The 280655-nt window shown below is 30.9% G+C and overlaps 5 protein-coding genes across 5 annotated transcripts; all 5 read right to left on the bottom strand.

The window, feature by feature from the left end:
• Positions 1-47827: 47827 nt before the first annotated feature.
• On the bottom strand, positions 47828-56435 carry LOC142317437 (uncharacterized). Its single transcript, XM_075354003.1, has 4 exons — positions 56349-56435; positions 49206-49355; positions 48973-49107; positions 47828-47964 (listed from the first exon to the last, which is right to left on the bottom strand). Exons 1-4 carry the CDS (start codon positions 56433-56435, stop codon positions 47947-47949), a joined length of 390 nt encoding a protein of 129 aa, XP_075210118.1. The 3' UTR covers positions 47828-47946.
• An 8436-nt stretch (positions 56436-64871) lies between these two features.
• On the bottom strand, positions 64872-215300 carry LOC142317436 (protein argonaute-2-like). Its single transcript, XM_075354002.1, has 13 exons — positions 215218-215300; positions 210785-210793; positions 202341-202477; positions 200078-200303; positions 198441-198585; positions 192135-192254; positions 190066-190185; positions 181737-181852; positions 176170-176360; positions 166110-166269; positions 164588-164678; positions 156476-156670; positions 64872-65066 (listed from the first exon to the last, which is right to left on the bottom strand). Exons 1-13 carry the CDS (start codon positions 215298-215300, stop codon positions 64872-64874), a joined length of 1788 nt encoding a protein of 595 aa, XP_075210117.1.
• Positions 81562-106378, bottom strand: LOC142318496 (uncharacterized). Its single transcript, XM_075355072.1, has 7 exons — positions 106367-106378; positions 99517-99642; positions 97786-97893; positions 88479-88592; positions 86893-87018; positions 84433-84558; positions 81562-81714 (listed from the first exon to the last, which is right to left on the bottom strand). Exons 1-7 carry the CDS (start codon positions 106376-106378, stop codon positions 81562-81564), a joined length of 765 nt encoding a protein of 254 aa, XP_075211187.1.
• On the bottom strand, positions 109419-132301 carry LOC142318050 (uncharacterized). Its single transcript, XM_075354577.1, has 8 exons — positions 132182-132301; positions 130488-130595; positions 127840-127953; positions 123507-123632; positions 115966-116115; positions 115733-115867; positions 114624-114748; positions 109419-109531 (listed from the first exon to the last, which is right to left on the bottom strand). The coding sequence occupies exons 4-7, from the start codon at positions 123591-123593 to the stop codon at positions 114731-114733; spliced, it is 390 nt and encodes a 129-aa protein (XP_075210692.1). The 5' UTR covers positions 123594-123632; positions 127840-127953; positions 130488-130595; positions 132182-132301; the 3' UTR covers positions 109419-109531; positions 114624-114730.
• LOC142317435 (uncharacterized) lies at positions 215269-272275 on the bottom strand. Its single transcript, XM_075354001.1, has 13 exons — positions 272152-272275; positions 270515-270789; positions 268039-268152; positions 262780-262964; positions 258630-258633; positions 236377-236496; positions 235384-235483; positions 234847-234934; positions 234046-234252; positions 232908-233002; positions 226016-226152; positions 223246-223634; positions 215269-215503 (listed from the first exon to the last, which is right to left on the bottom strand). The coding sequence occupies exons 1-13, from the start codon at positions 272273-272275 to the stop codon at positions 215398-215400; spliced, it is 1944 nt and encodes a 647-aa protein (XP_075210116.1). The 3' UTR covers positions 215269-215397.
• Between the last annotated feature and the right edge of the window lie 8380 nt (positions 272276-280655).

Raw genomic sequence — 280655 nt, 5'->3', positions numbered from 1 at the left:
ATTCATACATATATGTGTACACATGTAAATATATATATCTATATAAAATCTTGGGTGCAATCTATTAATTTTAATATTTTTTTTATAATCATAAACTAATTATTAAAACAATAAATTAATATTTATTACAATTTTTGACATGAACACTTAAATACTATCTCAGTGTTATCTATAATAATAAGATAACCTGCAGTATACATTATGTGTGTATGCTAAAAACAAATAACCAGTAAAACCTTTGTATAATATGTTTGGTGCATGCATACAGAGATTTATGATAATTCATTTAAATAATTATTTTTTCACACCTTAATGAATCTGTACTGTTTACATGATAATTTAGAAATTATCTTTTCATATGTACAAGATGAACAAAAATCTCTTTGTATACAATGATATGATTTCGGACTGGAATATTAAATAATCAAACTAATTCTTATTTTATAAATATGAAAAACTACCACATATTATAGTATACATAAATCACTTAAAATTTTTCATAAAAACATCAATACGGTATAACAAAAATACAATCACATAACAGCAAAATTTACATGTTTACACACATAAAAATTATCTATCGTGCTCAATTAAAAATGAATGGTTAACATAAAATAAATACAGCAACATGGGATTAAAAAAAGTTAAAATTTGATAAAATTAACTACATAACTAACTACAATAATTATTGTAGTGGTAGGGTAGTAGTACAGTTTGAATTATTTTTTTACATGTAGGTATTGTTAGTAGTTTTACCACAAATAATATCAATAGTGATATAATACTTAACCCTACATTTTTGAAAACTAATCTTTTTACATGATTTAAGTTTTGGCTTCAAATAATTTTGACGGGCTGGTAATAAAAATTTCAAATTTGCACCGCTTGCAGTGTTTTTGTAGATGTTTATGGAAAATAAAATAGTTTCTTGTGTACTGTGCCAATAAAAAAATTATAACTTCTCAAAAATCATGAAAAACTTGCTACAAGCAATACAATTTTGACTTAATAAAAGGGATTTATTGTCTTCTTGGCGATTTAATATTTTTATACTTAATACTACAGTTGAAATAGACTTGTTTGAACCATTCAATTGCAGTGCTCATCTTATAACAGGCGCTTGAATTCATTTCGTCATCAGGAAAATTCATGCTGCAACATGCTCATTTATGCTTGTTGCATCATTTAGCTTTGCAGTTACAGACTGGTGTGTCTGACATTAGTCAGTGACCTGTTCACATCTTTACCAAGTGTCACAAATTTTATCCTGTTTTTGAAAGTGTTTATTAAATAAATAAGTTTTCATTATTATATTAGCAATTTTTTTAATTATTTAAACTTTTACATTATTTTTCAAGTATAACAATGGAAGAACAATGTCCCATAGGAATTTATGTAAATGAAGAGTGTCAAAACATAGTACTGGTACAGTGCCAAAAGAACTCATTAAAATTTGTGAATTTACTGATGAAAACAAATCACCTTATTTTTTTACAAGTTAATTCAGATGTCACTAGTGTTTGTAAATATCATGAAAATGTTTTTGTCAACATTCAGTCACCTGCATTGACAGTTCTGTTGCAACCCTTTGAGAACTCATAAAAAAAACCAGATAAGAAAACCTTGACAAATAACATTAGAGCAAGCTCTAAAAGAACACATTTTTCCAAATTTAAATTTAGTACCTGGAAAGTCTTTTTCTGTTAACTGTTTCAAAAGTATTTTTTCTCAGCAGAACAAAGATCTACACGAATGTAAAAACCAAGAGCAATATATTGCCCCACATCACAAAATTGAACAATTGGATGCTGGTTGTAGCATTTTGGGTGTATCACTTCCATAAAAATTATGGTATTAGAAACTACCATAAATATGTTGTTGTGTCAGAAGGCATTGTAAGATGTTACTTTAACTTTACTTCAGACTCCAAGGACTAAGAATATCATCTGGTGTCAAGTATTCCACCAATTTCACTTAGGGAAAAAGAGGGTAATTCTAAAATACTTATAAATTACTTATTTAATAAATATGTTTAATTACAGTTTACTACAAAACATCACGAGTTGGAAGCTGCCATTTTGGATTTAATGGAGGAACCCCCCACTAAAAAGATATTAATAAATCCCATTATAAGCTGAACCACCAGCCCACACTCTTGTTATCTAAAAACTTTTTCTAATTTGTACGCCCCATTTTAGAATACTTATTTTTTTCAACATGCCCACAATAATAAAGGTTACCAAAAAAAGGGAAAAATACTAACTTAGCATTAATGATAAAGCAGAATTCAAAAAACAATGCAAGCTGGTTTAAATATATAAATGTCAATAAGCACAGGTTCACTGAAGTTCTTTTTATTATATGTCCGTAAAATAGGTTCATAATATTGGTTTGTAAATCTTTGTTTACACACATCTTTGTTCTACATCATGCCATACATTTCAAATTATATGTGTGTGTGTGTATATATATATATATATTTTATAGTAAATTTTAAATTTAATAATACATTATAATTACTTTAATTAAAGTGAGGTGACCAACCCCTCAAGTCTCCTAGCATCAATAAGGATATGATAGCACTCACATTTAGTGATCATGGATTTATTCAATTAATGTATAATCACTTCTAACTACATGTTACCTAATAAAAATTAAAAGTTAATAAACAATAGGAAGAATTAATGTTCAAGTACTATTAATAATTATGTACTAAAAATCTATTCTTTCTTTAGACAGAAATTTCTTAACGGTAGCTAGTTGCATCATTGCCTTAGAAGTAAGGTTGGGAGTAAAACAAATCTGGCAACTCATCCTGCCAAGTTCGAGGAAGTTGGCACAATAGATAAACTTAACTGTAATGGTTATTTCCCTATTCTACTGAGAAGGCTAGTGGCGTCTCGGATAAAACTGGTTTGTAACAAGAACAGCATGAAAGATTGGGACATCAAAATATGATATATGTGTAATTATTTCTGAAGGACTGTGAAATTGAAGTTCAGTTTGTGTTTTCATGGGGTAAATGAAATTTACAGTCTCACACTTTAAATGTGATTATACAAGTTGCTGAACTTTCCTTTTGAGGAAAACGATTTTACAACGAACTAAAATGAATTTACATGACTGGTTAAAGCTCACGCTACCAATTATCAATATAAAAAAACTCAAACTTAAATTCTATTGATTTATATTAGAATAGCATAACATTACTTACTCAGTCAGATAAACAAAGTAAACTCCAACAAGTACACAATAATAAAATTAGAACATCTACAACATATCTTCCTAACAAAGCTTTCCCACAATTTTATCAGTGATGCCAACACATGCAAATGTATATTTTAATACCTACGATATCTCGATATAATCTTGTTAAAAATATATATATACATACGTATAATATTGCACATTATACTTATTAAATAATTTCTCATTCACGGAAAAGCTAAGTGGTTTAATGTAAAAATAAAAAATGTAAAGTAATTTTCAGAAAATTCTTAGAAACGATTGTAATTTATTGAAAAAAAAATATTAAGCCGGCATTTAATAATAATAATAAAGTTTTCATATACTTGTTTGGAGTTGTTTATTGATCCCAGACATCTTGAAAACCTAAACATATTTGTACGCACAACGATGACAAAATACAGAATGCATCACCCAAAATCCGAAGTGAAATGTCTGTATATCTCTTAAAGAAGATGATAGAGGTCTCGACCTGAAATCACTTTGTAACAGACACATTGCTTCAATGAAGTGATATTTTCTCTCCAGATCTGAAACATCATCATAACACAAAGCAGTAGTTTCATCGGACAAGGGTTACTCCCCTCTAAATCTGAATGGTGACAATTTGTACTCCTGTATCATTACAACTAGGGATAGGATCCAAGCATGGAAATCTAAGGCGCTCCACGGTAGATTTCTCCATTCCCACGAAAATGCTGATAACGACGCATTTACGCGTTAGCTGAGGGAAGAATTTCTATTTAGAGAAACTGAAGGTTTTGTACGTGCCATCCAGGATCAGGTCGTTGCGATGAACAATTACAAGAAGTTCATAGAAAATCAGGACATCAGTGATGAGTGCCGGATGTGTCACCAATTATCGGAGACAATTGATCATTTGTTAACTGAGTGCGCCAGTCTGGCTGACAAGGAAATCTGCATTACCACGATCTTACATTAAACACTGTTCATTAGGCGTTGGCGTTGAAATTAGACTCGTAGATGACAGGGAGCAGTGTCCTTTTTATGAATATAAGGCCTTTGCTGGAAAATGAGCACTATAGACTGTGTTAGATCTCTCGGTAAATACTGATAAAATTATTGCTTCGAAGAGGCCAGACATGGATCTCAACAACATTAAAGAAAAGACTGCTCTTCTCATTGATGTCACTCATTTATCTGATCACAATATTAATAAGGCTGAGCAGATAAAATAACCAAGTACAACCCTCTGGCAATAGAGTATAAGGAAATTTACAGACTGAACTCAGTAAAGTCATTCCCGTTGTGATAACAGCAACTTGATTGATTAATAAAAATTCGAAGAAGCTGATAGAAAAGGTTGCCCTGGATCCTAAACTCAAAATTTCAAAAGATCGGTAATTCTGGAGAAGTGTAGGATTGTACAGACTGTGTTAAATGTACCACATCACTAAATGAGGCCTCAATGGCCTCTCGTACTGGAGTTCCGGATGTGAATTATCTCTGAGATGAAAAGATAATAATAATGTTTTCGTTATATATAAAAGTAATACGAAAATGTAGTAGTTGAACATAAAAGTTCAAATAACATTGTCCTTAATAACTTAAACAACAAGTAATCATTTTTAATTACTTCATAGCTTTTTGTCGATGACGGTCAGAGATTATATTAATTTAAAAACACATACTTCCGTAACAACAAACCGAAACAAATTTATTATCTTTTTTTTTAAATACGTACTCCAGATATATTATAAGAATTTAGTAGTCGTTTTTTATGGTGTAGGCTCCTATCATCTAAACTCCCTCCCCCACAAATAACTCTTGAAGACCGGACCATCATTCTGTACCTTTATCTTTGAATCTGTCTTCTCCAAGGTATTTCATGGGTTTTAACTTGATGCCCGCTGTGCATGTAGTAATTGTAATTACAAGGTCATCCAGAAAGAAACCAACATTTGATATTCCATATCATCATATTTGCCTATTCATTATTTCACTAGTGGTGGTGTATCATTACAAACAAATTAAATATTATTTTTAAAGAATCCTACTTTGTTTTTAGAAATAAAACTTTGTTTGTCATGTCACTGTGTTTTGTTTCAGTCTGCAAACATGTCTATAATGAGATTGTACATTTTTCTTGTATAAAAAAAAAGATTAAAAGTTAGGAAGAGCAACTTGTTAGTGTAATTTTACTTTAAATTTGGAAGATACTTATAGAACCTGATGAATTTAGATGTAAATTTACAAATTTCTTTATAAATTATGCTTGGTTTTAAAATCCAGCTTTCATGAATTCTTCCAGACCATACTGCTTCAGTGCTGGTTATTTTGTTGTCCACATTACAATGTTGTCTGGCAAATCCTTTTAGTTAATATAATGAAATATAATTATTTTTTTCTACAAACAATTACATATGGAATTTTGAATCTAATCCTCCATTTTCCTATGGCTTTAGCAATTTCAGTTGCATTTCATAAAAAAATTATCCATCAATTTTCCTGAAAAACTGCTTTTTTGAGAACATAATTGAATGCTTTTGTAACAGTTCTTCTGTATGAAATGCTTGCTAACACCATTCTGAAATCCTGGATATGATTAATGTCTGAGAAAAATTTCAGTTTTTTTTTGCATGCTTAAACCAACTCCTCTAGTTTCAATTGTTTCAGGTAAAAACAAATTTGTCAAAAAATCAACCGATTCTTTCACAAACACAAATCTTCTTGTACTGATCACCAGTGATTGTTCTTACACCACTTACTACTGTTTTTACATTACAAATGCTTATAAATGCGGCCATTTTAGTAAACTGTAAATGTTTTTGCTATGGTTACTACTATCAGTCAACGAGCTAGTAATTACTGATAAATTTAAGTAAATGAAACGTTTTATTCCCCCAAATTTCAGTATTTACTTAGTAGTATTTGTTTACGCCATTCTGGCATAAAGTTTTTCCGTTATTTCTACGAATTCCCAGCTAGGGTAGGTCCCGTTGTTTTGTTACAAGGAATGTTTGAATTCCACTTGGTTTCGTATTGCTGGGTCTGTAAAGTCCACCTGTCTCTATTATTGTTATTGTATTCGAACCTCCCACCGTCATCCTTAGCGACCGCGCCTATTATTCTATCGAGTTATTTCTGACTACCCTTTTCAAACACCCGTTATTTTTTCGTCCCCTTACTAATACAAACACACACTAACCTGTCCACTACCTGGATCTGGTTACCCCCGCCTTTTTTCGCCATCTTTTCGGCAGAGTACCTCCAACATCTCACGAGTGCAGTCGCCTATGGCAATACTCTCCTGCAAACTATGTGGTAACATTCCTCACTCAAGCAGAATTTCAAACTCATCACAACACATTTGAGATTCCGCGCCTCACTCTACCACTAAACCACATCACGCCGCTGTATTCCTGATTCACCGTGCGGACTACGCCCAGGACTACATAGGTATTCTTCTGTACTTGCTGTTACGAGGTCATCTCTGGCAAATATTTGTGTGCTACAGGCAAGTTCAGTTTTTCATTACTCATTACGTTAAACCTTTATGTTATCATTCAAATTTGTGGAACATTCAGTTCATCCTACCTATGCCGTTCAAGTTTCAATTTCACTTTAGTACAGTCACGACAGGTCACTGTCGATATGACAGAAGGCTGTCATTTCAGCTGCAACTCATTTCTTGTGCTCAATTAAGTTCAGTGTGATTATATTGTAATTAACTCTTTTGTACTGTAATATTATTGTGTATTTTTCTATGTCAAACTAGAATTACATTTTTACATTATTTAACGTTAAGTTTGTGGTTCATAAATCAGGAAAGGCCAATGCCAATCAAGATTTACTTTAATTTAGTTTTCTAAGTTTATGACATTTGTTCATTGCTAATTTTTCAATATTACAGCATTTGTCAGTAATGCAATAGTTTTCAGACATACTATGTTTATTGATGTCATATTTTTCTAAAGTTATAATTAAAACTAAGGTGTTTCATGTTGTCCTTCAGGCTTTGTCAAAAACGTATATTGTAAAAATCTGTATTTAGAAGCGTGTACTCATGTATTTTTTCAGTTAACTATCATTGTTCAGACGCTGATTTCAGCTGATGTATTAAGTAGTTTTTAAGGTTATAATAATTAACTTATATCAAGTTGTTCTCATTAAAGTCCAATATCTTTTGGCAAATACTAGCTGTGTTTTTTTATTTTTTAACTTTACCCAACAGTATTGGTAAATAGTATTTCAATAAATACTGATAATATTAACTGAAGTAGTAATTGCTTTTTTATTCACAAATACTAAATAATTTACTAAACATACAGCTAGTAATTACTGGTTTTTATTCCCCTTCCTTAGTGTGACAATTAAAATTTTCTGCTATTATTTTTATCTTCCGTGAAAAGAATGACTGTTCTAGGATAACCTCAGTCCAACTACTTCCACTACTCGCTCACCTTGTATTCATCCTCTTAATAAAAATTTGTTTTACAAAATTATTAAAAAATTAGAACGTAAAAAAATTATATATATTGGTACCTTTTTTTTATTGCAGGCCATATTGTCTCAGAGGTGGCTGTAACCCAAATCACAGTTAAAAAGTTAATCTTGTCCTATCTTGACCTAATCAACCCTAAAATTAATGTGGAAACGTTAGCAGTTTACTTTGTAGCAACACAAATTTTCATCCATCCTTTCATGGATTACCATCCCCATATCCTTGAGGAACATGGATTAATTTTTAAGTTGTCTTTTACATACACATCTATATGATTTCATATCTTTATTTACCCTTAGCTGAATTGTAAATAATCGTTTTTATGTTTATATCAATAATTTTATTTTTACATTTCTTTATATTAATTATTTCACGGTCAGATATAACACAAACTTTTATTTTCACAATACTTTAGATTTCTTGTTTCATTTAATATTTTAATAAACAAATATCCTGTCAACCCTTTATATACATTAAATTTAAAAAGAAATTTTCTAAATAATTAATATTTTTATTGTCTTCATATCAATTCTTTCAATATTTATGATTATATCAACCCATTCTTGGTTTGCTATAATTAATTGATAGGCACATATGTAATAATAATTATTATGTCAACCTTCTGAGCAGATTAAATTTATAATGTCTTAAAAGAATAACATATATTATCATTATGTTAACGCTTGCTGAAATATAGCAACATTAATATGTACGTAAAAAATAAATGTTACTAACAATTAATATACTAATTGCTAACTACTAACATTTACATGCTAGCTACACTAATATTTATAAAAATTAACACTAACTATAACAATATATTATGTGTTTACTTAAAATAATAGGTAACGGGTTTTTTTTGTACATTATTCATGTTGTTAATAAATATTTAAGCGTAAATTAAGTTTTAGCGTAACCGCTGATGAGTTTATTTGATAAAAACAAAGTATTCCAAGAGTTAATTAATGTCTGACTGTTTGAGGTTACAATAATATAATTATTAAATATACTAAAAAAAATTCTTGAGAAGTTTAATGTTTTTATTTTTTCATCTTTGGTTTAATTTTTAATAAAATATTTATAATAGAATCCTTTAATAAAGTCATTGTTTTAAAATTAAGAAAAATAATATTCTCTGTTTCATGTGTTCACTGAACGTTTTTTCTCTTACTCTGATTCTTTTCTTTTAGTTATCAATTTGAGAAAGAACAGTAAGAAAAAATCTCTCCTATTCATATGGAAGGTTCTGAATTCAAGTCCCAGTTATTTTTCATATGACGGGCTAAGAAATGCTACTATGCCGGAAGAGGTAACTTCAATAATGCAGGAGGTGCTTGATGAGCATCAGACAGAAAGCACTGCCAGAAGCAAGGGAGTCTACTGATAGTGCGAGGAGGTGGAGAAGCTACATAGTGGGTGCCTCAGAGCAAGAAGGCGAGTGCAGAGGTTGTTAAGACGTGGTGACCACTCAGGCATCTTTCATGCTAGAGGGATACTTAATGAAGTCAGCCGTCTGTGTAGGACAGATATTAATCGGGCTGAGAGATAAGTGGGCTGACCAGCTCAGTGAGGTTGATGGTGACATGTGGGGCAGCAGCTACAAGATAGTAATGAAGAAGTTTGGTTGTTCCCTCCCCGTTCTGGCATGAGAGTACCTGGTGGATTGTTTGGAAAAACTATTCCCAAAGGCTATCAAGTGCCTTGGCGGGAAATCGCTCTGGAAGTTTCACTGCCTGTCTTTAACCGGGATGAAGTAACAGCTGCCGCCATGCGCGTTAGGCAGAGGAAGGACCCTGGACTAGATGGCATCACTATCTAGTCCATCTATTGATGCAGTCCAGGTCCTGGTCAATGTGGTCCCGCAAAAGCTACAAGATGCTGCCAACTACTGCTTAACACATGACTTTGTGCCAGATGCTTGGAAGGTTGCTCGGTTGGTGCTATTGGAAAAGGGTAGGGATAAGGATGTTAATGTCACTGGCTACCGAGTACACTTGGTAAGCTATTCGAGCGGCTTCTTGTGGGTAGATTGACGACCGAGTTGCATGTTAGGGTAGGTAGTATGGTTTTCACAAAGGTAGGTTCACAGTGCATTCTCTCAACCGAGTAATGAAGCTGGTCGATGAGGCTGCTGCTGGATCCTGGCGTATCAGGATTATTCCGGTTGTTGAAAACACTTGCTATAGGCTGCCCTGGCGAGTGACTCATGATGAAATGTAGAGACATGGTGCAAGTGCGTACTCCGGCGGATCGTAAATTTGTACCTGTTCCGTAGGTACGTAGTCGCCAACTCTGAAGTAATGCAAATTACCCATGAGTTGGAGGGTGATGTGTCGCAGGGCTCGGTTCTCGGTCTTCTGCTATGGAACGTCGCATATGATGTTGTGTTGAGAATCGGGTATCCGGAAGGGGTCACAGCTGTAGGTTTTGCAGATGACCTGGCCCTGGTAGTACAACAAGAAGTGTGGCAATGTAGAAATTCGCATGGCAAAGAAGTGGCTCGACTCAAATGGCCTTAAATTAGCAGAACGGAAGACGGTAGCAGTGGTATTGGCTGGCAGAAGGCTTGACCCCATCGTTTTCTGAGTCGGTGAAACTGATGTTGCGACGTCCACCAAGGCTAAGTACCTTGGTGTTTGGTTGGACAGGCGGAGGACTTTTCTTGACCACACTCGGGAGGTGGTTAGCAAGGAAGACGAATTAGTGCCCTAGCGAAGCTAATGAGAATTCTTGGCGGCCCATCTACCAGCAAAAGGAGACTCCTCGCCTCTGTGGCGTAGTCAGTGTGTTTGTATAGGGCTCCGTATGGATTACAGCCCTTAGCACCAGGCGGGCCAGGGAGCACCTGGATGGGCTGCAGAGAATGCTTGCCTTGCAGATTGCTTGTGCGTCAGGACTGTATCCAATGAGGCGGTGTTTTTCATTATCGAAGTTCCACTCTTGAGTCTCGTAGCAGATGAGCGGGGTACGGCGGCCGGTGACGCGTGTACATGGCTTATCAACCAGTGGCAGGAGAGATGGAGAGAGTCGAGAACGGGTGAATGACCATACCCCTCATCGCAGAAATAATTGTCTGGGTGAGGAGGACGTTCTTATGAGCTGACACAGTTTTTGAGTAACCACGGGTGCTTTGGGGCATATCTTCATAGGATTGGGAATTGGGCTTCTGCTCTATGTCAGTATTGTAGGGTCGTTGACTCCCCATAACATGTGCTATGGTGTGGGCGGTGGCATGATGTAAGGCGCCCAGTAGTGGATGAGTTTGGGGAGTTAAGGGTCGGGAATGTAGTCCCTAAGATGCTTGCCTCGGAAGCAGTGTAGCGGAGTAAAACTGCCATGGTTGAAGCTTTGTGCGTGGAAGAAAGGCAAAAAATGGCGAGTAGGAGTACCTCGCATGGGTTGTGTTGATGTGTTTTCATTCAATCAAATGAATTATTAATGTTATTGTTATTATGTAGCCAATCTACTTTATTTAAAAATAGATTTCGTCTGCTTTATTCCTTTCTCCATATATTCAGTTGTATTTTAATTTTTATCTGTTTTCTTTTAAAATATTGAGCTTTGTCATTCTGAGAGTAGAATTCATATGTTTTGTAATTTATTTATTTTTAAATTTAATGGGATCATTTTATTACTTCAAATGCAAATAAAAGTTCATTATTCTCTATTTATTCATATTAAATCATCATTCGAGTACTAGATTACGAAAGAGGGTTTGAGTGGCAATGCATGAAGCATTATGTAGAAACTTCTGGAATGACTGAGATGATTAAACGTGAAAACAATATAAATTTTTGATTAAGAGCTCACCAAGTAGGTATTGGATTCTTATTTGTACCATATTTCTCTATCCTTTAAAACTCAGTTTCATAAAATTAAAATTATCAGGAAGTTCAAAAATTAAATCCATTTTTACATTTAAAATAATGCCAAAGATTCATCTTCTTGTTTTGGGATTGCTAAGCTCAAAAAAGGAATACCATCAATATGCATATTTTATATATTTAATTCAACAGAATTATTAATTTGTAATATATTAATTTTACATTCAGGGATGTAAACTTCTGATTCTACAAAGAACACAACTTACAAAAAACAAGTTTCTTTAAAGTAACTAAAAAACATAAAATAAAATGTTAAATGTAATTTGTATGAGTTTGTTTTATCCCTTAATAAATTACAAGCTCAGTTACAGTTTTGATAATTGTTCAGTCTAGTGTTCACCTATACAAAGACAGTTCAATTAATTTATGTCAATAAAACAATATAGAAGTAAATAAATTATATTTGTACAAGGATTTCAAACAGATCTACTCTCTTCCCTATCTTCTTGTTCAATACGAAACCTACTCCTTGCCTGCCCTTTATTTGAAGCTGTGTTAATTATTCTAAAATCACCTGACCAAAAGTCGTTTTCCTCTTCTTACCAAACCTTGCTAATTCCTGCTACATCTACTTTAAATCTATTCATTTACCTCTTTAAATTTTCTAACCTACCAACCTTTTTTAGACTTCTAACATTCCACGCTCCGACTCATAAAATGTTCTTTTTTAATATTTTATTAAGGTAGGCGCCTCCATCATTACTATATATGAATATGCAGAGAGTTACATTTTCTTGCAAAAAAAGCAGCTGTGGTTTTCCATTGCTTTCAGCTGCGCAGTATTGAAGATTAACTGTTGTTGCTATGGCCGTAAGTCCTCCCGACCTATGCCGTTAACAACTACTGAAAGAGCTGCTGCCTTCTTTCATTAATCATTCTTTAATCTGGCTCTCAACAGATACCTCTCCGATACAGCTGCACCTTCAGTCCAGCTACTCTGAATCACTGAGCACTCAAGCCCCCTCACCAACGGCTAGGTCTCATGTTCCATAGAGGGTAATTTTAAAATGTATGTATGTTAAAAATCTATGTTATGTTTATATGTGTACGGGTGCATTGCAGCAACATTTATTTATTTTGTTACATGTTTTTTAACAGCTATTACAAAAATCAGAATATTATTTATATTTATAGAAATGTACAGCATAGTACTGTATTTCCACAAAAAATGTGTTTCTATTATTCATACACCACAGTTATTTTACCAGTTTTTTTTTTACATATGAAAAATGTAAAAATTTGAAATGAAATAAAATTAATTTTTAAACCAAATTAAATGTACGTGATTCATTTTATTTTAAGATCTGTAACCGATTATATTGATTTTTCCTTGTGACTTAATGGCTAACAGAAGTGTTAGTTCTCTGTTTGCCATTCTGTTTACTATATATTTCAATGTTGTGTTTCATTTGTCAGTCATTTATTTATTTTTTAAGCAGTTTGCAGTAGAGCTCAAGCTCTTTACCACATCCTGACCCCCATAGGGGAAGACCCCCTCCGCCTTGTGATAATCCCAGTCCCTCTCCACATATCCCCCTCCGTTCCTAGTTCTGATGGGTTTTGCCATAGGTCATCTTTTAGACCCTCTAAACCTGGTAACACTTCACAGTCATCAGTCTGGCCTCTGTCAGGAAGCCAACAATGCAAATGCATCTGCAGACACTTCCATCATTGTATTTACACAACTAACCATTGCCTTCTTCCAACCATGATACACCTAACATAATTTAAACTCTAAATCAAATAAACCGATTTGCAGAAGTGTGATCCCCATGCCTTCCTCTAACACTGAAAGTTTCACACAAAAATTCTTCCCTTACCTAACTTCAATTAGAATGTGCACTCAGATCATTACTTGGTTGAGTCTTTAGAAACCAAAAGTACTACTCTCACACCAATTACGTTTTGTTATAAAACAAAATGTTGATTGCAACAATAATTCTGTCTTGTAATTCAATTTACTCAAAGTCCTCTTGTTTATTCAATAATCAAGAAACAGATTCACAAATTTTAATAAGCTTCTAATGAAAACTTACCCTATTTTTCTCTGCTCTGGTCTGCTTTCAGAAGCAGGGTAAATGCCTACACCCTCCCATATTGCAGCTTCATCACACATTTAATCAAAGATCCATTCTCATCCTAACAGCAAATATCTAAGCTTACTGGGACGTCATGCCAAAACACCTACCTTGGTAGGTAGTAAGCACCCAGGCAGGCCCCTAGCTACACAGGTTGCTATTCTATAATAGCATCAGACACCCTCAGCCATCCTCCGCAGGGCTAAGAATCTAAGGAAGCCAGCAACTATGTTCCACTACCTTTTGGTCTTCCAATTTAGTTGCAGATCAAAAACAAAATTTATTCTCGCAAGCTTTCTAACCGCTTTAGTATGTTCATATTTGTACCTGGATCAAACTATAAAACACGATGCACATCATCAATGGCCCTACACATGGTGAAGCACCATGTCCAGAAAGAGATTGTGTAGTATGCTGATTGGGGGAAATCCACCTAACAACCTGAATACATTTAAAAAAATCCTAAGCCATCTGAAAAAAAAATGTTTTCAAAAAACCTTACATCTGGGTTGAATGAATACTGCACATGTAAACACCTCGCATGTTTCACATGCATGAATAATGTAAAATATCAGACCATTTATAATGTTTAAATAAATATTTGAATAAAAAAAAATTCCGCACGCTGGAAGGCAGTGGTAGATTTCATCAGTGTTAAAAAAAGATTTCCACCTTAAAGTTAAAAAATACTTCAAATTTACTCAATATGACAATAGTTGCACATGTTTAGCATATAACATGCCCCATCTTTTTACAACTTCAGGAGCATTTTGGTCATCCCTTGTCGTAAGGGTAGGTCATATCAAAAATTCTTAAAGAACAGAAGTTTTAGGTGATGTTTAGAGCACTAACAACTAATTTAAACCCATTGCCTACTGTGCCTAGGGACAGTCGATTGCCGACTGTGCCTAGGGAGGGTATAACTTTTTATCTTCAAAACTACATTTTTACACACCCTGGGCCAATGGTTGGCGATATCAAAAAACTTTACTTATATAAGTTTTAGGCCCTTATCCATAGAGTAGTAACAACTATAAATGAATTCTATATTTATCTTAATAATTAAGTTATAGTGATATTTTGTTATTTCGAAAATGCACCCCCCTTTTCTGATTTTGAACATTAATGAACTTAACTGAGATTTTGTGTCAAGTTATTTTTAAGGAACAATTTGAAAGTGATATATATATATATAAACTTTAGAGCTGATGGTGGTTTTGGGGTCTGGGGGGACGTGAAACGCGAAGAGTGTAGAAATTTTCCAGAAATTGAATCATTGTACCCTTTAGAATCACTAACTTTATTATGAAATCTACCTAAATCATGTAAAAAAATTAAGAAGTCAGGTATGAAATTTTTTATATGCTATATTTTCCATTGGGCTAATGACCTTAGCAGTTACTGCCAGTAAAACTAAAAAAAAGTCAGTTATATTTTACAATGATTAATTAATAACTGAACAACGATCAATTTATTTCAAATTTAATTTTATTAGCATTTCATGTAGAAGCATATTACTTTAAGTTTTGCTACATCATAACGCTTACATAAAAAGATTTAAGCTAATCAATTTTTTAATATAAAATAAACAACAACAGTTCAACTTATCAATAGAGATTAGATTGAAGAAAAATACTTTATTGACTATATTAAGAAAAGTAAGAGATTAAATAGGGTAAACAGAGAAGGAAAAAGGTTCACATCTAAGTGTATTTAGTGAGCTTCACTAAATCACTAGTACAAGAGAAAAAATAACTATATAATAAAACCGTTAAACACAAGGAGAAAAAATTTTACAGTAAAAAACAAAAACAATCCATTAAGTTTTAAAAAACAAAAAAGGCAACACCGAAGACTTCTATTATATAGAATCTAATACGACTTAAACAAGCACCTAAAACGATATACAAAAGGAGAGATTTTATTTTAGCGTAAAAAAAATAAAAACTACAAGGTAAAGAAAACTCGTTAAGTGTAAAAAACAAAGAGGTTGAAGAAAGTAAAAACAACTTAAACCGAAGAGGAACTTTCAACAAGTAAAGTTGTACGAAAATCTAACAGAGTAAAATTTAATTAAAAAGGGTACACAAAAGCACCAAAGAGAAAACACTGAAGAGTTCTGTTATAAAAACTGTAGTAGGATTTAAACAATAACCTAGGAGGAACTAAACTAGGAGAGGCTGTAATTTAGAGTAAAAAACAAAGAGGTTCAAGAAAGTCGAAACAACTTAACCCGAATAGGAACAAGTAAAGTTATAAAAAAACCAAAGCAGAGTAAAATTTAATTAAAAAGGGTATACAACTGTTTCTTTTGTCTCATCCATTTAAAAAGTAATAATAAAATACTGTAAAAAATTAATAGATTTCTGCAGAAAGAAAAACAAAATAAATTAGACTGAAGCGATTAAAAAGGTTCTCTAAGACGTAGGAATTGTTGAAACATTTTTAAAACAAGATCTGTTTAGAAAGTTAATTTTCAATCACGAGTTGGAAAACAGAAAAAGAAGATAGTCTGGAAAGAAATAGACTGGAGAAGAGAGAGAGAAAATCAGTTAAAACAAAAAAAAAAATGCTGCAAAAAATTATGATTAACATTGTCCATATTGCCTAACATTATAACAATGACATACCATTAAATGTAGAAAAATGAGATTTTTATAAATGAAACAACCTCAAAATAATCTACTTTTTGATGTGAGGCCACCGCATTTAAACCCCCATTTAAAATTTAGTTTTAATTATCTAACTGGTACAGGATAAATGCATCTGGTCATAATATAATACAACCAACTGTTCTTACGAAAAGGAATCATGTACATTTTAAATAAAAAAGCAATCTGTTTTTTGTAGAACTTTATTTGATTAAAAAAATAAATAACTTTGAATGTACATATGAAAATTAATCAAAAACATAATTTTTAAATAATAAGAGTATATATATATATATAGTTTAATCCACTTAAATATTTAAGTGGAAGATTAAGTTTTCATTTCACATACATATTGTAAAATCAGACTATATAATTCTGAAATCTTTTAATTTATGAACAAAATATTATTTCTTAACATCACATAATAATCGCAATTTATATATTATAAACATTTCTAAAACTGAAATATAATAAACTAATTTTTTTATTACTATAAAATACTCTATTACATAAACAAATTTATTTTATAAAAAATTGAATACATATAAAATTTAATAAAAAATATTATTTTGCGATAGTAAAATTTTAGTCAATAATTTTGAAAAACTGTTGAATCTGCTAAAAAATCCAGAAAAAAGCTCAACTATTTGTAACCAGTAACTAAACTAGAAAACTCAAGTCCACTGAATAAACAAGAAATAAAGAATAATCTGATCTCAAAAAAATAATAAAGCATCGGGGTGAGGATCCAATAACTTTGTAATTTTTAAAATTATGATTATTAGCTAATAATTCAATGATCTATTACAGAAAATAGTTGGAAGACAAAAAAAATCCTGCCAGAATGGCCACTCTGCCCCAATTCATCCTTGACACAAAAGAGGAGACAAAATTTACAGTGGAGTCAATAATTACAGAGGAATGTTTCTATTTTCAGTAACCTTTAAAATGTTATAAAACTTGTAGAGAATACAAAGAAGAGAAGAGCACATCAATAAACAAATTGGGAAATATATCAGGGTGGGTTAGAAAGGGAAGATTCTGTGTGGAAAAAATAAATACTAAAGAGGAGATTTTTTTGCCTTTACAAAAGATCGGGCAAGATTCAAATAGAAATGGTAAATGTAATTGCTGAAATATATTTCTTAAAAATTATATAACAAAATATTTCTTAAATAGATGTATCGGAATATACCAGTAGCAACAAAGTATGATCTAATCTTAAAGATTCTTAATTTTTTTAGGTGTTAAAAAAAAATGTAATTTTTTTTATATTTTCTGATATTATATATTTTGAAAAATATTTTGGTAAATTTACAAGCATAAATTCAAAATAATTGCAAATTTATACACATTTAACTCATTGCTGTCATCTGGTCATTTTTAACCCGAGAGGTATATTTTTGTTGGCTATGTTGCAATGACAGTTGCTACTTCCCCGATTTCATTGTCCACTCTATTCAAGGGTGTTTCAAGGCCAGCTATAGTGCCATGTACAATGCAACTTATTGGTTTACCTTTTACGAGTGTTCACAATCAATCCGATGATAGTAGCAATGTTACTTTTTTTTGGTAATAAAATCGTCATTGTATTTTTTACATTTTTATCAAATTATGAGTTTACTGAGTAAAAGTACCTCTTGTGAATGTAGTAAAAGCTTGAATGAAAATGAAATTGAAGATATCTTAATGAACTGATGATCTGTAGGACCGTGAATCTATATTTAGTGAATATGATAGCGATAGTGAATGTGACATAGAAAGTCCTGACAATGTATGTGAAATTAAAAACAAAAACGCGATAAGTGTATCAGATGAATTGATGAAGAGGAAATTAGACAAAAGTCTGTCTATGAAAAAAATTGTTATAAATGGAGTACTGAACTAATGTTATTAGGACTCATCTTTCTCAAATAAAAGAAACTGCTAAAAACTTGAATCTCTATTAATTCAATTTATTATTGGGAATTACTGTTTTAATTAGAACATAAAATTACTAAATTATCACTAAAACTACTCCTCCGCAACTTCCTTTGTTAATCACACTGATAATATTGAATTAAAAGCTTTAATGGACTACTGTATTTATTTGGTATATTTAATTCTAGTAAAGAAGATGTGAGGAATCTACAGAAAGTGATGGAACTGAAGTGTTATATTCAGGGAAACCATGTCCCTTCAGCGGTTTTTATTTCTGTTAGTTTTAACGGCACTAAAGTAAACTCCAGTACACGAGATGGTGACAAAACTGCTCATATTTTCAAATTATTTAAAATGTTCCTCTCAATTGCCAGTTCAATTATTCTCCCTCCAAGTATCTAATTGCAGACAAGATGCTTATCAGTTTTCAGGATCTATGCACCTTTTAAATGTTCATGAAAAATAAGCCCTGAAAATATGGACACATATTTAAGGAAATCATTTGCCTTAACTCATATGAGATGACGACTTGAAGAATCCAGACTTCCAACATCGCTGACTTTAATATTAGAAATGTATTAAAAATTAAAAAAGGAAAAATCAAACCTGAATTGCTACAGAAAAAACACAGGCGATATCATATGTGCCCATCAATCAATGACAACAAACATCTCAACGTCTGTAGTGAGTCTGAGACCATGTATCCAAGTAAAATAACTTCATAAGAAATGGTTGAAATTAGTTATGAATATTAAGATGTCGCTTTAAATTAGAAAGGCAATAAAAATCCTTTTTGCAGAATTTACAAAACTAATTTTTCTCTTTTGTATGAATATTAAGATGCATTCTTAAACTGCTTTTGCGATTAAATGACTTTTGACAAAAGTTACAAATATAATTCTTCTCTTTTGTATGAATATTAAGATGCATTTTTAAACTGCTTTTGCAATTAAATGACTTTTGACAAAAGTTACAAATATAATTCTTCTCTTTTGTATGAATATTAAGATGTTTTTTTAAATTGCTTTTGGAATAAAATGACTTTTGACAAAAGTTACAAATATAATTCTTCTCTTTTGTATGAATATTAAGATGTATTTTTAAACTGGTTTTGTGAATAAATGACTTTTGACATAAGTTACAAATATAATTATTCTCTTTTGTATGAATATTAAGATGTAATTTAAAACTGTCTTTGCGATTAAATGACTTTTGACAAAAGTTACAAATATAATTCTTCTCTTTTGTATGAATATTAAGATGTATTTTTAAAGTGTCTTTGTGATTAAATGACTTTTGACATAAGTTACAAGTATAATTCTTCTCTTTTGTATGAATATTAAGATGTAATTTTAAACTGCCTTTCTGATTAAATGACTTTTGACAAAAGTTACAAATATAATTTTTCTCTTTTGTATGAATATTAAGATGTAATTTTAAACTGCCTTTCTGATTAAATGACTTTTGACAAAAGTTACAAATATAATTCTTCTCTTTTGTATGAATATTAAGATGTAATTTTAAACTGCCTTTCTGATTAAATGACTTTTGACAAAAGTTACAAATATAATTTTTCTCTTTTGTATGAATATTAAGATGTATTTTTAAACTGGTTTTGTGATTAAATGACTTTTGACAAAAGTTACAAATATAATTTTTCTCTTTTGTATGAATATTAAGATGTAATTTTAAACTGTCTTTGCGATTAAATGACTTTTGACAAAAGTTACAAATATAATTCTTCTCTTTAGTATGAATATTAAGATGCGTTTTTAAACTAGTTTTGTGATTAAATGACTTTTGACAAAAGTTACAAATATAATTCTTCTCTTTTGTATGAATGTTAAGATGTTGCTTTAAATTAAAATTACAGTTAAAAACCTTATGGCAGATTTTGCAAACATAATAAATTTTCTCTTTCGTATGAACGTTTAAATGTGATTTTAATTCAGAACTTTGATTAAAAGTTTTCTGACAAATGGTACAAACATAATTCTTCTCTTCGTTATGCTTAAGAAGTTGTGTTTTTAAATTATTTTCTGGAATAACAGACTTTTGACAAAAGTTAGAATTATTAACACTACTCTTACAAGTAAGACAATTCTTGGTACTTCCTTTGATGGTTAATTTATCAATAATAACCTGTAAAATTAAACCAACAATTAAACAATAATTATGAATTAATATAAAATTATTTCTATTACAATAACATTATTCTATTTTGTAAAAAGTCGTAAAATATCGATAAAAAACTGAGTATTTTAAACATATATTCAAAATAAACATCGTTTGGAATATTATTTAATGATTCACAAGTAAAGTTTAATGTAATAACAAACTTTACTTATCCTATTGCATATCTATACACATAGCTGAAACTTTACAGATTGTCTGGGCTAAAGGTATCCAAAACAAATGGCCTATATTTAGGAAATCAGTCCTAACTTCTTAGTAGACTCAAATGATAGCATAAATCTCCAAGAATTGTTCAGGGTACTTTCAATAGTCAGTAGAATATGCGTATGATGTGCAGACAAGCTGACTCCAATGCGATTGTAGTCCATCAAGATGTGGATCCCACAAAAACCATTCAGTGCATGCTTTAGTTAATGGAGTTTCAATCATGTACATATGTTTAACAGCTTGTACAAACTGAATGGAATATCAATTCTTTTACGTCAAAGTTTAACGTCCTCAAAGGTATGACTTTAAGAGACAGAAATCATCAAAGGTTACAGTTGTGATGAGGCTATGGATCAAGTAAGCGACGCATTCACTGCCCGTCCCATTAACTTTATTAGGCGACCTAGTTATGGACTGCAAATATCTCTTTCTACTGTTCACAACATTACCATAAGCACTCAGTTTGCAAGAATACAAGTTACAACTCTTATTTATAGTTATATATCTTATTTAGTGGTGAGACAACTTTTCATATGTGCAGGATAGTTAAAGACACTCTGTCAAATTTAATGTACTTAAAACTCCATGCAGTAATCAAAAATGAAAGGGACACACCCATAGTCAATGTCTAGTTATGATGAAACAAAAATGGTATAATCAGACTGATTATTTTCATGGAGCCCACTGTGACAGGGCAGATTTACGTCTACCTGTTTCAGAATTTTCCGGTTCCTCAGATCCTGCCGGATTCATTTCCAACAAAATGGTGCTACACCACAATTATATTGAGATGTTACCAGTTTCCTGAACAACACTTCCCCAGATGTAAGATCTGATGAAGAACGGACTGCATGGCCAGCTAGATCTCTCAGATATCACTTCTCTAACTTTTTTTCTTGAAATTTCATTAAAAGTTGTAACAAAAGAAAGTTTGAGATTTGGACGATTTAAAATAAAAAAACTGAAGGTGTAGGTCTAATAATGAAGCTGATGCTCTTAAACACCTGGCAGGAGTTAGATTATTTTCCAGGCATCTGAAGAGCAACAAAAGGTGCATACACTGAAATAGACAAATTTACATTAAAACATTGCGGAGTTGATGTTTATTTTTAAAAAAGTTGCCAAGTTATGTTAACTGGTTCTCTTAATTTTAAGCTGTACTTTTAGACTGGACACTCTGTAGATTATAGTAAAAAGTCATATTCTGCCGTACCAATATATTGTATTTTTATAATAAAAAACCAACTTCAACAACCCAAGTAAAGAATTACAAAGTAAATGAAATAACATTTTATTTTTTATTCCAAAAGCCTTTTTAAGGGATCCTGCATATCAGTTTTATATAATACAATTAAATAAAATTACATATCAAACATAATAAAAAATTAAAACTACAATCATATATAAAAAACATATGAAGTCAGTTAAATAAAATAACTACTTCTACAATAAATAACAACTTAAGTTTAAAAAAAATAATAAATAGAATAAATTTATGCTATGTAACCTGGAAAGTCAATTTACATTACTGAGTGGATTTAAATCACGCTATTTATAAAAATTATGATTATTTCTTTTTTTTATATAAAAATGTGCTGCCATCTGTTGCTGCCTTTATAATTGTCATCTTCATATTCTGTCTGAACGTTGATCAAGTTGGAATCTTTTGTATTTATATGTTTAAAATCTCTGAAAAATGTCCAAACTTTACCTAGTATTATTTAAATACAAATTATTTAAATAATTTGTATTTAAATTAAATTTCTTGATATTTTCACTATATTGAAATTTTAATATTAAAATTAACTATTTACAATATTTTAATTTTTTATTATGTTTGATATGTAATTTTATATAAATATATTATATACAGCTGATGATGCAGTTTCCTGCAAAGGTGCTTTTGGAATAAAAAATAAGGTAAGTGTCATTTCATTTACTTTATAATTCTGTACTTGGGTTGTTCAAGTTGAATTTTTATTAAAAAAATACAACATATATATATATATATATATATATATATATATGATCAAACTGGAAAACATGATTTATAATGTATAATTTTATAATAAATAAAATAAAAATATATAATTTTTTTAATTCTTCTAAATTCGCGTCCTCTTATAACAATATATTAAATACATTTTAAAAAAACTTGTAAATAAATCTGAGGAAGTGGTGCGCATGCAAGAAACACTTATATATATATATATATATATATATATTTCCACACAGGGCAAGACACTTAAAAACCAAACTGAGAGAGCTTAACTACAAGTATTTGAGTGTTACCTTTTACACTGCTCCTATTAGCACTATTATTGGAGGTGTATATTACTGCTCTAATCTATTATTGTCTGTTGTAAACTATTCATGCTTCAGTGCAATAATTTTCGAGAACAGTGGTATTCCTTGTCAACACGATTTGTCTAGTGCAATTCTGACTAGACGAATTGTCTTGTTGCAAGTCCTACACTATCAATAACTGAAGGCAAATGTTCACAATAAATAACTGAAGTCATTGACAACAGTTTGCATCAGGTGACTCTCAATATGATTACTTTAGCATTGATGCATCAGCTGTGCAGGGTGATCACTTCGGATATCTTTTGTCAAAATATGGTAGATATGTTAAGTCTTCCTACTGTAATCACAAAACTAGATTTTATATTATTTTCTTTTCATTCAGATTTTATGTCACAACCATGTTTAGTCTGTACTAGGTCCACTTTAAACTGCCTACCTGATAAATATTGAAACATGAACACTGAATACAATTAACAACAAATCACCCAAAGCTTACTAAAATGTAAACTCCATCAACAGGTTAAAATTCACATATTTCAGTCATCAATGAATTTCAAAAACACACTTTGCTCTCACACATTGACCATTTATCATTCACAAACATCTCAATAAATCGATATTAATTAAACAGAACTAAATACAGTTACAAACATTTTTTTTAAAACTAACACATTGAAATATATACACAGTAATGAAATTAACAAGAGACAAATCATGTATGTTACAATAGCCAATAGCTAATACTTACACGACATGGATAAAATACCATCCCATCTTTTGTCTTCACTGTGTGAAAATCTTTAATTCGAAGTTCATTGCTTTTCATATTAAGATTAACCAGTGGTGAAACATTATTCAATAAGATCTCAGATTCCTTTAAAAAAAGATAAAGAAATCATATTACAAACTAATTAATTTCCAATAAATGTTTTTTTTAATTTTATTCTGACTGGAACTTAGTAATAATACCACTTATATACAAATCACATATCCTAAAAATAAATATTTTTGGTAGTAAATACCATTAAAATCTATCTTGCTAAAAATTTTAGAAAAATCCAAATATTATGACAAAATTAGGCCAAAAAAGAACAAAACTGATTTAATTTTATTTTTATATGAATTTACTATTAATAGAATATTACAATTGTTATTTATATATATATATATATATATATATATATATATATATATATATATATATATATTATACACTTTATTTTCTCAAAGTGTATGTTGCAAAAAGTAACAAAATAGCAAACACATTAATCACAAATTTAATTCGGAGAAAACTGATTTTATAAGTCAATTTAAAACAAATATGGCGGTTGTTCAGGAAGGTTTTGAAGAATTTTTTTTAACTTTCAACTTAATTCTCTTGCAATTTGATTCATTTACCCAGATTTTCAAACTCTTCTTATATAATCAGTATGATGTGATTTGTCCAACTCTGCGAAATAAGCATTCTCTCACCTTTGCATAATTAGAAATGAATCTTTGTCCAATGAGCCATTTCTTAAGATTTGGGAGGAGGAAGTAATAGAAAAAAGAGGAAGTAAAAGAAAAGATATATAAAACAAATAGATCATTTAAAGATAGATTTAATGAAGATTTTAAATCATTTAAAAATAGAATACTAGGTTTCTCGAATGTTGCTGACAATTTTATAATAATTTTGTAGATTATTTAGTTTTAAACTATTATTTAGTTTAGAAGATAATTTGGAAATAGTTGAAAAAATTAATACTGAAGATGAATATATATATATATATATATAATATATTATATGTTAAATATATATATATATATATATATATATATATATATAAACATGAATTCAGCCAGCTTTTAAATCTGCAAACAGAATTTGATTGAGACACTTCTATTAAAATTAAGTTTGTATCCAAAGATAAGATATGATAAATTAATAATTATTGTAATACTTTTTCATTATTGACTGAACAAATATTTGTTAAAAATAAAAAATCCATAAAAACATTTCGAATATTTTTAGAAGTTTAAAATTTGTTTTATTAATTTTTATTTTAAACAAACAATTTTTACACAATGTAAAGAGCTAATAGTTATTATACAAATTGTGAATAGTTAAAGAATTTATAAAAGTTATCACTGAGAATGAGCTTAGGCCTGAAAGCATATTGAAGTAAGAAATTAGAGGCAAGAGTGTTTCTCTAATCCCGTGCTTTGCAGAGGCTGAAAGAATATTATATCGTACATATAGACATTTATGTACAGAGAGAAAAAAATGGACTATAAAAAGTTTAACCTGCTAAATAATTAATATATACGAGTTCACAAATGAACTGCATAGAATCCAAAATTTACATGCAAGGACATAACAAAAAACAATACAGTAAGATGCCGATTTTCAAGATATCTGACAAACTACACTGCTTAAATCCTAATTAAGAAATTAAAAAAAAAACACAGTATTTGGAAAAAAAATCTTCACTTCAACCGGAAATTTTTTATTTATGTTTATTTTACTGGGTTTTTCTATCGACCTTTTTGCAATTCATTTAGCAAAAATATATATGATACTTATACAGGATGAGTGAAGATAGACTTGCTAAGAAAATTTCCAACATCGTCAACGTAATTAAATTGAAGTCGATTTGAATGAAAGAAACACAAGATGACCTGCAACGACTCAACATAATACAGCGGGACACCATTTTTCTAAATGTCTAACAAGCTGGACGGCTTAAATCAGACAATGAAACTAAAAAAAAAACTAGTATATTATTTGAAAAATTTGAACCATTCAAACGAATCTCTGCTTAAATAGGTATTTTTCTTATCAATCTTTATTATACTGGGTTTTTAAACTACAGTTTTGGAATTCATTTAACAAAACCATATATATATATATATATACTGGCCTTTGTAAAAGTAATTTTCTACATTCTACACACTGTATTTGTTGTACCATATTACTAAATCTTTCTTTCCTTACATTGTACATATGCTCTAAATTTCTTCTTAATTTTACTGAAATATATGTTTACTTTTATTTTAAAATTTTATTTACTTAGTATGTTACTCATTAAATACAGAATGATATGTGCACTGTATACCACAAATCTTTTTTAAATTACACTTTTCAATTATCCAGATTTGGCCTTGCAAGGTCCATCTGGATAATTGGTGTGCCATTATATACAAAATCTTACACTTACCATTTCATTTTCAACTTTTAAATTTTCTGATTGAACTAGGTTGGTGTCTTCAATTGATAGGGATTGTTTTACATTATCACTACTCATAATGTCAAGCTCCTCTTTCAGTTCTACTAAGTTTATTTGCTGTAATAAAAAAACAATAAATTAATGCTAAAAGTAATTATGTTCATGATTTATTGTAAAATTTATAAAATAAAAAAAAATTATTTATATAATTCGCTTACCACACACATAAATAGTGCAGCCACAATTTATTATAGCCACATAATAATAATAACTAATAATAATTATTATTATTAGTTCCCTTTAATGTGCCAAGTTTTATTCCAGAAAACCCAGAAAATGTTTCTTTTGCTAAATTTTATAAAAAATGCTGCTATTCACAAATTGTAAGGTGGTATTGTTTTTTACAAATTGTAATCTTTACAATCAATTTGTTAATCTGTTGCTGTAATTCTTATGATTTAGTTTTTTCTAACCTTACTGACGGTATCAATATTGCTTTTGTTAAAATTTTTTATCATGAACATGAGAGAAAACATTAAATAAAATTTTGAAATTCTAATCTTATTTTTCATAAATACTTACCAGATAATAAAAATATTAATTCTGTAATATTCAGCATTTATCATACGAGTCTGATTGCAAATAATATTTATTTTTTATATCATCACATAAGCATGAAGCTTGTGTGGAGCATGGAAATGGAATTTTATAACATATGAAAAATGTCATGCCTGACCAGGATTTGATATGGATCATGATATAGGAATTTTTGCTGATGAATCGCAACTATGTATTAATAATATTGTTGACTAAAAAATACCAAAAATACTTATGCAAAAATGTAATTATCAAAGCAGTCCTCTAGTGAACTTATTATCGCAATTATTAATAAGAAAACACCATACGCTTCAAACACAATATAAATCTATTTTAAAATTAAATAAAAATGAAATTCATTCAATGTGTGATAAGGAGGGTAAAATGATGTTGAAGTGGGAAGATAAATGAGATGTCTTGGGTTTGACGAATAAACATATAGAGCGTAGAAGTAGTTGGGAAAGGAAAGAAGACAATAGCTCCAAATGTTGTCAACGATTATATTTTTATAGACTGAGTTGATAAGGTGGATCAAATGCTCAGAGCATATCTATTCAAAAGAAAAAGACAAAACGGGCGATATAAAAGCAGTTCTGCCAACTTTTCAATATCACTGTATTCAATGCTCATAGTTTACATAAGAAAAGTGGTGAGACATACAATCCTCTTCAATTCAGACAGAAAATTGTTGAAATTCATCATAGTCATTTCCAAAAAAGGTAGGCCCGCTGAGAAGATCCTCTAATTCTCTCTCTGTGTTTAAATTATAATTTCAATTTTTTCAAATAAATCTTCACTTCAATAGGGATTTTTTTTTTATCGAACTTAATTTTACTGGTTTTTTTAATTTAACTTTTTTCAATTCATTTAGCAAAAACATATATGTATTTAAACTTATTAAAGTAAATTTTTACCCAATTATCCAGATCTGGCCTTGCAAAGGTTCATCTGGACAATTGGTGTTTTCACTGTATGCAGAATCTAATATCCTTACTTACCACTTCATTTTTAACTTCTAAATTTTCTGTCTTATTCAAGTTGGTGTCTTCAATTGCTAAATGATCTTTTTCGATATCAAGTAGTTCCTCTTTCAGCTGTAGTAAATCTACTTGCTGTAATAAAAAACAAAAAAATGAAACATATTAACAATATTGATGATACTCATGTACCAAAAAAATTTATAAAAAATGTAATTTTTGAAGCAGTTCTCTACTGAGAACTAACACATTGGAGCACATCTTTTTCATGTGTCCCAGGTGGAAGGAAGAATTGCCATGTGATGGTTTGGACTCGCTTGGGGGTCATGCAGTTGATGCTCTTGTTCGGTGAGAGTTGGACCATGTGTGCACAGTGGTTTCTGGTGAAGCGCTCCACCAGAAACTACTAAAGGAAGAACATGAGGTGAGCAGCAAAGATGTCAGTTGAGGGTAGTGCTGGGCACCAGTCTTTGGGGGCAGGTGACAGGTGTGCCTCGACACTGCCATCAGCAATGGCTCCCATGAAATGCATTCCTGCCATCTAAGGCTAGCATAGCTGTGTGGAGTTAAGAATCTACTTGTATAGTAAATATTGAGTTGTAAATATCATGTGAATGTGGTGTGTAAATATTTTCATGAATGTGAGGTGTACCTGTGATGCACGTAGTGCTGTAAAATTGAGCCTTTACAGCAGTTCCAGTACCACATTGCCTGAGGGAATGGGCTTTTAGCGAGTCCACTGCAGTAGGCGGTGAACCTCACACCCAGTATGTACAGGCTACTGAGCGTTTGGTTTAGGCATGTTTTCCCACTTCCGAAAAAAAAACACTATTTATATTTTATTATGTACTTATGATTTTGCATTCATGGGTCTCATGCCTGTCTATTAAATTAAATATAAGAAAATAAATTAAAAAATTTACCTCTTGCAAAAATTTAAAAACTTACCAAATACAATTACCCAGCCTTTGCTTGAGAATAAAAATGGAAAATTAGGCCTTAACAACAAAGACAATTGCAAAAATATACCAAGTACATCAAAAAATTATTAAACTGCCATGAACCAGCAGTAAGATTTCATTTCCAAAATCCAACATGAACTAATTATGCAGACACCACCCATCTGCACAGATTACAGTGACAGGCCTTAACTGTCCATTTCACGACTCTATTAACATGACATATATTACATTGATTGTGTCTAGCGGGTCAGTTACTGCTGCACACTTCTCATACTAAGCGGCCGATATGATGTTATACCATCAGGTAGTTTACCTAGTTTGATTGGTTTCAGCTGTTTTCCATACATCGAGAATATATTCAATGTTGAGAATGGATGTACAGTAATAATAATTATAATAGCTGAACAAGAACTTTACGATGAGTGAAGTTAGCATTGTAGATAATTTATGAATTAGATAGTATGCAAACAATGAAGATATTGGATTTTAAAGTTTAATGATAAGAAAATTAGAATTTATTTTGCAAAAGCAGCAAAATTTATTTGTTCTGAATGAATACATAAAAATGTTAAAAACATCTATTCATATGTTAAAAACAGCTGCTGGGTTGTGTATGAGTTTTTTCACTCATTTTCTTATTTCTGCATGCCAGCAATCTGTTAATTTTTTTCAAATTAAAAATCTTTTTGGGTGAAATTAAAATTAATTTAATATATAATCTTAGAATTAAGCTTCACTTTAACAAAGCAGTACTTGCTGATAATACTTCCTATCTCTATCTATACTATTATATAAAGAGGCAGAGGGTTTTCGTTTGTTTGGGATAAACAAAAAAACTCCTTAATCACTTTCAACCAAATTTTTACCCACATTTCTCAGCATAACTGAGAAGGTTTTTAGATATGTTTCCAATCTCTCAAAAAAAAATGAGTATATATCTGTAGTAGTGGAGATTTTCCGGTTGAAGCACAATCTTTAATGAACTGTGAGTCATCACTGTGTGAGGTGAGGTTGAACTGAATGCATCATATCAGTCGACTGAAAATATTACAAAAATAATGAGTAATATTAAATTTTGAACAATTTCTTTCTGTTTAACAATAATGACCTTCCCTTGGGGTATGCATGTGAGGCTAGAGTGGTGAGGTATACGAACACCTCATGGGAGGCTAGCCCAATCATTACTATGAACTATTAACAAACGGGGTGCCCCTGGACCACTTTTTTGGAGGTGCTCTTATATCAGAAAACAATCATCCGATTTTGAAAATTCAAACTGGGAATATATATATAGTTTGTCTGTTTGATCATGCATCATGTGAGAGGAAGCTGACTGATTACTTTCAAATTTCAGAATACATATGTGTTACCCCAGAGAAGGTTTTAAGCCATTAACCGAGGCCCTAGCTCCCTTGAACATTGAGATATTAAAAATATTCATTATTTCTTCACTCCCAAGATGGGTGAAGTTGTGAATTAAAGAAATTCATTAAGGAAAAGATAGATTTATTCTTCTACTTCATTACTGAATATTTCTGCCGCCATTGCAAAGAAATAAGTTATGAATTTTTCATTGTCAAAGGCGTGTGTACTTTAGTTACTATAGTTCCTATTACCTATATTTCATAATTTAGTTTCTTTTTCAGGGTTCTGTCCAACCTCATCATGTATGTTACAATATCAAATAATTATAAATACTTACATGACCTGGATAAAATTCCTCCTCTTCTTCTGCCTTTATAGTGTGTACATCATTGATTTTAAGATTAATCCGAGGTGGAATGTCATCATTTAATGAGATCTCAGATTTCTATAAAAATAAGATGAAAAAAACCTTACAAAAATGTTGAAATTACTTAATATTCAATAAAATATCTTTTTTTATTCTGACAAACTTAAATATACCATTGTAAATTAAAAAAATATTCAAAAAAAGGTCTTTCAACCCATCAAAGACAGAAAAGAAGACACAAATTATTTAACCCCTTTATAGTTTTTGATGAAATAACTCATCAAATAACTACCCTGATAAAAATTTCCTTGACAAAATAATTCATCATCCACTTTTTTGCTGAAAAGTGCTACTGATGAATTATGAATTGACCCATTTAATTGTGTTGATGGCTTACTGTAACATATGCGAGTCTAGTTCCATTTTTACTCTAATTTATTGTTGAAGCGGTAGTATCATATTGTTTCTCTATTCTATATGTCCTAACAATGTATATTCATTATTCGGGTTATTTTTTACAAATAAATTTGTAGACATTCATTATGTCAAGCAGACTAATCTTTATGTCAAAGATTTCATTAAAATAAAAAATAACTACCAAACCAGTTTTTGAGGTTTCACCTGTGGAAACAGACTGATAATTACGAGATGCTTTTGTTTGTAGCTGTATATATGCTATCAGGAATTACCTGAAAGCCAGACTGAAAGTTATTACACAAACAATCTCCTTTTTACAACTCTTGGATTTGGAAAAGTGTTAGCCCAAAGAATCAAACTTTTATTGTATTCCCTCAATTTTACTCATGATGATAATACTAATAAATCTCCAAAAAATAAAATCGATTATTGACTATCTTGTTAAAAAATTCAGAGATGTATATACACCAGAAAAAATTTAGTAGATGATGAAAGTTTACTGGAAAGGTAGGCTAAATTTCATTCACTTTATTAGAATAAAATGAGCACACTTTGATATTAAGACATTTCAGAGCCAGAAACTGGATATATGAAAATAAATTTTGATAGCATGTGTAGATGCAGGCACACAAATTTTAAAAACTCCTAATCATGGCTACACCACTAATATTGTCATTACTCTTTTTGAAACTAGTAACCAACTAGTAAACAATAAAGCTACCCCACGAATATCCACTTAAATGAGGATGATAAGCATGACATGTAAACAATGTGTAGTCTTGTACACTCAGGCGTAACATTCCTGTGACATATGGTTTATTGAACCCCAACAATCAAAGTCTATAGGTATCCATGGTTTAGATTTTAATTGTCTATAAAAGCAACTAAATTTTACTAGGATTTGAACTTTACAACCTTTTGACTTCAAAAATCAGCTGTTACAGCAGTGTTACTTAACTGCCTATTTGCAACTCAACAAATATTAGTAACAAAATATACATATATATCAACCTTTGTAAAACTGATTATAAAAGCAAATGTATATGTAGTGTATCTTTTGTACCATATTACTATCTCTTTTTTCTTACACTGTACATTGTATTTTCATTTTTCAAATTTCTTCTTAATTTAACTGAAACACATTTACTTTTTATTTTTTTTACTTATTGTATTACCCATTAAATATAGAATCACACAACGTTTTTTAAATTACCCTTTTCAATTATCCAGATTTGGCCTTGAAATGTCCATCTGGATAATTGGTGTGCCACTGTATATAAAATCTAACACTTACCACTTCATTTTCAACTTTTAAATTTTCTGGTTTAACTAAGTTAAACTCCTCAATTGTTAGAGATGTGTTTTGATTATTCATAATTTCAAGCAGTTCCTCCTCATTCAGTTGTACTGAATCTATTTTCTGTAATAAAAAACAATAAATAAATGCTACAAAGTAAATATGTTTATGATTTATTGTACAATTTATAAAAGTAAAATAAATTGTATATGTAATTGGCTTATCATACACAAACAGCGCAGCAACAGTTAAATTATTATTAGTATTAGGTGACTTTACTGTGCCAGGTTTTGTATGGAAAACCTAAGAAATGTTTCTTTTGCTAAATGTTGCCATACAAATCTAAATATTAAAAATGCTGTTACTCACCATATAAATGGGTGTTGAAAACAACACTACTTTACAAGATCATGTTGTTTTTTACAAATTGTAAGCTTCTGCAATCAAATAATTTGTTAAACTGTTCGAGTAATTCTAATGATTTTGTTTTTCTAATCTTACTGACAGTAGTGTTAATATTGCTTACGGTGAAATTTTTTATCATGATAAATATAATTTATCACGATCATCAGAGATAATGTTACCTAAGATTTTGAAATCTAATTTTATTTCTCATAAATACTTAACAGATTATAAAAATATTCATCTTATAATAGTCAGAATTTACTAAATAGGAATATATGATTACATTTTCTCATAAAAATTGATTTGATTATGAACATAAATTTATTAATAAGAAGAGAGTTCCATAAGCTACAAAAACAATATAAATCTACTTTAATTAAAAATGAAATTCATACAGTGTTTGATAAGGAGGGAAAAATAATGTTGACAACTAAATTCATATTAGACTGTGTAGAATTAATATGGAAAGGAAAGAAAGCAATGGTTCTAAATGTTGTCAAAGGGTTATTAAATATATATATATAAATGCTGTAATTGTATATGTTGAAGCCAAAATGAGAAGTTAATAATTCGCACTGTACTAAAATAACAACTGATTTACCTTCTAAATCTGTAATAAATTTTTGAACTTCAAAATTGTTTAAATTTGTTGTATTAAATAATTTAGAACTGAAAATATAAAAGTAAATTTTTAAATTAAATATGATAATTAAAGTAAACAATACCTCAGTTGACCAGGCCGTTTAATTTCTAGTAGTATTGCAAATTATTTTTTATTATAATTATCGGAAGGCTGTTATTATTAGGGTTTGGGCCATAATTCCAACATTAACTGTTTAAAGTTCGTTATCGAATGTAATTCTGAAGGGTATACGAAACAAAAAAGTTACTACAGGGGTTTTAACTCGTTTTATTTCTATCGCGATTTTTCCGTCCTTCCAACTTTCATTGCTCATAAATAAAAAAAAAAGCGTTGATGATAACTGATTTTCGCCATTATTTCCGGAAAACATTACATTAAAATCACGTATCGTTTCCTATTTAAAAAAAGAAATTGATTGAATATGACGGATCCAAGACAGCTGACAAAATATTTCAAACTCATCATAACTACGCCATCTTTATTTCTACCTTCTAACATTCCACCGCGGTTTCAAAATAAAAACTAGTTTCCAAACTTTAATTTTACTCCGTATGTAAATGTCATCAGGCTAAGGAAAATAAAAACCGTTGAAGATAGAAAAGGAACGTAAACTAAACACTATATATGCTTGCAAAACTTATGTTACAAACTTCTTTCATTATGTCTGTTGCAAATAACATTTTTCTACGCTTCACTTTGTGTAATACTGAACGTATTTTAATGTATTAACCTAATTCTCTCGTAGATCTGTATTCCCGTTTGACAGAACGACCTTTAAATAACGGGATTATTTTCATACCGGATTTAGAATTGCACGAAAAAAGTAACCGTAGTTAAATTGTCTGTATGGAATGGCCTCTGATTTTCATTAAATCTGATACATAATCTTGCTTTGTTTAAGACGTAAGTTACGAGTTATAAAACAAATCTGTCGTCAGAAACCCCTTTCACCCTAATTAAATCCCTCATAATTCACATAGTACCCGCACACAATATTTCGTTATTTCGCACTACACGCGTGTAATATACAAGTAAACGTGAAACATCGAAATTTAAGAATGTCGACCGATATTTCTCTGGTGAATGTAGACACATACCAAATACCTCGGGTTAAACATTTAAATATTTACTAACATTATGATACATTCGGAATTTCACCGGTATATGTCGACAAACACAAATAAGCTGTGGCGGGGATCGAAACGATAACTAAAAATTAAAATAGTAAATTACCCGATAGCGATCTCTAAGGTTAACAGATTTCGAAATATCCTGGTAAAAAAAAAAAGGGTGTACTAAAAAAAGTAATAACCTACACTCGCTTAGCTCGCTAACCTGGTTTAATTAACGTAAATATAATTGTTGCAATTAAAAACGGTTGGTTTGTATGTAGTTGGGGAGACCCAACTCGGTGTGGAACTACCGCAAAATAGAATTAGATTTAAGGGACAAAATTATTGAATTGTTTTGTTTTTCGCCTGAAAAAAGCAATAAAATAGTTCCGAGAATCGTATCTGCAGTATTTATTCGGAAATCTGGTATGAAATTCAATAAATTGGGGTAAAACCCTGTATTTTTGGTAAGACCTCCGATAACTTTGATAAATGAATAATAAACCGGTAAAACTTTTAAAGCATTGTATTCTGAAGAAGAAAAGAAACATTGTCGTTAGTTGAATCGAACAAAGAAAAACCTTTTCACTTCTCTTTCACCAGTCGTAATTCGGAAACAAAGAATTTCAGGCATATTTTTATATTACATTTCTCCGTTATTTGCACGTGTAGAAAAGTTTATAATAGATCCGGCAGAACAATATGTACACTCTTTGAAAATAACAAGCGATTTTTACGGGGCTATTATCCTTTATATAACGGTACGGAATTTAATATCAGTATAACTAAAAATTAAAGCAGGTATACAAAATTAAAATATATTTTACAAACACAAATTCCACCGCCTACGTGAAAGATTTCGTCTACGCTAATTGAACATATTAGAATCATTAATAACAGACAAGAAGTTAAAATCTAAAGTATTAAAATAAAATATACAGTTATTGCTTAGCATTTATTCTGTTACAAATTAACACAGTTTAAAATATTTTACGGTCATAACAATATAAAGGCTGTCCAAAATCGAAGTAAAAAATAAATACGATAAAGGAAAAGTTAATTCACTGAAAAACAGCAGAAATAGAAGCACGACAACAAGTAAAATACATTTAACGACCCCGAAAGGTTAAACCAAATACAACAGAAAAATCCTCCAATACAGAAAATAATCTGCATTTAAATTCTCTTGCAGAACCTTCGTATTCCTAAAAGGAATCCATTTCGAGCAGCTGAAATAAGAGATATAACTATTAATTCGGAAACGTCTGGACAGAATTAGATTTAACCAAATTAGAGGCCTCTTACCGTACATTTATTCATTATAACAGATTTGGTATTAAATCGTTTTCGTTATATCCGATTGTATACTGTAAGTGAAAATTGTCGTAAGTATAGACGGAAGTAATCGTTTTAAAATTATTAATCGTATGAAAACGTTAAGTACGAGATAAAAGAGGTATTGTTAACGATCTCGGTTCGACTGTTGAATTCTTTACTAGCCATTTAGATGCATACGGTTGAGAAAAATATGAAAAATTGTTATAACATTTTATCGAGAATTCTGAAGTGCCTGACCGCAATCGAACCCGGGACCTTCGGATAAAAGGGCGAGATGCTACCGCTCAAGCCACGGAGGCCGGTAACCGTCGCTTAATATTCACGCATTTTTTTTTACTAGAGGGTTTTTTATTTACGAATTTTGATAATAATATAACATAATTCCAAGTCTAACCTGAAATCGAACCCAGAATTATTTACCGTACAAAAAGAACGGAATTCTGACGATCTTCAGACGCAACGTCACCCTCACTGTTTTAAAAATATGTACGAGTAAGAGATTCCTCCATTTTTTAATTACGCAACAAACTTCGAAACTTAACAAAATAATTTTTCATCGCGGATTCATTATTTTGATTTCATCGACCGATAAAATGTACGGGATGAGTATTTTTTCACAGAAAATTTACTCCATTGGAAATTGTTAGGTCAATTGACACCCTTAACTAACAGCCGACACATATAATACGTATTACAATTGAAAGAGGACATAATTTTTTACTACTAACGTTCTGGTTGACAAAAAAGATGTACATTTCATTTTACATTCTCAGATTAAATGTATCGCGTAACCGACTTATATCCGAAACGTTTTGGTTCCAAATGCCGTTAATTTTTTTCGTACCAAAATATTTATCTACTTAACCGTCATATGATTAAAAAAAAAATTAAGTTTGGGCATGAGCCTTTAGGCGTTAAACGAAAAAATAAATATCGAACTTGGATATTGTAAAATAAGAAAAGCGTTAAACAGGGTAACCAAATCGGTTTTCCGTTTCTTATATATTCACATAAGAAATTTTATTATGTTGCATTCTTTTACAGATTTAATATTTTTCAAAAATGTTACCTTGCAGCTTACGTAAACGGATCGATTAAAAAAAGTAATCAAACCGTTACATACAGGTAAAATAAAATAGAAATACTAAACGACAATCGAAGTCGCCTGAATTTCCATCCGGATGGCTCCATGCACAAATAAAAAAGGAAACGTTAAATATTTTAACTATTTATATTTAACAAGACCTCCTTGCAACAGATCGAGTAAGAAGACGCCAAAAAAAAGTTATATGCACGGGCCCCGTAAAAAAAATTACTATCGATGGAGACAGATCATAATTTTGACAGTTTGATTCGCTTTTTGTAAAACGGCTAAAAAAAATTTAGACTTTCAAATTACTTTCCTATAATCTTCAATTTTATGATGGAACAGCCTGAGGGTGTAAATGCAGGAAAACGCTTTTGTGAGAACTAATTGAACGGCAGTCGATTAACCGGTTGTTCTAATAATCATTTATCCACATTGTATGTCGTTTTCAATTTTTCTAACATCTAAGAATTTTATTACGACCAAAATCATTTTATAAAAAAAAAAATCATTATCATGGTCAATTATCCGGTGCTAAGCTGTATATTAAAGAATTAATGTTTCATTACTTTACTTGTTGAAAAGATATTTAATTCGCAATAATTAAAATAGCGATTAAAAATTTATAACGTTCAAATTTATATTTACGTTACAGTCGATTACCCGGTTCTTAATAGTAATTTATTCTAAGGGAATTATTTATATATAGAAATATTTTTATTTTAATGTTTTAAGAAATCGTTCGTTTTTAGCACGCGACAGAATCGAGGCGCATTTTAATTACGTAGTTCTAAGCTTTCTATTAAACAAAAAAAAATTATTACGTTTATTTTAACGATAAATTTGAAGTAACTTTCAGTTATAATAACTTCTATTCCCTTCCACAACATCACCCACTCAATCACTCTCATTCTCTCTCTGCGTGTGTGCGTGTGAGTGCGCGCGCGAGCGTACGGGGGGGATATTTATATGTTTGTATTTTTTGTTTTAATTTTCTAACTCAAAATGCATTTTAACAAAACCTTTGTTAAATTTACCGTTAAAATTTTCGACGCTTTTTTAAATCTTTTAACGACTTTATTTCTTTTTATTTAATACGATAGTGTGATAAATAGCTAAAAAACAAAAAAACGAACACAAGCTGAGAATCGAACCGAAATCCCGGTATCTAACCCTCTGATGAAATTACTTATTTTTAATTTATAACTCCTGCACGATTGTTTAATTACGCGTTATTGTTTAGATACGGGCTATGTATATCGGGTTATGTTTAGACTTATCAGATGTTGAGGAAGACAAACTTATGCCCGAAATTGAACTGAGGACCTTCAATATATTAGTCGGTTGTTCCACCGAATGAAATAATACCGCTGTATCCTTTTCGTTTAGAATTCATTTAATGGGAAAAAATCGTTTTTATTTTTATAAACAATTAAGAATATAAAATTTTATCTTGAAAAAACGAGTACGTAGTTGAATTATATTACTTAATTTTTTAAAAAATTTCGAAGATCCGTTGATCACAAGAAAGTTTTTTTGGAATTTCTTTATTTCGCGCCGTTAGAGTTGCACGTAATGAACGAAATGAAATCATAATCATTTAAACATGCCGAACCCGATTTCTGAATCGAACACAGGACCTTCAGTACAACATTCGATCGTTACGGAACCGACTACCAATGTGATTTTTTCTCTTAGATTATTTAAAAATCATAAGAAAAATTTATAATAAAAAAAGATTTCAGTCTACATATTAATTGTCGATCTATATTTCATTTACACTATATGTAAGTTATATGAAGACACAGCTAGTTTATCATGGATAATCTCAGGATCTCAAATAACCCTTCATTGTTTAAAAATGTCTTCCTGAGTGAAAGACCGATGAGAATTTCGTTACGTTCTATTCTATTTAAAATACTACTCTTCTGCCAGTTTTTCTACAAAATCAATGCGCTTCGAATGTCTAAAAATGAAAAAAAATTTTCGTGTATATTTGTGATGCATCATTCCTTCTTAAAAGCATAAATAATCAGATAAATCACGGTCGGTAAGAATTGCTTTCACGCGTAGAGTCAAACCAGAACCGTCATGTTAGTTGGTTGTTTGATACAGTCAACGTGATTTTTTGTGCCTCATAATAAATTTTAAAACAGAAAAATTAAATTAAAAAAATTAACGGTAAATATTTTTTTTAATGTTACAAGAAAATTTAAACAATAAATAATTATTTATTTATTTTTTTTAAATTAATGAGTGTAAACTGGGTTGTAACATTTTTAAATTAATACATTATTTGAATACATACATAAAAAGAAAAAAACATCTGCAAATTATCGTTTCAAAAATTGTAATAAAATTAAAAAAATTAATTAAAACTCACCTTAATCAGTAATATCTCGACAAAAAGAAGTAAACTGGCTGACGTTCCCTCGAGTCAGAACGGTCTTACAAATTGAGTCTACGAACACACGTACTACACTTTCCCGTACACTTATACAGCACAACTGCGGGACACATATTGCTCTGTCATCCCCCACTATGGCAACGAATGTCACGACATCTTTACCGTTACTTTTAAACAACAATATTATTCCATTAAAATTTTTTTCGCTTTATACGTTGTCCATTTATCAAACGTTGTCTAATATCAAATAAGTTATTATCGATCTTGCGGAACTTATAATTACATTAAATATGAACGAGAATAAATTTCCATTTAACCTATACAAGAAAGAGTTATAACAAAATTTACGGTTATTTAATTCACCTAATAATCAACTTATTACGTAATCAAGCTCAACATACAATACATGTAAATGCACACCCGGACACGCACGCACATATAATCTTGTTACTAAGTATTATTATATTAGTTTAAATATTAAATCAGGGATTAAAAAGAAATAAAATAATTTTTTTTTTAGATGCAGTATGCAGCTGCTTACCTGCTACAATAAAAGTTCCGGATTCGATACCCGGTTAGGATCTGGAAAATTTATAATAGCGCAGTCTCTGATGGCTTCAATAGTCATCAGTTCTAAAGAAAATAACAGAGCCGCATATTTTATGATGCAAATTATAGAAACCACGAATGGTACGTAAGGAGGTAATGATTAGTGTTATTTCTAAATTTCATATCTACCCGACCACCGTATTTCACGGTTAAGCCAGTCCGCAATATACAGTGTCCCGTATAAAACGGAACCCAACCTTATTTGGTAGGTATTGAAATAATAAAAAGGCATCTGTAAATGTAAAAGTAATTTTTATTATTACCTTACATTTAGAGTAAATGTTGAAAGTGGCCGCCATCTTCTTGAATACAAGCTTCAATTCTTTTTACAACATTTCTTGCAACTTTTTTCAAAGTTTGTGGCTGGATATTTAATACGGCTTGTTCGATATTGACTTTCAATCGTTCAAGTGTTCGTGGTTTGTTGCTGTAGGCTTTTTCTTTGAGGTAACCCCGTAGAAAAAAATCCGCCGCAGTCAAATCTGGAAATCATGGTGGCCAGAAGCCTCGACCGATAACACGATTACCAAAGAATTCCTCGACGAAATCAGAAGTTGAACCTGCGTAGTGCGATGTCGCACCGTCATGTTGTAGCCGGCAGTGTCTGAGTTCCTCTTCCAAGAGTGCGATGAACCGAAATAAAATATACTGATATCGTTCTGTATTAATGGTGTACTCGACAAAAATAAGACCGATTATTTTCATCCGCGATATCGGGCACCACACGCCCGACTTCTGCGGGTGTAATTGTTTTTTCGTGATAAAAGTGGGGATTTTCAGCACACCAAATTCTACTGTTTTGGCTGTTTACGTAGCCGTCCAAATGAAACCGCGCTTCATCTGTTAAAAATAACAAATCCATAACATTAATTCCCTCACGCAGAAATCGACGGAACCGTTGACAATATCGTAGCTGTTTTTCTTTGTCGGGATCATGAAGTCGATGAACCGTTTGAATGCGATAAGGTCGTAATTGTAATCGTTTGGTCGCCCGATGAACAGTCGATTTAGACAAATTAATTTCAGCAGACAAACGTCTGATCGATTTATTTGGCGAGGCGAGTAATCGGTCTTTGATTTCAGCGAACGTATTTGTATTCAACACCGACCCAGATCTTTTGTGTTCCTTGTTATTAACAGAACCGGTCTCTCTACATTTTGCGACTAACCTTAATACTGATGTTTTGTTAGGAGCCGGTTTATCTGGGTACTTATGGCGAAAGAAATCTTGCACTGCAACCGCTGATTTCGTACTGAAGTACGACCCAACAGTGAAAACACGTTCATGTAGCGAAAACACCATCTTGTCTCTAGCAATACACTGAACGTTATGATTGCATTGTTGTTACTATCGGTAGTGTTCTACTGCATCGCCGCGATGTTCATAGGTTGGACGAGTCCATTTCAGTAACGAGTAAGGGAGTAAGCTTGACTTTTGAAATTTCATTGATGAGTGATTGATGGGTTGCGTTTTATATGGGACATCCTGTATTTTATGAATCAATTTGAAAGTGACTGGCACAAAATTCCGGTAGTTAATGTGTCCACAAGGAAGTGAAATATATATATAAAGTTTTGAACTGATGATGGTTTTGGGAAGTGACGGATGTGTCGAAATTTTCCGAAAGAAAAATCATGGTACCCAATACAATGGGTAGCTTTGTTATTAAATCTCTCTAAAACTTACCTTGAAATTTACGGATTTCTTTCAAAAAATGCTTAGAAATAGACTACAAAAATTTTTCGGGGAAATATGTTAATTTTCTTAATATCTAATTGGGAGTTTAACTATGATTTCTTTATAAAACACATTTGTTTTGGATTTCTTACATATATTTGGTGGTGAAGTGTGTTTATATATATATGTAGGAAAAAAATAAAAACTACATGGTAAAGAAAACTCGTTAAGTGTAAAAAACAAAGAGGTTGAAGAAAGTAAAATCAATTTTAACCGAAGAGGAACTTTTAACAAGTAAAGTTGTACGAAAATCTAACAGAGTAAAATTTAATTAAAAAGGGTACACAAAAGCACCATAAAAAATACATCATAAAGAGTTCTTTTATAAAAACCCTAGTAGGATTTAAACAAGAACCTAGAAGGATCTAAACTAGGAGAGGCTGTAATTTAGAGTAAAAAACAAAGAGGTTCAAGAAATTCAAAACAACTTAAACCAAATAGGAACAAGTAAAGTTATAAAAAAACCCAACCAGAGTAAAATTTAATTAAAAAGGGTACACAACTGTTTCTTTTGTCTCATCTTTTTAAAAAGTAATAATAGATTTCTGCAGAAAGAAAAACAAAAAAATTAATTAGACTGAAGCGATTAAAAAGGTTCTCCAAGACGTAGGCATTGTTGAAACTTTTTTAAAACAAGATCTGTTTTGAAAGTTAATTTTCAATCACAAGTTGGAAAAAAGAAAAACGAGATGATCTGGAAAGAAATAGACTGGAGAAGAGAGAGAAAATGAGTTAAAAAAAAACAAAAAAAATTATCATTAACATTGTCCATATATGCCTAAGATTATAACAATGACATACCATTACATGTACAAAAATGAGATTTTTATAAATGAAACAACCTCAAAATAATCTACTTTTTGATGTGAGGCCACCGCATTTAAACCCCCATGGCTGGGACACTAAAAAATTTAAACGGAAAAGTTAAGACTATGCAGATTCACAATGTAGATCAGACAAAGAGGGTAGCTTTAATTTAGTTTTAATTATCTAACTGGTACAGGATAAATGCATCTGGTCATAATATAATACAACAAACTGTTCTTACGAAAAGGAATCATGTACATTTTAAATAAAAAAGCAATCTGTTTTTTGTAGAACTTTATTTGATTAAAAAAATAAATAACTTCGAATGTACATATGAAAATTAATCAAAAACATAATTTTTAAATAATAAGAGTTTATAAATATAGTTTAATCCACTTAAATATTTAAGTGGAAGATTAAGTTTTCATTTCACATACATATTGTAAAATCAGACTATATAATTCTGAAATCTTTTAATTTATGAACAAAATATTATTTCTTAACATCACATAATAATCGCAATTTATATATTATAAACATTTCTAAAACTGAAATATAATAAACTAATTTTTTTATTACAATAAAATACTCTATTTCATAAAGATATTTATTTTATAAAAAATTGAATACATATAAAATTTAATAAAGAATATTATTTTGCGATAGTAAAATTTTAGCCAATAATTTTGAAAAACTGTTGAATCCGCAAAAAAATCCAGAAAAAAGCTCAACTGTTTGTAACCAGTAACTAAAGTACAAAACTCAAGTCCCCTGAATAAACAAGAAATAAAGAATAAACAGATCTCTAAAAATTAATAAAGCATCCGGGTGAGGACCCAATAACTGTGTAATTTTTAAAATTATGATTATTAGCTAATTAATCAATGATCTATTACAGAAAATATTTGGAAGACAAAAAAAATCCTGCCAGAATGGCCACTCTGCCCCAATTCATCCTTGACACAAAAGAGGAGTTAATAATTACAGAGGAATGTTTCTCCTTTCAGTAACCTTTAAAATGTTATAAAACTTGTAGAGAATACAAAGAAGAGAAGAGCACATCAATAAACAAATTGGGAAATATATCAGGGTGGGTTAGAAAGGGAAGATGCTGTGTGGAAAAAATAAATAGTAAAGAAGAGATTTTTTTGTCTTTACAAAAGATCGGGCAAGATTCAAATAGAAATGCTAAATGTAGTGGCTGAAATATATTTCCTAAATAGATGTATCGGGATATACCAGTAGCAACAAAGTACGGTCTAATCTTAAAGATTCTTATTTTTCTTAGGTGTTAAAAGTATTTTAGTATTTTACATTTACTGATAGTATATATTTTGAAAAATAATTTGGTAAATTTACAAGCATAAATTCAAAATAATTGCAAATTTATACACATTTAACTCATTGCTGTCATCTAGTCATTTTTAACCCGAGAGGTATATTTTTGTTGGCTATGTTGCAATGACAGTTGCTACTTCCCGGATAAAATCCGACTAAAATCGTCATTGTATTTTTTACATTTTTAACAAATTATGAGTTTACTGAGTATAAGTACCTCTTGTGAATGTAGTAAAAGCTTGAATGAAAATGAAATTGAAGATATCTTAATGAACTGATGATCTGTAGGACCGTGAATCTATATTTAGTGAATATGATAGCGATAGTGAATGTGACATAGAAAGTCCTGACAATGTATGTGAAATTAAAAACAAAAACGCGATAAGTGTATCAGATGAATTGATGAAGAGGAAATTAGACAAAAGTCTGTTTATGAAAAAAATTGTTATAAATAGAGAACTGAACTAATGTTATAAGGACTCATCTTTCTCAAATAAAAGAAACTGCTAAAAACTTGCATCTCTATTAATTCAATTTATTATTGGGAATTACTGTTTCTGATGAAATGTTATACATTATATAAGACATTAAATTATTAAATTATCACTAAAACTACTGCTCCGCAACTTCCTTTGTTAATCGCACTGATAATATTGAATTAAAAGCTTTAATGGACTACTGTATTTATTTGGTATATTTAATTCTAGTAAAGAAGATGTGAGGAATCTACAGAAAGTAATGGAACTGGAAGTGTTATAATCAGGGAAACCGTGTCCCTTCAGCGGTTTTTATTTCTGTTAGTTTTAACGGCACTAAAATACACTCCAGTACACGAGATGGTGACAAAGCCGCTCATATTTTCAAATTATTTAAAATGTTCCTCTCAATTGCCAGTTCAATTATTCTCCCTCCAAGTATCTGATTGTAGACAAGATGCTTATCAGTTTTCAGGATCTATGCACCTTTTAAATGTTCATGAAAAATAAGCCCTGAAAATATGGACACATATTTAAGGAAATCATTTGCCTTAACTCATATAAGACGACGACTTGAAGAATCCAGACTTCCAACATCGCTGACTTTAATATTAGAAATGTATTAAAAATTAAAAAAGGAAAAATCGAACCTGAATTGCTACAGAAAAAACACAGGCGATGTCATATGTGCCCATCAATCAATGACAACAAACATCTCAACGTCTGTAGTGAGTGTGAGACCATGTATGCAAGTACAAATAACATCATAAGAAATAGTTGAAATTAGTTATGAATATTCAGATGTCGCTTTAAACTAGAAAGGCAATAAAAATCCTTTTCGCAGAAGTTACAAAACTAATTTTTCTCTTTTGTATGAATATTAAGATGTAATTTTAAACTGCCTTTCTGATTAAATGACTTTTGACAAAAGTTACAAATATAATTCTTCTCTTTTGTATGAATATTAAGATGTAATTTTAAACTGCTTTTCTGATTAAATGACTTTTGACAAAAGTTACAAATATAATTCTTCTCTTTTGTATGAATATTAAGATGTAATTTTAAACTGCTTTTCTGATTAAATGACTTTTGACAAAAGTTACAAATATAATTATTCTCTTTTGAATGAATATTAAGATGAATTTTTAAACTGTCTGCGATTAAATGACTTTTGACAAAAGTTACAAATATAATTCTTCTCTTTTGTATGAATATTAAGATGTAATTTTAAACTGCCTTTCTGATTAAATGACTTTTGACAAAAGTTACAAATATAATTCTTCTCTTTTGTATGAATATTAAGATGTAATTTTAAACTGCTTTTCTGATTAAATGACTTTTGACAAAAGTTACAAATATAATTCTTCTCTTTTGTATGAATGTTAAGATGTTGCTTTAAATTAAAATTACAGTTAAAAACCTTATGGCAGATTTTGCAAACATAATAAGTTTTCTCTTTCGTATGAACGTTTAAATGTGATTTTAATTCAGAACTTTGATTAAAAGTCTTCTGACAAATGGTACAAACATAATTCTTCTCTTCGTTATGCTTAATATGTTGTGTTTTTAAATTATTTTCTGGAATAACAGACTTTTGAAAAAAGACTTTTGACCTCTAACTTTTTTGCTTGAAATTTCATTAAAAGTTGTAACAAAAGAAAGTTTGAGATTTGGACGATTTAAAATAAAAAAATTGAAGGTGTAGGTCTAATAATGAAGCTGATGCTCTTAAACACCTGGCAGGAGTTAGATTATTTTTCAGGCATCTGAAGAGCAACAAAAGGTGCATACACTGAAGTAGACAAATTTACATTAAAACATTGCGAGAGTAGATGTTTATTTAAAAAAAAGTTGCCAAGTTATGTTAACTGGTTCTCTTAATTTTAAGCTGTACTTTTAGACTGGACACTCTGTAGATTATAGTAAAACGTCATATTCTTCTGTACCAATATATGGTATTTTTATAATAAAAAACCAACATCAACAACCCAAGTAAAGAATTACAAAGTAAATGAAATAACATTTTATTTTTTTATTCCAAAAGCCTTTTTGCGGGATCCTGCGTATCAGTTTTATATAATACAATTAAATAAAATTACATATCAAACATAATAAAAAATTAAAACTACAATCATATATAAAAAACATATGAAGTCAGTTAAATAAAATAACTACTTCTACAATAAATAACAACTTAAGTTTAAAAAAAATAGTAAATAGAATAAATTTATGCTATGTAACCTGGAAAGCCAATTTACATTACTGAGTGGATTTAAATCACGCTATTTATAAAAATTATGATTATTTCTTTTTTTTATATAAAAATGTGCTGCCATCTGTTGCTGCCTTTATAATTGTCATCTTCATATTCTGTCTGAAAGTTGATCAAGTCGGAATCTTTTGTATTTATATGTTTAAAATTTCTGAAAAATGTCCAAACTTTTCCTAGTATTATTTAAATTAAATTTCTTGATATTTTCACTACATTGAAATTTTAATATTACAATATTTTAATTTTTTATTATGTTTGATATGTAATTTTATTTAATTATATTATATACAACTGATGATGCAGGTTCCTGTAAAGGTGCTTTTGGAATAAAAAACAAGGTAAGTGTCATTTCATTTACTTTATAATTCTGTACTTGGGTTGTTCAAGTTGAATTATATATTAAAAAAATACAACATATATATATATATATATATATATATATATATGATCAAACTGGAAAACATGATTTATAATGTATAATTTTATAATAAACAAAATAAAAATATATAATTTTTTTAATTCTTCTAAATTCGTGTCCTCTTATAACAATATATTAAAAACATTTAAAAAACTTGTAAATAAATCTGATGAAGTGGTGCGCCTGCAAGAAACACTTATATATATATATATCTTTCCACACAGGGCAAGAAACTTAAAAACCAAACTGAGAGAGCTTAACTACAGGTATTTGAGTGTTACCTTTTACACTGCTCCTATTAGCACTATTATTGGAGGTGTATATTACTGCTCTAATCTATTATTCTCTGTTGTAAACTATTCATGCTTCAGTGCATTAATTTTCGAGAACAGTGGTTTTCCTTGTCAACACGATTTGTCTAGTGCAATTCTGACTAGACGATTTGTCTAGTTGCAAGTCCTACACTATCATTAACTGAAGACAAATGTTCATAATAAAAAACTGAAGTCATTGACAACAGTTTGCATCAGGTGACTCTCAATATGATTACTTTAGCATTGATGCATCAGCTGTGCAGGGGATCGCTTCGGATATCTTTTGTCAAAATATGGTAGATATGTTAAGTCTTCCTTATGTAATCACAAAATTAGATTTTATATTATTTTCTTTTCATTTACAGATTTTATGTCACAACCATGTTTAGTCTTACCAGGTCCACTTTAAACTGCCTACCTGATAAATATTGAAACATGAACACTGAATACAATTAACAACAAATTACCCAAAGCTTACTAAAATGTCAACTCCATCAACAGGTTAAAATTCACATTTTTCAGTCATCAATGAATTTCAAAAACACACTTTGCTCTCACACATTGACCATTTATCATTCACAAACATCTCAATAAATCGATATTAATTAAAATGAACTAAATACAATTACAAACATTTTGTTAAAAACGAACACATTGAAATATATACATAGTAATGAAATTAAGAAGAGACAAATCATGTATGATACAATAGCCAAAAGCTATTACTTACACGACATGGATAAAATACCATCCCATCTTTTGTCTTCACTGTGTGAAAATCTTTTATTCGAAGTTCATTGCTTTTCATATTAAGATTAACCAGTGGTGAAACATCATTCAATAAGATCTCAGTTCCTTTAAAAAAAAGATAAAGAAATCATATTACAAACTAATTAATTTCCAATAAATGTTTTTTTTAATTTTATTCTGACTGGAACTTAGTAATAATACCACTTATATACAAATCAGATATCCTAAAAATAAATATTTTTGGTAGTAAATACCATTAAAATCTATCTTGCTAAAAATTTTAGAAAAATCCAATTATGACAAAATTAGGCCAAAAAAGAACAAAACTGATTTAATTTTATTTTTATATGAATTTACTATTAATACAATATTACAATTGTTATATATATATATATATATATATATATATATATATATATTATACACTTTATTTTCTCAAAGTGTATGTTGCAAAAAATAACAAAATAGCAAACACATTAATCACAAATTTAAATCTGAGAAAATTAATTTTATAAGTCAATTTAAAACAAATATGGCGGTTGTTCAGGAAGGTTTTGAAGAATTTTTTTTTAACTTTCAACTTAATTCTCTTGCAATTTGTTTCATTTACCCAGATTTTCCAACTTTTTTTATATTATCAGTATGATGTGATTTGTCCAGCTCTGCGAAATAAGCAGTTCTCTCACCTTTGCATCATTAGAAATAAATCTTTGTCCAATGAGCCATTATTTCAGATTTGGGAGAAGGTAATAATTAATTGAAACCAAGTCAGGTGAATACAGCACATGCTTCCAGATGACTTTGTCAAAGTGTGGATTATCATTGAGTTTTGCAACTACTATCAGAGATATGTGTACCCGCACATTATTGTGGTAAAAGAACAGTATCTTTTTGGCCAATGTGGCAGTACATATCAATCAGTCTAGTAAAACATCAGAACTGTAATGATCCTCGTACTTGAAAGTTCATGTAATACTAAAGAATAAACCAAAACATGGTAAAAAAATGCAATGAAGTCAAATTAAAACATCAACATTAAGTGCTTACATAAAGTTTCACTCACATAACTACTCTACAAAATTCACTTTGAAAGGGCGAGTAAAACTAACTTACTGCTTCATTTTTGATTTTATGATCTTCTAATTTAATTAGGTTGGTCCCTTCACTCACAAGAGGATCTGTCACTTCATCAATATTATCACACCCATTATTGATCGGCTCCTCTTTCACTTGCAAAGATTCACTTTCCTGAAACACAAAATCAATAATTTAATGTTATAGTTCAATGGCTGATGATCTTTCCATATGACACAAAAAAAGCAAAAAATAAATCAATTTATACTTACACAAACAGGTGTAATATCATCTTCAATAGGGTGATGTGGTAAAATCAACAATAAAGTTTCCTTTGTGGTATCATCTTCAGTTTCTAGTTTGATACTGTTAGAGGGGAATGCTTCATACACGTAGATATTCTTTACAGGTACATCCATTGTCTTCAAAAATAAAAACAATCTAAGTTAAAATTGAAGTATTTATAATAAAAACAACAAAGTCGCTGAAAACTGTAAAACATTTCATATATTGAAATTTTTATTTATATTTATTTGTGTGTAACTTTTTGTTTACCTGAATATTTAAGAACTGAATTATAGTGTATATATATATATAAAATATTGTCAAGTGAATGATTAATGTGAGACCTGACATTAGACACATCACTAATAAAAACGGCACTAGTCATTCTCAAGAATGAAAGAGAAGAAGAGGTTTTGCAATATTTCACACAACAAATATACACCAGTGTTACATAAACATGATATTACCACTGAAATAAAGGTGATAATCAGCCACACACAAGCAGCTCAATTATTTATACCACAGAAATTTATGTACAATGGACATCAAAACTATCAGAGAACATTACCATGACTGTGCCCAGACGTACTTTAGTTGCTTCACATGAAACAAAATCAAACCTAGGGCAGACAGTTTAAAGCAACCAACTAATGGTCTTGTAAACAGAAAATTATAAATTATATATGACTCCATTCACTAAAAACATTAAAACGCTGGAGCTACAATTTTAATAATTTTTTTTTAAACTTTACAGTCCAGTACACTCTTCTTCAATTCAGAGAAGCCCCTTATTGAACAAAATGTTGAAATTCATCAAAGTCACTCCCAAAAATTGTAGGCTCTCTGTAGGAGATGATCCTCTCATACTCTGAGAATGACATTCCCCTGTCGTATATTCCCGATACAGAATAAAAATTGCACCTACAAGATGTGTTGTTATTATGGAAACCATATAAGAAAGGAATCACGATATTATTGTTGTGAATGTGATGTTAGTATTTGTCCTGCCCCTTGTTTTAGAAATTTCCACACTAAGAAGGAAAACATTTTCATATTTCAAAACATTAAAATTCATTTTAAAAAAAAATTTATAACTAGTATTAAACTGAAATATAGTAATAACTCTGTGAACAGGCAAACATGAATCTAAGTTATTATTCTGTGATCTTGAACTCTGAATGCATAAATTTATAAATATGTATGAACTATTTCTATAATTTAATAGTTTTCACAGTTAGATGAGAAAAGTATACATAGAAGATTCACAACATGTAAACAAATTTCACCATGCCTCAATGAGATAATGTTACGTATCAGACTACACTTTGTTTAGTTTGGTAGAGACTCAGATCATCCATTCCTGAGACATATGGTTAATTAAACCCCAACCACCAGAGTACACAGGAATTCACTGTTAAATTAATAAATCTTATAAAAGCAACTGACTTTTACTAGGATTTGAACCTGAGAACTTTCGACTTTGAAAATCAGCTGTTAAAACAACTTTTTTGTGATGAGTTAAACACTAGATCAGCCTGGTGGGCTAAATATATATATTATTATTATCTTTTATGACCGCATAGGATCATTTTAGTCAGTCTGTTATGCATGTCTCTTTGATGGGACTGTTTGGGCCTTGTGGTCCTCCCATTACTTTTTCATACATTTCAATCTTTGTGCCCTTTCTAGTGTTGAAAATGTTTGTGTTGTGAGGTTTTATCTTATAAGAGTTTTTGTTCATGAGTTTCTCATTTAATTTTATCGTACCTGTGGCGTCTACTGATGTAATGCCAATTTCCTTTAGATCCTATCTTATTTCTCCGAATCATCTGCATCCTGCCTTTGTATTTTCCGAGTCGAGATTGTACTGCATTAGCAGTTTCCGAAGTCTTGAATACTGCATCCTCATGATTATGTCGAAAGAATCCTAATCTCTTATGCATATCAGTAATGGGTTCTAACTCTTTGTACATGATTCTGTTTGGCACACTCCCACCACTGCCCATCTTTATGATACATTTTGTCCATGCAAGTTCTTCCAATTTTTTCTTTCCATCTTCTGGAATCTGTCTGTCTTTGATTGTTCGTTCAGGTGGAAGAGTGTTTGCTGAATAAGTGGTTTATGGTTTTATAACTGTGTTTTAGTGTCTTATTTTTGTATTTTTTGATAGGCATTTTTATTTTAAGTGTACCAGGTTCATTTTTGTGCTTCAGCTAGTTTTTTCTTCTTATTCAGATAAAGGATTTTTCATTTAGATTGTTTGTTACTATTTCTCCAAGGTATTTAAATTGGGTTACTAAATTTTGGGTCCAATTTTATTTGTAATTTTTTGAAGTACTAATATCCATGATTTAGTTTCATCAATGGCATTTGCTACAAGTGCCAACTCGTCAGCAAAACTAGGACAGTTTGTTTCAATTTTTCCACCCATTTTAACTCTTGGGAGACACCTTTTTGAGAGCTTGAGCCATTCCCTAATTACAATTTCTAAAATACAGTTGAACAGTAGTCGTAAGAACTCATTCCCTTGGCGCAATCCTGTTTTGATCTCAAAAAGTTATGAGAGCTCATCTCTGAATTTTACCTTTGACACTGTTTGTAAGGGTCAGTTTTATCATGTTTATAATTTGATAAGTAGTTCAAGGTGTCTTAGAATTTTTAGTAGGGATGCAGTCATAAGCTTTCTTGAAATAGCCAGTTCCTTCTATTGACTTCAGTGTTTCTTAATGATGTAGTCTCTTTATTCTCCTTAGGGGTCAGGTGGTTTCTTTTCTTTGTTTTACTAGATTTGGGAAGGATATTTCTAATTTTTGGGATAATAGCAATAACAGATATTTTTTCCACTATTTTGACACATTTGCCGTTCCAACATTGATGTTTTTGTACGGGATTTTATTGGGGCTAATTCTTCTCCGATTTGTTTAATGTTGTTGACTGGATATTTGAGTTTATCTGTGATTGTTATTTTTTGGTCATTTTCATTCTTGACCAGTCGGGCAGCATCCTCTTTTCTTCTAGTTTTAGGACTTGATTTTGTTGTTTTCTTTCTGAAGCAAATTTAATTTTGACTACATAGTCATTGGATCCAGTGTCTACGCCTCGGATGACTTTTACACTGTAGATCTCAATGTGGTGCTGTTTATCCATAAAGACGGTCTAGTTACCATTCTCCTATAATGTAATCAAGGTGTTTTATGATTTTGATTTTTTAAGGTTTCCTCTTGAAATATGTGGATTTCAAGATCAGATTGTCATTTCTGCAGAGATCGATGAATCTCTGTCCATTTTTGTTTGTTTTCTTTTGGGCGGGCCATTTTCCGATGATGTTGTGGTCTTCTTTCTCTGTCTAGTTGGGCATTGAGTTTCCAATTAATTGTTTAACATGGATTTCAGTTATGTTATTTATAGTTAGGTCGAGTAGATTCCAGAACCATACTGTTTCTTTATGGTCTTTTGGAGAATTATTTTTATTATTAGTGGATGCATGGCTGTTTATTATAGTGTAGATTTTATTAGATGCATTTGGTGTGAGTGTTGCGATTCTTGGAGATTGTGACTTGAATTCTTGTATGGAGTTTATTATTTTGAGTCTGACTAAAAAGCCAGTTCAAAACTGTGGGACTTTTTATCACTCTCTTTCCAGGTATACCTCTGCAGAGTCTATATCCGTGAGATTCCATGGCATCCTGGTCAGTGTTTCTTATTTCCTGCAGACCCATAATGAAAATTTTGTATTGGTCCATTCGGCCAGTTATTATTTTTAGTTTACCAGTCTGCTGCAGCAAGTTTACTTTGTCTGTGGAAATGTAGATGGTTTGATTTTGGACTTTGTATTTTTCTTATTTGTGTGTGTAGTGTTAGGGCATTCCAATGCTTCCAGTTGCATGTTATCTTCTAAGTGGAAGCCCACCATATCCAAATGCTGCCTTTTCTTAACTCTGGTGTTGCTTGGTTCAGCAGGTGGACTATTCCTTAAAAAAGACCTTTTTGTGATGCCTCTCAAGGGGTCACCTGTAAAACTAGGTTCCGAGTTATAACTCTAAATGCGATCTAGTGAGTTGTGATTAGATGATAAATGAAGCTATGAAGTTTTTTTAGATTCAGTTCACCAGACAAATTTCTCCTATTTGTTCGGGATACCTCCAAGCATAACCCATGAAGGCTCAATCTGACTTTTGTTAAAAGATGTTATTTTGGATAAAGGTTACAAAGTCTGATCCTAAATGTTACACCCGTATATATATATATACAATAGCCTTCGCAATTCACAGAATTAGAGAAACACTCACGTTTAATCTTTTACTTCATCAAAACGCTATTGGGCCTAAGCCCATCCTCAGTGATATCTTTTATAAATTCTTAAACTGCTTACAATTACACAATAACTATTAGCTTTTTACATTTTGTAATCTTTTTGCAATAGTTGGATTTAATTTTATAAATACCAGAAGAATACGATAAAACAAAAATTCCTGTTATTTCAATTGAGAAATAAAATGAATATATAAATGAAATTGTTTTAAAAAAAATTAATGACCCAACAATAAAGTTTTAAAAATTAAAAAAAGATTCCATAGTTAAATACAAGGAAATATTTAATAATAATAATAAATTAAAATATCATATCAGATTATCCACATATACCTTATACCCCAAAACTTACAGGTTTCCCAAAATTACACAAAGAAGGTATAACAACAAGACCATTAATTAATTTCAAAACAGCCCCAAGTTATATTATTACTAAAATTATTGATATAGCAATTAGATCAAAGATAAATTTAGAATACAAATAAAATATAAAAAATAGGTATGAATTAATAAATTAAATAAGTTAAAAATTATTAAAACTATAATTACTAGCTTAGATATAACCAATATGTACCCAGATTAACCCATTGATCACACAATCTCAATAGAAAATAAATTAATAAAAGCAGGTGAAGACAAAAAATTTATAAATATTTAACAATTAGAAACATGTGTAAGCAGAATTATTTTGAATTTATTGGAACCTGTTACATATGAGAAAATATTTTACGCATGGGATTTCCCTTATCTGCTTTAATGTCAAAAATATATTGCAGGAATTTGATAATATAACAGTATATGGTATAAATCACGTATATTAAATTTTATTGTGGGTCAGATTCGTGGATGATAATTTAGTTTTATATGAACCAGTTATAGATAATGATGAAGTAATTTTAAATAAATTCAGTTCCAGATCATAAAACTTTATATTTTACATATGAAATGGAACATAACAGAAAAATAAATTATTTATATAATGAATTATATTAAAAACCTACCTGAAATGAAATTTTTATAAATAGGAATTCTAATCATATTCGGTCCCAGAAGGTTAATATTTTTAAGTACATGATAAACAGAGCAATAAAATACATAAACGACAAATGGGAATTTTGTAATTTTAGTATAAAGAATATAGCTATAAAAAAATGGATATCATACGTCATTGATTTATATTAAATATATAATCCAGAAATTTTTAGTAATATAAATATTACTAAATTATTACCCATAAAAATAGTGAAATGTTTATCTAAAATACTCTTATACAAATAAAATTATAGAAAACTAAATTGATGCGTATACAAATAAAAAATACAAACCTGATAATCATATAATAAAACAATAAAAAGTAAAAAATAAATGTGGGTCTTCTGGTATTTATAAAATTAAATGGAACAATTATGAAAAGATATATAAAAACAAATAGATCATCTAAAGATAGATTTAATGAACATTTTAAATCATTTAAAAATAGAATAATAGGTTTCTCAAATGTTGCTGACAATTTTATAATAATTTTGATTATTATTTAGTTTAAAACTGATATATAGTTTAGAAGGTAATTTGGAAATAGTTGAAAAAATTAATACTGAAGATGTGTATATATATATATATATAAACGTGAATTCAGCTAATAGTTATTATATAAATTGTGAACAGTTAAAGAATTTATAAAAGTTATCACTGAGAATGAGCTTAGGCCTGAAAGCATATTGAAGTAAGAAATTAGAGGCAAGAGTGTTTCTCTAATTCCGTGCTTTGCAGAGGCTGAAAGAATATTATATCGTACATATAGACATTTATGTACAGAGAGAAAAAAATGGAATTAAAAAGTTTAACCTGCTAAATAATTAATATATACGAGTTCACAAATGAACTGCATGAAATCCAAAATTTACATGCATGGCCATAATAATGAAAAACAATACAGTAGGATGCCGATTTTCAAGATATCTGACAAACTACACTGCTTAAATCCAAATTAAGAAATTTAAAAAAAAATGAATTTTTTGGAAAAAAATCTTCACTTCAACCGGAAATTATTTATTTATGTTTATTTTACTGGGTTTTTCAATCGACCTTTTTGCAATTCATTTAGCAAAAATATATATATATGATACTTATACAGGATGAGTGAAGATAGACTTGCTAAGAAAATTTCCAACATCGTCAACGTAAGTAAATTAAAGTCGATTTGAATGAAAGAAACACAAGATGATCTGCAACGACTCAACATAATACAGGGGGGCACCATTTTTCTAAATGTCTAACAAGCTGGACGGCTTAAATCAAGACAAAGAAACTAAAAAAAAGTATATTATTTGAAAAATTTGAACCATAACTAGTATAACCATTTGGTTTATAACCATAACTAGTATATTATTTGAAAAATTTGAACCATTCAAACGAATCTCTGCTTAAATAGGTATTTTTCTTATCAATCTTTATTATACTGGGTTTTTAAACTACAGTTTTGGAATTCATTTAACAAAACCATGTGTATATATATATACTGGCCTTTGTAAAAGTAATTTTCTACATTCTACACACTGTATTTGTTGTACCATATTACTAAATCTATCTTTTCTTACATTGTACATATGCTCTAAATTTCTTCTTAATTTTAGTGAAATATGTTTACTTTTATTTTTAAATTTTATTTACTTAGTATGTTACTCATTAAATACAGAATGATATGTGCACTGTATACCACAAATCTTTTTTAAATTACCCATTTCAATTATCCAGATTTGGCCTTGCAAGGTCCGTCTGGATAATTGGTGTGGCACTGTATACAAAATCGACCACTTACCACTTCATTTTCAACTTTTAAATTTTCTGATGTAACTAGGTTGGTGTCTTCAATTGATAGGGATCGTTTTTCATTATCACTACTCATAATGTCAAGCTCCTCTTTCAGTTCTACTAAATTTATTTGCTGTAATAAAAAAAACAATAAATTAATGCTAAAAGTAATTATGTTCATGATTTATTGTAAAATTTATAAAATAAAAAAAAATTATTTATATAATTCGCTTACCACACACATAAATAGTGCAGCCACAATTTATTATAGCCACGTAATAATAATTATTATTATTATTAGTTGCCTTTAATGTGCCAAGTTTTATTCCAGAAAATGTTTCTTTTGCTAAATTTTATCAAAAATGCTGCTATTCACAAATTGTAAAGTGGTATTGTTTTTTACAAATTGTAATCTTTTACAATCAATTTGTTAATCTGTTGCTGTAATTCTTATGATTTAGTTTTTTCTAACCTTACTGACGGTATCAATATTGCTTTTGTTGAAATTTTTTATCATGAACATGAGAGAAAACATTAAATAAAATTTTGAAATTCTAATCTTATTTTTCATAAATACTTACCAGATAATAAAAATATTAATTCTGTAATATTCAGCATTTATCATACGAGTCTGATTGCAAATAATATTTATTTTTTATATCATCACATAAGCATGAAGCTTGTGTGGAGCATGGAAATGGAATTTTATAACATATGAAAAATGTCATGCCTGACCAGGATTTGATATGGATCATGATATAAAAATTTTTTCTGATGAATCGCAACTATGTATTAATAATATTGTTGACTAAAAAATACCAAAAATACTTACGCAAAAATGTAATTATCAAAGCAGAAATTTTTAAAGATTTACAACGAATAAATGATGAGGCTCCAGACACAGTTGACCAAAGTACGCAAACCGAAAATCATGGCAGGAACGAGATGTCAGATATTCTAGATGTAGAGATGACAGATGAACAACTGATAGACAGATTACCCACACGATGATCAACCTGGGTAATGAACAGGCTGACCCAGGAGAAAGATCTAAAACCAGGAGATGACAGCTGTTTTTTCATCGATTTGAATGGATTAAAGCCATCCAGCCGGTACGCTGGGACGGCACCTGGGGCAATGATCTTACAAGACTCCACCATCCTCGAAGATGAAAAGATCACAAATACCGGAATTAGGTACACGGTAATCTATGACTCTAGAGAAGGAGATAAGATAATGGCCTCTCATATTATAAAGGCCTTACCAAGAGCTGTAGGTAAGCTGGAGTCAGGTGTCTTTGTGGTTTCCAGTGGTCCAGCGGGCATCATAGTGAGAAAAATAGTAATATACATGATGAGGAAGGGTAAGACCTTGCTGAGGATGTTACTCTCCAGCCTGAGCGAACAAGGGAGGGCAAGGTCGAGGTCGGTATCAACAAGAAGGGGAACCCCCCCGGTCATTGAAAGTAAAACAGTCGTAGTAAGGGCCCCCGGTAAATCTTATGCCGATCTGTTGAAAACCATGAAGTGGTGGAGGTTAAGGTTGAGGAGGCCGGCGAAATACTGTCAATTAAACAGGGAAGGGATCAACAACTAGAGGTCTGAATTAGTGAATAATAACAGGAGCCTACTCTCTAGTGATTTGAGCATAGAAATAGCAGCTACACAAAAAGAGGTCATGGAAGCTATAAATAAATTAAAAAATAAGAAAAGCCCCGGCCCAGATGGCATCCCAGCGGCCATCATTAAGATAATAGCTAGAATCGTACCTTGGGAAATAGTCGATGTAGCCAGCTACGGCCTACAAAATAGAAGCTTCCCTGAATGCTGGAAGGAAGCAAGAATAGCCTTCCTCCCAAAGGCAGGACAAATTCAAGAGAACACAGCATATAGACCGATTACGCTCATAAATAATATGGGAAAGGTAGTTGAAAGGTTGTTAGAAAATAGACTTAGAGAGGAAATAGAGGAAAAACAATGTCTACATCCGGAACAATACGGATTTAGAAAGGGACGGTCCACGGTGACCGCAGTCGAGAAGGTAAAAAACTGGGCATTAAATTGCAGAAGCGGTACATGGAGGACTAGAAAAATCCCCATGATCATAATGCTTGATGTTAGAAACGCATTTGGTACGGCCCTCTGGACAGTCATCAGTGAGATCCCAGAAGTAGCTGCTGTATTGGTCAATAGACCAAGGGTCATTTGGGGTCTACGTCTGCAGGATTGGAAGGAGGTGTACAGATCAATGTCAGTATTGTGAAGAAACTAACACATTGGAGCACATCTTTGTGCTCCAATGTGTGCAGAATCTCACTGTATGCAGAATCTAATATCGTTACTTACCACTTCATTTTTAACTTCTAAATTTTCTGTCTTATTCAAGTTGGTGTCTTCAATTGCTAAATGATCTTTTTCGATATCAAGTAGTTCCTCTTTCAGCTGTAGTAAATCTACTTGCTGTAATAAAAAACAAAAAAATGAAACATATTAACAATATTGATGATACTCATGTACCAAAAAAATTTATAAAAAATGTAATTTTTGAAGCAGTTCTCTACTGAGAACTAACACATTGGAGCACATCTTTTTCATGTGTCCCAGGTGGAAGGAAGAATTGCCATGTGATGGTTTGGACTCGCTTGGGGGTCATGCAGTTGATGCTCTTGTTCGGTGAGAGTTGGACCATGTGTGCACAGTGGTTTCTGGTGAAGCGCTCCACCAGAAACTACTAAAGGAAGAACATGAGGTGAGCAGCAAAGATGTCAGTTGAGGGTAGTGCTGGGCACCAGTCTTTGGGGGCAGGTGACATGTGTGCCTCGACACTGCCATCAGCAATGGCTCCCATGAAATGCATTCCTGCCATCTAAGGCTAGCATAGCTGTGTGGAGTTAAGAATCTACTTGTATAGTAAATATTGAGTTGTAAATATCATGTGAATGTGGTGTGTAAATATTTTCATGAATGTGAGGTGTACCTGTGATGCACGTAGTGCTGTAAAATTGAGCCTTTACAGCAGTTCCAGTACCACATTGCCTGAGGGAATGGGCTTTTAGCGAGTCCACTGCAGTAGGCGGTGAACCTCACACCCAGTATGTACAGGCTACTGAGCGTTTGGTTTAGGCATGTTTTCCCACTTCCGAAAAAAAAAAACACTATTTATATTTTATTATGTACTTATGATTTTGCATTCATGGGTCTCATGCCTGTCTATTAAATTAAATATAAGAAAATAAATTAAAAAATTTACCTCTTGCAAAAATTTAAAAACTTACCAAATACAATTACCCAGCCTTTGCTTGAGAATAAAAATGGAAAATTAGGCCTTAACAACAAAGACAATTGCAAAAATATACCAAGTACTTCAAAAAATTATTAAACTGCCATGAACCAGCAGTAAGATTTCATTTCCAAAATCCAACATGAACTAATTATGCAGACACCACCCATCTGCACAGATTACAGTGACAGGCCTTAACTGTCCATTTTACGACTCTATTAACATGACATATATTACATTGATTGTGTCTAGCGGGACAGTTACTGCTGCACACTTCTCATACTAAGCGGCCGATATGATGTTATACCATCAGGTAGTTTACCTAGTTTGATTGGTTTCAGCTATTTTCCATACATCGTGAAAATATTCAATGTTGAGAATGGATGTAAAGTAATAATAATTATAATAGCTGAACAAGAACTTTACGATGAGTGAAGTTAGCATTGTAGATAATTTATGAATTAGATAGTATGCAAACAATGAAGATATTGGATTTTAAAGTTTAATGATAAGAAAATTAGAATTTATTTTGCAAAAGCAGCAAAATTTATTTGTTCTGAATGAATACATAAAAATGTTAAAAACATCTATTCATATGTTAAAAACAGCTGCTGGGTTGTGTATGAGATTTTTCACTCATTTTCTTATTTCTGCATGCCAGCAATCTGTTAATTTTTTTCAAATTAAAAATCTTTTTCGGTGAAATTAAAATTAATTTAATATATAATCTTAGAATTAAGCTTCACTTTAACAAAGCAGTACTTGCTGATAATATTTCCTATCTCTATCTATACTATTATATAAAGAGGCAGAGGGTTTTCGTTTGTTTGGGATAAACAAAAAAACTCCTTAATCACTTTCAACCAAATTTTTACCCATATTTCTCAGCATAACTCAGAAGGTTTTTAGATATGTTTCCAATCTCAAAAAAAAATGATATACTCATTTTTTTGAACTGAATGCATCATATCAGTCGACTGAAAATATTACAAAAATAATGAGTAATATTAAATTTTGAACAATTTCTTTCTGTTTAACAATAATGACCTTCCCTTGGGGTATGCATGTGAGGCTAGAGTGGTGAGGTATACGAACACCTCATGGGAGGCTAGCCCAATCATTACTATGAACTATTAACAAACGGGATGCCCCTGGACCACTTTTTTGGAGGTGCTCTTATATCAGAAAACAATCATCCGATTTTGAAAATTCAAACTGGGAATATATATATAGTTTGTCTGTTTGATCATGCATCATGTGAGAGGAAGCTGACTGATTACTTTCAAATTTCAGAATACATATGTGTTACCCCAGAGAAGGTTTTAAGCCATTAACCGAGGCCCTAGCTCCCTTGAACATTGAGATATTAAAAATATTCATTATTTCTTCACTCCCAAGATGGGTGAAGTTGTGAATTAAAGAAATTCATTAAGGAAAAGATAGATTTATTCTTCTACTTCATTACTGAATATTTCTGCCGCCATTGCAAAGAAATATGTTATGAATTTTTCATTGTCAAAGGCGTGTGTACTTTAGTTACTATAGTTCCTATTACCTATATTTCATAATTTAGTTTCTTTTTCAGGGTTCTGTCCAACCTCATCATGTATGTTACAATATCAAATAATTATAAATACTTACATGACCTGGATAAAATTCCTCCTCTTCTTCTGCCTTTATAGTGTGTACATCATTAATTTTAAGATTAATCCGAGGTGGAATGTCATCATTTAATGAGATCTCAGATTTCTATAAAAATAAGATGAAAAAAACCTTACAAAAATGTTGAAATTAATTAATATTCAATAAAATATCTTTTTTTATTCTGACAAATTTAAATATACCATTGTAAATTAAAAAAATAGGTCTTTCAACCCATCAAAGACAGAAAAGAAGACACAAATTATTTAACCCCTTCATAGTTTTTGATGAAATAACTCATCAAATAACTTCCCTGATAAAAATTTCCTTGACAAAATAATTCGTTATCCACTTTTTTGCTGATAAGTGCCACTGATGAATTATAAATTGACCCATTTAATTGTGTTTGTTGATGGGTTACTGTAACATATGCGAGTCTAGTTCCATTTTTACTTTAATTTATTGCTGAAGCGGTAGTATCATATTGTTTCTCTATTCCATATGTCCTAACAATGTATATTCATTATTCGGGTTATTTTTTACAAATAAATTAGTTGACATTCATTATGTCAAGCAGACTAATCTTTATGTCAAAGGTTTCATTAAAAAAAAAAATAACTACCAAACCAGTTTTTGAGGTTTCACCTGTGGAAATAGACTGATAATTATGAGATGCTTTTGTTTGTAGCTGTATATATGCTATCAGGAATTACCTGAAAGCCACAGACTGAAAGTTATTTCACAAACAATCTCCTTTTTACAACTCTTGGATTTGGAAAAGTGTTAGCCCAAAGAATCAAACTTTTATTGTATTCCCTCAATTTTACTCATGATGATAATACTAATAAATCTCCAAAAAATAAAATCGATTATTGACTATCTTGTTAAAAAATTCAGAGATGTATATACACCAGAAAAAATTTAGCAGATGATGAAAGTTTACTGGAAAGGTAGGCTAAATTTCATTCACTTTATTAGAATAAAAAGAGCACACTTTGATATTAAGACATTTCAGAGCCAGAAACTGGATATATATAAATAAAATTTGATAGCATATGTAGGTGCAGGCACACAAATTGTAAAAACTCCTAATCATGAGTACACCACTAATATTGTCATTACTCTTTTTGAAACTAGTAACCAACTAGTGAACAATAAAGCTACCCCACCATCGTCCATTTAAATGAGGATGGTATTTATGACATATAAACTATGTGTAGTCTTGTACACTCAGGCGTACCATTCCTGTGACATATGGTTTAAATAGGAATTTTTACAATTCCTATAATCAATCTTTATTATACTGGGTTATTTAACTGCCTATTTGCAATTCATTTAGTAAAAACATAATAATTACATATATATATATATATGTATATATATATTTTTACAGACATTTGTAAAACTGATTATAAAAGCAAATGTCTATATACTGTATTTTTTGCAACATTTTACTATCTCTTTTTTCTTACACCGTACATTTTATTTTCATTTTCCAAATTTCTTCTTAATTTAACTGAAACACATTTACTTTTTATTTTTTTTACTTATTGTATTACCCATTAAATATAGAATTATATGTGCAATATATACCACAACCTTTTTTAAATTACCATTTTCAATTATCCAGATTTGGCCTTGCAATGTCCATCTGGATAATTGGTGTACCTCTGTATACAAAATCGACCACTTACCACTTCATTTTCAACTTTTAATGAAAAATTAAATTTTCAGATTTAACTGAGATGGTCTCTTCAACCATAACAAATCTTTTCTGACTGTCACTATTCATAATCTCAAGCCTTCTCTTCCAGGTGTACGAAATTTATTTTCTGTAATAAATAAATGCTACAGAGTAAATATGTTTATGATTTATTGTACAATTTATAAAAGTAAAATAAATTGTATATGTAATTCACTTACCATAAACAAACAGCACAGCCACAGTTAAATTATTATAATTATAATACAGTAATATTGTTGAAAGTCATCTACCAAAACTACAAGCAGTTCTCTAGTGAAATTATTATCGCAATTATTAATAACAAAAAATTCCATAAGCTTCAAAAACGTAATCTATTTATTATTAAGAATTATTTAGAAAGAAATTGTATGCAATACTGTTAGTCAAAGATTTTTTTTAAATTTGCTAATAAAAATGACAACAGCAGATCTTATCCATCTTGTACGCTTTTTGAAGTGAGTATGCTAATAAGGGCGCCAATATTATATAACCTTTTCGCTTAAAAATGTGAAAGTGTCTATATTAACGATTTTTCCTTAACTAAAATTACATTTAACTGTAACGATTCCTGCATTGTTTTAACTGAGAATGATACTGAAAAGGCCATTTGAGTTAATGATAACTCTTTTGTAGGCCCAGAATATAATCATCCTCTTTTAGTGAAGAAACGCTCTGTCTTTTTGTATAGTTTTTAACTTAGCTCTTCAATCGTTCTTTCATATCTTCAATCATTTTGTACTGATTTTTGTTGTGCCATTGGTGTAGTTAATATCAAATTACTTATTAAAAAACCTGCTGCGTGTGAATTTTATAATAAACTGTTGTCTTGGATCCATCCATTTCGTACAAACAGAATTCCTTATGTTAAAATTGATAATTTTATCTCTAAGCCTATGTATGTTAGATATGGATTAAGACAAGGCATGCATTTGGGTTCCCAAATTTTCATTGTATTTATAAATTACTGTTTATTCATAGGCTATTGTCATTTTTTTAATTTTTTGCAGATGATATATGAAATTGTTTAAGCCGATTACAAATCTACTTGATATTCAATTACTTACAATCAACTTGAATTGTGAGCAAAAATAGTATTTCTGCTAACTTTAAAAAAATTAATTTCATATTCAATTTGGAAGGTTTGAAAATGTTGATATAATTGTGCAGCTGAATAATATAAAATAATACTGCAATACAAAAGGTATCTTCTATTAAAGACTTAGCTGTATGTTTTGGTAGCAAGTTATCCTTCAATGAATAAACTGGTAATACTGTAAGTCACTAAAAATGATAAATTTTATTAAGAGATTCTCTACAAATTTTAATTAAAATTTTAGGTCATGCATTTATGAAGTACTAAATTAAAATTAATAAACTCTGTTGTATGGTGACCTTTTGCTGACTTGCAATTAAAATTACCTGAAATACCACATAGAATTTTTTTTACATGTGCTGCATATAAAATCAGTGATTCTATGCACATTACCAATCATAATTTTATTCATATTTTTAATTTGTTAAAAATACCAAGAATTAAGTAATTTCTGATCAGGACAGATTAAATATTTGCTACTAAAATTTTTAGTAATTATTTTGACTAACCTAATTTATTGGTTTTTTAACTTTCATATTAACTACATTGATTGGTATAATTTTCAAAATGTTCATTGTTCAATCAACTCACATAGATTATCTATTACTATGCCATCTATAGTATGTAAAGTACACTTAATACCTTAACCTTATCAAGAGCTATTCTAACTTATGAATTATAATTTTTTTATGAAATTAGGTTGGTTTTTTTAATATTATTTTGTATTCACGGGTTTCCTGCCTGTCTATATCAATTAAATAAATAAATACAATTTAAAATTTAACATATTTACCAAAATTTAACGTACTTACCAAATAGCAATTGTACAGTCTTTGATTTAGGGTAAAAAAAGAAAAATAGGCCACAACAGCAAAGGCAATTGCAAAATTCCAGCAAGTACTTTGAAAGATTATTAAACTACAACGAAGCCAAGGTAACAATTCAATTCCAAAATCTAGCAACTTGAACTGAAAATTCCAAACAAAATAATTAAATCAAAACACACAAAATCAGCTAGAAATTAAATAACAAAGTAGCAAGGAATAATTTTACTGCAGCAAATTACAGAAACAATCATGAAAACAAGCAAGAAAAATCTGAGAACTTGCTAGAAGAGATATGGAAATCTGAAAAAACCCTCAAGATTGAAAAAATGCATTAATACATCGACTATACAAATAAGCAGATGAAACACAACTAAATAAAGACAAAAGTATTTCCTTCTTACCTCTGACAAACAAAAATATTTACCTTTCAAAATATTGCTGAATTAATCAAATACTAACAACTAGGAGAATACAGAGAAGGATTCAGAAAAGTAAGATCATGTACAGAACAAATCTCAAACCTTAAAACAATAATAAGGAGAAAAATGACAAGGCATAAAAACTAAGCAAATGTCTTCGTAGATTTCAAAAAGGCATACAACTCAATCAATAGCACTTCCTTATTTAATATGCTAGAAGAATTTGGTATGGATCCCAACACAATTAACATTACTAAATAGATTCCTCCAAACACCTCTCATAAACAGCTTTCTTATAATTACCTAACGATAGTTCTTTATATTTTATAGTAGCTTGAATGAGGTTATATTTGATATTGATGCATTTATGTTGGCAATAATAAATAATTACTCTGAAGATAAATTTTTAAATAAATTAAATTAAAACAAAAATTATTTATCTGCATCCTGTTCAGAGATCACCTTGCTATTTCTTATTTAAGAACTAGAAATAAAGATCTCCCAGTTATAAGATTTGAACACTCACTATAACACTTGGCTGCTGTGACTAAAAATATACAAATAAGTTACTTATTTAATAAATATGTTTAATTACAGTTTACTACAAAACATCACGAGTTGGAAGCTGCCATTTTGGATTTAATGGAGGAACCCCCCACTAAAAAGATATTAATAAATCCCATTATAAGCTGAACCACCAGCCCACACTCTTGTTATCTAAAAACTTTTTCTAATTTGTACGCCCCATTTTAGAATACTTATTTTTTTCAACATGCCCACAATAATAAAGGTTACCAAAAAAAGGGAAAAATACTAACTTAGCATTAATGATAAGGCAGAATTCAAAAAACAATGCAAGCTGGTTTAAATATATAAACGTCAATAAGCACAGGTTCACTGAAGTTCTTTTTATTATATGTCCGTAAAATAGGTTCATAATATTGGTTTGTAAATCTTTGTTTACACACATCTTTGTTCTACATCATGCCATACATTTCAAATTATATGTGTGTGTGTGTATATATATATATATTTTATAGTAAATTTTAAATTTAATAATACATTATAATTACTTTAATTAAAGTGAGGTGACCAACCCCTCAAGTCTCCTAGCATCAATAAGGATATGATAGCACTCACATTTAGTGATCATGGATTTATTCAATCAATGTATAATCACTTCTAACTACAAGTTACCTAATAAAAATTAAAAGTTAATAAACAATAGGAAGAATTAATGTTCAAGTACTATTAATAATTATGTACTAAAAATCTATTCTTTCTTTAGACAGAAATTTCTTAACGGTAGCTAGTTGCATCATTGCCTTAGAAGTAAGGTTGGGAGTAAAACAAATCTGGCAACTCATCCTGCCAAGTTCGAGGAAGTTGGCACAATAGATAAACTTAACTGTAATGGTTACTTCCCTATTCTACTGAGAAGGCTAGTGGCGTCTCGGATAAAACTGGTTTGTAACAAGAACAGCATTAAAGATTGGGGCATTAAAATATGATATATGTGTAATCATTTCTGAAGGACTGTGAAATTGAAGTTCAGTTTGTGTTTTCATGGGGTAAATGAAATTTACAGTCTCACACTTTAAATGTGATTATACAAGTTGCTGAACTTTCCTTTTGAGGAAAACGATTTTACAACGAACTAAATTGAATTTACATGACTGGTTAAAGCTCACGCTACCAATTATCAATATAAAAAACTCAAACTTAAATTCTATTCATTTATATTAGAATAGCATAACATTACTTACTCAGTCAGATAAACAAAGTAAACACCAACAAGTACACAATAATAAAATTAGAGCATCTACAACATATCTTCCTAACAAAGCTTTCCCACAATTTTATCAGTGATGCCAACACATGCAAATGTATATTTTAATACCTACGATATCTCGATATAATCTTGGAAAAAAAAATATATATACATACGTATAATATTGCACATTATACTTATTAAATAATTTCTCATTCACGGAAAAGTTAAGTGGTTTAATGTAAAAATAAAAAATGTAAAGAAATTTTCATAAAATTCTTAGAACCGATTGTAATTTATTTAAAAAAAATATATATTAAGCCGACATTTAATAATAATAATAAAGTTTTCATATACTTGTTTGGAGTTGTTTATTGATCCCAGACATCTTGAAAACCTAAACATATTTGTACGCACAACGATGACAAAATACAGAATGCATCACCCAAAATCCGAAGTGAAATCTCTGTATATCTCTTAAAGAAGATGATAGAGGCCGCCTCGACCTAAAATCACTTTGTAACAGACACATTGCTTCAATGAAGTGACATTTTCTCTCCAGATCTGAAACATCATCATTGTACAAAGCTGTAGTTGCATCTGACAAGGGTTACTCCCCTCTAAATCTGAATGGTGACAATTTCTACTCCAGTATCATTACAACTAGGGATAGGATCCACGCATGGAAATCTAAAGCACTCCACGGTAGATTTGTCCTTTCCCTCGAAAATGCTGATAAGGACGCATTTACGCGTTGTCTGAGGGACGGATTTCTATTTAGAGAAACTGAAGGTTTTGTACATTCAATCCAGGATAAAGTCGTTGCGACGAACAATTACAAGAAGTTCATAGAAAATCAGGACATCAGTGATGAGTGCCGGATGTGTCACCAATTATCGGAGACAATTGATCATTTGATAACTGAGTGCGCCAGTCTGGCTGACAAGGAAATCTGCATCACCACGATCTTACATTAAACACTGTTCATCAGGCGTTGGCGTTGAAATTAGACTCGTAGATGACAGGGAGCAGTGTCCTTTTTATGAATATAAGGCCTTTGCTGGAAAATGAGCACTATAGACTGTGTTAAATCTCTCGGTAAATACTGCTAAAATTATTGCTGTGAATAGGCCAGACATGGTTCTCCCCAACATTAAAGAAAAGACTGCTCTTCTCATTGATGTCACTCATTTATCTGATCACAATATTAATAAGGCTGAGCAGATAAAATAACGAAGTACAACCCTCTGGCAATAGGGTATAAGGAAATTTACAGACTGAACTCAGTAAAGTCATTCCCTGGATCCTAAACTTAAAATTTCAAAAGATCGGTAATTCTGGAGAAGTGTAGGATTGTACAGACTGTGTTAAATGTACCACATCACTAAATGAGGTATGCCTCAATGGCCTCTCGTACTGGAGTTACGGATGTGAAATATCTCTCAGATGAAAAGATAATAATAATGTTTTCGTTATATATAAAAGTAATCCAAAAATGTAGTAGTTGAACATGTTATTAATTGTTTGTATTATAGCTTTTTTCCATGACTGTCGAAGATGATATTAATTTAAAAACTCATAGTTTCGTAACAAAACCGAACCAAACATATTATCTTTTTTTCTATAAAAAAACGTACTTCAGACATATTATAAGAATTTAGTTGTCGTTTTTTTTTTGTGTAGGCTCTTATCATCTAAACTCCCTCCCCCACAAATAACTCTTGAAGACCGGACCTGTCAGAAAGTGGTCGGCAAGGAACACAGTGGAACCCACGGGTACCGGTAGAACTCATACATCCCCGTCAGGCCTCTCCTTACTCTTTTTCATTTTATCCTCCGGAACCATCGTAAGGTATTACTTCAGAGTATATATATGAATGCAAATGAAATGTAGTCTTGAACAGTCTCAGGTAGACCGTTTCTGAAATGTGTGCTCACATGCTCAACATCATCAAGGGTGTCACAATAGAAACACAAATCTTACTTGCTGCCCTTGTGAGCAGATACAACCTGAAGCAAAGATGACCAAACAGGAACTGAGTAAGGAAATAGTTTACCTTGCAGCTGTTTCACACTGGTGTCAGATGACATTATTAAGCGGTTTATTTTTTAAATCGGTATAAACATATTTTAGAATATGTTCAAAATAAATATCAACTGATATACACTTTTTTAATGCAAGTAGATATCTATAATTTGTTTGTTCATGATAATGTATAAATGAGGTGGATGAATGTTTGTAAATGTCTTGAAGGAGAGAAGCTCAACAGCAAATGTTAACAAATATTTATTTCATTCTTCTCTTACAAGGATTTATTCTTAAAAATCTTGAATTTTGAAAAAGGTCGGTAGAATGTAAGTGGCAAAAATGGTTTAAAAGGTTAATTGTCGGAACATTTGGATGATTGTTGGGTTTTGATTAAAAAATCTAAGTATGAGGAGAGTTACCTACATTGTTATTTGTAATGGACCAAGCTAAATCTCTGAGCTGGGAAAATTTAAAATGTAAATAATTACATTGGATTTTATTAATATTCCCAGTAATCGGCTGCCATTTAAGTCCTGATTGGATTAGGGATGGATTTGTAAATAATAATCTTTGAACTAGGGACTTTGAAGAACCCTTTTACATAGATTTTGTTTATCTTTTCTGGTTTCTTTTAGTCATTCATTACACCATCATTCTGTACCTTTATCTTTGAATCTGTCTTCTCCAAGGTATTTCATGGGTTTTAACTTGATGCCCGCTGAGCATGTAGTTATTACAATTACAAGGTCATCCAGAAAGAAACCAAACATTTGATATTCCATATCATCATATTTGCCTATTCATTATTTAACCAGTGGTGGTGTGTCATTACAAACAAATAAAATATTATTTTTAAAGAATCCTACTTGGTTTTTTAGAAATAAAACTTTGTTTGTCATGTCACTCTGTTTTGATTACGTCAGCAAATATGTCTATAATGAAATTGTACATTTTTTCTTGTATAAAAAAAAACTACTAACATTTACATGTCAGCTACACTAATATTTATAAAAATTAACACTAACTACAACAATATATATATGTGTTTACTTTAAATAATGGGCAACGGGTTTTTTTATGTACATTATTCATGTTGTTAATAAATATTTAACCGTAAATTAAGTTTTACCGTAACCGCTGATGAGTTTATTTGATAAAAACAAAGTATTCCAAGAGTTAATTAATGTCCGACTGTTTGAGGTTACAATAATATAATTATAAAATATAAAAAAAAATTCTTGGGAAGTTTAATGATTTCATTTTTTCATCTTTGGATTAATTTTTAATAAAATATTTAAAATAGAATCCTTTAATAAAGTCATTGTTTTAAAATTAAGAAAAATAATATTCTCTGTTTCATGTGTTCACTGAACGTTTTTTCTCTTACTCTGATTCTTTTCTTTTAGTTATCAATTTGAGAAAGAACAGTAAGAAAAATCTCTTCTTTTCATATGGAAGATTCTGAATTCAAATCCCAGTTATTTTTCATATGACGGGCTAAGGAATGCTACTATGCCAGAGGAGGTAACTTAAATAGTGCAGTAGGTGCGAAGCTACATAGTGAGTGCCTCAGAGCACAAGGCGACTGCAGAGGTTGTTAAGACGTGGTGTCCACCCAGGCATCTTTCATGCTAGAGGGATACGTAATGAAGCCAGGCGTCTGTGTAGGGCAGATATTAATCGGGCTAAGAGAGCTATGTGGGCTGACCAGCACTGTGAGGTTGATGTTGACATGTGGGGGAGCAGCTACAAAATAGTAATGAAGAAGTTTGGTCGTTCCCTCCTCGTTCTGCCATGAGTCTGGTGGATTGTTTGGAAAAACTATTCCCAAAGGCTGTTGAGTGCCTTGGCAGGAAATCGCTCTGGAAGGTTCAGTGCCTCTCTTTAACCGGGATGAAGTAACAGCTGCCGCCATGCGGGTTAGGCACAGGAAGAGTCCTGGACTAGAAGGCATCACCATTTAGTCCATCTAGAAGTACCGAGTGATGCAGTGCAGGACCTGGTCAATGTAGTCCCGCAAAAGCTACAAGATGCTGCTAACTACTGCTTACACATGACTTTGTGCCAGATGCTTGGAAAGTTGCTTGGTTGGTGCTATTGGAAAAGGGTAGGAATCAGGAAGTTAATGTCACTGGCTACCGTCCTTTGTGCCTACCGAGTATACTTGATAAGCTATTCGAGCGCCTTCTTGTGGGTAGATTGACGACCGAGTTGCATGCTAGGGTAGGTAGTATGGTTTTCGCAAAGGTATGTTCACAGTGCATTCTCTCAACCGAGTAACGAAGCTGGTCGATGAGGCTGCTGCTGGATCCTGGCGTATCAGGATGATTCCGGTTGTTGAAAACGCTTGCCTGCCCTGGCGAGTGACTCATGATGAAGTGGGGAGACGTGGTTAAAGTGCGTACTCCAGCGGATCATAAATCTGTACCTGTCCTGTAGGTATGCAGCCGCCAACTCTGAAGTAATGCAAATTACCCATGAGTTGGAGGGTGATGTGTCGCACAGGGCTCGGTTCTCGGTCTTCTGCTACGGAACGTCGCATATGATGTTGTGTTGAGAATCGGGTATCCGGAAGGGGTCACGGCTGTAGGTTTTGCAGATGACCTGGCCGTGGCAGAATATTATTTACATTTATAGAAATGTACAGCATAGTACTGTATTTCCAAAAAAAGTGTTTCTATTATTTTTACACCAAAGTTATTTTACTAGTTTTTTTTTTTTTTACATATGAAAAATGTAAAAATTAGAAATGAAATAAAATTAATTATTAAACCAAATTAATTGTACTTGATTAATTTTATTTTAACTTAATGGCTAACAGAAGTGTTAGTTCTCTGTTTACTATATTTATTTCAATGTTGTGCAGTGTAATTTGTCAGTCATTTGTGACATTTATTTATTTTTTAAGCGGTTTGCAGTACAGCTCAAGCTCTTTACCACATCCTGACCCCCATAGGGGAAGACCCCCTCCGCCTTGTGATAATCCCAGTCCCTCCCCACATATCCCCCTCCGTTCCTAGTCCTTATGGGTTTTACCATTTCACCAGAGGTCATCTTTTAGACCCTCTTAAACAGCTAACACTTCACAGTCATCAGTCTGGCCTCTGTCAGGAAGCCAACAACGCAAATGCCTCTGCAGACACTTCCATCATTGTATTTACACAACTTACCATTGCTTTCTTCAAACCATGATCCACCTACCATAACTTAGAACTCTCAAACAAATAAATCGATTTGCAGAAGTGTGATCCCCATGCCTTCCTCTAACACTGAAGGTTTCACACAAAAATTCTTCCCTTATCTAACTTCAATTAGAATGTGCACTCAGATCATTACTTGGTTGAGTCTTTAGACACCATAAATACTACTCTCACACCAATTACGTTTTGTGTTATAAAACAAAATGTTGATCGCAAAAATAATTCTGTCTTGCAATTCAATTTACTCAAAGTCTTCTTGTTTACTCAAAAAACAAGAAACAGATTCACAAATTTAATAAGCTTCTAATGAAAACTTACCCTATTTTTCTCTGCTCTGGTCTGCTTTCAGAAGCAGGGTAATGCCTACACCCTCCCATATTGCAGCTTCATCACACATTTATCCAAAGATCCATTCTCATCCTAACAGCAAATATCTAAGCTTACTGGGACGTCATGCCAAAACACCTACCTTGGTAGGTAGTAAGCACCCAGGCAGGCCCCTAGCTACACAGGTTGCTATTCTATAATAGCATCAGACACCCTCAGCCATCCTCCGCAGGGCTAAGAATCTAAGGAAGCCAGCAACTATGTTCCACTACCTTTTGGTCTTCCAATTTAGTTGCAGATCAAAAACAAAATTGATTCTCGCAAGCTTTTTACTGCTTTAGTATGTTCAGCTTTGTACCTGGAGCAAACTATAAAACACATCATCAATGGCCCTACACTCCAGAAACAAGTTGAAGTAATAACAAAATCTGTTAACCAATTTTGTGAAGCACCATGTCCAGTAGGAGATTGTGTAATATGCTGATTGGGGGAAATCCACCTAACAACCTGAATACTTTTAAAAAAATCCTAAGCCATCTGAAAAAAAAAATGTTTTCAAAAAACCTTACATCTGGGTTGAATGAATACTGCACATGTAAACACCTCACATGTTTAACATATACAGTGGTGTTTCACATGCATGAATAATGTAAAATATTAGACAATTTATAATGTTTAAATAAACATCTGAACCAGGGATTAAATAAACATTTGGATAAAATAAAATCCCTTCCGCATGCTGTAAGGCAGAGGTAGATTTCATCAGTGTTAAAAAAAGATTTCCACCTTAAAGTTAAGAAAAACTTCAAATTTACTCAATATGACGATAGTTGCATGTGAAAAGAGTTTCACATGTTTAGCATATACCATGCCCCATCTTTTTACAACTTCAGGAGCATTTTGGTCATCCCTTGTCGTAAGGGTAGGTCATATCAAAAATTCTTAAAGAACAGAAGTTTTAGGTAATGTTTAGAGCACTAATTTAAACAGATTGCCTACTGTGCCTAGGGACAGTCGATTGCCGACTGTGCCTAGGAAGGGTATAAATTTTTATCTTCAAAACTACATTTTTACACACCCTGGGCCAATGGTTGGCGAAATCAAAAAACTTTACTTATATAAGTTTTAGGCCCTTATCCATAGAGTAGTAACAACTATAAATGAATTCTATATTTTTCTTAATAATTAAGTTATAGTGATATTTTGTTATTTCGAAAATGAACCCCCTTTTCTGATTTTGAACATTAATGAACTTAACTGAGATTTTGTGTCAAGTTATTTTTAAGGAACAATTTGAAAGTGATATATATATATAAACTTTAGAGCTGATGGTGGTTTTGGGGTCTGGGGGGACGTGAAACGCGAAGACGTGTAGAAATTTTCCAGAAATTGAATCATTGTACCCTTTAGAATCACTAACTTTATTATGAAATCTACCTAAATCATGTAAAAAAATTAAGAAGTCAGGTATGAAATTTTTTATATGCTATATTTTCCATTGGGCTAATGACCTTAGCAGTTACTGCCAGTAAAACTAAAAAAAAGTCAGTTATATTTAACAATGATTAATTAATAACTGAACAACGATCAATTTATTTCAAATTTAATTTTATTAGCATTTCATGTAGAAGTATATTACTTTAAGTTTTGCTACATCATAACGCTTACATAAAAAGATTTAAGTTAATATTTATTTTATTTAGCTAATATTTTATTTTTTAATATAAAATAAACAACAACAGCTCAACTTATCAAGAGAGATTAGATAGAAGAAAAATAATTTATTGACTATATTAAGAAAAGTAAGAGATTAAATAAGGTAAACAGGGAAGGAAAAAGGTTCACATCTAAATGTATATAGTGAGCTTCACTATATCACTAGTACAAGAGAAAAAATAACTATATAATAAAACCGTTAAACACAAGGAGAAAAAATTTTACAGTAAAAAACAAAAACAATCCATTAAGTTTTAAAAAACAATAAAGACAACACCGAAGAGCTCTATTATATACAATCTAATACGACTTAAACGATATACACTATTAAACCGAAGAGGAACTTTTAACTAGTAAAGTTGTACGAAAATCTAACAGAGTAAAATTTAATTAAAAAGGGTACACAAAAGAACAAAAAAGAAGACAACACCAAAGAGTTCTTTTATAAAAATCCTAGTAGGATTTAAACAAGAACCTAGGAGGTTCTACACAAGGAGGGACTTTTAAGTAAAAAACTCTTTGGGAAAAACCACAAGCTAAAGAAAGCTCGTTAAGTGTAAAAAAAAAGAAGAGGAAAAAATTACTACAAATTAAAAAAAGTTTAAGGTAATTTAAGTAAAAGAAAACAGACAGGAATAGTAGGACCATAATAATTATGGTGGGGTGGGGGGTTGGATATCACCCTGATTATATTCTTTGGAAATTTGTAAAACTGAACTTTTATGTAAAATATAATTTAAGACAATATAACTGATATATATTTTTTAATTACCATGTATAAAATTTTTTTTATAACTGTAAATAAATACACTTTTTGGATAAATTTACAAAATTGATGTATTTTTTTATTTTTAATATTACATTAAGTAAAATTATATATTTTGGCAGTAAAAGTGTAGTTTGTAATAACCTAGTATTAAAAGTGTTTTTATAAATCGATTAATGTTGTTTTATGAAAATGGGGAAAATGACAAAATTACATAAGTTAAATTAAAAATGATTTGAGTTATTTAGAAATAACGAAAATATATCTAAGTTTTTATTAGGTTTCAGTTAGAAATCATGGTATTACACAAGTCTGTCTTTCATCCAGAAGGTTTTGAGTTCAAATCAAGGTTAGGTTAGCATTTTTCATATGCTATAACATCCATATCTGACTAAAACTAAGTAGTTAGTTGCTAAAATAAATAATTTATACTATTTAAATTAAATTATTTACAAATAAACGTGTAACATTTTAATTGGGCTGTTTTTTTTGTATTTAATTATACTTCATTATTAATTTTAACTTTTTATTACAACAAAACAGAAGAGTAATAAAAATCCTAATAAAATTAAATGGAAAGTTAAAATACTTGACTCTTATCTTTACACAGCTTTTGGCATGTTGTACCTAACTTAAATACAATTCATATGTTGGTCTTCTAAAGAGTTCCATAGCAATTTTTGAGGTACATTGACAAAAGCTTTCTTCAAGTCAGTAAATTATATCGATACATTAAAAGTATGAATAAAAATAGAACAATGAACAAATTTGCGGACTATTTTGAAAAACAGAAAATGAAAACAAAGTTAAGAGAGAGACATGAAAGAGAAAAATATCAAAATTGAAGATGTAGAAAATAAATGATTGTAGACAGATATGGTGCAAGCACTTTGAAAGAATAAATGTATTATTTAATTAATATTTCAATTATTGGACACTGATAGTTTTCAAGAAAACTGTTAATATCTCATTATTCTACTGTAAAATGAACCGATTAGCAACTGAGTGTATTTCTGTGTATTACTCACGTGTACAGATTTGGAATCATAATATGGGAAAGATCTATAACAGCAGCCACTTTTGCTGAAAAAAAATGTAATTAACAAATCAACAGTTTTGTAAAAAAAACCACAAAACTCTAACTCTCATATTTTATGTTGATGTATTAAATTGTACAGATTTTAAAATCCAAATACTTTATTGGTATTTTATTACAATATAAGAGCTGAAAGTTTTCTCCTTGCCAACTGCTGGGTCAAGTATATTAGTCATTGTATTGTACTAGTTCGTTGTGTTTGTATTTTATATTCAAATACGTCATTTTATTAATAATTTGATGATATCATCTGTTAGATGGTACAACAAACAAGGCTCACCTGTCCCACCTCAGGCAGGTAACAATTCAGTTGACAACATTAATTACTTTCTAGTAAACTGTTAATCCAAATATATTTCAATGTACCACTAAATTCTATCTGTCCATATATATAATACGAGAGAGATGTACAACAACTTTGGCTGAAAAAAGGTATGTAACATCCATTTTTGAAAAAAGTCTATTCTCACTTTTTTTGATATCTTTGATTGTACATTATATTAACTGCTAATATTTTACTATTTTATGAATTTGTTTCATTACTGAACATTAATAATTTCCCAGCAATTGTAATTTCATTATTATTCTATTAAAATACAAAACGTTTTATTAGGCACTGAAAAAAGAAAGATGTGTTTCTCTTGTCTCATCTTTTTAAAAAGTAATAATAGAATACTGAAAAAAGAATAGATTTCTGCAGAAAAGAAAACAAAATAAATTAGACTAAAGCGATTAAAACGGTTCTCCAAGACGTAGGTATTGTTGAAACTTTTTTGAAACAAGATCTGTTTAGAAAGTTAATTTTCAATCACGAGATGGAAAATAGAAAAAGAAGATGGTCTGGAAAGAAATAGACTGGAGAAAATGAATTTAAACAAAAAAAAAATGCTGCAAAAAATTATCTTTAACATTGTCCATATATGACTAAGATTATAACAATGACATACCATTACATGTACAAAAATGAGATTTTTATAAATGAAACAACCTCAAAATAATCTACTTTTTGATGTGAGGCCACCGCATTTAAACCCCCATGGCTGGGACACTAAAAAATTTAAACGGAAAAGTTAAGACTATGCAGATTCACAATGTAGATCAGACAAAGAGGGTAGCTTTAATTTAGTTTTAATTATCTAACTGGTACAGGATAAATGCATCTGGTCATAATATAATACAACAAACTGTTCTTACGAAAAGGAATCATGTACATTTTAAATAAAAAAGCAATCTGTTTTTTGTAGAACTTTATTTGATTAAAAAAATAAATAACTTCGAATGTACATATGAAAATTAATCAAAAACATAATTTTTAAATAATAAGAGTTTATAAATATAGTTTAATCCACTTAAATATTTAAGTGGAAGATTAAGTTTTCATTTCACATACATATTGTAAAATCAGACTATATAATTCTGAAATCTTTTAATTTATGAACAAAATATTATTTCTTAACATCACATAATAATCGCAATTTATATATTATAAACATTTCTAAAACTGAAATATAATAAACTAATTTTTTTATTACAATAAAATACTCTATTTCATAAAGAAATTTATTTTATAAAAAATTGAATACATATAAAATTAAATAAAAAATATTATTTTGCGATAGTAAAATTTTAGTCAATAATTTTGAAAAACTGTTGAATTGCTAAAAAATCCAGAAAAAAGCTCAACTGTTTGTAACCAGTAACTAAACTAGAAAACTCAAGTCCCCTGAATAAACAAGAAATAAAGAATAATCTGATCTCTAAAAAATAATAAAGCATCGGGGTGAGGACCCAATAACTTTGTAATTTTTAAAATTATGATTATTAGCTAATTAATCATTGATCTATTACAGAAAATATTTGGAAGACAAAAAAAATCCTGCCAGAATGGCCACTCTGCCCCAATTCATCCTTGACACAAAAGGGGAGACAAAATTTACAGTGGAATGTCTCTCCTTTCAGTAACATTTAAAATCTTATAAAACTTGTAGAGAATACAAAGAAGAGAAGAGCACATCAATAAACAAATTGGGAAATATATCAGGGTGGGTTAGAAAGGGAAGATGCTGTGTGGAAAAAATAAATAGTAAAGAAGAGATTTTTTTGTCTTTACAAAAGATCGGGCAAGATTCAAATAGAAATGCTAAATGTAGTGGCTGAAATATATTTCCTAAATAGATGTATCGGGATATACCAGTAGCAACAAAGTACGGTCTAATCTTAAAGATTCTTATTTTTTTAGGTGTTAAAAAAATGTAATTTTTTTTACATTTACTGATAGTATATGTTTTGAAAAATAATTTGGTAAATTTACAAGCATAAATTCAAAATAATTGCAAATTTATACACATTTAACTCATTGCTGTCATCTAGTCATTTTTAACCCGAGAGGTATATTTTTGTTGGCTATGTTGCAATGACAGTTGCTACTTCCCTGATTTCATTGTCCACTCTATTCAAGGGTGTTTCAAGGCCAGCTATAGTGCCATGTACAATGAAAACTTATTAGTTTATTTTTTACGAGAGTTGACAAACAAACCGATGATAGTAGCAATGTTACTTTTTTTTTGGTAATAAAATCGTCATTGTATTTTTTACATTTTTAACAAATTATGAGTTTACTGAGTATAAGTACCTCTTGTGAATGTAGTAAAAGCTTGAATGAAAATGAAATTGAAGATATCTTAATGAACTGATGATCTGTAGGACCGTGAATCTATATTTAGTGAATATGATAGCGATAGTGAATGTGACATAGAAAGTCCTGACAATGTATGTGAAATTAAAAACAAAAACGCGATGAGTGTATCCGATGAATTGATGAAGAGGAAATTAGACGAAAATCTGTCTATGAAAAAAATTGTTATAAATGGAGTACTGAACTAATGTTATTAGGACTCATCTTTCTCAAATAAAAGAAACTGCTAAAAACTTGAATCACTATTAATTCAATTTATTATTGGGAATTACCGTTTTAATTAGAACATAAAATTACTAAATTATCACTAAAACTACTGCTCCGCAACTTCCTTTGTTAATCACACTGATAATATTGAATTAAAAGCTTTAATGGACTACTGTATTTATTTGGTATATTTAATTCTAGTAAAGAAGATGTGAGGAATCTGCCGAAAGTGATGGAACTGGAAGTGTTATAATCAGGGAAACCATGTCCCTTCAGCGGTTTGTATTTCTGTTAGTTTTAACGGCACTAAAGTACACTCCAGTACACGAGATGATGACAAAACTGCTCATATTTTCAAATTATTTAAAATGTTCCTCTCAACTGCCAGTTCAATTATTCTCCCTCCAAGTATCTAATTGTAGACAAGATGCTTATCAGTTTTCAGGATCTATGCACCTTTTAAATGTTCATGAAAAAAAAGCCCTGAAAATATGGACACATATTTAAGGAAATCATTTGCCTTAACTCAGATGAGACGACGACTTGAAGAATCCAGACTTCCAACATCGCTGACTTTAATATTAGAAATGTATTAAAAATTAAAAAAGGAAAAATCGAACCTGAATTGCTACAGAAAAAACACAGGCGATGTCATATGTGCCCATCAATCAATGACAACAAACATCTCAACGTCTGTAGTGAGTCTGAGACCATGTATGTAAGTACAAATAACATCATAAGAAATAGTTGAAATTAGTTATGAATATTAAGATGTCGCTTTAAACTAGAAAGGCAATAAAAATCCTTTTCGCAGAAGTTACAAAACTAATTTTTCTCTTTTGTATGAATATTAAGATGTATTTTTAAAGTGTCTTTGTGATTAAATGACTTTTGACAAAAGTTACAAATATAATTCTTCTCTTTTGTATGAATATTAAGATGTTTTTTTAAATTGCTTTTGGAATAAAATGACTTTTGACAAAAGTTACAAATATAATTCTTCTCTTTTGTATGAATATTAAGATGTATTTTTAAACTGGTTTTGTGATTAAATGACTTTTGACATAAGTTACAAATATAATTATTCTCTTTTGTATGAATATTAAGATGTAATTTTAAACTGCTTTTATGATTAAATGACTTTTGACATAAGTTACAAGTATAATTCTTCTCTTTTGTATGAATATTAAGATGTTTTTTTAAATTGCTTTTGGAATTAAATGACTTTTGACAAAAGTTACAAATATAATTCTTCTCTTTTGTATGAATATTAAGATGTATTTTTAAAGTGTCTTTGTGATTAAATGACTTTTGACAAAAGTTACAAATATAATTCTTCTCTTTTGTATGAATATTAAGATGTTTTTTTAAATTGCTTTTGGAATAAAATGACTTTTGACAAAAGTTACAAATATAATTCTTCTCTTTTGTATGAATATTAAGATGTATTTTTAAACTGGTTTTGTGATTAAATGACTTTTGACATAAGTTACAAATATAATTATTCTCTTTTGTATGAATATTAAGATGTAATTTTAAACTGGTTTTGTGATTAAATGACTTTTGACATAAGTTACAAATATAATTATTCTCTTTTGTATGAATATTAAGATGTAATTTTAAACTGCTTTTATGATTAAATGACTTTTGACATAAGTTACAAGTATAATTCTTCTCTTTTGAATGAATATTAAGATGAATTTTTAAACTGTCTTTGCGATTAAATGACTTTTGACAAAAGTTACAAATATAATTCTTCTCTTTTGTATGAATATTAAGATGTATTTCTAAATTGCTTTTGTGATTAAATGACTTTTGACAAAAGTTACAAATATAATTCTTCTCTTTCGTATGAACGTTTAAATGTGATTTTAATTCAGAACTTTGATTAAAAGTCTTCTGACAAATGGTACAAACATAATTCTTCTCTTCGTTATGCTTAATAAGTTGTGTTTTTAAATTATTTTCTGGAATAACAGACTTTTGACAAAAGTTAGAATTATTTACACTACTCTTACAATTATTCTTGGTACTTCCTTTGATGGTTAATTTATCAATAATAACCTGTAAAATTAAACCAACAATTAAAAAATAATTATGAATTAATATAAAATTATTTCCATTACAATAACATTATTCTATTTTGTAAAAAGTCGCAAAATATGGATAAAAAACTGAGTATTTTAAACATATATTCAAATTAAACATCGTTTGGAATATTATTTAATGATTCACAAGTAAAGTTTAATGTAATAACAAACTTTACTTATCCTATACACATAGCTGAAACTTTAGAGATTGTCTGGGCTAAAGGTATCCAAAACAAATGGCCTATATTTAGGAAATAAGTCCTAACTTCTTAGTAGACTCAAATGATAGCATAAATCTCCAAGAATTTTTCAGGGTAATTTTAATAGTCAGTAGAATATGCGTATGATGTGCAGACAAGCTGACTCCAACGCGATTGTAGTCCATCAATAAGTGGATCCCACAAAAACCATTCAGTGCATGCTTTAGTTAATGGAGTTTCAATCATGTACATATGTTTAACAGCTTGTACAAACTGAATGGAATATTAATTCTTATACGTCAAAGTTTAACGTCCTCAAAGGTATGAATTTAAGAGACAGAAATCATCAAAGGTTACAGTTGTGATGAGGCTATGGATCAAGTAAGCTACGCATTCACTGCCCGTCCCATTAACTTTATTAGGCGACCTAGTTATGGACTGCAAATATCTCTTTCTACTGTTCACAACATTACCATAAGCACTCAGTTTGCAAGAATACAAGTTACAACTCTTATTTATAGTTAGATATCTTATTTAGTGGTGAGACAACTTTTCATATGTGCAGGATAGTTAAAGACACTCAAATTTAATGTACTTAAAACTCCATGCAGTAATCAAAACTGAAAGGGACACACCCATAGTCAATGTCTAGTTATGATGAAACAAAAATGGTGTAATCAGAGTGATCATTTTCATAGAGCCCACTGTGACAGGGCAGATTTACATCGACCTGTTTCAGAATTTTCCGGTTCCTCAGATCCTGTCGGATTCATTTCCAACAAAATGGGGCTCCACCACAATTATATTGAGATGTTACCATGTTCCTGAACAACACTTCCCCAGATGTAAGATCTGATGAAGTACGGACTGCATGGCCAGCTAGATCTCTCAGATATCACTCCTCTAAATTTTTTGCTTGAAATTTCATTAAAAGTTGTAACAAAAGAAAGTTTGAGATTTGGACGATTTAAAATAAAAGAATTGAAGGTGTAGGTCTAATAATGAAGCTGATGCTCTTAAACACCTGGCAGGAGTTAGATTATTGCATACACTGAAGTAGACAAATTTACATTAAAACATTGCGAGAGTAGATGTTTATTTAAAAAAAAGTTGCCAAGTTATGTTAACTGGTTCTCTTAATTTTAAGCTGTACTTTTAGACTGGACACTCTGTAGATTATAGTAAAACGTCATATTCTTCTGTACCAATATATGGTATTTTTATAATAAAAAACCAACATCAACAACCCAAGTAAAGAATTACAAAGTAAATGAAATAAATTTTTTTTTTTATTCCAAAAGCCTTTTTGCGGGATCCTGCGTATACGTTTTATATAATACAATTAAATAAAATTACATATCAAACATAATAAAAAATTAAAACTACAATCATATATAAAAAACATATGAAGTCAGTTAAATAAAATAACTACTTCTACAATAAATAACAACTTAAGTTTAAAAAAAATAATAAATAGAATAAATTTATGATATGTAACCTGGGAAGCCAATTTACATTACTGAGTGGATTTAAATCACGCTATTTATAAAAATTATGATTATTTCTTTTTTTTATATAAAAATGTGCTGCCATCTGTTGCTGCCTTTATAATTGTCATCTTCATATTCTGTCTGAAAGTTGATCAAGTTGGAATCTTTTGTATTTATATGTTTAAAATTTCTGAAAAATGTCCAAACTTTACGTAGTATTATTTAAATTAAATTTCTTGATATTTTCACTACATTGAAATTTTAATATTACATTATTTTAATTTTTTATTATGTTTGATATGTAATTTTATTTATTATATTATATACAACTGATGATGCAGGATCCTGTAAAGATGCTTTTGGAATAAAAAATAAGGTAAGTGTCATTTCATTTACTTTATAATTCTGTACTTGGGTTGTTCAAGTTGAATTTTTTATTAAAAAAATACAACATATATATATATATATATATATATATATATATATATATATATATATATATGTGATCAAACTGGAAAACATGATTTATAATGTATAATTTTATAATAAATAAAATAAAAATATATAATTTTTTGACTTCTTCTAAATTCACGTCGTCTTATAACAATATTTTAAAGAAACTTGTAAATAAATCTGAGGAAGTGGTGCGCATGCAAGAAACACTTATATATATATATATATATATATATATATATATTTCCACACAGGGCAAGAAACTTAAAAACCAAACTGAGAGAGCTTGAACTACAGGTATTTGAGTGTTATCTTTTACACTGCTCCCATTAGCACTATTATTGGAGGTGTATATTACTGTTCTAATCTATTATTGTCTGTTGTAAACTATTCATGCTTCAGTGCAATAATTTTCGAGAACAGTGGTTTTCCTTGTCACCACGATTTGTCTAGTTGCAAGTCCTACACTATCAATAACTGAAGGCAAATTTTCACAATAAATAACTGAAGTCATTGACAACAGTTTGCATCAGGTGACTCTCAATATGATTACTTTAGCATTGATGCATCAGCTGTGCAGGGTGATCACTTCGGATATCTTTTGTCAAAATATGGTAGATATGTTAAGTCTTCCTAATGTAATCACAAAATTAGATTTTATATTATTTTCTTTTCATTTACAGATTTTATGTCACAACCATGTTTAGTCTGTACCAGGTCCACTTTAAACTGCCTACCTGATAAATATTGAAACATGAACACTGAATACAATTAACAACAAATCACCCAAAGCTTACAAAATGTCAACTCCATCAACAGGTTAAAATGCACATCTTTCAGTCATCAATGAATTTCAAAAACACACTTTGCTCTCACACATTGACCATTTATCATTCACAAACATCTCAATAAATCGATATTAATTAAACAGAACTAAATACAGTTACAAACATTTTTTTTAAAACTAACACATTGAAATATATACACAGTAATGAAATTAACAAGAGACAAATCATGTATGATACAATAGCCAATAGCTAATACTTACACGACATGGATAAAATACCATCCCATCTTTTGTCTTCACTGTGTGAAAATCTTTTATTCGAAGTTCATTGCTTTTCATATTAGGATTAACCAGTGGTGAAACATCATTCAATAAGATCTCAGATTCCTTTTAAAAAAAAAGATAAAGAACACAAATTACAAACTAATTAATTTCCAATAAATGTTTTTTTTTATTTTATTCTGACTGGAACTTAGTAATAATATCACTTATATACAAATCACATATCCTAAAAATAAATATTTTTGGTAGTAAATACCATTAAAATCTATCTTGCTAAAATTTTTAGAAAAATCTAAATATTATGAAAAAATTAGGCCAAAAAAGAACAAAACTGATTTAATTTTATTTTTATATGAATTTACTATTAATAGAATATTACAATTGTTATTTATATATATATATATATATATATATATATATATATATATATTATATATTATACACTTTATTTTCTCAAAGAGTATGTTGCAAAAAATAACAAAATAGCAAACACATTAATCACAAATTTAATTCTGAGAAAACTGATTTTATAAGTCAATTTAAAACAAATATGGCGGTTGTTCAGGAAGGTTTTGAAGAATTTTTTTTTAACTTTCAACTTAATTCTCTTGCAATTTGATTCATTTACCCAGATTTTCAAACTCTTTTTATATTATCAGTATGATGTGATTTGTCCAACACTGCGAAATAAGCAGTTCTCTCACCTTTGCATAATTAGAAATGAATCTTTGTCCAATGAGCCATTTCTTAAGATTTGGGAGGAGGAAGTAATAGAAAAAAGAGGAAGTAAAAGAAAAGATATATAAAACAAATAGATCATTTAAAGATAGATTTAATGAAGATTTTAAATCATTTAAAAATAAAATACTAGGTTTCTCGAATGTTGCTGACAATTTTATAATAATTTTGTAGATTATTTAGTTTTAAACTATTATTTAGTTTAGAAGATAATTTGGAAATAGTTGAAAAAATTAATACTGAAGATATATATATATATATATATATATATATATATATATATATATATAAATAAACGTGAATTCAGCCAGCCTTTAAATCTGCAAACAGAATTTGATTGAGACACTTCTATTAAAATTAAGTTTGTATCCAAAGATAAGATATGATAAATTAATAATTATTGTAATACTTTTTCATTATTGACTGAACAAATATTTGTTAAAAATAAAAAATCCATAAAAACATTTCGAATATTTTTAGAAGTTTAAAATTTGTTTTATTAATTTTTATTTTAAACAAACAATTTTTACACAATGTAAAGAGCTAATAGTTATTATACAAATTGTGAATAGTTAAAGAATTTATAAAAGTTATCACTGAGAATGAGCTTAGGCCTGAAAGCATATTGAAGTAAGAAATTAGAGGCAAGAGTGTTTCTCTAATCCCGTGCTTTGCAGAGGCTGAAAGAATATTATATCGTACATATAGACATTTATGTACAGAGAGAAAAAAATGGACTATAAAAAGTTTAACCTGCTAAATAATTAATATATACGAGTTCACAAATGAACTGCATAGAATCCAAAATTTACATGCAAGGACATAACAAAAAACAATACAGTAAGATGCCGATTTTCAAGATATCTGACAAACTACACTGCTTAAATCCTAATTAAGAAATTTAAAAAAATACACTATTTGGAAAAAAATCTTCACTTCAACCGGAAACTTTTTATTTATGTTTATTTTACTGGGTTTTTCTATCGACCTTTTTGCAATTCATTTAGCAAAAATATATATGATACTTATACAGGATGAGTGAAGATAGACTTGCTAAGAAAATTTCCAACATCGTCAACGTAAGTAAATTAAAGTCGATTTGAATGAAATAAACACAAGATGACCTGCAACGACTCAGCATAATACACCGGGACACCATTTTTCTAAATGTCCAACAAGCTGGACTGAAAAGGTCCAACTTGGACTGGTCCAACAAGCTTAAATCCAGACAAGGAAACTAAAAAAAAAAACTAGTATATTATTTGAAAACTTTGAACCATTCATACCAATCTGTGCTTAAATAGGTATTTTTCTTATCAATCTTTATTATACTGGGTTTTTAAACTACAGTTTTGGAATTCATTTAACAAAACCATATATATATATATATATATATATATACTGGCATTTGTAAAAGTAATTTTCTACATTCTACACACTGTATTTGTTGCACCATATTACTAAATCTTTCTTTCCTTACATTGTACATATGCTCTAAATTTCTTCTTAATTTTACTGAAATGTTTACTTTTATTTTTTGTTTTTTTTTTTACTTGGTGTGTTACTCATTAAATATAGAATGATATGTGCACTGTATACCACAAATCCTTTTTAAATTACCCTTTTCAATTATCCAGATTTGGCCTTGCAAGGTCCATCTGGATAATTGGTGTGCCATTATATACAAAATCGAACACTTACCATTTCATTTTCAACTTTTAAATTTTCTGATTTAACTAGGTTGGTGTCTTCAATTGATAGGGATTGTTTTACATTATCACTACTCATAATGTCAAGCTCCTCTTTCAGTTCTACTAAATTTATTTGCTGTAATAAAAAAAACAATAAATTAATGCTAAAAGTAATTATGTTCATGATTTATTGTAAAATTTATAAAATAAAAAAAAATTATTTATATAATTCGCTTACCACACACATAAATAGTGCAGCCACAATTTATTATAGCCACGTAATAATAATTATTATTATTATTAGTTGCCTTTAATGTGCCAAGTTTTATTCCAGAAAATGTTTCTTTTGCTAAATTTGATCAAAAATGCTGCTATTCACAAATTGTAAGGTGGTATTGTTTTTTACAAATTGTAATCTTTTATAATGAATTTGTTAATCTGTTGCTGTAATTCTTATGATTTAGTTTTTTCTAACCTTACTGACGGTATCAATATTGCTTTTGTTGAAATTTTTTATCATGAACATGAGAGAAAACATTAAATAAAATTTTGAAATTCTAATCTTATTTTTCATAAATACTTACCAGATAATAAAAATATTAATTCTGTAATATTCAGCATTTATCATACGAGTCTGATTGCAAATAATATTTATTTTTTATATCATCACATAAGCATGAAGCTTGTGTGGAGCATGGAAATGGAATTTTATAACATATGAAAAATGTCATGCCTGACCAGGATTTGATATGGATCATGATATAGGAATTTTTGCTGATGAATCGCAACTATGTATTAATAATATTGTTGACTAAAAAATACCAAAAATACTTATGCAAAAATGTAATTATCAAAGCAGTCCTCTAGTGAACTTATTATCGCAATTATTAATAAGAAAACACCATACGCTTCAAACACAATATAAATCTATTTTAAAATTAAATAAAAATGAAATTCATTCAATGTGTGATAAGGAGGGTAAAATGATGTTGAAGTGGGAAGATAAATGAGATGTCTTGGGTTTGACGAATAAACATATAGAGCGTAGAAGTAGTTGGGAAAGGAAAGAAGACAATAGCTCCAAATGTTGTCAACGATTATATTTTTATAGACTGAGTTGATAAGGTGGATCAAATGCTGAGAGCATATCTATTCAAAAGAAAAAGACAAAACGGGCGATATAAAAGCAGTTCTGCCAACTTTTCAATATCACTGTATTCAATGCTCATAGTTTACATAAGAAAAGTGGTGAGACGTACAATCCTCTTCAATTCAGACAGAAAATTGTTGAAATTCATCATAGTCATTTCCGAAAAAGGTAGGCCCTCTGAGAAGATCCTCTAATTCTCTCTCTGTGTTTAACTTAAAATTTCAATTTTTTAAAATAAATCTTCACTTCAATAGGGATTTTTTTTTATCGAACTTAATTTTACTGGTTTTTTTAATTTAACTTTTTTCAATTCATTTAGCAAAAACATATATATATTAAAACTTATTAAAGTAAATTTTTACCCAATTATCCTGATCTGGCCTTGCAAAGGTTCATCTGGACAATTGGTGTTTTCACTGTATGCAGAATCTAATATCCTTACTTACCACTTCATTTTTAATTTCTAAATTTTCTGTCTTATTCAAGTTGGTGTCTTCAATTGCTAAATGATCTTTTTCGATATCAAGTAGTTCCTCTTTCAGCTGTAGTAAATCTACTTGCTGTAATAAAAAACAAAAAAATGAAACATATTAACAATATTGTTGATACTCATGTACCAAAAATATTTATAAAAAATGTAATTTTTGAAGCAGTTCCTTACTGAGAATTTACACAATTATTAATGAGAAAAACTTCCATAAGCTTCAAAAACAACATAGATCTACCTTATTATTAAGATATATTTAAGAACAAAATATTTGTAATACTCTTAGTCAAAATTTATTTTTTAATTATACTGTTAAAGTTGACGAATCTTTATCTAATCATTCCAAAGTTGTTTTAAAATAAGCTAACAAAAACAATGATAAATCTATTTTAGATGGCCACGAAGGCGGAGCGAATGTTCTCAACACTGATGAGGCTATTGGCCAATGTTGCAGGTCCCAGGGCATCTAAACGCAGGATATTAGCGTCTACGGTGGTGTTGGATATATAGCCGATACTACTGCTATCACATAGAATATTGTATGTGATGGCGGTAAGATGGGAGGCCTTCAGACTGAACAGCAAGTATAGGAAGTTGGCAATCAGGGTAGCCCAATTATATAGGACAGTTTCCTTGGATGCTTCACTAGTGGTGGTGTGAATGCCACCATGGACCTCATAGCCAAGGAAAAAAGAGGTAGGATCACAGAAGGCAAGGACCCGTATGTTTATTGAATAGCAGGAGGTGGAAGAAGTCGAGTTGGAGGTGGAAGAAGTCGAGTCGAGTTGTGGACGGCACCGAGTGCAGACGAGTTTCCTAGCTCCGCGATATTGCCTTTTTGATTGGATTTTTTAAATTTTTTACTGGATACGGACGTCGGAAATTATAGTGGTATGGTTAATGGACACAAGTGCAAAGTTTTTTGAGTTTCGGTTTTTTTTTTTTTGAAAATACAAATTTTTGAGAAAAGTGTAGAGAACGTTTAGTGCTACAGCCCCTTTGGACAACGGTTAAGAACCGATGGGGTGTGGGATTGTAGGTAAATACACCTACACGGACAGAGTGAGTTAAAAAGTACTTTGAATAGGTTTTTTTTTTAAGTGTTTAAGTATATACATTTAACTTATATAGAGACAAATTTTGCAAATCAAGCGACAAGCTCTGGCTTGTTCGTGACGTCATTGAAATACAAGTATACAAGGACTTGTAAAATTTTCAGAAGTTTTACTGTGTACTAGTAGAAATTTTTCTAAGTGTATGCGATACTTTACACGGGCAAACTCCTATCCGCCATATTTCCTATAGTTTTTACCATAGAACAAAAATTCCCAAATATCTATCCGAAACCAAAGATTTCTGACCTTCTGACCGCTCCTCATATTTTGTCCCCGGATTTGGACACATACATTTTACTTCCCCCCCCAAATTTTTTTGGGGGCACCCGCCCGTGTGGGGTATCATAGGACTCGGAATCAACCCCTGATTTCGAATCCGAAGCTCGCTTCCAATAGAAGATAAGGCCTCTCCAGAGGCTGGGCCCTCGAGGGGAACTGCCGGAAGGAGGGATAGTGTTTCTGAAGTCTCAGAAGACATGAACATTACAGGATTAAATCAAAGAAAAGCAAAGTGGAAGACAGTAGAGGGAGAACCGCCAAGCGGCCGAGAGCAGGCTCATCAGAAGAAGAGGAGGCCCCCCTTAATTTTAAGGAGGTTACATACAGGCTGGGTAATGCACTATTACAGCTTAGGCAACTAACTGGCAAGGCCAGTGTAACGGCAATCAAGGCTCATGAGAGGGAGCTGACAGAAATTTATAAAGATTTACAACGAATAAATGATGAGACTCCAGACACAGTTAACCAAAGTACGCAAACCGAAAGTCATGGCAGGAACGAGATGTCAGATATTCTAGATGTAGAGATGACAGATGAACAACTGATAGACAGATTACCCACACGATGGTCAACCTGGGTAATGAACAGGCTGACCCAGGAGAAAGATCTAAGATCAGGAGATGACAGCTGTTTTTTCATCGATTTGAATGGATTAAAGCCATCCAGCCGGTATGCTGGGACGGCACCTGGGGCAATGATCTTACAAGACTCCACCATCCTCGAAGATGGAAAGATCACAAATACCGGAATTAGGTACACGGTAATCTATTACTCTAGAGAAGGAGATAAGATAATGGCCTCTCATATTATAAAGGCCTTACGAAGAGCTGTAGGTAAGCTGGAGTCAGCTGTCTTTGTGGTTCCCAGTGGTCCAGCGGGCATCATAGTGAGAAAAATAGTAATATACATGATGAGGAAGGGTAAGACCTTGCCGAGGATGTTACTCCCCAGCCTGAGCGAACAAGGGAGGGGAAGGTCGAGGACGGTATCAACAAGAAGGGGAACCCCCCCGGTCGTTGAAAGTAAAACGGTCGTAGTAAGGGCCCCCGGTAAATCTTATGCCGATCTGTTGAAAACCATGAAAGAAAAGGTTAAGGTTGAGGAGGCCGGCGAAATACTGTCAATTAAACAGGGAAGGGATCAACAACTAGAGGTCTGAATTAGTGTGGCGCAGAAGGCGGGGGAGTTTTCCTCCCTGCTGAAGAACAGAGCAGAGGATCTCCAGGTGGATATAAGAACAAGAGGAGACAGCAGAACAGTCGTTCATGTAAAAGACATGCTAGGCGACACTACTGAGCGAGGGGTCAGGGAAGCGGTAGAAAAGGTACTAGGAGAAGGAGAAAACTTTCAGGTCACATCACTAAGGGAGGCATTTGGAAACACAAAAAATGCCACGGTGGTCACAAGTCAAAGGAATGCAACGAAATTATTTGCAGCAAGGCTGAGAGTAGGGTGGGTGAGTTGCAGGGCATACATCCGGACGGATATAGAGAAATGTTATCGATGTTGGGATGTCGGTCACAGCAGAAGAGTGCAGAGGCCAGAACCGTTCAAACCTCTGCTTCGACTGTGGTAAACCCAGCCATGTAATTAAAGATTGCAAGGAGGCGACCATATGCCTGGACTGTGGAGCCACTTCCCATAGGACCGGGAACCCGTGCTGTAACAAAGGTCATGACTAAAGTAATACTAGTTAATAATAACAGGAGCCTACTCTCTAGTGATTTGAGCATAGAAATAGCAGCTAGATACGAAGCGGACTTCCTGGTGGCCACCGAACCTAATGTGTATTCGGCGGCCAGAGAACAGTGGCTGACCGATGGGAATGGTGATGTGGCAATTAGAAAGATCGTTGGAAATGTGGATTATGATCTGTATGGTAGAGGTGACGGACTCATTGCTGTTGAAGTAGGCGATAAGATTATAATAGGTGTATATATCAGCCCTAACTGCAGCAGGGAATCTCTTAAGAACAGACTCCTTGACCTCCAACAAGTCATTATACGAGCTCAGAAGAGAATTGTAGTCCTTGGAGACTTTAACTGCAGGACTGTTCTAGCTGGAGCGGTCTCCTCGAACGCTAGAGGAAAACTCCTGGAGGAATTGCTGGCAGCGACAGGAATGACATGTATTAATGACGGAACAGCCACCTACCAAGCAAGAGGGCATCAATCGGTCCTGGATTTAGTTATAATTGATGGAAGGATGCACACTGATGCAGCTGATTTCATGGTTCTTAATGACGAAACAGCCAGCGATCACAGAGCCATCTTTGTTAACTTGAGAGAGCAACGGCCAGAAATAAGACAGATAAATAACAATATCAGACTGTCTGATCAACAGATATATAGAGTGGCTAATAATGCGGCAAATACAATTAGAAATAGTACTCAGATAACACCTGAAATATTCCAAAATATAGTTAAAGAAGAGATGGCGAACATACCGAGGAGAGATAATATTAAACATAATATGGTCTACTGGTGGTCCAGGGAGATAGAGGAACAGCGTAGAATTATGCAAAGACACAAGAGGATGGCCCAGAGGTTGCGAGCTAGAGTTGGTTTGGAAATAGGATGTAACATTGCGACAGAGCAATATAGGCAAGCGAGAAAGACGCTTAACTTCCTCATAAAGCAGGTCAAAAGAAGGAAATGGTTAGAACTATGCGAGGAGTTGAATGCTGATCCGTGGGGAAAGGCTTTCAAAATAGTAACCAGGCGGCTTGGGAGACAAGCTCCGACACTGAATGAAGAAACGGCTGCGTTGCAGATCAGAAAGTTATTCCCCAGAACGGAGGAGCAATATAATAGAGAGGTGATAGAATGCCAGTGAGGAAGCTTTACACAAAAAGAGGTCATGGAAGCTATAAATAAATTAAAAAATAAGAAAAGCCCCGGCCCAGATGGCATCCTAGCGGCCATCATTAAGATAATAGCTAGAATCGTACCTTGGGAAATAGTCGATGTAGCCAGCTACGGCCTACAAAATAGAAGCTTCCCTGAATGCTGGAAGGAAGCAAGAACAGTCTTCCTCCCAAAGGCAGGACAAATTCAAGAGAACACAGCATATTACACAGCGATTACGCTCATAAATAATATGGGAAAAGTAGTTGAAAATAGACTTAGAGAGGAAATAGAGGAAAAACAATGTCTACATCCGGAAGAATACGGATTTAGAAAGGGACGGTCCACGGTGACCGCAGTCGAGAAGGTAAAAAACTGGGCATTAAATTGCAGAAGCGGTACATGGAGGACTAGAAAAATTCCCATGATCATAATGCTTGATGTTAGAAACGCATTTGGTACGGTCCTCTGGTCAGTCATCATTGAGGCGCTTCAAGCCATGCAAATAAGTAAATACTTAGTAAATCAGATAGATCAATATCTGCAAAATAGGTTCATAGAGGTCAAAACCCGAGAACGGAAAGCCATATTTCAGGTATTCGGAGGGGTGCTGCAGGGATCTGTCCTTGGCCCAACCTTATGGAATGTTTTCTATGATAAAATCTTCAGGCTGAACTACCCCGAAGGGGTATCGATAGTAGGATACGCAGATGATATCGCAATATTAGTAGAAGACAGAGATATTAATGAACTGGAGAACAAGGCAAACCAAGCACTTAGAACAATAGATGAATGGATGGAGGATAACAAATTAGAAATAGCTCCTAATAAATCCTGTTGCCTGGTCCTCTCGGGTAGAAGACCATTAAGAAGTGTGAATCTAAATATCAGAGGACAGAGAATCGATGAAGTAAAAGAAACAAAATACTTGGGGGTACTTATGGACAAAAGTTTAAGGTTCAGCAAGCATATTGATATGATTTGTGGGAGAGTTACTCCTGCTGTAAAGGGATTAAGAGGATTATTTCAAAACCACGGCACACCTAAAATGGTTATTCGAAGATTGATAACCGCGGCTATCACTTCGGCGGTACTGTATGCGGCTCCCATATGGGGGGGGGGCGGCAATGAACATACAGCGAAATAAAAAGAAGTTTAGAAGTGTCCATAGACTGGCATTGCTGCGTGTAGCTGCTAGTTACTGTACGGTATCGTATTACGCGCTGTGCGTACTGACCGGGGTCCTACCCGTAGACCTTCAGATAAAAGCCAGAACCCTCAGACACAGCGGTATGTCGAAAGAAGAGATGGAAGGGATTATAGAACAAGAATGGCAAGAAGAGCGGACAGGGTCCAGAGTGGGAGAATGGATCAGACGCCTAATCCCTAATATTAAAACCTGGAATAACAATAGACTCGGAGATGTCAATTTTTACATTACACAATTACTGTCGGGGCACGGCTCTTTCGGTCAGTATCTGTATAGGATGGGAAAAGAGCCACCCAGCAGTGCATCTATTGTCCAGAGAACAACGATGCCGAATATACGTTGTTCATATGTACAAGATGGGCCGTTAACAGAGGTCAAATTGTAATTAATGGTCTTACACCAGAAAATTTCATAAACCGGTCGGGGTACAACAATGAGAACCGGGAATGGTTCCGCAGGTTCGCCGGGGAGGTCCTGCGGGCCAAAGAGGATGAAGACAGAAGAATGGGGGTATAAACAGTAGGGTAGGGCGGACAGTCACTCCATGGAGGGCCTGTACGCCTTGGTGTGCGGGTACCTGAGAAGGGGGTGAACTCCAGGGGAGTTTGAGTTTGGGTTAAAATAAAAGACCAAGTCCCGGTCGGCGGGGTCGTCCCTGCGGGAGCCTAGGCTCTTTGTGGGGTCAGCGCTGCCGATTAGATGCCAAAGGCGTAAAGACCGAGTCCCGGTTCCCTGCTGAGGCGCTGGGGGACGGCATAGCCGGACCTTGGCTCTAAAGCGGGGGATTAGAGGCAGGCAATGTAAAACAAAAGATCAGAGACCGGGGAGGCCAACCTGCCGTGCCGGACGTATAGCCGGCGGGTGGGGGACGCCTCCTTTGAGAGTAAAAGGACACTCTCCCCGACTGAGTATACTTAATTGGATATCCGATCGGGGAGAGTAGGAAAAAAAAAAGGAGGTGGAAGAATCCAAAAGGACATTAGAGCTATATTTTGATCCCAGAAGTAGCTGCTGTATTGGTCAATAGACCAAGGGTCATTTGGGGTCTACGTCTGCAGGATTGGAAGGAGGTGTACAGATCAATGTCAGTATTGTGAAGAAACTAACACATTGGAGCACATCTTTGTGCTCCAATGTGTGCAGAATCTCACTGTATGCAGAATCTAATATCGTTACTTACCACTTCATTTTTAACTTCTAAATTTTCTGTCTTATTCAAGTTGGTGTCTTCAATTGCTAAATGATCTTTTTCGATATCAAGTAGTTCCTCTTTCAGCTGTAGTAAATCTACTTGCTGTAATAAAAAAAAAAAAAATTAAACATATTAACAATATTGATGATACTCATGTACCAAAAAAATTTATAAAAAATGTAATTTTTGAAGCAGTTCTCTACTGAGAACTAACACATTGGAGCACATCTTTTTCATGTGTCCCAGGTGGAAGGAAGAATTGCCATGTGATGGTTTGGACTCGCTTGGGGGTCATGCAGTTGATGCTCTTGTTCGGTGAGAGTTGGACCATGTGTGCACAGTGGTTTCTGGTGAAGCGCTCCACCAGAAACTACTAAAGGAAGAACATGAGGTGAGCAGCAAAGGTGTCAGTTGAGGGTAGTGCTGGGCACCAGTCTTTGGGGGCAGGTGACAGGTGTGCCTCGACACTGCCATCAGCAATGGCTCCCATGAAATGCATTCCTGCCATCTAAGGCTAGCATAGCTGTGTGGAGTTAAGAATCTACTTGTATAGTAAATATTGAGTTGTAAATATCATGTGAATGTGGTGTGTAAATATTTTCATGAATGTGAGGTGTACCTGTGATGCACGTAGTGCTGTAAAATTGAGCCTTTACAGCAGTTCCAGTACCACATTGCCTGAGGGAATGGGCTTTTAGCGAGTCCACTGCAGTAGGCGGTGAACCTCACACCCAGTATGTACAGGCTACTGAGCGTTTGGTTTAGGCATGTTTTCCCACTTCCGAAAAAAAAAACACTATTTATATTTTATTATGTACTTATGATTTTGCATTCATGGGTCTCATGCCTGTCTATTAAATTAAATATAAGAAAATAAATTAAAAAATTTACCTCTTGCAAAAATTTAAAAACTTACCAAATACAATTACCCAGCCTTTGCTTGAGAATAAAAATGGAAAATTAGGCCTTAACAACAAAGACAATTGCAAAACTATACCAAGTACTTCAAAAAATTATTAAACTGCCATGAACCAGCAGTAAGATTTCATTGCCAAAATCCAACATGAACTAATTATGCAGACACCACCCATCTGCACAGATTACAGTGACAGGCCTTAACTGTCCATTTGACGACTCTATTAACATGACATATATTACATTGATTGTGTCTAGCGGGTCAGTTACTGCTGCACACTTCTCATACTAAGCGGCCGATATGATGTTATACCATCAGGTAGTTTACCTAGTTTGATTGGTTTCAGCTATTTTCCATACATCGAGAAAATATTCAATGTTGAGAATGGATGTAAAGTAATAATAATTATAATAGCTGAACAAGAACTTTACGATGAGTGAAGTTAGCATTGTAGATAATTTATGAATTAGATAGTATGCAAACAATGAAGATATTGGATTTTAAAGTTTAATGATAAGAAAATTAGAATTTATTTTGCAAAAGCAGCAAAATTTATTTGTTCTGAATGAATACATAAAAATGTTAAAAACATCTATTCATATGTTAAAAACAGCTGCTGGGTTGTGTATGAGATTTTTCACTCATTTTCTTATTTCTGCATGCCAGCAATCTGTTAATTTTTTTCAAATTAAAAATCTTTTTGGGTGAAATTAAAATTAATTTAATATATAATCTTAGAATTAAGCTTCACTTTAACAAAGCAGTACTTGCTGATAATACTTCCTATCTCTATCTATACTATTATATAAAGAGGCAGAGGGTTTTCGTTTGTTTGGGATAAACAAAAAAACTCCTTAATCACTTTCAACCAAATTTTTACCCACATTTCTCAGCATAACTGACAAGGTTTTCAGATATGTTTCCAATCAAAAAAAAAAAAGAGTATATATCTGTAGTAGTGGAGATTTCCCGGTTGAAGCACAATCTTTAATGAACTGTGAGTCATCACTGTGTGAGGTGAGGTTGAACTGAATGCATCATATCAGTCGACTGAAAATATTACAAAAATAATGAGTAATATTAAATTTTGAACAATTTCTTTCTGTTTAACAATAATGACCTTCCCTTGGGGTATGCATGTGAGGCTAGAGTGGTGAGGTATACGAACACCTCATGGGAGGCAAGCCCAATCATTACTATGAACTATTAACAAATGGGGTGCCCCTGGACCACTTTTTTGGAGGTGCTCTTATATCAGAAAACAATCATCCGATTTTGAAAATTCAAACTGGGAATATATATATAGTTTGTCTGTTTGATCATGCATCATGTGAGAGGAAGCTGACTGATTACTTTCAAATTTCAGAATACATATGTGTTACCCCAGAGAAGGTTTTAAGCCATTAACCGAGGCTCCCTTGAACATTGAGATATTAAAAATATTCATTATTTCTTCACTCCCAAGACGGGTGAAGTTGTGAATTAAAGAAATTCATTAAGGAAAAGATAGATTTATTCTTCTACTTCATTACTGAATATTTCTGCCGCCATTGCAAAGAAATATGTTATGAATTTTTCATTGTCAAAGGCGTGTGTACTTTAGTTACTATAGTTCCTATTACCTATATTTCATAATTTAGTTTCTTTTTCAGGGTTCTGTCCAACCTCATCATGTATGTTACAATATCCAATAATTATAAATACTTACATGACCTGGATAAAATTCCTCCTCTTCTTCTGCCTTTATAGTGTGTACATCATTAATTTTAAGATTAATCCGAGGTGGAATGTCATCATTTAATGAGATCTCAGATTTCTATAAAAATAAGATGAAAAAAACCTTACAAAAATGTTGAAATTACTTAATATTCAATAAAATATCTTTTTTTATTCTGACAAACTTAAATATACCATTGTAAATTAAAAAAATATTAAAAAAAAGGTCTTTCAACCCATCAAAGACAGAAAAGAAGACACAAATTATTTAACCCCTTTATAGTTTTTGATGAAATAACTCATCAAATAACTACCCTGATAAAAATTTCCTTTACAAAATAATTCATCATCCACTTTTTTGCTGAAAAGTGCTACTGATGAATTATGAATTGACCCATTTAATTGTGTTTGTTGATGGCTTACTGTAACATATGCGAGTCTAGTTCCATTTTTACTCTAATTTATTGCTGAAGCGGTAGTATCATATTGTTTCTCTATTCTATATGTCCTAACAATGTATATTCATTATTCGGGTTATTTTTTACAAATAAATTAGTTGACATTCATTATGTCAAGCAGACTAATCTTTATGTCAAAGATTTCATTAAAAAAAATAATAACTACCAAACCAGTTTTTGAGGTTTCACCTGTGGAAACAGACTGATAATTACGAGATGCTTTTGTTTGTAGCTGTATATATGCTATCAGGAATTACCTGAAAGCTATTACACAAACAATCTCCTTTTTACAACTCTTGGATTTGGAAAAGTGTTAGCCCAAAGAATCAAACTTTTACTGTATTCCCTCAATTTTACTCATGATGATAATACTAATAAATCTCCAAAAAATAAAATCGATTATTGACTATCTTGTTAAAAAATTCAGAGATGTATATACACCAGAAAAAATTTTAGCAGATGATGAAAGTTTACTGGAAAGGTAGGCTAAATTTCATTCACTTTATTAGAATAAAATGAGCACACTTTGATATTAAGACATTTTAGAGCCAGAAACTGGAATAATGAAAATAAATTTTGATAGCATGTGTAGATGCAGGCACACAAATTGTAAAAACTCCTAATCATGGCTACACCACTAATATTGTCATTACCCTTTTTGAAACTAGTAACCAACTAGTAAACAATAAAGCTACCCCACGCATATCCACTTAAATGAGGATGATAAGCATGACATGTAAACAATGTGTAGTCTTGTACACTCAGGCGTAACATTCCTTTGACATATGGTTTATTGAACCCCAACAATCAAAGTCTATAGGTATCCATGGTTTAGATTTTAATTGTCTATAAAAGCAACTAAATTTTACTAGGATTTGAACTTTACAACCTTTTGACTTCAAAAATCAGCTGTTACAGCAGTGTTACTTAACTGCCTATTTGCAACTCAACAAATATTAGTAACAAAATATACATATATATCAACCTTTGTAAAACTGATTATAAAAGCAAATGTATATGTAGTGTATCTTTTGTACCATATTACTATCTCTTTTTTCTTACACTGTACATTGTATTTTCATTTTTCAAATTTCTTCTTAATTTAACTGAAACACATTTACTTTTTTTTTTTACTTATTGTATTACCCATTAAATATAGAATCACACAACGTTTTTTAAATTACCCTTTTCAATTATCCAGATTTGGCCTTGAAATGTCCATCTGGATAATTGGTGTGCCACTGTATATAAAATCTAACACTTACCACTTCATTTTCAACTTTTAAATTTTCTGGTTTAACTAAGTTAAACTCCTCAATTGTTAGAGATGTGTTTTGATTATTCATAATTTCAAGCAGTTCCTCCTCATTCAGTTGTACTGAATCTATTTTCTGTAATAAAAAACAATAAATAAATGCTACAAAGTAAATATGTTTATGATTTATTGTACAATTTATAAAAGTAAAATAAATTGTATATGTAATTGGCTTATCATACACAAACAGCGCAGCAACAGTTAAATTATTATTAGTATTAGGTGACTTTACTGTGCCAGGTTTTGTATGGAAAACCTAAGAAATGTTTCTTTTGCTAAATGTTGCCATACAAATCTAAATATTAAAAATGCTGTTACTCACCATATAAATGGGTGTTGAAAACAACACTACTTTACAAGATCATGTTGTTTTTTACAAATTGTAAGCTTCTGCAATCAAATAATTTGTTAAACTGTTCGAGTAATTCTAATGATTTTGTTTTTCTAATGTTACTGACATTGTGTTAATATTGCTTACGGTGAAATTTTTTATCATGATAAATATAATTTATCACGATCATCAGAGATAATGTTACCTAAGATTTTGAAATCTAATTTTATTTCTCATAATTACTTAACAGATTATAAAAATATTCATCTTATAATAGTCAGAATTTACTAAATAGGAATATATGATTACATTTTCTCATAAAAATTGATTTGATCATGAATATAAATTTATTAATAAGAAGAGAGTTCCATAAGCTACAAAAACAATATAAATCTACTTTAATTAAAAATGAAATTCATACAGTGTTTGATAAGGAGGGAAAAATAATGTTGACAACTAAATTCATATTAGACTGTGTAGAATTAATATGGAAAGGAAAGAAAGCAATGGTTCTAAATGTTGTCAAAGGGTTATTAAATATATATATATAAATGCTGTAATTGTATATGTTGAAGCCAAAATGAGAAGTTAATAATTCGCACTGTACTAAAATAACAACTGATTTACCTTCTAAATCTGTAATAAATTTTTGAACTTCAAAATTGTTTAAATTTGTTGTATTAAATAATTTAGAACTGAAAATATAAAAGTAAACTTTAAATTAAATATGATAATTAAAGTAAACAATACCTCAGTTGACCAGGCCGTTTAATTTCCAGTAGTATTGCAAATTATTTTTTATTATAATTATCGGAAGGCTGTTATTATTAGGGTTTGGGCCATAATTCCAACATTAACTGTTTAAAGTTCGTTATCGAATGTAATTCTGAAGGGTATACGAAACAAAAAAGTTACTACAGGGGTTTTAACTCGTTTTATTTCTATCGCGATTTTTCCGTCCTTCCAACTTTCATTGCTCATAAATAAAAAAAAAAGCGTTGATGATAACTGATTTTCGCCATTATTTCCGGAAAACATTACATTAAAATCACGTATCGTTTCCTATTTAAAAAAAGAAATTGATTGAATATGACGGATCCAAGACAGCTGACAAAATATTTCAAACTCATCATAACTACGCCATCTTTATTTCTACCTTCTAACATTCCACCGCGGTTTCAAAATAAAAACTAGTTTCCAAACTTTAATTTTACTCCGTATGGAAATGTCATCAGGCTAAGGAAAATAAAAACCGTTGAAGATAGAAAAGGAACGTAAACTAAACACTATATATGCTTGCAAAACTTATGTTACAAACTTCTTTCATTATGTCTGTTGCAAATAACATTTTTCTACGCTTCACTTTGTGTAATACTGAACGTATTTTAATGTATTAACCTAATTCTCTCGTAGATCTGTATTCCCGTTTGACAGAACGACCTTTAAATAACGGGATTATTTTCATACCGGATTTAGAATTGCACGAAAAAAGTAACCGTAGTTAAATTGTCTGTATGGAATGGCCTCTGATTTTCATTAAATCTGATACATAATCTTGCTTTGTTTAAGACGTAAGTTACGAGTTATAAAACAAATCTGTCGTCAAAAACCCCTTTCACCCTAATTAAATCCCTCATAATTCACATAGTACCCGCACACAATATTTCGTTATTTCGCACTACACGCGTGTAATATACAAGTAAACGTGAAACATCGAAATTTAAGAATGTCGACCGATATTTCTCTGGTGAATGTAGACACATACCAAATACCTCGGGTTAAACATTTAAATATTTACTAACATTATGATACATTCGGAATTTCACCGGTATATGTCGACAAACACAAATAAGCTGTGGCGGGGATCGAAACGATAACTAAAAATTAAAATAGTAAATTACCCGATAGCGATCTTTAAGGTTAACAGATTTCGAAATATCCTGGTAAAAAAAAAAGGCTGTACTAAAAAAAGTAATAACCTACACTCGCTTAGCTCGCTAACCTGGTTTAATTAACGTAAATATAATTGTTGCAATTAAAAACGGTTGGTTTGTATGTAGTTGGGGAGACCCAACTCGGTGTGGAACTACCGCAAAATAGAATTAGATTTAAGGGACAAAATTATTGAATTGTTTTGTTTTTCCCCTGAAAAAAGCAATAAAATAGTTCCGAGAATCGTATCTGCAGTATTTATTCGGAAATCTGGTATGAAATTCAATAAATTGGGGTAAAACACAGTATTTTTGGTAAGACCTCCGATAACTTTGATAAATGAATAATAAACCGGTAAAACTTTTAAAGCATTGTATTCTGAAGAAGAAAAGAAACATTGTCGTTAGTTGAATCGAACAAAGAAAAACCTTTTCACTTCTCTTTCACCAGTCGTAATTCGGAAACAAAGAATTTCAGGCATATTTTTATATCACATTTCTCCGTTATTTGCACGTGTAGAAAAGTTTATAATAGATCCGGCAGAACAATATGTACACTCTTTGAAAATAACAAGCGATTTTTACGTGGCTATTATCCTTTATATAACGGTACGGAATTTAATAGCAGTATAACTAAAAATTAAAGCAGGTATACAAAATTAAAATATATTTTACAAACGCAAATTCCACCGCCTACGTGAAAGATTTCGTCTACGCTAATTGAACATATTAGAATCATTAATAACAGACAAGAAGTTAAAAACTAAAGTATTAAAATAAAATATACAGTTATTGCTTAGCATTTATTCTGTTACAAATTAACACAGTTTAAAATATTTTACGGTCATAACCCAAATCCATCATTAGAAGCAGATATACAGCTTGTACGAAAGTGTAAAGGAAACTAATGAAAAAAAAACGAAATTTAAAATTCAACTAAAAACTAAATATAAATAAAGATTTACTGGATGTCCCACCTGACGTTTATATAATATAAAGACTGTCCAAAAACGAAGTAAAGCAAAAAATAAATACGATAAAGGAAAAGTTAATTCACTGAAAAACAGCAGAAATAGAACGACAACAAGTAAAATACATTTAACGACCCCGAAAGGTTAAACCAAATACAACAGAAAAATCCTCCAATACAGAAAATAATCTGCATTTAAATTCTCTTGCAGAACCTTCGTATTCCTAAAAGGAATCCATTTCGAGCAGCTGAAATAAGAGATATAACTATTAATTCGGAAACGTCTCGACAGAATTAGATTTAACCAAATTAGAGGCCTCTTACCGTACATTTATTCATTATAACAGATTTGGTATTAAATCGTTTATAAAATCTGAATAATATTTACGAATACGTATTAAATTGTTTTCGTTATATCCGATTGTATACTGTAAGTGAAAATTGTCGTAAGTATAGACGGAAGTAATCGTTTTAAAATTATTAATCGTATGAAAACGTTAAGTACGAGATAAAAGAGGTATTGTTAACGATCTCGGTTCGACTGTTGAATTCTTTACTAGCCATTTAGATGCATACGGTTGAGAAAAATATGAAAAATTGTTATAACATTTTATCGAGAATTCTGAAGTGCCTGACCGCAATCGAACCCGGGACCTTCGGATAAAAGGGCGAGATGCTACCGCTCAAGCCACGGAGGCCGGTAACCGTCGCTTAATATTCACGCATTTTTTTTTACTAGAGGGTTTTTTATTTACGAATTTTGATAATAATATAACATAATTCCAAGTCTAACCTGAAATCGAACCCAGAATTATTTACCGTACAAAAAGAACGGAATTCTGACGATCTTCAGACGCAACGTCACCCTCACTGTTTTAAAAATATGTACGAGTAAGAGATTCCTCCATTTTTTAATTACGCAACAAACTTCGAAACTTAACAAAATAATTTTTCATCGCGGATTCATTATTTTGATTTCATCGACCGATAAAATGTACGGGATGAGTATTTTTTCACAGAAAATTTACTCCATTGGAAATTGTTAGGTCAATTGACACCCTTAACTAACAGCCGACACATATAATACGTATTACAATTGAAAGAGGACATAATTTTTTACTACTAACGTTCTGGTTGACAAAAAAGATGTACATTTCATTTTACATTCTCAGATTAAATGTATCGCGTAACCGACTTATATCCGAAACGTTTTGGTTCCAAATGCCGTTAATTTTTTTCGTACCAAAATATTTATCTACTTAACCGTCATATGATTAAAAAAAAAATTAAGTTTGGGCATGAGCCTTTAGGCGTTAAACGAAAAAATAAATATCGAACTTGGATATTGTAAAATAAGAAAAGCGTTAAACAGGGTAACCAAATCGGTTTTCCGTTTCTTATATATTCACATAAGAAATTTTATTATGTTGCATTCTTTTACAGATTTAATATTTTTCAAAAATGTTACCTTGCAGCTTACGTAAACGGATCGATTAAAAAAAGTAATCAAACCGTTACATACAGGTAAAATAAAATAGAAATACTAAACGACAATCGAAGTCGCCTGAATTTCCATCCGGATGGCTCCATGCACAAATAAAAAAGGAAACGTTAAATATTTTAACTATTTATATTTAACAAGACCTCCTTGCAACAGATCGAGTAAGAAGACGCCAAAAAAAAGTTATATGCACGGGCCCCGTAAAAAAAATTACTATCGATGGAGACAGATCATAATTTTGACAGTTTGATTCGCTTTTTGTAAAACGGCTAAAAAAAATTTAGACTTTCAAATTACTTTCCTATAATCTTCAATTTTATGATGGAACAGCCTGAGGGTGTAAATGCAGGAAAACGCTTTTGTGAGAACTAATTGAACGGCAGTCGATTAACCGGTTGTTCTAATAATCATTTATCCAACATTGTATGTCGTTTTCAATTTTTCTAACATCTAAGAATTTTATTACGACCAAAATCATTTTATAAAAAAAAAAATCATTATCATGGTCAATTATCCGGTGCTAAGCTGTATATTAAAGAATTAATGTTTCATTACTTTACTTGTTGAAAAGATATTTAATTCGCAATAATTAAAATAGCGATTAAAATTTTATAACGTTCAAATTTATATTTACGTTACAGTCGATTACCCGGTTCTTAATAGTAATTTATTCTAAGGGAATTATTTATATATAGAAATATTTTTATTTTAATGTTTTAAGAAATCGTTCGTTTTTAGCACGCGACAGAATCGAGGCGCATTTTAATTACGTAGTTCTAAGCTTTCTATTAAACAAAAAAAAATTATTACGTTTATTTTAACAATAAATTTGAAGTAACTTTCAGTTATAATAACTTCTATTCCCTTCCACAACATCACCCACTCAATCACTCTCATTCTCTCTCTGCGTGTGTGCGTGTGAGTGCGCGCGCGAGCGTGCGGGGGGGATATTTATATGTTTGTATTTTTTGTTTTAATTTTCTAACTCAAAATGCATTTTAACAAAACCTTTGTTAAATTTACCGTTAAAATTTTCGACGCTTTTTTAAATCTTTTAACGACTTTATTTCTTTTTATTTAATACGATAGTGTGATAAATAGCTAAAAAACAAAAAAACGAACACAAGCTGAGAATCGAACCGAAATCCCGGTATCTAACCCTCTGATGAAATTACTTATTTTTAATTTATAACTCCTGCACGATTGTTTAATTACGCGTTATTGTTTAGATACGGGCTATGTATATCGGGTTATGTTTAGACTTATCAGATGTTGAGGAAGACAAACTTATGCCCGAAATTGAACCGAGGACCTTCAATATATTAGTCGGTTGTTCCACCGAATGAAATAATACCGCTGTATCCTTTTCGTTTAGAATTCATTTAATGGGAAAAAATCGTTTTTATTTTTATAAACAATTAAGAATATAAAATTTTATCTTGAAAAAACGAGTACGTAGTTGAATTATATTACTTAATTTTTTAAAAAATTTCGAAGATCCGTTGATCACAAGAAAGTTTTTTTGGAATTTCTTTATTTCGCGCCGTTAGAGTTGCACGTAATGAACGAAATGAAATCATAATCATTTAAACATGCCGAACCCGATTTCTGAATCGAACACAGGACCTTCAGTACAACATTCGATCGTTACGGAACCGACTACCAATGTGATTTTTTCTCTTAGATTATTTAAAAATCATAAGAAAAATTTATAATAAAAAAAGATTTCAGTCTACATATTAATTGTCGATCTATATTTCATTTACACTATATGTAAGTTATATGAAGACACAGCTAGTTTATCATGGATAATCTCAGGATCTCAAATAACCCTTCATTGTTTAAAAATGTCTTCCTGAGTGAAAGACCGATGAGAATTTCGTTACGTTCTATTCTATTTAAAATACTACTCTTCTGCCAGTTTTTCTACAAAATCAATGCGCTTCGAATGTCTAAAAATGAAAAAAAATTTTCGTGTATATTTGTGATGCATCATTCCTTCTTAAAAGCATAAATAATCAGATAAATCACGGTCGGTAAGAATTGCTTTCACGCGTAGAGTCAAACCAGAACCGCCATGTTAGTTGGTTGTTTGATACAGTCAACGTGATTTTTTGTGCCTCATAATAATTCAGTGCCTCATAATTTTAAAACAAAAAAATTAAATTAAAAAAATTAACGGTAAATATTTTTTTTTAATGTTACAAGAAAATTTAAACAATAAATAATTATTTATTTATTTTTTTAAAATTAATGAGTGTAAACTGGGTTGTAACATTTTTAAATTAATACATTATTTGAATACATACATAAAAAGAAAAAAAACATCTGCAAATTATCGTTTCAAAAATTGTAATAACATAAAAAAAATTAATTAAAACTCACCTTAATCAGTAATATCTCGACAAAAAGAAGTAAACTGGATGACGTTCCCTCGAGTCAGAAACGGTCTTACAAATTGAGTCTACGAACACACGTACTACACTTTCCCGTACACTTATACAGCACAACTGCGGGACACATATTGCTCTGTCATCCCCCACTATGGCAACGAATGTCACGACATCTTTACCGTTACTTTTAAACAACAATATTATTCCATTTAAATTTTTTTCGCTTTATACGTTGTCCATTTATCAAACGTTGTCTAATATCAAATAAGTTATTATCGATCTTGCGGAACTTATAATTACATTAAATATGAACGAGAATAAATTTCCATTTAACCTATACAAGAAAGAGTTATAACAAAATTTACGGTTATTTAATTCACCTAATAATCAACTTATTACGTAATCAAGCTCAACATACAGTACATGTAAATGCACACCCGGACACGCACGCACATATAATCTTGTTACTAAGTATTATTATATTAGTTTAAATATTAAATCAGGGATTAAAAAGAAATAAAATAATTTTTTTTTAGATGCAGCCTGCAGCTGCTTACCTGCTACAATAAAAGTTCCGGATTCGATACCCGGTTAGGATCTGGAAAATTTATAATAGCGCAGTCTCTGATGGCTTCAATAGTCATCAGTTCTAAAGAAAATAACAGAGCCGCATATTTTATGATGCAAATTATAGAAACCACGAATGGTACGTAAGGAGGTAATGATTAGTGTTATTTCTAAATTTCATATCTACCCGACCACCGTATTTCACGGTTAAGCCAGTCCGCAATACACAATGTCCCGTATAAAACGGAACCCAACCTTATTTGGTAGGTATTGAAATAATAAAAAGGCATCTGTAAATGTAAAAGTAATTTTTATTATTACCTTACATTTAGAGTAAATGTTGAGAGTGGCCGCCATCTTCTTGAATACAAGCTTCAATTCTTTTTACAACATTTCTTGCAACTTTTTTCAAAGTTTGTGGCTGGATATTTAATACGGCTTGTTCGATATTGACTTTCAATCGTTCAAGTGTTCGTGGTTTGTTGCTGTAGGCTTTTTCTTTGAGGTAACCCCGTAGAAAAAAATCCGCCGCAGTCAAATCTGGAAATCATGGTGGCCAGAAGCCTCGACCGATAACACGATTACCAAAGAATTCCACGACGAAATCAGAAGTTGAACCTGCGTAGTGCGATGTCGCACCGTCATGTTGTAGCCGGCAGTGTCTGAGTTCCTCTTCCAAGAGTGCGATGAACCGAAATAAAATATCCTGATATCGTTCTGTATTAATGGTGTACTCGACAAAAATAAGACCGATTATTTTCATCCGCGATATCGGGCACCACACGCCCGACTTCTGCGGGTGTAATTGTTTTTTCGTGATAAAAGTGGGGATTTTCAGCACACCAAATTCTACTGTTTTGGCTGTTTACGTAGCCGTCCAAATGAAACCGCGCTTCATCTGTTAAAAATAACAAATCCATAACATTAATTCCCTCACGCAGAAATCGACGGAACCGTTGACAATATCGTAGCCGTTTTTCTTTGTCGGGATCATGAAGTCGATGAACCGTTTGAATGCGATAAGGTCGTAATTGTAATCGTTTGGTCGCCCGATGAACAGTCGATTTAGACAAATTAATTTCAGCAGACAAACGTCTGATCGACTTATTTGGCGAGGCGAGTAATCGGTCTTTGATTTCAGCGAACGTATTTGTATTCAACACCGACCCAGATCTTTTGTGTTCCTTGTTATTAACAGAACCGGTCTCTCTACATTTTGCGACTAACCTTAATACTGATGTTTTGTTAGGAGCCGGTTTATCTGGGTACTTATGGCGAAAGAAATCTTGCACTGCAACCGCTGATTTCGTACTGAAGTACGACCCAACAGTGAAAACACGTTCATGTAGCGAAAACACCATCTTGTCTCTAGCAATACACTGAACGTTATGATTGCATTGTTGTTACTATCGGTAGTGTTCTACTGCATCGCCGCGAGTTAAAAAAAAACAAAAAAAATTATCATTAACATTGTCCATATATGCCTAAGATTATAACAATGACATACCATTAAATGTAGAAAAATGAGATTTTTATAAATGAAACAACCTCATAACAATCTATTTTTGGATATGAGGCCACCACATTTAAACCCCCATGGCTGGGACACTAAAAAATTTAAGACTATGCAGATTCACAATGTAGATCAGGCAAAGAGGGTAGCTTTAATTTAGTTTTAATTATCTAACTGGTACAGGATAAATGCATCTGGTCATAATATAATACATCAAACTGTTCTTACGAAAAGGAATCATCTACATTTTAAATAAAAAAAGCAATCTGTTTTTTGTAGAACTTTATTTGATTAAAAAAATAAATAACTTTGAATGTACATATGAAAATTAATCAAAAACATAATTTTTAAATAATAAGAGTATATAAATATAGTTTAATCCACTTAAATATTTAAGTGGAAGATTAAGTTTTCATTTCACATACATATTGTAAAATCAGACTATATAATTCTGAAATCTTTTAATTTATGAACAAAATATTATTTCTTAACATCACATAATAATCGCAATTTATATATTATAAACATTTCTAAAACTGAAATATAATAAACTAATTTTTTTATTACAATAAAATACTCTATTTCATATAGATATTTATTTTATAAAAAATTGAATACATATAAAATTTAATAAAAAATATTATTTTGCGATAGTAAAATTTTAGCCAATAATTTTGAAAAACTGTTGAATCTGCTAAAAAATCCAGAAAAAAGCTCAACTGTTTGTAACCAGTAACTAAAGTAGAAAACTCAAGTCCCCTGAATAAACAAGAAATAAAGAATAAACAGATCTCTAAAAATTAATAAAGCATCCGGGTGAGGACCCAATAACTGTGTAATTTTTAAAATTATGATTATTAGCTAATTAATCAATGATCTATTACAGAAAATATTGAAGACAAAAAAAATCCTGCCAGAATGGCCACTCTGCCCCAATTCATCCTTGACACAAAAGAGGAGTTAATAATTACAGAGGAATGTTTCTCCTTTCAGTAACCTTTAAAATGTTATAAAACTTGTAGAGAATACAAAGAAGAGAAGAGCACATCAATAAACAAATTGGGAAATATATCAGGGTGGGTTAGAAAGGGAAGATTCTGTGTAGAAAAAATAAATACTAAAGAGGAGATTTTTTTGCCTTTACAAAAGATTCAAATAGAAATGGTAAATGTAATTGCTAAATATATTTCTTAAAATATATATCAAAAAATTTCTTAAATAGATGTATCGGAATATACCAGTAGCAACAAAATATGATCTAATCTTAAAGATTCTTAATTTTTTTAGGTGTTAAAAAAAAATGTAATTTTTTTTATATTTTCTGATATTATATATTTTGAAAAATATTTTGGTAAATTTACAAGCATAAATTCAAAATAATTGCAAAGTTATACAAATTTAACTCTTAATTGCTGTCATCTGGTCATTTTTAACCCGAGAGGTATATTTTTGTTGGCTATGTTGCAATGACAGTTGCTACTTCCCTGATTTCATTGTCCACTCTATTCAAGGGTGTTTCAAGGCCAGCTATAGTGCCATGTACAATGAAACTTATTGGTTTACCTTTTACGAGTGTTCACAATCAATCCGATGATAGTAGCAATGTTACTTTTTTTTTGTATAAAATCGTCATTGTATTTTTTACATTTTTAACAAATTATGAGTTTACTGAGTATAAGTACTCTTGTGAATGTAGTAAAAGCTTGAATGAAAATGAAATTGAAGATATCTTAATGAACTGATGATCTGTAGGACCGTGAATCTATATTTAGTGAATATGATAGCGATAGTGAATGTGACATAGAAAGTCCTGACAATGTATGTGAAATTAAAAACAAAAACGCGATAAGTGTATCAGATGAATTGATGAAGAGGAAATTAGACGAAAGTCTGTTTATGAAAAAAATTGTTATAAATAGAGTACTGAACTAATGTTATAAGGACTCATCTTTCTCAAATAAAAGAAACTGCTAAAAACTTGCATCTCTATTAATTCAATTTATTATTGGGAATTACTGTTTACTAATGAAATGTTATACATTATATAAGACATTAAATTATTAAATTATCACTAAAACTACTGCTCCGCAACTTCCTTTGTTAATCGCACTGATAATATTGAATTAAAAGCTTTAATGGACTACTGTATTTATTTGGTATATTTAATTCTAGTAAAGAAGATGTGAGGAATCTACAGAAAGTAATGGAACTGGAAGTGTTATAATCAGGGAAACCGTGTCCCTTCAGCGGTTTTTATTTCTGTTAGTTTTAACGGCACTAAAGTACACTCCAGTACACGAGATGGTGACAAAACCGCTCATATTTTCAAATTATTTAAAATGTTCCTCTCAATTGCCAGTTCAATTATTCTCCCTCCAAGTATCTGATTGTAGACAAGATGCTTATCAGTTTTCAGGATCTATGCACCTTTTAAATGTTCATGAAAAATAAGCCCTGAAAATATGGACACATATTTAAGGAAATCATTTGCCTTAACTCATATAAGACGACGACTTGAAGAATCCAGACTTCCAACATCGCTGACTTTAATATTAGAAATGTATTAAAAATTAAAAAAGGAAAAATCGAACCTGAATTGCTACAGAAAAAACACAGGCGATGTCATATGTGCCCATCAATCAATGACAACAAACATCTCAACGTCTGTAGTGAGTGTGAGACCATGTATGCAAGTACAAATAACATCATAAGAAATAGTTGAAATTAGTTATGAATATTCAGATGTCGCTTTAAACTAGAAAGGCAATAAAAATCCTTTTCGCAGAAGTTACAAAACTAATTTTTCTCTTTTGTATGAATATTAAGATGTAATTTTAAACTGCCTTTCTGATTAAATGACTTTTGACAAAAGTTACAAATATAATTCTTCTCTTTTGTATGAATATTAAGATGTAATTTTAAACTGCTTTTCTGATTAAATGACTTTTGACAAAAGTTACAAATATAATTATTCTCTTTTGAATGAATATTAAGATGAATTTTTAAACTGTCTTTGCGATTAAATGACTTTTGACAAAAGTTACAAATATAATTCTTCTCTTTTGTATGAATATTAAGATGTTTTTTTAAATTGCTTTTGGAATTAAATGACTTTTGACAAAAGTTACAAATATAATTCTTCTCTTTTGTATGAATATTAAGATGTAATTTTAAACTGCTTTTCTGATTAAATGACTTTTGACAAAAGTTACAAATATAATTATTCTCTTTTGAATGAATATTAAGATGAATTTTTAAACTGTCTTTGCGATTAAATGACTTTTGACAAAAGTTACAAATATAATTCTTCTCTTTTGTATGAATATTAAGATGTAATTTTAAACTGCCTTTCTGATTAAATGACTTTTGACAAAAGTTACAAATATAATTCTTCTCTTTTGTATGAATATTAAGATGTAATTTTAAACTGCCTTTCTGATTAAATGACTTTTGACAAAAGTTACAAATATAATTCTTCTCTTTTGTATGAATGTTAAGATGTTGCTTTAAATTAAAATTACAGTTAAAAACCTTATGGCAGATTTTGCAAACATAATAAGTTTTCTCTTTCGTATGAACGTTTAAATGTGATTTTAATTCAGAACTTTGATTAAAAGTCTTCTGACAAATGGTACAAACATAATTCTTCTCTTCGTTATGCTTAATATGTTGTGTTTTTAAATTATTTTCTGGAATAACAGACTTTTGACAAAAAGACTTTTGACCTCTAACTTTTTTGCTTGAAATTTCATTAAAAGTTGTAACAAAAGAAAGTTTGAGATTTGGACGATTTAAAATAAAAAAATTGAAGCTGTAGGTCTATTAATGAAGCTGATGCTCTTAAACACCTGGCAGGAGTTAGATTATTTTTCAGGCATCTGAAGAGCAACAAAAGGTGCATAACTGAAGTAGACAAATTTACATTAAAACATTGCGAGAGTAGATGTTTATTTAAAAAAAAGTTGCCAAGTTATGTTAACTGGTTCTCTTAATTTTAAGCTGTACTTTTAGACTGGACACTCTGTAGATTATAGTAAAACGTCATATTCTTCTGTACCAATATATGGTATTTTTATAATAGAAAACCAACATCAACAACCCAAGTAAAGAATTACAAAGTAAATGAAATAACATTTTATTTTTTATGCCAAAAGCCTTTTTGCGGGATCCTGCGTATCAGTTTTATATAATACAATTAAATAAAATTACATATCAAACATAATAAAAAATTAAAACTACAATCATATATAAAAAACATATGAAGTCAGTTAAATAAAATAACTACTTCTACAATAAATAACAACTTAAGTTTAAAAAAATAATAAATAGAATAAATTTATGATATGTAACCTGGGAAGCCAATTTACATTACTGAGTGGATTTAAATCACGCTATTTATAAAAATTATGATTATTTCTTTTTTTTATATAAAAATGTGCTGCCATCTGTTGCTGCCTTTATAATTGTCATCTTCATATTCAGTCTGAAAGTTGATCAAGTTGGAATCTTTTGTATTTATATGTTTAAAATTTCTGAAAAATGTCCAAACTTTACGTAGTATTATTTAAATTAAATTTCTTGATATTTTCACTACATTGAAATTTTAATATTACATTATTTTAATTTTTTATTATGTTTGATATGTAATTTTATTTATTATATTATATACAACTGATGATGCAGGATCCTGTAAAGATGCTTTTGGAATAAAAAATAAGGTAAGTGTCATTTCATTTACTTTATAATTCTGTACTTGGGTTGTTCAAGTTGAATTTTTTATTAAAAAAATACAACATATATATATATATATATATATATATATATATATATATGTGATCAAACTGGAAAACATGATTTATAATGTATAATTTTATAATAAACAAAATAAAAATATATTATTTTTTTAATTCTTCTAAATTCGTGTCCTCTTATAACAATATATTAAAAACATTTAAAAAACTTGTAAATAAATCTGATGAAGTGGTGCGCCTGCAAGAAACACTTATATATATATATATCTTTCCACACAGGGCAAGAAACTTAAAAACCAAACTGAGAGAGCTTAACTACAGGTATTTGAGTGTTACCTTTTACACTGCTCCTATTAGCACTATTATTTGAGGTGTATATTACTGCTCTAATCTATTATTGTCTGTTGTAAACTATTCATGCTTCAGTGCATTAATTTTCGAGAACAGTGGTTTTCCTTGTCAACACAATTTGTCTAGTGCAATTCTGACTAGACGATTTGTCTAGCTGCAAGTCCTACACTATCATTAACTGAAGACAAATGCTCATAATAAAAAACTGAAGTCATTGACAACAGTTTGCATCAGGTGACTCTCAATATGATTACTTTAGCATTGATGCATCAGCTGTGCAGGGTGATCGCTTCGGATATCTTTTGTCAAAATATGGTAGATATGTTAAGTCTTCCTAATGTAATCACAAAATTAGATTTTATATTATTTTCTTTTCATTTACAGATTTTATGTCACAACCATGTTTAGTCTTACCAGGTCCACTTTAAACTGCCTACCTGGTAAATATTGAAACATGAACACTGAATACAATTAACAACAAATCACCCAAAGCTTACTAAAATGTCAACTCCATCAACAGGTTAAAATTCACATATTTCAGTCATCAATGAATTTCAAAAACACACTTTGCTCTCACACATTGATCATTTATCATTCACAAACATTTCAATAAATCGATATTAATTAAAATGAACTAAATACAATTACAAACATTTTGTTAAAAACGAACACATTGAAATATATACATAGTAATGAAATTAAGAAGAGACAAATCATGTTTGTTACAATAGCCAAAAGCTAATACTTACACGACATGGATAAAATACCATCCCATCTTTTGTCTTCACTGTGTGAAAATCTTTTATTCGAAGTTCATTGCTTTTCATATTAAGATTAACCAGTGGTGAAACATCATTCAATAAGATCTCAGTTCCTTTAAAAAAAAGATAAAGAAATCATATTACAAACTAATTAATTTCCAATAAATGTTTTTTTTTATTTTATTCTGACTGGAACTTAGTAATAATACCACTTATATACAAATCACATATCCTAAAAATAAATATTTTTGGTAGTAAATACCATTAAAATCTATCTTGCTAAAAATTTTAGAAAAATCCAATTATGACAAAATTAGGCCAAAAAAGAACAAAACTGATTTAATTTTATTTTTATATGAATTTACTATTAATACAATATTACAATTGTTATATATATATATATTATACACTTTATTTTCTCAAAGTGTATGTTGCAAAAAATAACAAAATAGCAAACACATTAATCACAAATTTAAATCTGAGAAAATTAATTTTATAAGTCAATTTAAAACAAATATGGCGGTTGTTCAGGAAGGTTTTGAAGAATTTTTTTTTAACTTTCAACTTAATTCTCTTGCAATTTGTTTCATTTACCCAGATTTTCCAACTTTTTTTATATTATCAGTATGATGTGATTTGTCCAGCTCTGCGAAATAAGCAGTTCTCTCACCTTTGCATCATTAGAAATAAATCTTTGTCCAATGAGCCATTATTTCAGATTTGGGAGAAGGTAATAATTAATTGAAACCAAGTCAGGTGAATACAGCACATGCTTCCAGATGACTTTGTCAAAGTGTGGATTATCATTGAGTTTTGCAACTACTATCAGAGATATGTGTACCCGCACATTATTGTGGTAAAAGAACAGTATCTTTTTGGCCAATGTGGCAGTACATATCAATCAGTCTAGTAAAACATCAGAACTGTAATGATCCTCGTACTTGAAAGTTCATGTAATACTAAAGAATAAACCAAAACATGGTAAAAAAATGCAATGAAGTCAAATTAAAACATCAACATTAAGTGCTTACATAAAGTTTCACTCACATAACTACTCTACAAAATTCACTTTGAAAGGGCGAGTAAAACTAACTTACTGCTTCATTTTTCATTTTATGATCTTCTAATTTAATTAGGTTGGTCCCTTCACTCACAAGAGGATCTGTCACTTCATCAATATTATCACACCCATTATTGATCGGCTCCTCTTTCACTTGCAAAGATTCACTTTCCTGAAACACAAAATCAATAATTTAATGTTATAGTTCAATGGCTGATGATCTTTCCATATGACACAAAAAAAGCAAAAAATAAATCAATTTATACTTACACAAACAGGTGTAATATCATCTTCAATAGGGTGATGTGGTAAAATCAACAATAAAGTTTCCTTTGTGGTATCATCTTCAGTTTCTAGTTTGATACTGTTAGAGGGGAATGCTTCATACACGTAGATATTCTTTACAGGTACATCCATTATCTTCAAAAATAAAAACAATCTAAGTTAAAATTGAAGTATTTATAATAAAAACAACAAAGTCGCTGAAAACTGTAAAACATTTCATATATTGAAATTTTTATTTATATTTATTTGTGTGTAACTTTTTTTTTACCTGAATATTTAAGAACTGAATTATAGTGTATATATATATAAAATATTGTCAAGTGAATGATTAATGTGAGACCTGACATTAGACACATCACTAATAAAAACGGCACTAGTCATTCTCAAGAATGAAAGAGAAGAAGAGGTTTTACAATATTTCACACAACAAATATACACCAGTGTTACATAAACATGATATTACCACTGAAATAAAGGTGATAATCAGCCACACACAAGCAGCTCAATTATTTATACCACAGAAATTTATGTACAATGGACATCAAAACTATCAGAGAACATTACCATGACTGTGCCCAGACGTACTTTAGTTGATATTACACGTAGATATTCTTTACAGGTACATCCATTATCTTCAAAAATAAAAACAATCTAAGTTAAAATTGAAGTATTTATAATAAAAACAACAAAGTCGCTGAAAACTGTAAAACATTTCATATATTGAAATTTTTATTTATATTTATTTGTGTGTAACTTTTTGTTTACCTGAATATTTAAGAACTGAATTATAGTGTATATATATATATAAAATATTGTCAAGTGAATGATTAATGTGAGACCTGACATTAGACACATCACTAATAAAAACGGCACTAGTCATTCTCAAGAATGAAAGAGAAGAAGAGGTTTTACAATATTTCACACAACAAATATACACCAGTGTTACATAAACATGATATTACCACTGAAATAAAGGTGATAATCAGCCACACACAAGCAGCTCAATTATTTATACCACAGAAATTTATGTACAATGGACATCAAAACTATCAGAGAACATTACCATGACTGTGCCCAGACGTACTTTAGTTGCTTCACATGAAACAAAATCAAACCTAGGGCAGACAGTTTAAAGCAACCAACTAATGGTCTTGTAAACAGAAAATTATAAATTATATATGACTCCATTCACTAAAAACATTAAAACGCTGGAGCTACAATTTTAATAATTTTTTTTTAAACTTTACAGTCCAGTACACTCTTCTTCAATTCAGAGAAGCCCCTTATTGAACAAAATGTTGAAATTCATCAAAGTCACTCCCAAAAATTGTAGGCTCTCTGTAGGAGATGATCCTCTCATACTCTGAGAATGACATTCCCCTGTCGTATATTCCCGATACAGAATAAAAATTGCACCTACAAGATGTGTTGTTATTATGGAAACCATATAAGAAAGGAATCACGATATTATTGTTGTGAATGTGATGTTAGTATTTGTCCTGCCCCTTGTTTTAGAAATTTCCACACTAAGAAGGAAAACATTTTCATATTTCAAAACATTAAAATTCATTTAAAAAAAAAAATTTATAACTAGTATTAAACTGAAATATAGTAATAACTCTGTGAACAGGCAAACATGAATCTAAGTTATTATTCTGTGATCTTGAACTCTGAATGCATAAATTTATAAATATGTATGAACTATTTCTATAATTTAATAGTTTTCACAGTTAGATGAGAAAAGTATACATAGAAGATTCACAACATGTAAACAAATTTCACCATGCCTCAATGAGATAATGTTACGTATCATACTACACTTTGTTTAGTTTGGTAGAGACTCAGATCATCCATTCCTGAGACATATGGTTAATTAAACCCCAACCACCAGGGTACACAGGTATTCACTGTTAAATTAATAAATCTTATAAAAGCAACTGACTTTTACTAGGATTTGAACCTGAGAACTTTCGACTTTGAAAATCAGCTGTTAAAACAACTTTTTTGTGATGAGTTATGCATGTCTCTTTGATGGGACTGTTTGGGCCTTGTGGTCCTCCCATTACTTTTTCATACATTTCAATCTTTGTGCCCTTTCTAGTGTTGAAAATGTTTGTGTTGTGAGGTTTTATCTTATAAGAGTTTTTGTTCATGAGTTTCTCATTTAATTTTATCGTACCTGTGGCGTCTACTGATGTAATGCCAATTTCCTTCAGATCCTATCTTATTTCTCCGAATCATCTGCATCCTGCCTTTGTATTTTCCGAGTCGAGATTGTACTGCATTAGCAGTTTCCGAAGTCTTGAATACTGCATCCTCATGATTATGTCGAAAGAATCCTAATCTCTTATGCATATCAGTAATGGGTTCTAACTCTTTGTACATGATTCTGTTTGGCACACTCCCACCACTGCCCATCTTTATGATACATTTTGTCCATGCAAGTTCTTCCAATTTTTTCTTTCCATCTTCTGGAATCTGTCTGTCTTTGATTGTTCGTTCAGGTGGAAGAGTGTTTGCTGAATAAGTGGTTTATGGTTTTATAACTGTGTTTTAGTGTCTTATTTTTGTATTTTTTGATAGGCATTTTTATTTTAAGTGTACCAGGTTCATTTTTGTGCTTCAGCTAGTTTTTTCTTCTTATTCAGATAAAGGATTTTTCATTTAGATTGTTTGTTACTATTTCTCCAAGGTATTTAAATTGGGTTACTAAATTTTGGGTCCAATTTTATTTGTAATTTTTTGAAGTACTAATATCCATGATTTAGTTTCATCAATGGCATTTGCTACAAGTGCCAACTCGTCAGCAAAACTAGGACAGTTTGTTTCAATTTTTCCACCCATTTTAACTCTTGGGAGACACCTTTTTGAGAGCTTGAGCCATTCCCTAATTACAATTTCTAAAATACAGTTGAACAGTAGTCGTAAGAACTCATTCCCTTGGCGCAATCCTGTTTTGATCTCAAAAAGTTGAGAGCTCATCTCTGAATTTTACCTTTGACACTGTTTGTAAGGGTCAGTTTTATCATGTTTATAATTTGATAAGTAGTTCAAGGTGTCTTAGAATTTTTAATAGGGATGCAGTCATAAGCTTTCTTGAAATAGCCAGTTCCTTCTATTGACTTCAGTGTTTCTTAATGATGTAGTCTCTTTATTCTCCTTAGGGGTCAGGTGGTTTCTTTTCTTTGTTTTACTAGATTTGAGAAGGATATTTCTAATTTTTGGGATAATAGCAATAACAGATATTTTTTCCACTATTTTGACACATTTGCCGTTCCAACATTGATGTTTTTGTACGGGATTTTATTGGGGCTAATTCTTCTCCGATTTGTTTAATGTTGTTGACTGGATATTTGAGTTTATCTGTGATTGTTATTTTTTGGTCATTTTCATTCTTGACCAGTCGGGCAGCATCCTCTTTTCTTCTAGTTTTAGGACTTGATTTTGTTGTTTTCTTTCTGAAGCAAATTTAATTTTGACTACATAGTCATTGGATCCAGTGTCTACGCCTCGGATGACTTTTACACTGTAGATCTCAATGTGGTGCTGTTTATCCATAAAGACGGTCTAGTTACCATTCTCCTATAATGTAATCAAGGTGTTTTATGATTTTGATTTTTTAAGGTTTCCTCTTGAAATATGTGGATTTCAAGATTAGATTGTCATTTCTGCAGAGATCGATGAATCTCTGTCCATTTTTGTTTGTTTTCTTTTGGGCGGGCCATTTTCCGATGATGTTGTGGTCTTCTTTCTCTGTCTAGTTGGGCATTGAGTTTCCAATTAATTGTTTAACATGGATTTCAGTTATGTTATTTATAGTTAGGTCGAGTAGATTCCAGAACCATACTGTTTCTTTATGGTCTTTTGGAGAATTATTTTTATTATTAGTGGATGCATGGCTGTTTATTATAGTGTAGATTTTATTAGATGCATTTGGTGTGAGTGTTGCGATTCTTGGAGATTGTGACTTGAATTCTTGTATGGAGTTTATTATTTTGAGTCTGACTAAAAAGCCAGTTCAAAACTGTGGGACTTTTTATCACTCTCTTTCCAGGTATACCTCTGCAGAGTCTATATCCGTGAGATTCCATGGCATCCTGGTCAGTGTTTCTTATTTCCTGCAGACCCATAATGAAAATTTTGTATTGGTCCATTCGGCCAGTTATTATTTTTAGTTTACCAGTCTGCTGCAGCAAGTTTACTTTGTGTGTGGAAATGTAGATGGTTTGATTTTGGACTTTGTATTTTTCTTATTTGTGTGTGTAGTGTTAGGGCATTCCAATGCTTCCAGTTGCATGTTATCTTCTAAGTGGAAGCCCACCATATCCAAATGCTGCCTTTTCTTAACTCTGGTGTTGCTTGGTTCAGCAGGTGGACTATTCCTTAAAAAAGACCTTTTTGTGATGCCTCTCAAGGGGTCACCTGTAAAATTAGGTTCCGAGTTATAACTCTAAATGCGATCTAGTGAGTTGTGATTAGATGATAAATGAAGCTATGAAGTTTTTTTAGATTCAGTTCACCAGACAAATTTCTCCTATTTGTTCGGGATACCTCCAAGCATAACCCATGAAGGCTCAATCTGACTTTTGTTAAAAGATGTTATTTTGGATAAAGGTTACAAAGTCTGATCCTAAATGTTACACCCGTATATATATATATACAATAGCCTTCGCAATTCACAGAATTAGAGAAACACTCACGTTTAATCTTTTACTTCATCAAAACGCTATTGGGCCTAAGCCCATCCTCAGTGATATCTTTTATAAATTCTTAAACTGCTTACAATTACACAATAACTATTAGCTTTTTACATTTTGTAATCTTTTTGCAATAGTTGGATTTAATTTTATAAATACCAGAAGAATACGATAAAACAAAAATTCCTGTTATTTCAATTGAGAAATAAATTGAATATATAAATGAAATTGTTTTAAAAAAAATTAATGACCCAACAATAAAGTTTTAAAAATTAAAAAAAGATTCCATAGTTAAATACAAGGAAATATTTAATAATAATAATAAATTAAAATATCATATCAGATTATCCACATATACCTTATACCCCAAAACTTACAGGTTTCCCAAAATTACACAAAGAAGGTATAACAACAAGACCATTAATTAATTTCAAAACAGCCCCAAGTTATATTATTACTAAAATTATTGATATATCAATTAGATCAAAGATAAATTTAGAATACAAATAAAATATAAAAAATAGGTATGAATTAATAAATTAAATAAGTTAAAAATTATTAAAACTATAATTACTAGCTTAGATATAACCAATATGTACCCAGATTAACCCATTGATCACACAATCTCAATAGAAAATAAATTAATAAAAGCAGGTGAAGACAAAAAATTTATAAATATTTAACAATTAGAAACATGTGTAAGCAGAATTATTTTGAATTTATTGGAACCTGTTACATATGAGAAAATATTTTACCCATGGGATTTCCCTTATCTGCTTTAATGTCAAAAATATATTGCAGGAATTTGATAATAGAACAGTATATTGTATAAATCACGTATATTAAATTTTATTGTGGGTCAGATTCGTGGATGATAATTTAGTTATATATGAACCAATTATAGATAATGATGAAGTAATTTTAAATAAATTCAGTTCCAGATCATAAAACTTTATATTTTACATATGAAATGGAACATAACAGAAAAATAAATTATTTATATAATGAATTATATTAAAAACCTACCTGAAATGAAATTTTTATAAATAGGAATTCTAATCATATTCGGTCCCATAAGGTTAATATTTTTAAGTACATGATAAACAGAGCAATAAAATACATAAACGACAAATGGGAATTTTGTAATTTTAGTATAAAGAATATAGCTATAAAAAAATGGATATCAGACGTCATTGATTTATATTAAATATATAATCCAGAAATTTTTAGTAATATAAATATTACTAAATTATTACCCATAAAAATAGTGAAATGTTTATCTAAAATACTCTTATACAAATAAAATTATAGAAAACTAAATTGATGCGTATACAAATAAAAAATACAAACCTGATAATCATATAATAAAACAATAAAAAGTAAAAAATAAATGTGGGTCTTCTGGTATTTATAAAATTAAATGGAACAATTATAAAAAGATATATAAAACAAATAGATCATCTAAAGATAGATTTAATGAACATTTTAAATCATTTAAAAATAGAATAATAGGTTTCTCAAATGTTGCTGACAATTTTATAATAATTTTGATTATTATTTAGTTTAAAACTGATATATAGTTTAGAAGGTAATTTGGAAATAGTTGAAAAAATTAATACTGAAGATGTGTATATATATATATAAACGTGAATTCAGCTAATAGTTATTATATAAATTGTGAACAGTTAAAGAATTTATAAAAGTTATCACTGAGAATGAGCTTAGGCCTGAAAGCATATTAAAGAAGAAATTAGAGGCAAGAGTGTTTCTCTAATTCCGTGCTTTGCAGAGGCTGAAAGAATATTATATCGTACATATAGACATTTATGTACAGAGAGAAAAAAATGGAATTAAAATTTTAACCTGCTAAATAATTAATATATACGAGTTCACAAATGAACTGCATGAAATCCAAAATTTACATGCATGGCCATAATAATGAAAAACAATACAGTAGGATGCCGATTTTCAAGATATCTGACAAACTACACTGCTTAAATCCAAATTAAGAAATTGAAAAAAAAATGAATTTTTTGGAAAAAAATCTTCACTTCAACCGGAAATTATTTATTTATGTTTATTTTACTGGGTTTTTCAATCGACCTTTTTGCAATTCATTTAGCAAAAATATATATATATGATACTTATACAGGATGAGTGAAGATAGACTTGCTAAGAAAATTTCCAACATCGTCAACGTAAGTAAATTAAAGTCGATTTGAATGAAAGAAACACAAGATGATCTGCAACGACTCAACATAATACAGCGGGACACCATTTTTCTAAATGTCTAACAAGCTGGACGGCTTAAATCAAGACAAAGAAACTAAAAAAAAAGTATATTATTTGAAAAATTTGAACCATAACTAGTATAACCATTTGGTTTATAACCATAACTAGTATATTATTTGAAAAATTTGAACCATTCAAACGAATCTCTGCTTAAATAGGTATTTTTCTTATCAATCTTTATTATACTGGGTTTTTAAACTACAGTTTTGGAATTCATTTAACAAAACCATATATATACTGGCCTTTGTAAAAGTAATTTTCTACATTCTATACACTGTATTTGTTGTACCATATTACTAAATCTATCTTTTCTTACATTGTACATATGCTCTAAATTTCTTCTTAATTTTAGTGAAATATGTTTAGTTTTATTTTTAAATTTTATTTACTTAGTATGTTACTCATTAAATACAGAATGATATGTGCACTGTATACCACAAATCTTTTTTAAATTACCCATTTCAATTATCCAGATTTGGCCTTGCAAGGTCCGTCTGGATAATTGGTGTGGCACTGTATACAAAATCGACCACTTACCACTTCATTTTCAACTTTTAAATTTTCTGATGTAACTAGGTTGGTGTCTTCAATTGATAGGGATCGTTTTTCATTATCACTACTCATAATGTCAAGCTCCACTTTCAGTTGTTCTAAATTAATTTTCTGTAATAAAAAAACAATAAATTAATGCTGTAAGTAATTATGTTCATGATTTATTGTAAAATTTATAAAATAAAAAAAAAATTATTTATCTAATTAGCTTACCACACACATAAATAGTGCAGCCACAATCTATTATAGCCACATAATAATAATAATTATTATTATTAGTTGCCTTTAATGTGCCAAGTTTTATTCCAGAAAATGTTTCTTTTGCTAAATTTTATCAAAAATGCTGCTATTCACAAATTGTAAAGTGGTATTGTTTTTTACAAATTGTAATCTTTTACAATCAATTTGTTAATCTGTTGCTGTAATTCTTATGATTTAGTTTTTTCTAACCTTACTGACGGTATCAATATTGCTTTTGTTGAAATTATTTTATCATGAACATGAGAGAAAACATTAAATAAAATTTTGAAATTCTAATCTTATTTTTCATAAATACTTACCAGATAATAAAAATATTAATTCTGTAATATTCAGCATTTATCATACGAGTCTGATTGCAAATAATATTTATTTTTTATATCATCACATACGCATGAAGCTTGTGTGGAGCATGGAAATGGAATTTTATAACATATGAAAAATGTCATGCCTGACCAGAATTTGATATGGATCATGATATAAGAATTTTTGCTGATGAATCGCAACTATGTATTAATAATATTGTTGACTAAAAAATACCAAAAATACTTATGCAAAAATGTAATTATCAAAGCAGAAATTTTTAAAGATTTACAACGAATAAATGATGAGGCTCCAGACACAGTTGACCAAAGTACGCAAACCGAAAATCATGGCAGGAACGAGATGTCAGATATTCTAGATGAAGAGATGACAGATGAACAACTGATAGACAGATTACCCACACGATGGTCAACCTGGGTAATGAACAGGCTGACCCAGGAGAAAGATCTAAAACCAGGAGATGACAGCTGTTTTTTCATCGATTTGAATGGATTAAAGCCATCCAGCCGGTACGCTGGGACGGCACCTGGGGCAATGATCTTACAAGACTCCACCATCCTCGAAGATGGAAAGATCACAAATACCGGATTAGGTACACGGTAATCTATGACTCTAGAGAAGGAGATAAGATAATGGCCTCTCATATTATAAAGGCCTTACGAAGAGCTGTAGGTAAGCTGGAGTCAGGTGTCTTTGTGGTTCCCAGTGGTCCAGCGGGCATCATAGTGAGAAAAATAGTAATATACATGATGAGGAAGGGTAAGACCTTGCTGAGGATGTTACTCTCCAGCCTGAGCGAACAAGGGAGGGCAAGGTCGAGGTCGGTATCAACAAGAAGGGGAACCCCCTCGGTCGTTGAAAGTAAAACAGTCGTAGTAAGGGCCCCCGGTAAATCTTATGCCGATCTGTTGAAAACCATGAAGTGGTGGAGGTTAAGGTTGAGGAGGCCGGTGAAATACTGTCAATTAAACAGGGAAGGGATCAACAACTAGAGGTCTGAATTAGTGGGGCGCAGAAGGCGGGGGAGTTTTCCTCCCTGCTGAAGAACAGAGCAGAGGATCTCCAGGTGGATATAAGAACAAGAGGAGACTGCAGAACAGTCGTTCATGTAAAAGACATGCTAGGCGACACTGCTGAGCGAGAGGTCAGGGAAGCGGTAGAAAAGGTACTAGGACAAGGAGAAAACTTTCAGGTCAAATCACTAAGGGAGGCATTTGGAAACACAAAAAATGCCACGGTGGTCACAAGTCAAAGGAATGCAACGAAATTAATTGCAGCAAGGCTGAGACTAGGGTGGGTGAGTTGCAGGGCATACATCCGGACGGATATAGAGAAATGTTATCGATGTTGGGATGTCGGTCACAGCAGAAGAGTGCAGAGGCCAGGACCGTTCAAACCTCTGCTTCAACTGTGGTAAACACGGCCATGTAATTAAAGATTACAAGGAGGCAACCATATGCCTGGACTGTGGATCCACTTCACATAGGACCGGGAACCCGTGCTGTAACAAAGGTCATGAATAAAGTAATACTAGTTAATAATAACAGGAGCCTACTCTCTAGTGATTTGAGCATAGAAATAGCAGCTACACAAAAAGAGGTCATGGAAGCTATAAATAAATTAAAAAATAAGAAAAGCCCCGGCCCAGATGGCATCCCAGCGGCCATCATTAAGATAATAGCTAGAATCGTACCTTGGGAAATAGTCGATGTAGCCAGCTATGGCCTACAAAATAGAAGCTTCCCTGAATGCTGGAAGGAAGCAAGAATAGTCTTCCTCCCAAAGGCAGGACAAATTCAAGAGAACACAGCATATAGACCGATTACGCTCATAAATAATATGGGAAAAGTAGTTGAAAGGTTGTTAGAAAATAGACTTAGAGAGGAAATAGAGGAAAAACAATGTCTACATCCGGAACAATACGGATTTAGAAAGGGACGGTCCACGGTGACCGCAGTCGAGAAGGTAAAAAACTGGGCATTAAATTGCAGAAGCGGTACATGGAGGACTAGAAAAATCCCCATGATCATAATGCTTGATGTTAGAAACGCATTTGGTACGGCCCTCTGGTCAGTCATCATTGAGGCGCTTCAAGCCATGCAAATAAGTAAATACTTAGTAAATCAGATAGATCAATATCTGCAAAATAGGTTCACAGAGGTCAAAACCCTAGAAAGGAAAGCCATATTTCAGGTATTCGGAGGGATCTGTACTTGGCCCAACCTTATGGAATGTTTTCTATGATAAAATCTTCAGGCTGAACTACCCCGAAGGGGTATCGATAGTAGGATACGCAGATGATATTGCAATATTAGTGGAAGACAAGAGATATTAATGAACTGAAGAACAAGGCAAACCAAGCACTTAGAACAATAGATGAATGGATGGAGGATAACAAATTAGAAATAGCTCCTAATAAATCCTGTTGCCTGGTCCTCTCGGGTAGAAGACCATTAAGAAGTGTGAATCTAAATATCAGAGGAAAGAGAATCGATGAAGTAAAAGAAACAAAATACTTGGGGGTACTTCTGGACAAAAGTTTAAGGTTCAGCAAGCATATCGATATGATTTGTGGGAGAGTTACTCCTGCTGTAAAGGGATTAAGAGGATTATTTCCAAACCACGGCACACCTAAAATGGTTATTCGAAGATTGATAACCGCAGCTATCAATGGCTAATGGAAAGAAGAGTTGGCAGGGTCCAGAGTGGGAGAATGGACCAGACGCCTAATCCCTAATATTAAAACCTGGAATAACAATAGACTCGGAGATGTCAATTTTTACATTACACAATTACTGTCGGGGCACGGCTCTTTCGGTCAGTATCTGTATAGGATCGGGAAGAGAGCCACCCCGCTGTGCATCTATTGTCCAGAGAACAACGATGCCGAATATACGTTGTTCATATGTCCAAGATGGGCCGTTAACAGAGGTCAAATTGTAATTAATGGTCTTACACCAGAAAATCTCATAAACCGGTTGGGGTACAACAATGAAAACCGGGAATGGTTCCGCAGGTTTGCCGGGGAGGTCCTGCGGGCCAAAGAGGATGAAGACAGAAGAATGGGACTATAAACAGTAGGGTAGGGCGGACAGTCACTCCATGGAGGGCCTGTAGGCCTTGGTGTGCGGGTACCTGAGAAGGGGGTGAACTCCAGGGGAGTTTGAGTTTGGGTTAAAATAAAAGACCAAGTCCCGGTCGGCGGGGTCGTCCCTGCGGGAGCCTAGGCTCTTTGTGGGATCAGCGCTGTCGATTAGAGGCCAAAGGCGTAAAGATCGAGTCCCGGTTCCCTGCTGAGGCGCTGGGGGACGGCATTGCCGGACCTTGGCTCTAAAGCGGGGGATTAGAGGCAGGCAATGTAAAACAAAAGATCAGAGACCGGGGAGGCCAACCTGCCGTGCCGTACGTATAGCCGGCGGGTGGGGGACGCCTCCTTGGAGAGTAAAAGGACACTCTCCCCGACTGAGTATACTTAATTGGATATCCGATCGGGGAGTAGGAAAAAAAAAAGGAGGTGGAAGAATCCAAAAGAACATTAGAGCTATATTTTGATCCCAGAAGTAGCTGCTGTATTGGTCAATAGACCAAGGGTCATGTGGGGTCTACGTCTCCGGGATTGGAAGCAGGTGTACAGATCAATGTCAGTATTGTGAAGAAACTAACACATTGGAGCACATCTTTGTGCTCCAATGTGTGCAGAATCTCACTGTATGCAGAATCTAATATCGTTACTTACCACTTCATTTTTAACTTCTAAATTTTCTGTCTTATTCAAGTTGGTGTCTTCAATTGCTAAATGATCTTTTTCGATATCAAGTAGTTCCTCTTTCAGCTGTAGTAAATCTACTTGCTGTAATAAAAAACAAAAAAATGAAACATATTAACAATATTGATGATACTCATGTACCAAAAATATTTATAAAAAAATGTAATTTTTGAAGCAGTTCTCTACTGAGAACTAACACAATGGAGCACATCTTTTTCATGTGTCCCAGGTGGAAGGAAGAATTGCCATGTGATGGTTTGGACTCGCTTGGGGGTCATGCAGTTGATGCTCTTGTTCGGTGAGAGTTGGACCATGTGTGCACTGTGGTTTCTGGTGGAGCGCTCCACCAGAAACTACTAAAGGAAGAACATGAGGTGAGCAGCAAAGATGTCAGTTGAGGGTAGTGCTGGGCACCAGTCTTTGGGGGCAGGTGACAGGTGTGCCTCGACACTGCCATCAGCAATGGCTCCCATGAAATGCATTCCAGCCATCTAAGGCTAGCATAGCTGTGTGGAGTTAAGAATCTACTTGTATAGTAAATATTGAGTTGTAAATATCATGTGAATGTGGTGTGTAAATATTTTCATGAATGTGAGGTGTACCTGTGATGCACGTAGTGCTGAAGTAGAGCCTTTACAGCAGTTCCAGCACCACATTGCCTGAGGGAATGGGCTTTTAGCGAGTCCACTGCAGTAGGCGGTGAACCTCACACCCAGTATGTACAGGCTACTGAGCGTTTGGTTTAAGCATGTTTTCCCACTTCCGATGTAAAACAAAAAAAAAACACTATTTTCTTTTTTATTATGTACTTATGATTTTGCATTCATGGGTCTCATGCCTGTCTATTAAATTAAATATAAATAAATAAATTAAAAAATTTACCTCTTGCAAAAATTTAAAAACTTACCAAATACAATTACCCAGCCTTTGCTTGAGAATAAAAATGGAAAATTAGGCCTTAACAACAAAGACAATTGCAAAAATATACGAAGTACTTCAAAAAATTATTAAACTGCCATGAAACAGCAGTAAGATTTCATTTCCAAAATCCAACATGAACTAATTATGCAGACACCACCCATCTGCACAGATTACAGTGACAGGCCTTAACTGTCCATTTCACGACTCTAACAACATGACATCTATTACATTGATTGTGTCTAGCGGGTCAGTTACTGCTGCACACTTCTCATACTAAGCGGCCGATATGATACCATCAGGTAGTTTACCTAGTTTGATTGGTTTCAGCTATTTTCCATACATCGAGAAAATATTCAATGTTGAGAATGGATGTACAGTAATAATAATTATAATAGCTGAACAAGAACTTTACGATGAGTGAAGTTAGCATTGTAGATAATTTATGAATTAGATAGTATGCAAACAATGAAGATATTGGATTTTAAAGTTTAATGATAAGAAAATTAGAATTTATTTTGCAAAAGCAGCAAAATTTATTTGTTCTGAATGAATACATAAAAATGTTAAAAACATCTATTCATATGTTAAAAACAGCTGCTGGGTTGTGTATGAGATTTTTCACTCATTTTCTTATTTCTGCATGCCAGCAATCTGTTAATTTTTTTCAAATTAAAAGTCTATTTGGGTGAAATTAAAATTAATTTAATATATAATCTTAGAATTAAGCTTCACTTTAACAAAGCAGTACTCGCTGATAATACTTCCTATCTCTATCTATACTATTATATAAAGAGGCAGAGGGTTTTCGTTTGTTTGGGATAAACAAAAAAACTCCTTAATCACTTTCAACCAAATTTTTACCCACATTTCTCAGCATAACTGAGAAGGTTTTTAGATATGTTTCCAATCTCAAAAAAAAAAATGAGTATATATCTGTAGTAGTGGAGATTTTCCGGTTGAAGCACAATCTTTAATGAACTGGGAGTCATCACTGTGTGAGGTGAGGTTGAACTGAATGCATCATATCAGTCGACTGAAAATATTACAAAAATAATGAGTAATATTAAATTTTGAACAATTTCTTTCTGTTTAACAATAATGACCTTCCCTTGGGGTATGCATGTGAGGCTAGAGTGGTGAGGTATACGAACACCTCATGGGAGGCTAGCCCAATCATTACTATGAACTATTAACAAACGGGATGCCCCTGGACCACTTTTTTGGAGGTGCTCTTATATCAGAAAACAATCATCCGATTTTGAAAATTCAAACTGGGAATATATATATAGTTTGTCTGTTTGATCATGCATCATGTGAGAGGAAGCTGACTGATTACTTTCAAATTTCAGAATACATATGTGTTACCCCAGAGAAGGTTTTAAGCCATTAACCGAGGCCCTAGCTCCCTTGAACATTGAGATATTAAAAATATTCATTATTTCTTCACTCCCAAGATGGGTGAAGTTGTGAATTAAAGAAATTCATTAAGGAAAAGATAGATTTATTCTTCTACTTCATTACTGAATATTTCTGCCGCCATTGCAAAGAAATAAGTTATGAATTTTTCATTGTCAAAGGCGTGTGTACTTTAGTTACTATAGTTCCTATTACCTATATTTCATAATTTAGTTTCTTTTTCAGGGTTCTGTCCAACCTCATCATGTATGTTACAATATCCAATAATTATAAATACTTACATGACCTGGATAAAATTCCTCCTCTTCTTCTGCCTTTATAGTGTGTACATCATTAATTTTAAGATTAATCCGAGGTGGAATGTCATCATTTAATGAGATCTCAGATTTCTATAAAAATAAGATGAAAAAAACCTTACAAAAATGTTGAAATTAATTAATATTCAATAAAATATCTTTTTTTATTCTGACAAATTTAAATATACCATTGTAAATTAAAAAAATAGGTCTTTCAACCCATTAAAGACAGAAAAGAAGACACAAATTATTTAACCCCTTCATAGTTTTTGATGAAATAACTCATCAAATAACTTCCCTGATAAAAATTTCCTTGACAAAATAATTCGTTATCCACTTTTTTGCTGATAAGTGCCACTGATGAATTATAAATTGACCCATTTAATTGTGTTTGTTGATGGGTTACTGTAACATATGCGAGTCTAGTTCCATTTTTACTTTAATTTATTGCTGAAGCGGTAGTATCATATTGTTTCTCTATTCCATATGTCCTAACAATGTATATTCATTATTCGGGTTATTTTTTACAAATAAATTAGTTGACATTCATTATGTCAAGCAGACTAATCTTTATGTCAAAGATTTCATTAAAAAAAAAAATAACTACCAAACCAGTTTTTGAGGTTTCACCTGTGGAAACAGACTGATAATTATGAGATGCTTTTGTTTGTAGCTGTATATATGCTATCAGGAATTACCTGAAAGCCACAGACTGAAAGTTATTTCACAAACAATCTCCTTTTTACAACTCTTGGATTTGGAAAAGTGTTAGCCCAAAGAATCAAACTTTTATTGTATTTACTCAATTTTACTCATGATGATAATACTAATAAATCTCCAAAAAATAAAATCGATTATTGACTATCTTGTTAAAAAATTCAGAGATGTATATACACCAGAAAAAATTTAGTAGATGATGAAAGTTTACTGGAAAGGTAGGCTAAATTTCATTCACTTTATTAGAATAAAAAGAGCACACTTTGATATTAAGACATTTCAGAGCCAGAAACTGGATATATATAAATAAAATTTGATAGCATATGTAGGTGCAGGCACACAAATTGTAAAAACTCCTAATCATGAGTACACCACTAATATTGTCATTACTCTTTTTGAAACTAGTAACCAACTAGTGAACAATAAAGCTACCCCACCATCGTCCATTTAAATGAGGATGGTATTTATGACATATAAACTATGTGTAGTCTTGTACACTCAGGCGTACCATTCCTGTGACATATGGTTTAAATAGGAATTTTTACAATTCCTATAATCAATCTTTATTATACTGGGTTATTTAACTGCCTATTTGCAATTCATTTAGTAAAAACATAATAATTACATATATATATATATATGTATATATATATTTTTACAGACATTTGTAAAACTGATTATAAAAGCAAATGTCTATATACTGTATTTTTTGCAACATTTTACTATCTCTTTTTTCTTACACCGTACATTTTATTTTCATTTTCCAAATTTCTTCTTAATTTAACTGAAACACATTTACTTTTTATTTTTTTTACTTATTGTATTACCCATTAAATATAGAATTATATGTGCAATATATACCACAACCTTTTTTAAATTACCATTTTCAATTATCCAGATTTGGCCTTGCAATGTCCATCTGGATAATTGGTGTACCTCTGTATACAAAATCGACCACTTACCACTTCATTTTCAACTTTTAATGAAAAATTAAATTTTCAGATTTAACTGAGATGGTCTCTTCAACCATAACAAATCTTTTCTGACTGTCACTATTCATAATCTCAAGCCTTCTCTTCCAGGTGTACGAAATTTATTTTCTGTAATAAATAAATGCTACAGAGTAAATATGTTTATGATTTATTGTACAATTTATAAAAGTAAAATAAATTGTATATGTAATTCACTTACCATAAACAAACAGCACAGCCACAGTTAAATTATTATAATTATAATACAGTAATATTGTTGAAAGTCATCTACCAAAACTACAAGCAGTTCTCTAGTGAAATTATTATCGCAATTATTAATAACAAAAAATTCCATAAGCTTCAAAAACGTAATCTATTTATTATTAAGAATTATTTAGAAAGAAATTGTATGCAATACTGTTAGTCAAAGATTTTTTTTAAATTTGCTAATAAAAATGACAACAGCAGATCTTATCCATCTTGTACGCTTTTTGAAGTGAGTATGCTAATAAGGGCGCCAATATTATATAACCTTTTCGCTTAAAAATGTGAAAGTGTCTATATTAACGATTTTTCCTTAACTAAAATTACATTTAACTGTAACGATTCCTGCATTGTTTTAACTGAGAATGATACTGAAAAGGCCATTTGAGTTAATGATAACTCTTTTGTAGGCCCAGAATATAATCATCCTCTTTTAGTGAAGAAACGCTCTGTCTTTTTGTATAGTTTTTAACTTAGCTCTTCAATCGTTCTTTCATATCTTGAATCATTTTGTACTGATTTTTGTTGTGCCATTGGTGTAGTTAATATCAAATTACTTATTAAAAAACCTGCTGCGTGTGAATTTTATAATAAATTGTTGTCTTGGATCCATCCATTTCGTACAAACAGAATTCCTTATGTTAAAATTGATAATTTTATCTCTAAGCCTATGTATGTTAGATATGGATTAAGACAAGGCATGCATTTGGGTTCCCAAATTTTCATTGTATTTATAAATTACTGTTTATTCATAGGCTATTCTCATTTTTTTAATTTTTTGCAGATGATATATGAAATTGTTTAAGCCGATTACAAATCTACTTGATATTCAATTACTTACAATCAACTTGAATTGTGAGCAAAAATAGTATTTCTGCTAACTTTAAAAAAATTAATTTCATATTCAATTTGGAAGGTTTGAAAATGTTGATATAATTGTGCAGCTGAATAATATAAAATAATACTGCAATACAAAAGGTATCTTCTATTAAAGACTTAGCTGTATGTTTTGGTAGCAAGTTATCCTTCAATGAATAAACTGGTAATACTGTAAGTCACTAAAAATGATAAATTTTATTAAGAGATTCTCTACAAATTTTAATTAAAATTTTAGGTCATGCATTTATGAAGTACTAAATTAAAATTAATAAACTCTGTTGTATGGTGACCTTTTGCTGACTTGCAATTAAAATTACCTGAAATACCACATAGAATTTTTTTTACATGTGCTGCATATAAAATCAGTGATTCTATGCACATTACCAATCATAATTTTATTCATATTTTTAATTTGTTAAAAATACCAAGAATTAAGTAATTTCTGATCAGGACAGATTAAATATTTGCTACTAAAATTTTTAGTAATTATTTTGACTAACCTAATTTATTGGTTTTTTAACTTTCATATTAACTACATTGATTGGTATAATTTTCAAAATGTTCATTGTTCAATCAACTCACATAGATTATCTATTACTATGCCACCTATAGTATGTAAAGTACACTTAATACCTTAACCTTATCAAGAGCTATTCTAACTTATGAATTATAATTTTTTTATGAAATTAGGTTGGTTTTTTTAATATTATTTTGTATTCACGGGTTTCATGCCTGTCTATATCAATTAAATAAATAAATACAATTTAAAATTTAACATATTTACCAAAATTTAACGTACTTACCAAATAGCAATTGTACAGTCTTTGATTTAGGGTAAAAATAGAAAAGTAGGCCACAACAGCAAAGACAATTCCAAAATTCCAGCAAGTACTTTAAAAGATCATTAAACTACCAAGAAGCCAAGGTAACAATTCAATTCAAAATCTAGCAACTTGAACTGAAAATTCCAAACAAAATAATTAAATCAAAACACACAAAATCAGCTAGAAATTAAATAACAAAGTAGCAAGGAATAATTTTACTGCAGCAAATTACAGAAACAATCATGAAAACAAGCAAGAAAAATCTGAGAACTTGCTAGAAGAGATATGGAAATCTGAAAAAACCCTCAAGATCGAAAAAATGCATTAATACATCGACTATACAAATAAGCAGATGAAACACAACTAAATAAAGACAAAATTATTTCCTTCTTACCTCTGACAAACAAAAATATTTACCTTTCAAAATATTGCTGAATTAATCAAATACTAACAACTAGGAGAATACAGAGAAGGATTCAGAAAAGTAAGATCATGTACAGAACAAATCTCAAACCTTAAAACAATAATAAGGAGAAAAATGACAAGGCATAAAAACTAAGCAAATGACTTCGTAGATTTCAAAAAGGCATACAACTCAATCAATAGCACTTCCTTATTTAATATGCTAGAAGAATTTGGTATGGATCCCAACACAATTAACATTACTAAATAGATTCCTCCAAACACCTCTCATAAACAGCTTTCTTATAATTACCTAAAGATAGTTCTTTATATTTTATAGTAGCTTGAATGAGGTTATATTTGATATTGATGCATTTATGTTGGCAATAATAAATAATTACTCTGAAGATAAATTTTTAAATAAATTAAATTAAAACAAAAATTATTTATCTGCATCCTGTTCAGAGATCACCTTGCTATTTCTTATTTAAGAACTAGAAATAAAGATCTCCCAATTATAAGATTTGAACACTCACTATAACACTTGGCTGCTGTGACTAAAAATATACAAATAAGTTACTTATTTAATAAATATGTTTAATTACAGTTTACTACAAAACATCACGAGTTGGAAGCTGCCATTTTGGATTTAATGGAGGAACCCCCCACTAAAAAGATATTAATAAATCCCATTATAAGCTGAACCACCAGCCCACACTCTTGTTATCTAAAAACTTTTTCTAATTTGTACGCCCCATTTTAGAATACTTATTTTTTTCAACATGCCCACAATAATAAAGGTTACCAAAAAAAGGGAAAAATACTAACTTAGCATTAATGATAAGGCAGAATTCAAAAAACAATGCAAGCTGGTTTAAATATATAAACGTCAATAAGCACAGGTTCACTGAAGTTCTTTTTATTATATGTCCGTAAAATAGGTTCATAATATTGGTTTGTAAATCTTTGTTTACACACATCTTTGTTCTACATCATGCCATACATTTCAAATTATATGTGTGTGTGTGTATATATATATATATTTTATAGTAAATTTTAAATTTAATAATACATTATAATTACTTTAATTAAAGTGAGGTGACCAACCCCTCAAGTCTCCTAGCATCAATAAGGATATGATAGCACTCACATTTAGTGATCATGGATTTATTCAATCAATGTATAATCACTTCTAACTACAAGTTACCTAATAAAAATTAAAAGTTAATAAACAATAGGAAGAATTAATGTTCAAGTACTATTAATAATTATGTACTAAAAATCTATTCTTTCTTTAGACAGAAATTTCTTAACGGTAGCTAGTTGCATCATTGCCTTAGAAGTAAGGTTGGGAGTAAAACAAATCTGGCAACTCATCCTGCCAAGTTCGAGGAAGTTGGCACAATAGATAAACTTAACTGTAATGGTTATTTCCCTATTCTACTGAGAAGGCTAGTGGCGTCTCGGATAAAACTGGTTTGTAACAAGAACAGCATTAAAGATTGGGGCATTAAAATATGATATATGTGTAATCATTTCTGAAGGACTGTGAAATTGAAGTTCAGTTTGTGTTTTCATGGGGTAAATGAAATTTACAGTCTCACACTTTAAATGTGATTATACAAGTTGCTGAACTTTCCTTTTGAGGAAAACGATTTTACAACGAACTAAATTGAATTTACATGACTGGTTAAAGCTCACGCTACCAATTATCAATATAAAAAAACTCAAACTTAAATTCTATTGATTTATATTAGAATAGCATAACATTACTTACTCAGTCAGATAAACAAAGTAAACACCAACAAGTACACAATAATAAAATTAGAGCATCTACAACATATCTTCCTAACAAAGCTTTCCCACAATTTTATCAGTGATGCCAACACATGCAAATGTATATTTTAATACCTACGATATCTCGATATAATCTTGGAAAAAAAAAAATATATACATACGTATAATATTGCACATTATACTTATTAAATAATTTCTCATTCACGGAAAAGTTAAGTGGTTTAATGTAAAAATAAAAAATGTAAAGAAATTTTCATAAAATTCTTAGAACCGATTGTAATTTATTTAAAAAAAATATATATTAAGCCGACATTTAATAATAATAATAAAGTTTTCATATACTTGTTTGGAGTTGTTTATTGATCCCAGACATCTTGAAAACCTAAACATATTTGTACGCACAACGATGACAAAATACAGAATGCATCACCCAAAATCCGAAGTGAAATCTCTGTATATCTCTTAAAGAAGATGATAGAGGCCGCCTCGACCTAAAATCACTTTGTAACAGACACATTGCTTCAATGAAGTGACATTTTCTCTCCAGATCTGAAACATCATCATTGTACAAAGCTGTAGTTGCATCTGACAAGGGTTACTCCCCTCTAAATCTGAATGGTGACAATTTCTACTCCAGTATCATTACAACTAGGGATAGGATCCACGCATGGAAATCTAAAGCACTCCACGGTAGATTTGTCCTTTCCCTCGAAAATGCTGATAAGGACGCATTTACGCGTTGTCTGAGGGACGGATTTCTATTTAGAGAAACTGAAGGTTTTGTACATTCAATCCAGGATAAAGTCGTTGCGACGAACAATTACAAGAAGTTCATAGAAAATCAGGACATCAGTGATGAGTGCCGGATGTGTCACCAATTATCGGAGACAATTGATCATTTGATAACTGAGTGCGCCAGTCTGGCTGACAAGGAAATCTGCATCACCACGATCTTACATTAAACACTGTTCATCAGGCGTTGGCGTTGAAATTAGACTCGTAGATGACAGGGAGCAGTGTCCTTTTTATGAATATAAGGCCTTTGCTGGAAAATGAGCACTATAGACTGTGTTAGATCTCTCGGTAAATACTGATAAAATTATTGCTTCGAAGAGGCCAGACATGGATCTCAACAACATTAAAGAAAAGACTGCTCTTCTCATTGATGTCACTCATTTATCTGATCACAATATTAATAAGGCTGAGCAGATAAAATAACCAAGTACAACCCTCTGGCAATAGAGTATAAGGAAATTTACAGACTGAACTCAGTAAAGTCATTCCCTGGATCCTAAACTTAAAATTTCAAAAGATCGGTAATTCTGGAGAAGTGTAGGATTGTACAGACTGTGTTAAATGTACCACATCACTAAATGAGGTATGCCTCAATGGCCTCTCGTACTGGAGTTACGGATGTGAAATATCTCTCAGATGAAAAGATAATAATAATGTTTTCGTTATATATAAAAGTAATCCAAAAATGTAGTAGTTGAACATGTTATTAATTGTTTGTATTATAGCTTTTTTCCATGACTGTCGAAGATGATATTAATTTAAAAACTCATAGTTTCGTAACAAAACCGAACCAAACATATTATCTTTTTTTCTATAAAAAAACGTACTTCAGACATATTATAAGAATTTAGTTGTCGTTTTTTTTTTGTGTAGGCTCTTATCATCTAAACTCCCTCCCCCACAAATAACTCTTGAAGACCGGACCTGTCAGAAAGTGGTCGGCAAGGAACACAGTGGAACCCACGGGTACCGGTAGAACTCATACATCCCCGTCAGGCCTCTCCTTACTCTTTTTCATTTTATCCTCCGGAACCATCGTAAGGTATTACTTCAGAGTATATATATGAATGCAAATGAAATGTAGTCTTGAACAGTCTCAGGTAGACCGTTTCTGAAATGTGTGCTCACATGCTCAACATCATCAAGGGTGTCACAATAGAAACACAAATCTTACTTGCTGCCCTTGTGAGCAGATACAACCTGAAGCAGAGATGACCAAACAGGAACTGAGTAAGGAAATAGTTTACCTTGCAGCTGTTTCACACTGGTGTCAGATGACATTATTAAGCGGTTTATTTTTTAAATCGGTATAAACATATTTTAGAATATGTTCAAAATAAATATCAACTGATATAAACTTTTTTAATGCAAGTAGATATCTATAATTTGTTTGTTCATTATAATGTATAAATGAGGTGGATGAATGTTTGTAAATGTCTTGAAGGAGAGAAGCTCAACAGCAAATGTTAACAAATATTTATTTCATTCTTCTCTTACAAGGATTAATTCTTAAAAATCTTGAATTTTGAAAAAGGTCGGTAGAATGTAAGTGGCAAAAATGGTTTAAAAGGTTAATTGTCGGAACATTTGGATGATTGTTGGGTTTTGATTAAAAAATTGAGATTTCTTCTGTTACTCTAAGTATGAGGAGAGTTACGTACATTGTTATTTGTAATGGACCAAGCTAAATCTCTGAGCTGGGAAAATTTAAAACGTAAATAATTACATTGGATTTTATTAATATTCCCAGTAATCGGCTGCCATTTAAGTCCTGATTGGATTAGGGATGGATTTGTAAATAATAATCTTTGTATTAGGGACTTTGAAGAACCCTTTTACATAGATTTTGTTTATCTTTTCTGGTTTCTTTTAGTCATTCATTACACCATCATTCTGTACCTTTATCTTTGAATCTGTCTTCTCCAAGGTATTTCATGGGTTTTAACTTGATGCCCGCTGTGCATGTAGTTATTACAATTACAAGGTCATCCAGAAAGAAACCAAACATTTGATATTCCATATCATCATATTTGCCTATTCATTATTTAACCAGTGGTGGTGTGTCATTACAAACAAATAAAATATTATTTTTAAAGAATCCTACTTGGTTTTTTAGAAATAAAACTTTGTTTGTCATGTCACTCTGTTTTGATTCCGTCAGCAAATATGTCTATAATGAAATTGTACATTTTTTCTTGTATAAAAAAAAACTACTAACATTTACATATCAGCTACACTAATATTTATAAAAATTAACACTAACTATAACAATATATATATGTGTTTACTTTAAATAATGGGTAACGGGTTTTTTATTTACATTGTTCATGTTGTTAATAAATATTTAACCGTAAATTAAGTTTTACCGTAACCGCTGATGAGTTTATTTGATAAAAACAAAGTATTCCAAGAGTTAATTAATGTCCGACTGTTTGAGGTTACAATAATATAATTATTAAATATAAAAAAAATTTCTTGGGAAGTTTAATGATTTCATTTTTTCATCTTTGGATTAATTTTTAATAAAATATTTATAACAGAATCCTTTAATAAAGTCAGTTTTAAAATTAAGAAAAATAATATTCTCTGTTTCATGTGTTCACTGAACGTTTTTTCTCTTACTCTGATTCTTTTCTTTTAGTTATCAATTTGAGAAAGAACAGTAAGAAAAAATCTCTCCTATTCATATGTAAGATTCTGCATTCAAATCCCAGTTATTTTTCATATGACGGGCTAAGAAATGCTACTATGCCAGAGGAGGTAACTTAATAGTGCAGGAGGTGCGAAGCTACATAGTGAGTGCCTCAGAGCAAGAAGGCGAGTGCAGAGGTTGTTAAGACGTGGTGTCCACCCAGGCATCTTTCATGCTAGAGGGATACGTAATGAAGCCAGGCGCCTGTGTAGGGCAGATATTAATCGGGCTAAGAGAGCTATGTGGGCTGACCAGCTCTGTGAGGTTGATGTTGACATGTGGGGGAGCAGCTACAAGATAGTAATGAAGAGGTTTGGTCGTTCCCTCCTCGTTCTGCCAAGAGTCTGGTGGATTGTTTGGAAAAACTATTCCCAAAGGCTATTGAGTGCCTTGGCAGGAAATCGCTCTGGAAGGTTCAGTGCCTCTCTTTAACCGGGATGAAGTAACAGCTGCCGCCATGCGGGTTAGGCACAGGAAGAGTCCTGGACTAGAAGGCATCACCATTTAGTCCATCTAGAAGCACCGAGTGATGCAGTGCAGGACCTGGTCAATGTAGTCCTGCAAAAGCTACAAGATGCTGCTAACTACTGCTTACACATGACTTTGTGCCAGATGCTTGGAAAGTTGCTTGGTTGGTGCTATTGGAAAAGGGTAGGAATCCGGAAGTTAATGTCACTGGCTACCGTCCTTTGTGCCTACCGAGTATACTTGATAAGCTATTCGAGCGCCTTCTTGTGGGTAGATTGACGACCGAGTTGCATGCTAGGGTAGGAAGTATGGTTTTCGCAAAGGTATGTTCACAGTGCATTCTCTCAACCGAGTAATGAAGCTGGTCGATGAGGCTGCTGCTGGATCCTAGCGTATCAGCATGATTCCGGTTGTTGAAAACGCTTGCTATAGCCTGCCCTGGCGAGTGACTCATGATGAAGTGGGGAGACGTGGTCCAAGTGTGTACTCCAGCGGATCATAAATCTGTACCTGTCCCGTAGGTATGTAGCCGCCAACTCTGAAGTAATGCAAATTACCCATGAGTTGGAGGGTGATGTGTCGCACAGGGCTCGGTTCTCGGTCTTCTGCTATGGAATGTCGCATATGATGTTGTGTTGAGAATCGGGTATCCGGAAGGGGTCACGGCTGTAGGTTTTGCAGATGACCTGGCCCTGGTAGAATATTATTTACATTTATAGAAATGTACAGCATAGTACTGTATTTCCAAAAAAATTGTTTCTATTATTTATACACCAAAGTCATTTTACTAGTTTTTTTTTTTTTACATATGAAAAATGTAAAAATTAGAAATGAAATAAAATTAATTATTAAACCAAATTAAATGTACTTGATTAATTTTATTTAAACTTAATGGCTAACAGAAGTGTTAGTTCTTTGTTTACTATATTTATTTCAATGTTGTGCAGTGTACTTTGTCAGTCATTTGTGATGTTTATTTATTTTTTTAAGCGGTTTGCAGTACAGCTCAAGCTCTTTACCACATCCTGCCCCCCATAGGGGAAGACCCCCTCCACCTTGTGATAATCCCAGTCCCTCCCCACATATCCACCTCCGTTCCCCCCTCCATATCCCCCTCCGGTAAATGGGTTTTACCATTTCACCAGAGGTCATCTTTTAGACCCTCTTAAACAGCTAACACTTCACAGTCATCAGTCTGGCCTCTGTCAGGAAGCCAACAATGCAAATGCCTCTGCAGACACTTCCATCATTGTATTTACACAACTTATCATTGCTTTCTTCCAACCATGATCCACCTACCATAACTTAGAACTCTCAAACAAATAAATCGATTTGCAGAAGTGTGATCCCCATGCCTTCCTCTAACACTGAAGGTTTTACACAAAAATTCTTTCCTTATCTAACTTCAATTAGAATGTGCACTCAGATCATTACTTGGTTGAGTCTTTAGACACCAAAAGTACTAGTCTCACACCAATTACGTTTTGTGTTATAAAACAAAATGTTGATCGCAAAAATAATTCTGTCTTGCAATTCAATTTACTCAAAGTCTTCTTGTTTACTCAAAAATCAAGAAACAGATTCACAAATTTAATAAGCTTCTAATGAAATCTTACCCTATTTTTCTCTGCTCTGGTCTGCTTTCAGAAGTTGGGTAATGCCTACACCCTCCCATATTGCAGCTTCATCACACATTTATCCAAAGATCCATTCTCATCCTAACAGCAAATATCTAAGCTTACTGGGACGTCATGTCAAAACACCTACCTTGGTAGGTAGTAAGCACCCAGGCAGGCCCCTAGCTACAGACGTTGCTATTCTATAATAGCATCAGACACCCTCAGCCATCCTCCGCAGAGCTAAGAATCTAAGGAAGCCAGCAACTATGTTCCACTACCTTTTGGTCTTCCAATTTAGTTGCAGATCAAAAACAAAATTGATTCTCGCAAGCTTTTTACTGCTTTAGTATGTTCAGCTTTGTACCTGGAGCAAACTATAAAACACATCATCAATGGCCCTACACTCCAGAAACAAGTTGAAGTAATAACAAAATCTGTTAACCAATTTTGTGAAGCACCATGTCCAGAAGGAGATTGTGTAATATGCTGATTGGGGGAAATCCACCTAACAACTTGAATACTTTTAAAAAAATCCTAAGCCATCTGAAAAAAAAAATGTTTTCAAAAAACCTTACATCTGGGTTCAATGAATACTGCACATGTAAACACCTCACATGTATGAATAATGTAAAATATTAGACAATTTATAATGTTTAAATAAACATCTGAACCAGGGATTAAATAAATATTTGAATAAAAAAAAAATCCCTTCTGCACGCTGGAAGGCAGAGGTAGATTTCATCAGTGTTAAAAAAAGATTTCCACCTTAAAGTTAAGAAATACTTCAAATTTACTCAATATGACGATAGGTGCATGTGAAAAAAGTTTCACATGTTTAGCATATAACATGCCCCATCTTTTTACAACTTCAGGAGCATTTTGGTCATCCCTTGTCGTAAGGGTAGGTCATATCAAAAATTGTTAAAGAACAGAAGTTTTAGGTGATGTTTAAAGCATTAACAACTAATTTAAACCGATTGCCTACTGTGCCTAGGGAGGGTATAACTTTTTATCTTCAAAACTACATTTTTACACACCCTGGGCCAATGGTTGGCGATATCAAAAAACTTTACTTATATAAGTTTTAGGCCCTTATCGATAGAGTAGTAACAACTTTAAATTAATTCTATATTTTTCTTAATAATTAAGTTACAGTGATATTTTGAAAATGCACCACCCTTTTCTGATTTTGTACGTTAATGAACTTAACTGAGATTTTGTGACAAGTTATTTTTAAGTAACAATTTGAAAGTGAAATATATATATATATATATATATATATAAATTTTTGAGCTGATGGTGGTTTTGGTGTCTGGGGGGATGTGAAACGCAAAAATATGTAGAAATTTTCCAGAAATCGAATCATTGTACCCTTTACAATCGCTAACTTTATTATGAAATCTAACCCAATCTATCTTTCCCCGCTAACAATTTGTTTTAAATATTCTAAAAAATGCTTGGTGGAATTATATGTTTTCAGTCATTTGACTGGTTTGATGCAGCTCTACATGATTCTCCTTCTTGTGCCAATTGTTTCATTTTATTATCTCTCTTATATCTTAACCCCCTAAGAATTTATTACAAATATTCTAAAAGTTGCCTACGTGAATAATATGTTTTCAGTCATTTGTCTGTTTGATGCAGCTCTACAAGAATTTCCTTCTAGTGCCAATTGTTTCATTTTATTATCTCCCTTATATCTTAACCCCCTAAGAATTTATTTTAAATATTCTAAAAGTTGCCTAACTTGAATTATATGTTTTCAGTCATTTGACTGGTTTCATGCAGTTCTACAAGATTCTCCTTCTAGTGCCAACTGTTTCATTTTATTATGCGCCATATGAAGTCCGTCAACAAACTTAAATTTTTACATCATTTTTATCAATGACATGATATTGGAAATTTTAAGAATGCTCTCGTTGCTGATATTTTCTGTCAGCCGAGTTTCTCATGCAACTGGCCTCCGTAGCGAGTGGTAGCATCTCGGCCTTTCATTTTTAAGTCCCGGGTTCGAATCCCAGTCAGGCATGGCATTTTCACAAGCTACAAATATCGTCATTCATCTCATCCTCTGAAGCAATACCTAATGGTGGTTAAAAAAACAGGTTCTCACGCAATTTTTTGTGATTTTAACAGCAAGCATTAGCCTTTGCAGGAGTAAATCCTGTTCATTTTTACTTTGAAATGCACGAATGCATGGTAACATGATACAAAAGAAATACGATGCCTGGAGATTAACAGTTATTTTTGTCAATAACCTTATTAAAAATTTTACAGAAAAGTATTGCAACAAATAAAATGGTAAAATCAATTGTTACCATTTACCATATTTGTAGTAAAATTTGGAAACTGGCTTTGATTTAGTTTTAGTAATTTTAGAAACCAGTATGCACTATCACATGCATAAAAGTGCTTCACATTAATAGCTATATTATTAACAAATAAAATTCTTACCTGCAGCTGGGCCCTAATTTTCCTTAAAAATTAACATAATCATCACCAATTAACCGAGCTTTTTTAATTTTATTAACTTTGTGTGGGCCTGGATTGTGAACACCTTTCTGTTTTATTTTTCCACTGTCATCATTAACATATTGAGATAAATTAAGAATATTACCTTTGCAATCACTTTCAATATTACTCATTTTATAATTTACTAATAACAGATTTAATTTGTATTTATTAATAATACAATTTATATGCAAAATACTGAATAACTATTTTGTTTATAAATTATTTTCCATTTTCTTTTCAACCGACAAGAAAATGTAAGCCACAACAACATAAAGGAATAAAAGGTTAGACACAGATGATTACAGTTCTGCATTCTAGTGTTTCTTTCTGAAACCACATAAGTCAGTGACATGTTGATTTATTAATAAACAAAATGCATCATCATCTGTAACTGAGGTATTAGGCAATGGATTTGAGTTGTTTCATAACTAAGCGGAGTATATTCATTCATATTTTGATACTATGGTAAACTCAGTTTACAAAAAGTGACTTATGGTGTTGCATAAGAGATTTATATATATTGTAATATAATAATAAACACTTAAAAATGGTTTTCATAAAAAAAAATGCTTAATTTCCTATGAATGAAACTCACAGAATAGTCTGTAATTACATTACTTTGCAAAAAAGGAAGAAATCCAAATATAAGCTTAAAAGTTATTGTCAGTAATTAAAAGCAAACATTCAATTGCTGTATTTTCAAATGTTTTTTATTAAGTGATGCTATCTCAGCTCTAAGTTTTTTCCCTTTAAGGTATCTATCTATTCCATTAATGTTAAGAGTAAATATTTGGTTGGGATTTTAATTTTTTTATACCATATTTATGTTTGCAATCTTTATCGCATATATAAAAAGATGTATGAAATTAATGTATACTCTTGCATCAATTTGTATGCTTTTACTTTCTATCATATATACAGCTTTTTATTATGCATGTCATCGTCACTGTAATTCATTTTGTATATTTTTTATGAAATACTAGTTGTAACGTATAATTTTTCACTGGTAAATTTAAGTAATGAATAAATAAATAAATAATAGATGAACAATAAAGGAATAACAAACAGTAGTTTGCAATTTCCATAAATGACAGGTGCTCTGACATTTGTTACAAATCTTGTGAAAATAAATACATAAAATTAATACATTAAAAAAATTGCCTTTAATTTAACTGTTAATATACAAAATGAACCGTTCTTTAAAGTTAAGCCATTATTTTTGTTTAAAAAAAATTTTTATTAAAGTTACTACGGCATTAATTAAACAAGTGTCTTCAGTCGCTTTTGTTGTTTCATGTAATATAATTGTAATAAATTATTTTGCCTTTTTAACTGCCTTGAATAACAACCATTATTTTCATTTTAATAATGCCTCTAATTTTTATTATTTACTACCACTTATTAACCAAATTAAGCTTTTTAATAAATGTTAACTCTATAAATGAAATTATTTTAATTTGCAATAGTACTAGTAGTTCATTATATCATTACAATAGTTCATTGTAATGGCAGTTTATTAACAGTCTATAAATTTATTTAAGGTACAACATAAAAGATACACAATAATGCTTGTTGGATTGCACACACAGGCGGTTTGGACCATACTTGCATTATTTTTGCCTGCATCATCTCTTGGCTATTACTTGTGGCTATGAATGACAACAGAAATGCTTAACTACATCTTCCCTCACAAGACAGTGTTGTAACTTGTCTATGAAAAGCAAGTCTGGGAACAGATGTTGCTCCTGAGCATACAGTTGAGTGATCCTAATACCATAATGCAAAATATGAGAGTATAAGAATTGATTCAGAAGATGATATTGATTACGAGCCTCGATTAAGAATGTAGGTTGATGATCAACCCAGTGATTCTGATCAATCAATTGCAGAAGATGCTGCAATGAGAAAAGATGGAAGATGATGGAGAAGGGATGGATGAAGATAATTTTAGTTTTATGTAATTGTAGGCTAGATAAAAAAAATTTTAAAACACTTCCAGGAACCAAGGGGCCAGCATGACATCCCTAAACCTATCTGTGCATTCCTAAAAATTATAACTAGACATAATTCACAATATCATTAACATACACAAATATATACATCACAACTGTGAAGGAAAAAGCTCAAAGTAAACCAGGAAAATTCAAGAAACTTCTCAATCTGAAATTATGACCTTTTATGGGAGCATTATTTTTTATATTAATAAAAAAAAAGGAAACCACTCTAATGTTTTGGAACTGTGAGAAAGTGATGGTATTGGAATGATGATCCTGCAGGATAATTTTAGCAGCTCCTTGGTTTTGATAATGTCAGAACCAGAAAGTATTGAAAAACAGACAATTGGCAGCAATTAGGGATATCATTCTAATTTTGTTAGTAAATGCCAAGGTAGCTACAGTGTGGATATGTACAACAGACAAAATGCATTACTCTGGAGTAGAACAATACATGCTACCAAAACCAGCCAAGAATGGCATAACATCTTATGCATTATGCGATTGTAAAACATTTTACTTTAAACTTGAAAATATACGGTGGTAAGGAAAAAAACATTCCACACAAAGTTTCAAACAAAACTGTTGTAAAAAATTTGATTACTCCCAAAGAAAAATCAAACCGAAATATTATACCACAACAATAATATTGAGTTGGCTGTTTGACATGAGGTCGCTAGATCGAAGTTCTGATCGTGCTTGCGAACGTAGTCAGCCGTTGAACGTGAAGCAGTAAATTGATGCAATTTACTGTATACATTTACAACATACATGTTACAGTAAGTACTATCGTAAATTTTATAATTCGGTGCTTTAAACAATTGCTTGGATCTAATTATCCTCAGATAAGGATAATATAGTAGTAGATTTTAAGAGAAATCTAATTATTTATTTTTTATTTGTCCGAGCATTGGAAAACTGTCAAGCGTCATGAATGTGAAGGTCCAGCTTTACTGGTTACATCGCGCTCGCTGTTTTCAAACCGTCACTTTGGTGATGGTTAGGCTTTACATTAAATGGATATTGAAGTTTTATAATTTTTTTGTAGTAAATGTGAGAATTTTTTCTAATCGATAAAGCTAATTTTAAAAGCGTTTAAAAAAATTTTACACAGTAGTATTCCGATTATACACAATATGATTATAATAATTTTTGCAATGATTTCAAAAAAATCCTGAAATTAAAGTTATTTATTTCTATCTTTGTACCTTTTAGTATTATACCCGGTTCACTGTTTTCTTTTTAATTTAAAAAAAAATACAATCATTAGTAAACATTTACAATAATTTGTAATTTGTTTTTTTCAGATGTCTAAAAAATACAGACTGCAGTTGGCCCATGACCATCAAATTTTAGATATGCTAACAAAAAGACTCATCAAATCAGAGTGACCTTCCAGACGATGACGGTATTGGTTTGGCTGACGTTGATGGAAGTGCAGATTTTATTAACAGAGAATTTTTTGTACAGCCTGTCAATTCAGAGGAAAATGAAGATGTTTCAGTTGAACCTCACAGCGACTATAATTTGGTAGATATATCTTCTTCCAATGTCAGTTTTGAGAAAAGTCAAGATGAAGTCACTACTGACACAAATGGGCCTTACATTGATATACCGTCAAATTTTTATCAAAAAGTTGATGATAGCATCAATAATTCTGATTTAGTATTTGAAAATAATATACCTTCAACATCGGGCCATGACCGGGCCACACAAATGGGCCTTACATTGATATACCGTCCAATTTTTATCAAAAAGTTGATGATAGCATCAATAATTCTGATTTAGTATTTGAAAATAATATACCTTCAACATCGGGCCATGACCGGGCCACACAAATGGGCCTTACATTGATATACCGTCAAATTTTTATCAAAAAGTTGATGATAGCATCAATAATTCTGATTTAGTATTTGAAAATAATATACCTTCAACATCGGGCCATGACCGGGCTAGTCCCACCACAGATGACCTCCAGAAAGTCAATCATGAAAGGTCTTTTTTAAGGAATATTTCACTGGTTGAACAAAGTAACACCAGAGTTCATAGCTGGCAGCTCTCTGATACAGTGGGCTGCCATTTAGAAGATAACATGCAATTGGAAGCATAGGAATAAGCTGTAACATCGCACACATGAACAAGAATACGAAATTCAAAATCAAACCAAAGCAAATCACCTACATTTCTGCACACAATGTAAACTCACTCATGCAGACTGGTAAACTAAAAGTAACTGATGTAACGGACCAACACAAAATTTCCATCATGGGATTGCAAGAAATAAGAAATACCACCCAGGACACGATGGAATCTTGAAGATATAGGCTGTTTAAAGGTAAACCTGGAAAGGGAGTGATGAAAAGAATCCACAGTTTGGAACAGGCTTTTTGGTCACCACAAAATAATAAATTTCGTAACAAGTCACAATCCCAAAGCAATCCCTGCATTATTATTTAATGCAGGGGTGTCAAACTCAAACGGTCCTAACCGCCCACCAGCTGCATGTCTAGCAAGACAGGTTGGGCCGCCAGTTGGATCTTTTCTTTCTTTTACTTGCCCACTCTAATGGGGTACACCACTTCTGGTTTCCCCACCAGTTTCAGTATTTTCTTACTCTTTACTTGCCCACTCTAGTGAAAGGCAGCCATTTCTGACTCCCCCACTGGTTCAGGTCTTTTCATTGCTTCCCAACTCTCTGCAGTGATCCCTGGATCCTGGGAAACCCGGTTATTGAGTCCCCCCACTTCCTCACCATCACCCACCTGGGCAAGCCTGGATGGACAGCGACTCCTTGAGGGGCAGTCACTCACCCTCATGCCTCCATCTCAATCTCCTCCCTGCTATATAATGTCAGAGATAAACCCTGCTATCGTCATACACACATGCTGACCGGATTAACATTTTTTGGATTATGTTGTTTCCTGTAAGCTGGCCAACACTTCTCTGGACTCCTTGTCTCTGTTTCCTATCTATGGCATCTAAATTCTACGTGTTCAGAGGTATCCGTATCCCCGCAATACAACATTTTTCATTTTCGGCCTTCTGTTGAAAATGAAAATAGGGCATACCTACATGCAGGTATGCCCTAAATCCCCTGTGGCCAGTCAGGAATTGGGCCAACCAATAATTGACTTAACCGAATTCCCTCCCGACCTATGGTTTCACCATTCTAATAGGGCGATGTGTCCACCAGCCTTTTGAAGACACATCCCACCATGCCTGCCATTCTGATATCATACCTCCCCAGGCTGTGTTCTTTGCCACCTTTCCACTACTCTCATCTGCATCTGGGCCAATTGTTGTATCGGGGATCCTCACTATCACAAGTACAGCTTCCAGGGACACAGAGGTATAGGCTGATGCTACCCTAAGGGCCATCTGTCTCTGAAGATCCTGTAAACTTTGGTGGTATTGTTCGACCACTACTGCCCTCCCCCCAAACTGTTGCACCATACAGAATCATAGAATTTGCCACAAGTGCAAATAGCTTCCTTTTAGCTGACCAAAGTCTGTTCACGTTCGTTAACAGCCCGCTTAGGCTCTTAACCATTCTGCTCACCCTTACTAGTTTCCTGCACATGTCTCTTACTGATCCATATCCCCAGATACTTTGCTTCATCAACCTGCTGTACTGGGCTATCACCTACTTTGATTGTTACCGGTTCTATTTGTCTCTTGCCAGTCATTAACACCACCCTTGATTTGTTCTCTGAGAGTTGGAGTCCCTTTTCTGTCACCTTTGCCAATATCATCCATATTGCTTCGTTTTCTGCTTCGGGCACCTCTTCCTGTCCTGGCCCTCACTATCAAGGGCCAAGTCGTTGGCGAATGCGACTGGTACTAATCCCATCAGGAACTCACACTTTAGTATTTTATTGTAAACTAAGCACACCACAGCAGCGGCCCCAGGATAGAGTCCTGTGGAACTCTCAAAATGTTTCCACTATCTCTGTCTGCCACTCCTTATTGACAGATGAGGTATCTATCTTCTTGCAAATATTTTTGAATCATTCTTCTTAGATAGCCTTCTATCCTGTGTACATGAAGTGCCACAAAAATAAGAATCCCACCTTAGTGAATTGAATGCATTTTTCACGTCTAGAATTATGACTGCCGTTATATTACGCATTCTCAATGTTCCTGTCGCTGCTTCTCTCACTATCTTCATAACCTCCCCAACCACATTGATGGTCGAATGCCCAGTTCTAAACCAGTGTTGGTGCTCACTTAGTCCTCCATGGTTTTCTAACTAATCCAGAGCCTAGCTTCCAACATCCTTTCAAAGAGTTTGCAGAAGTTGTTAATCAAACATACAGTTCTGTACGATCAAGGCGTATCTTCAGCTTCCAGCTTCTGGATCAGTATCAGCCTCGCTCTCTTCCAGTCTGTTGGTATATATTCGTCACATGATGATGGTATATCAGCACATGATTCAATATGCAGATCCACCATCAATTTCACCACTTCCACTGGTATTCCGTCAGGGCTGGCACTCTTGTGAAGTTTCATTTTCCTCCCAACCCCTAAGAGCTCATTCACGGTGAACAACTCAAGTCCATCTGCCGGAATTTCCTCTGTATGTGGTTCTCTTCCTACTGGAAACAGATCCTTGAAACAATCACGAACTTGACCCTCTGACAATGCTGGGAGTCTCATTCCAAATCTGTCAGCAACAATTTGAAAACTCTTATTCCAGGGATCTTTGTCCACACTGGCACATAACTTCTTTCAGTTTCTTCCATTGCTCCCTTGTATTCATCTCTGGCCGTGATATACTGTTGCTTGGCTCACATTTGCGGTGATCCGCATCTTCATGTCTATTAGCTTGCTGGAAGCCCCTTTTCAGTGACTAAACCTTTCTACATAACTGATGCAGCTCCTTGTTTCACCAGAAGGTATGGCATTTCTCTGGTATTGAACAGTCACACTTGAATGTGTGCACTCCTCTGTCACCATCTCTATTAGATCCTCTAATAAATTAGACAGAGCTGGTGTATTCAGCTCTGTCAACCGGTGTCTGATACTACTTGTACTACCGGTGTCCGAGACCTACTTGGCCAGACCATAAATAACATCCCCAAAAATTATGTTAAACAGATAATCAGAGACTTCAACGCTCAACTAGACAAAGAAAGAAGATACTGTGATGTTATTCAAAAATAGCCACCCAAAAAAGAACAAATGAAAACAGACAGAGACTCACTGATCTCTGCAGAAACCAAAACCTAACTGCAAAATCCATATATTTCAATAGGATACCTCAAAGCTCAAAACCTGGAAACATCCAGACTACATAGTAAAGGAGAATGGAAACTAGATCATGTCTTCATGGATAAACACCACTACAAAGAGATCAACATTGTAAAAGTCCTCTCAGAAGTAAACACAGCCTCAGATCACTATGTAGTCAAAATTAAAATTAAATTCATTCCCAAAGAAAGTAACAAAACTAAGCTCCTAAAATTAATTAATTAAAAATAGACCCTATGCAACTAATCAAGAACTATTACCAAAAAAATAAAAAGACAAAACCACAAAGACAAACTGAAATCAATAGAAGAATTCAAAAGAAGCAATTGAGGCTACCACAAAACCTTCAAAAAACCACTCCAAAAATACAAACCCCCAACCCTATTAAAGGATGAAAACCATAATCTGGCCCATAACAATATAGACAATACAGAAATCCTAGCTAAATATTTCAACAAACTCTTACGTAGCGAAGAACCAAAAAACTTCGACACCAGCACCCCAATAATACACCACCACCAGAAAGCAACCATCCCACAATAAGAGAAGTACACCAAACACTGGATGAGATGAAGAATTCCAAAGCAGCAGCAGATCAGATCTTTGTAGAAATCTGGAATCATGCACTCCAACTAAATCCCAAATTAATAAACACGATAAAACTGACCTTCATAAACACATCTCAAAAGTGAAATTTGGAGGCAAACTCTAGGAATCATTTGAAACTAAAACAGGACTGTGCCAAGGTGACTGATCATTGCTTCTATTCAAACTGCGCTCTGGGAATGATAAGCTAAAACACTGATATCAGAACTTCAAAACATTGCTTATAATATTGGCCTAAAAAAAATCATTTGAAAAGACAGAAATTATGCCCCAAAAACAAACACAATTAAAAATTAACCTGGTACATCTACAGTAAAGATATTAGATATATCTTTACTAAATGCAATAAGAAGATACTACAATACAGTTATAAAATCAAGCAAAGCAGAAACACTCTTCCATCTGAGTGAATAATTAAAGACCAACAGGCTCCAGTAAATTGAAAGAATGGAAGAACCTACATCAATAAAAAGTACCAGAAAGATGTGAAGTGCAGTGTGGATTGTGCTCAACAAAGTCATGTACAAAAAGTTACAACCCTCATCACTCACACTACGCGTAAGAGAAGGCTAGGATTCTTTAGACACACAATCAGGATGCAAGATTTGAGACTTCTGAAACAGCTGGTATAGCAACAATCTCGACTCGAAAAACAAGAAGACAGAATGCATATGGATCAGAGAAATAAGTGGAGCTGAATACACCAGAGCACTATGGGCAAGATAAAATTAAACAAAAAAATCAAGTATAAAAACACTCGCTTCACACTCAAGAAACTCTCAGCACATTTTCAACACCAGAAAGGGCATGGAAATCAGAATGTAAGAAAAAGTACTGTAAGGATCACAAGGCCCGAACAGTCCCTTCAATGAGACATAGATAATGGACTGACTGAAGCGATCCTATGCATCATAAAAGATGAAAAATAAATATATATATTTTCAACTTATGTTTAATTTTGTTAATTAAATTTTTTAAAAATTCTGTAGAATGTAACTATAACAGAACGATAATGATATGTTTTAATAACTGGAGTCTGTGAAATAATAATTTACTTCTAACTTTTGAGTAAAGTAGGATCTTCCTCTTTGTAAAATCCACCTAGTCATTCATCAATTCATTCCATCCCATCTACCTTGGTAATACTGCTCTCCATTTGCAATATATTCTGTTGGAAGCATTCCCTTGTACAGCACTCGCAGTAATGACATCTGGCAATCTGAATTTAAATAGTTCAACAAAAATTCTGCAATAAAAGATCACTATTTTCTGTTTAATTTCAAAGAAAACCATGGATTACACCCTTAAATGACTTTCATGCAGATACCAATCATCTCTTTTAGGGCACTAATTTTAACCACAAAATATTCACTTGTAAAATAACTGTCCCATCAAAAGAAACAGCTGTATTTAGTAAAGCCATCTTGCAGACCAAGAAGAAGACCAATAACTTTGAGGTAGCCACATATGCTTTATAAGTGAGCATCGTAACTCACTCATACTTTCATACAAGGTCTGTAAATAAAGTAATGAGACTGGTTCAGAAAAACCTTTTACTTACAATCCAATTATACATTATCACCTTTGAAATAGTTCCCTTGGGAAGGCACGCAACGCTTCAAATGGTTTTTCCACTCTTCATAGCAGTGTTGCAACTCAGAAACCAGAATTTTTTCAGATGGTTGGTTACACTTTTTTTAATATTTTCTACTGTTCCAAAAGTGGTGTCCTTTGAAATGTTTTTTGTAGAATTGGGAACAGAAAAAGTCACAGGGCCTCAATTCAGGTGAATAAGGTGGTTGAGGAACTACAGGAATATTTTTCTTTGCCAAAAACTCATTAATTGAGAATGCAGTGTGACAAGGTGCATTGTCATGATACAGCATCCAGTTGTCTTTGATGGCTGATCTCACATGAACAACTCTTTTTCACAACAAATTTATCGGTAAACATATTGATCAACAATCTGTCCTGAAGGCAATAAATACTTCCTTATGGACAATGCCATTAATACAGAAGAAGCAAATTAGCATGGTTTTTATTTGCTCTTTTTTTTTTTGGGATGTAACCAATTCCCAGCCATCTGAAAATGCTTTAAACCACCTATAAACCTGGGCTCATGACAGAGCGTCATCTCCATACGCCCTTTTCAATTTTGAAAAAGTTTCAGTGGCATTCTCACAGAGTTTAACACAAAACTTGATTGCAAAAATGTTGCTTATAATTAGTATCACTCTTTTTGTAACACCAAACAAGAACTCGTTTCACGAAACGTTTGTTTACCTCACATGGCAACAATAGAGTAAAATTATTAATACCTAATATAAATTAGCTGTTCAAATAACCATATGTTTATTAGTAACTTTACAGTGTTGTCACTTTGGTTGCCAAAAAAGAAAACTAGTCTCAATACTTTATTTACAGACCACATATGTGTGTGTGTGTGTGTGTGTATATATATATATCTATATACACATAAAATGACACATCCATGTCTCTTTTATTTTAACAGTTAATGCTACTGTATAGGATTCTTGTTTGTATTATGCAGTAGCATTGCTTTTAAATTGGTTTTTAATACATCAATGAATAACCACCACCGATATCAGCATTGTAAGTGATACCCACATCAGACACAACAGATCTTTACAACAAAATAATTAAAGTCATTATTTCTTTTTTTCTAAAATATGAAATTTTGGTAGTCAATAAATTCCACACCTTTAAATGTTGATCTAGAAGTTCTGCTTGTTGTTTTGAAAAATTCAAACCAAATTGCTAAGTTCCACTCATGAAATGAGATGCAGTTCACTCTGATTTTTCTGGTGTGAAATCACACTCTCCTGATGTGCCGCTGCAGTATTTTCAGAACAATTTTCTTAAGAATCTGAAATCTCCTGCCAGGAAGTTGGGGCCTTTGGAATATGTAAAATATTTCCACGAGCAATTAGACTTTTATTTTTGTGATGGAACATTATTTTTTTGAAGAAAACCCAGTGAAATTTATTAAATATAAGAAGCAGTTGTTTGTCGATTTGTTAGTTTGTGCCGAAACCATACGTATAGCCTTCCCTTGTAACCATCACTTGCGCTTAACATAACACCTAATACACATTATACGCAGGGCTCATTGTTTATCTTAACCTCCCGGCGAACAACCAAACTAAAGCCCCTAACCAGTTTCATCAATTTCAAAATTGGCCTTTGCTAATTCTTTGTAGTAAACTCACCAGATACAACAAAATTTTTTACACAAATATGTTTGCCAGCTCATTATGTAAATATAAGCCTATACTATTTTGACATTTAATCAATTTATGAAATAAACTGTAATTCATTAACTGGAAAGCTAACAGCAGACAATAACCAACAACTCACAAAATTTAACAATCAGAAGTGTTAGGAGTACTGAGAGAGTATTTTGAAAGAGATAAATATTATTCTAGGATGACTCAGTTGAATTGTGGTTGGGATGATATCTTACAATGATGAGGGTTTTATATTCTGAAATTACTTACACTCTTGGTCATACAAGATAACATGTTTCTATTATGCATAAAAAAAATGACATAATAGGGTTTTTAAACTAAGGTAACTCAGGAACGTGACATGATAACAGCATTTTAGCATAAAAGATGGTACTCTATAAAACATTCATTAGGTATCTTCTCTTTTAAAAACGGAATAAACCAGTGTTATACAGTACACTTTTAAAGAATTACATAAAAGTAGATTAGAAAATTTTTAATTACATTTTATAAAGATATGATAAAACAATGGAATTAGGCATATTTTCTTACTAGAAAAATATCCTTAATAGACTAAACAAACAAGTAGACACATTTAATTAAGCAAAAGCTTCCAAAAAGGAACTCTAATATAAATCAAATGAATATTTTTGTGAGATTTTTCTGCACTATATAGTCGCACATAAATAAAGAAGTTTTTATACTTCAAAAATTGGGTTTGCTTTATAATGGTTGAAAAATCATGATTCTTATTATTCCTGCTCGCAGTCAGGGTAAGGCAAATGAGATTTTCTGATAAGAGTCGATTAAAATAGATTTATTATCTATAGTTAATTTGTACTGATCACAGGTAAAAACTATGACTATTAAAAATGCATGTCTTGGCAAACAAAATGTACATTATACAAAAATGTTTTTAAGGAGATTGGCTACCTGTGAAAATTGCCCTTCGCTAACACCATCTCTATAAAAGAATATCTTTTCAGGTTTATGGTTAGTTCTCTTTAAGAAAAAAAGTAATTGCTTCCTCATGATGTTCTCCAAGTCTTCAATTATTTCTTTTCTAGCAGGCTGAAGACGCCACAACATATTATATTGAAAAGCTTTAGGAACATGACTGGCTGCAACCTAAAAGAATAAAAGTTATTTTACTAATAACAACACAAGCAAAAAACAAACTGTATATATTTTCAGGAAAAAATATAATTTCTAAATACTTTTATCGGCTTAATAATAACTTCCAACAAAACAACTAAGTAAAATATGTTTTTTTATCTTTAGACTCATAAAATGTGTTTTTTATATAAATATTATGTACAGAGTGATTCAGGAGGGAAGAGAAATAATTTTGAAACTGATTCTACAGCTTGATATAAGGAATTAGTTCACACAAACATATGCCCAAAAACATTTTGTTATAAAGTTATGGCTGGTGAAATTATTCACCTGGACTTCATTCCCCTGGTAAAATGAGGTCATACTGAAATTTGAAGACGTTATAAGGGTAAACTTGATGTTTTCCCATGTTTTTTATTTGAAAAAATGAATAAAACAGGACCCAGAACTGTATCTCCTGTTGTTTTCATATTAAATGTAAAATAGAAAAATTCAGGGAAGCAAATCGCATTTTTTTTGCTTTAGGTTTGAAGTAAAATAACTTTGTTAAATGAAATGTGTAAATTTTATTATCAAAAATTGAAGTTAATTTAATTCAGAGAAAACTGATGAAATAAAGTTTATGAATAAAAAATAAATCTTTATTATTAAAAACAAAACAGAAAAATGTTTTTTTGTAAAAATTAAAACATCTAATTTTATTACAATAAATTTAGACCTTTAAAAGTTAAAATACTTTTACTTAAATCTATTAATTTAATAAAGTACTGTATTAATTTACAGAGTTCTACACTGATATCAACACGGTGGTTTTCAACTCTCTTCCCTACATTTTCTGTCGCCAACCTAATATCTTTGTGTTCCTTGATGAAAGCAGCAGCAATAAGAATGCAAACGAACAGTCAACCTCGCATTTTATCATACCCATAAACTATAATATAAGCAAGTAAGGTGGGTAATTTATCACCTATATAGTCTATATAGACTTCAATTAACAACAGATTTAATTAATTTTTTCAAAATTTTTCATTTAGAAAAAATAACAAAATTATTTCTCTTTATAAATTCTGTTACACTGGACAACAAAATTTAATTTTTTGTTTGGTACAAGAAAGTTAATAGCTAAATCTTATTATATTTTTGATACTGATTTCAAATATGTATGTGGTTTCATTCTATATCAGGCATAGTGTTTTGGTAATTACCACTTTTTATTGTATGAAAAAAGCAATGTGACTGTATACAATATTATACATGGAATTTCTACATGCCTAAAATCTGCTTCTTTTGAATTTTCTGATGTATTTTGCTATATGTATCAGTCCCTCTTTAGATTCTAGAAGTAGTGAGCATTCTGGGTTCGATTTTCCTTGGTGGATATTTCCTGATAAAAAGCATTCTCCTTGTTCATCATTCACTGCGCCAAGATAGGTAGGAAAAAATCCAGATGAGAATTTAAGAAATGAATCTTTAGTCACATATATCGTTTTATAGTTTTAAGAATATCAGTTGTAGTTATTTGCTTATGATTTCTAAGGAAGTTGTTAATAACCTTCTTAAAAGACTTCCACACAGCTACCTCATAGTCATTCAAACTGTCTTCAAATTCAATATCATCCATTAGTTTTCTTCTTTGTGGTCCAACAAATATTTCAATTATTTTAGCATTACTTATATTGGGGAACTTGTTTTTTAGAAAGTGAAATCCAATCCCATTACAATTCATTGCTTTAACAAAATTTTTCATTAAACCTAGCCTAACGTGTAGTGGCGGAAGGTTTTACTAGTACAGGCTCATAATGTTCTTCTCTCCTGCAGTCAATGTTTCTCTTTTAGGATATTTTTTTAACATAGTGCTTTTCCTATTCCTGCTCTCTCACTTGCACGAAAAGCAACAAAATTTAGTAAACCAAGTAACAATACTATCACTTTCAGGTCTCTACAACAAATGTTTCTCACACTGAATCACATCCAAATTCATATTTTCATATGACTTAACATGAACTGAATGAGCTAAAGGGGTCAATGGAATATTATTTTCAATATGAAGAACTGCTTTCAAACTACTTTTTAAGGAGTCTATAAGATGCTATTCATCTGGATGGTGCATATGTCCAAAATGTCTAGTAGATTTCACATCATTACAGTAAACAAAGTCCTCTTACTAGAAGAAGAAACATTCAAATTCACATTTCTGTCATGGAAAGCGCGTATTTTAATAACTGTAATAGTTACCCTTTCAAGTCATGAGAGAATTTCTGCTTGATTCTTGGCTAAATTTAGATCATGAACAAGATCATTTAGTTCTGTCTGATTAATTAAGTGTGGCTCAATATTTCTACTTTTTAAAGTCTGGGTTTGTTTCTAAAAAGTGTTTTATTAATCACCTGATAAATATGCACAACCTTCAACATAAACAACTTCATCTTCGTCTAATTACAATGTTTGGTGGTACTGGAATTGGAAACTGTCTACTGTAGGGCACTGGTCTTATAGCAGAGGGGATATTTAATGTGTCTAGTCTTAGCTGTCATCCCTGATATTTTTGTTACAAAAATAGCAGTCTATAAGTGATCCTTTGGTTCTCTCAAGCTGTTGGAAATGAAAATGTCATGTGATGAGATTCATTCACCTGACCGGTTAACACAGTGTTAAACATGAACTGCAGCTTCATAATCATTCTCAATAAATGAGAAGGCTAGTACTTATCCTGATCATCTATTCAAATTAAAAAAAATAATCCATACAATTTTTTTATCAGTGCATAATAGTTATTCTCAGGGTTTAATGTTGCCTCACTACAAATGTAGCAGTAACTGTTTGGATGATTAATGCAACAGCATTAACATTAATGTTAACTGCATTAATACTGTTTACAGTATCACATCTCAATAAAACAAAGTTCATATATGTTACACTACATGTAGCTAATACATGTGGTTAATGGGCGACTTAATTACATTTCCAAGAAAAAGTGATATGAATCATTTTAATTACTGTGTAAATAACAATACTTATTTTTCATGGTGATTTATCAACTTAAATACATTATGATTTATTTAGCAACTTAACTGCTGCAATATATAAACAACATACTATACTTGCACTATTAATGCACATGTATTTGCTGGAAAATAGGAAGGCTTATTTAAAAAATCTAAGGCTGACAGGACAATTCTGCCTTCAAATTTGGAATCAGCAGCCAAAAAATATATAAGATTCAGCGTATACTGACCATGTAACTAAATCATTGTTGAGCTTTGCTATTGTTTTCTATGAAACACTTTTTACCTAATATCATTAAAACATACCTTCCCTACCCTAAACAGAAAGCTACTTTCTAAATATATATTTCCGTATCATCAAGTGTTGTTTGCTGATAAATTGTACACGCTTACATGGTAAAACAAAAAAACTTTTAATCGATGACTACAAACTAAGTAGTGGCCTAAACATGAATTCAGTCTAATATTGATATAGGATCTTTTATTTTTGACAAGCATAGTGAGACTGTTCCAATAGTGATTAAAAATTTTAGAATTTTTTAAGTTATATGAAAAAATATACAATCAAATTTTCCAGTACATAATTACTATTACAGAATTTTGATTTAATATGACTTTACATTTTAATTTTAAAACTGATAAAGTGTAAACTTTCCAAAAGCTCTTTATTTTAAAGATGATACCGACTTATTCTTATTTTACAATACTGTTTGGAATGTAAAATGAGACCACATATGATTTTTTTATTACGATGGAGCAAGTTTGTTACAACACTTCAAACTCATCAGCAGACAAGTAACACAACCAATATAATTTTAGGTGCCTGTGGATGGGAGCTGAAATTTAGATGATGAAGCACAAAACCCCTATGTTTGAAACGGTTAAATTCCTTGTTCAATTTATATGATATTACTCCCATTTTCAGTTCCTTATGCTAAGTTAAGTTCCAGAACTAAGAAGTGAAAAATAAAAAACATGCTATTATGTCTACAATCAAGTATTTCACTTCAAAATAATAAATATCAATATGATTAAAGACTAATCAAAGTAATGCTTCAAATGCATGTAAACAAACTTGAACAGTACATGGCTGGTTTGTAACTGTCAGCTGATTGTACAATTTGGTTATTATGAAATAGCAAATTCATAAACTACTATAAGTTTTTTTTTGTCTTCAGTCATTTGACTGGTTTGATGCAGCTCTCCAAGATTCCCTACCTAGTGCTAGTCATTTCATTTCGGTATACCCCCTACATCCTACATCCCTAACAATTTGTTTTACACATTCCAAATGTTGCCTGCCTGCACAATTTTTTCCTTCTACCTGTCCCTCCAATATTAAAGCAACTATTCCAGGATGTCTTAATATATGGCGTATAAGTCTATCTTTTTTTTTAACTAAATTTTCCAAATGCTTCTTTCTTCATAGATTTGCCGCAACACCTCTTCATTTGTCACTTTATCCACCCATCTGAATTTTCATTTTCCTGTGGCACCACATTTCAAAAGCTTCTAATCTTTTCTTCTCAGATACTCCGATCGTCCAAGTTTCACTTCCATATAAAGCGACACTCCAAACATACACTTTCAAAAATGTTTTCCTGATGTTTAAATTAATTTTTGATGTAAACAAATTATATTTCTGACTGAAACCTCATTTCGCCTGCACTATTCACCTTTTTATATCACTCCTGCTTTGTCCATCTTTAGTAATCGTACTTCTTAAATAACACAATTCTTCTACCTCCATAATCTTTTCTCCTCCTATTTTCACATTCAGTGGTCCATCTTTGTTATTTCTACTACATTTCATTACTTTTGTTTTTTTCTTGTTTATTTTCATGCGATAGTTCTTGCGTAGGACTTCATCATCTATGCCATTTATTGTTTCTTCTTAATCCTTTTTACTTTCAGCTAGAATTATTATCCTCAGCAAATGTAGCATCTTTAACTTTTCACCTTATACTGTTACTCCAGATATAAATTGTTCTTTAACATCAATTAACTGCTAGTTCTATGTTAAGATTAAAAAGTAATGGAGATATGGAACATCCTTGTCAGACTCCCATTCTTTTTACAGCTTCTTTCTTATGTTCTTCAATTATTACTGTTACTGTTTGGTTTCTGTAAATGTTAGCAGTCATTCTTCTATCTCTGTATCTGAACCCTAATATTTTTAAAATGCTGAACATTTTATTCCAGTCTACATTATCAAGTGCATTTTCTATATCTATAAATGCCAAGAGTTTGTTCTTCTTTAATCTTCCTTCACTATTAATCTGAGCCCTAAAATTGCTTCCCTTGTCCCTATATTTTTCCTGAAACCAAATTGGTCTGCTCCTAACACTTCTTTCACTCTCCTCTCAAATTCTTCTCTACAAAATTCTAGTCAAGAATTTTGATGCATGGCTAGTTAAGCTAATTGTTCTGTATTCTTCACATTTACCTGCTCCTGCTTTCTTTAGTATCATGACTATAACACTCATTTTGAAGTCTCCGATGGAACTTCCTGTTTTTATAAAAATTACACACCAGTTTGTATAATCTATCAATCGCTTCCTTACCTGCACTGCGCAGTAATTCTACAGGTATTCCGTCTATTCCAGGAGCCTTTCTGGCATTCAAATCTTTTAATGCTCTCTTAAATTCAGATCTCAGTATTGTTTATCTTCTTTCATCCTCTTCTTCCTCTATAACACCATTTTCTAGTTCATATCCTCCGTATAATTCTTCAATATATTCCACCCACCTATTCACTTTGCCTTTTGTATTATAAATCGGTGTACCATCTTTGTTTAACACGTATTAGATTTTAATTTATGTATCCCAAAATTTTCCTTAACTTTCCTGTACGCTATGTCTATTTTACCAATGCTCATTTCTCTTTCCACTTCTCAACAGTTTTCTTTAATCCACTCTTCTTTCGCTAGTTTGCACTTCCTATTTATAGTATTTCTTAATTGTCGATAGTGCCTTTTACTTTCTTCATCATTAGCATTCTTATATTCTCCACGTTCATCCATCAGCTAGCTGCAATATATCGTCTGAAATTCAAGGTTTTCTACCATTCTCTTTGATCTGCCTAAGTTTGCTTCTGCTGATTTAAGAATTTCCATTTTAACATTTTCACACTCTTCTACATTTTCTACCTTATATTTTTTACTCAGACCTCTTGCGATGTTCTCCACAAAAATCTTCTTCACCTCCTCTTCCTCAAGCTTCTCTAAATTTCACAGATTCGTCTGACACCTTTTCTTCAGGTTTTTAAATCCCAATCTACATATCATTATCACTAAATTATGGTCGCTATTAATTCTGCACCAGGGTAAGCTTTGCAGTCGACGAGTTGATTTCTAAATCTTTTCTTAACCATGATGTAATCTATCTGATTCCTTGCAGTATCACTAGGCTTTTTGTATGTGTATATTCTTCTATTATGATTTTTAAACTGGGTGTTGGTGTTATAATTACTAAATTATACTTCATGCAAAACTCTATAAGTCGGTCTCCTCTTTCATTCGTTTTGCTCAGCCCTTACTCACCCACTATATTTCCTTCCTTACCTTTTCCAATACTTGGATTCCAATCTCCAACTATTATTAAATTTTCATCCCCTTTTATGTGTTTAATTGCTTTGTCAATCTCTTCGTATACACACTCTACCTCCTCATCATGGGCCTTGCAGGCATATAGACATTAAAAATCGTCTATGACGATTACTAATGTCTAAAATAATGAAATCATAAGTTCTGATTTCATCCTTATTACAATGATTCTATCGCTATGCATTTTGAAACACTCTACTCTCTTCTTGTTCATTACAAAACCTACTCCTGCCTGACCATTATTTGAAGCCGAGTTAATTACTCTAAAATCACCTGACCAAAAGTCATTTACCTCTTCCTACCGAACCTCGTTAATTCCTACTACATCTACATTTATCTTACCCATTTTCCTCTTTAAATTTTCTAACCTACCAACCTTTTTCAGACTTCTAACATTTCATGCTCTGACTCGTAGAATGTTATTTTTTAATGTTCTGGTGATTCCTTACTTAGTAGTCCCCACCTGGAGATCCGAACAGGGGACTAGTATACCTCCAGAATATTTTACCAAGGAAGGTGCTTCCAACTTCATTATATAAAAATGCAGAGCTACATTTTCTTAAAAAAAAAAAAAGCAGCTGTAGTTTTCCATTGCTTTCAGCTGCGCAGTACTCAGAGGATTAAGTGATGTTAATATTGCCGTTTAAGTCGTCCTGACCTACGGCCTTAACAAATACTGAAAGAGCTGCTGCCCTCTTTCAGGAATCATTCCTTAGTCTGGCTCTCAACTTAGGAATGGAGAGATGCAACCTCTCCAATATGGTTGCATCTTCAGTCCAGCTACTCTGTATCACTGAGCACTCAAGCCCCCTCCACATCGGCAAGGTCTCATTATTCATAGAGGAGTACTAAAAATTATTATGGTAATAACATTTATAAAGTATATGTGGTTAAAGTAAACCCCTGTTCCATTATGTCAACAAGAAGCTGTTTTTTTATGTTTTATAAATAAATGGATAAAAGAAAGAACAGGTTACTTTCTCTCGCTTTAAAAAATATGTACTCAACAGATCAACAATTTACACAAACATTATTTTTTGAATTGTCAAATATTTTATTATTATAGTTATCACCGTGTTAATTGACCTTAATATGATATAGTTGTAAAGATCACCACCAAAACACCAAACACAGTTATATAAACATTTAATAATCTATTTATTTAATCATTTTTCATATAATCATAATATTAATCACAAACTGACGATGCAGGAGAGTCTCAAAAGTTAAACTCTTAGGAGTTTATTAAATGTTTATATAATTGTGTTTGGTGATTTTCTTTACTACATCATACATATAAATATAATATATATACTCACTGCTGCAACAGAAGGAATATGATTTTGATCAGGTGACGGATGAGTAACATCAGCACCTACTATCATAACAGGTCTTTTCAAAACCATCGGCCTAAACAAAAAAGCAATCAAAATATTTATTTGTCATTAGTTAGATCGAATATATATAAACTAACAACTGAAATAGCGCTTTAAGCAGATTTTCATAAAATACAATCTGTTGTGTTGGTTTTGAGCGTCTGCCCAACAAGTAGATTTGCAATTTGAAGGAGTATGTAGGCTTCTCTAGATTAATCTAACTTACCCTAACTGGTAATATTATTCAAAGAATGGAGAGAAGTATTGTGATTTGCTATGAAAATGTTTTTGCTGTTATAATGGGTATATTTTACTCTACAAAATACAACAGTAATACAGTTTTTATAAATCTTTTTTATTTAAATATAAATTATTTTGTTACTGCTTCTTTGTACACTCTCTAAAATACTATTTGATCCAATCTCTATTTTCTGAAGAAAATAATGGTATAATTTAGGCCAGATAAGTCATTGCAATATAAGAAAATGCAGTACGGGTTTATACACTGATAGACTTTCTCCAACAAAAAAAAAAAGTCGATAAATATTTTCTGGTCAAATGGTCAAAGATGAGTAATAATTTATGGCGGTGGTGATGGAAATAATAAAAACAACCAATATAGTATTTGTAATCTTTATTACTTTGAAATATAATAAAGTAACCTTTATTTTTACTCATACCAGTCTAATTTTAATAGACTTTATATTAAATATATAAGAAAATACAAGAGAATTCCTGAATAACAAAAGCATTAAATGCAAACAAATAAATATCTCATTAAATTAAATAATCTTAATTTCTAACTTAAAATTATAAATATATATTACATTCACATATACTGTACTGTAACAACTTATTTCTTGATTTCTAATTTAAAATATATATATATTTACTTATATATAAGTTACTACAGTGTGGTGTGTGTGTGTGTATACACACACACACACACACACCACACTGTAGTAACTTATTTTTTGAGTGCTAACCTTTAACGATAAAAGAATTATGGATTCTGCCTGTATGTAGTCAAAGGAATGAGATACATTAAACACCATGCCACAAATTAGACAGAGCAGTAAACATGTTAATCGGTAACTTCAACAAAATGCTTGATCCTACGTCTCCGAAGGATTAAATAAGTTGCTACAGAAATTTAAGTTTTATGTAGACTCTAACAAGCCAAATTACAATATCATCAGTAAAACACCAATGAAAACGTACACTGGTAACATGGACATCCTAATCGGTGACTAATATTCATGTTTTTGAAGTCAAAAGCCCTTCTTGATAGCCGAGCAGTCGATAGCAGGAAAAAAATTGTCAAAGTACTTTTGTTATGCGCTTATTAAATATTCAAATACTTCCTTATTAAACATTTAAATAATGAATATAACCATCAGATACAAATATTAATTACATATTATAATTTCTAAACGCTAATTAAAATACTTCAGAATAAACTTACTCTTCAGGACCTCCAATTGTATGATTGACCCCGTTTAATTTTGAATTTACTTTCAATAATATATTTGAAACTGTTGCAACACTTAGCCTGTATATAGTTTTAGCTTTAACACATTGTGTGAGGATTCCAACAACTAACTCAGCAGCCTGTTTCACCCGACCTAAAAATAAAATGAAATATATGAGTAGCATTTAATATAAATAATCATAATAATTATTCATTTCAATATATAATATGTCTTCAATCATGTACAAGTTAATGTAAACTACAAGCTTATTCGTATGATATTTAAATTGGTTGACACAGCATATTTTATTACTATATACATAGGTACAGAGTTCAAATGAACAGCAAATAGCACAAATAGTAAAAAAAAGGGAACTAACTAAACTCTTACTTCAACAGTTTCTTAATGTTAAGGATTTGTACACTTTCAAATATATAGAAAATCAAGGTATATGATGAACTTTAGAGGAGATAATTCTGTGGCCAGACATCTCGTGGATTTGAAAGTGACATTTCAGCACATGACTTGTTTGATGTTTATCTTTAAACTGGGTAGTTTAATCTTTAAATTGAGAGATTAATGGAGCTATACAACAACTGCTGTATGAGTACTAAAACATGAGTTTTCTTGTGAGCTACTTGCTCTATACTGCTGTTTTCAAACTCGTCATGGATTTCATATAAATTTCAAAAGGAAAGAATTTCTTAGACAAAAATTTACTCATTTATTGCTCGACAGTTTCATATCGACATCTTCTTTGAACTTATCCTTTTGAAACTGTTCTACCACCAAAAATAATGTACATAACACTGAGTGAAGATGTTTGCTCTTCTAATTATCTGTCATGATTCATCTCCAAGAGCGCTGGTCTCTACTTTATCATCTTTTCTGAGATTCTTATCACCTTATGCATGTAAAATTTGTTTAATTAATAACCTTAAAAAACTAGAAGATAATTTAGTGAAAAAACTGAAACTAGATGGGGCTTCATCCATTTCTGGTTCTCCTGGTCTCAAACATGAAGTTTATAGTTTGAAAATAATACGGCGAGTTGATTTAAACTAATATGAATTCAATATATTCCTTTTACAATTACATGAATTACCAGATGCGATATGTTTAACTGAACACTGCTCCAAGGAAGATCTTTTATACATCACAAAGCAAGTTATTTTATAAGAAAAGGGGTGGGGTGGAACTTGTATGCAGATGAGAAAGGGCGCTAATGTTACAAGGAATATTTGTTTTGGCTTGATTTTGCCACATAAGTTTGAAACTTGTGCCTGGGAACTGGAATATTTATAACATATCAAAAATACCACGCCTGACCAAAATTTGAACCTGGTTCTTCCAGATGAAAGGCCAAGACACTACCACTCAGCCACAAAGATTGGCAATTTTAAAGGGTATTGTATGAGTCTGTCTTTAAATATTACAGTATCATTGTAAAAACAAATTTATATAGTTTACCTGTGGGACTCCTGATAATGAAAAAAAACTTAGATATATTTTTAAAAACTAGATTTCTTCCTATAGTTGTGCAAAATTAAGTATCCTTCATAACATATTATTTAGGTAAAGATTGCAAATTCAAAATGCAATCCAACTTGTGCTGAATTTTTACATGTGGATGTAACAGATGCTTACTGGGTTCACTTAAATTATATGACTAGGATCAAGCACCACTCTATTTATGCAAGGTATAATTTTATACTCGGTTTTGACCCATCTAATCATGAAATTGAAACAATCAAGAGCAGTAATTCAGACCACACAGCACTACTACTTAAAATAAAACTTTATATTGGTTCAAATCTTCAGGATAAAAGTTCTAACAGGTAAATTTTATAAAATAAGTATTTAAAAAAAATAATATTACATGCATTAATTCATACTTCCAGAATGAGACTTATTATTTAATTTAAAGAAAACAAGTGATGTTTAATATTTTATTTTGTAGCTTTTTAACAAAATTTAAATATTTTACTATCGCTTTTTCTCTTATTCCATAAAAAACATACATCGCTAAAAGGTGATAAAGGTTGTGTCATGACTGCAATCCATCTCTCTCGTAATAAAAAAAGAGAACCCTATAATTATGAAAATAACCTGAAAATCTTTCTTCATAAATTAGGTAGAGTTATATAAACAAATTTTAAAGTGTATCTGTAATGCTAAAAAGTTATATTATGGTCTGCACAGTTGCAGAAAGCTGCCTGAAGCACTGTGAAGGACATAACCATCCTACTTGGAAAAAATGATGGAATTTCTCAACTCTTGTTGTTCATTAAACCTGTTAATGAGAATTTGCAAATATTTAATGCCTTTTTTACACCTGATTGCAAAAATCTATAAGCTAAAATTAATCATGATCTTACATTATGGTTTCTTTCAAATTAGAAAAAACTAACTGCTAGCTTCTTTCAAACTGATCTAAGTATCTGAATTATTAACATTATTTCCCGCAAAGCTCATAAAGAACTCTTGACAATGATGATATTCCTCCCTCCTTCCATTTCTTATAAAAGAAAAATGTCCTAAATTTATAACAAATCCTACCACCTCCTTAATAAATACTTCATTTAACAAACATGTACTATTTTCAAAAAAATATAAAAATAATCAGTTTTAAAGCAAAAATACCTCAGAGACAATATATCATCACCTGGTATTTTTGATACAACTAATGGCAATGATGTAACATCACCGTGGGGTTTAACAGAATACTTCAGCGACAATATATCGGCACCTAGGGTTTAAAGGGTTAAGTAAGCTAAGGTGTAAATCCAATTCAATCACAGAAAACTTCATTTTGCCTGCTGCAGTTGATATGGTCAATGTTTTAATGGGCATGGAAGAATTAAAAAAATTCCACTTTCTAACAACGCAATATCAAAGCGAATTTGATATTGCATTGTTTGCAAACAGATAATTCAGCAAGTGAATTCAGGTGAATTTTTTTATATTCTATTTGATGAATTAAAGGATGTGGCAAACATTTCTCATTTCTTACGTTTTGGGAGATATGAAGGTGATAGGGACAGATCAATCAAAGAAAATATGTTATTTTGAAAATCAGTACATTGCCATTCAACAGGCCAATGACTTTTAGATGTTTTTTTAAGAAGCTACTAAAAATTATAACATAGATTGGATAAAATCTATTGCAGTTATGTAGTAATGGAGCAAAGGCGATAACTGAAAAGAATAGTGGATTTCTGAAAAAATTAAAAAATCATCTTACACCAAGGACGGAATGGACATACTGCTTCCTTCACAGATATGATGTGAACACCACATGACTTCTTTATATACCAATTAAATTACATATACACATTTTTGGCTGCACTTCATTATAACTTATTTTATTTAAAAGTGAAATACGATCCTCCAATTCTTTAATAAAGTGGACAAATAAAAAAAATGGCTAAAATATTCATTTTTATAAACCAAATATTTATACAATTATTAATTCAACAATCTTATGTGAAATATTAGGTTAGAGTCCCTCTATTATTCTTTAAATAAATTTAAAAATAAAATAAATGTATCTAATCAGTATAAGGCACCACATTACTGTAGTCTAAGATCCATATTACTGCAGCTAACAAGGGGAAGGCAAGGGGCTTAGAGACACCGATTTGAACCATACTGTGTGTGTGAATAGTTCACTGTTTATGAGTCTTCATCACAAAATACTAACATGCAATATTCACTTATTCCCAATAAAAATGGCCCTAAAATTTCCTTAAACATTTTATATTAATTTTGTTTCACGTTACTCAAGTAGTTTTGCGGTGTAAGTGAGAATGTGTCGAATCTGCTACCATGGACACATCAGTTAAAATCTGACTTCATATATGAGGTCTGTATATAATGAGATTTTTTTTGGCAGCCAAAATGGCAACACTGTAAAGTTACTAGTAAACATATGTTTATATGAACAGCTGATTTATATTAGGTATTAATATTTTTAGTCTATTGTTGCCACGTGAGACGTTAACAAACTTTTCGTGAAACGAGTTTTTGTTGTACATTACAAAAATGATTGATACTAATTATAAGCAACATTGTGCAATTAAGTTTTGTATTAAACTCTGTGAGTGCTACTGAAACTTTTTCAAAATTGAAAAGGGCGTATGGAGATGATGCTCTGTCACAAGCCCAAGTTTATAAGTGGTTTAATGCATTTTCAGATGGCTGGGAATCAGTTGCAGACGACCACACTCTGGAAGACTGTTAACATCAAAAAGCAACGACAATGTTGAGCAAATCAGAGACTTTTGTAGTGTTTGTCTCCAGGACAAACTGTAAATCAATATGTTTACAGAGAAATTCTTAAAAGATTGCAGAAAAGAATTCTTCACGTGAGACCAGCCATCAAAAACAACTGGATTATAACAATGCACCTTGTCATACTGCAATCTCAATTAACGAGTTTTTGACAAAGAAAAACATTCCTGTAGTTGCTCAACCACCTTATTCACCTGAATTGAGGCCCTGACTTTTTCCTGTTCCTGAATTAAAAAAAAAACACCTCAAAGGACAACATTTTGACATAAAAAACATAAAAAAAAAAAAACATAACTGACCATCTGAAAAAAATTCCAGTTTCTGAGATCCAACACTGCTGTGAAGAATGGGAAAACCATTTGAAGCATTGAGTGGCTTCCCAAGGGAACTATTTCGAAGGTGATAATGTATAATTGGATTGTAAATAAAGAATTTTTCTGAACCAGTCTCATTACCCAATTTACAGACCTCATGCATATATTTTTTTAATTTAAATATATTGATTTATTAATAATTATTAACCTTTAACTGTATAAATTTTTAATTAAAATGAAAAGTATATAAAATTTTATTTCATTAATAACGTCATATTTTTTTTCTATTTTTTTATAGTCAGAGGTTAATAATTATTAAAAAATCAATATATTTAAATTAAATATAAAATAAGTATATGAAATCTGATTCGAACCGATGTGCCTTCCCACCTTGTAAGATCCAAATATTTCATTAATTAAAATTTTATCTGGCTATAACTGAAATGAATGAACATAACCACCACTTATGATAGATATATTGTTGAAAATTTCTCAACAAGGGTTTATTCATTACTGCAGTTAAGAAAAGTCCAAAATCCTTATTTTACAAAACTGAAACATCCTGCATACACATTTTTGACCTAGTTGATTGCAATCAAAAGGGGATGTGCATAACTAGATGTTACAACAGTCCCAAATACAAAATTTCAATATTCTATGGCTAATCGTTTTGAGTTATGCGAGATACATACATACATATATTCACATGTACGTATATACAGATATCACGCTGATACTGTTTCAAAATGATTCAGAGATGGTCAAAATGAATATTTTCATTGAAATCTGAAAACCAGGATTTTTCGTACAAGGAAGTATATAAATATGTGGAAAATCTCTAACAGATTCTCTGTAAAGCGGTAAAAATGGTTAGTTTTGTTAAAAGTTGATCACAACAGAATAGGCTAAACTATGTGATGAAATGGGCGAAAAGAAAAAAGTTCCTTCTTTTCCATACAGAATTCAGATGGTTATCATAGAGGAAAGTGTTAACCCGATTCTTGGAATTGCAAAATGAATTATTTTTAAACAACTTAAATGTGAATTTACAAGGACATGATAAAACATTTTACTGACAAAGTTCATGCTTTAATTAGAAAGCTTAATATCTGGATTATTCACCTTCAAAGCAAACATTTTGTTATATTTCAACTCCCTTCAGATTATATTGAGACAAAGACTATTATTCATCACAGATACCAAGAAGATGCATTTGCATGAACTAAAAATTCATTTGGCGGAGTATTTTCTGAAAGATAAAAATGTATTTTCAAAAAGGGTACTGAATCTATTTAGTGAAAACGTTGCAGCTGCTAAGTTATCAGTTGGGATTCACCACCAGCTCATTGAAATGTCTGCCGATAAAATGTTACAACTACAATTCATATCTGAAAATTTAGATACATTTTGGCTTGCTGGTCAAAGTGATTATGGAAATTTAGTAACAGAAGCATTAAAAATATTAATCCCTTTTTGCCATGTCTTACCTATATGAAAAAAGTTTTTTGTCTATGGTTGCGCTAAAACTAAATTAAGGGATCGGTCTTTTATCACTTGAAAACAATTTCCTTTTGTGTGTTTCTAACATAGATCCACGTACGAAGAAACTGTTAAGTGAAAAACAAACACAACCATCTAATTAATTTGTTTTTTTAAATGCGAACTTATAAGTACACGTGTAAATAATAGTAACACGTTTATAATAAATGAACTTTTTTCTCATAAAATGGTTTCATTATTGCTTACATGTAGTTTTAGGCAAATTCCACGATCCCTTTCATATAATAGTGATTCTCAGGTTGAGAAATGTTGCTGTTGGTGATTGACTGATGTGAAAGTATCATTAAAGCCCAAATTAAAGAGAATGACTAAGGCTTAATTTGTAATTTTATCTTTGTCCCGCTATTTAAGTATTATCTCCTTATCTGATGTATTACAGTTATGTATATTCATTGTTAATGCAAGTCATTTTTTGGAGTTCAACCACAAACAGTCAGAATACAAAGAAAGATTTTTCGTGTCCATCCATGACATTCGTGAAAAATCCAGCTGTAGACATTAAATATACTAACATTTCCTAGTATTTATTTATATAATTACATTTTTTTTCAAGTCCAATCCACCTAAATTTATAACTTTATCGGGAAATCACAACTGCCGTAGAGATGAATTTTCGTTTCCACTGCACAGAACTGCTGCTAAAATATATAATAAACTTCTAAAACATTGATTTTATTAACAATTTCAAAAATATCTGTTGAAATTTATAAAAGAGAAAAGCTATTATGCAATAAATGGATTTTTGACAGACAACAAATATTACGGTTGTACAATACAAACAAATAAAACCAGAAATCAGCAACATAAGAAACTTAAGAGAACTGTAAAGTAGACTAGCAATTGAAAGGTGCCACGGTCAGATAAAATTCACAATTATTGGTAATTACATCTTCATCAGTAATGATAACATAGCCAGCCAACTAACTGCAAGTACCCACATATATTAGTAGTAAACATATACATCTTATTTACAAGTATCAAAATTCATTAGATAAAAGCATGATGCAGAATCTGGTAAATTGCAGTATGATTTTACATACTTGCCAACATTCTACAAAAATCATTACTCCATCATTACATCAGACAGCAACTCTCAACATCCAAGCACACAATAAAAAATAAATGCAACAGAACATACAGAGATGTAAGGACAATGATTATGGATAAGATAATTCTGGAACAAGCCAAAAAGACGCTAAGAAATCTAAACATTGGCTTTATAGGCTAGCTCCAACCATTTGACTCCATTCCATTACAGGCTATTTGACATACTATATATATAAAAATAATCTCCTAGCTTTTATCTTCAGTCATTCGACTGGTTTGATACACCTCTCCAAGATTCCCTATCTAGAGTGTCAGTTGTTTCATTTCAGTATACCCCCTACATCCTACATCCCTAAAACTTTGTTTTACATATTCCAAATGTTGCCTGCCTAAACAATTTTTCTCGTCTACCTGTCCCTGCAATATCAAAGCGCCTACAGCTTAACTATATTTTTCCACATGCTTCTTTCTTCATCAATCTGCCGCAACACCTTTTCTTTTCTTCTCGGATCTCCGATCATCCAAGTTTCACTTCCATATAAAGCTAAGCTTCAAACATACACTTTTAAAAATGTTTTCCTGATGTTTAAATTAATTTCTGACTGAAAGCTCATTACACATGTGAAATTTGGCATTTTATATTGTTCCTATTTCATCAATCTTTAGTAATTCTACTTCCTAAATAACAAAATCCTTCTACCTCCATAGTCTTTTCACATCCTATTTTTATCCTCAGTGGTCCATCTACTTTATTTCTACTGCATTTCATTACTTTCATTTTGTTCTTGTTTATTTTTATGCAGTAGTTCTTGCATATGAGTTCATCCATGCCAATCACTGTTTCTTCTAAATCTTTTTTCTCTCGGCTAGAATTATTATATTATCAGCAAATTTTAGCATCTTTATCTTTTCATCTTGCACTGTTACTCCAGATCTAAATTGTTATTTAACATCATTAACTGCTAGTTCTATGTAAAGATTAAAAAGTAACAGGATAGGGAACATATCCTTGTCAGACTCCCTGTTTTTATTACTGCTTCTTTCTTATGCTCTATGATTATTACTGTTGCAGTTTGGTTCCTCTAAATGTTAGCGATTGTTCTATCTCTATACTTGAACCCTAAATTTTTTAAAGTGCTTAACATTTTCTCCAATCTACATTATCAAATGTCTTTTCTAAGTCTATAAATGCCATTTATGTCAGTTTTTTTCTTTAATTTTCCTTCTACTATTAATCTAAGCACTAAAATTGCTTCCCTTGTCCCTGTACGTTTCCTGAAACCAAATCAGTCTTCTCCTAACACACTTCTTCCACTCTCCTCTCAATTCTTCTGTACAGAATTGTAGCTAAGATTTATGATGCACAAGCAGTTAAGTTAACTTTTTTGTATTCTTCACATTTATCTGCTCCAGCTTTCTTAGGTATCATGACAGTAACACTCTTTTGAAGTCTGACAGAACTTCCCCTTTTTGTAAATAACTTTACCTTTCTTTACTTTACTTTTTGTTTAACTTGTGTACCCACCAGTTAAACTCTCCTAGTTATCAAACTTCTACCAACAGCTATGTCCACTTGGAAATCCCAGAATTTCTTCTTCACAAAAAGTGATGACTGATGAAACTGATATTAAACAGAGCATTTTCAAGGTGATTTCTTGTGGTTTTGCCTGGCATTAACCCAGTCAAGACAGCTCTTGAAACAGTTCTCTATACCCTCAATTATATTTTTCATGCTGACTATCAGTAGCTATTTGAGACCACCAGAACACAGCTAGACCAACCAATGACATTACATAGCCAATAAATACAAGATTATGCATGTGGAAAGAGTAAAAGGTAATAATGGCTTTATTTAAGCAATTACAATTAAAGACAACTTACAAATATCTCAAGAAATAATAAAACATTCAGATCAATCTTAACCCTGTGATACAGCTGCTAGAAATAGATGCAACATGTAAAAAATTGTGTAGGAGATTAACATTATGCCACCCACTGACCAAATACTGTTACACAGAATCATTAGGTCTGGTTATTGAAAGAATATGCTGAAATTGAAAGATTTATCCTGATGATTTAATATGAAGCGACTAACACCAGGAATCATCAGAAATGTACAATACATAACATCATTCATATCTGTATCAAAGGAAAATAATGTACAACAGAAATAACAAAGAAAATTTGAAAAACATTCCTGTAACTGAAATAATAAAAATATTTGGCACTACCTAGAAATGGAACACATCATTCACCTTATTGTCTTATTTACTTCTGAACATCTTAAAACTTAACTACCAAACTCAAATTATTCACTCCATCCAAGAAACTTTTTTTTAGATTTCTTATACATGGTTTCTGCTGATATATTTAAATAATAAACAATTTTTTTAATCACCTTAGCAAAAAGATTTATTTTCTCAAGATCTTTCAGATTTTTTCAAACCATCATCAGGAGATTAAAAATATTATTATGTATCAAAAATTAAAATGAGAATACAGTCATGACTGTTAGAATGTCAACAGTATAATGAAGATAATATGGTGAATTCTGGTGGAATAAAATATAATTAAAGGAAACCATATTATAAAATATGATAAATATTTATAATTTATTTTTTTACTTATCGGGCAAAATTATTGTTGGTTAACAGATTAAACAATAACTGTCTCTTAATTTACCATAAGACTTTTGAAAAGCTGTTAAAATGTTATTCACTTGCGATTTAGCAGCTAATGGTTGCACACTAATCAATACTACTGCATAGCATAGAAAAAGTAAACATGATTCTTTTTTTTTAATATATTTTTGTATTTACATAAAAATACCATTTATTACCGTAAGTTTCTCCATTATCAGGAATAACAACTACTATCAATTCCGCTCCAAAATCTTTATAGACTTCTAGTTCTTTAACAATTTCTTCTTTCCTCGCAGAAGGTTTTATCACCAAATGTTTTATATTTGGTTGAGGATGAATGGAAACTCCAACTTCCCTTCCTATTTTTTCCATTTCACGAGCAAATTTCCTGTGAAGTACAAGTCAAAGATCAACATTTACCCTTGATTACTTTAAAAATTAAGTCAATAAATTAATGATTAAAAATTTAAATTTTGATAATGGTAAGGTTTTCTTTACTAAAACTCTCAAGGATATTCTGTGTAGAGCTCGAAGTAAAGCGATAGGAGGAATCACACTGGTGCTAAAACTGTAAGTTGAGTTAGCACCAACACTTCACTGAGGGCCACGTCAGAAGAGTCAAAATCTCAGATAATGGCGTTTCTTTTAAGAGTCAAACCTCAGAAATGTTTTGCAAGTCAGAAAACTGATGAAAAGCAGACCACATTGTAGTAGATGTTGCTCCTGATTACTCTTTAATGAGTGTTGTTTTTTTAATTTTTCATGATTCATATTTATAATTTAAAAATCCATTCACTAACCACATATTTATTAATAATACCAGCAATTTTATATTATGGCAATATATCAAGCTACAATATAGCGTTACAAAAATTCTCATTTAAAAAAGGATGAAATCAAAATAGAGTTAATACTAAAATTATTTCAATATTTATTTACGTAATTCATATTTTGATAAAATAATTTTTTTTATATTACAAATCTTACAGTATTTTTAACAAGAAAAAAAAAATTGACAATTACTTTATATAAAAGGCAATTAAAACAAATTTTACACCGTAACATAAAAGAAATCAATTATGTAGATATTTCTACGTATTCAAGAATAGAATTTTCATAACTAATTTGTTCACAGTGTTGTAGAAGCTGTTTAACTAAAATGGAGAAAAAACAGAAAGCAGCATTTCAATTGAGCATTTGCATAGCTCAAATTCAGTTTGAATTAAAATCCTACCGGTTCCCTTTTTCAAAATATCACAAAAACCTTTTTTTCGCATTTTATCACTTGCAGTTGGAAAAGCGAATGGATATGCAAATATGACTGGACCGATTGTATTACTGTAAAATCTTTGTATTAATATGAATTATATAAGTAATTATTGTCAATATGACAACAAATATAATAACTAATTTATCTTACTAATAAATAAAGTTTTATTAGTAGTGATCTAGAACTATGTAGATTTTTAAGGATTTCAAGACATCTGTAGCTTCAAATGCTTTGTGTAGTTTGTTTATGTGCTTATCTAGCTCTTTACTATCTGTAGAAGAAACTTTCTTTGTACAAAAGTAACTGCTCATAATTCTGTATATTGCTTTGACTGCTGAAACATACAACAATCTCAAAGGCCCAAAGTCACCATAGATCTCCACAGCAAAACGTTTATCGGCCTCATTCAGTAATACTCTGAAGGCATTTCCTTCAAAAATGTCTTCCTTATAATTACGGAATGAGCTTTAACTTAAGACAGACACACCAAAGCCTTTTCACAACTTACAAGAAGAACCAAACATTCCAAAACAAATGATTTATATTCCCTTGTAAAATATGTAGTTTAGGAATAATGCATTTCTGAATAACATAAATGCTTGTCAAATAATGATGGATTAGCAATGTTGTGGCAAAACTTAGCAACATTTTTATTTTTGCTCACGGAACAAAACACTGATGTTACAATTCACTCAATTAAATGAAACAATAAGGGCATGAAAATATTGCTGTTGCTGTTTGCTAAACACTGTGATTAAAATTTTGATATCCAATACAAACTTGAATGAAATGTTGTTTATGTTAGTCAATTTGAATGGCAATTTAATGTTGTCTTTTATATGAAGAACTACCCACAATAAAAATCAATCTATTGACACTCATTAGCACACTTTTATAACCTGTTGTTCCAACCTTTCAATTTGTATTTCTGCACATACTCTCGGATTCTAATGAATCGGTCCACAGAAAATTATTGGAGTAAGTACAAAATAAATCTGCTGGATGAAACATCTTACTCATGGCAGCCATGTTTATTTTTCAATCCATTATAGCTTCATAAATATTAATTTTATCAAAATGCATGTTTGCTAAAATATTAAGCCTTTTATTTTGAACAAAATGACATTTAATTTTTAAAAATCAGTTAATAAATAGCAGAGTATGGCAGAAAATGATGTAATTTTGTATCTATTTTCATGTCCTCCACTTTACGTTCAATTCGATTAAATATTGTTTTTATTTATTGTTAATTTTGCTATTGTAAATTAGTATCAAATTAAGTAATAATTTTCTCACAATATTAGATCTAATAATTATAAAAATAAAACAACTCTGTATAATCTTATGTTAATTATTGTAGAACATTAGGTGTAATTTTTTTAAAAATAAACAGTTAACTATTGTTAAAAGTAATAAGAGATGTCCAAACGTCTTTTAGGAAACCTGTTTTCATATAGTTTTTTTGCTTCTGTCCTGTTGCAGTTTGCTAAACCATACATTAAATGCATGTCACACATTTCCATAAAAGGATATTCACTCCATGATGATAAAACAACGCAACTTATAAAATAAACCAACAACACTGAATTTTAAACAAAACACTCACAAGTAAACAACGAGTTTAAATTACTTTAAAATTATATGGTTTTATTTTTAAATAATGTGCATGCGTTTTAACATTATTGACATGATCGTCAGCAGTAATAGTCACTGTGAAAAATTATTCAAAAGTAAAAATTAACATTAGCTGTTTTACTATCATTTTAAATTAAATTTTATTGCGAGAATTATTACTTAATTTGATAATAATTTACAATACCAGAACTAACAATAAATAAAAACAATAATATTTAACTGAATTGAATGTAAAGGATATGAAAACGAACACAAAATTGCAACAATTTTCTGCTATAACTTGGCTATTTGTTAACAGATTTAAAAAAATAAAATGTAATTTTGTTCAAAATTTTGAACAAAATAATAAAATTTGAACAAATAACATACATTTTGATAAAACTAATATTTATGGAGATACAATGGTTGAAAAAATAAAAATAAGTCCTGATTTTTTGCTAATTTTAAAACTTCATTACCAAAACATTTACCAAATATTAATGTGATTTTGTCTATCCGAACTTGAGAAATAAAATTTTTATACAAAAATAACAAATGTTATTTTTGTATAAAAATACAGGGAAAGGAGTGAAAGAAAAAATGCCATATTTCCTAAGAATATTTTTTGTTTTGGTTTATTTTTACAAGTAGAATCCGAAAAATATACCCAGCCCAACATTTTATAAACACTCTATATCAGATTTAAAAGTAATAAAATAAAAATCATACGCACATGTCCATTTGTTTGCCCAACTTTAAGTGATAAAATACAATAAAAAATTTTAGTGATATTTTGAAAACGGAAACAGATAGGATTTTAACTAAAATGGCTTTAATTCAAAGCTATGTAAATCCAAAAATCAAACACTGCTTTCAATTTTCTTCTGCATTTAATCCTATCACAACTTCTACAGCATCATGTTATCTGTTATTTGAATTTATATCGAACATTATGTAACTTTTAAATTACAAAGCGTTTAAGTTTATATAGTAAGGCCACGTCATGTAGTAATTTAGTTTAATTTAATTTTAGGTTACGAAACATGAAGTTAGTAATAAAATTATTACATAGAAAACTTACGTAACATAAAATACATGATTTTATTGAAAACTATGAAATAACAATGAAATTCTGTGATATTTTCTATAAAATTAATTATGCAGGCAGAAAGTAACAGAACGACCTAATCACTTATGCGATTTTCATATGCATGTAGCCTCATATTCCAATTTAGTCTTTTCATTTTAAAATATATTAAATAATTTACTTGTAAACAGATATATATGTATGTAACATTATTTCCTATGCTCATTGTTGTATAAATTATATTGATAACGGGCTGTACACTGTAGCAGAATAATGGACTGTAGTATACATAAAATAATTACACACTGATTGATAACTAAATATACTATATTTATAAGATTAACAATATTAAACTATATTATTATGATGCAGAGGTCGTACTGGCGTGCATGCTTCCTCTTTCACTGTCGAACTCCGTTTGATCGTATGCAGAATGTTCTTAATACTAAAGCTGCCCATAGGCAGCGCTGAGTGTCTGATTATAACCCAAACATATATTATTTTTAATTAATAAATAAAATTAACTTATACACTATCAATATTATTAATTACATAATTCATTAAAAAACGACTTTTGTTTTACATAAAGTAGTTCACAATCATGGGTGTGTCAAACTAATTTAGTAAATGCTTTGTTTCCAACATGATGTGGTACTCAGTAATTCTGAGTTACCACAGTACTGCAACGATCTAAATGTCAAAAGTCATTAAAATGAATTTTATTACATCACAAACAGGGCTTTTACATATCTCTCAGTATAAACACCGATCAGCTTATCTTGAACATAAGTAAAATATCACTTATCTTTTGAAACTTTTATGACATCCAGACCATTACTTACCTATTTGCACTGAAATATTTTTAATATTTATGGCAACTGAACATTTTACAAGACCATCCACATCCATCAGAATCCAATGTGAAAAATAACCATACAAATATACCATGATTATTTTTGGTTAAAAATAATGGGCAGATCCTTTAAAATTCTAGCTGTGCAGCAAAGAACAAGACAATTACTCACTTGCAAAAACATGTTTAATGCCGTGATAAAAATAATTAAAGAAAAATATTTAATAATCAAATTAAACGGTTAAACTTATTAAAATTACATTATCAATAAAATCAGGTCATAGTATTAATTCTGATTAAATACACTACCATTAAAAGATCTGCATCAGTTTCTTTCAGTTCAAAAATTTACAAATAGAAACTTATAACCTGCAGTTAAAGTAAGAGTATATTAAGTTTTATAAGTACATCTTTTAACTGTAAGTAAGCAAGTAAGTCAGTGAGTGAGTGAGTAAGTAATACTTTCCAAATGGATTAGCTGTTAACTGAATATTCAGTTTTATAATGAATTTATATTAAGTATAGCGAATAAACAGTACAGTTTTACAAAAAAATTATATTACATATTTGTTAAAACAAAGGTCTTATGTACTTGAAATATTAACTCGATAAAAATCATATAAAACAAAATGAATAATTTAGAACAAGGTTTCCCAAACATTTTTGATTCTTGGTGCCCTTGCTGAATCCAGATTTTACGAAAGTGCCCAATGTCAAATTTGCTACAATTTGACAAATTTTACCACGGGTTAGGTAAAAATAAATAAAACCCACTTTAGATCTGAAAGAAAATGTAACTGAACAACAATGAATTGAAAATAGAAATAAAATTATAATAACTGTATATATTTCATGACAAACTGAAATTGAAATAAAATTATGAAATTGTGTTTACAAATTTTGGGAACCACTGACTTAAAAAGATTACAAATACGCTTACATTAAAGAATCTTCTCTTGTTCTAAAATCCAAATTCAAAATACACCAATTTCTTAAAGAAGTGCCTTTCAAAAATTTTCCAGCTCTCCAGACTGCTTTTAATGGTCTTTTTTCTTCCTTTTCACAATAAAAAATATATCATTTCATTAACATTTCACTTAAAACAATATATTTCTTACTTAAAAAAAAATTGGATAAATTAAAATTAATCTACTCAGTGAATGGCATTGTATATAAATCAGAATGACTATGTATGGATTTTCACTTAAAGCTCTTGGATCGATGAACTAATCTAATTGATTCTTTACAACTTTGAGAAAAATTTTATGCACAAGTTTATCTAAACCTCCACAATGACATTAAAATTAGATGCATGTTATTTAAAATGTTTTACAGTGTAATCCTTTATGTAGTAGTATTATTCTAAGTCTATGACTGAATCACGTGCAAGAGAAAGTTATGCAGTTCCTGCAAATTAAACTTAGAAAATAGAAATTTCTTGTATCAACATCGTCGGGTTGAAAGTTCTTAAGATATTTAAAGAACCCTGAAAAATAGAGTATATTAAACACTATTCTAAATCAAGAGTACATTTTATTTCACAGCATCATTTATTATGTATAGTAACACTATGCACTACAAAATAATGTGGTCTATAAATAGCTAAAAACATGCATGTTTAATTTTTTTTTTTTGTAAGTAAAAAAGGTTTTGATTTCAAATTTTTGTCAATTTTCTGATTGGGTCTGATTTTCATTTATACAGATAACGCCTAAGTGGCATAACATGCCGACCATGTTCTTCATACCCTTTTGTTAAGTAAGACATGCTGTTCACAAACATTCATATATTTATAATTTTTTTCAATACTATTACTTCTCATAATTTTATATTTCTTTGAACAGGTTGAACCTACCATTGAGAATATTTTTAATAAAGAAAATTAAAGGTGTAGATGTCACAACAATTTTTTTTCTCTATACATGTTATTATAACCATATATTGATCACTTTTTTTTTTTTTTTTAGAATGTAAAAACACAAAGTTTGCAAATGCTGAATAGAATTTGACTTAGCGCTATGAAAAAAAAAAAAATGAATGTAACTACCTGACAGCACTGGTTAAGACAGTAATGCTGAATTTATGAATAGTGTTGATTCTTATTTCAACAATAAACATTCATCAGAATTTATATTAACACTACAATTCATAATTATACACAATGATATGAAGTAAGGCTGAAATATATACTTATAAATGAAAATAGTAATAAGAGATCAAATTCTCCCACTATTCTGCCAACGGTCATGATGCAGTTTCAGGACTTATAGTTAGTTGACAAACAGTTCATTAAATTGAATAATATTAAAAAAATGAATATTTATAAGTTATATTTTTTAAGCGTTCAAAATTATATTCCATGAAAATTCATTTTGATTTTCTTGAAACAGATTTGTTTTCGAATAATTTCTCAAAATTATATTATATGTAATTTTCTTTTAAGTTTCTAAATGTATAATCCAAACATAAGAAATTATGTTTTAAAAATTTTATCAGAAAATAATGGATATAGTGCGGAGATCCAACATTTTGAAATCCTTCAATTAAAATATAACACTCTTAAAAAGCATTTGTTCTATGAGTAGCGATTACAATAACGCAATATGATGATTTCAATTTATGGTAAACTTGAGAAATTCTTTGGGCAACAAAAAATAACTGGAAAATAAAAAATTTTTGAACCTGTATTTACAAGCATTTTTTATTTTAACTTATAATGCTCCTAAAGTATATACATTTCCTCACAGGACACACTTTTATAAAAAATGTATCAATAGCTACCCCTCGCAGCTTTGACGAATAATAAATAAGTCTTAGATTTGATGAGAAAGGGGTAAAATGAAAGCCTTTTGGTGAAATGTTATCACATAAAAACAACTGCAAATGCATCACCAATAATGCACCGACATTCACATATTATTATTGACCAAAGTTCCATTTATCAAGCAAATGTAGTATACATGTATGGTGATAAGAGCTGAACCCATTTAATAATGTCTGAATTATGAAGATTTAAATAAAATAATAATAATAATATCCTTATGTAGCTAAACTCTCTCTCTCTCTGAAATATACAATCTAAGTTTCACATCCAGGGCAGTAAAACAGCTGTTATACATTAAATTCAAGTATAGCTAGGCAATAATGTGACTTGCTGATATTTCAGGAAATGAAAGCACATAACTAGATGGCATAAAATAGTTCAAAATTCAGATATAATCCCTATTCAAGTAGCAGATGTCAAAAATTGCCTAACCAATATCATCACAAACACTTGGAACAAAGAATGGAGAAGATTAAACACCAAATTGAATGTAATCAAAATTACTTTTATGTTGAAAATCGATATGAAACCGATGGCATCAGGTACAATGGCACTGACAAGACAGAGTATCAGTCACTACAAATAAAATATTCAGCATTCATATATGCTTACTGACAAAGAAAGACCGATGTGTATTGTATGTGAAGCATCTACTTGAAGAGTGTACAATGCATGAAAACTTCAGAAAAGAGGTAGAGATTAAGAAATGATATTACAGCTGATTTGGAAAACTGTAAAGAAGAAACAACAATAACCTTCATACCAGCAGATTTCTAACCTGTTTATAGTAAGCCTTCAGCAAAATATTTATGTTATGTTTGACTGCAGTTCATTTTTGTAAAGATCCTTTACACCTGAGTGTAAGATTTTTTTCTGACAATTCATGTAACTTACTTAGTTTTATTAAATATTATGTTTAATTTTCTGTTTTATTCAAATGTCAGGGCCCTATACACCCTTTTATCTGACAATCCTAGTGGTGATTTTTCTTTACTTTTAAACAATGTGATGAGGGCTAAAGATCTTAAAGATGATGCCCATGTAATTAAAAAAATTATTATTTTTTAAACCCAAGCTATCCAATCCATCTGCAGCACAGACAGAAAGCAACTCTCCAGTGTGAGAAAGTAAACAATTAAGGCAGTAGAAACAGTTTGATGCTTTTGTATGTTGTCCGACGTACAGAATAAAATTTATAAAGTATTTAACAGCTAAATTACAATAAGGTTCCACCATGTCATACTTATTAACAATAGTTATTCTGAGACATCTGACAACAGATGTGCAGTTGCCTACAATTCTAAATTTATACTTACAATTTCTAGCACTTGTACTTTCAGGCCAACAACCATAATAAGAATGATACTCTCACCTTTCAATATTTTTCGAAAACAATATCATAAAACATCTGACATTTTATTAAGGTTGACAGTTCAATAATTGATCGGGGAATTTTTTCTCCATCTAAGCAATAAATTTCTGTTAGATTCTCTCAATGAAATCAGCTGTGTGTGTAAGCTCTTTCTCTATTCCACATTATTGATGAAAATTTGAAGTTTCTCTGGGCTAGAGATTTGTACAGCAAAGAGCAACTATATAAAAAAAAAAAAAAAAAAAAAAAAAACCGATACTCCCAAAGCGGCGACCTATGATCACTTGATCAATCCAAGGTTCCTCCAGCTTTGCTTACAATAAAGCAGATGCTGCTTTATTGTTGGTTAGAAATAACAATAGCAACTAGATTGGAAAATCAACACATTAGATTGGGGAAAACAAACCCCTCTACAGACTCCAATCTGTCTTCTGAAGCATGTTAACTTCCTTTTACCCACTACCAGGACTCCACTTCCGGATTAACAAATTACAGGACAGCTCTAAAAACAATGTAACATCTGGAAAAGTAATTGCAACTATTAAATTCATTACTTAACCACGTTTCAGTAAATTTAATTACCTCATATTGACAGTATATAACCATAAGGTACACTTAACATTCTGATAAAGTTATCATTACCCCAAATTATTGATTTGGGGTCAATCCACAGGCTATCCTCTGCTGGCAGTCTTTCAACACACACTGAATATTGCTTTAAAGAACCATACAAGAGCTAAAAGAACACTTCAGGACATTTCCCAGGATCAGCAGATGAAATGTGAAAGGAATTATATCCTCATATTTGATCTTGCTTAGTACAATCCAATGATTTTAGTTTTAGGGATTCAAAAGATTCTATAACATTACAAGAGATAATTTGACCACCTGCAGGTGGTCGAAGCGAGTTATGAACAAATCTTTCATTTTTGCTTTCACAGATTTAACCTTCTTCACTTTTCATCTACATTCTTCCTTGAATTAAATTTCTTTTCAACCATTTTCACTGGCTCAACATTTTTCCTCTTTCTGACATCTGTAAAACCTGGAAGTAGAGCTATTATCCAAGACTGGATTATTATCATAGTTACAAATTTAAAACTAAAACCAGTCTCTACATAAACATTATTAAAGGAGGAACTAGAGTTGTCAGCATTTGAGTACAACTTGGATTCATTCAATTCATCGATGATGAATAAAGAGATGGATTTTTTTAACTATGTTTGATATCTACAGTAAAAATCGTACATTTTTAACAATAGCATTTTGTTTAAGAATGTTACTTTTAATTTAAAATTTTCCTTTCCAATCAGTGCTAAATCATCTCCTAGCACTGAAACCTCACCCTTAAATGACTAATAATTAAATCAGAATTGTCAATCAACGCATGCAACTCTCTGATAAGTTTATAGAACCAATTCCACTTAATATCTGGCATAATCTGTTCGGTTTCATTGATATTGTCAAAAGCATCATCCATTCTACTTTTACTGGTTAACGTTTTCAACTCTGGTAAGATCTAAAAGATTGAAGTTTGTAATATTACTCAACAGCCTTGTCACATTATTAGTCCTGACCGCAGAACCCAATTTTACTTCTTTCAATAGTATCTTCATTACAAATAATCCTCATTTTCGTGAACATAAAACATTTGTAGGAAGATTCTTTACACAAATTTTATTAGTAACTGATAATTTTTTAATATGAAAGAAGCAATCTCTAAAAACAAATAAAATATTTCAACAATTTCTGCTTATCAAAAAGGCACTTAATGTAGAGTGCATAGGAAACAACTACTGGTCTCTAATGTAAAGTCTTTTTAAACAAGTTAAAATTTATAACCTAAAAAACTACAAACTGAAGAAAATAAAAATATGTAATGTTTAAATAAGTAAATATTAATAAAACAGAAGGAAGAAAAAATACAACTAATAATTAATTTCATGGTTTAGGGTGGCTGAAAGTGCTTTTTATCCTGTCAAGGAAGACAAAATAAATTTTTTTTAATATATAAATAAGGCCTAGTGTATCAATTAGGAAAATAATCATCCAAAAATTAAATAAGAAAAATACGCTGAAAAAAATTGTAAGTGAAAAGATAAAATAATGAACTAGAGAGAAAACAAAGAAAAATGTTTCTGAGACTCAAATGCTAGTTAAAAACAGGCATTCATATGAGTATCGCTAACCACTCAGCTACCAAGAGATTAAAAAATCAACTGGGCAAAACTGTATTTAAATAATCACCATTCAAGTTATTTAGCAGTAACAAACAGTACAACCATAGAGTAAAACTTTAACATTACACAAATAAAACAATTTTTTCTTTACAAAATGCTCTAGAAAAAAGACTGGTGAATAACAGGAAGTTACATGAAAAAAGATAGATGTTTGATAAGTTAAAATAAGAATTAACATTAAATAAAATTCTTAATAATGTCCAAGATCAAGATTAGTCAAATGTAACAATAGTATTATATCAAAATATAAGCAATAGATTAACCTATCAAAATCTAATATACTAATTAGAGAATATTTTTTTGTACATTGAGCAAGTTTTAATCTATTCAGTTGACATAGTCGATTTACAATCATGATCATGTTCAACTTTTGTTTGTGTTAGGTTTAAAGTAGAATAACTGATGTATGAATAATTAAATTTTTCTGTAAAATTTAGGGGAAAACAATCACAGAAACATTTAAAATTTCATACGCTAGAAGGGCAAGAGACCAGACAAGCTATTCTTGTGTTAGAAGACAGCCTTGTTCAGTCTCTCACCATTTAAAATCGACAATCAAATTCAAAATTTTTTGGCAGTAGATAAAACTGGTGTTTAGATGTTAGAAGAAATGGCAAGAGTCAAAAGACAAACAGAACAAATATTTTACAAGGCGTGAAAAAGAGTACAAAGTGTACACATTTTGTTGATTTTTAATGCCGAAACAAAAACCAACATGTTAAATGCCGGATGGTCAATGACAAAAGAAATCTTTTAAACTGAACCAAAACAGGTAATGAAAGTTAGCACCTCATGTATGAGTCAACTGGAAACAGTAAATGGTGTAAGTGATAATACGATATGATTATCTAAATTAGACATCAGACCATAGCTCATAGAAAAGGTTCTTGTTGCTTCTGCTTGACAAAGTTCTGGCTCATTCTTTAATTTCTATTTCCTTGTTTCGGTAAAAAGATGAATCTGTTGCCCAAGAACTGGCTAACTTTTTTCCAAAAATAAAGACTGTGATGAAAGAGATGAGAAATTTAAGGATATCTTATCAATACAGAAAACTATGACAAGCGAACTAATGTGATTCCAAAGGAAGCATTTTCTTTAATGTTCAACTTGATGTATGAGCAAACTCAAAATAAACATCGACAACTATAATGAATAAAGATTTTAATAAATAAATATGTGAAATCTGTTGTGATTTTTAATGACCTTTGTTTAGAACTGATACACTGCATATTGTTAAGTAGATGGGATATTAGGAAGATAGTAGAGTATAGAGAATATATCGAAAGTAAGAGATATATCTACAGGATCCCATATCTATCATAACTATTATATTTTTTAAATGTTACAATTCAAAGAATATGTAATATGAGAATGTCAACAGATTTCTCATATTCAGTTTTCTAGAGGCAAATCACAATATGTACAATCTTTCAAATGACTCAAAATAACAAAAAAATTAAATTAACAGCAATTCCTAACAATCTACATAAAAGGTCTGTAAATAAAGTAATGAGACTGGTTCAGAAAAAATGTTTTATTTACAATCCAATTATACATGGACTATCACCTTTGAAATAGTTCCCTTGAGAAATCATGCAATGTTTCAAACAGTTTTCCCACTATTCATAGCACTGTTGGAATTCAGAAACCGGAATATCCTTCAGATGGTCAGTTCCTTTTTTTTATGCATTTTACAATTTTAAACTGGTGTCCTTTAAGGTGGTTTTTTGAAGTTAGGAACAGGAAAAAATCGCAGGGACTCAAGTCAGGTAGATAAAGGTGGTTGAGAAACTACAGGAATGTTTTTCTTTGCCAAAAACTCATTGAAAGTGCAATGTGACAAGGTGCACTGTCATTTTGCAGCATCCAGTTGTCTTTGATGGCTGGTCTGATGCAGGCAAGTCTTTCTGCAGTCTTTCACTTGTCAGTATTTACTCGGTAAACATATTGATTTACAGACTGTCCTGTAGGCAAAAACTCCTTATGGACAATATCATTACTATCAAAGAAACAAATTAGCATGGTTTTGATATCTGATTTGCTTGTTTTTGCTGTAGGTGGTGAATTTGAAGTATGCCACTCCTTGCTCTGGCGTTTTGTTTCTGGTCCGTACTCAAATATTCAAGATTCATCACCAGCAATAACATTTTATATAAAATCAGAATCAGTTTATATTCGCCTTAGAAGATTGCACCACACTTCCACCCTGTTATTTTTCTGTTCAACAGTGAGGTGTTTTGGGAACAATTGTGCATACATTTTTTCATGTTACATTCATTTGTCAAAATTTGATTGACTGTGGTATGGTTCAAATTTAATTGTTCTACAATCATTCTGACAGTTAATTGCCAATCGTACCATATCAAGTCTCTGATTAGCTCAAAATTGTCTCACTTTTTGACATTAATGGTCTTCCAGAGCATGGATCATCTGGAACTGACTACCAGCCATCTGAAAATGGTTTAACCACCTAAAAACTAGGGCTTGTGACAAAGCTATTGACTATAAGCCCTTTTTAATTTTGAAAAGTTTCAGTAGTATTCTCACAGAGTTTAACACAAATCTTGATTGCACAACATTGCTCTTAATTAATATCACTCATTTTTGTAACGCACAACAAAAACTCGTTTTACCAAAAATTTGTTTACGTCTCATGTGGCAACAATAGACTAAAAATATTAATATCTAATATAAATCAGCTGTTCATATAACCATACGTTTATTAGTAACTTTACAGTGTTGCCACTTTGGCTACCAAAAAAAAACTAATCTCATTACTTATTTACAGACTTTATACAACTGAATAGTTCTTCATACAGAAAAATATTTTTACCTTATCATACAGCAAAACAGGAGGATTTAAAATCCTTCCAGATACAGGTGTAAAACGATCTGCAATACTGATGCCGAAATCTCTAACACACGGGTCAGAATTGAAGTCAGCCATTCTAATCTGTAAAAATAATATTAAATTATTATTATAACTAAAATACTATTTTATACATATAAAGATAATTCAGTTGCATTTTTGCAACTTTTCCTTATATTCAATGAAAATATGATGAATGATCATTTTGATTTTCATCCTTATAATGGATTAAACATGTTGAAAAAATGTTTAACACATCTGACCCATCAAAACAAATTTTACATTCTCTTTATAAAAAAGTGTATGAAAACAGGATAGAAATTATAAACAACTTTCCAGATATTAGTCTTCATTGCGATGTGTAAGGCTGCAACAGGTAAATAAACTTTAAAAAAAATAATAGTTACGGTACTACACAACAATCCTAAATCAAATTCAGTTAGGATGTACTATTGTCCACTATCTGCAGATATTAATGTAAGGTTTGTCAGCGGCCCAAGGTAACATGATAAAACTTCCATGACATAAGTATTTTGTATATCCTCTCAATTTTCATAATTTTTATCCTTTTGCCGGTGATTAGTTACATCCAGTATATATCCACAGATTCTATCAGGTAGAAAACTACATAAAAAGACTGCAGCTATATGAAAATTCTTTAAAAAATATTTTCCTTGAACTAAGAAATGGACAAACAAATTTTTCTCAGTAAAGATTACACTATTTGAGCCTCTACTTTCCGCCACTTTTAAAATTTCTGTCTATTATTTTTTTTTCTATTATAATTTTTGTCTATTATATTAAAAGCTGAACTTCTTTTTTAATACCATTTAAGAATAATAATCTTTACTTTGTTAAAATGTAAAGGATATCATACGAGAACAGATAATTTTGAACTGTTCACAGCAAAGCTGTTAATGTCAGGACTGTGGTCTGTTCCCCAGCTGATTCTATTTAGTCACAATGATGTGTCAGTCAGGAATGCATCAAAGTACAAATAAAAACATTGATATGACTACACAAGAAATTTCATAATCTTGATCCAGGTTCTATTGTTTACATTTAAGAGCAAGGGCTGAATATTTTGAAACCACATATTCAGTGTCGATTACAAAGCATCTAGGTCTAATAAAAAATATCTGAATGTCAGAAATTGTTGAACAAACCACCATCAAGCATCAAGAGTATTAACTTAAGATTTGACAAATTTCATCTGTTAAAATTCAGTGGTAATGGAAGTTTTATTTTTGCTAAATAAAATCTTAGTAAAAAATGATAAAAATAAAACTTCCCTCAAAAATCTTTGGGACATTGATGAAATCCACTTTCACATCAAAATTGTAATGGAATTATAAAGCCAGAGTTTTTCAAAAATGGGAATGTGACTTCAGAATAGTATAAAGACGTATAAGTCAGTTAGTACTGATCAATAAATTAAACTATTACCTGATGATAATTCCACATGGTTTCAGCAGGTTGGAGCTAAAGCCTGTAATGGAAAAATCGATCTGCTTTATGAACCGATGTCTTTTAATAAACTATTTCGTGCTCTGGAATAGCAATATGATTAGGCTTGCAGCGATCACCGTATGTTTATATGAAATCTCTTCTTACAAGAATTTAATCTCAAAGACAGAAATCAACATTCACTCATTACTACCTTAACAGATTACTGAACTGAAGGCTAGTCTTTAGTCTAGCCGTTGGAGCAAGTTAGAATGAAGAATATTCCTTCACAATAGCAAGAATGCAATTTCATTCTGTGACAGCGACTGTTCAAGAAACAACTTTCATATTAAATGATTGATACATAATTTTAGCTTCAATTTTCAATTATATATGAATGAAAATAAAAAAAAAAATTTAATTTAAGTAGATATTTACTTTAACTGCTAATTCTCTAAACAATCTATTTTACAAAATATTTAGAAATTATCTCTAAATAAAAATGAGAAAATATATAAATCAAGATTAAAAAAAACTATAATGGTTTTTGTCTTAGCAGATCAATTACAACAAAATCATATACTCACAGCTTCCAGAATCTTTCTTTTTCGTACATCTGCAGGTTGTGCAGCACTTCGAACCATTGACGCTGTTTGATTTTCATTAAGTTTTTTTGCTAAAGCCTGACCTTTAGCAATCGTACATAACTAAAAGGAAAAAACACAATTCTTTTTTAAATAACAAAAGAAACATGAAAATCAAGTTTTTATATCTAATTAAAGTAAATATAAAAGCATGATTTCATATATATTTGTTTAAGGTAAACTGAAAAGTTTAAAAGTTTTATTTAAATTCTGAATTGGAAAATCCGCCAAGGAAACAGTAATATTTATGGTCATGATGAGCCTGACATACAATTAGCAGATTTAATCTTCTCTAAATGTCGGTCACATAATGCGCAATTAATAAGTAACAAATATTTTTGCAAGATTTTTGAACATTTTGTTACATACGAGGATAAATCAATTACTATCCACAATTTACTTATACTTTTGTTTATATTGGTAGTACTGTCGTGTTGCGTAGATGACGCATGCATGGTTTAATTGCTGTTATGTCTATACAGGTTTGATGCTGCCTGCCGTTAACCATGGCTGCTCTGCTTTCTATTTGCACCAAAGAAGAGCAACGTTCAGTGATCCGTTCTTTGGGTCGGAAGGTGTATCAGGGGCCAAAATTCATCTAAAACTTTTGGTACAGTATGGGAACAGTGTGTTGCCACAACGAAGTGTCTACGAATGGATTGAAAAATTAAAAAATGGTCGCACAAGTGTTATGACAAAGGAGCCAGACACGATCGTTTACCACCACAAATGAGGAAAACATTGAATGTGCATGTGACATGGTTTTCTTTGACAGACAAGTAACTATTGATGAAGCGGCACATCGTTTGCAAATTAGTCACGGTTCTGGCTACGAAATCATCCACAACAGAATTGGGTTTCATAAAGTCTGTGCAAGATGAGTCCCAAAAAACAACTCAAACAGTTGCATAAACAAACACGCTTGGACATCTGCCAAAAAGATTTGGATCGCTATGGTAACGAATGGGACATCTTCTTAGACAGAATCGTCACTGGTGACAAAACATGGATCCATCATTACAAGCCCCATAAAGGGAAACCCAGCATAAAGTTTGGCACTCACATTTGTTCCTCCATTTCTGGATATTCTATGCTGGACGAAACCTCTAGAGGACATGCCATATTGATGACACTACACATGTACTGAATTGCTGCTGGGGAAGCGTGAAGACAACACAACCCGTGCTGCCACAAGACGATATATCCCTTTCAGTTCACGAAAATGGCAAAAGTCTAACTTATTTTTTTTGTCGACCTATATCAATTTTTTTGGGATTAACATGAAGGTATAGGTGCACAACTTACAGAGTTGAAGTTTATTCATCTGAACTTCTGTGACTTACTTTGCTATAATGGGACCAATTTCTTTGTAATGTTAATTAATTTTTTTTATAATGCCAATTTGGAAAAAATATAATAAATAACACCAATCTTTTGTACGTAAATATTTGTTTTTCTCTTATATATTTTAATTATCTGATGCTTGTTTACCTATTCTAAATGTTATTATTTTAAATTTTAAACACTTTTAAATTAGAACTCTTAACATTTACAAATAAACTGGCTTCACAATTGGAAAAACAAACAGTCAAACATAAAAATGAATATTTATTTGCTTGCATCCTTACATATTTACAATACTAAATTTGATACTTCTTATGCTACCTAAGTAAACATCATCACACAGCTACATGCAAACTATCACCTGATATCTGGCATTATAGTATTCTCCATGACCAAACAGAACAGAACTTGACAAAACAGAACGGCAAAAGAGCAGAACATATATTTAAATTGGTCTAATTTCAATTGATTAAAGAAAATACAGTATTTATTTTTTGACTATTGAAGCGAATAATTGAAATAATACTCATATAATATAATTAAATTTTCTAGTGAAATTTATTTAGAATTCCTGACACAAAACGTGCATTTAAATAAAGTAAAGAACATATAAGTAATATCAGATTATCTATTTATTATTAAAGTAAAGTAATTTATTTATTAATTTTGTATTTAATCATTCATATTTATCGCATAATGGCAGAATAGGGGAGAACAAATACCCATTATTTTTATTTTGACATTTTAGTTAATTTCTGTATAAATACTAAATTAATGGTCTGAGGTCATAAAATATCATCAGTAGTATCATTTCACTGAATCTGATAAAAGTTATTCTATAAAAAACAATATTTCTATTAACTATATAATTTAAGTTTTTTTGTAATAATTCCTCACTTCTGATGATTATTTTTCGATTGTTTTTTTATTATAACGCAAAGATCTAACTTAAAATATAAAAAATCTGAAGATGTGGCGAACCAAATCTGCAGTCATTAAATAACAAATAAATAAATGTGGGTTTTAATTATGCATAATTGTTAATAGAATACGACAGTATAAAAATTGTAAATAAATAATCTTCTTTGGCCAGACTTATTGCTGAAAATATTCAATACTGCTACATCTTTATTCAAATATTTATTAATCACTTTGTTCATTACCAACCTATTTTAATAAATGTGGGTTTTAATTATGCAGAATTGTTGATAGAATACGATGGTATAAAAATTGTGAAAATGCCACAAGTAGATTTCCTTTGGCTAAACTTAATATGCTGACAATTGTCTATGTTATGAAGACGAAATGAAAATTTAAAAATTAAAATTGAGAATCTGTAATGTGATCACAGGTAGTTTTTTTTCATTTCTTGGAAAAGCATATTCAAATTCGTATAATGACTTAGTGTAATTATTAATCCATAATCTTTCTTATAGGATTTTAAGAAAGCCACCTGCTATATTTTATTGTATTATTTTTTCAAAAACCGATCAAATATTTTAAAAACTCTTTTAGTGCTTGATAGTATTTAAATTTTGTAATTTTACTTACGGTTAAGTTTTTTCAACCTATAACATTCTATGACAATTCTTTTGATGACTAGGTAAAAGTGTTTAAATTTATAACATAGTGTTTTTTTTTATTTATAAGCAAATAGAGTCTATTGGTATTTATACTAAAACCGAAGTGTTTTATCCCATTACTTAAACAGTAGGTATGATTAAAGAATAAAATTAATAATAAACATTTTGTTTCTTCCCCTATTCTGCGATTATGACAAAAAATAAATGACTAAATACAAAATAATTATATATTTAGGGAATTCTAAATAAATTTTATTAGAAAATTTAATAATAAGTATATTATATAAGTATTTCTCTAATTATTCCCTTCAATGGTCAAAAAATAAATACTGTATTTCTTTAATCAATTGAAATTAGACCTAAGTAAATATGATATGTTCTGTTTTGTCATAGAACCGTATTCTCATATTAGATACACAGATACAGACTATAACCTTCTAACAAGTCATCTATTTTTCCTGTAGTTATGTTGCAATCAGGCAAACATCCTGTATGTACCATATACAAAAGCCTACATTCTGAAATGTTATATGACTGATATAAATAAAAATATTAAAGTGGTTGGCGCAAGAGAGTGTAACATTAATCTTTTCATCCAGTTTACAATTACAAAACCAAATATTTATACGCTCCTTAGGAGCTGAATTGTTATTAAATATGAGATGTGTAAAAAATATTGAACTTGCATAATAAAACTTTTATCAATTTATTTACCACTTTACATAGCTATGTCCCCTTCAAAATAGTCCCTATTATTGGTGATGCTTCGCTTTCAATCTTTCTTCTGTTTTTTAAACATTTCTTGGAAACTTAACTTTCTTGGATGGCATGCAGCTGTTGTATCATGTTTTCCTCAGTCTCATTTTATAGTTTCAAAACAACATCCTTTCAAGATTGTTCAATTTAGACAAAAGAGATCTACAGAGTAAAGTGGTGAGGCATGGCACAATTACCTAGTTTTAATTATTAGTTTTGCCAGATGATGGATAAGAAGTGGAGCTTGTATATTTTCATTGTGTAACATACTTGCACAACTATGATTTTCGCTCAGTTCAGGCTTCTTTTAGGGTACAGCATACCTCAAATGATGCCATAAAACTTCCATGTAAAACTCCTTGTTTAGTGCCTGACCACAAGAAACAAATTCAAAATGGGCCAAGCCTTTCAATTCACATTTGATGGGCTCATGTGAACTATTTTTTTGGGTCAGGACGATTCTTTCCCCACCATTAAGATGATTACATTTCAATTTCCATATCACAGCCATAAATCCAACTCTCATTGCTATAATGTTTATCAAAAGGTTTTATTGGCATCAGCATGATGAAGAAGGTTTTTACTGATGTTATTGTGATTTTATCTGATCCTTGATCAGCAAATGCAACACGAATTTTGCAAATGCAAAAGTTTTTCAGTTAAAACTGCATTACCTGATGCTACGCTAACCTCAGTAATGTCTATCACGGTTACGGGGCTAGCTTCAGGAACTGTATCAATGTTATCGTTTGTTGACATAGAAGGTCATCTAAGGTCCGAGGACGTTCATTTGTTACAAATGGTTCATCATTTATTTAATTATTCATTTATTTTTTATTTTATTATTAATTATTTGTTACAAATAGTTCCCTGAATAATTGCTGAAAATTTTAACTGTCTTAAATAAACATTTTTCGGAATTTAAGCAAAATTTAATCCCCAACAATTGCCTTTAAGACCTTTCATTTTCACTTAATTAAAAAACCAACAGTAGCATACAAGTTTTCTCAAACTGTTGTTAGCTCTAAATGAACAATGGGAAAGATGCAATAAAGACCACTGTTCCTGAAAGTTGTCGATTGCTACATTTCAATTGTTGAAAAACTCTCTATGTATCGGTTGGGATCTATTACAGAAGCTTGATTTTTTTTTAATACACCATCATATTGCTATTTTATTTATGCTAAATGTATATGAGGTGTAGCTATTAAATAACAAGACTAATGCTGCTACAGAAGAATTGCGCATGCACCAAATTCATAAGACCGACAGTTGTTTAGTATAAAGCCTTCTCTTACGATTGTTGCCACTCCAGTTTCTGTAGACATATTAGTCTGGTCATGGTCTTTGTTTGGATAACATAAGTGTTTTATTAGAGCAAATAAGTGTCGTAAAATGTCATATAAAACTTTGTCTCCCTTCCAACTCAAAAACGGATAGAAATATTGAAAAAATTGGTTCTTATCCGATCTGACCGTCTGTTAACTATTCTTGTCTTTATTCAACGTCCTTGCTCACTCCACGAAAAAAATAAGAAAAAACTATCCGAATTGCGGAAGAACAAGTCATGGGTTCTTCACCAGGACAACGCACCAGCTTACACTACATTGTCTGTCAAGATCTTTCTAGCCAAGTATAACATACCAGTGTTAGATCCTCCACCTTATTCGCTTCACCTGACACCATGTGACTTTAATCTGTTCTCCAAGGTCAAGTCTACATTAAAAGGAGCATTTCAAATTGTTGAAGCTGTGAAAGAAAAATAGGCACGTGTCATGAAAGAGTTCACAGAAGCCTTCCAGCACTGTTTCAAACTACAGAAAATACACACTAAGCGTTTTAGGGATAGAGAAGAGGGTGTAGATTGAAGGGGATAATAACTAAATATGAATAAATTTAAAATAAAATATTTTATTACACCATTAGTCTCATTATTTAACAGCCACATCTCGCATAGAATAATGACCTCTGGATTCAATACTACAAGAAGTTATTCATTTCCAATGATAAAAATTAAATTTTTAAATAATCTAGTCTTTATACTTCATTATATATTATACTTTATATATCCAAAATGGTAAATAAATAAAAATAAAAAAACTGAACATTCGTGTTTTAAGAAATATTATATTTTTTAATTATTTCCTCCTCTTTATTACCTCTAATTTCAACAGAGATTTTAAAAAACTGATAGTGTCATTTTAAGTCCTTTTATCAAATGCTCACTGCGTAAGAAATAAGGTCTGTAAGATGTAAAAAATACCATCTGGTGGTATACATTCAATTAATTTCAAATTTTTGCTTTATCTAATCTCACAGATTAAAGATCGTGTGCATGCGTGCGTGCATGTGCACACACACATATATATATATATATATATATATGTGTGTGTGTGTGTGTGTGTGGATCTTTTCAAAATTAATTTTTCTACATTTCTAATTGAAAAAAATATATACCTTAATTAAACACTAAACAAAGTTTTCTTCCATTAAACCCAAAAACGCGTTATTTTTTATCCCCAATTTTTGTGTTTTACATCAGATATCTTTAAAACTAATATGGAACAAATATGTTTCTTTGTGATGGTCCGACATGTAAACAAGGCATATTTGGATATCTAAGTCTGAAGTTTTTATACTGATGAAGATACTGTCCGACACTAATATTCTTAGTTCTTTGAGCATCTCCGACTTTTTCAACCAAATCAAATCTAAGGTAGAAAAAGTAAACAAGTAAATATAATAATTAATAAATCATCATATTAATAACCATAACCATTTTAAGAAATCCCCTCCAAAGAAAATCTAAGAGGAGACAGTCTTATTAAAAATATCAACACTTAACTGGTGTTTGAGGCAAAATGTGACCCTTTACTCTGATAGATAGTGTCATTTGCTGTATATACAGGGGTGATTGATATTTACAGTCATTTAAAACTTTATTCTACAGTCACTTTCCAAATCAGTTAGCTATTGGAAGATATATTTCACTGTACGTTAAAATATTATTTAATGTATATTGTTGGTGATTACTTTTAATAACTAGATTTTTCATGGATTAGCAGAAAGGCAGACTGCAAAATGGAAGAATTTGTGCTTAATAAGAACACTTCAAATTTGTTGAAATTAAATTAATAAAGAAACTAGATCTAACATTTATCTTAATCAGATACAGACAAATAAAGATAATTTGTACTGCTTGTTAGTCATTTGTTAAGATAGTAAATTTACAACTACCTGAAGGCAAAATATAGTTTTACCGGTATTTGAAATAAAATTGTTACGCTTAATCTGTGAATAATCATTTTTTCAATAGCTAATTTTAATCAATTAATTAATTAGGATTTAAGTAGGCTATAGTTTACCACACTTATTTAATATTTATTGGAGCGGTAAGGAAACAGAAAGTAGTAACTAAAGGGATTAATTTTTTACAATATCTTGAAGGACAATAGTCATAAAAAGATTCTAAAAATTATTTGCAGAGAATGGTTTCATTTACTAAGTTTAATTGTACAGAAACGTACTTTGAAAATAAAAAAGTTAATAAAAAATTATGGCTGTCAGAAAATAGCATCTAAAGAAACAAAGAAAAACTAAAAAAAAACAGTAAAATTTAATCACCCTGTCGAGCAAGTCTCTAGATTTAGGTTAAACAGGTAGAAATGTTACTTTTGACTGCAGCCATGAATTCAAAATAAGCTTTTCACCTTGTAATCTATGTGTGGCTTAAGAATATCTATGTGCAAGAATAAGTACAAAGGGATTGATCACGGAATAAAATTTTATAAAGACTATACCTACGTTAATGTATAGAACTGAAAGTCAAGACCTGAGTTTAAAAGGAGATTTCAACCAGCAGAGAAATACCTTATGAATCCTTAAGGACTGTACTTTGTAGGACCAATTTTGGAATACTTTCATTAAAGATCTACAACTTCATTTAAAATATTGCAGATATTTCATCAATACTTATTAAATATGTATATTATTTATATTCAATTATTAAAGTAAACTGATCCTGATTTACATACAACATTATTAGACATCTTTATCATTAGGCAAAAGAAAGGAAAGGTATACAACAACAAGGCATTAACAGACATTAATTAGAAAGAAAATAAAAAAGTGACAGCAAAACAAAGGTCAGTACAGATGAAGAATTTATTACTATAGTAAACAAAAAAAAACAAAGATAATTACCTCTGATTGATACTACTTCCCAACACTCTATTAACTTTGTAAGTTCTTTTAGAATCAGGTTGGTTTGGTATTTCATACTCCACTTTCAGACCACCAATATACTTTTGTAAACTCTCCTTTTGCCAATTATCTAACTCTTTATCAAATACTCTATCACCAATAGTTGCATTTTGATCCCTAATTACTTTTATTAGATTTTCTGGTTTCGGAAAACCTTTGTGGGCGACTGAAAAAAAAAGAAGTTGTTTGTTACTGCATGCCGATGCTAACAATGCTTAGTAAACATGAATGAGTCTGTAAATAAATATTACTGAATAATATTTACCTGTTCCTGCAGCAGCAATGAATATAAGTCCTTCAATGTGTTACAAGGGATAAAGATCCTATGTTGTTTTGAATTTTTACAAATGTTTATGGAACTAAGTTTCCCATACAATATCAGCTCACTTAGTCATTTTTTAAATAAAACCTAGCGTATGTAAAAGTAAATATAGAAAAATATAATAAATAGGAGCCACTGATTAGAAAATAGAATGGTGTCCACAACATTCTACAAAATAGGATTTGTCTTCAGTCTAGTGAATTAGGAGAGAATTTAAAAAAAAAATATTATTCATTATAATAATTCTTTTAACATACTGAGTTTTTTTTACATCCTCCTTCCCAAGTAAAAAAGGATTTCTTAAGGTAGTCTTTCATGAAAAAATGTTATAAGAAAAAATTACTTGAAACAGAAGTTCTAGAGAAATTATTTCCTTAAAACTTTTTTTTAAATTTTTTTTAACTTTTTTTAGTTTCCTTCAAAAAGAAAGAACACCCAAAAATCAATCACTTTCCAAGATTTTTCTTTCCTTTTTAGGAAAGGAAGAAAGCTAACTAAGCTCTGAAATCCAGAGCTTAGTTAAAAAATCTATTAACATTTTTTTAAATTTTTAAATAAGGAATAACTGTCTACTATTTTATATTTCATGAGAAAAAAGTAATTTTTTTGAAGAAAAAAATCCTTTTCCTGTACGTTACAGAAAACGTACAGGAAAAGATTTTTCCTGTACAAAACATTACATTGGTTTGCTTGGCATTTCTCCCACCACCACCCCATTCGGTCGCCCTAAAGCATAAGACCGAATGTCAGTGCTAACCTAAAAGTGTGAGTGGAATAAGCGTGGTACCATAAAGCACTTGCTTGCATGTCCCGCCGCCCACTTGTCATATATCACTAAAATGGGTAGGCGTATCCCGTCAATTACTGAAACATATATGAGTATCAATAATTAATTTATCTCGTCAAAGACAGCAATTCGCTGCCACAGCGAATTCTAGGCCGCTGAATGCCAGCATATCTGTTCACCATTAAAGCACTTGGAGCCTTAATCTGGCTGGTAGCCAGCCATATCTCTCGATTAGCTTCCTACAGCAGCGTGGAAGGAGTCTTTTCTCTTAGGTAAACTGCTGATGTCAGTTGAACAAAGCAACCTCATCAAGGAACTCCCACACGGTCTGACAATGAACTTTCACCACTAAATCGATTAGGAGAGCTTTTCCCAGTACAGTGGTAGCCTCATAGAAGGCCTGTTTTAAAAACACCAGTGCATACAATTAACACTCTGCGCTGAGCACTCCTTAAATTTTAAATCAGTGCTAGATTTCTTTCGAACCTATGCACCCGAACAGATGCCGCATATGAAGTCAAACTTTCAAAGACACTTAGGTAAACAATGTACAAACGACAGCCAGTAATCCTTTCGAGCAATCCTCCTAAGCTTGTGCATACAGAGATGACGTCCGCTGTAACTTGCCTAATGTGGCTGCTAAACAGCAACTTCTCATCAAACAAAACACCTAGGTACTTATGAACTTGAACTCAGCTGATTACACAGCCTTTATACTTAATACAGGGGTTACAACTGTATAATTTGTCTGCACCCTTGAGAAACATAAACTTCGTTTTGGGCACAGAAGTCCTTAAATTTTGAATGTCCATCCAGCCCTCTGCAGCTAACAAAGCCAACTGCGCTCTGTCGTCTAGCTGCAGTCGAGAGTTACTACAAACTAACAGGAGACAGTCATCTGCGAAAGCCTGAACTGTGACCCCTTCCGGGAATGTCAGTCCCAAAAACCCGTCGAATACCAGGTTTCACAGCAAGGGGTTGAGAACGGATAACAAGAAAACTGCAGAGGATTGTAAACATCGCATAATAACAAAGCCTGTTGAACATATTCCTGGCTGAAATTTTTTTTATATGAGCTAAAACTTTATCCTTACCATCAACATTAAGAAATGGCTTCCAGCCAAGAATCGCACTTTGGTAGAAACCATACCGTAGTTCTAAACCATCTCCAAGATCAACAATTTGTTCTTGCTGAGGTGGAGTAAAAAATGAACGCCCAACAGCAACAAATCTACAAGAAAAATTTTTTTTTATTTTACATACAATAAAGCATCAAATATTTATTAGTTAATATTTCAACTGACATTATCAGGAAATAATTATCCAAAATAGATAATGTTTGTATGTAGCATGAATGCAGGTGACCTTCTGCCAAAAATACAGTCAGTTGGTTTCTCTATTTTGTCTTAATCTCAGCCAATTCCCTAGACTATAAATATGCTATAACATCTTCCTCAAAACTATAAAAATATTACAAAAATTTTTTAAAATTGATTTATACTTTTTAGTCATATTTTAATCAAATTATTATCATATATTTTGCATGAGTTTAATTAGTAGGTTAATTTTGATTTCAAAAGATAACATCATTACTGAAATTTATAATCTACATATATAAAAATGAATGTTTGTCTGTCTGTCTGTATGTCTCTTATGCCTTCCTAAACCATTCATCCGATAGCAATGAAACTTTGGGGAATGGTTGGACGCATGCCAGGGAAAGTTTCTGAATATGTTTGGACCCGCTAAGTGGCACTGGCGTCGAGATATTTAGAAAAATTGTACTTATAGTCCGATTTGCCTCATATTCACAATACGTGTTACTTACACGGAAAGAATTATTTCTGCAAAAAATGAAACCGCTAGATGGCACTGGGGTTGAGATATTTAGAAAAATTATATTAATTGACCGATTTGGTTCATATTCAGAATATGAACATTAGTTATGTAAAATAAAAATTTTTGCAAGAATTATACCCGCTAGCTGGGGCCGGTGTCTAAATATTTACGAAACAAACAAATATACAAACAGACTTTTTTATTATATATATATATGTACAAAAGACATGTTTGTATGTGTGTTCGCTAAAGACCAAAAAACTAATGGACCGATTTACGTTCGGGCAAAAGGTAAAACAGTGACAAGGGGAAAGGTGGAAAGAGAAAAGGGAAAGGGTAAACAGGAAACTGGGAGAGGGTTGAGGGAGAAGGGTGAAAGAGAGAAGTTGGAAAGAGGAAGGAAAATAAGCAAAAGGTAAAATTTGTGAAGTTTCATAATATTCAGTTTTTTAATTTTTTTTATCAAATTTTCAATTGTGTTCATTTAAACTCTCTCACTCCTTTATATATATACTCAAATCTGGCAATAGCGAAGCATTGCCGGATCTGCTAGTATATCTATAAAATATCAAACAGATTTGCAATCAAGCATTTACTACATAAAATAACAAAATAGTGAAGTTTATATTTCATTTACTTTATTATCACAAATTTCATCAATGATGTGAAATTTCACCAATATGCAATGTCAGGAAGTATGTTATATTAAGGATGCAAGATTTAAGGAGAAACATGAAAGAAAAACACTGTGAGTTAGAAAAGCAAGTAAAAATAGAAAGTTCTATCAAATACCAAACGTGAAGAAAAGTACAAATAAGTAATACCAAGCTTTTTTGAAGCTAGAAACACATCTTATTTGCTGATGTCAAAAAAGGAACTACATTAAATCCACAGCATTACTTAATTGGCTACATACTAGCATACTGCTACAGTAATGCTTACCCTTAGGTGCAACAACCTGAGTGCTGCTTATAAAGTTTAGTCAGGAAATACTCATAAATTTCTAATCGGAAACCAGCGATTTCAATTTAATCTGCTGTTGCATGGCTGCCTAGCAGGTGGATTTCTACATTAATGGTATTAAAAAAGCTACTGACAATAACAGATTAAATTTAGCTACAGTAGAAAAAAGATTTACCTATTGTATTACATAACAAATATTTTGATTAGTTTATTGCTAAATGCTCTTTACTTAATGGATGACCCTTACATGTTTTTTAACTTTTTTTCTCTCTTCAGTATTTTACATCAGCAAATGATGAGATAAAATCTACTACCTGAAAATTTCACTTTTTCTAAGTACAAATTAAATGTGTTTAGGGTTCAAGCATATTAAATTATACTTTAAAATACAAAACATTGTATAGACTGAATAAATGAGATACCGTGTTAATGAATGACTGCTACAGTTTTATCCTTAAAAAAAATATTTAAAATATTAAGATCATTTTTAAAATTCCAAAAATGTTCATATTACCAATATCTAATTTATTTCAGATAAGAAATATGAAGATTGAATCCGATTATAAGGATTTGGTGCTGGGCATCCATTTTTAATAAAGGGTATGGTAGAATTGACTGGACGATTTAAAACTGGTGTTGAATTATATGCCAGTGAACAGCACAGTATTTGCATTGTTGGTTTATTCAGTGACCACGCTACAGCACAGTTCAAGATGTTTTGTTAACATTCTGTATCGATACTTGAGGCAGATAGGAGTGTTAGAAGAATGTTACACATAGATTTACATTTTCACCTGTTTAAAACTCATTGGTTCAAGAATTGCTGTGCCTTGAGTGAACAGAATGTAGAGGCACACATCAGTGAATGGAATTTTGTACAAAGCTCTTAGAGATTAATAATGCATAACCGTAATTATACAATTATTCAATTTAGAAGTCTATGATTAGCCCCATTTTCATCTAAGTGGATGCACTGATAAACAGAATTTCAAATAAATAGCAAAGAAAATCTCTATTATATCAATCTCCTTTGCATAACAAGAAAATAACAATTCGGTGGTGCATAACAAGAAAATAACAATTTGGTGGAAGTTAACAGGTACAGGTTTATATGGAGTGAGTTTATTTTGGATTTTCAGAGGGTACCTTTTGCAAGGCAATGGAAGAGCAGTTGACTATACTATTTGAACATTATACAGCTATGCTGGATGATTTTTTTCTCTTCCTGATACTAAGACAGCACCCATGTTGACTTGTGCTCATTATAGTTAACAAGATGGTGTGATATCTCACATGTCATGACTCATAATATAGACTGTTTGATGATCGAACAGAATACTGTCCAGAATGTGTCGCCTATCATAATGGTGAAGGCCAAAGCCTTCGTGCTTTTCTTATTTATAACCATGCAATTACTTATGAGGATACTTAAAGCATTGAAACTGACCTCATAACATAGACGAGTTAAAAGAATCTTTCACACTAATCCAACTTATCGCATCAGAAATGCTAAGAAAGGATATGGACTCTCTCAAGCAACATAAAGACTTATTTGCTTAACAGTGGAACCCATTTTAGAAAGCTATTTTTAAAAATGTTATTTAAGTCATAAAAAATGCTCAATAAACTTAGAATACACCGATCTTACAATAAATCACTTATTTTTAACATTTTTAATAATGTAGAATCTTTTATAGTTTTAACCTGCAATGTAATATCTGTTTGTAATCTTTTATTTAAGAGGTAAGTTACTAAAATCCACAACCATATTAAGCTAATTACATATTTGAGTTACAAGAACAGAGCACTGTATGCGATGTATATAAATCTTTGCCAGGTTTTTAGGAACTAAATGATAATACGTTTTTGTACTCATAATAATATTCTTTGCAATCTCATCGGTAATTCATCAAGTGGTTTCTTAAGAATAGATAAACATAAAAATGACACGCAAAGGAAATTAACAATATAAAAATAAAGCTTACAATTACAGTTACAATATGGGCAGAATAAATAAAATTTGTCTAAGTTTTTAATTTTTGGCCATTAAATGCATACACATTAACTGTTACTAGTTCTAAAATTTTCCTATGAAATCCTAAATTTTCAAATAAATGTGTGGAGATGCATTTATGCATTTGACCCCTGCTTCTAATTCAAAACCCGCACTTATTTTTAAGTGCGGGTTCCAATGCACCATTCTGCTTGCAATGCAAATTACTAACTGTAGTTTTCTCATCAGTGGTTTATTTGCAATAAACATTATGCACAAAAATAAATTATTTGTTTTACAACTACAATCATCAAATTCAGTAACAAAATTAACTAAAGTTTGTTACTGGCACAGTACATTTTAACATTATGATTTCTTTTATATTTAAAAGAAACTAAATACTGGAAACTATTATTGTGATTGGAACCACATGCATCATAATATACTTCATTTCAAATCTTGAAAATCTTCGATTGTCATAATGTGCACTCTCTCCATATTTCTGAAGGGTATGCACCCTTGTTTAGATGAAAATTTTCATTCCGTATGAAGTGAAGCATTATTTTCTTAGTTTTATCAGATACCGATTTCAGAAGCACGACATACATCTAAAGCCTGACCAAAACTTAGGGTATCTTCATGTAACATTATTTAACATGTGAGTGGTTCTTTATTTCCTACATAACAAAATCTTCAATAAACAAATCACTAATATCTTTAACCATTTCTGCTTTTAATTTACAGATATGTAACAAACTGATCAATGGACTTTGCTGGAAGTTGGTAAGTAAAACATTAATGTCCAATACACTTTTCATGTATGTATATACATTACTTTTCTAATGTCTATTCTTTCAAGAATCATATTCCTCTGTACTAATATACAAAATTACATTTATTTGATCTATCTAAGTACAGAAAAATAAATGAAGTAGGATGAAGTTTACCTTATTCCATTATACATGCAAAAACGTTTTCACGAATTTCTCACATCATCAGTTGCATTACATTTTTTCAAATTATTCACATCAAATTATATATTATACATAAATATTACAAAATAATTAAAAAAAATTATTTTTTATAAAAGAATAAAATTTAGTTATAATTGAACATTATTCTTTTATATATTATATACTTGAAAAAAAATTTATTTAAAATTAAACATTAAAAATGAAAAATTACATAAAGATAAATATGAACAATAAATAAAGGAATAATAAATTGTTTAAATACAAAAAAATATAGTGGTCTAGTTAGCCACTGTTACATTACTAAACAGAGTTGAAATATAGTGAATTATACATTAACAATGTCTGAAGAAGTGCTGCCATCTGTTGCAGCTTTTATAATCGTGTCATCCTCATACCCTGTTTGAAGGTTGATCAAATTAAATTTACTTTTATATCATATATATATATATATATATATATATATATATATACACACACACTTTTATATATATATGATATAAACATCTCATAGAAAGTTTTGAAAGATCTTGTGATCTTTTCTATATAAATGTGGTCACAATCATTAATTCTTTTTTATAAATTCCACTCAAAATAAACATAGTCATCCTCAACATAGTCTAACGATGCAAAGTGATTGAAAATTGAATGCTCTTCCACCCCGTAAAAGTTCATTCCCCTAGCCATCCTACATATTCCCTTCTAAAATCGCTAACCAACACCAAAACATACCCAGAGACAAGCAAAAACAAATGTTAATAAACTACTAGTGATCTAGTGATAAATGATAAGTCTAATGATAAAACTAGTTCTAATGAACTACAGTGCATCAAACAACTAAGCTTACGAAACTACTGTTTTTATCGTTATCGTACATACAATATAATTTTTTTTATTTTTGAAATTACTATTAGTGATTTGGAAGAATAACATGGAAAAATCAATTTAAATTCCCATATGAAGAATATACAAGAATATACATTTATCTAAGAATACTACAATGATAATGGCAAAGAAGCTGTTCAAGAATACTGTTGGAAACTTCCAAACTGAACTATTCAAAACAAAACAGATTTTTATAAATACTCATAGATAACTGAGAGAAAGAAGGTCATTATAGAAAATTTAAAACAGGAAAATAATAGTCATGAAGAGATGTACATCCAAGTCCTTGATTAAGTGTATAATGATTGATTAACTAATATGATGATGATTAAGTATATGATGATAACTTGATGAATATGAGCATGTGGAGAACATTACTTTGATAATGTTCTCATCTTCACCGTTTACAATATCTGTAAGAATATGGGTGAATCATAGAATCAATTACTCCCAATGGAGTAGCATTAGCCATGCAAATACTCTTCACTGACAAACTAACACAACACTTACATGTAATGGTATTAATAATTCAAGAAACAATCATATATGAAATGATGGCAATCCTCATACAACGTTTGAATCAAATAGATTTAAATTTTGAATTTATTTATATGGAAAAACAGAAAGTATTAGTGTATTTACACAAATACAACAATGATGAAAACTTTGATTAAGAATCATGTTTGCTGTCCAAGAAATTAAACAGCCTAATTATGCTGGAGAAGGCAGTTAGTTGCATTCATAAATTGTCACCATGAAATGTACATAACACTGGAGGTGAATATCTGGACAGTGATAAAATTACATAATTTTATCTCTGTGTAAATTGAATTAATAATTCAATAATAATAATTTTATTATTAATAAAATTAAATAATGATATAATTCTGTTATAAAATTAATAAGAGAGTAGGCCTAATTTTTTCAATTTATCACCTGTAAGGAAAGATTTTCAGAATTTTATTGTTCTTAGTTTTTCAATAAAAATGATTTTAATTAATTTTATTAACTTTAATTATATCAATTTTCTCAGAGTTAAATTCTCTAACATTCTGACTCATTTGATTACTGGCAAATTAACAATGTAAATTTAGAGCAAACCTAAAACTGTATATTTTTTGACTCCAATTCTTTTTTTGCATATTTAAACAATTTTTTTGGAACTGCTGGAAATACAGTTTCACTCATTTTTTTATTTTTTCATGTAAGACTACATACAAAACAACAAATTTTTGTTCAATAATTTGGGTTGTGTTATAGAGTTTTAGCAGTATTTGCCTTAACAGCAGAAATCTGGGTGAAATATTTATGCTAGTTATAACAAAACAAAGCGTTTTTCGGACCAGATCTACGAGGGTTATTTTTTTTTCAAGGTCCGATCGGTCACAAAATTAAAATTACAGTGAAAATAACAAATTATTTATTTTTAACAAGTACTTACATAGTTACGCTATTTCTCTACATAGTCGCCACTCCGATTTAGACATTTGTCATACAGTGGTACCAACTTTCCAATACCCTCGTCATAGAGCAGAGCCGCCTGTGCTTCAGCCATGTTTCTACACTGGTCTGCAGCTCAATGTCTGTGCCAAAATGTTGTCCTCCTAGCCAGTGTTTCATGTGAGCAAAGAGGTGAAAATCGGATGGAACCAAGTCCAGGCTGTATGGTGGGTGATCAAACACTTCCCAACGAAAACGCTGTAGGAGTTTCTTTGTTACAGCTGCAGTGTGCAGCCGAACATTGTCATGGAGAAAGACAATGCCTGATGACAACATTCTTTTCCGCTTATTCTGAATTGCTCTTCGTAGACATTGAAGAGTCACGCAGTATGAATGAGGCTGCAGTGATGGTTGTGCCACATTCCTTGAATTCCACCAAGAGAACTCCATTCCGGTCCCAGAACACAGTAGCCATACACTTTCTGTTGAAGAAGGTTCGCTTAAACTTCTTTGGTTTACTGGAAGAATGAGAATGCATCCACTGTTTGGATTGTTCTTTTGTTTCTTCAGTTTCTAACTGGAGCCATGTCTCGTCCCCTGTGACAATTTTGTTAAAAAAATCTTCTCCTTCGTTGTGGTAGCACTGGAGAAACGTTAGGGAAGCGTCCATTCTCATTGTTTTGTGATGGTCGGACAGCATCTTGGGAACCCATCTTGCACACAGTTTGCGGTACTGAAGTCTCTCACTCACAATGGTGTAAAGAGCTGACCTTGAAATTTCTGGAAACGAATCACTCAAAACAGAAATTGTGAACCGACGATTTTCTCGAATTGCCTCATCCATTCGCTCAACGAGATCATCGGTTGACACTCGCTTCCTTCCCTGACTGCCTGCATCATGAACATCTACACGTCCAGCTTTAAAGTTCCTGCACTATTGTCGCACTTTGCTGTCACTCATTGAAGTTTCACCGTCCACATTACTTATTCGTCTATGAATTTCAGCTGCATTACACCCCTCAGCCTGAAGAAATTGAATTACCACACACACTTCACACTTGGCAGGAGATGCTATTGTTGTAGATATGTTTACGTGCTAGCTACGTGTTCAGAACAAAACGAAGTGACGCAGCGTGATTGAAGGCTGTACTAGAGACACTGCGCAAAGGTTCATCCAATTTTTGCGTGGGTTTTTATTTTGCGACCAATCGGACCTTGAAAAAAAATAACCCTCATATATATATAGAAACTCTTTTCATTATTCTGATAACAGGAAACACCAATAAAGTATGGAAGAGTGTTCAGAAACTTCCTGACACACTCTGTGTGCATGGACACACTCACACAAGTGAGTGAATGTGTGTGTGTGTGTGTGTGTGTGTGTGTGTGTGTGTGTGTGTGTGTGTAAAAATATACATATATAGCAGATGGTTGAAATAATAATTACCTTTGGATGAATCAGATTTAACAGAAGAAGAACAGTTATCATGACTCAATTTACGACTAACTGCAGCCAACTGCCGGGGTCTTTGCTGATCGGTTAATGGTGGCAATGTTGAAGAGGACAGCAGCCGGTTATTGTTCAATGAAGTCGAGGATAAAAATGATTGCGGATGATTCTGGTAGGTGTTCAATTTTTCCTTATGATTTGCTCTAAGTAAAGAAAGAAATTAATTTATGAAATCTTAATAATAGTATATTTAAAAACACTGATTCTATTTTAATATATTCTACAACACAGCAGTCAGCATGCTTCACACTCATGGATTCAATTTCTTGAATGAGTTTGGCATTTTATAATTTTATTTATCTATCATCAATAAAAATATATTTAAATACACTTATAACCCAAATACATTATTTACCAATACCAATCAGTTTCAATGAAAAAGGAATTCATCAATTCAATTTTTTTTTCTCAATAAATTACAAAATATATTTTAATTCTTTCTATCTTTTACATTATTTAAATAGTTTTGTATTAATCTAGAAACTCCTCCCCATCAAATATTATGAGGGAATTGTGAAAATAATTAAATCATAATCACAATAACATTGAAGTAATCACCTTATAGGATAAAAAGGGTGTTATTAACACCTCCTGCTTGCATAAATAGAATAAAGAAGCTATTTACACAATTCCTTATGTTTTTACCCTTATTCTTTTATCTTTATTTAATGCTCAAAATTTTACATGCATAAAAGTTTTATAACTCCTCCTATTGAGTATATGTATATAATAAGAATACAAAATGAATATCAGAAAGGGATGCATAATTTATTGCTCTATATTATTACTTCCAGCTTCCCTTTCTTAGGGTTATGACATATGTAAAGTAACAAGGGTTTAAAAATGGATGCAACCCAAAGATTAAGATGGTAGAAGACACATATAGGTAAATTTTATTTCTCTCAACATGTCAGTAGGTAACATTGTACTCTAGGTTAACAGCTTGGAACAATTGAAATGTCCTTCTTATGCACTAGTGCTATACCAGTATAAATCCATCTCTATTGTTTTAACTATGTCGTTTTCCAAGGAAGAACATGTGTTTATTATTGATACTTATTGTGCATATTAATCTTATAAACAAGTGAAAGATGATTTTTGGATAAAATTTCCCAATTCTTCAGTTCTTAATAAGTCAACAATATCACGTTTGATTAATAAAGTTCGTGAGACTATCAGTACATGATTGGAAAAGCACAGGTCGACCATCATTAACAGTAGAAGTTCTGGAGGATGTGAAAGAACTTTGACTCTCTCACCCAGCTCAGAAAGTTATCTTCACAGGCTGGGCTTTCATTAACTACAGCTTTCAGGACTACTAAAAAATTACAATTGCATGCTTATTACATCAGTGTCATTCAAGAACTGAAAGAAATACACCACGGAAAATGTTTACAGTAATGTTTGTCATTGGTTTCGCATTTTTACTGATGACAATGGTATTGAAATTTTGGATGTTTATTTCAGCAACAAGGCGTGGTTTCACTTGGATGGCTACATTAACAGCCAAAGCTGCTGAGTATGGAGTGCTGAAAATCCTCATGTGTTTCATGAACAACCATTACAAGCACGTAAAATTGATGTTTGGTGTATGATTTCCCAGCATAATGTAATAGAGCGTTTATTTTTGACAAATCTGTAGATACTGCGATTTATCGCAACATAATCAAACAGTTTATTGCCATGTTAGACTTACATGAATTAGAATGTTGGTTCCAACAGGATAATGTAACGTGTCATACTGCTAATGAAACGTGGATATGTAACGAGAATGTTTTGGCCATTGTTTGATATCAAAAGGGTTGTGGCCTCCAAGATCCCCATATCTTACACCAGCGGCAGACTTTTACTTTGGGAGTATTTAAAAAGTCTAGTTTTTAAAAACAACCCTCATATACTTGATGAATTGAAGGCTAACACTGAAAATGAGATTTCAAACATTACTGAGCAAACATTACGAAAAGTGGCTGCAAATGTTATGAAACGTGTACAAACCTGCATCAAGATCACAGGAAATCATTTTGATAATCTATAATAAAGTTATTAAAGGTAATTTGACTACTGTTGTATACGTATTTTATTAACATTAATATTTTTATAATAAATTCATGTCATCAAACAGCAGGATTGCGTCCTTTTTTAAATACCCAATTCTTGAAGAATAAATCACAATTGCTTTCTTTGGGATGTTCAATAAACGTCCACTCCATGCGGTGAACATATTTTAAAGCATACATAAGGGGAAAAAGAAAAAAAGTATTAAACATTCAGGATAATTTTTTATTTCTTTAAAATTTAAATTCATGAGCTACTCTTTAACATAATCTCTAACTTTAGGCATTTTCCCCTGTTATTTTCTATTACAACTGGCCTATTAATGAAAGTTTCTGTGATAAAAGAAATTTTATCTACATATACACACATACAAATGTTATCCTGAATTAAACTATTTTCAAATCAATTGATTTAATGAAAAAATAAAACCAAATTTAAGCCCCAATAAACAACTGCCCTGCCAAGTACCAAACATCATGGTGCCACAAATGCAATCAATGCAACTGATTCAAACTAATACGACACTTCCGAAGGAAAAAGATGAGAGAAAGTGGATGATCAATCTACCACAAGAGTACTGCCTCTGATCAGAGCAGTTTAAATCTTACTCAGGACCTAACCTTCTTAAGGTTAAAAAGAAGTTCTGACCTTAACTATTATTAAAGTTCAGGGTTTCTTTTTGTTTTAGATCTGGGTCTAAAATAACTTTTTTAACTTAAAAACAAAAAACTACTCTTTTTCTGTTAACGAGGTTCACACTAACAAAAGTGACTTAAATACACTTCACATTAAATAGGGTTAATTATTTTTACAATATTCAAAAACAACATTTAAAAACTTATTAAATAAAGTACAAATAGGTTGTATAAATGTTACATATATAAATACATTTATATCAAAACTATACACTATATATGTCAGATATAATGGTAATGGTATAATGGTAAGCAAGGTAATCCACTGAAAACAAAAAAGAATTGTTCCAGCATTTGCCTACGATTTCGAGAAAATCTTAGAAAAACTTGGTCAGAGTAATATTATAAAGTACAAAATTAATGAATAAAAAAATAGAAGTGGTTTACTGTATATTAAAGTATTACCATGTGCATATAATACTATGAAATAATAGTGATGCAAGTATATGAAGGAAAAATATTTTCAGTGAAGAACATAATTTTAAAGTCATTAATTAATTGATAAATATCTGAGAACATGTTTTAATACACATTAAACAAGTTCACAGAAAGTTCAGATTTACCTAATTTAAAGTAATACTTTATTAAAAATTCAACACAGCAATTCTTTTTCAGACAAAAAATTAACTTAAATTAATCTATCAGATGTTTACATCATTAGATAATTTATTAAAAACAGAAACTGAACATAATAAGATCCCTTCTCATAGGCTTAAGTATAACAATTTGTAATACAAAAATGATAGTGTAGTAAATAAAAAAATATGTAAATAAATAATCTTAATTTCAACATTGAATGATTTCAATGATTGTACATTGTGATAATTTTTTCCAGTACTGTTATATTTTAACATTAAAAACACTATTTTAAAAATAATTCAATGTTATAAACTTTAATATGACTATTAAAAAACAATTATTTAATGTAAAACCAACTTTCAGTATTACAATTTTAATGGGAGTACTGTAGTGTAATAAATATTATATTGAGACAATATGGTTTGATATTTTTGCAAGAACAATAATTTGGTCAGTTACATAAAATTATTTCAAAACACTTCCAAATAATTTAAACCATAAACAACAAAAATATCAATATTATTATTCATAGAATTAGTAAGTAGTAAGATGTGTCCATATGAGAGGGAAAGTGGAAAATCTTTTATCTATATTTAGTTACATCGTTACAACCTATCTGATGAATAAATTTGTGAACTGCTGACACTCAATTTCCAATCATATTCATAATTCTTATATCATGTAAGTAAATTATCTTCTGATGTAAATGCACTGGTATCTGTAAAAAGGGTAACAATGAATGGTTCTGAATGTGTAAGTATTGAGAAAAGCAAGAGGCCAAATATATTTCCTTGGATGGTCCACTATCACATTCTGAAGTAAGGGCATACTATATATTTTCTACTGGTTCTATTGTCAAAAGGTGATATTTCAATTGGCTGATTACAGTTGGTTAGGTATAACTTTACCCAGCTTAAGCTGCGCCTCTGACTTTACAATTACTAAGTTTTATCATCAGCAAGAAACTAGTCCAAACACAAAGAGCTGCAAAAGGATAGTAACAGATTGTTATCTAATGATATAACTTTAATCAATACTCACAAGTTATGCATCATCATATCATCGAGAGTCATATTAGACTGACTCTGTTGCTGAGATTGCTGTTGCTGTGAGTGCTGGGGCATGCTACTGCTACAAGTGACACCAGCAGTACTGGTTGCATTTCCTCCCCCAGTCCGCACTTGTGTTTCTCTGGCAAGTCTGCTGCTGTTACTACCTCCACTAGCTCCTCTGTAACGGTCTATACCTGTTGATAGTAAAAGTTCCTGAACTATCTCTTCCTTCATTGCACTTGCTGCGTGCTGATAACAAATTCTGTCTCGAGTAACTGTAAAAATTATATTAAAAAAATAATAGAATTAAACAGTAGATCAGCCCTAAAAATGAGTTGAATTTGTATTATATTTTACAAAAACTATACATTTCTAAATTTTATAAAAATATTCAGGCTCAAATAAGACTAATGTTCAATATATATATTACATTTAATTGGTTTAATGCACATCTCCATTATTTCATTTTGACTTCAAATCAGTGTGTAATTATACAAGCCTGCGACGGTTGTGCTTTTTAGTTTTTGATAATTGATTCTTATGTATTTTTTAGCCCTGAATCTGAAAATAACCTTCATTTTTTCCATCATGTCAGGTTTGCAAATTTTAAATTTCAAAATTCACAAATATGTTGAAAAATTGTGAAACAATAAAATGTTTTTTTTTTTTTTTTGTAATAAATTAATATAATATATTTACTTTTTTGGCTAATACTATGCATTCTTATAGCTAAACAGTTGAGTGGTCTGAAGAGGTGGGTGGGGGGCGGGGGTCATTGATCCCCTAATTTCTAATGAAAATTGTCACAAAATAAGCTTAATTTCTACTATAATGGATTTTTAAATTAACTTACTTTAATTATCTAATTAATTTTTATGAGATATGTCATGTCTTTGGAAACCACTCCCCCTCTTCACCCACCATTAATGACGAAGTAAGTAAAATACTTAAAATTTTTATTCCATGTGTTGAAGTTTCTTTGAATGGCTTATATTCTGCTTCGTTGTTTTCCTTCTATGTTCTCTATAGAGTTCATCTCGGTGTAACATCCAGCAACAGACTGCCATGATTGTAGAAGTCCATTTTACACAGACTACTCGATGATCTTTTGCGTGATGATAGCGAAGCTGGAGAGACTGCATACCATCTGCGACTTCAGCATGAGGTTGTTCTGTTACACAGAGATGCATTATCTGTGGAGACTGCTGAGGCCACAGTGCATTGTGCTATCTGTAGTCTTGGTAGAGATAAGATGCCTGGCTTTGATGGACTGACAGCTGAGTTCCTTGTTCACTCAGTTGGCGTTAACGTGAGAATTATCACACATGTATTTAATAAATTATTGATTGGTAGGTCATCACGTCGACCCCTGATGTTGCTACCAGTTTTCAGCAAGGTCTTTGAGAAGGGGTTGTATCTTTATACAAATGAGAGGTTGGTCTCGTGTAGGTTGCTGATGGAAAACCAGTATGGGTTTCACCTCGAAAAAGGCACTGAGGATGCCATACTTCATGTGATGAGTGTGGCGTCGGCTAGTGAAGCGAAGTATGTCTTGGGGATCTTCCTAGACATTTCCAATCTGTGGTTCATTTAACAATCTGTGGTGGCCCTCTGCCATTTCCTAATTACAGAGGTGAGGATAAACTGAAAATGAACTGCAGGTATGAAAAGTTATTTTAGTCTTTGAGATGTGTTGCTCTGTGAGGGCAGCCATGAAGAAGGGAAGACACTAAGGGTTGTCCCCAAGGCAGTGTGTGTGGGTCCTCTTTAGTGGGTGGTGGAGTTTGACTCTGCGACTGAGGCTGCCCAGTGGGTGTCTTGTTGTGGCCTATGTGGATGACGGGTTCCTGCTGGTCAAAAGATGCTCATGGAGGGAGGTTGAGCTCAGGGACAGTTGTGCATGCAAGGTGCTTGATCTGTGGGCTCATCAACACAAGATGACTTTTAACCTGGAGAAGACCACGATGATGCTCCTCAGAGGCCATTTGGCAAAGAGTCAGCAAGTTCGAGTATTGATGTCGGGCCATAGAATGAAGTACACTCATGTTCAGAAGTACCTCGGCATGTATTTTGATAAGAAATTTCAATTCAAGGGGCACCTTTAATATGTTGCAGAAAAGGCCTGTAGTGCTTTTTAGGATCCGACATGTGTCAATCCAGATGGGGGTCTCAATTTTATGACCCTAAGCATCCTGTTCAAGGGTGTGTCTTCACCAATGTGAGAGTTAAATAGTGTCCATGTTCATGCCCACTATTTTAAATACTGTAATCCATAAAATTACTTTTAAATAGAACACTCTGGTTCACTTGTTCAATTGGTTATTTAATATTACTTTGTTTATTTTACACATTTAGTTATATTATATTTTATATTTTATTCTTTTTACATTGTGTCATATTATATTATTGAGATGAGATGAATATGTATGTCTGTAGTTATGAATGTGATTTCTGAATGTGAAATGAACAATACAATATGTTAAAATTAATATACATCTTTGACAGCAGCTGTATTAAGCTACCTAGATATATCAATAAGAAAACGAGGCAAAACAAAATACATCATAAGAAATGTAATAAATAACATATGGGACCAAACAGTGTGTGTGAAGCAATTATGTTGTATGCTGCACCAGTTTGGGCAGATAGGATGAAATTCTGTAGTTACAGAGATATATTATTGATGGCCCAACAACTATTACTTTTGATGGTATCGGGTAGTTATCAGATGGTTTCATAGGAAGTGGTCTTGGTGATTGCAAGAGTGAAATCGGTTGATATTCCAGCTCTTGAAAGACAGGGACGGTATGTTGCTAGGAAGTTGGATAAATTGATTTCCGGAAAGATGCAGCATGGTTATATATGGCAGGCTAGATAGGATGAGACTACTGATGAGCGATATACGCATGACCTCTTCCAGACATTAGAAGCTTGTGGGCACCTCATGGGTTTCCCCTAACAAGTACGTAACTCAATTTCTTACAGGTCATATGTCCTTTAGGGGTAGACTGGCTGGGTTCAACCTGGTAGATTCGGGTCTGTGCCTGTAGTGTAGGGTGCAGGATGTTGCCTTCCATGTTTGTATTAGTGCGCCAAATATGATCTGGAGTGTACCGCAGTACTTTGTCGACTGGATGTCACTGGAGCAACACTTGACATTAGTCAAAACCAGAAGGATCGGGCTGAATGGTCAGTTGTTAGAGAATTTCTGCACTATTTGGCTAGGAAACAGATTGCAGAGGGAATCTAGGGTGCTGCTTAGTCTTGCTCCTGCGTCCTTTTTTTTGTTATAGATATATATATATATATATGAATATAATTTTCTTGTTTAAGTGTTTTTGTTTTGTTGGTGTTATATCATTTTGGTTGTTTTGCTGTTAGTTTTATTTTTTTCTGGTTTGTCTCACATGTGAACTCATTTCACCTTTCGGGTGGGTGGGTGATTCAGTTCCTTTGATGACTATAGTTTAATATAGTTTTCAGTCTTGCTTGAGACTAGAGATATGTTTTGTTATTTTTAGTAATAGTTATACCAATGGGAATGTTGCTTGTGGCATTCGCATTGGTGGCATCCCGCGTCCCGGCAACTGAGAGGTATATGCCAAGAATTAAAAGATGATCTCTGGTAAGGCCCATCAGGGCTAGGAATGGAGTGGATGGTTGGAGGGTGTCTTCCCCTAGAGAATCAAGAGTAGTCCATTTTCCTTGATACCTTCTTTCTATTTCTTTCATGTCCTGATGAAATCTCTCACCCATCTCTTTGATTATGGCATCCAGATTTTCACGAATATAGTCCACATGTGAATTTAAAAAGTGAACCTTCAAGCTCATGGAACAGACTAAATTTTTGTATCTCTGCAGCATGTTCTCAATGACTGATTTGAAGTTCAGATCCTTCTTATTACCCAGAAACTTGATTTCTACGTCTTTAAAGGCTCTAAGGTTTATTTTTCTGCAATTTCCATTTATTTATCAAAATTACCATCTTTGAGAAGTTTTCTTATGTCAGGACCAGTAAAGACACCCTCTTTTAGTTTGGCTTGTCACAGATGGATTTAAAACATTTACCTTCTTTTGATAAGACTTTGATAGATTGCTTCATCATGCCTAACTTGATCTGCAGAGGTGGCAGGAGAACTTTATTTGGATCTATAAGAGCTTTTCAGAGCACATTTTTGGTTCCATTATAATGAAGCTCTTTTTGGCCAATCTTTCCTTATCCAATGATTTTTTCTGTCTCTGCTAACCCATTCACACAAAAAACAAGGAAACTTTGTGTATCCTTCCTGCTGTCCTAAGAGCACTGATATTATTTTGAGACTACTGCACATAATCCACTTATGATTGTCATATTTAATTTTATAGAATTTCAAATTATTATAACCCTCTTTTAAATGGACAGAATGTCCGAGGGGTATTGATGGATATGTATTCACATTGTGAAGGACAACTTTGAGGATTCTTTTGGATGAATCTACAATCTCCAATTGGTATTCATACACAATGTTAAATTTAATCAAAAGTCCACATATATAAGTGCAGAAGACTAATTCTCCTTCTTCTGAAAAAATATGGAAGAAAATCCTTTTCTCCATTTCCTCCATACCTTAACCAGGAAAATCAGCTGCTAGCAAGTTCTTCTCTTTAAGCCTCGAACTAAGTAATTCTGAATTTTCTTTGGTCTCAAAGTTTGGATTTAAGTCTCAAACCAAATCGATTAGTTCAGACTGTGAATAATGCTTTGGTACACAGCTATCTCCAGGTTCATACTCCTTGATGTTATCTTCATTTAAATCACTTGTGGAATCATCTGTTTCAGGTATATTTTCTGGTGGAATTGGCAGCAACACATCTGGACCATGAGGAATCGGGTGTAAAGCGGATGGCATATTTGGATAGATGATTCTTTTTTATTTTTCAAACTGAAACTGTGAACACTAGTTAAACAAAAGTAACAATCATCGGTGTGATTTCATGGCTCTCACCACACCATAAAAATATGAATGCTTCTTGTTCACTTATTTTCACTTTGAAATACAAGAGGTACACTTGTTGAACGAAACTTGTTATATTTCTTTTTTGCCTTTCCACCATTAATTCACCACAATGTAAGAAAAAGAAAATCTGCAGAATTTTTACAGCCTCTTGAAAGCCATTTTGAGAACAGAAAGTTTGCTTTATGGCCTGAAAATATATATTCCACCAATAAAAAATGCATTTGATCACAGAAGACAGAAAAAACTGGATTTAAGCTTGCTGATGGTTGAAACAGCACTGATAGTAGTTGCAGGTGCATGAGTGGCACGGATAACTGCCAATAAACATCTTACATCTTGTTAAGTCATGTCACAACCTGTCAGTCAAGCTGTCAGACTCCATGCATTTACTGACCAATGAGAGCCAACTCTCCCACTGCCTCATCATCTTCAACCCAACCTCTGCCCTCCTACTACTCAAATGTTCAGCTATAAGAATGCATAGTATAAGCCAAAAAAGTGAATATACTATATATTAATTTATTACACAAAAATAATTTTATGTCTATTTTATAGTATCACATAATCACAATTTTTCAACTTTACAAATTTTTAAATTTGTGATTTGCAAAAAATCCTGATGCGATGGAAAAAATGAATGTTATTTTCAGATTCAGTACTAAAAAATACTTAGGAATCAATTAACACAAGTTAAAAAAACATTCCACAACCCAAATTTTACAGGCTTGTGTAATTGTTGAAAAATATCTTTTGTAAGCAGGTATAGTTTCATGCATGATTTTGAAATTGCTAATGGCTACTAATAACAGTCATTTAAGAAAACAAGCAAATATATGATACTAGTCAAGAAACATAAGAAACCACAAAAAATACTAATATATCTGTTTTGATAATGGGATTATTAAATATAATTGACTGAGCAAAGCAAGAACCTACTTTAACTTGGCATTTCATGCTCCTGGTTTGTGTGTTATGAACTAACATGTTTTCCAGTTTTTCAAGGGAAAATCTCCATTGCCAAGCCCCCAATAGTTGTATTTCCAGTTCATCTTCAACAGCTACATATTGCATATTTACTATCTACATTTTACTCTATCTTTAAGCTTAAAGTCTGTCTCTATGATCATTCTACTATGGTGAGTATCATCCCTATCTCAGTATTAAGTATTTACTTAACCTTAAGTTTGTGTTTTGTTTCAAAACAAAAAAATATATATTCCACTTGCATTTTTTTTTCTTTAATGTAACCAAAAATATTGGGATATAATGAAAATACAGTTTATTTGAAAAGTTGCTGGGCACTTGAATTATGGAAGTGTAATGATGAACTTTCTTAATTATTACTTTTTATTTTTATTCCATTGTTCTACAGGAAACAGATATTACAATAACCAGAATAGTATATAAAAGGTGTTAAACATTTCAATTTGTTTTCAAACACTTTAACCAGCTGATGCACTGGAATTCTCATATATATGCTGTTATTGCAGTTTTTCATTCATCAATCATCTGTGATTTGTTGTGATACACTGTGTGTCGAGGATACCTATGCAATTTTGGTCTAATAAAACGTTTAAACCGTTGACCATAATTTAGTGTTTTGGCATGATCTGTAGGTTTCAGTTCTTGAACACAAATTACTTTGTAGGGGAAAAATTTCAGCTCTTATATGTGGTAGCAAGTCAATATCTTGCTGCTGTGCTAACTTACACGCTGACTTTTATGGACTTTCACTCACAGCATCTGAAATATAAAGCAGCTTCTGTTCATTTTGTTTAGGGGGTCTTCAATAAAGTCTGTTGCCTAAACTTTCTTGATAAAGAGTTTGAACTGCACTGCGATGAGGAACAGGAGTTTTTCAAAACTTTTCAGAAAACTTGTGCTAAATCTAAATCTCAGTATACTGGTCACCTTCACTAAAGGACATGTTCAGCAATAAAAATGTATTCCTTTACCGAAAAAACCATTATGTTTCTCACAACTATTGATGCCTATAAACGAAATGAAGCACATTCAATCATAACTCAACAACTGACATCTTGGTTTATTACTGAACATGCCTGACGAACCTGTAGGACAACCTACCTAATGCCAAAAGAAATGAATGCACCACATAATTCTAAAGCATACTGCACAGCTATTTTCTGAATGCAGTATACTTCTTCCACAGTCTTCAGTCAGTAAGTGATGTCCAATATTCCCGGAAACATTGGTTATGATCGTGTTAATATAGCAAGACAAATTTTTCACGGGATAATCTTCTACAATCAATTGTAACTGACAATTCTATTTTGTACTTTTAATTCTCACTTTAATTCAAATTGCAGAGCTCAATTTGTTACATTCTTTTCAAATGGAGTCTACTGTTCACAAAACTACCAGAGTATGTTTCAGAGGATTTTGGTTACAAACTTTCTATTTTCTACATCAAAAGTGTGGCGTGAAGTTTTGATCCTAAGTTTTAACACATTTATAAAGGTTATTCCACAAAAATATAAGTAAAAAGTAGATAATATTTATATGTACCTGTAGAAAATTTTACCTATTTCAAATTAAAATACAGTAACTTTAGTGTTGTCGTGTTTTTCTTCAATGATAAATACTATCATTCAAATCCTACTATAAGTGGAAGTGAGTCTTATTATAGTCTGGAAGTCTTTAGGGTAACTGTAGGTATGCAAATTTTATATAGTTAAGACCAAATTTTATATAGTTAAGAAAAATGCATCCCACATCATTAAGAAAGATATTAAGGTTTTATATTATAACTATTATATTATAACATTACTAAAAGTCATTAATAACTGCATTAAAGATCATTAAAGATGCAAAAATTAATTGTAATTGATGGGTGGCAGACACAATAAAACTTGATAACATTTAAACTATAGTAACATGACTAGGGCTTTTAAAAGCAGTAGAAAAGAGGTGCAATGAAGATTTTTTCTCTTATTAATAATGTACTTCTTATTCCATCAAAAGATTTTATATTAAAGAAGGTTTAAGAAAATAATTATCACCTGCGAAAATTATCCCAATAATTGTTAGCACGATTTCCAGGTGGTACTTGATTGTTAAGTGTGCCAGTGGGGGAAGGTACAAATGATCCAATAGGACTAGAATGATGAAAAGGCTGGAATTCAAGGTTTAAATTGTTACTGTACAGTGGATAAAAATAATGAGGTGGCGGTGGAGCGGAAGGAGGAGGAAGCAATGAAATCAAAGCAGGCTGTGTTGCTGTTGGTGGTGATGTACTAATCAATCGGTTTCTGTGTTGAGAAGTATATCGACCAAGGTTTGAGTGAGAATTATTATGATGATCTCCTGCTGCAGCTGTGTCATTGTTATCTATTGAATTTGCTCCACCTCCAGAATGACGTGACTGAGTCTGACTATGCTGCTGCTGCAACTAATCAAAGAGACCAAATATATATATATATATGTATAAAAAACACAGAAAATTACAGTAGTTTAATAAAAAGAAGGTTCATGGACTTTTTATCATCTTATAAAATAACTTTTTGTTCAAATTATTTTTTTGTAATGTTGTATACAGACTGAAGCCTGCATGAAATTCATTTTTAAAAATTTTTTTTTGTTACTGGAAACAATACAGTTTTTATTTACTGGTCTAAAAGACTGAACCTGTGTTTTTTGTTAAATTTTAAATAACCATAACATCACATGATCACATAATAATTAAGAAGAAGCGACTTAAAACTGTTCCAACTCATTTTGAATCTTTTGCATATTTACACACTAGGTCAGAAGTTTTTGCCATGTAAAAGGTGGGGTCTATTTCCACTACACATATTGGGTTACATGAGCCATACTAGATCTCACTGTGTGTTACATATTAATTATAATAATATAATATACATTTGAAATGTACACTAGTCAATTTAATTATATAAATTGTGTTAATTTTAACACATTAAATTTTAAGTACAATTTAAGTCTTCTATAGACTTAATTCCTTTATTTACAAACATATGTAAAATCTGTAGTGCTTTCATACTAAATTATCTCATTTACTGAATGCATTGTCACATACCTTCAATTTCTTCTACCATTGTGAAAGTTATTAGAACCACAGATCACCTTTCTCTGTGTAGTTAACTACTTTAAAGGGTTAAAAGGATTCATTCAAAAATTGATTTTGTTAGTTACTTTTAACTATAAACATTTTTAACTAAATGAGTTATCAGATGTACCGAAATGAAATGGTATTTAATAACATACTTCCATCATGCTTGTAGAATAATGTATGTTATAAAAAAGAAGAGTGAATTTTTCATAAACTTTCAAATGCGTAAATATTTTCTTAAAGAATAATAAAAATTCTTAAAAAGTAGTTTCAAATAAAATTATTTGTTTCCAATATAGTAAGAAAATTAACAATACATATTTTACTAAGCATGGGAAAATAATACCAAAAAAAAACAAACTTTGTGTCACTTCTTCTGAAGCAAACTAACCCTTCTAATAGTTTGAAAATACAAATGTATTACAAAAATATGTTTATGAAATTACAGTTAATTTTTCTATTGATGACAATCGCATAGGAAAAAACATAACAATGATTTGCAAAAAATTATATTTAGGTAAGGTTGACAACAGCTTAATGAAAATAATTCTACCAGACCAAGGGAAATCCATAAAGGTATGGCTCTAAATTTGCCTCTTACATTACAATAACCACTCACTTCAAAGTTGTTAAATATTGGTCATTAGAATGCATGAAAAGTATGTACATCCGTAAAGATAATGTTACTCTTATGACAAGGCTGTTCAAGGGGTAGAGTTACAAAATCAATAAAAAACTGGAATATAGGCTCCTTGGATTAAATAACAGATGTATTGAATTAGTGGAAATAATAATAAATGCAGTCAGTATGGAGTAAATACTGTCCGATTCATGAATTACTGGTTGTCTGATATACTGACTGTCATAAGAATATTATTAGAAAGAATCATCAAACAGGGTAAATAATTTTAAATATGCTCCGAAATGTGAATTATACTCAGATTCCATGATTCTCTCTGACCAAGACTTGTTACTTTCAGGAAAATGCTAGGGAAGTTGATTTCATTATCTGAATATCTAATGAACACAAAAACATTTTTAGGACTCAAATCATCCTTTTACTAATAATAACTAAGAGCTTTAACACCCATTTTTCAACAGTTGGAAACACTGTTTGTTTTTTATGTTCACCATCAGAGTAACTCACACTAGATGGTTCAAAACCCATGCAAACAAAAAATAAATAAATAAATCAACAAACAAGAATAAATTCAAATAAATAAAGAATAAAATTTTGTAACTGAAAACCTGAACACACAGGCAAAAAAATATTACTTTTTACATATAAGTTTGTCACAATTACTGTAGGTTTTCTTCAAACAAACTGAGGTTATTTGTAAATGACTCTGGGCCCAGAAATTCCTTAACAACCTAAATTCATCAAAGTAAGATAATTGGTTAAAGATGAAGTAAAGGATATATGTTTTATATTTTTTCTTATCTTATGAAATAGGTTTTTAATATTAATTTGTCAAGATAAATTTTATCACTGTTCAAAAGTATGTGAACTGGCAACTATGTTTGAATTTGTCTTCAAATAAAACATCCAAAAATTCCTTTATGGCCAACAGAATTACTATTATTTATCCATATTTAAAGCTAGATAGTTACAAACCAATCAGTGAATAATCTTTTTACTGCTAATAAAGAATTTTTAAGTCTCTTTAAATAAATGCATGTGTTAATGAATATGTCAAACTTACAGCATGGAGAGTCTCTCTGAGAGATGTCAGTTCACACTGTTGATTCCATATCAACTGAAAGCATTGGTTTAATGATCCAAACATTAGCTGATGTTGCTGAGTACCTAGGAAATTATTTAAACCGGTTGCTGGATTACCTGAAATACAAAAAAAATGTTACTAAAATTTTAAAGAAATAAATACTGAAACTGCCAGAAACACACATACATGAAAATTTACAATGAACCCAAGAAGCTAATATGCAATGATATCCAAAGATTACCTTGAAACTGAACAATCAAGCAATATTTCATTTCTAACAATTTCTTTTTGTAAGTGAATTAAAGAGTTATTTCTAGTTTTCAGTGTATGGATAACGTTATTAAAAGTGTTCATTGTTAAGTTTTGGAGGCAGGGTGGAACTGAAGGTCATTAAAATTAGAAGATTGTATTTGAAATGCATGTAAATGCATAAAATTGTATGATTTTCATTTAAGTTGCCCAAAAAAATTCAAATGGGAAGTGTTATTACTAGATTATAATGCATACTAATAATTATATTGTATCTAATTTTCTATCATTCTGGTGTTAATATAAGCTATATTTTCAATGCAAAAATTGACTATTAAAAAATAAAATTAATTATTTTTTAAAAAAGAAAAAATATACTGCATATGATCATGCAGCTTAGATACACAATTGTATTGTACAAACACATACCAGGAAAAAAGAGAATCAGAATAAAATCTTACATATCAAGCTAAAAGTTGTTTGTTTCTATGCTTCTCGCATCATGTGAGAACCAATCGACCAATTACTTTCAAATTTGCAGGATACATTCATGCTATCCAACGGAAGGTTTTAAGTCATAACCCCCTTGGGGGTAAAGTTGTCAATTACAGATATTTATTAAAGAAGAAAAGGCTTAATAATTAAAAATTAAATTAATTTCTATCAACATGGCAGCTATCCAAGATTCTCTATCTAGTGCTAGTCGTTTCATTTCAGTATACCCTCTACATCCTACATCCCTAACAATTTGTTTTACATATTCCAAACATTGCCTACATGCACAATTTTTTCCTTCTACCTGGACCTCCAATATCAAAGCGACTATTCCAGGGTGCCTTAGGATGTGGACAATAAGTCTGTCTCTTCTTTTAACTATATTTTTCCAAATGCTTCTTTCTTCATAAATTTGCCGCAGTACCTTTTCATTTGTCACTTTATCCAACTATCTTATTTTTACCATTCTCCTATAGCACCACATTTCAAAAGCTTCTAATCTTTTCTTCTCAGGTACTGCAATCGTCCAAGTTTCATAACGCGACACTCCAAATATATACTTTCAAAAATCTTTTCCTGACATTTAAATTAATTTTTGATGCAAACAAATTATATTTCTGACTGAAAGCTAGTTTCGCCTGTGCTATTCGGCATTTTATATCGCTCCTGCTTTGTCCATCTTTAGTAATTCTACTTCCCAAGTAACAAAATTCTTCTACCTCCATAATCTTTTCTCTTCCTATTTTCAAATTCAGTGGTCCATTTTCATTATTTCTAATACATTTCATTACTTTCATTTTGTTCTTGTTTATTTTCATGTGGTAGTTCTTGTGTAGGACTTCATCCATGCCGTTCATTGTTTCTTCTAAATCTTTTTTACTCTCGTTAGAATTACTGTCATCAGCAAATCGTAGCATCTTTAACTTTTCACCTTGCACTATTACTCCAGATCTATATTGTTCTTTAACATCATTAACTGTTAGTTCTACGTAAAGATTAAAAAGTAACGGGGGTAGGCAACATCCTTGTCAGACTCCCTTTTTTACTACGGCTTCTTTCTCATACTCTTCGATTATTACTATTGCAGTTTGGTTCCTGTAAATGTTAGCAATTGTTTTTCTATCTCTATATTTGAACCCTAATTTTTTTAAAATTCCGAATATTTTATTCCTGTCTAGATTATCAAATGCCTTTTCAAAGTCTATAAACGCCATGTTGGTTTGCTTTTCTTTAATCTTCCTTTTACTTTAATATGAGCGCTAAAATTACTTCGCTTGTCTCTATTTTTTTCCTGAAACCAAATTGGTTTTCTCCTAATATTTCTTTCACTCTCCTTTCAATTCTTCTGTACAGATTGGTCTTCTTCTAATATTTCTTTCACTCTCCTTTCAATTCTTCTGTACAGAATTCTAGTTAAGATTTTTGATGCATGAGTAGTTAAACTAATTGTTCTTTATTCTTCACATTTATCTGCCCCTGTTTTCTTTGATATCATGTCATTAAACTCTTTTTGAAGCCTAAAGGAACTTCCCCTTTTTTGTAAATATTACACACCAGTTTGTATAATCTATTTATCATTTCCTCACCTGCACTGTGCAGTAATTCTGCAGGTATTCCATTTATGCCAGGAGCCTTTCTGTCATTCAAATCTTTTAATGCTCTATTAAATTCAGATCTCAGTATTGTATCTCCCTTTTCATCCTCTGCAACTTCCTCTTCCTCCTCTATAACACCAGTTTCTAATTCATTTCCTCTATATAAGTCTTCAATATATTCCACCCACCTATCGACCTTTTCTTTCGTATTATAAATTGGTGTACCATCTTTATTTTAAAACATTATTAGATTTTAACTTATGTACCATAAAATTCTCCTTAACTTTCCTGTATACTGCGTCTATTTTACCAATGATCATTTATCTTTCTACTTCTGGACACTTTTTTTTAATCTACTCTTCTTTCGCTAATTTGGACTTCTTGTTTATATTACTTCTTAATTGTCGAAAGTTCCTTTTACCTTCTTCATCACTAGCATTCTTATGCTTTCTACGTTCATCCATCAGTTGCAATATATCCTCTGATATCCAAGGTTTTCTACAAGTTCCATGTATATATTCTTCTATTATGATTTTAAAACTGCGTGTGGCAATTACTAAATTATACTTCGTGGAGAACTCAATATGTCGGCCCCTCTTCCATTCCTTTTTCCTAGCCTGTGTTCAACCACAATATTTCCTTTACCTTTTCCAATGCTTGCATTCAACACATTCTACCTCATTATCATTATGGGCGGGCACTTGTTGGCATATAGACATTAAAATCATTGTTGGCTTAGATTTTGATTTTATCCTTACTATAATTATTCTATCGCTAAGATTTTTGAAATACTCTACTCTCTTTCATATCTTCTTGTTCATTACGAAACCTACTCCTGCCTGCCCTTTACTTGATGCTGGGTTAATTATTCTAAAATCAACTGACCAAAAGTCGTTTTCCTCTTCCTACCAAACCTCACTAATTCCTACACCGTCTACATTTAACCTATCCATTTTCCTCTTTAAATTTTCTAACCTACTAATCTTTTTAGACATCTAACATTCCACACTCTGACTTGTAGAATGAAAGAGCTGCTGCCTTCTATCAGGAATTACTGTTTAGTCTGGCTCTCAACAGATACCTTTCCAATAAGGTTGCACCTTCGGTCCAGCTACTTTGTATCACTGAGTACTCAAGCACCCTCACCATTGGCAAGATTTCATGATTCATAGAGGGAGATAAAAACACTTAAGACAATCATAAGGATAACAGTACTCTTATTTTAAATTTGAGTAATGATTCACTAAAAGAATCAAATTTCTTTAAAAATTATCAGTAAATTATAAAAAAACAAAAATTATAACAATTTTTACCTGTGATATCTGATGTATAACCCAGTTTGTGTTATTATCCATTGAGTGATGTAAATTATGTGAATTTAAAGGACTGAATGAATCATCATGCCTGCTGCCGCTACAAACACTTCTAGTACCATCTTGTACCTTCATACAACAACAAGCAGCAGGTGTCCATAATCCACAAGGAGGAGCAGTTGCAGGAGAAGCAGGAGGTGCAGCACCAAGCATACCTCTAATATTAACAGGGTGAGCTGGTAGAGAAGATCCACTTCCTGTAAATGAGAAATGAGCTATATATCCTTCAATGAGATGAGATTGATGTGCATAGGTAAATATGTATATTAATGATAAATTATTTCAGAACACCAATCTTGATTTTTAATTATAATTTACATCTTACAATCATGTAAAATTAAAGATTCCTATGTGAGTCATCTAACTAGAATTACTCTTTTTTTCAATGTGTTCCAATTTGTTTTTTTCTTCACATAATCTTACAGTGTAGCAGTCAAACGGTCCATATTCATATCCTGTTACAATGCTTACTATTTTTTTATTTATTTTTTCTACTACCAACTGTATACTTTTCAGAAACCCATTCTTATATAAAAATATATATTTTTCAAAGTGTGAGGAATCTAAGAAATGATGATTAGAAAGCATGAATATAGCTTCTGGATGGATAAAAACAATTACAAATTTAATCTTTATTTAAGTCATCTGAGAGAAAATAGTTGGCAATGTAAGAAAGATCCACGATCAAATTTCATTGATTAAAATATCTGTAACAGTTTTCCCAAACAGTTAGTATCGAATACACAAAAGGATAATGAAATAGATTTTAGTTAAAAACAATTCAAACTGCATAAATGAAGGTAAGGTGAAACTGGAGCAAGAGAAACAGAATAATTTGTGATGTGAAGATAAATTTAAGACAAACCAGTGTACATTCTGATCTTTGCCATTTAGTGGAGATAAAAAAAATGAAGTGTATAAAATATTAGGATAAAAGAATGGAAAAAGCGAGATTGTTGATTGTTGATTTCTGGGGAAGAGAATGAAACCCAGAATCAATTTAAATGTATAGAATCAGATAGTGAAGAATGAAAAGATTAGAGCTGGAACAGATAATAAAATAAATAATGAAGTGTTGGAAGTGATATGAAAATTTTGATTATTCAGGGAGTGTTTCAGATCAGCACAGGCAGTTAAACATGAAAGAAAATTGTACAAGAGTGTTAAAATGGTTACTGGAATGGAAAATCTATGGAAGAAAATAGATGTAACTGGTTTGGCCATGTGAATATGGTCACTGCCAAATCCAGTTACTTTAATGATGGCAAAGACAATATAAATAAATATATGTCAAATAACAACAAAATAACCAAGAAATACAATAACAGAACCTAAAAAACCAATACCAAAATCAACTTTCACAGGATCCCACATCATCAGCTGGTACAAAATTCCAAAATTACTCTCAAACAAGAACAAAAAATAAATATAATTTTTATTTGAGGTTATTTGGCACAATGATCAGTATTTTGATGAATTATTTGAATTTTCACAAGTACATATATATATATATGCCTATTTTTTTCCTAAGTACTTTCTAAGCACTTATGAAAACAATGGAAAGATGAAGCTGTATGGTCTAAGGGAATATTTTTTCTATTTCTTTTTTTTTTTGTAATTTATGATGGCTCCTCTTGGGACCAGAGACCAGAGAAATAAAAGAGGAACTAACTTTCAGAGTTTTGAACAAAGTAGAAAAGTGCAAACAATCTTTATAAAAATCATAAAGAAAAAGAAACACATAGTTGAGACCTAAAGATACAGCAAAGTATCAAATAAATTATATAAAGGTAAGCAAAGATTTTTGAACTAAATTGCCAACTGTAATACAAACCAGAAGCAGACTCTAACCACTGATTCTAACCACAAGTAAGCAATGATTGCCTTTCAAAGTGTAGACTGAAGTTTACAAAATTAAAGGAAAGATGAGATCAGAGATGGGATACAGATATGCTAAAACAGAATTAAAATCCTAAATAGTTGGCAGAGTTCAAGAAGGTGCAACAAGAGAAGAGTCAACATAAGGGCATGGATAGAGTTAAAAAGAAAAATAATTAAAATGGGGAGAAAGATTTTAAATTTACAAAAGCTGATGGATGGATGAAAATATAAAATAGACAGAAAAAAAAGGATGAAATTTCTTGCATGGCAAAGAAATTGGAAAATAGCAAAGGAAGACGTATAGAAATAATGAAAAACATGATTATTACTGGAAATGTAGCTTCAGAGAAATGAAGCCAAAATGTTTTAGTAGCAAAGATGCAAATAGAAGACCTTTATTACAGATAAAAGAAAGACTTAATAAATGGCAGGAATATATAAGATATAAAAGAAGGAAACTTACCTTATGATGGTATTTAAAAGAAACTGAATTCAAACTATGATCTGAATTTGATTATAGTATAAAAATATTAATTTTGTATTATACAAATTTGATCTCAATATGATATTCACAATCTGAACCCTGAAAGACTTCAAGAATAAAGTACTATAGATAGATGAAATATCTGAATTAATATGCAGTCTAAAAGAATATGCTTTAATTATTAACATTCAAAATTTATAACATTTGAGAAATTTCCACAGCTTTTAAAAAGAGTAGAATTTTTACTATTTAAAGAAAGCAGGAACAAATAAATTTGAGTAGTATCACATCAGTTTATCATCTAATACATAAAAAAAATACTGAAAAAAATGGTGTAAAATTTACGAAGTTTAAATACAAGTATGATAACTGGCGATCCTCACAAACGGAAGAGAAAACAGTCAGTAGCGGGCTCAACTGTCAATCAAGTGCTAAAGATTAATTTTTACAACTACAACAACTTAAATTGGTTTGTTACTTTTTTAACCTGCTCCTTTTTCATTGGATAAATGTTTATCATTTTAAAGTTTTATAATTTAATACAATCGTCTAAATATTACATCAAGAGTAAAAAGTTATTAATAAAAGAAAAACATCCAAACTAACCAATTAGTTACAGATAGAAACAGGCATACTGTCTTGCCTGTAGTTTGTCTTCAGTTTGAGACCGTTTTAACAAAATTAATCTCTGCCCAGAACAAGTGTTCATTTTCATCTACACTAATAAAATTATTAAAAAGTTAAATAAATGATTAAAGATAAATACAATAATACAAAGTATCTGTTCAACATACCAGTAGAATGTTTTCTCCAAACATTGCAAGGCATTTGGATTGATGCAGTAGAGTTCAGCGTTCCAGTATTGCCATTTGATGTATCCATTACTTCTCTACAACACATCAAACCATTATCTCATTTATTACATATAGTGAAACATTGTGTATAAATTTAATTAGGGTAGAAATATCAGTTGTATGACAAATGAAGAACCTTTCAATGTAAAAGAGGTTGAATATTAAGGATACCAGACTACCTTTTACTCCTTTTAGATATATTTATTTTGAATATCTAATTGACTACAATCTTGAGAAGTGATTTTTTTAAAATTATGTCAAGATTCTTCATAACTTAAATGCTACATTTCAACTACACACCATAGTTCCTCCAGAATCTAAAAATAAAAATTGCTGACTTTCACTGACCATCTTATGAATTTTCTAAACTCAGAATAATTCAGTCAATTAACATACATGTAGGTAAGAAATACTTATTGTTTTCAGTACTTCTACAACTTCCAATAATCACTTTACTTACAACTTTAATTATTTCATTAACTAAAAATTAAATTATACAAAAGTTTTTTAAAATCATACATTTATAGGATAAATACTATACTAAGAATAAACTCAGAAATAGCGTATAATGAGGGATATGTTATAAATAAATTAACAAAATGTATAAATGAAGAAGCAAAAAAAAATTATCATATAATATAAAGTATTCATAGTAATATAATGTATAACTAATAATAATATATATTCATTATAGAATTCTAGGCTCTATGAGTATTTTATTACGGTAATGTAAGTGAATATCAAGATCTATTTCATAACAATAAAAGCAAATAGTATATTTTATGTTACAAGGCATTTTTAAGGTGATAAGTGAAATGTACTTCATGAATTAAACAAATTTCAATAATTAACAATTTTAACTGCTTAATATATATGTTTTTAATTTTTAAAAGTGCTTCTAAAATTTCAGGAAGATTTATTAAAGATGATGAGGGACAATTCAAAAACTATTACTACAAAATAGGAAAATCCCCCAACTAAGGAAAAAAACATTTAAATAATAGTAAAAAAAATATTTCTTTTGTACATATTCTTTTCTAATTATTTCCTAAACAAAGACAAAAATGATTATTCTCACCGTGACATAGTCATATATCTTGGTTGACCACAACTAGATGATGGTAATGATTGATCTTTACAAACATTACCAGAGGAAGCAGTACCAACTGTAGTACTGCCAAAACTAACTCCACTTCCTAAATTGCCACCAACAGATGTCAATGAAATTGTCTTCTCGATTAATGTACCTGGATCATTGTCTTCATCTGATCTTCCACCATCGTCACTAAAAAAATTTCAAATAAGAAATAAAAAATTGTCTGACCCACACAAAACATTCAGTCTGTCATTAAATTTATATAAAATGTTTAACTCTATAATCTAATCAATTATATTGCTTTCAACAAAAGTTGGTATCAGTTACCACAATGGCACATAATAAAAAAATTATATATATACTAAATAAATCAAGAAAATAACACGCTTTAGAAAAGTCATGAATCATTCTTATGATTGTACTGATGAACTAAATTTAAACGGTGTTAAATCTTTAGAGCTAGGATGGACTGTATTGATTGTGGAGTGAAATCAAACGAAACCATATTCTTCTAGGACAGTTGAATTTATTTTGTACAATACTAAATAACACTAGTCACATTAGACCAAGAAATACATGACTGCGCCAGATGGGATTCTTTACTCGAATGAATGTATAAAACTGACTCACAGGCCAGCTCTAATAGAAACTAGAGCGCAGCACTAGCTGGCTCAAACTAGGAACAGAACAAACAGAGAGAATCATTTTTCATTACATATGAAGTAAATGTTTATGTTATAAAAATTAAAATAATATTTATAAAAACACATTTTATAATTTTACCTAGAATAATCAGGTGAGCCTCTCCAAGTGGTGGATGTGGCTGATAACTCCTGATATCCATAACTGGAAGCACCATATCCTGCAACAGCTTAATAGATAAATTTAAACTTATAATTTTTACACCAGAATAATAACAATAATAATAAAATATTTTTTGAAAGGTGGTGTTTTATATATATATATATATATATATATATATTAACTTAGTAAATCAATTTTTTCTTTATTGTTGTCCATATGTTCCTCTGTATTAACTGGATTGAAGAAAATTAAAATTTAGCTACCCACCACCACAGATTTATTCTTTTATTTTATTTAATATATGAATACAGTATATAACATAAATAATTCATAAGAACAAAAATGACAAGAACACTAACCAATATATCACAAATCAAAAATTACAAATGTTAACTGAAAATATCACAAATTTTTACAACTACTGTACATGCTGGAATTCCAACAAAGCAATTTCTAACAATGGCAAAGATATTCACAATTTTTTTTTTAATATAAAATCTAAAAAAAAAAAATCACCTTGCTGCTGTTGTGAATGTGTATCTGTATTAATACACGACATCGGGTCATCTTTCTTCATCCATTCCTCAAGCTCTTGAGTTTTTGCACACAACTTAGTCTAAGCAATAAAAATCACAGAAGTTAGTTACACATCAGAAATCAATGTTAAAAACAAAAGGTCATCCAAGAAAGTATCATTAGAATGCAATTAAAACAAGATTAATATCACTGAAAATTATACAAACAGATTTATTCATATCAATGAAAAAAAATATGTATATAAAAAAATTAAATTTGTACTCTTCAAACAGTTTTTTAAGAGTTCTACCTGCAGAAAAAATTAAAAAAAGAAGACTAAGAGGTTCAGGATTCCTGACCTTTAATAAAAGTCCCTAAGCTGTCTAGCTTCCTAGAATTAAAAAAAAATACAGATGTATAAACTTTTATCTTTAAAAATATGGTGTCTATCTTAAACAAAAAATAAAAATCATATGTCAGAGGCTAACTCCCTGCCTCCCAACAGCTTTTCTCCCCTTAGTCTCTTTATAAATTCAAACTATCAGAAAAAAAAAATTAAAAGAACATTGTGAACTTGGTTCAAATCTCATTGGCTTGCTTTTCAAACTAAATTCTATCTTCAATATTCAGTAATTGAAATATTATGCTGTCCATAGATTCAGTTCCCTTACCCTTGAAGAGCTTCAACCTTAAATAACCATAATTTAAATACTGTAATGGTTAAACAGTTCTTTTCCAAAAAAATGTTCTGAATGTTTTCTTGTGAAAAATTGTTATGGAAATATTTTTAATTTACTACATGTAAATTCTGCGACTAAGTATTTGCAAAATAATTTAGTTTGGTTTATCTATAAATTTTGCCACATTATGCAGATCTACCTTCAAAAATTTGTTCAAATGTTTTGAATAAATCCTCATAACTTCACTGCATGCATATATGCAAATTTGTACACCACATATATACCTACTTTATAAGATAGAGATAATATTTACCACATTGTTTTTATTATGTTTGGCTGCAATAGGAGGAATAGGCTGCTGAACTTGTCTTGATTGCTGAGGTTGCTGCCGCTGTTGTTGTGGTGGCTGCTGCTGTTGCTGCTGTGGCTGTGACTATGGCACCTGCCACAGGTTGATATAAATTCTGCAGATTAACTTCGCTTCTAAATAAACAGAAAAACATGTTTATTACCATTAACACAAATTAAAAATTAATTATAAAATAGAAATTTATAAAACCCATAGTAAAAATTTAAACTAGAGGTATAGTCAGGTTGAGTAATAGTGTTTGGGCAGATACTCATAAATTACATTACCATAAAATTATAGTTTTTAGATCCAACATGATATTTTAAGAGCCCTCTCAACAGTTCTTACTTAAAATCTACTTTGAGAATAAAATTTAAAAAGAAAAAATAGGGAGCCAAAAATCCACAAAAATTTAAGATTTCCACCATTTTTTTTATTTTTATTATGATCTAATTTTTCATGTAAATTTATAACATAAATTTTAATTTCTAAATGAACATTTGAAACTATAAGATTATTTTACGATTATCGCACCTTTTCATTCAAAAGTATCAAATTTTAAATATCAAAGATATTAAAAAGAGAGAACTTAAATATTTTAATATTAAAATTCAGTTTTTCAGAGCATACTCAAGATTATAAATCCAAAATAAAAATTAAATATGTTACCTAATTTTTGCATATGAAAATCAAACAAAGGAAAGAATTATTAAATAAAATTTTTTTTACTGGAAAATGTAGCTATATTTTACTAATTTAGTTAGACATAACAAATTTCCTATAAAATTGTGTAAACATTTTGTTTTATTACTTTTTAAGAATAAAATTGGAATAATTTACAAATTTCTACCAAAGAGTTTATGCGGGAATATTTAGAGCACCTGCATGTTATTTTATTAACATTTTTATAAACCCTTTCCCTCCCTCTTTTTGCTTAATTAAATATACAAAGTTCCTATGAAGAAAGAAAAACTTAAAAATACAATAAAACATGAATTACCATCCAATTTTGTAATCTTAATAAAATAAACAGCCCGCAAATACCCAGAAAATATTTTTTTCAAATTAGACAATAAATAAATCATGCCAAACATATTATATTAAAGAAAAATAAATAAAAGAAAAGGAATCTTCCTAAAAACATATTTCTGATGAAAAAACCACAACTGCCTAAACATGAATAAAAATAAATAGCCATATACATTATTAAGTCACAAACTTGTCATCACAAATCACTTGTTTAACAACTAATTTTTGAAGTTGAAGCTCTGACGTTCAAATCCAAGTAAAAATTGGTAACTTTTATAGAGATTTGAATATTAGACAGTGGATATTGGTGGTTGGGATTCAATTCTCAGACCTTTGCGACCTGAGACAGCACAAGACTATACATTGCATTACATATACTATACATTAAATATATATTACATTTACATGTAATATATCATCCTCATATCACTGGGGCATGGGTAGGGGATTGCTTACTGTTCACTGGTTGAACAGACTGTAACATATATATTAGGAATATAATAATAATAAAAATAATATTATATTAAATCAGGTGAAATTTAAGCAATATAGATATTTTTAAATAGCATTATAAGTAATAAGTTTTATAATCAAAATTATAGGACCCATTTTTTTAATAAAATTCTCTAATGGAAAAATTTCCTTCTGAGAAATTTTAAAAAAGGATATCTTTAAACATTTTTAAGCAAGCTTTTTTCAATTGAGCCCAATGGTTTAGACAAGGACCTGAAAACTGATGCAGTTCTGAAGGATGGCCCACCTAATTGCACATACAAAATTTAAATGGAATAATTTCTGGTTTTTATTAGTAACACACGCATGCACATGTGTGCATACACACAGTGCATTTGGAAAGTCACTCCTTTAGAGTTATTGGTGCATTCTGTTCTTTCAGCATTAGGTTGGTTGCCCAGTGGATTCGTTGGACATTGCTCAGTAATAAACCAAAACGTCAGTTGAGTTGTAATTGAGAACATGCTTCATTTCATTTATCAGAATCAATAGTTGTGAGAGACATAAATGGTTCTTTTGGTAGAGGGACACATTTTTCTCGTTTACACATCTTTCATAAAGTTAATACATATACTGATTTAGTGAAACAATTTTCTGAAAAGTTTCCGTATACTTCTGTTCCTCACCATAATGCACTTCGAACTCTTTATCAAAAAGTTTTGAGCAACAGGCTTTGTTGAAAACCCTCTAAACTTAATGAACATAAGCTGCTTGATATTTCAGTTGCTATGGCCAAAATTTCATGAAAGTCAATGCGTAAGTTAGCACAGCAGCAAGATATTAGATTTCCTATCACACATAAAACTGTAAGAAAAGAATTGAAAATTTTCCCTTACAAAGTAATGTGTGTTCAACAACTGAAACCTACAGATCATGCCAAAAGACTAAATTATTGTCAATAATTTAAATAAACATTTTATTTGATCAAAATCCTGTACGTATCCTTGACATTATGTTTTTTTACAGATGAAGCATGGTTTCATCTGGGAGGGTATATTAATTCACAAACTATACAATTGTGGTATACTAACCCCCATGAACAATCTTTACAAGTGAAAACTGGAGTCTGAATCAGTGTGAATAGAATACGCATTGTGAGTCCAATCTTTTTTGAACATGGAGTAATAGTGATTATTATTGTGCAGTTATCAGAAGGGAAAATCAATTATGATTGGTTTAAACAAGATGACGCCACATTGCACACAGCTAAGAGATCAATGACTTTTTTATGAGAAGCTTGTAGTCTGCACAATCATCTAATCTGACTCCCCGAGATTTCTTTTTACGGGAGACAGCGAAACAAGCAGTGTATATAACAGATCATGCATGACTGACGAAATAAAAACTGCAAAAAGGGCATACATACAAGACATTCCAGTACAACAGCTGGTTAAACAGTTTGAAAACAGAACGAAATGTTGTATTGATGTTGTATTGATGAGTTGTATTGATGTTGGGAGATAATTTTCAATACTTTTTATAAACTATTCAAGTTATTTTAATATTCGACTAAAAAATAATGAAATAAGCATACAAAATAATAATTAAGTAAGTTTTGTCACTACAATTCTATAATTTCAGTACACAGCAACTTTCTGAACACACACACACATGACTATATCATAATTTGTACACTTTGAAATTTAGAGTTTTTATTTAAGAAATTAAAAATACATAAAAATTTCACTACTAGAATTTCCATAATTTTATTAATTTTTTAAACCGAGTTTTTTTAAACCGAGTTTTTTCAAATTATTTTTTGTTAACATTTTAGATCATAAATACAATAGTTTTTAATATAATTATGTAGTATTAGGAAAAGGTTGAGTAAATTTCATTTTTTCATCCTTCTTATATGTCTGTCTTTATGTCGTCCTTCTTATGTTATGTTATGTCTACAGCTGCACTGTGAACTTAACATGATCCATACTGATGGCTCCCACCAGGTTGGTCTAGTGGTGAATGGGTCTACAAATATCAGCTGATTTTGAAGTCAAGAGTTCTAACACTCAAATCCTAGTAAAGACTTTTATACGGATTTGAATACCAGATCGTGGATACCGGTGTTCTTTGGTAGTTGGGTTTCAATTAATCACACATCTCAGAAATGGTTGACCAGAGACTGTACAAGACTACACTTCACTTACACTACATCCTACATCCTATGAAGTAGAACCTGGTGGTAATTCCTGGAGGCTAAACAGGAAAAAGGAAGGAAGGCTGATAGCTAAACAAAATTCAACTCGGAGAAGTGGCACATATTGAATAAAACAACAAATATACATATATACATTTTTATAATGCTCAAGAAACATTCCAAACTACATTTTGAGGATTTTTAAATTTATCTTTTCAGATCTGTTCACACACAACTTAACACATCTCGATGTTCAATAAAATAATACCAAATGTTCTGTCATAAAAATTGTTCACTAAATTTATGGCATCACTTATGAAACAATCTTTATAATATGTGTATGATAAAACCACTACAACTAAAGAACACAGCAAGTCATACCAAGAGCTGAACTCATACTTAAGAAAATTACATCACATTGAATTACTCATTACTTGAGTCATATCTGGCTTGACATGAGATGACATCATTTGACTGTTATGTATCAAATATAGGTCTACAGTATGGATCACAATATAAATCAGATGTGAATAAGTAAACATACAAACATACTAACTTATTTGTATTGTTTGTTCCAAAAATGATGGAACAAATAAATGTAAGGGGTTGTAACTTAAGAATGTTATGTGATGGGTTGTTTCGGAATACATATTCAGATTCAGCATATAAAATACTATGTAGAACATCTACTTCCTTTAAAGACCAAATTTTATACTGACCAGTGATAATCGATGGATGAGGCCTTGATGAAAATCCATCAAAAAGAAAATGAACACTAAATATTTTTTTTTAAATTTCACAAAAAATATATATAAATAAAAATAATAAAGGATTAATTTTATAATCAAAGACAGAATTAAAAAATAATCATCTACAAATAATCAAAAAATAAATTATCTACCAAAATACAAAACAAAAAAAAATATTTATACAATTATCATAAAAAGAAATTGATGAATCAGAAAAAAATCAACCAAACACAAAAATAAATTAAAATTATATAAATAAAAATAATATTTCTAGAATAAAATACAGAAAAAAAGGAAATCCACATAAGCACACTAAAGAAACAAAAAATATTACCTTGGATAAGAAGACTACTTAGCCATACCACCTATAAAATAAATATCTTGATTACCAAAAACACACAGAAAAGTAATATGTTAACTTTTTTTTTTAAAAATATGTAAATATGTTTTCAAAGAAACATATTTTGTTTTCTTTTTCTTTTAGTTACAATGGATTTTCATCAAGTAAGGGCTTCATCCATCAATTATTTGATAAAAATAATTGATGGATGAAGCCCATTTTATTTGTATTACTACAAATAACATTTATTTATTTAATGGATGTAGTGTTTAGTGAACATGAAATTCAACTTTTAGAGAAAGGTTTTAGTTATAACTTAGACAAATATAAGAATATATAAATTTTAAGCTTAGAATATGAACTTATTTTGAAATTAAAGTTAATAAGGATATTTTGTTTCAAGAAATAATTAACAAAAAACAATGTTTTTCTACAAAAATTAAAAATTGTAAAAATGATAATTATAATGTTTACCAAAGAGTAAACATTAGATTACCAAAGAGCAGAAACTTAGATTTAATCAATTCAATAAAAAAAATAAGGCATTGGAGAATGATAATAGTTTTTACATATGCAGATAAAAGGAAAATCTCTACTTCATTGCTTTGGAAAAATCTCAAAAACTCTGAATTTTTGATCCTAACAAATATGATATTAAGGTGAATCTTACAATTAAATTTCAAACAGTCTCAAAGAATTATTAAGAATTGTTCTATTTTCAGGGAAAGTGATGGTTTCACATTAACAGTAATGAATCCACAGCTATCCAAATTGTATTCTCTTATTAAATTACAAAAAGAAAATCACTCAATTAGACCAGTAGTTTCATATGTTAATGTTCCTGCTGATAAATTTTCTAGGAAGATTATTAATATTATCCAATATCATTGTAAATTTCAAACAAAATTTAATATTAAAAACTCAGCTGTGCTAGTTGAAAATATTAAGGATTTATATATTCCATAAATCCTACTCTACTTTCATTTAATGTAAAAGATTTATTTCCTAGTATTCCACCACAAGAGGTTATCAATATTGTTAACAAGTTTCTGATTATCCAGAAAACTAATAAAATTACTAGAATTAAGATATTTGCATTGAACATTTGTTTTAATCAAAATTATTTTAATAGTAAGATTTACACTCTAAAGAGGGTCTAATTAATATTGGTAACCAACTTAACCATTAGGTGCTGAAATTTTTATAAATGACTTTATAACAAAATTTATGCTCATCCTTTCTTTAAATAGTTCAAATTTAGGTATAGATACATGGATGATATTTTTGGTTGGTTTACGGGTAGCTTGAAACAACTAGGAATATTCTTGAATTTTATTAACAAATAACACAAAAGTATATATTTTACTTTGGAAGTGGAACAAAATAATTCTATCGTCTTTTTAGATTAAAATATTACTAAAATTAATAACAAATTGGATTTTATCATACATCACAAACCCTCACATACTGATACTGTCACTCACAGTACATCATTATCTGTCTGCATGTAAATTAAATGCTTTTAACAATTACATTTATAGATTATTAGATATTCCAATATCAGATGATAATTTTGAGAACGAACTTAATATTATTATGAATATCTGTAAATAATGATTACCAAGTAAGTTTAATTAATCAAGTACTTCAGAATTTTATATGTAAATCTGAAAGTTTATTTGTTTGTATGTTCTTGCATCACATGAAAACCAACTGACTGATTGCTTCCAAATTTGCAGGATACATTCATGTTATCCCAGGGAAGGTTTTAAGCCACAGACTGAAGCTCTAGTCTCCTTGGGAGGTGAAATTGTCAATTAAAGATATTCATTAAAGAAGAAAAAAATTAAACTATACAAAACTACAGTTACTAGTTTTTCCTTCTTTAAGCAATTCATTCCAACAAAAGTAAACAAAATTTCACACATTCACTTATATAATATACGTTTACTTATTAATAAAAAATTCTAATTTACTTTTAAATGATCAATTAGACTGTAATAGTTCATCATTATTAAACTTATAAATGTGAGATGGGCTTTGTATCTTATCGTCAATATTGCCCTCCTCTTTTTCTGACTTGACCAATAAGTTTATACATTACTGATACATGTGTAAACTTCCTATTGCTGCTCTTTATCTTTGTGTATTTTATCTCTTTTGGTTTTATACATTTACTTTTTTCTTTGTATCATATTTTTAAGCTTTTGTATTCTGTCTGTAACATCTGAAGAAGTTACTGTGTACTGAAACAGCTGTCACTTTCTGATTCTCAATTTGTTCACAATCTTATTTAGATATGGATCAATGGTTCAAATGAGAGATTGTTGAAATGAAAGGCAGACAACAATTAGAAAAAAAATCTAATGTTTTCAAAAATATTAGAAGTGCAGATAAACAGTTTCTTCACAAAAAAATTATGCATCTTATTTACAAATAGGATCTTCCATTCAGAATAAAGATGGTGAACACAGACAACAGTGTGTTCTTGATTGCAAAGTGTTATCAAATGAATCTATGACACCATCACAATTGAGACACTATCTTGAAACAAAACATAACAATAGTTAATAAAGCAATAGAATATTTTCAAAACAAAAAAATGTAACTTCATGGTTTTCACAGAAATGTTGACTTTGTGTGTGGAATAAAATTCTTGTCTCTTACAAAGTCGCCCTTTTGACTGCCAGAAATAAGCAACCCCATACAAGGGGCAAGATTTAATTTTGCATGCAACAAAAGCAATAGCAAAGAGTTTTTATTGAAAAACATGCCAACAAGCATTTGTAATATAGTTATCTGCAAATACAATAAATAGAAGAATCAATGAGATGGCCCAAAATGTGAAAAATATTTTGCTAGAATGGTTATGTAATAGTGAATATTTTGTGTTTCAGTTGGATGAAGTCATGATATTTTGAATAATGCTAATATGGTAACTTTTGTACAAAACTAATACAAAAATAAATTTGTGAAGACTTGTTTAGTGAATTTGTGTTTCCTAATACACCTCTTTTCAATGTTGTCAATGACTTCATAACTATAAAGTTCCAAGAAAAATATGTAGGTATACACAAACATAGTGCTAGGGCATTGTCAGGAATATCCAGAAAGTGGCACCTCTTGAGAAATGGCCAAATTGTTGTGAACATTGCAAAGTACTATGTGCTCTACAAAATGAAAACTGTTCTCGACAAGGTAGTAAAAATTGCCAATTTTATTAAGGCCCATCTTCTTAAAAGCCGGTTGTTGTCTACTCTTTGTAATGAAATAGGAAGTGATCATGAACACTTTTTAAAGCATTCAGAAATGCACTGGCTGTCTTGGGGTAAATTGTTTTGAGTTTTGTGATGAAATAAGGTTGATTCTAATAAATTCTAAATTTGAATTAACACAATTTAAATGATTTCACAACATTGCTTTTATCTCTTGCTTATTTGGAGGACATTGTTTACATCTTAAATACTCATAACTCAAGCCTTCAAGGTACAACTGTCACTGTGTTTTTAGTGCAAAATGAGATAGAAGCAACAAACAAGAAGTTAAATCTGTAGTAACCATTTGAAGAAAGGAAAATATGTTTCCATTCATACCTTGAGGTAGTGATTTCATTGAACAACCCCTTTCCAGTGATGTTGCTGAGAGTATAATTTAATATATGAGGTCACTGGCGTCTCAACTACATCTGTACTTTCCGATTTGTCCTGACAAAAAATGATTGGATGTTTCTAGACTTGGAATAAGAACTTCCTTTCGTAAAAACACATAAGGACAATTAGAACATTCAAAATAATATTATCAAGCAAACACCCAAAGCAATACCATACACGATCTTCAGGTTATATCTTAATCCAACATATATACATCACTGCAATTATATCCAGCTGCTGTCAAAGAACCACAATTCTCTGCTTTGCTACAGGACTAGATCCAAAGACACCAGCAGAAAGTAAGTTTTTTAAATGAAAAATCCTAAGAATGATTTATCTAATGAAGAAGTAAATAAATAAAGATCCATAATCTAATTAAAATCTCATCATACCTTATATAACTCATATTGTTTAATTATATCCAATCTACACCCTAACTTCTGTTATAAAAAAATGTAAGAAATCTAAAAATTTGTAAGTATCTCAAAAATTTGAGTTCTTTTAAATATTTAATTCATGTCTCACGTGTGTTCACTGAAATAATAAATATTTTACACTATCAATACATAATAATACATTACACATCACATAACAATTATTTAAAATATACATATAAACATGTGAAATACTGTTGAGAATTATACATGAAGATACTAAATATAAAAAAAAATAACTACAAAATAAATCACAATTCATAAGGTATTGGCAAAATTATTTGAGAATATATTTATGTGTATGTTGAACAAAGATGGAGAAAACACTATTTTTTCAATTAAAAAAAAGTATTATTTAAATAATCTTCCACAATTAATATTGTTTCTGCCAAAGAAATCTTTTAATTCCATTTTAAATAAATTGATGAGATGATTTTTCAAAATGGTTCAGGAATTTATTAAAAATTGTAATTAAAATATAATAAAGCTTTTCCTCATAAGCCAAAATATTACACTGAGAAAAAAAAACAGTTCTGTTACCTTGTTAATCTATATTTTTATTTACATTATTTAATAAATTTTCTAAAAATCTGGGAAACAGCCGAGTCATAAACAATTTTTTTCTAAAATCGTAGTGAAAGTCTGTAAATACATTATGCTTTTCAAGAAATGTTTAAAGTATAATTTTCATAATTTTTTCAAATACTTTAGAAAATATGGACAATAATGAAACTGCCCATAATTTTGAAAATTAAAGATTTTAAAGTGTTATTTATGGATGGTAACGAGATTCCTAATGACACAAAATTATTTATGATTATCATTGATTCTTAAAAAAGAAAAGCAATCACATGCTGTTTCAGCAGTTGAAAATATGAACCCATTGCCCATTTAAAAAGGACTTTATGAATTTTGAAGCAAACACTAGGCAAAAGACATGGGTGTCACAAGGATGTAAAATTGTTAACATATAACATGATGGTTTAAGTAAATTCTTAATAATCTTGCTTATCACTATTGAAAATAATAAAGCTTAATACACAGCCCTGAGGACATGTTTCTCTAACATAAACCTCACAGGACTCGCACATAGAAATTTTTTTAAGGAAGTTCCATTTTGGACCTTCCTTAACAAGCTTTGTACTTTGTAAAACTAACATATTGCCATACACACTCAGTTTTTTCAATGTCCCAACCAAACCGAAAAGTTAATTTTGTTGATTTCTAGTTGTTGGAAATTGGTTGTTCATTTTTATAAGTGAAGTATAGCAGAGGTTAGGTCCTGTGCAAAACAATTAATCAATCTAGCCCACTTAGAAGCAGTTCTCTTTCTCTTCCCTCCCCTTCATTTATTTATCATTACTTGATGACTGCCATGGAAGTTACATCACCTTCTGTCCTAGTTCTATCTATGGGATCCTGTCAGCCACTTCTTTATAAAAGCTCTATGGGTTAACTACCACCCTCTTTTTTGAACCTGTGGAATTTTCCAAGCACTCTTTTATTTCGTAGTTAGCAGTTACACAAAAAACATAACTAGCAGTTTATTACAGCTTGGATTACCTAGTAATCCAAGGCCTCCTGTTTTTTTTTATTGGTCAAGTCAGACCAATATTTCTTAAACTTTTAGAAATTAATTTCTTAAAACGATTTTTACAATGAGTTATAATACCATATTTTTTAAACCTTCAAATAAATTTACACTAATACAAGGTCTGTTCAGAAAATATCTGAACATATTTAACTGCAGGCCAACAGAGATATTTAGTGACAAGCAGTTGGCAGGATTGTGTTCTGCATAATCCCCTTTGTAACCAGATATTCTTGGATTGTTGATATCTTGTTTTGATTTTGAGTTTTTATTTGAGTGCAATGTATTTAAGTGTTAACAGCAATTTTTTTTGCGAGCAACAATACAATGTAAAATTTTGTGGGAAACTGGAGAAAATTTTCAAAGAAACATTTCAACTTTTCAAACAAGCTTACAGAGATGATGCTCTGGGTCATATGCAATGTTACAAATGGTTTTCACGATTCAGAAGTGGTCGTCATTCAACTGAAGATGACCCTTGACTAGGACGGCCTTCGATTTTAACTGATGACACCCATGTTCAGAAAATCAACAATCTGGTGCATGCAAATCACCAACTGACAGTCACAGAACTTGCAGAAGAGATTAACATCTCGATTAGTTCATTTCATGACATTTTGACTGAAAAATTGAGCATGCATTGAGTTGCAGTAAAGTTTGTTCATTGTTTGATGACTGAACAGCAGGAAAAACATCAAGTGAATGTTTGTCATCAACTTCTTAAACAAGCCAATGATGATGAAACATTCATGCAAAGGATTACAACAGGAGACAAAAGCTGGGTTTACCCATGCTGGGGATCTCCATGCCCCAAGCTCCATAGGGAAAGCTAGGGATCTACATGCCCCAAGAAAGCATGTGTCTCGATCCAATGTCAAAATTATGCTCTCTGTTTTCTTGATTTTAGTGGAATTGTGCATTTTGAATTCTTGCCTCATGATGAAACAGTGAACTGTACGTATTATCAAGATATTACAATCGTTACGTAAACAAATTTGCAAAAAGAGACCAGAGTTGTGGTGAGACAACTCATGGTTTCCTTCACCACAACAATGTGCCCCCACACACTCAGCTTTGAAAATTCATAGTTTTGTGCCGAAAATCAGATAACTGCCCTCCTTCAGCCTCCCTACTTGCAATTTTTTCTTATTTCAGTAATTAAAATCGGTGATGTAAGGACACCATTTTCGAGACTATTAATGACATTAAAGCAAACTTCATGCACCTTAAAGACCATTTCAAATGAAGCTTTAAAGGACTGCTTCGCGAAGTAGAATCACTGCTGGGAAAAGTGTGTGAATAGGGAAGGGGAGTATAATTTGAAGGAGACAAGGACCAATAATCAGTAAAATAATACAAATTTAAAAAATAAAGTTTCTGAACAAACCTCATATATTGAAAAATAATTAACTCTTAAATATTTAATAACTGTTTAACCCGTTTCAATCAATTAGCACAGAGAGAAGTATCAGTTTTTGGCTACATCTCTTAATAAATTTGACTGTATTGCTTTACAAAATGTATTTTTAAATGTGCTGTCTTTTTGATAAACATATGTTGGACATCAAATGAATACTATTCCTGAAATATACATATTCTTTTTCAAAAATATTTATTTTATTTAGCAAAGTTTGATTTTTTGTTACTCCAATAAAGAGCTGCATTTTATAATAATGTAATGATTTTTTGACAGGTCTATAAGTAAAGTTGTTTTATTACATTCATATATATATATATATATATACACACACACATACATACACGGTGTCTCATGAAGAAACAACTTCGTCCAGGAAGTTATTTCAGGATATGTTCTATTAGTGAAAATAAGAAAAATGTTCATACTATAGACATACAGGCCTAGAAATGCCTTGTTATAATTAGCAAAGATTTGAGCTGATTTCTGTTCTAGAAGTAAAAATGATAGGCTACAATGAAATTCTTGGGTTACAAATTAAAGTGCAAAATTAGTGATTTTAATTAGTTAACTTTATCTGCAATTTTTTTTTAATGGTCCTAGAACTGTATCTTCAGTAGTTTTCAAGAAAACTATTGAGTAAAACACAAAAAATATGAGTAAAAAAAAAAAAAAATACTTTTTTAACAAATAAAACTACTTAACAAGATTTGTAGAGAATTTAATTCTGAGGAAACCAATGCATGTAAAGTTCACTGTCATACATAAAAGAAATTTAGACCTTAAACATACCATGTCTGATAGTAAAATATTGTCGATATTAAAAAACCAAACCAATGATCTTTTAAATTATTGAAAAATCTGGTAGAATTTTTTTTTTAAATTAAAAGAGTTAACAATTAAATAAGGTACCATTTTAATGGCAATATTAAGTTAAAAAATTAGCGAACAATCTTAGTTGATTGCAAGATCACCTAACCAACACTGGACCTGTGGGGTAACATGAAATCTTTAATGTATGAACAATAAGTTAATGAATTAAGCATGTGAAACTAACCAGATATAATACAGAGAACACCCAAGAAATTTTATACAACCCAAGTACATTTATATAAAAGATACATGATAAAAATGTTTTTATATACATGATTAGCGGAGAATTATGTATGCAGTGACTATCAATATTTTGAATAATTCTTAGCTATATGTCTGTAATGTATTGTTTTAATTATTTACTTTGAGTAATTATTTTTTTACATTCTTTTTTTTCAATATAAAAAAGATCTTTGAGTCAGTCAAAATTAAAAAATGTTTCTGCTATGTTTTGTTAAACAAGTAAAAATTGCTAAATCCTTTATCTGCTGTTACTTGATTGAATATTTACAATTTTCTCTGAATTAGACTCTATTAATTTAATATACAAAATTTTATAAATTTACTGCAAATTTAACAAAGAAAGTTACACCAGACCTGAAAAGTGTGCTTTTTATTAAATTTTTGGGCTTGACAACAGTTCTCTCAAAAACTGAAAGATATATTTTAACTGAAGACATATATATTTTTTCATGTGATGTCAACAAACATATACAGCCATTAATTTTTTGTAATAATTTGGGTAAATAAGAATTTCAATAGTTTCACTTTGCAACAGAAGCAGGAATTATGACAAAATTTTTTGCTATTTATAACTCAAAAGCAAAGTTTCTAAACATCTATTTACATGAACTTCTTTATTTAAAATCTATTTATTATTTTATTTTTATGCAGTACATATCCTGAAATAACTGTTGTTGTTCTTCATGAGACAACTTGTGTGTTAAATAAAAATAAATGTACAAAATAACAATAATAAAACTTTGATATAATCAAATACATTAATAATAGAATATAACATAATCTAAGCAAAAATTCAACTATGAATTTTATATCAATTCCAGTTTTTTATAGCTCCAATAATATTCATTCAAATTTTATTTCTGTCAATCATGCGTTCATTTATATACATGAAACTTTTAAAAATAAGAAATATTTATATTATAGTTCATGCAGCAAGTACATAATATGTGGCAAAACATTTTTTATATTTTGATTAACCTGTTTCAGTATGTAAACACAAGAAAATTTATAAACACACTGTAAATGTTCCAAAGTTTTTAAATGAAAACTGCAGCACAGGCACATATCTTACTTATATAAACTGATTAAAATGCTTCTGAAAACCTGTAGCACTCACTCTTTTTGCCATTTTACATTTTTTTATTTATAACACTTCATAATACACAACCATTAAGCATGAGCAATTAATTAAAAGAATTAATTACTTAGCATTAATTTAAAATACTAAAACTTTAAAATAATAGCAAAATAAATATACTTTCTCAGGTATGTTTAATTAAAAACTATTTGCTTCACATTTGATAAATCATGCAACTAGTCTAACCTATTATTTAATTTAAAAATCACTATTTATTTATAATTAAAAAATGTCATATTAAAATTTAAATAAATCATTGTAAAAGTGGTTGAATTAGTGAATAGCTGCATAAATGCTTTGAACCAATTGTCATTTTCAGATCCAAAACTGCCATACTACATTATAAAAGTTTTTTAGCTAATACATTGTTATCACCAATGAAATTTAGAGATTTTTTGATCACACTGTTATAAATTGCTGATATTTAAGTGGTAATGTCTATTGTTTCTTTGATAATCATTGCAACTGTAATTATTGATTTTCTACTACTACTTTTTATTTAATTTCATTTTTTACGATGCTCATGTTCAGTTTGTTTAAATATGTTTAGTATAATTTTTATTAATTGCATGTACTTTATTTTTACATTAGCAACAGAGTTTATTATCTTAATTTTATATATAAACTTTTTATTATAAATTACAAGAAAACTGACTGCATGTTTGATCTAAAATTTTATTTTATGGGTACTTATGAAGTAAAAAATTATTCTTTTACCATTTATTGTAAAATTCTCCTACTTAGTTGAAGTAGTGTATATAATGCACTGTTTCACAACAAAAAATGGATGCATTACTTTGTACTGCTTTGCACTATCTATCCCAGTTTTTCTTATGAATCTATTCCATGTACAAGATCTGAACTAAATGAGGCACCATTCAAAGTTTCTTTGTTTTAAAGTAATGATGTCCACTATGCAGTCAGGCCCTGTGGTTATGAACAGAGTTCTGCAAGTATCAATTGTTGAACTGTATATCACCTGCAATTTTGTGGGCTTGGTTATGCCGATATTAAACCATACATTTGGCTCAAAAAGAAAGTTAACAGAAACCATTTCATGCTGCACTTCCCCCCATCAAGCTTAGAATGGCTGTTACTTTTGATAATGATCATGTCTTTTTTATGAGCAACTTCTGACTCCAGTTGGATCATCTATAATCATTATATTTTTGGCTTTCATCATGCATAACAAAGAATATTATATTTAATAGTTGTTATAATACATGTAGTAATAATACAAGCCAATTTACTCACACTAAAATACTTGTATAATAATGTCTGACAATAAGCGAAGATTTAGGAGCACCCTTTGCTCATCACACAAAATGGGTGCAATAAAAATGAAAAAAAACCAGTACCTAATATCTTAGATCAGATGCTAAAGCATTTATTCTTAAAGTGGGCGATAACGCTCTCTTGTGGGTGCTGGAGGCCTTCAAGGGGGATGGTAAAAGTCCCACAAAAAATTGGAGACGTTCAGGCCAGTCAAGGAAGGTGATGGCCGATTTAAAAAAGTTTGAGAATTAATGTGTTAAAGCTATAACTGCTTTGCATAAAACTATTAAACTAATAATGATTATGTTAAAATTTATGGTTACTATAAGATAACACATTTTGTACATATTTTTAGCACTAACAAGAAATTTTCAAAATGATTGAAAAATAATTTTTTTCTTTACAATTAAACTAGATAAAATTCCAATTCTTCATATGAGTAACAAATGAATTTTTCAGCTCTTTTTTATTTTTATTGCCCTTTTGAAACACACACACACACACACATTTACTTGCTTCACATCAGTATTTAATTTTCATCAAGTCAATCTGAAATTTTATCAGTGAACAGAATATATGAATAGGTATTTATTCTTTCACATGATGCTTTTGTTAAATGTTTCCAATATTTATGACTATGAACTGGAAATATGAAACATTATCCAGTTTTGATACTTGTAAAAATGGTTTGAAATCTTGAATTAAGGCGTCGGAATTTTTTAGTTAGCATCTGTATCAAATTTTAAACTTTTAAAATTTAATCCTTCCTCAATATAAATGATTATTATCATGAATCCTCTATGTTTAATGCACTTATGGCAGGTATATATTTTACTTATGTAAGCATTATTACTTACCATTATTCTAACTACTCTTTCTGTTTAAAAATTACACTGTATAGTTTATCTACATGCGTTTCAAACCATCTGAACTTTCATCTATTTCACAACTGCATTTTAAGACTCTAAGAAAAGAAAGAAATCCATTTCAGTTCATGAGAAGGGATCTTATGTTCCCTTGAATGAGGAAAGATGAATGATAACTCATTCATCTTTTGTTCGCTACATGAGAGAAGCTTACAGTTCACTAAAGACTAGCCAAACCTGGTTTTACTTTTTCACACACTACCTCAATAAGAATCATTTTTAGGATTTTAAAATCTAAATAATTTAAATGTTCCTCCAAAAATAAAATAATACACTTGCTGATTAATGAAAGAACATTTGGACTTTCTACTAAGTGATTAACAAAGACCCTTTTTACGGGGAATAAAAAGGAAAACCCTAATTTTTTTTTTTTTATTAAAGTTACTTTCAAAAACAAATTTTAGTTTTTATTACAACTGGATAAAAAAATTTGTAAGGGGATGAAATGCACTCCAATTCTGCTTCATGCTTTTCAGGGTTGTTCATATGGAAAACCTGAGATATTTGATAGAATATTAATTTTATTATCTATGATCAATTTCAAGCTTCTATCAAAACAGGTACAGAAGAGATAAGAAGGTCAGGAGATAAAACTACGCAATTTAACTCTTTTAGGTTTGTTTCTAAGGAAAATTCCCAAACTTGGAGTAAATATTAGCTTGAGGTTAGTGGAGTAATTATATATGACATCAGTATCATTTTAACTGAAGCGATGTATACTGTATGGAAAATTGGTCTTCAGATCTTTACACACGTTAGGAAAAAAATATGAAATACACTTTTTGAAAGGAGCTTTGATGTACATGAACACCCACATCAGTTTTCAAGTTTCCAGTTCTGATCTCTGCATATCTTTTTTAACCATTATTTAATTATGCGATTATTATTTAAAATAACTCTCTCGTACTGAAGACCCCTTTGGAATAACTTGTGTGTTTATATAATTTTGAAAAAGTTTTATCATGTTAATTATGGAGTAGAATATTAAGTATCCACACATAATTTTTAGCGCCTCAAGAAATTTTAATAAAATTTATTTTTAAAATCTTAAGATTTTTTTGCAGTTATATATTGGCTACAATTTTATAATATTTTACTTTTCTAGCTACTTAGAAAAAGGGAGAACTAATAAAAAGTAAGTAATGTAAGGGTTTCCTTGTTTGTTAGTTTACATCCCTTTTCATCCCCCTAGGAAAAGTGGGGCAAAACCTTCAAAATAAAGTACACTATGGAAAAACCATCACTATATCAAGATTCAAGCTCTTCCAATCTCAGAACCTTTTTTCAATCCTCCTCCTACTTAATTTATTCCCTTATGAATTGATAAACTAATGATGATAATAACTATGTTGAATTTCAGCTTTCTAGTTATATAAAAAAAAGAAGAGAATCAGCAATTTCTCCATTCATACAAATATAATTATTTACACTTATTTCCTAAAATACTGAAGTGAAAAAGGTGTTTATATAATTATTAAAAAGTTTTATCATGTTAATTATGGAGTGGAATATTAAGTATCTACACATAACTTTTAGCACCTCAAGAAATATTAATATAATTATTTTTAAAATCTCAAGATTTTTTCCATTTATATTATCGGCTACAATTTTAGAATTATTGGTTGAACAGACTTCATATTAAACCAATGTTAGATTTCTTATTAAACCAATAGATTAGAAAGTTTACAAAAATTCAAAATCACTCTAAAAGAAACCCAAATGGTTTTAATATGAGAGTTAAAATTTCAAAACTGAATTTCCCAAAATATTTTTCTTTAATTTTGAAAAATTAGACTTTTTATAAAACTACACAAATCATTCTTGAACTTTTTCAGTAATCCATCAACATGAATTGTTACAATTGCTTATAAGTGGTTTGGCAAAGTGAATTACTTCAAGCCTAATCTGTCACCAGTTTCATCATTCTACAGCAGATATTTATTGAATTACAGCTGTTCAAGTACATGTAAAAAATGTTTTGGGCATTAAGATGGGTGATATTTATGAGGTAATATTTATATTTATGACAGCTGACTCATAAATAAAAAATGTTTATGAAGGTCAGTGTGTGTTGTTGTAAATGGCTAAGGAGAACTGAGGATAGTTATCAATCAACAGATAATCATCCACATCTGGTGCCTTAACATCATGTAAATAATCCTCACACTTCATATAATCATGAAATCATGCATTCCTAGTTAGTGGATAGTTCAGAATTAGCAGAAGATTGCAACAAATTAATAGGATCTTGTCATATCTTATGAAGAAAAAAAATTAAAAAATACAAAAATACCTGCAAAGTTTGTGTAACAAACTTTGCATATATGTTTGAATGCTAGCTCACTCACCAGCCTTGATTTCCAGCCAAAACTAAGACAACTATGCTTCCTCAGAAACCCAATTACCTGACCAGGATTCACCAGACCTTGCTTATTCTTTAAACTGAAATCCCCTTTAAAAGGATGATGATTTGGGATAAAAAAAAATTGCAAATAAACAAATGCTATACTGAAAAATGCCTACCAAGACTGCTTCCAGGGGTGACAAATTGAAATCAGAGCATCGCCTATGAAGGAAATACATTACAGATAGGCTTCACTCTGAGTAGGATGTTACAAAAATTTATAAATATTCCAAAACTTTATAACTAGACCTCACTTTTAATTCAAAAGATGTAATAAATATATTTTATACATTTTTGCTTATCGTCTACGAGAAACTAAACACAACTAATAAAACTTATTATTAAACTTGATTCATCAAGTACAGAATAAAATTAAATTACGTAGGATGATATTTACCTTATATCATTACACAGAATCATAATCATTATAATCACATAATACATAATCACATAATTACATAATCATTATACATTGTACATAAAGAGTACTTTGACAATTTTTCACATTTACAGTTGATACAATCTTTTTATTATTCACGTAAAGTTACATATTATAAATACAACCAATAACAAAATCAATTCTTGATATATACAATAAAACAGAATTTTCTAAAACTTTAGATATAAAATTAAAAAAAAATTGAAAGTTAAAGTTACAAATTCCATTCATAAAAATATGTCGTCAAATAATAAAAATATTAATTAAAAGTTAACAAAAATGAATTTGACAGTAATATAATATTAGCTACCTAAATCACACACACACAAATTCATTCTTTTTAACACATTTATCATTTTAACTTTTAATTAATATTTTTATCATTTGACGACATATTTTTATGAATGGAATTTGTAACTTTAACTTTCAATTTTTTTTTAATTTTATATCTAAAGTTTTAGCAAATTCTGTTTTATTGTATATATCAAGAATTGATTTTGTTAATGGTGTGTATGTAATTTTACATGAACAATAAAAAGATTATATCAACTGAAGATAGGAGAAAACCATGAAAGTACTCTTGTGAATATACAATGATATAAGGTTAAGTGTCATCCTACCTAATTTAATTTTATTCTGTACTTGGTGGATCAAATTATTTATTTATATTTGTATAATAGTACAGAGTAACGAGTCTATATGTATGTATGTATGTATGTATAATAAGATAAAGAATTAAAAATAACACAATAACACAAATTCAACATTAAATTAATGTTGAATTCATTAAAAAATGTTTAAAAAAGTTATCTCCTTACTTAAAAATCAAAGTAAATAATACAATTATAAAGGAAGTGTTTTATATATACAAAAAAATACTTTTTAACCTGTAATTGATGACTTGTACAAAAAAAATATAGACTTTAAAAAACTATACAGAATTATACAGAATACATGTGTAAATTAGTAACAACTATGGTTTCCAAACTTTAAAATAAACAAACAACATTATTTTTACGTAGTATTAACTATAACAGTTTATTTCCCTTTTATTAAAAAAAAAATAATAATCTGATGTGGACACCACATGACTTCCTTGTACACCTATTAAATTAAATTATATATACACATTTTTAAAAGTACATAAAATGTTATTTCACTAATAACTTCTGATTTTTCTTCATATTTTCTTTTTATTATTACTGAATTATTATTTATTGTAAAAGTTTTTTTTTTACAATCAGAGGTTAAGAATTATATTATTAATAAATCAAAATATTTAAATTAAAAAAAAGGAAGAAAATGTTGCGAACAAAAAAAATAAAAACATTAAGAGATGATAAATATAAAGAGGAAGAAAATGTTACACCAAGGAAAAAATAAAACGATTAAGAGGACGAAGAATATAAAATGAGAGAAAATTTGAAAACTAGAGAATGTAAACATAAATTAGGATCAGAAGAGTTATATCAAACCAAAGAGCGATAGTGACTGGCAACAAATAACAACTAAACGAAATAATGATAAACTCCATCTTAGGGAAAATACTGACCAACAAAATCAGAGGATTAATAAACTAAAAATAAGAATTTTTTGCAATTTATTAAAGATCAGGCATGTATGCCTCAGTATATATGTTGTTCTTGTGAGGGTCTATTTTTCAGTCACTTTGTAGTTAACTTCAATGTAGATAAATTAAACAGAAATTCCAGAATAATTAAATAAAATTGAACAGAAATTTAACTAGAATATCCAAAAATAATACAATTCTAAATTATAATTTTCAATTAATATTAAATAATCAGATATTTTACCAAATCTATTATACACACGTGTATGCGCGCATGCACACATGTAATAATGCCAATTAAATTACATATGCACATTTTTAAAAGTACATAAAATTTATTTCACTAATAACTTCTGATTTTTTTTTCTGATTTTTTTGTTGTTTCATTGTTATTATTGAATATTATTTTTTTTTTTTTTTTTTTTTGTCTTCAGTCATTTGACTGGTTTGATGCAGCTCTCCAAGATTCCCTATCTAGTGCTAGTCGTTTCATTTCAGTATACCCTCTACATCCTACATCCCTAACAATTTGTTTTACATACTCTATCCATTTCCCTTTTTAAATTCTCTAGCCTACCAACCTTTTTTAAGCTTCTAACATTCCACGCTCCGACTCGTAGAATGTTATTTTTTACTTTTCTGGTGACCCCTTCCTTAGTAGTCCCCACCCGGAGATCCGAACGGGGGACTATTTTACCTCCGGAATATTTTACCAAGGAAGGCGCCTCCATTATTGCTTTTGAAAATGCAGAGAGCCACATTTTCTTGGAAAAAAAAACAGCTGTAGTTTTCCATTGCTTTCAGCTGCGCAGTACTCAGAGGACTGAGTGATGTTGATATGGCCGTTTAAGTCATTGTGACTCACGCCCCTAACAACTACTGAAAGAGCTGCTGCCCTCTTTCAGGAATCATTCCTTAGTCTGGCTCTCAACAGATACCTCTCCGATATGGTTGCACCTTCGGTCCAGCTACTCTGTATCCCTGAGCACTCAAGCCCCCTCACCAATGGCAAGGTCTCATGATTCATAGAGGAGGGAATATTATTTATAAAAAGATTTTTTTTACAATCACATGTTAATAATTAAATAATAATATACATAAACATAAATTTTGATAAAAATAACACTTCAAAATTTAATTTACAATTAAACTAATACATTTATAGAAAGAAATAAAAAAAAATTTTTTATTCAATAGACCCATTACAAAAGCAGATAAATATTCCTATTATTAAAATATACAAAACATAATATGTGCAAGTAAATAAATTAAAAAAAAAAGAATTAATAAACTATAATTTGACCTCATAAATTAAAATTCTGAACTAAAGCCATTAAATAACTGCAAAGATAAAGTAGAAAATATACTCCACGAGATCAAAAAGTTAGTAGAAAATTTAAAAGAAATACAATTAGGAAATACAACTATTTTATTTTGTGCAACATAAAAGAAATTTAACAAGGAAATATAAAACTTGTACAAAAATTACTTGACTATAACAGTATAAACCAATAAATCATCATTAATCAAGCAATAACACTACATTGTTCAAATCAAAATTATTTTACATTCCATGATACATTGTTTATGGAAAGAAAGGTCCAATGGGTTCTTCTTAGTGTAGTAATCAGAAGATGTATGTAGTGATTTTTAATATTACGCACATTATTTTTAAATGCATACTAAATAAAAATGTTGGATCACATGTAGTGATGAAATTTTAGTATTTATAATAAACAGATAATTTGTAAACGTAATAAAATAATCAACTGAACAATTAATTTTACTGTGAATCAAGAAATTAACAATAGAATTGATTATCTAAATATAACAATTAATAAAATCTTCAATAATAATAAACTGAAGATAAACATATATAGGAAACCAACCCAACAAAATATCGTACTTCACTTTAGTCATTTTCATACATAGAAACAAAAAAATTTTCACTTTCAATTCCTCACTATACAGAGCAATCAAATATCTTAAACGTAATACTATAAAATTAAATAATTAATTAAATAATATTAAATACATTGCCACATCAAATGGATATAATGATAATTTAACAGATAAATTATACTTCAAATTAAAAAGTAAATTATATATAAGAGGAAAAATAAAATTAAAAAATAACTTAGAAAACAAATATGTAAAAATAGAATATAATTTAAGCTATAGAAAATTTAATAAAATATATATAAATTATTTAATTTTAATACAGCAAATACTACTAATAATAAAATCATAAATTATATAAATATTAAATAGATAATAATATTAATAGATAATCTATAATTAAATAGATCCAACTAAAACCTTAACTGGAAATAAATATAATATGAACAAACAAGGTGTGTATTTCATTGCAAATTATGATATACTGGTATCACCAATCGTACCTTTTTAATTAGAACTAAAGCACATATCAATTGTATAACAAAGAAATACAAAGACTGCTCAAATTTTGCAAAACACATCTTAAATATTAAACATAATTATAATCCAAATAAATTCATGGAAGTACTGGATTATTCTAATAATTTTTATAATGCCTTTAATCTCATAAACACCACATGTAATAACAACAGATTTATAAATGAACAGATTAAATTCGATGATGACATTTTATATAACCAAATAATAAACAACAATTATTAAGTTGACTAAACTGATTCCACTATCAACAGATTTCATAACAATTGTGACACTCTTATAAAACGGACATAGTTACTTTAACTTATGAACAATACAAAATGACGATAATTGTTATGTACTTAATTTTATTACGTGAATTTTACTTTTTTAAAAATATATTTTAATTATAAATTCCTCTTAAAGATGGGCAGAATAGCCGAAAGCGCTTGAGGAAGTAAATTGGAATTTTGGTAAGCTGTTCTTAAAATTGTGTATAATAGTTATTTTACCAACAGTGCCATGTTCAAAAAACTTAATTAAAATTGTGTTTTTCATTTACTCTTCTATTCTAAATTAAATATAACAACCGAAAACAACAATATAGATAGATATCTTAACGCCATGGGCATAACTACAATTGGCTTTCACATCATGTGATACTAATTCAACATGATGTATGGTTTTATTAGTTAGTTAATTTTTATTGAAACCAGTCATTTTTTATAATTTTGTTTAATAAATACAACATATTTCCAGAAGGACGCAGAAAGAGTGATCTATCAATTTAACTGGCAGATCAGTGCAACTTGGATACCTTTGGATAACGGGAACCCCTAAATTTGTAGTATACTTAACATCAGCAGGTCTATAAAAGCATATGATTTAATTTTATAAAAATCTTGCAAAGTATGAGGTATGTTTTTTAAGTAGCCTTTTTGATATATGTTTATTGCAGTATGCTGTCATTGTTTTCCACATGTGCACCGAGTAACTACATCTACTGGCTTGCTAAAGACATAATTACACGATTGTTAGTCTTTGTTTACAGTTTAAAGTGTCTATCACTTTAGACAGTGCCACTGATCGTCAAATATGTGCTGTAATTTGTTTCTTAAATGCAACAGATACGAAAGCAGTCAAAATTCATTGAGAGATTAGTGAAGTGTACAGAGATTACACTATGTTCAATGGAATGGTGAGAAAATGGGACTAGGAGATTAAACAGGGCCATACAAAAGTACACAATTTGGCATGGAGAGGGCAACCATCTGTCATTACTCATGATCTGTTGCAGAGAGTTAATGGAAAAGTCTATGAGAATAAATGGTTTATGATTTCATCTCTATGTAATGAATTTCCTTTAATTTCAAGAAGTATTCTCTATGAAATTGTGCCTCTAAGCTTAAATTTTTGGAATTTGTGCTGACACTGGGTACCAAAAGTGTTGACAGAGTTGCACAAAATCAAACATTTAGCCAGTGCTTTGAATTTTCTCACAACAACGAAGATACAACTACACAATGATACACAACAATGAAGGCGATCCATTTTTAAACTGAATTGTTACTGGTGAGAAGACACGGGTGTCTCACATTACACAGGAATCAAAAGCAACAATCCATGGAATGGAGACACTCAACACCTCCCAAGAAAGTGAAGTTCAAGCAAACAATGTTAGCCTGGAAAATCACGTGCACTGTATTTTAGGATAGGCAGAGGTGTTGCTTGTTGATTTTTGTCTTGGGGTGAATTGATAAATCCACAGACATATTGCGAGACCTATTACACTGCATTGTGCAATCAAAAACAGAAGGCATAATGTGCTCAGCATGGGAATATTGCTACTTCACTGCAATGCTTGGCCACATGCCTCTCATTGAACCTAAGATCTCATCATATCATTTATCTGGGAACAAATTGATCACTCACTGTTTAGTGTTGACCTAGCACCCGACTTACAAAGCTCTTTTTTTTTCTGTTTAGCTACCAAAACTACTGTAATGTGTTACTTCAGAGGATGAAATGTATGAATGTAAATGAAATGTAGACTTGTAAAGTCTCAGGTCGACCAAGCCTAAGATGTATGGTTAATTGAAACCCAACCACCAAAGAATACCGGTATCCACGATCTAATATTCAAATCCATATAAAGTAAAGTAACTGCCTTTACTAGGATTTGAACCTTAGAATTCTCAACTTCAAAATCAGCTGATTTGCGATGAGAAATTAATCACTGGACCAGCTCCCAGTCAATCAGCAAAGGTTATATCTTCTCAGGCAGCAGATTTCTATGAGCTGAAATGCAGAAGCTGATCACATGATGTGACAAGTGCTTAATGTATGTGGTAATTATGAAGAATTTTAGATTAAAATCCAGGCTTTCAGGTGAATAATTTTTTTTAAAAATCTGCTTATTATTTTTTATATTAAAATGGTACTTATTTAAAACAAAAAAAAAACATGCCTTGTATAAATAAGAATGCACACTTTTGCTCACTTAATGATAAATTGTTGAACAATTAATAATCGAGTTATTTTTGAGTAAGTGTTACAAGTATACCACTTATATAGAATGCAATGTGTAACACAAGAAATCCCAAAAGCTTGTCCCATTTAATTTACTACGTATATTTGCAATTTTGGTAGTTGATAATTAAAAAAAAAAAAGATGGGAGTAATTATCTTACTCCATTTTGTTATTTAAAATTAAAGATGAATTCATAACAGCAGATCCGAACAGCAAATAGAAATTTCAAATACAGTAACAGTAACTATATACATGTACATATATTTCTGTCATCTACTTAATTAATCATTCAGTTTAATTTAATTTAATCATTCAGTTTTGTAGTATGAAAACGCCTCCAATTTTCTTCTAACTCTGTATAAGTTTGCAACAATATACCTCAGGTAACAAACAAATAATTGCTAAAACTATATTTGTTTCCAAGAAAGAATACAAATTTCCCCCAAGAAAGAATACGCAATTACTCCAGTTACAGTTAACATTAATGACAAGAGCTTAATGTTTGAAATTTGAAAAAATGCCAAACCTGACTGGAATCTTAACCCAGAATCTTTCAGATAAAAGCCAGAAACATTATCACTTCATTATGGTCAGTAATATAATTTAAATGTTCTGATTAGAACAATTAATCTGTTTATAAATGGTTAAATATTAATTAGGTTAAGATAAAATAGTAATTTAAAAAATAGCTTACCTTAATTTCCCCAGTAATAGAATCAATATCAAACAATCCAGCATAACGTTAACTGGTGAAACAGTTAACGAATAACGAATATCACCAAATCCTTGAGGAGTTCTAGCTAAATCACCATCAGTTGCTTTAACAGTCAATACAGGTGTTCCTTTATTAGCACCTTCTATAACTGAACTGTGGTATTTCTAGGAAAAAACATATTAATAAACCATTAATCAAACCCATACTTTTTTAAGATTTTTACAATTAAGTTACAAAATGCATGTGTGTTTAAATATTTGATTGCAAAAATACAAAATTATATCTCAATATACCATATAAATGTAGAAAAAGTTCTTAATATGGAATTTTTTTTTTGTCTTCAGTCATTTGACTGGTTTGATGCAGCTCTCCAAGATTCCCTATCTAGTGCTAGTCGTTTCATTTCAGTATACCCTCTACACCCTACATCCCTAACAATTTGTTTTACATACTCCAAAAGTGGCCTGCCTACACAATTTTTCCCTTCTACCTGTCCTTCCAAAATTAAAGCGACTATTCCAGAATGCCTTAGTATGTGGCCTATAATTCTGTCTCTTCTTTTAACTATATTTTTCCAAATGCTTCTTTCTTCATCTATTTGCCGCAATACCTCCTCATTTGTCACTTTATCCACCCATCTGATTTTTAACATTCTCCTGTAGCACCACATTTCAAAAGCTTCTAACCTTTTCTTCTCAGATACTCCGATTGTCCAAGTTTCACTTCCATATAAAGCGACACTCCAAACATACACTTTCAAAAATCTTTTCCTGACATTTAAATTAATTTTTGATGTAAACAACTTATATTTCTTACTGAAGGCTCGTTTAGCTTGTGCTATTCGGCATTTTATATCGCTCCTGCTTCGTCCATCTTTAGTAATTCTACTTCCCAAATAACAAAATTCTTCTACCTCCATAATCTTTTCTCCTCCTATTTTCACATTCAGTGGTCCATCTTTGTTATTTCTACTACATTTCATTAATTTTGTTTTGTTCTTGTTTATTTTCATGCGATAGTTCTTGCGTAGGACTTCATCTATGCCGTTCATTGTTTCTTCTAAATCCTTTTTATTCTCGGCTAGAATTACTATATCATCAGCAAATCGTAGCATCTTTATCTTTTCACCTTGTACTGTTACTCCGAATCTAAATTGTTCTTTAACATCATTAACTGCTAGTTCCATGTAAAGATTAAAAAGTAACGGAGATAGAGAACATCCTTGTCGGACTCCCTTTCTTATTATGGCTTCTTTCTTATGTTCTTCAATTGCTACTGTTGCTGTTTGGTTCCTGTACATGTTAGCAATTGTTCTTCTATCTCTGTATTTGAACCCTAATTTTTTTAAAATGCTGAACATTTTATTCCAGTCTACGTTATCGAATGCCATTTTCTAGGTCTATAAACGCCAAGTATGTTGGTTTGTTTTTCTTTAATCATCCTTCTACTATTAATCTGAGGCCTAAAATTGCTTCCCTTGTCCCTATACTTTTCCTGAAACCAAATTGGTCTTCTCCTAACACTTCCTCCACTCTCCTCTCAATTCTTCTGTATAGAATTCTAGTTAAGATTTTTGATGCATGACTAGTTAAACTAATTGTTCTGTATTCTTCACATTTATCTGCCCCTGCTTTCTTTGGTATCATTACTATAACACTTTTTTTGAAGTCTGATGGAAATTCCCCTTTTTCATAAATATTACACACCAGTTTGTATAATCTATCAATCGCCTCCTCCCCTGCACTGCGCAGTAATTCTACAGGTATTCCGTCTATTCCAGGAGCCTTTCTGCCATTTAAATCTTTTAATGCTCTCTTAAATTCAGATCTCAGTATTGTTTCTCCCATTTCATCCTCCTCAACTTCCTCTTCTTCCTCTATAAAACCATTTTCTAATTCATTTCCTCCGTATAACTCTTCAATATATTCCACCCATCTATCGACTTTACCTTTCGTATTATATATAGGTGTACCATCTTTGTTTAACACATTATTACATTTTAATTTATGTACCCCAAAATTTTCCTTAACTTTCCTGTATGCTCCGTCTATTTTACCAATGTTCATTTCTCTTTCCACTTCTGAACACTTTTCTTTAATCCACTCTTCTTTCGCCAGTTTGCACTTCCTGTTTATAGCATTTCTTAATTGCCGATAGTTCCTTTTACTTTCTTCATCACTAGCATTCTTATATTTTCTACGTTCATCCATCAGCTGCAATATATCATCTGAAACCCAAGGTTTTCTACCAGTTCTCTTTATTCCGCCTAAGTTTGCTTCTGCTGATTTAAGAATTTCCTTTTTAACATTCTCCCATTCTTCTTCTACATTTTCTATCTTATCTTTTTTACTCAGACCTCTTGCGATGTCCTCCTCAAAAATCTTCTTTACCTCCTCTTCCTCAAGCTTCTCTAAATTCCACCGATTCATCTGACACCTTTTCTTCAGGTTTTTAAACCCCAATCTACATTTCATTATCACCAAATTATGGTCGCTATCAATGTCTGCTCCAGGGTAAGTTTTGCAGTCCACGAGTTGATTTCTAAATCTTTGCTTAACCATGATATAATCTATCTGATACCTTCCAGTATCGCCTGACTTTTTCCAAGTGTATATTCTTCTATTATGATTTTTAAATTGGGTGTTGGCAATTACTAAATTATACTTCGTGCAAAACTCTATAAGTCGGTCCCCTCTTTCATTCCTTTTGCCCAGCCCGTATTCACCCACTATATTTCCTTCCTTGCCTTTTCCAATGCTTGCATTCCAATCTCCAACTATTATTAAATTTTCATCTCCTTTTACGTGTTTAATTGCTTCATCAATCTCTTCGTATACACATTCTACCTCATCATCATCATGGGCGCTTGTAGGCATATAGACGTTAACAATCGTTGTCGGTTTAGGTTTTGAATTTATCCTTATTACAATGACTCTATCGCTATGCGTCTTGAAATACTCCACTCTCCTCCCTATTTTCTTGTTCATCACGAAACCTACTCCTGCCTGCCCGTTATTTGACGCTGAGTTAATTACTCTAAAGTTACCCGACCAAAAGTCGCCTTCCTCTTCCCACCGAACCTCACTAATTCCTACTATATCCACGTTTACCCTATCCATTTCCCTTTTTAAATTCTCTAGCCTACCAACCTTTTTTAAGCTTCTAACATTCCACGCTCCGACTCGTAGAATGTTATTTTTTACTTTTCTGGTGACCCCTTCCTTAGTAGTCCCCACCCGGAGATCCGAACGGGGGACTATTTTACCTCCGGAATATTTTACCAAGGAAGGCGCCTCCATTATTGCTTTTGAAAATGCAGAGCCACATTTTCTTGGAAAAAAAAACAGCTGTAGTTTTCCATTGCTTTCAGCTGCGCAGTACTCAGAGGACTGAGTGATGTTGATATGGCCGTTTAAGTCATTGTGATTTACGCCCCTAACAACTACTGAAAGAGCTGCTGCCCTCTTTCAGGAATCATTCCTTAGTCTGGCTCTCAACAGATACCTCTCCGATATGGTTGCACCTTCGGTCCAGCTACTCTGTATCCCTGAGCACTCAAGCCCCCTCACCAACGGCAAGGTCTCATGATTCATAGAGGAGGAATATGGAATATTGCCTGTTTAATGAAATAAATGTACGTTAACCAAGCTTGTTAGTCATATAGAATCATTCTTTCCAGCAGTCTTTCAGATGAACCTTTTTTGTTATAATAGCATGAAAGAGGTTGAATATTTTTTATATTAGTTGACTGCATGGAATAACGTTTTTATTTTAACTCATGGGATTTAAATTATAAAAATATTCATTAGCAGTAAGATACATAAATTTTCACTTTGCACCCGTAATGTATTGAAGATATTCATTCAACGACAATGAAATCTTTTGAGGGTCAAGTTGGCAACCTTGGGAACATATTTAATTAGCTGTTCAATCATAATTAATATAAACATAACTTCTTTTGTTGATTTCAGAATGTCAGCTCTACTTGAAATGTGTATGCCAGAAAAGCATCGTTCAGTGCTATGATTTTTTTTTTATCAGGTGTGAAACTGGTGAAAATTTACTCAAGTATGTTGAAACAGTATGGTGAAACATGTTTAAACCGCAGTAATGTGTATAAGTGTGTGGAACAGTTTAATTTGAGCAGAACAAGTGCAACTGTTCTTCCTTACTTTGGAAGACTGGTTGACGTTTTGACTACTGCACCGCAAAATTACATAAATGATCTTATTCATGACGATAGATGTGAGTCAAAATTTCCCAAATTATTAGTTTGTGTAATAATAATGTTGAAAACGTGCATTCAATCATTCATGACATGCTGAATTATCACAAAACGTGTTTGAGATGGGTTCCAAGATAGTCGACACAAGCCCTTAAAGACATTCGGATTCGCAATTGTTTTGAGCTCAAAGAATGGTTTGAAGTGAAAGATAAATACTTTCTAGATCGTACTTGTATAATAATCTGTGATGAAATGTGGCTACATCATTTCCAACCCAAATTCAAATGGCAAAGACTTAAGTAAAAACACCCGGATTTGCCCACCAAAAAAAAAATTTTAAACTCACGCATCAGCTGGTAAAGTGATGTTGACTGTCTTCTGGGACTTACAGACCCAATTTTTGGTGACTATTTAGAATAACAATGTACCATGAGCAGTGAGTACTATTCCAACATGCTCCAATAGAAAGTGAGACCCACAATAAAGCAAAAACATCCGGGCTATTTTTAATATTTGTCTCAAAAGGTGTGATTCTTCATGACAATGCACACCCCACATTGCTCAGAGAACGGGAAAAATGCTCAAGAAGTTGGTGTGGGAGGTGTTTCCACATACTCCTTACAGCCCAGACCTTGCACCGTACAATTTTTATTTGTTGTCTACTCAAAAGACTTTTTGAGTGGGCACATGAATGGATTAAACTTTTTTCAAATGGTACATGAAACACTTCTATACAGCAGAAATCATAAAGTTCACAGAACAGTGGAACAAGTGTCTAAATGTTGCTGGAAACTATGTTGAAAAGTAGTGCAAGTTTCATTATCATAGATTAAATTTTTTTTTCTACATCAGTTTGTCTCGTTAATTACTGAACGTTCCTCATAGTAAGTAATAATTAGATTCAGATAGCTAATATCTTTTTTATCACACATTAACGCATAAAAAAAACTGATAAAACTTCTGTAAAATTATAATTAAATATTTGTATTTTACGGTTTAATAATAAATATTACCTGTTCTAAGAATTGTGGAGTATGATCATTAATATCTTCAACTATTAATAATACTAGAGCTTCAGATACTCTTTGTTGATCATTAGATAAAGCTTGCACTCGAAAACTCAACGTCTGGTAAGAAATAAACATTAATAAAATATTCTGCGTATACTGTAAAAAAACTTTATCGTAAAATAATTACATTTTTTAATCTATTAAAAATTTTGATAGTGAAATACTGTGTATGTGGTTCTTATCATTTAACTACAAACATTAAATAAATAAAATAAACATAGAAAATGAAATTTAACATTCTTACAATTACAGGTTATAAATAATAATTTAATAGGTTGGATAAAACTATTTACATTTACAAACACAAATATAAAAGAATATTTTACATACACAAAAAACAAAATATGAAAATCTATTATTACTATTATTTCTTTTATATAGAACAAATATTGGGAAGTTAACAACTTAATTTTCTGTTAGTTAAAATATCTTACTAGAGGTATGATTTGAGGTAGACTTACACAACTGGTAGAATGATATCAATTTTATGATTTCATACATAATTATCAATATTTGGCATCTGCCATCCATGCATCACGTGATTCATAAAAGCTTGATTTGGCAAATCTCAGTATATAAATATTTGGAACTATCAAGAATTTTTCTGAAATAAATTGCTGTACAATAATGTTTTAGTGGCTTATTATATTTAATTCAAACTACCAACTTCTGGCTCTTGAAACATGCACTACAATTGAGGAAGCATCCCAAAACATTACCGCATAGCAAAAAAAATTCGGTTTTTATCTTTTATGACCAAAAAGAGAATATTTTTTATTGGGTATAAGTAAAAAATGAATTAGTTTGGACTCATATTTATGTTTACTTTTTACACTATTTTAATCAGAGGAATACACCCATAAAGTTTAGTAGGAACCTCCTGTAGCACTATGTAACAGCTGGGCGCGAATTAACTCCCTATTGAAAACTGTTTATAACTTTTTTAATATTTAACCGATTATCATGAAACAAAAAGCATCTTTCCTTGCAGTGGTAGAATTTATTACATGATATCTTATTAAAATCATTGCAGGTATCAGTGGCAGACCATGACACAACATCTAACCTCGCGGGAGTGGGCTCAACTGGCATCCTGGTACGAAGTATGGTGGTCTGTGGTTTAAGTACAGAGATAATGGCGAAGTGTGCCTTGGTAGATGCAAAGACATAAGTATTGTCACTCAAAACTAATGGATACAGGTTCTGCACCAGATGTTAGGGGACACTCCTCAACATTCAGGACAGAGGAAAATGGGCAAGTGTTTTAGGAGATGTTCACTTGAAGTCCTCAGAAATCACAAAGACAGGCATCTCATGAAAGTGGTTTAACTCGACACACAACCGGATCTGTTTTCAAGAAAGAATTGAATTTTCATCCATTGAAACCACATTACTGCCAGGAATTATCACGCAAGACTGTAATCATTGGTTGGAATATGGGGAGATGATGTTTGCTTGGTATTTAGACTGGTTCAATATTTTGCAATATCCTGTGATCAGATGGAGTCATATTTCATGTTGGGAGGTTTCTTAACCGACTCACAGTTATTATTGGGCAACAGAGGATCTGAGAGTGGTTGTTGAAAAAAGCCAACATCATCCAAGCATGACACCCATGAAAGTTGTGAATCCATACCTCATTACCTGATATGCTTGAAGACGATGTTCACGATATTGTATCCACATGGGACAATTACAATGACCTAATCTTTATACAACAATAGGGTCCAGGCTAACTTCGCAAGTTCTGTCTGTGCGTGGCTCAACACTTATTTTCCAGGACACTTGTTAGGATATCATGGTCCCCTTGAATGGCCATGATTAGGTTAGGAGTCCTAACCTAATGCCCTGTGACTTCTTCCTCTGGGGATAGGTAAAAGGGGGAGTTTATCGAACAAAACCCAAAAACCCTTGTTGAATTGGAGGAGCCAATTCACCAAGTTCTTGGAAACATACTGTTGAATTATCTGCAGAAGTATGTCGCAAATATCCCCATCCATTTACAAAAACTGGTGGACAATGGTGGTGCTTATGTGGAAATTTAGCAGTGCATAACAATTCTACCACTGAACAAAATGATTTTTATTTCATGAAAATTTATGAAATATTTAAACAATTCTCAATAGGAAATTAATTCCTGCTCACTCTGTATATGTGTACACTATGTGTGCGTGTGTCTGTATAAAATCTTTCTCTCTTTTCATTTTGTTAGAGACTTTTACAGATATTTGTGATTCTTCAGGGCATAATTAAAATATACATTATATTAAAAACATATTAGAAATATTAAAATACATACAGAATGTTTTCTACCTGTCATTAATTTTCGATTTTTGATTAAGAGAGAGAGAGAGAGTGAGGGAGAGTGAGAGAGAGAGAGATAATAAACATAAACAGTAGTGAGCAAATATATTAGTACCTTATTTTCCATATTTTCAAAATCCAATCTTTCAGTCAATTCAATGTTACCAGACGTGTGCACTGCAAAACCTGATGGTAATCTAGTAGATGGTACAAATGTAGATATCGGTAAATTATTTACAGAATCAATAGCTGATAAAACTAATACTATAGAACCAACTGGTTTCTCTTCAGGTACAGACACTCGAATTGTAGGATCACTAGGTGACCATGAACCAACAGTAAACTTTGGATTCAATTCATTATATGCTTGAATATATACTGTTACTTCAACTGAAAAACCAGACAATACCGCAGTAGTAAATGTAATACAGTTTAATTGAAATTAAAATTGTCTTATCTCTATCTTTTATGTGTAAATAAGTTTTTTTTCCTAACTATAATGAATTTCTTCTGGGGTAAAATTCTATGGTTTTCCAAAGAAACATCTGTATACGACATCACAATTTTTTATAAATTTAAATATGTATTTATTTAATACATAATTTAACAAATATAAATATTTAACATATAATACATATCAATACAATATAATACTTTATATAATCCAATTAATTATTTTTTTAAATTTTGTTTATATTATATTGATTCAGTGATAGATAATGATTTCATTAAATAAACAAAATCATAAATGGAGAGAGTTATATTGAAATCAGATAGTTTAATACCTCTACCTACTTAACAAAAATAGAGACTGAATAATATGAGAACAGTATTGGAGATTCAAAAAAAGGATGAAGACCATATTTAACAAATTTCATAAGATTTACATCATAAAATTCTAAAAAAAAGAAAGACTGAAGTCCTTATTAGTTTTAACATAACTTTAAAAAAATTATGATACTTTATTAAACAAAGCTATACATATAAAGCTATGATTTTTGTTCAAGGGTTAAAGTCTACACAAACCATAAAAAGAGGAATATTTAAGAGTTATATTGCCAATATGATTAATTATAATTAAAATAAAAATTTATTAAACTGTTGTATTTATTCAGTGAGGTATGATAAGAATTTAATTTCATTACATTAGTAAAATAAAAAAATCTGGATGCTATACTGTAATCAATCAGTGGTGCTACCTACCAAGTAAAAACAGACTGTATGTTACTAAAATCTACATTAACATTTTTGTGAATTTTTATTATTTACAGATGTAATTTTGTTTTAAAATTTATTTCTACATCAGAAAAATATGATCTTAATGCTACTGATAAATTTTCAGAGAGTTTCTTTTATGACAAAAGATATTATCGCCTGAACCAAAAAAAAGTTCACTAGTTATAATGTAGATTCATGTTATAATCAACTGAACTAAATTACAATGAAGTGCTAAAAACTTCTTGACCCATTTCGCAAAATCTAATTATAATTTTGTTACTTTACCTGAAATAAATATTATTTTTTATTTTACCGTTCCAATTTGCAGGACTGTAGTTCCAATGTTTGCATTATTTCACATCTTTGATTGAACAATGTCAACAAAAAGTATATAAGATATAACTGAACTTATTCTTCTCTTTTACACTTTTCTTTCTAGCTTCCACCAATCCCTGTTCCTGCTTTAGCAATTGGTATGTTATATGCAAATTTTGGAGGAAAAATATCAGTCACAATAATTAAAAAGTTATTTGCCAACTTCCAGGACAGGGATTTCAGGATCGATGATATAGTAAGATCTCACTGAAGATTGAATGAATGAAGATGATGAAAATAGCAATTCTGGGTTTGCTTCTCTATCATTATCAGTTTTCTCCATGAATGTTATTGTTTTTTTTGTCTGCAGTCATTTAAAAGTTATCGTAAAGAATTAAATATTTTGTCCAAGTTAAAATTTAAAAACTCCTCTAGCTGGCAAGAGATATCATCTCATAATCTTAAAATTATACAGAAATAATTTGCTTAAGTTTTTAGTACATTAAATGAATGTACTAAATCTTTAACATGTTTTCATCTTGTCTTATAGAATCAATAGTTTTAGACCTCTTAAAAATAAGGGAAATAAAAAAATTGTTACAGGACAAAATACTGAGTTACAGGCTGGTCAGTTGATCTCTGTCCAAAAATTGCTTAAAAAAGTAATTCACAAAAAGGTGACTAAATTCTTAGATAGATCAGTCTTTTTTTGATAATTTGGTATCAACAAGAACCTGACTACTTTTATCTTCCCTGGATTGATATCTATTAACAATCCATTAGAGAAAAGATTTGTCCAGAGCTTTCAATTCTGTTCTTTATATTGTTTTGTAAACTATGGTATAGGAGGTGTTTCATTAACATTAATAATGTCACTTTTAAGAAAAAGGACTCAAGTAGTAGAGCCGAAATTAAACTTAAGTAATGAACAAAAAACCTCTCTTGTCTGATGAAAAATTCTAAAATTGGGAATTCCAAATGTTTCTATAAAGACCTCTTATTGTCACTGATTTATGTTTTGGATGTTACAAAACTGACTGATGCTAAGTAAGTTATGCTGACAATACATCATTTGTATTCTAGGTTCAATTATGCAATTGCAATATACTGTAATACAAATAAAATATACTTCTTAAAGTAAATAAAACAAGCTTTTGATTTTCCGTTACCCTATTTACTAGAATACTGGGGATGGAGAAGTACTAAGTAACTAATAGAAATAAAAAAATAACTGCAGTGTAAAGAAGATAAAGATTTGTGTATATGGAAAACTTCAGTCTGGGTTTTTGTTTTTTGAATACTGGCATATCATCTTACCTAGCATGTGGTATCAAATTATAGACAAAAACTGTTAATTGCAAGCTTAACAATTGTGATTCTATCTGGGAGTTCTCATTTTAATACTATAACTTTTTTAAAAATAATAATGTTTAAATTGTGTTTACTTTATAATAATAAATTATACTTAAGAAACATAATTTACGTAACACTGATTTAAGTCATAAATTTCCTCAATTTATTATTTTGTGGTCAGGGATTTCTGAATTCAGAACAAATTTATTAGTAGTTTTTTTAAACATTATTATTTTTAAAAAAGCTATAGTATTGAAATGAGAACTTCCCAGAGATAGAAACACAACTGTTAAGGTTCAAATTAACCGTTTTTGTCTATAATTTAATTTCCCTTTCATATAAAACAGCCAAAACAATTATTTAAAATGAATTACAACAATTTTAATTCAGTTTAAATAATAATACTTCATTTTTATTTAATTATTATTACAATAATAATTATAACCAAATACATCATTATAAGACAAAAAAAAATATAAAAAATAGGAAAGTATATCACTTATTAAGTCAACAACTAACTGTATTGTGTGATAAGGTCTTTTCATGCTGAAGCAAAACTTACTGTGACCTTAGAAAGTTTGCAGCCTGCCAGTAAAATCATTTTTTTTTAATCAAGTAATTTCAAAATTAATTCTGTTTAACTCTAGTATGAAATTTTATAATTTACTATTTTAAATTATTATTGTTGAACTTGATACAGGAAATTTAATATATATATATATACTGGTGTAAGAACAAAAAAGATAGATCAGTACCGATTAAAAGACCATATATCCAGTATTGCAAATACCTCAGGGAAATAAAAAAAAATTAAGGAAGATGACATTAACAAAATAAAGAAAAATTTAAGATTGCATATGTGTAGAACTGAAACAAACATTCATTAGAATTAGTTACAGAAAAAAGATTGGCAATTACAAGATCTCAGTATTGAAATTATCATATTTATTTTTAAAGGGTCCCTTTAAACAAAGGGAACAAGGGAATTGTTCACATAAATACAGTAAAATAAGAGCCACACAAAGGAGTACAAAGTAGATGTAATATTATATGAAGATATATACATGCCTTATGTTCTTGATTTTATCTACCTGACTCAAACCTCGACGTAATAGTATGGGCCAATGAGAAAAATTGACATATTAAGACACATATACATACTGTAAATGTAAACTCGCAACTCTCCCAATCAAAATTTCTAGCATCTGTTATGGCAATATTTTAATAAAAATACTAATCGATAAATATACACAATATTTTTTTATATCAACAAAATAAATAAAAATAAAATAAATTAAAAAAAAAAAACAAACTAAATTTGAAAAACTGAACTAAAAAATGGAAGAAATATTACCTTTTTAATTCTTTAAAGCAAGAGTTCTTTATAACTTTTGAAGTCAGAACCAAATTAAAGCCTTAATCCCAACAAAAATGTAAAAATATCTCCAAATAATATTTAACTTATTTTGTCAAAAAAATAATTTTCAAAGAAGCAAGAAAGATACAATGAACCATCACAGGAACTTCATCTACAAAATCAAAAAAAAGAATTCATCAAAATCAGTACATCTGACAAAGAGTAAAAGACTAGAACATACGTATGAAAATATATAAACTGCTTGAATTAAAAATTTGTTAAATGGGTAATAGGTATATATTTTTTTCAATTAGAAATGTTGAAAATTTAAATTTGAAAAGATTCATGTAAATTACTTAAGAAAAAATTGAATACGTATGTTGAAATTTAACTATTAAAAAACAAAACTGACTGAATTGTGAAAAAAAATTTTAACAGCATCAAATAACTAATTTTGTCTATAGTTTGGAAATAACAGCTGATCATTTATTTACTACTTTTTTATCAGAATGAATTAATTAGTCTGCATAGGTAGGCAATATTAACTGATCAACAATTAACTTTTTGAAACGGTGTTTGAATAATCTTGATGGTGGAATTTGTATTGCATTAAGGAATCGGTAAGATTCGGTGTACAATTCAGATAACAGTTTTTCAAAATTTAGTGAAAGTTTCTTTAATATGTTATCTTTACTATGTTATCATTGGTTGATTTTGTTTCTATTCTTTTGACAACATGTTTACCAATGTGATGAAAATCTTCAACAATTGCTTCTTTGTTAAAAATTAACTTACGTTCTTTCTCCTCAAATACTGGTTTTCTTCCATTTACATGTGACACCTGAAAGAATAAATTTTGCTGATAAATGTCAAGGAAATAACTGAAAAAAAAACAGTTAGAAAAAATCATATTTAACCCCTATGAGACTAATTATAAACCATCATTTAATTATAGAATCTAAAAAACATTCTCTTGCTACCTATTGAGGATCACAACTTAACTACTAATATTACCAGTACCTATGTTTCTTATTTTCTCAAAATAAAAAAAAAAAGAAGAGAAGCAACTAAATGTTGTTTCACATAACTTATTGTGCTTCAAATGGTGTAATATACTGAAATACATACTGCTATTAATTCCTTTTTATTTTATTAATTTTTTAAAACATTGAATCATAATTTATATGTTGTGTGTTAATTTGAATGCTGAAATAAAAAAGAAAAATGAAAAATTATGAAAAACCTATATTTAACTTGCACAACAACAAAACAAATTTTAATATTTTATTTTATCCATCTTATAATCTATACTATTTATATAGAGTAAAAGTTTCTTTCAGAAAAAGCTTGTCTTTGAAGATTCACTTCATACAAACCACTTAATAAAAATAAAATTGGGTTTTATATCTTAATATGTTCTTTTCTGTATTGCTGAGGTGAATTTCAATTTATTTGAAGACAGATAGTAGGGATTGTGGAAAAGGTCAGAACTGAAAATAAATCAATTATATGCAAAAATATTTTTTTGTGCATGTCTACAAAAGAAAAAAGCAAATGTCAATGAAAATAAAAGCCTTTAAGTAACATCTGTAATATGAGAGCTATTTATAAATTAATTAATACTCAATTATTATTTATTTATAGATTTTACTTATTATTTATCTGATTAAGTAATACAAATAAATTTAAAAAAATTTACAACACAAAAGTTACATATATACTTATGTTACTTCTTGACGTAGTCAAATAATTCAAGCACTTGTGTTATGACACGAGTTTGTTTATTCTCTATTCAAGGAATAGCATTGTCAAAGTACCTATCCAGACATTGACACAATCATTTATTATTCCTTTTAAAGTGTTGAGTAGTCCGAAGATTCTTCAATTTTGTGAACAGATTAAAATCTGACATTGCCAAATTATGGCTCTGTTAGGGGGATATTTTTATTAGATTTGTATCATTACTCCTCAATACCTTTATGTTAAAAAAAAAAATAAACTATTTATTAAATTCATATATATCTTGAATACTTTTTATATTTTTTATTTTTCTTGTAGATTACTGGTTGAATTTTTACCTCACTTAAAAATAACGTATATTTAATTACTCACACGCATATAATTAGATCTTAACAAAACATATCTTTCGGAGGTAATTTGTCATTAAATAAACATACCAATTTGTCTTTCAGAAGTAATTCCAATTGATTTGATACATAAACATATGAAGTTTTTGTTAATTTAAATTTATTTTTAAGGAGAAATTGTACAATGCGTTGAGTTATAAGACGACATCTACAAAATGGAGCATCTGGTGTATCCCAAACCACAGATTCACAAGTACTGCCATCTTGAAACCGACGTAATTCTGATTTTGGACTCCAGAACTTTCTGAATTCAGCACCCTGTTGGAATCAATTAACCCAATTAATGCATTCTAATTACACAAGAACAAAGATGAATTAATTCCACAAAAGAAAATTTGAAGAGAAATAAATAGTCTTATTTTAATAGTAGTGAAACAAAAAGTTTATAATTTTTTAAAATTATTCTTAGGTGGTCAAAGTAACATTTTATAACAAAGTTAATTTTACACAGTTGACACATTTGCTGCTATAAGTGGGACAGATAACACCGTGTGCTGTAATTCCTCAGAACAAAATTTCCATTGTTACAGTATATATAAATCAAAAACATTTAATTCATATTGCAGTGCAGATCTTTTCTAGTGGTTATTTAAATCAGTTATGTTGACTTTTTTTCAATATTGTTAAAAAGTTCATGAGGCTAGGGTACTTGTCATCACAAATCAGTTATTTAACAACTGATTTTCACAGTCATAGGTTATGAAGTTCAAATCCTAGTAAAAGTTAGTTGTTTTTATACAGATTTAAACACCATGGATACCAATGTACTTTGGTAGTTAGGATACAGTTAACATGTACATGTTGTGCTACATGTCTCAGGAATGGTCGGCTTGAATCTGTATAAAACTTCACCTCATTTGCATGAGATACATATCATTCTCGTCTCATTGAAACTACGGGGAGGGAGGTTGCTTATTGTTCATTATTTGAACAACTACAACATACACAGGAAATAAAAAACTATTGTTAAATGTAAGTAAATATTTCTGAATTTATAGTTTTGGATGAGTTGTTCCAAACATTTCTTTTAATATTTTTATGAATAATATGTGTTACAAAAATACTTAGGTGTATTTTATGCAAAGTTCCAAGTATTATGCAAACTTCCTCCTAAAAACGTTACACTTTAAGCTGACATAAGAAATTGCATAATAATAGGTTTGATATATGTGCAGGTGTACACGAAGTTCTCCTGGGTCTTTCATAACCTATTCTACTCATCAAATAATAGAAAATGTTTAGATAAACGTATGTCCTATAATGGTTTTTGCAAGTTACGGCTAATGAGATGTTTCATTTGGAGTTCAGCTACCCAGATGAAATGAGGTCGTACTGAAATTTTTAGATGTTAATTTAATGGCAGAATTAGCAATTTCTTATGGCTTTTGACCTGCAAAATTGAATAAAACAGGTCCCAGAACTGTAGTTTTAGAGAAACCTGGAGTGAAAACCAATAAATTGGGGTAAAAACCCTGTTTTTTATTTTTGACTTACAATAACTTTGTTAAATGGGTAATAAACATGTAAAACTTTTTTAAACACAACTTGTAGGGAATCTAATTCTGAACAAAATGGTGTAAAGATAAGTTGAATAAAAGTTAATCAAATTTAAATTTTATTTAGAAACAGTATACTAAAGTGTACAGTTCATAATAAATGTTCAAAAATGAGCCTACCATTTTCAACACATTTCTTGACACATATCTGTACTCTTTTGTTGTTCTTTTTACTTCTTAAGGGCTGCCCTTAAGTTGCTCAGACGACAATTAATTCCTCACAAGAACATATTTTTATTTTATATACTATTTTTCATCCATACAGATGCAAAAATCTAAAGATGTTAGACCAGGCAATCATGATGGCAAGGAATGTGGACCTCTGTGACCGATCCATTTTTCAAGAAAGAAGTTTAGTGGAAATGGCACACGAGAAGTGGGGAGATGTGCCATTGTGCTAGAAGTACACTTTGCTTCTCAGCACTAGAGGAACATTTTCAAGCAGCTGTGGCAATTGTTCTTGAAGAAAATGCAAGAACTCAGCATTTAAGCTGCCATGTAATATGAATGGTCCAAACATCTGATACATTGATTGCACCATACTCTGATGCTAAATTGGTGCTAAAAATTGCCTTCCAACATGTCATGCGAATCTACTTTTGCCCATGTATGCTCATTTGCATAAGTTGTTGATGCCATCGCAAGTGAAATTGCCTCATCAGTAAACAAAGCATACCTGTAAAGTTGTCAATTTGTATTCCATCAGTTACAGAACTCCAAGCAAAGTGGACTATCTCCTGGGTGTAGATGTTGAACTGGCTATTTATAACAAGGACAAGGCTTGCCTTGTTTAAATATCTCTAAACCATTGGATGCAAAACTGTGATCCAGTTAGAAAGATGTCATGTACTGACACCTGAACTGAATCGATAATAATTTCATCAATAACAGTGTTGTGTTGGATAGATCGTTTGTAGCTGGTACGTATGAATAATAGGTAGTGAAACTGTTTCCCAAAGATTGCGAAAAGTCGCGTTACTTGTTTTGGGATTGGAATCCTGCGATTTGGAATACATCTTTCACATTCTACTGTAGCAGCTGTAACATTACCATTGTACATACTCAAAACAGATACCATATCAGTGTATTGCTCTGTTGTATTATTTCAATGGCAAACCGATCACAATTACACTAAAATTTACAGAAAATCTTAACTAATGACAGCATACTTCACAGTGCATGATATACTTAATGTACTTTACAGAATGATTTTATTTTATTGCCAACTTTGAAATAATAATTTTTCAAATAATTTATTATATTTCTGTCATTAATAAAGAAATTATCTAAATAATTTCTATTTATTTTTATTTTGTAATTGTCTAACTTTTAGTATTTTTTTTAACTTTTTAACATTAAATTTTGTTTTTACCAATTTTTCACTTCACCATAAAAGAATTTAATTTTTGCTTACATTTTTAAAAGTTTACACTTTTCTGAAAAATGTAGTAATAAACTGTTTCTAAATAACACATATTCTCCTATAAATAAGATCATCAGCAATTGAAGAAAAATCAGTACACAAAGTAACAATTCTATTAGAGTAGCAACCAGATGTCCAAAATGGTATGCTAAACATTTTCACAATTAACAGCAAATTTGTACTAAATTATTAGGTTATCAGCCAAAAAAAAATATTATTTAAATCATATGAGTAATCCTATAAAAATTAAGCATCTTCTCCCTGAGAATTTTATTTAGAACAATAATTAAACTGAAGATAATAAATCTTATGACTAATTGAAATTTTAAAAAGTGGATTTTAACTGAATGAATAGACAAAATTCAGTACATAAAATCAAACAATAATTTCTACACACAGCTTGGACAATGTTTCATAGTAACCAGATGTTTGCGAGATGTAAGGTTATATCTCCCGGAGGTTACATCTCACCAGCAGAAAGGTTTTTCTGCTGGAATAGTACATAATTTTCTCTAAACCAGTTACTTCAAAATAGTATTTTAATAAAATTCAGATATTTTTATAAATATCTGTGTATTAAGAAGTGAATACTACACAATAATACTAGACTTTTACCAAACCCTTAGAATACTGCACAAAATTACTTCATTTTTACTGACACCCTTAGGTTTAGTTTTCCAAACCAACAAATTTCTAATTCAGCTGATATACTTTGACTAGCAAAAAACTTCAAACATATTGATGATAAATAATAAACACAAATTAAAGAATCACATAACAAAAAAAGGAAGTCATCCATTAATTTTTTGCTATAAAAAAAATTTGTTTATACTTATTTATTTACAGATTTTTTTTAATGTCAAAAGAATATAACCATCAAAGTTTGT

The sequence above is a fragment of the Lycorma delicatula genome, chromosome 1 (genome assembly GCF_047948215.1).
Source record: "Lycorma delicatula isolate Av1 chromosome 1, ASM4794821v1, whole genome shotgun sequence".
Taxonomy (NCBI): Eukaryota; Metazoa; Arthropoda; class Insecta; order Hemiptera; family Fulgoridae; genus Lycorma; species Lycorma delicatula.
The sequence above is the reverse complement of the archived record's forward strand: the minus strand, read 5'-3'. Positions and strand labels throughout refer to the sequence as shown.

What these genes read in the sequence shown, in the direction of transcription:
- LOC142317437 (XM_075354003.1), bottom strand. Translation starts at nt 56,435, where the DNA reads ATGAGTAGTGATAATGAAAAACGATCCCTATCAATTGAAGACACCAAC. An exon ending in TAAAAGTTGAAAATGAAGTG is followed by an intron (nt 49,356 to 56,348) that starts GTAAGTGGTCGA and finishes TTATTTTTGAAG; the next exon opens with ACAATGGATGTACCTGTAAA. An exon ending in ATGATATTACACCTGTTTGT is followed by an intron (nt 49,108 to 49,205) that starts GTAAGTATAAAT and finishes TTTGTGTTTCAG; the next exon opens with GAAAGTGAATCTTTGCAAGT.
- LOC142318496 (XM_075355072.1), bottom strand. An exon ending in AGGAATTTTATCCAGGTCAT is followed by an intron (nt 88,593 to 97,785) that starts GTAAGTATTTAT and finishes TTTTTATTACAG; the next exon opens with CAAGTAGATTTACTACAGCT. An exon ending in TGGTATTTTATCCATGTCGT is followed by an intron (nt 81,715 to 84,432) that starts GTAAGTATTAGC and finishes TATTCCATTCAG; the next exon opens with TTTGTACAAGCTGTTAAACA.
- LOC142318050 (XM_075354577.1), bottom strand. Translation starts at nt 123,593, where the DNA reads ATGAGTAGTGATAATGAAAAACGATCCCTATCAATTGAAGACACCAAC. An exon ending in TAAAAGTTGAAAATGAAGTG is followed by an intron (nt 116,116 to 123,506) that starts GTAAGTGGTCGA and finishes TTATTTTTGAAG; the next exon opens with ATAATGGATGTACCTGTAAA. An exon ending in ATGATATTACACCTGTTTGT is followed by an intron (nt 115,868 to 115,965) that starts GTAAGTATAAAT and finishes TTTGTGTTTCAG; the next exon opens with GAAAGTGAATCTTTGCAAGT.
- LOC142317436 (XM_075354002.1), bottom strand. Translation starts at nt 215,300, where the DNA reads ATGCCCCAGCACTCACAGCAACAGCAATCTCAGCAACAGAGTCAGTCT. An exon ending in CTGTTTTGCTGTATGATAAG is followed by an intron (nt 181,853 to 190,065) that starts GTAAAAATATTT and finishes TATTGTGAAAAG; the next exon opens with GAAGAAAAAAGACCATTAAA. An exon ending in ACAATTGGAGGTCCTGAAGA is followed by an intron (nt 164,679 to 166,109) that starts GTAAGTTTATTC and finishes TTTTTTGTTTAG; the next exon opens with GCCGATGGTTTTGAAAAGAC.
- LOC142317435 (XM_075354001.1), bottom strand. Translation starts at nt 272,275, where the DNA reads ATGGAGAAAACTGATAATGATAGAGAAGCAAACCCAGAATTGCTATTT. An exon ending in AATCCCTGTCCTGGAAGTTG is followed by an intron (nt 270,790 to 272,151) that starts GCAAATAACTTT and finishes CTGGTTTTTCAG; the next exon opens with TTGAAGTAACAGTATATATT. An exon ending in TCAGAGAGACTCTCCATGCT is followed by an intron (nt 223,635 to 226,015) that starts GTAAGTTTGACA and finishes CTCTTTGATTAG; the next exon opens with TTGCAGCAGCAGCATAGTCA.